Source organism: Brachycentrus maculatus, unplaced genomic scaffold, assembly GCF_059751285.1.
Source record: "Brachycentrus maculatus isolate JH-2025_06_01 unplaced genomic scaffold, ASM5975128v1 h1tg000823l, whole genome shotgun sequence".
In the NCBI taxonomy this organism is placed as follows: Eukaryota; Metazoa; Arthropoda; class Insecta; order Trichoptera; family Brachycentridae; genus Brachycentrus; species Brachycentrus maculatus.
Window position 1 is genome coordinate 1 of NW_028281551.1, and position 210000 is coordinate 210000.

Sequence of the window (210000 nt, forward strand, 5' to 3'; positions counted from 1 at the left end):
CTCTTACAAGAAATAAATATTGGCATGAATTTTATGCCACAGAAACGTTAAAACTATTTTTTAAATGTAATACTGCTTTGAAATGAATCACAAGAGAATATTTATTAAAATCCTTTAGCTGGTTCAATAAAATTATTCGAGGATAAGGTGGCTTCACAAGGCTTTTGAAAGTATTAGCTTTTTATGATTAACTACTGAATAATGAGAAATTGAATGCCTAGTATTAATTATTGTAGAAAAAAATACAGGAGGCTGATGTTTTTTTCCTTCAAGTTGTCAGTTGGATTTATTTTGTAATCTTTGAATGAATCTTTAGTTGAATACAATAATTTCTATGGTTGAATCGTGTTGCCAGTCTGTCAGTTAGTTGTCATCAGCTGTCATTTTTATTTGTAGAGAAAAGCTGATTTTTATGCTTTTGAGAGTTGAAAATTAGAGTGTTTTTTGTAATATTCAATCAAAACATATGAATATGGCTAACTTAGAAGCCGAATCATCAGATATACTGAACATAATTTTTGCTGGGACAGCCTTTGGTAATTACATTCGAATAAAATTTATAATATATAAGGAATTTTATCAATTTGAGGTGGTTTATTTTGCATAGCTACATAATAACTCCCATTTAGCTATGCGACATTGGTTGATGTCAACCACACATTTAGCGTAGACTATTAAACCTAGAATACAGGGCATTTGTAAAATTTACGACATCCATCTAATTTGTGGTGAGCACCGAGGCAACATATGCAAAGAATGTCTAGTGTTCATATAGGTTTTTTTGTTTAACTTTCATAATGGGAAAATTATAATTGATAACGACGCCACATATAATTTTAAATAATAAACCACAACTGAGGTTTGCGTTTCCTTCTTATTTTATATAATAAGATAGACGCAATATTCAGTGTATTAAAAAACACAAGATTTGGAGGAAAGTTTTAATTATATACAAAATGTGAGATTTTAAGACAAAATACAGAACCCTGGCTCCAATAGTGCACTAACTATTTTTCATTTTGTTTTAATGCAGGCCTTTGAATAAATTATTTATTTACTATCATTTATATGTTAGTTGCAAGTAAGTCAAGGATTCTGTTGAGGAAGATTGTTTTTTGTAGATTTTTCAGATCCTGTAAACTCGGAGTATTTTGGAAAGCTAGGAAAATGTACCTTTGAGCAGATATTGTCTGAGCCGGTTCGATTGAACGATGAAACCAAAACATTGACAGAACAGACGCAGGAGCTAGCGCTGGCAAATTATAGAACTTTTGTGGAAACGGCAGATTGCTCTAATAGGATTTTAAAAGATTTTAATACCTCGAAAAGTTCACTAGACGATGTCATCAACAAGATGCCAAATCTCATAACGGAATGTGAAAACTTTGAAACCGTTTCTAAAAATATCGTAAGAGACAGAGGGTAAATATTTTATCATTGTTTATTAGATTTGAAATAAATCTCCGCTTTTTTATCTATACAACCAGTTATCGATACAACTTTCTATATTTCACCTCAGACCAAAAATGTTATTTTTTTATTATCATATAATTGTAGTTTGGCTACCACGGGTGGTGTGGCTATATCTCACGCATCCTCTAGCAAACTGATGTTTGAATTTATTTGAAACATCTGTAACAATTATTTTTTTTAATTTAACATCTTCAGATGTAATGACCAAATTCAACATCAGAGTGAGAAATTACTGGGTATTCTGGAATTGCCTACCATTATGCAGACAGCTTTAAATCAAGGTGATTACGAGAGCGCTCTCGACTTGTTTTCCTATATTAAAAATTTGGCTAGAAGATACGATTACTTGGAAGCCGTACAAGTGAGTAAAATATTATTACCCATAACTTACATATTTTTTTAACTCCCCATGATGTTTTTGTCAGTTTCTAAACAGAACTTATGAAACTCAATTAATCAGAAATTCTGTTTGCAAATGATTTTTTGCTTGAGATTTTCGTTTGTAGCTTGATTTGCTAGTTACCCCGAGCCTTCATAACCAGATCTTCCACTGTGTACATACTTATGTAATATATTGATTCAATTATATGAACAATTTTCTCTAATGTTTTTGTGCTTGTTTTTAGAATATAGCATCTGAAGTAACCAGACTATGGTTCGAAACTCTCCATCATCTTTTTACTCAGCTGCGATGTGATCTTCCCTTGCCACAATGTTTACAGGTAATCTTTTGTATGTATTTTCCTTTTTTGGTGAACAATTTTACAACTATTAACATCAACCACTTCACTCTGAGGTACTTCGCCGCAGAGAGGATGGATAGTCAAACACATATCGAGGACATACTTATATCATAAGGGAATTTTTAACCTGTTAACCGGGCGGTCCGCTGTTACGCAACTTGTAACGGGCGCGAATACTGATTCACTCCGTGTCTTAAATTCATGTCGAGACATGTATGGATGACTAATACCTTTGTTGTTGGAAAAATATACGTCCATATATATATATAATATAATAAACATATATTTCAAGGACGTATTCATAAGTCCTACCCGTACCCGATATTGTTTACGTTTGACGTATTTATGCGTCCCGCCCGGTTAACAGGTTAGGTAACGGTTGTGTCGAGGAAATCGAACCCAGAGCCTACGACCGAGTAGCCAATCACACATATCACTAGACTACAGAGGTTGGATTCAGATTTATTTGTATCACGTATGTAAAATATATTTTGAAATTTATGTACCTTTGCAGGTGTTGGGTTACCTCAGGAGAGCAAATTCAGTTTATGAATCGGCCATGGATGAAGATGCTAGAGTGGCAGAGCTGGAGTTTGGGTACGCTAATAAAACTTATAAGAGTGGGGGGGACGGCTTGCAGCTGCACTTCCTTAAGGCGAGGGGAGCATGGTTCGATACTACGTTAACAGAAGTCACTAATGAAGATAGTGAGTTTCCATACTAATTTATGACTTAAAAAAAACATAATAACTCACATGACGCACATAGCTGATACCGGACCCGAATGGGGAGTTAGTTGTTTTCCTAGGAATTACGATGAATGGGTATCACTGCACTTATAACTCTTTACTAAAACTGGACTGTATTTATTAGAATATTATCGGGTATCATTATAATCTGGCCACAATACATATTATGATGATTTTATCTTTGCTACTGATGCCATCAACTGCAGAAATATAAGAATTCTATTTTCACAAATAAACAACATTATTTATAAGACCAATATTTGAAGCACTAATTGTGTGATTTTCCATTTTATAACTTACAAAATAACTTTGTGAAATCACTATGCATCTTATGATAACTTAATTATAATGTCAATTGGGTTAGAAGCAAACAGCATCTTCCTCAAGTCAATTAATAGTGTGAATAATCACTAATAGTCAACATTATAATCAAGTCATAATAATGTTAAACGATTTTATAACAGTCATTTTGTAAGGTTATGACGTTAATAATATTGATTTGAATTATTACAGATGAGAAATACCTTCGGAAAATAGTCGAACTGCACAGAGTAAATTTATTCAACATCTTAACACAACACAAGGCAATATTTTTATCGGATGCCAAGGGAACTAAGCTCAAATCTGATGACCTTAACGGAATGGTGGCTCTGTCATGTTGGCTCAAGGATAAGGTATGATAGATACATATCACTACTTTTGTATTTTTAATACTCGAATGTAGTCAAGTCAGGAGTCATAATCGGCATTTATGTATAAGGAGATGAATGAATGTGAAAGAGGCTAAGATTGTTTGCAGAGACAGATTGGTGTCCCTATTAAGTAATGTTTTTAACCTTAAATTACGGAACATTTGTAAAATTTACGACGGACATCCAATTTGTGAGGAGCACCGAGGCAATACATGTAATAAATAGCTAGTTGTCTATTACAATACATGTAATAGACAACTAGCATGTATCTTAGTTTTTGACCAATATTTTATGTTTGCATTTTATAAAAATTCTCAAAAAAACATGTTACACTTATTTTGAAAGGTTTTTAGTAAACATTTTTGGAAAAATGTGAGTTTTTCTTATCGTCATACATTTTACGATAGTCCCGTATTAAGGTACATTGAAAGAAGTTAGATCAGGGTTAGGGAATGCTTCCTATTGTTTTAACAAGAAATCAAGTATACTCCATTTATGGAGTATACTTGATTTCTATTGTATTAGTGTGTCTGAGAATACGTAGGCAGCTGGGAGCTGCCGCAGCTAGTATCATTCTCAGTTTTAATATAAAAATTCCAACAGCTGTAGCAACTTTTACATTGAAACTAAAACACTGACTGTGAGATCTGCCTGTGTTCTTCCCGCCTTATTAAATAGTTTAAGTAAGGCAAAGACCATTTTTAGTATACCCGCCGATGCGTACAAATATTTAAATAAATAAAATATGTAAACATTGTTTTAGGTTCAAAGGCTGATCAACATCTTGCACCAAAGTGCTTCTCAAGAAGAGGAATCATCCCTGGAATCCCTGATCAACCAGTGCATGTACCTCTGTCTCTCGTTCGGGCGCATGGGAGCCGACATGAGGGGCGTCATGTCTCCGCTCTTTCGAGATATTATCGCCAACGAGTTTGCTAAATCGCTGCGTAAAGCCGACGCCCAGTTCGAGACGGAAATGAAGCATTACAAGATGAACAGAAAGATGACGAGGAAAGCGCCGGAAGGGGAGGTCAACCCGAACGCTCCTCCCGAGAGCTTGCTGGACTTTTATCCGTTAGCCGAATATTGCAACGGGTTACTGACGGCCCTCAACGGGTTGAGAGTAATAGCTCCTCTCTGTTTGGCGCAACAGGTCATCCGTGATTTGTCGCAGTCTCTAAAATTTGTCTCCAAAGTTCTGTCTTCGTACTACCACAGGGAACAGCAGACGTTTTCTCCGCAAGAAAAAGAGTTATTTATCGCAAATTGCACCTTGTTTATAGAAGACTTGATCCCTTATTTGCAAAAGTGTATATATCAGGTCTTCAGCCCCGCCGTGTTGGCCGAACAGCTCGGGGTTTCCTTGGATACAGTTCAAGAAGAGAAACTTCTGCATCTCGATGCTGATAATATCCACTTATCTGTCACAGGAATACTATCAATGTTAAAATTGTAAAATTATACACCTTAGCTTTTAAATGTTATTATAATAAAATAAATACAATTTATTATTTTATTTGGCTTTTTTTATTAACTACTTATCTGAAATATTACAAGAATATTATACTAAATTCGTACAAAAACTATAAAATATATAGTTTTATATATATACAAGTTTTTAACAAAATTACAATATAACATTGATGAAAACACTAGTAAAACATTTGTTCTTAGACCCTTATTCGCACACGCATCGTCTCAATCAAGTTTTCATTATATATATACACGCAGGCAAGATGATCAGCCTGCGTTGGGCTCCGATTATTGGATATAGGAGTAGAATATGATGGAATACAGATGACACGAGTGACGGAGCTCAGGGTGAAGGAGGAGGAGTATTTAGGCACATGTTTATCACAATTACAAAGTTTACCGCTATTTTCACAAGCAAGTTTACTAACCCTTTCTCCGCAGTTGGCATGTAGATATGCAAAGCTGCACAAGGTCTATATGTAGTGGGCATGTACACACACCATGGAGTATTTACCCATACGTTTTAGCTGTTTCATACAATTTTTGAATAAAAATTACTTGAGCATAAGATGCAAAGATTTTTCTAATGACATATCGCTCACTCCTTTCAACAACATCATATATATAAAAAAACTTGATTTTTCAGGAGTTCGTTTTTAAAGTTTAAAAATATAATAAAATGTACGGAAATAAATATCAAGCCACTTATTAACTTTTTACAGTGCAACAAATCTTTGTACGTAAAACCTGAATGTTTTTTCTCCATTTGAAAAATATTTAATATATTAAAAAAAAAAAAAAAAAAATCTTTTCTTCAAAATGCGAAAACAACACTTTCTACCCTGAAGCGGGTAAATATTAAGTTAAAACGTTACGTTGTTACGCTTTGTTGTTACGCTGCTTTTGCTGGGATATATGTAGTACATTTTCTGGGCATTCCGAAAACATGCATAACTGAAAATTGACGATTTTTATATATGACGTTGTTGAAAGGAGTGAGCGATATCTAGATTATTCCCTTACGAACATTGATAAAACAGTTTTTAAAAATCAAATCTAAAGATTAAATCCACCAGGAGATTTAGTTTCAGTATAGTTTGTGTTTGGAAGTGGCCTTGGAATCAACAAGACTTTTGTCATAAAATGTGATTTTAAACTTATGTTATTATGAAAAAATAAACAATTTGTTCATAATTTATAACTACAGTAGAGTCCCGTAAACTTGGCCTAATTATTTTTTGACATCTCATCAAAGATGAAGAAGAATATGGAAGTCTGGGCATTTACGGGGCTGACGACCGTCATCGGCTGGTTTAAGTGATCACTTTACACACGTGTAACATTCTAATATAACATTCTAATATAACATAATAAAATGTTGTAAATGAATTATCTGGTCAAATTATAAGCTTAAATAATAAAAATGAAAATGGTATTTTCTGGCGTTTCTCATGTGTGTGATTATAATCCAGGATTTGGACCTCACATACTAATATAAGAGTTTCTGCTTAATAAAAACCTTCTTTACATCTCACCAATAGATGTCTCTAGTGAAGTTCTAGTGATTCAAGAACAAGGTTTCTAAATTGGTTCATATATAGAGAACTTCCAAGAATTTGAGTAGTGTGGTTGTCAATAATGGGTAGAATTGGTGAATGTTACACGTGTGTAAAGTGATCACTTAAACCAGCCGATGACGGTCGTCAGCCCCGTAAATGCCCAGACTTCTATATTCTTCTTCATCTTTGATGAGATGTCAAAAAATAATATGAAAATAACTCCTGTAATTGGAGATAATCCAGATTTTGTGAACAAGTATTTGGACACACTCAAAATGTTGTAACTTGGCCTAATGTAAACAGAAGGGTGGTGAGGTTATGAAGATGTCGAATTATCGGAAATGTGGTTTAAAAAAAAAATAAGTAGAGTATTTATTCAGAAAATACAGTTACTGTACTTGGACGTATGTTTGTATGAGAATTTAATACGGAAAAATTGCCTAAATTGTCTTAACACAAAAGAATGTACTTCATTTTACATATTAGCCTAACTACATGAAAATCAAAATAAATGAATGCAAATTATACAGTAATTAGCCCCATAAAAATACTTTAAGAAGACAGACTTCAGAAAAATACTATACAAAGGCATAAAGCTTTCTATCGGGCCAGCGTGTGTGGCGGTGTTATCCGGACTGCCAGGTTATCGAGTGCTGAATTTTCAATACTCAAAGTTTATATGATTTGACTGACTAACCAAATTGATGGTAAAATGTTGGAATCCTGGATCGAGTAATTTTTTTTAATTTATTTCAAATGGTAAAATATTATTTACTTATCGCACAATTTTTTCAATTAAAAAGATTGTTTTACAGTGAGAAACAATACTTTAGATGTGGCTTGACGTTTCGATTCAATGGGACAATATTGAGGGATATTCTAGCTTTAAATAGACAATATTTACAATACTTTGAAAACAGCCCCGCATATAGGTGCCGAAACCTTCATACAAAGACATGGAGAAAGGGTTAAATATGTAAAAAAATCTTAATCAAACACATATTTATTCATTAATCCTTACATATCCTAATTATTATCTTTACATATTATGTAATATGTATTACATATTTATTCAATTCTTAAATATCAAATAAAAAAATCTATTTCATAGAATTTCTTTATATGAGTAGTCCACTTGCAAACCACATTATGTTAAAAAATTAAGTTTTTAACCCAATAGAGGCAATCGGTATAAGATGAAATCTTCTACCGATCTGAGCTTTTTTGAGAGATTTTTGAAAGTGAACTGTCGATCGGCACAGCGAGTTTTGCAAAAGTATTGAATTTTGTAATCCATTTTATTCCTAACTGCCAAAACTCATTAGAGTTTAGGCAGATTATGTTAAACATAGACGTTAATATTTTAAATCTTCTATCGATTGCCGCCATTGGCTAAAAAACTTAATTCTTAACATAATTTGGTTTGCGAGTGGACTACTCATATACATATAACCAGAATATATATTTTTTAAAAGGTAAAGTCTCTTCGTAATAAGTTGGTAACCGTGTTTTCTGGAGGGACTTGTCAGAGAGCATATTATAGTAATTTCTACAATAGAAAGAATGACAAAAAAGTATGATAAATTTATGAACATTGGATAATTATGTAAATAAAACATTAATGGGACATTTTCATGTATGAAAGAATATATGTATAAATTATGTAAGTTTCACATACATAATAAGAAGATTGAATCAAGTCAATTGAAAGTAAATCTATCACACATTTGAGAAGAAAAATGTAATTGAGAAATAATAAATAAAATATGGTAACTTTGACAACTAAAAATTATTTACGAATAATGGTAGGGACTGACCGGAGCCATTTCGTCGTAACGTAACACGTTACGATGCGAGCATTCGTATAGTCGAGTATAGAGCCGAGCGCTCCATCCATAGTTTCGGATGCCGCGAGTGATGTTACGACGTTACGTTACGACGAAATGCACCGGTCAGTCCCCACCATAAAGAATACTGCTTTGTTCACTAAAAAATTAGTTTTTAAAAAAGCTAAATTTTGTAAAAATCACTTCAAGAGTGCTTTACTATTTACATCTGTAATGTTAAAAGTTGCGGGTAACATAATCTCCAAGTACTTTGCTAGGTAATCTACGCAATACCTAAATGTCAATAAGAAACATAAAAATTGTTTATAGTTATAATGCTAAAAATCATCGTAATAAAAAGGATTATAAACACACTAAATAACTTCTCGCGATAACTTTTATGGATTCGACCGTAGACTAGTTATTGTATTATTTGACATTTAGGTATTACGGGTTAGCAAAAGCCTGAACATCTTTCAAACTTTATAAAATAAAAGTACTTTGTTTTTAAGTACTTTTTATTGGTACTTTTCTCCAACTGGTTTTGACAAGAATGTTTTCATCATCAGGGTTAAACATGTACAAGTGTTGAGTTGTGGTTACGTGTTTAGTTTCGCAGACTTTAGAGTTTCTCGGTTCGAACCCACTCTATCACAATTTGATCACCTATTTCTAATAATGAGCCGCTTAGGCTCACAGATATAGTATTCAATTGACATATCATTGTAAATAATAAAAAACACAAATATATAAACACATTTCTCTTTATTTAAAAAAAAAGATTTATCCTGATGATGACAAGGTTCTTATCGAAACCAGTTGGAGAAAAGTACCAATAAAAATGGGTTAAAACAAAATAGTCTTATTTTATAAAGTTTATAAAATGCGCCACAAAGTATCTGCGAAAAACATTCAAGAAATAAACATCTTTCACTCCGATATTGTTTTGTATGTCACCAATATTCTGAGTGATTCATTCATATTTTCAAACCTCATTTGACGAGTTTTTAGGCCATGGGTAGTCTGTTGATCCTGGATCGGCCATCTTGGTTCCTGGTGACTTTGTAGTAGTGCGTCAGCTTGTCGATCCTGCCGAGGGAGGTGAGAAACTCGGCGTCGTGGGTGATGATGATGAACATGAAGTTCTTCTGCTTCATCCTCGTGAGCACCATGTCTCCGAGGGCGTTACATAAGCTCGTGACGTTTTCTCTGTCCAAATTTGTAGTGGGTTCATCTAGAGCCAAGACCCCAAATCTGGAAATCAGGCCATATATGTATTACACACATATTTTAAGTCAATCTTTTTATCTTTATTTATGGAATACAGTGGACACTCCATATTTTTTAACAGAATAAGGACGGCAAAGGTATTTTTACTCATTCGGTCGATTGGTGCTTAAAGATGGGAAGTGTATTTTTACCTTTTGCCCCGGCCTAATTTTAAAGTCATAAAAGAAGGAATTATTTAATGTTTTTATATTAATATTATGTACTAATCTCTTTGCTAAGGTCTAAACAATTATCAAATCCTGTCACCAGTGGTCTGTAGGCGTAAAAAAACACTTGTCCGAATTGTGTGAACATATTATTTGCATATTGAAAAATGATAGAATTTCAATAATAACATAATCTGACAATTTATTATCATTTATTATATCGGGCACTGGATTATTCACCCTATAAATATAAATAATTGGAAGGCTACCGATCGTAGTCTTTTAAAAAAATAACCAAAAAGACTTGGAACCAATCTGATATAAACTTAGGTATTATGAAACATACCTGTTACTGAAAGTTTCCGCCAAGGCCATTCTGATGATAAGGCAAGCCAGGACCTTCTGCCCGGCGCTGCAACGTCCTCTCATGTCTATCTCTATATCCTTTCTCTTCTGTACCACTCTGAAATTGTAATAACGTAACTATTTCTGAGCTGAAGACAAAAATTAGACATGCCATCCATGAAAGTTTCAACTATGTAACAATATGTTATTTATTGTTTCGGCATTCGCTTTGTGGTAAGACACGATCAAATTATAAATAAAACTCTCATTTTTTACCACTTGAGATTAGAGAGAGAGAGAGAGAGAGAGATAATTTCTTTAAAGAAATACAGCAGTACAAAATTTGCATAAAAATATATTTATTCTATATTTACACTGTCATTAATTGGTGGTCCAATTGGTAATACTGATATTAATAATGCAAAAAATGTAAATAATCTCACCATGAAATATGACTTATACAACGTTTAGTAGCTCAGGTGTCCATATATAGCGTCTGATGCATCAACAACGCGCGCATGCACGACACTATCTTATTCTATAGTTTTGTATTAACGCTGTGTTAACACTGCGTTTTTTTTGTCCACTCCCGTAGCCTCGAAATGTATATCTCTCTTTTTCTTTCCTACGTTATACCCTTTTCCTCTCCCATGTAAGAAAATGTGCTTAATAAAATTGAAATTTCCCTCTCAATTCAATTATATAATCGCCGCCTAATAGTTTCACTATTTTTTTTTTAAACAGGCTAAAGTAAACTTGAAGTTTTTTTTTTGTGAGGTAACTTGAAGGTTACCTGTAATTATATACTCTCTTGTTTCCACTAGCAGTGTCGGCATTCTCATCAGTTTTGATTTCGATGTAGTCTATATCATTTCCTCTGTAAATGTTCCTCCACATATCTCTAAAAAAACAAAATCATTATCCTAGGATCAATCAGTGCCATCTAGACAGTATTTACACTATCCTGCTGAATGATAGGCTTAGAAACCCCGTATGTAACTCGTAACAGTAGTAATCCATAGCCCACAAATCGCTCACTCCTTTCAAGAACGTCATAAATCAAAAATCGTCATAAATCAATTTTCGGTTGTGAATGTTTTCGGAATGCCCAGAAAATGTACTATATCCCAGCAAAAGCGGCATATTTTTAACTTAATATTTACCCGCTATAGGGCAGAAAGTGTTGTTTTTTTGCATTTTGAAGAAAAGGTATTGTTTAATTATTTTTTAAAATATTTTTCAAATGGAGAAAAAACCTTCAGGTTTTACCTAAAAAAATCTGTTGCACAGTAAAAAGTTCAATTAGTGGCTTGATATTTATTTTTAATAGATTGTATTATATTTTTAAACTTTAAAAACGTTCTTCTGAAAAATCAAGTTTTTTGACGTTCTTTAAGGAGTGAGCGAAATGTCAAGGTGATGTCGCAGAAAATGGTGAAGGGTTGAATGTTTTCATGCTCTCTGTGTTGCATGCTATTGAATTTGTTACAATTTTATTACGTACTGCAAATTCAAAATTCAAAATTACCCGCAGTCAGATGTGGTGCGAGTAGAAAAGAATTGATGTCATAGTGACACATTAAAGGTATTATTTATTTTTATATCTAGCCATATACTGCAGGCAGGAGTATCGCCATCCGTTATCTGTTATCCAATAGAAATCGAGATCAACAATGTAAAGTTAAAAATAAAAAAACTAGAAACACCATTTTGAAAGTGCTACATCAGGGCAACAAACTTAAACATAATATGTATTTTTCGAAATTTTAGATTTTATATAGAGGTAAAATATCAAAAAATCTATCACAAACAAAACAAAAGATCAATTGAAAATAAATCTCTTTGGAGTAACCAAAATGAATCTCTTTATTGATTGATTAGGCTTATACTCTTTCAGTCACTTTGTGGTAAAATCTATCCATTATCGATTCAAGTTTTAATTAGTAAATACCACTATTTCTTAAAATCTGTTGACACGTGTTTCCATGCATTCCGCATCATTTTCAAACATCGCATACGGTGCATGTATCGAAATATGTCAGAATAGATTTTGAGGAATAGTGGTATTTACCGAGTAAAACTTAAATACAAAATGAATTTCTGGAATGAATGAAAATAAATCTCTCACGCCAATCGAACCCGCGATGCAAATGTCGAAGTCAAACGTCTACGCTAACTATACTACGGCGCCCGAGAAAATGTAAAAAATTCTCAAAGATGGTAATGAAAATAAAGAGACAGGTGAAATTAGTCTCTGGTAAGATGCACACCTGATAATATTGTTGATTTTAGCCATTTTCTCCTTGTGAAACTTCATAAGACACAGGTCCATAGCGACAGAGTAATCCTTCAAGTCTTTATCGGAGGCCCTCATGAGAACGAGTTCGCAGAATTTCTTCTTATAGTCCTCATACACATCCTTGTACTTGGCTTGGCGTAGTTCGTCCTTTGCTTCTTTCACAAATTCCTGAATGCAAAATAAACACATCATTACGCTGCTGGCACAAAGACAAACCAACCCAAATAGAGATCTTGATGGAATTTTACTCGGAAATATCACTCGATCCATTAACAATCGATCTTCCACAGTGAAAACAGTTGTATTCACTTTCTTTTCCAGTATTTTTCACTCCAAGCGAGAAATTAGACTTTCAAAAAAGTTATATTTATGGTTTAATCGACACCTTCTTGCAAATTGCTAGCTAATCGGCACCATCTACGGTTGAGTTAAGTAAGTTTTTTTGATAGCAGATAACTATTTTACAAACTACATAGAAGATCAGAAGACCAGTTATATCACAATATTTTGAGTGTGTCTAAAATTTTTTGTATTTCACTAGTTTTCGTAATTAGTTTTAGAATAATGCCAAAAGATAATGTTGTATCTACCTGTAATTTTTTTATCACCCCTTCAGTTTGGGCTTTCTCGGAAATGATGTCATTCTGCGCTCTGAGTAATTTTTGCCTTTCGGTGGCAATAGTTGCATAATTCAACTCCCCAATCCTCTCGTCGATGTTCTTTATATCCAACTTCAGCTGAATCAGTTCTTTCTGAAGCTTTCTATAATTTAGATTGTCATCTAAATCTCTTTTGTGCACCTAAATATAAAACGGTTAAATTTAAATTATAAAATGGTAATTTATTTTCTAGATATAAAATATATCCTTAATTCAAAGCGCTATTAAGACCTTCTTAAAAATATATGTTTAGAAAATTGTTTCATGGCAAAATTTTATAAAACAAGTTTGTCTGAATAGGACATTAGAGTTATTTTATATTGAAGTGCATCAAAAATTCTACTTCTTCTTTCTTCTAAAAAGATGTAGGCCAAAAGGTGTAGGCCTTGTGGCCTGTTTTTAAGAGGAATTAGCTTTCTGTGATGTCGGTTCCCAGCAATCAATCTACCTCTTCAGTGATCTACCCAGAAGTCGTCTACCTTGGGGTTGGCCATGCAGTGCAATGTGGGGTGCAAGTCTGGATGGTTCATTCTGGTCTGGATGGTCTGGATGGTTAGTCCATTCTCCTCAAATGTGCATACCATTGCCTTCTTCGTTGTCTTCACCGAACGACACCTTCGATCTCGTGTATTTGTTTTATCCTGGTATACCTTATTCTATCTCGTAGACTCTTGCCTAATACGCTCCTTAGAGTCTTCATTTCTGATACTCTAAGCGTAAAAAAAATATTTCCTTTTGTTTGCAATTCATTGGAAATTTATTAAGAAAGGCTGCACAGACCTGTTGGTTGGAAATATCATCTCGGATGCTGTCAGCAAGACTGGATTGAGACTGAATATCTTCCTTGAGTTGGTTTCGGGCGCGCCGTAATGCGTTCATCGGTTCCGTCATTTCTTCTATTTTTGTTTTTATATTCTTGGCTTCGTGTTTTCTTATATCCTTATTGTAACCCGCAATGGTGTTACAACTTTTTTCGAGTGTGTGTAGTTCTGTTTGTTTTATTTCTTCCTGTAATCTATTTAAAAAAGTATAATTTCATTAATTGATTCGGCAGTCACTTTGTGGTAAAATGTATCCATTTTTAATTTAAGTTTTATTTCGTTATTACCACTTTCTATTCAAATATATCGTGATACGTGTTTCGATGCATTCCGCATCATTTTCAGCATACGGTATTTGAAAATGAAGCGGAATGCATAGAAACACATGTCACGGTAGATTTTAAGAAATAGTGGTATTTACCAAGTAAAACTTAAATAAAAAATAGAAAAGTATAATTAATTTATGATAATGGTAATAAATATAGCCAGTGGCATATGTAGTTTCTTAATACAAAAATGACCTAATTTGCTAGTGTAGTGCTTTGTTTCCCCAAACAACATGCAAAATAGTCTATGGTAATTACATAGAAATTGTCACAAAGTAGAAACAAAATACAAACCTAAGTTTAGAAGGTTCTTTACTGTAAATAAATATTTAAGGACATCGCAACATATGTAACTATGTATTAAAAATCCATTTAGTAGTCTACCTTCGTAATGTAGAGGTTAGCCCATTTGGCTTCTGTGTTGGAGGAGTGATTTTAAATTTTAATACTTATTTAATTACAGTGGACTGATCCACTTTGCCTTCACATAATCAAGATCACTGTGTCTATGTGATGCGGTGTTCTATGCACCATTGGGTGTGGATGAGGATCAGTAGAAGAAGATTTATTAAGTATATATCATGATTGTTCGGTTCAACCGTGATGACTTACTTACCTTTGTTTTTCAACAGTGGTTTTCTTGTTATCCTCCGCAACATTCAATTCAGATTGAAGCATTTCCGATAGTTCAGCAAACGATTCTAAATCATGTTTGGCCTTCAGTTTATCCTTTTCACAAGTTTCTTGTTGCGCTTGCAGGGCGCACACTTCTTGTATCTGGAAATATTTTAATATATCAGGTATGCAATCCACAATCACCAAATTGTTTGGTAAAAGTTTAGGATTTCTCTATGTTTGTGAGACGTTGACCATTTACGAATCAGAGGAGTGAAAAATTTTAATATTTGCGATGTGATGTTGGTGCCAAATGCTCCAAATACCTTGGGTTGCCTTGCCAATAACGCCATCTTTAATCAATAGTATCCACAAATTTAAGCGTAAAAACCTGTTGAAAACCAAGAAAAGATCTTTTTTTACTGGTTTTGTTATTTTTTAAACTAAAATACTGATTACTTTGGAAACATTGCTGAGTATCATTTTAATATACACATACCTACACACGCACACACAAACACGCACCATACTATACATAAAAGATCGTAATATAAATCCAAAAACCAACCATGATGCTGCTCCCCGAAGGGGTAGTAGGCAGGGGGAATAGAACGCCACACTACTACTCTGTCTTTGTAAACAATATTCATATCTTCAACAATCATGTGTCTCCTCATACATATCCGCCAATAATACCATCTTCTAACCTAACCACTCCCGTGGTATGATCAAGTATTTCAAATATTTGATCATACCAAGTTTTCCTCCGTCTCGTTTAAAAAAATTGTAAATATGTATATTTACAAGTTTAGATCGGTTGAATTTTGAATTAACGAGGTTATACTGTAGTGATTTTAAACATAGTTACATAAAAAAAAACTATTCAGGATATTATATAAAAAATGTTTAAATGGTTAACTCGCTCACTCCATTCAACAACGTCATATTTGATTTTTCAGGAGATCGTTTTTGAAGTTTAAAAATTTAATAAAATGTAGGGAAAATAAATATAAAGCCACTTATTAACTTTTTACAGTGCAACAAATCTTTGTAGGTAAAACCTGAATGTTTTTTCTCCATTTGAAAAATATTTAATGCATTAAAAAAAAAATAATAAAACAATACCTTTTCTTCAAAATGCAAAAACAACACTTTCTGCCCTGTAGCGGGTAAATATTAAGTTAAAAATATGCTGGTTTTGCTGGGATATATATATATATATATATATATATATAATAATAATAATAAAACCCTTATCCGCACCCCAATGATGCATAGGGCACTGCGTCATATAAACGCAGTGTTATCTTGATCGTTTACACATGAAGGAAAGGTGATCAGCCCTCCGCTTCAGATACCAGTCCAGGGTAATAATATTGAATAAATATTACAGTGAAAAAATCACTTATATTTATTTTACCCCCCTTGGGAATCGAACCCGGGACCTCCATAACGGTAGCCGAGCGTGCTGACCATTACACTACGGAGGCGGACAAAATATATATATATATAGTCCATTTTCTGAGCATCCCGAAAACATGCACAACTGAAAATCGTCGATTTTTGATATATGACGTTGTTGAAAGGAGTGAGCGAAATCGGTTTTAAGAAAGGTGGTCGGGGTAAGAAATCATAGGCGTATTGCTATGTTATTTCTTCTTCTTCTTCTTCTGCTTGGTGTAGGCCTTATGGTGTGTCTAAAAGGGATTGGTTTCCTGCGATGTTGATTAATAGTTTGATAAAGTAAAATACCTTGGCCTGAATTCTTAGGGACTCTTCCTTCAGTTGGTTGTGCGCATTCCTGGCCTTCTGCAACTTCTGATTGTGGGCGTTGAGCTTAGTCTGGTTGGTCTTGATGGTGGCTCTCAGGCGGTTGGTTTCCTGCCTGTTCTTGCCCTGCTTCACTGACGCCTCTTCTAGGCTCAAGGCAAACTCTCCGCTGTCCATCTGCGCCTCTAGCTTCGCGATCTGGGATAACCAAAATGAACAAAGTCATATTAAAATTATTTTACAAGAATTTTCATTCTGAAAGGATACAAGAAAATAAATTTAATAGCAATGTGTGTCCAAATACTTCACAAATCTGGATTACCTTCACTTAGGAGTTATTTTTACATCTCAATAAAGATGAAGAAGAATATGGAAGTCTGGGCATTAACAGGACTTACAAACTGTCATTGGCTTGGTTAACCAAGCCTATGACAAGGTGTAAGGTCTAAGTCCTGTAAACGCCCAGACTTCCATATTCTTTTTCATTTACCTTGAGATATCAGATTTTTTTTAAATTTAACACCTTTTGAATAAATGAAACACATATACGAGCACGGGACGGCTGTCCAAACATAAAACACAGTAAGGGACATTTTTTTTGTAGTATGATTTTTTTTCATTTTTGGACTAATTAGAATCTACTTAGTCCAAAAATGCAAAAAAAACGTACTGCTAAAAAAATGTCCCTTACTGTGTTTTGAGTTTAGACAGCCGAGGAGTTTCTGTGGACAAAACTGTATCTGGAGAGTGAGTTTTTTTTCAATTTATTTTTTTAACTTTTTTTTAATAATTTTATATCATAATCAATGCTATAAGCAACACATTTTTTTTGGATAAAATAAATATTAACACCAGTAAAAATGTTTTGAATAAAAATTATCGATGTTTTATTTCATGGGTTTTCTTTTAAAGCGCCATTACGATGACGTCACAAAAACTTTATTTTAAGTTAAATGTCGTGTATTTATTAAAAATGTTTTGATTTTACAAAAACCACATCAAAATATAATACATTTTTTCATTGCTAAAATACTACGGCACATGAAAACTACTATGGTTTTAAAATGCTACATTGACGGTCAATGAACTTGTCACTATATACTCAAAATCATCACTCAAATTTCTTATTATTCATCAAATGATAAGCGGCAAATGACAATCACTTTGAACGGCTCTGTAAACGATTGATTGGTCGCATTTATGTAAAGATTACAATTTTATTGATGGTTTTAGGATATCATGAAAGGTGATTCATTTGTATTATGTAGAAAGAAAGAGTACAAACCACTTTTGTTAAGGTGAGTATTTCTTGCGTGGCCTGGTCCAGTATGGACATGTCGGGTAGCATGGCCGCCACAGACTCCAACTTGCGCTCCGGCTCCGACAGAGACATCTGCAGCTCATCCACCGAGTCGTGTGCATCTTGGAGATCCTAAATTATTAAATTGAATTGGCCTTCATTTTGAACATATTTTCACATATTTTTAACATTTTCGATTAATTTCTTTAAAAAATAAAGCAAAAAGGGCAAGACTGATGAATTTGACATCAAATTAACATTGCATCAATTTGACATAACGCCCTATGCACAATTACATGGGATAAGTGTCAGAAGAAGACAGGAAAGTATAGAAACCTTATTATAGGTGTCTCAAGTTGAGATGAAACGTCTATCGTTTTTTTATGAAAGAAGATGGAAGTCTGATCATCCCAAGGCTTAGGACCTGGCATTTGGCTGGCTTAAATGATCATTATCAGTCATACAGAGGCAGACAATACAGATAATACAGATATGGAATATTCAAAAAGTAGGGCGATTCGAAAAACTCCGTTACAGTTATGTGTCGGGTGTGGTCCCATGGTTAGTGTTGCGGACTCTTAAGTCAGAGTTTCTCGGTTCGAACCCACTCTACCACAATTTGATACCTATTTCTAATGTGAGCCGCTTAGGCTCACAGAAATAGTTTGAAACTGAAATATTTGTGTAAATTATAAAAACACAAATATATTTTTTTTATTAAAAAAATAAAAAAGCAGTCAATCATAAAAACCTTTTCTGTTTTATCAAGGTCCTTTTCGATGGCGGGTATTTCTTGGTTCTTGAGCGTCTTGAGCCTTTTGTCCAGGGGTCCCATGCTGACCAGCTGGTCCCGGGTCTCCAGATGGCGCGAGAGGCTGGTGGCCACGGAGTCCAAGTTCTTCGGGATGTTGCGGACCTTGTCACCGAGCTCGGATATTAAATCCGATATCTAAAATATGAACGTTGAAATTTTAAATAGATACAAAAATAACATTTTGAGTGTGTCCAAATACTTGTTAACAAATCTGAATTATCTCCACTTAGGAGTTACCTCTTGTTGGCTCTCAAAGCCTCGGTGGCACAGTGGACAGCAGGGAGTTTGCTCCTTCAACTTTTCCACAAATTTCCTTGTGACAAATTCAAAAGAGGACACTTCAATTTTTTGATCCTAAAAAATAGTTTTTTTTTATATCAAACTAACAGAATTACGACAGTAATTTAACCTATAAATAAAAATGTAAATATTTCTTTGTTCAAAATCTCAAATCTTTCAAGATATTCAACTATTTATTTGATATTTTGACACAACATTGCATTGAAATAAGCATGTGTTTTTATCTATGTAAATTAAAATGTAAATATTAGCCTGTCAAAAATACCAAATCTTCTCAAGATATTCACCGATTGCTATGCACATATTTTAAATACCTTGAATGGGTTACACAGTTTTCTTGACAGCAATGGCAGTGCAATCTGTTGAACGACTCATAAAATACTATCGACAGAGCCACTGTCACCAAGCATTTTCAATATTTACAATTTCATTATTATTTATTAGTATTAGATTCACTTTATTTTCATTGCTTCGGAAACATTGTGAAAATAAACATTTTATGAATGAGTGCATTCTGTTTTTTTTTCTTTTCCATTCACCAGAAAGAGCCACAGCAACTTATTAAAAAGTAATCAAGAGTTTTAAGATTTTGAACATATGAACATGCAGATGTTTATTTATATAGATTTTGGTATAGTAACTTTTTGACCGATTCTAGGACCAAAAATAAATTTAACCTGTAAAACACCGATTTCCGCATTTAATTTGGCGAGTTTCTCTTCGAGGGTCAGTTTCCCGCAGTATTTATACAGTTCCTCTGCCGCTAAAGTAACTTCATTATTTTTCTTAACCAACTCTTCCTTTTGGTGTGTCCTTTTCGATTCCAATGTAGTGATCTGTAAATAAAACAAAATGTTTTCACTAGTTATTCCAAATTTAAATTTAATCTGAAAAACAAATGTCGCCTTCATTTAATTAGAAGAAAATGCGGTATGGTGCCTACACACCTGATAGCTGGCAACACATAATGCATGATGGATCAGTAAATAAAACAAAATGTTTTCACTATTTATTCTAAATTTAAATCTATTCTGAAATAAAAAATGTCGCCTTCATTTAATTAATGTTGAAGAGAATGCAGTATAGTGCCTACTCATATGACAGCTGGCAACACATAATGCATGAAGGCGGATCGCCTATAGATGTCTCTAAACCAAGTCAACATAAGTATCTTAGGGACAAAGAAGATAAACATCCAGTACAATTTTTTGCCTGGTACAAAGTGGAACTCCGGATTCTAACCTCAATTTCTTCAGATATCAATGATTTTTTGCCGAAAATATACCTTATTCTTCATACTTTTGGTATTTGTAGAAAAAAATAATAACAAAAAAACCCTTTCGCAACTTTTTTACATGACAAAATCAAAATCTTGTCAGTCTCCGTAATAAAACAAAATATATCTGCATCACCCTCACAATGCATATAGCAATAGCAACTTGAGTACTTATGTTCGAGAGTGAGAGAGACACAATTATAATATTTGTTCTTGAGTAGTTGCATGTTTTATATAAAATGTATCATCATCTTCAAAGTTTCAACAAATAAGTCACTATATAAATGATCTATAACTCTTTTACATATTAGTCATATAAAAAAAATGGTTGTAAATGAACCGTTAGTACCCCCGTAGCGTAATGGTCAGCACGCTCGGCTACCGTTCTGGAGGTCCCGGGTTCGATTCCCAGGAGGGGTCAAATAAATATAAGTGATTTTTTCACTCTTATATTTATTTGACCCCCCCTTGGACTGGTACCGGAAGCGGAGGGCTGATCACCTTTCCTTCATGTGTTAACGATCAAGATAACACTGCGTTTATATGATGCAGCGCCCTATGCACCATTGGGGTGCGGATAAGGGTTTGAATGAAAATGAAATTAATGAATGAGAAATGAAAGTATAAAAAAAATTAACAAAAAATGTCAATTACACAGTGTAAACGACACCAATGATTTGAAACACGATGATCGCTTTAAAAATTAAAAATAATTATTTTACATTATGTTGCCAGTATAAAAAACAAATGTAATGTCATCAGAACAGTCTGCTAAATTCCTGGTTGGCTTTTAAACAAATTATACATATTTTATACCAAAACTGTACACTCCGCAGACTGAAATACTTCTTACCTCGTGTTGTTTCAACTTAAGACTTTTATTCAAATTAGCAACTTCATTTTTAAGATCTTGTTGGCACTTGAGAAATGTCTCTTTGAAATTTCTGTCTGGCACTCTTCCGGTGACTTCCATCATTGTATCTCGGTTCTTGTTCTTGAAACGAGTGGCTGTTTTTTCTTTCTGCGCCAAGGTGTCCTTTTGTAAGTTTAATTCCATTAGTTTCGTCTGCTGGGTTTGCATTTTTGATATCTGAAAAAAGTAAAAGAAAATACAACAGTTTAAAATACTTTCCGTTCTGGAGATCCCGGGTTCGATTCCCAAGGGGGTCAAATAAATATAAGTGATTTTTTTCACTCTAATATTTATTCAATATTACCCTGGACTGGTGCCTGAAGCAGAAGGCTGATCACCTTTCCTTACTGTGTTAAGCCCTATGCACCATTGGGGTGCAGATTAGGGTTAGAAGAAGAAGAATCATATATCATTTTTAATATTGAATGGTGAAAGTAAATGCTTCTAATTAATAAAATGAAATATAAGTTTAAGAAAATTTTATAGGTAAGTTATAAATTGACAAAAAAACAATTCTTAACCTTTTCGGGAGTATGGAAGTAAATGAACGTCGGTGCACATTTTCCTAAAAAAGGTAATCGGGAAGTCAGTTGTTATGATGTAACTTGTATGGCAATGACATCTGTGGATATTTGTTTGTAGTTTTGTCAGAAAATAAAACCTAGACATGTTAAGTTTTATTTTTACATAATTTTTATCTTCATATTACATAGATTTTATGAATTTTTTTCATGTAAAAAGAATCCACTCCCAGAGAAAGTCGGACATCAATTATTGTACTCCCGGAAAGGTTAACTTCATTTCTACTCGACAAATATCAGTGTCTAATAAATATAGTGGTTCCATTGAACCAGAAATTTCTATAGGAATGTGAATCAAAATGTAACGTACCATATTGTCCAAATCCTCTAGCTCTTTTTCAAGAGCGGATATAACCATCTCATCATTGTTGATATTCTCTTGCAAATCTGCAGTATCACATTCTTCCAAAATATTTTGCACAGTTCTGCAATAACATAAAATACATTATTCTCAATATTATTAATATTTAAAACATTTATCTATCGCACCTTTTATTTTTTTATCTATCGCACGTTTAACCTCGGCTCGTAACGCATGTCTGTATTGAAAACTATAGTGCATGTTGGTCTTCGGGTCGACCAAAAATCGCATGTGTTAGACATTTTGTGTAGTTTTGAGTGTGTAAATGGTGCTATGGTGGTGAAGGGTAGTATTGTTTGCATGCTGTGTTAGTGATTGTCCTGACGAAGAGACGGGTACGTCTCGAAACCGGTAGACATAAAAATCTTGGTAAGTAACCACTTATATAACCATTTACTAATTTTATTAACATTTTTGTAAAAAAAAATAAGTAAAATACATTACTCATTACATTTCCGCCCTATGGGTATTAAAAGTAATACATAATTTTATAAATTCTGCATCTTATGAAGGGTCTGTAACCTGTTGCGACCAGATAAGGTTTATTTGAACACATATAAAATAACTGGACAAATTACATATAAGCTGTATAAAAATTAAAAATCATGTTTTCAGGCGTCTCCCAGTATGTAAAATGATCTGAGGTTCGGATCTTGCATACATCTAAATAAAACAGTCCCTGCTAAATAAAAGCTTTCCCAATCCAACCAAAAATGGCTGTTGTGAACTCAATAATGTAGCGTCATGAGATTGATGATATATGTACGAGTTCCAAAAATTGAGTAGTGCGGTCGTCAATCATGGGTAGAATGGTGAATGTTACATGTGTGTAAAGTGATCACTCAACCTGCTTATGATATAAGCCCTGTAAAATATCCAGACTTATTTTTCTTAATCTATGTTGAGATGTCAAAATGTAATTTCTTACTTGTGAATAGTATGTTAGTAAATATTATTTCAATATCTCCTTACAAACCTTTCCGATTCTGACAAATCCCTTTGAATACTATCGAGCTTCTCTCTGGACTTATTGGCCGCTAAGATATTTCTCTTCAAATTCTGCAATTTCTGATTTAGTTCATCGTGTTCTTGTTGCCTGCAGATGATTTTTTGTTTATGTCGAGCCTGTTGAGCAAAGAAATGGTTCCATTGTTGATAGAAGAGTTAAAAGTACTTTGGTCGTTTTATGAGGTAAGAGAAATAAGAAGTTATAAATATTAGATTACAAGGCGAAGTCAAAGATTAATGCAGCACAGTAAGGAGATGTATTATTATAACACTGAGTCGCTGTATAGAGGGGCTGTAGATAAAGCGAAAATTGCCATGATGATTGCCATCCTTCAGCGTGGTGTGGTATAATAAAGACTTAATGGAGAATAATCAGAGGTTAACAAGTTTAACACTGGGTGGGTCACAAGAATCACGATGAAAAAGTTCTGCGAACAATTGGGTCATCGGTGGACATGTGTACTGCTCATTTTTAACCTTTTCTTCCTGGTGATATGTATTTACTACAATTCAACTCTAATAACAAGAATATCTATATAAAATAAAATAGATGCATGCTTAAAATTTTCATGTTATGTATTGCAGCCACGGAAGTAAATAAATTGTAAAGGAATCGGGGATAGAATCACCAATACACAAACTTTCTCAGTGTGTGCATGGGTGCCATGCTTTGCGTACGCGGGTTCACAATGTTTCCACCAATCTCCTTTTAGAAGCGCGCAAGTCGTCCTTCGGGGTGGTTGTGTCGCTACGCCAATTATGGCGGCTTTTTTTCTTTGTTGTTTTCAGATACTTACCAGAGCTAACATTACAAAATTGATATTTCAACTCCAACTATGGTCAATAAAAGCAACATTTAAAAATAATCACATTTTCCAATTTTTAAATCACATTTTCATATGGTGTACAAAATACATCACCATTGCACGCGGAGTTTTCAGCACCGTAAGGGTAAATATGATGAATTAAGTTAAATGTGCCTAGTACCAAACAAAAATTTAAGGTTGGCAAAAGAATAATGATTAATCCACATACCAGCGCATCTCTGCAGCTGTCAATATTGGTCTGTAAGTTTCTCTCTTCTACGAAATATTGTTCTTTATCTTCTTTTAATTTATTAGCTAGGGCGGTTTTCTTTCTTTCGACAAGATTCATAAGCCTCGGAGGTTCAGTTGCAACATTGATATCTCCCGTGAACTCAATTCCTGAAATGATAAACAAAATACTGATAATATGAAAAGTAATGTAAAATTGGAATTTTTCTCTTATTATATAAGATGTGCTACTGACAAATCTCTCTTAAGTCTCATCAAATAGTTTGGATAGTACATTAATTGGCTCTTGGTGTTAGTAGAGATTTAGAGGTGGAAGACTAATTTTGCAGGTGTTTACATTTTGGTAGTGTAAAGGCAAAGGGGTATATCTGTCAGACCAAATTTTACAGGAGAGCAAAAACAAACTTGTGAAATTAAATTACTTATTTGTTTTATGTATTTTTATACGTACATATCTTTAAAAAAATTTAAATGAGTATTGCAACTACAGCTATATCCTTTTGCCAGATTATGGAATACACTATTTTAGACATTTTGAAACTTGGAAAATGAAAAATTTGACAGATTTACCCCTTTGCCTTTACACCACCGATTTATGTATTAATGTATGTCTATCTATAGCAGGGGTAGACAAATTTTTGATCACCGCGAGCGACCTTTACTCTACCAATATCGTTTTTAAAGATGGGCGATCAAATAAAAAAAAACCTATTTAATAATTACTCCTTAAAAGAAGCCAATATTTATGTTTTTGGATTCGATCATTTAAAGCTCATCGCGCCAATCAGTGCACAAAATTGTGGCGTATTGAGTTTTTCTAGCTTCTAATATATGGAGAATTTGACATTAAAAAAATTAAGCTGTTAAAAAATTTAAACTAAGAAAAATTGATACCATCCCAATTGGGTAACTGAAAAGTAACAGTTATCTATTAGTCACATCTCTAATCCTAAGCGGTAATTTAAAACAAAAAATAAGTTTAAATTAAAAATAAACATAGATAATACTGGTACACATATAAAAGTAATAATTTATTCTCACAAACTAATTACGTATAATTGAAATAATAAGTTGTTATTTTCATAATATTAATGTAAGTACATTTAAACCATTATTTTTGAATCAGAGGACGCGCCAGAAACATGATATTGGATATTTTACGCAAGCTTTTCATATTGCACTTATCAGACAGGCGGATGACTAGAAATAGTTACGCAGTCGATGCTTTGGCCAACCCTGATCTATACAGATTTTGAAATTCTATTCAGAAAATCTGCCCGTCCGTCTCCATAGTGTAGTGGTTAGCGCGCTAGGCTACCATGCTGGAGGTCCCGGGTTCGATTCCCAAGAGGGTCAAAATAAATATTAGTGATTTTTCAGTCTAATATTTACTTAATATGACCCTGGACTGGTACTTGAAGCGGAAGGCTGATCACCTTTCCTTCGAGAATTTGATGATCAAGATAACACTGCTTCTATACGATGCAGAGCCCTATGCACCATTAGGGTGCGGATAAGGGTCAGAAGATTCAGAAAATCTAAAATTATGTTATAACTTACAAAATAAGTTTGTTTTAAAGTTATTATGTATCTCATTATAATTTAATTATATTGTAGACAAGATTCAAAGGAAACAGCTTCTATCTATATAGATCAAGGTTACAATATATTTTTTCTTTTAAAAAATTATCTTGCAAATTATCAATTATTTAAAATAAATAAATGATATTACTAAAAGAAATCCTTGTTTTAAAGTATATCAGGTGGGCCAATATTGAAAGAAAATGTATAAAGCTGCAAATATTTGGGGTGTATAACAGTATATGTCCGCCTCAGTGGTGTAATGGTCAGCGTGTTTAGCTACCGTACTGGAGGTCCTGGGTTCGATTCCCAGGGGGGATGAAAATAAATATTAGTGATTTTACACGGTAATATTTATTTAATATTACCCTGGACTGGTTCCTGAAGCGCAAGAGTGATCACCTTGCCTTCATGTAAGTAATGACAAGATGCGTTTATATGATGCAGTGCCCTATGCACCATCGGGTGTGGATAAGGGTTATAAGTAAGTAAGTAATAGTATATACCTGCCAATTCACAGGTCTTGAGGAGTTGCACATTCCTTTCGTAGACTTTCTCCTGGTAGTTTCCCTCCAGAGTAATGAGTTCTGTCCTCTTACTCTCCATACTTTCCAGTTCTTGCATTTTGACAGACTCTTCCGTTTTCAAAGCGGCTAATTTGACCACTAATGTGGAGACCGATGTCTGTTTTTGCGTGATGTTGGCATGAAACTCTCCTGCAAGCATGTGGCATTAAAAGGGCTTGTAACCAAATCATACAAACAACAAATAAGGATCCTAACCAGGACCTTGATAGGACACTGCAGACTGAAGAAACAAACACATGACAAAAATTGGGCTTCTTGACTCCTCAGTATGCGGATTTTGTATGGAGGATAACAAAACGCCAATCTACTTTTTCTACAATTGTGACGCACTCGCTCACAAACGAAGTCACATCCTTGGAGGACCTCTACTGGACTCCGAGAAGGTGAAGCTCCTACCACCAAGACAGGTCTAGAGTTACATGACTCATGTAGGTCTTGGCAGTGAGCTGTAATACAGAGGGAGGTCACAATAGACCTAATATGGTCGCAGTGACATAAGGGATGCAAGATCCCTAGACATCAAAAAAAAAAAACAAATCATACTTTTGAATGGCGAATGAGCCAATATTATATTTTTATTATAAGGAATTGAAACGTAAGCAAATTAAGTTTAACAATTTGAGCACATACTTATATCCTGTTCAAGTGCCTGGTCTGTACCGTTGTACATACTCTTTATGGTCAATTTTAGATGTCCTTCTTGCATAATGACATCATCCAGCCTGCAACAGAAATCATAAATGATGAAGTATAATTCACATCTACGTCCGTTGTATATTTGCAAAAACCAGCATTTCAAGGCAGGTTGGTACCGCAGTCGGGTAATTTTGTAGTTTCAGTACAAAAATTCACTTGGATTTTTATAGTTGCGGCAATTCTAAGCTGCAAGTTTATCTTGCAGGAAACTGTTCTAAATTTATTGAAACTAATTTATTTTTCTGATTCTGATGCTTTCGAAGTTTGACCACATTTAAGCATCTGATATTTTCATGGAAGAGGAGCCTTCAGATAATATTTGTTTTTTCTTACGGGTAAGTTTGTTTCAGGTAACAAACAGTTTTAGTAATCTTAGAATCCACAGAATACATATTATAATGAAAAAAGGTACTAAATATTACTTTTGTTTAGCCAATTCCTTTTTGGATTTGTATTCCATAATATTATTCTCAATTTCATTGATTTCTTGCAGTCTCTTCTGTATGGGGACCATTTTAGTAGCAAAATTTTCTTTTTTAGTAATCGCCTCATTTATTTTCTCTTCTTCAGAGACGATCTTCAGTTTTTTAACGTCGAAATCTTGTTTCTTCTCCAGAGCATACTTTACATTCAATTCTGAAATTTAACAAAATTGTTTGTAGTTTCATCAACATCAAAGTTTAAATATAAAAATAAAACAATTTTAACACACTATAGACGGGAAAGGTATTTATTTCTACCCGTTCGGTCCATTGATGTTTAAGGACGGGAAGGGTATTTTTACTTTCAGCGCCGGCCTCATTTCAAATTCAGAATAGAAGGAATTACATATTTAATGTTTTTGTATGAATATTATGTACCAGTCTCTTTAGGTTTTAACTAAATGTACATAATTATCAAATCCCTTTGCCAGCAGTCTGCAGGCGTAAAAAACACCCGTTCTTAATGTGTTAATATAATAATTAGACCACGTTCGAGTTTACTGATGTGAACATGACTAGTTTCGAGAACTATAGATAATCTAATCAATGGATGAAAATACAAACCAAGCAGTAAAGAGTCAAGGGGTGAGACTTGGTTTAATGGGAACATGGAACTATTAACCCTACAGTTATTATACTATATTATACCTCACCTACTTCTATCAGTTCCTTAATAATTATTGCTTGTTTGCGTTTTCACCTATTGATGAGAATATCTGTAGTTTACAAAACTAGTCTTGTTTACATTAATAAACTCATAAGTGGTCTTATCTAGTGTTTTACTTTTATATTTAAATCAAGTTATTCCATAAAGTTAAAGCCAAATTAACATATTGTTTGCTTAAAAGCGCCTATAACATACTGCAGAAGACGCTTGTAAGGATTTTATACGCTGACTTTTGGTAGAGCACAAGAGATGCCAAAAAACCTAGTACAGATCGAAATTGGGTTTGCGGTTTCTTGTGATTAGTATACTGAGGGTCGGGTTGCAGACTGTCTGAGTATAATTAGGATCGGTGTTGATGAAAAATATCCCGCAAATGACAACATTGTTTGCGAGAAACGCTTAAAAGCGTCTTTTACATACTGCAGTAGACGCTTGTAAGGATTTTTTTGCTGACTTTTGGTAGAGCACAAGAGATGCCAAAAAACCTAGTACAGATTGAAATTGGGTTTGCGGTTACTTGTGATTAGTATACTGAGGGCCGGGGTGCAAACTGTCCAAGTATCATTAGGGTCGGAGTGGATTTAAAAACTGCCCGCAAACAGTGTTAATAAAAAATAACGTAAAAGTTTATTTTAGTTATCTTTCAGGGATTTAATTTGAAAGAAAAGATCTCACTAACCAGTGGGTCTCTAAGGAAAAAAAAACATGGAGAGCGAAAGTATGCAAACAACAAAAGATTATGCAGTCTAATTGAAAGTAAAGATTTTTTGAATTTATTAATAGTAGCTTAATAAATAATCTTACGGAGAACTTACCCAATGTTTTTATATCTATGGCAAACTGTTTCCTCATTTTCCTGATGCTTTCAAAACATTTGTTATATTTTGTGGCATCAAATATGGCGTCAAATCTTTCTTTTAATTTCTTTCCTTCTTCTAGTGGCCAGTTGGAGTCCTCTTGATGACAGAATATTACATTATTCAGAATCGCTTTTGAAACTCCTGTAATGTACCAACACATTAGACATAATAAAATAATTCAACAAGTTTTATTTAGATATGCTATTTATGGATTAAAATTACCTAAAATGCTAGCAATTGTTGCATCTGTCTGTCCACAGCGACCACTTATTTCTATTGGTTTCTCTTGATTGTCGATTATTTTAATAGTTGAATCAATCGATTTGAATTCCATCTTCTTTTGTTTTAATTGAGCTTGCATAGATCGCGCTATCAAATAATGCGTGCCATTTGGACTATCGAACTGCAAGAAGAATGATGGTCAAAACCTGTATGAAGGTTTGTGGATATTTAATTATTTTATTGACAAGTATTTTCAATATTTACCATAAGACGAATTTGTCCCAGGACTTCACTGCTCTTATTAACTTTAGGGTCGTGCACGAAGCTTTGGCCCCTTTCGCAATTTGGTGGTAATTCGCCGCATAGTGCGTACTTCAATGATTCTATTATTGTTGTTTTTCCGCAACCATTCTCGCCTAAAATTAGTGTTAGCGGCCTTTTGAAAATAATTAACTGCTTGTCATTTTCATCAGGACCAAAACTTCGAATCCCACTGATTAATAATTGTTTAATATCAGCCATTGCGACGCAGAGCAAAACAAAACAGATCGATGTCGGCACGGATTTTACTTACAATACCGGTGAACCGAATTAGATTTGACAGTTACTGTTGGTTGCTTATTGTTCGCATATGTCACATTTTCCCTCGCAATAGTTTAGTATTGCAAGTGAGAAAAAATAAAATCAAAATATTTTTCGATGGCGGGTTCTTCAAATTAAAAATTATATACTTCATTGCCTTTTCGCCCCTTCAAACCCTTATCTGCAACCAATGAATATAGCACTGCTTAAAAAATCGACGCAGTGTTATCCTGATCGTTACGTGAAAGCAAGGTGCTGCTTTTCAGGTACCATTCCAGGGATAATTGAATTAATATTAAATTGAAAAATCGCAAAACGGTATTTATTTAGAGGAACCTGAAATTTAATAGTTTCCATGGCGGACAAAAGAATAATAAAAAAAAACAAACGATTCAGAGGAGGTAACTGGTTGATTAATTAAGGAAAAAATCAAAATCATGATCATTAAAAATCTCTTCTGATCTCATCTTCGAGCAAGAAATCTTAATTTTTGCATAATACAATAAGTGTTAAATTAAAGAAAATGCTTTTATTTAAGTTACGAAAAGTATTTGTATATATTGGAGTAACCACGATACTTATCGAATATTTCAGCTTTATAAAATGTAAATAAAAATAATAATTTTATAAAATTTATAAAGAGCAATTTTTGTACAATACTACGTCAAGGGCGCTTCACTGTGATTATATAACGGAAAAGAAAATTGGGGACTAGCAAATGCATTTTTAGTATTTTTTTCTAAAGATTATCTTACTCTTACTGTTCAAAACTGCTCGTGGGAGATCATTACATGCTATCGGCCCGCACAGCAAAGACACGGTGACCAAATTTAGTTCGATGCTTGTGGTCTGGTTAAAATACTTTACCATGGTAGCCGATCGAAGCGTAAGACGTCTATCAATCAATTCGTCTGGTCAAAGTGTTACCAATTGCGATTCATTTATTACTTTTATAATTATTAAAATTTTTCATCGAACTTTTGTAACCGCAGTATTTTAATTAATATCTAGATATTTAATAAAAATCTACTTATAATAGTTAATTTGCTCATATCCCAACAGTGTAAAACAAAGTAATAATGAAAATGAAAAAATCATTATTTGAAAAAGATTGGCTCCTGTGCTAAAGGTCTTAAGTTTGATGTTTAGGGGAATCAAAATAAATACGAGTGATTTTTCGCTCTAATACTTACTTAAATGTAACTCTGGACTGGTATCTGAAGCGCAGGGTTTATCAAATTTCCTTTATATGTTTAACGATCTAATTAACGATTCTGTACTAAGCAGTGCCCTATGTACTATCGGGTTTCGATTGATTTGGTCGTTCCAAGTCTTTCTTGGCCACCCTCTTTCTGTTTTCCTATTCACATTTATCAAATATGCTCTCTCAGTCATTCGTTCGCTCCACATAACCAAACCACATGAAAAAATCTTTCAGAATATTTTTCATTATCCCGAACTAGGCTGCGCATTCCTTTATATATCTTAATTTTTTATTTTGTTATATGTTCATCGATTTTGGACACATTCTTTCTTTTTCCAATTCCATGTTTCGACTCCATACATCAGTGCTGGCACAAGCATTCCGTTATGAACTGTCATTTTCAATAATTTATTGACTAACTTACTAACCATCACGCCGCTTCACCGCAGGAGTAGGTAGAGAGAACAGAACGCCACACCACTCTGTCTTTGCAAACATTTTTCGCCTTTTCAACATTCATGCATCTCCTCATACATACCTACCCGCCGATTATTTCGACTCCTGATGTGACCGCTTTCAAGTATTTGATATACCTGATCTTGCCCTTTTCCAACTGCATCCGCATAAACTTGTTTTACTGTTTTTTCCTCACTCATTCGTTTCACACGTTCAAACCATCCCATATGTTATTTGTATTTTTTAAATGCTTTTGTTTACAAATCTTCATCTTCATCTTCAAACCCTTATCCGCACTCGATAGTGCATAAGGCACTGCATCACATAAATGCAGTTTTATCTTGATCGTTGACACATGAAGGAAAGGTGATCAGCCCTCCGCTTCATGTATCAGTCCAGGGTAATATTGAATAAATATTAGAGTGAAAACTCACTTACAGTAACCCCTTCTATAACGATGAGATAGGTACCGCGTTATCGGAGGAAAGTGATAGGGTGTAAATGTTTTAGATTGTATTTTAAATTAATAATGACTCATTTGAGTCCGTTCCTCTGGTTAAAATGTAATAATAATAATTAAAACATCAACCCCCTAGAGCGTTCACGTTATAGGGGGTTTACTGTATATTTATTTGACCCCCCCTGGCAATCGAACCCGGGACCACCAGTACGGTAGCCGAGCGTGCTGATCATTACGCTACGTAGGCGGACAAAAACGATTATTTTAATATTTTATTTAAAAAATGATATTATTAAATGATAAGGAATAAAAAATACATTTTCCGGAGCGTCGAGTATAAATTTATAATAAGTTTTCCTACTCGGTACAACCCCAACCGAGTTTTGGCGATCGACCAATCCTGTCGGTCTGTGTCGGTCTCGGTTCAGCCGAATAACTCAACCAGGAATCTGGCAATACGCAACAAAGTCAAACGAACATCTGCCCGTTTGTTGTGATCTTTTGTTTGTCTCTATTTCTTTTGATTCGGTGGTAGTACATGTCTGCTAGTTGTCGGCTGGCGGGAGCCGTACGGGCCAGTGTGTTTCAGCCGCGGTGGGTTTTGCTTGTGCGCGGAGAGCGTCTCGTCCTGTGCAGTACAATTCGGGTTTAATTGGTTACTTTATTTTTAGTGTCGCCTTAGTAAATATTACTAAATGTTAAACAAAAAATAATGACAGTCACCTAAACGCTAACACAAGTGAGAGAACGCCTCGAGCGTTCTGTGCCAGCGAATGTGCAGTTTTGTTTTATGATTTTAGTGAAAAGGTGAAAATAATCGGGGAAATAGCCAATATAGGAATGCCAGTCAGGAAGCAAGGTGGGTTATGTTGCAATTTTTGTTATTATGCGGTTGTATTTGTGTTCGAGTGTGTGGCGTTTTGAACATTTATGTCACCTGTCATGGATGTCAATAAGGGTACATTCCCCTCAGGGTTGGTTTGCGTGTGGTAGTATGTAGTAGGATCTCGTGGCTTAGGGGTGAGTGGGGTGCTATGCCGTTTGCCGTAGTACTGGGGGATATCAATAAAAAAGTGTTGCCGCGAATATTACGCAAACACAAATACAGCTCCTGTCATTTTCGTTGCACACTTATACCCGATAATAACTTGTCTTCTGCTCCTTATCACAAGCTTGTACGAGTACGAATATGCAACCCTGAGAGTCATATAAATTGCTGCTAGTATCCTTCTACTTCTGCTACTTCTTCATTCCTTTACATATATAACATTAACGTCTTTCATCCTGAGCACCATCACTAACGTTACTTACCATTGTTTAATAAATTTGACGAGCGTGCCTTTGTTGTTGCGGGATAGATTGTATGACAAATGCTCTTTAAACATGATCTTAAGTTTAAAAAAAAACTTAAAACGCATTTGTTTGCTAAATCACTTCCACATTCTCCTTTTCCCCATTTAAATCACAGTGAAGCGGCCTTGAGGTAGTATTTTACGAAAATGACGCTATATAAATTATCAAAAATTATTATTATTGATTATTATTACGTCATCCATATCCCATCTAATGTATTTTACTTCTTTATCCAAAGATCCAATTACTTTGGCTTCACATAAATTACAATCAAGTAACCCAGTGTTGATCCGAAGCGGTGCCCTATGCACCATTAGGAGAAAAAAAAATCACAATACTCCGCATGATCGTGGGTGCAAATAAAAATAGTGTTATTTCATTAGGTTACGTGGAATAGACTCACAATCAAGATGACTCTGCATCGATTCATTTTATTGATTGGGTAGCGTGTAATGAGAACAGGAGTCGTAATATGTTTATACTCATCAAGTAAAGAAGAAATTAAATACATATTAATTATTATTTTCATATCGTAGTCATGCAGGAGAAAGTGACCAAGTGCATTTTTTACAAAAACGTCATTGACTATTTGATATCTTACTATCTTAATATTGCCCTGAAAAAAATCCAATGGATTTTAAACTTGAAAGTATAATATATTGACTTGAAGTATAAAAATGACTAACTGCATTGATGTTTATTTTCTTGCCAAGCAAAAGTGACTTAAATGGCCCTCCTGAACATTTTACGTTTTGTTAGTTGGTCACTTTCTCCTGTACGACTACGATATGTATATTATCAATTACGCTAAATTAATATTAGGTACGGATTCCGTTATAATGTTAGAAAATGTTTCAATTCTAGCAAAAAGTTACATTTCTAATATTGCAGAAAAAATCCTTTAATTGCAAATCTGTCCTGTTGACTGTATTCTATCGAATTCTTAATTAAAGGTGCAACAAAACGTGACCAATCCCGTGTTAAACCAATATGAAATCATTACATCGCACCAAAACGTAACAATTTTCCAATTTTCCTGATTACTTAAAATCATTTATAATGGAAATGCAGCGTTTTGGTGAGGACCGCCACAATTGTCACATTAGGTATTCAAATTTATGTCATAACATTAATTTATCTTCTTATGCCGTAGATTTCATAAGTTTGTGAGACAATGAGTATGCAGCCCCGAGTGTTCTATCCATTGCTACTATTATCATTTTCCTTTCGTATGGTATTAACTATTCTTCCTCCATTTTCTTTCTCATGTAGCAATAACGTTCTCTAACCTGTAATCCATTACGTCATCTGTATTCCTTTAAACTGAATATATTTTACTCTTTGATCCGAAAATCTGGACTTTCCCTTTATGTAATCATCAATTGAGTTAACGTATCGTCGTTGCTATCCAGTGCCCTATGCACCACTTGGGAGAAGAGGCCAAAAAAAACGTTAAATTTTATTAAATATTACTTTTATTTAACTTTAATAAAGATACTTAATAAGTTTAGCAAAAGAAGGATGAAAGTGATTGCAGTCGAAATGCGTTCCCTCAGACGAATGTGCGGTAAAACGTTGTATGATAGATGTTTGAATGGTGATATAAGGTAATAATGCAAGGCGTAATAAGCATCATCGATATTTACATTGGATTTTGTGCAAAGACAGATTGGTGTGGCGTTCTATTCTCTCTACCTACCCGTGCTGGGAAGCGGCGTGATGGTTAGTTAGATTTTTGTTTTGTTTTAATGAAGATACTACTATGTCCAAATTCTAAAACATTGCAAGTGTAGTATTTTACTAAAATGGTGATATATTATATGGTATAACTTATCAAAAAGTATCCGTTAATAATACTATTGTTATCCAAACGTCATGTGGTGTCCTACTCTATAGGTAGGTACTCTGAAATGTACTGTCAGAATAAATGAATCAACTGTTTTCATGTCATCTGTGTGGCGCGCTTTTGATCTTGACACCTTTTTATTCATTCAAAATTGCATTTCAGTCAGATGTGGTGCGAGTAAAAAAGGATTGATATTTCAGAGATACATTTAAGGCACAGTATTCGGTTAATCGGAACTTAATTTCTCTAAATTCAGGTAACATTTTGCGTAATTGATTTTTGTCATAAAACACCGTTTATGCATTGAAAAAATAAGTTTTTCTTCGAAATAATTATATGGTTTTGAAAAGAAAAGAATTATTGAAAGGTAAGCAGTCAAAAAAAAATCTTACTGTACTTATACATATTCTAAAAAACAAAAAATATCCAATATACACTCATTTAAAAAATCGATAGTGAAGAGACGTGTGACCTCTCCTGTGGTCGGCCGGTGATTGAATTCTGTGTTTGCGAGTTAAGTTTATAATCTTCTTCAACCCCTCATCCACACCCGATGGTGCATAGGGCACTGCATCATATAAAGGCAGAGTTATCTTGATCGTTAACACATGAAGAAAAGGTGATCAGCCTTCCGTTTCAGATACCAGTCCAGGGTAATGTTGAATAAATATTAGAGTGAAAAAAAATCACTTTTATTTATTTGACCTCCTACCTTGCGAATTGAACACGGAACCTCTAGTGCTGTAGCCGAGCTTGCTGACCATCACACTACCCAGGCGGACAATAAGTTTATAATAGATAAATTTTTACATAAGTAAAAAGTTATCTATTATAAACTTATGTAATTGTCGGGTTGTGGTCCCGTGGTAAGTGTCGCGGACTCTTAAATTAGAGTTTCTCGATTCGAACCCACTCTACCACAATTTGATACATATTTCTAATAATGAGCCGCTTAGGCTCACAGAAATAGTATGAACTTGAAAGATTTGTGTAAATAATTAAAATACAAATATTAAAAAAAAAATACACAATTTTGTCTATGGTGAATATTCTACGAATGGTATTTTTGGAATAGAATGTATATTTTTATATTTCTCTATGGATTAAATTCGAGTCGCCCGCGTCTCATTATAAAATTTAATTTGCATATATTTTCAAAACTTTTTCCCGCGCATTATTTTCGAAATTCAAATTATCTTAGTTCTGCATTTAAGTCAGAGACAAATTATTACACAGTTAGGTACGCATATAAAATGAAGTCTATTGTAATAAATAGTTTTTGCCGGGACTTACTCAAAGGCCGAGACACTCTAAAAATGTTCTTGGCTGAGTTTCTAGAAACCAGGGCTGGTAGCGAGCTAATTCTTTATTGATTTCTTGTTTTTATTTTATGATTACATAGCTTAATTAAAATCAGAGCATATTATTATCAAGCTTACATAGGATCTTACTAGGGAGGAAGTATGTACATACTACAAAAATTATTTTTGGTAATGTATCCAAAATGAAACAAAATTATTGGATTGAATTCCACTTTTATTTTAATGTATACGACGTTATATAATGTGACGCGTTTCGTCTTATCAAGACATTTTCAAACTCATGATCGTGTGACGTTGTCTTTTTTTATTGTCTGCCTCCGTAGTGTAGTGGTTAAATATTTAGCTACCTTGCTGGAGGTTCCAGTTTCGATTCCCGGGGGGGGGGGGGGTTATTATAGAAATGTATTTTTTCACGATATTTTGAGCGTGTTAAAAAATATGAATTATCTAAGCTTAGGAGTTATTTTTTACATTTTTGACATCTCAAAATAGATGAAAAAGCATAATTCTGGAACGGAATTCTGGGCAATTACAGGGCTTACGACCCTCACAGGCTTGGTTAAGTGACCACTTATTCTTCTTCATCTATGTTCAGATGTTAAAAATCTATTTTATTTTTTCACTAAAATGGACTAACTGGACTGGTACCTAAGGCGCAGGACTCAACAACATTTTCAATTTGTAGTTTATATCGTCAAACAACATTTTTAATTCGTTGTCTATATCGTCCAAGAATATTGTCAATTCGTTATTATATCGTCAAACAACATTGTCAATTTTTAGTTTATATCGTCAAACAACATTTTTAATTCGTTGTCTATATCGTCCAATAATATTGTCAATTCGTTTTTATATCGTCAAACAACATTGTCATTTGTAGTTTATATCGTCAAACAACATTTTTAATTCGTTGTCTATATCGTCCAACAATTTGTCAATTCGTTTTCATATCGTCAAACAACATCGTCAATTCGGAATGTTTTCATATTGGATACAAAGGAGGCGTCTTTTTTGTATACGTAACAGGGTTTTTCGTAATATCTCATCACACGACCGAGAGCCAAGTGTAAATTTGACAAATATAAAATAAGGTTATCTCATAAGAATCTCTCATCTCTTTCAATCGCAAAATACTGTTTTTACAGAATATCCTTTATTGTACTGAGAATTCTCAAGGGATTTCAAATTGCACAAGCTTGAACTAGTACGGGTATACAACCCCGAGTTGCAAATCCATTTGCTATTCTCCTTTTCCTACCCATTATTTATTTTCCACGATGAAAAAGTGCAATGCTGAGGTGAGCATTATCGATAAAATAAAAAAAAGGCGTGTTAAAATGGTTTGAGCATGTTAATTGAATGAACAAAGAAAGAACAGTAAAACAAATGTATGATTATAAAGATCAGTGAAACAAATTACGGCTAGTGTGGAGATGCATAAATGCGGAAGAGGCGAAGATTATTTGCAAATATAGATTGATGTGTCATTCTATTCTCTTTACCTACCCCTGCTGGGAAAAGGCGTGATGGTTAGTCAAATAAATAAATAAATTCAAATAAATAAAAATTCAAACATAGCTCTAAATATTTAAAATAATTTACTGATTTAAGATTTCACATTCGAAAGATTAATTGACTCTCCTGTAATTTTTCTTAAATGCAGTTAGGATACTTCTCCATTCAGGAGACGATATAATTAACGATCAAGTTAGCACTACGTCAATCCGATGGGGCACCTACCTATTAGGTGCGATAGGGGGGGGGGGGGAATTTGTAGCAATAATAATTTAAAAATTCTATGATTTACCTGTAAGTTTGAATATGTTGAAGCTTAAAATAATATTTTTTAATGAATGAAAAATATTACAAAAGTGATGTATTTTGACACCTCAATTTGCATAGACGAAGAAGAATATGGAAGCCTGGGTATTTACAGGGCTTACAACCTGTCATGGGCTGGTTTAAGTTATGACTTTATACACGTGTATCATTCACCACTCTACCCATGTTTGACAACCACAATGGCGAATGTTACACGTGTAGTGGTGAATGTTACACGTGTATAAAGTGGCCACTTAAACCAGCCTATGGGAGGGGGTTAGCCCTGTAAACACCCAGATTTCCAAATTCTTCTTCATCTATGTTGAAATATCAAAATAACAAAAGTTAGGAATTAAGAAGAATTTCCTAAGATCTTGTAGAAAAATGATTTAGTCAGGTTCAAAGCAAAATTGTTTTCAGTATCATAAAAAAAGTTTGTTGATAATGTAACTTTTAGAAAAAATGTATTATACTTATAGCTACGTAAAAGCTAAAACTGTTCACTGGGATCTTTAAACAAAGACAATGGTTTTTTGTTCCTGTTTTAAAACTAAACAACTTTTTGCGATTAAGATTTTACATTATTTTTCATTTATAATCATTCTATTTTGAAAACATTACGTTTTGGCGCTACTAAACGTTTAAATAAAAGAGATATTTGATAACAGAACAATAAAATATCTCTTCAATTAAAACGTAATGTAAAAAAAAAAACCTAACACTACTAGAAAATTTGGTAGCGGTTTTACAAACTTGTTTTAATATTATTTGATTCGGCATTAATTTTGTGGAATGACATGTAAAGTATTTTTTTTAAATTAAACACTTGAATATAACACTTTAATGAGTTTTATTTATATATACGAGAAGTTTCGAAAACTTACAGATGTTTTCATCTTCTGGTACAAATTAAAACTAACGAACAAAAATACATTTAGGGGTATATGTATATATATATATATATATATATATATATATATATATATATATATATATATATATATATATATATATATATATATATATATATATAGGTTAATAAATATAGGAAAGGGAGGGGGTGGGTTAAGGAACAAGATATAACAATGTATTTATTTTGATTGGCAGTCACAGGAATATTGAAAGCTTTTAAATTTAAATTCGCAGTAAAATCGCGATACAATTTTGTTTCACATTTTCTATCAATTTCGCAACTTGGTTAATGAAGAAAAATTGCTTTCCAAAAGAAGGTCTGTCAGGAATCCCAGATGCTTCTGTATCAGATTTGGGAATGCGGTGGGACAACTTTCAAAAAGAAAAAAAAGTACCTGACATAAAGTTTGAAATCTAGCTAGCGGTTTTGCATAAACAACAGGGCTTATCATGGTCCTATTTATGCTCCAACTGTATTACTTTTAAAGCCTATAACTGAATGTGAGATGAATTAATCTTTATGATTGAAGTTATCATAATTTCATGTAATTCCTGAGTGAAAAAAATCAGCCAAAAATGCTATCCATAATTTTAATATTGATTTTCCCCTTAAGTATTCTTGTGACGACTATCCAAACTCAACGGAGCAAAAAGGCACCGAAATTGATCAAAATGATGTTAACTCAATCGTTTATAAAATGAAGACTGTATTATAGGGACATGTCCTTTTTAAACTTTATAAGTTTGTAGCATATCCCTGAGTGTCACCATTTCGTGTCATTCTTGAGTGAAAAATTCTAGCCAAAAACACTCTCCAGCATGATTCATATATTCATTTTCCCCTTAAATATTATTCTGAGGACTATCCACACCCAACGCCAACGGTGTAAATAGGTATTGAATTGGATCAAAATGATATTAACTCGATCGTTTATAATATGAAGACTATTATTATGTGTATGAAGATTATCAGTCTTACCTAAGTTTCAGGTTTTTGGATGTAAGAATGAAATGTAATTTTAATGAGATACAGATAACCTAAGTGAGGGAGCTCTGAAAGTTTCTGTTATATGGAAAAGTAACGTTTTTGTCGTCAGTAATTTGACAATAGACAAATATGATACATACCATAAATAATCAATAAAAAGATCTTTTATGTACATAAGTTTTTGATTTTAGTAAATGGGTACTTAGATAGGTACATAATATATATGTACAAGGCTATAAAGAGGATTAAAGTTAAAAGTCAGCACTTTAACTGACCCGGCTACCTTCCTTTATTTTTAAAAAGGATTTTTTTTGAGGAAATATATTTTGAGAAAGGACATTAATCATACGATATTCATCTTATGCCGGCCCCACACAATGGGTCCGGTATTGACCACGTTTGAAAAATATTTTTGGTGAACGTGGAAAGGGAAAGAGTATGTTCTCTCTAATTTCTCTAAATTTTATAAATATATTTCAATATAGTTTTTTAAAAATAAATACTGCTTGGTATGAGACCGGATAGCTCGGTTTTAAGACTGCATGATCTGGAATGAATTTATTTTTTAAAAATTATTTAACAATAATAAACCCTTATCCGCACCCCAATGGTGCATAGGGCACTGCTTCATATGAACGCAGTGTTATCTTGATCGTTTACAGATGAAGAAAAGGTTATCAGCCCTCCGCTTCAGGTACCAGTCCAAGGTAATATTGAATAAATATTACAGTGAAAAAATCCCTTATATTTATTTGACCCCCCCCGGGAATCGAACCCGGGACCTCCAGAACGGTAGTTGAGCATGCCGACCATTACACTACGGAGGCGGACAAAATTATTTAGAGAAGAAATTTCTTAATCTAAAAATTAATAAACAATGATAGCGGTATAATAATTTAAGTTTGGGTAGAACATTTTTCCCTTTATACCAAATATATATATATCAAAATATTTTGTATATGTGTATTGCCAGTATTTCATAAATTATGTATGCTATTGAAATTAGAATATCGATACACAATTGCAATTATGACTTGACACGTTAAAACCAATCAGAAGCTGAAATCTGGTCATATGAAAAGTCTGCGTAACTGGAAGGCATGTATGACTAGATGTATGGATGAAGAGCAGTTTTTTTAGAGTAGGCAATAACGCCCCTTTGTGGGGAGTATTGCCTACTCTAAAAAAAAGTACTTAAGTATTTTAGAGAGCGCAAGAGGCCCGAAGAGACATATAGAAGTGCTGAGAAGTAATCAAAATATTTTTATTCCTTGGCTTTCTATGAGGGGACAATTTGAATTTTTATTTTTCCCTTTGACGAAAATGGAGGGCGCTTGAGAAAAAAGTTTGGGAGCCTGTGATGTAGAGGAATCTAGGAGTATTTGTCAGGATAAATGAGTATGGCGTTCCATCATCTCTGCACGGAAATGGCGTGATGGTAAAATAAGTAGTAAGTTTTCTTCATAACAATGTTAAAAAAAATACTTATGACAAGGGGGTCCCAAATCAAAAAAGTTTGGGAACCTGTGATGTTGAGGAATCTACATCACAGCGTTTGTGAGGACAGACGAGTATGGCGTTCCATCATCCCTGCAGTGGAATGGCGTGATGATAGAAGTAGTAATATGTTTTATACATGACATTTGAAATATCCTTATAATATTTATTGATTTGTGTAATGTATGGTGGTTTAGTAAAATAATTAAAATAAGTCTGAACATAGATGAAGAAGAACATGGATAAATAAAAGTGTCTCTGCTAAATCAAAACTTTTCTGCATAAATTCTGCCGCGAACTCACACATGAAACGACGTATGAACTATACAATACACGTATGAGTTCCAAAAATTTATTTGTAAGGTTTTTTTATTTCTATTTTATTTTAATTGGAAATTTTACAGAACAGTAAACATACGAGTATAACGAGTAACACAAAACAGGTATTTGTACCATTCCAGTTACAAAATTTTACATTTTACGTTTATATTTGAAGCACTAACTTTGTGATTTTCTATTTTATAATTAAAATGTAACTGTTTTAAAATCACTATAAATATTTTATTATAACTTAATTATAATGTCTACCGGTTAGCTTCGAAACCGGTAGACATTATCAAATCACATTTTAATTACAAAATTTTACATTTTTAATTTTATATAAATACTTGGAAGAGGGACGAGAGAAAAAGGGAAAAGGGAAAGATCAAAGCTAAAGTCAAAGATAAATTATGTGAAAATAGGGATACACCACGATATGAATATCGACTTACTATGTAAGCGATCTCAGATTATCAATCCGAGTAGAACTAGCCTAAGACAGGTCAAGTAGCCAGACTTCAATTTTCTTCATCATCTATGTTGAGATGTCAAAATTTTAAAAAATAATTCTCAAGTGGAGAAACCAAGATTTGTAAACAAGAACTTGGACACACTCAAAATGTTGTAAGGTATTTTTTCATTTCCAGTCCATCTGGTAGCCCTGGTATGAGAAGTGCGAACCCCATACGAGAATAACCCTCGGTGCGCGCGTTTGAGGGCTAGACGGCAGATGACGGTAGATGACGGCAGATGGACTCAGACGAGTGGTCCGGTAATACGGTCCCTTACCAAATCACGTCTCGTGCCAAGTGCCAAGTATGCTCGTCAATGCCATTACCGACGACACTCGCTGTTCGATACAAGACAATGCGTCGCTATTAATTTATGTTGTATTGGGAGCGGATCAAGATCGCGAAAGTGAAGAACAGGAACGGATTTAGAATCACTCGACCACACTCTTCTTCTTCTTTTTCTTCTTCGTCACAATCTGTTTAATGATCGGTTTGGTTCTTTTATGGTCAGTCCCCACCCGTCTCTTCGACTCGACGTACCCGCTACAGCACATGTCGGAGATAATTTAAATTTAAAGTTTAAGCGTTAGCGATTGTAATAGTACATTTATTATTTTAAATTAGTTTGCTTTGACTGCTCGGAAGGTTGAACATTTACTCTTTGACTCTCAGGGTGTAACAGCATGGATCTTCAATTGTATATCTGAGGAACTTACTTGGGAATACTATCTCTCATCAAATGATAACACTTAAATCATTTTAACAAAGGGTTTATTCGAGGTTATGTAGACAACATGTTTACAGGGTCACAAAGATTTATAAATACTAATTATAACTACATATTAATTCTAGAGACACTGTACCAGACTAGATTGATTAATGTTTGTATGGATTGTCAGAATTTCAATTAACTAGGATGAAACAATAGTACCTAAGTTTTTGGAGGTTCACGAAATGTCAAACTGTCAAACCGCTGTACAGCAACCTCTGGCGAGCAGAGCGGCAAACTTGAATCCGCTAGATGGCGCCGTCAATGGCAGGACGTGGCACACTGGAAACGGTTGAAAACGACGACGTCATCTGGACACCTGAAGTGGCTGGACGAAGATCTCTGACGATGGACCATTGTAGACTTCGAAGCTGGAGAAATGAATCTGAAGATATTACAGGGCACGAGGCCAATATAGTTGGCGGGAATTAGAACACACAACGCCCGCGTGCACGTGTTTGAGAGGCTATAGTTGGCGGGAATTAGAACACACAACGCCCGCGTGCACGTGTTTGTGAGGCTATTTCAGGACGGAAAACGTGCCCAGGACACAATGCCTCTCACAACTTGGCTTGGCTGAGATTTGGATCCATCCTCCGATATCTTGGCGGAGGGGTACGTGATGTTTGTGTCCGACTAACTCTCGCGAGGACACAAGCCGGAATCTGGCTAAGTCTGGCTATGTTGGCTCCATTTCCATAGGTTAACTTCGGTTCGGATCACAGAATCGTACATTTGAACTAGGAACACTAGAGCACAGATTAAATATATAAAAATAACTTTCTTCAACAGATTATCGACGTAGTTTCATGATAAAAACCACAAACCAGCACAAGCACGTGCGCTCGGTCGGACCGACCAAAAAAGAGTGGCATGGGGGGGCTGAGTTAAGTAAAGTGGGGGAAGTGAAAACCTGTGGCTAGTCACGTAGGCCGAGTGAACCACGTGACTACATGATGATTATTTAAATTTGACGCGTAATACCGTTTTGAGTATTACACGATCAAGATAACACTGCTTTTATATGATGTAGTGCCCTATGCACCATTGTGTGAGGATAAGGGTTTGAAGAAAACGAAGTTAAAGTGGGGTCGTTCTTTGCAGTTTGTGCCTTCACACATGCCCTCCGCAATCGTAAGAAGCAAGCCTGGGTGTCGTATATTATGGCCTATGTATTTGGCTCGCTGTTGTGCTACTTTATTTAGTAAACCCTAGACTCCCCAGCAATGCTTGATACATCGTTGTTCCGACTGATAAAGCCCCAACATGCGCCTGTAGCACCACACCTCAAGCACATCCAGCCACACTTTCTATAATTTATGTTTTCAAGAGATAGAAGAAAAGTCCACAAAATTTTGAGTGTGCCCAAATCTTTGTTTGAACATTTGGGTTAGAACATGATTTCACAAATCTGTGTTTGTTCACATAGACGTTATTTCAAATTAATATCTCAACATAAAAGAAGAAAACTATGGATTAGTCATATGAAGGCAGAATGATAAGTCCTGCGCTCTTTTTGAGTTTATTCATGTAAATACGACTAGTTTTGAGAACTACAGATGTTCTCATCAACCAGTTTTATTTTCACATCAATTACCTAAGTGTTTTATATTCTATGTTTTGTAGTCAGTTTCATTAAAAAAACATAATCTGGTTAAAAAAAAAAACTTAGTGTGAAACTATTGCAGTCCATTGGCTTATGGGTACATACAGGGTCCACCCGTAGCAGAATTTGTACTCGTATAAGATTTTTAGACTTTAAAAACAAGTGTTAAAGTTTAAAAACAAGTAAAATATTACTTTCTGCTTTAACAATTTTAAAAATAGGAGAGCGTTGTTAAGTACCTACCTATGTACTATGCAGACTACGTACGACGCTCGTTCCACCCAAATTGGGAAAAGAGACATCTGCGGGAAACTACTTAACTTTGAAATATCCGAAATTAAATCGGAATTCCGAGCAACCAGAGACAATGGGGACCTCCTTATAATGAAAATGTCGGACAATGGGAGAAAATTACGCATTTCTCACTACCAATAGCGGTTCGAAAATACGAAAAGACGTCATTTAAATGCACGTAATTATATAATATCTCAAATCGTTTAATCATTTTCTGCCATGCCATTCTTTTTTTTTTGTTCCCCGTGACATTTTTGGGATTGTGATTTTTGTGATTGGAAATTCTGGTGATTTGGGGCATGTAGATGTGGTGCAAAAATGGTAGAGAAAAATGAAAATTTCAAATATGTCATTTTTGACCAGTTGAATTTTGATAACGGCAACATTGAAAACCGCATTCGTGTAATGAAAATGTTGTATTTAACTTGTACGTTACTTGAAAAAATATTATTGAAAGACGGTAGGTACGGTGAATTAAGGTTGAGGAAATTTATTAAAATTTGTTTTCTCAAACATGGTAACAATTTTAGGACTGTAATATATGAAAATTATACACATAAACTTACTAACTAATTATCCATCCCCGCAGGGGTAGGCATATGGAATAGAACGCCACACCGCTCTGTCTTTCCTAACATTCTTTGCCTCTTCCACGTCCATGTATCTCCTAATCCATATACGTCTATTATTTACACTCATGGCGTAACCCCTTTCAAGTATTTGACACACTCGATCATGGCTTTTTAAAGTTTTTTCCGTCTTTCTCTTCTCCTATTTCAACTACTTTCGCCTTATAAATTTGTTTTACCGTTCTTTCCTTGCTCATTCGTTCCACATGTCCAAACCATCTCAATGCAACTTTCTCAATATTATCGATAATGCTTATCTCAGCCCAGCATTCCGTCCTTATATCACCATTTTAACATCAATCGTACATCGCTATGCTGTATATTCGTGTGAGAGATCACATTTATGCGTATTATTTATGATTTTAATCATAGGTTTTTTGATGTTAGAGGTCATGATTGTTAGGGTTGTAAGGGTTGATTCGTGCCAAGTCTCATATTGAACGATGTCACGTGGCAATCAGATGGCGAGAGGGTTAATTCTTGCGTAATAGGACTTGGGTGTTGTAATAACATTCCCGCAAGGTTCATATATCGGTAACTTCAAATAAATATCCTTGTTGATGTATCACCCTTGCCAGAGTAGTCGCAGTTAAATATTATTTTGACTCATGATAGATCTCGCGCTGCGTGTTCTGTCTTGCGCATGTCTTGTTGACTCTTATACAGAATGTTCACTTCAATTGGACGTTTTACAAAAAAAAAACGCCTTACAAATCAGAATGGACATTAAACAGACCAAATTGGACGTTATATTGTATTTTATAAAAAAATTAATTCATATTAGTACTACATATACCTTCAGTGTGAATACCTACCCGCATCATTTATTCTTAAGACTAGCTTAAGTTAGCCGTCAAGCTGGCAAGTCTGCGCGGCGCGCAGTCATAGTCTGTGCGCGCGATGTGTACTCAAGTTTCAGACTAGATGTTCAATACTACTTTGAATCATGAGTACTTTGAATACCTTTTTGATAATTTTTTATATATTTTTTTAAAATACAATATAACGTCCAATTTGTCTTGTAAAACGTCCAATTTGATTTGATGAACGTCAATTTGCTTTGTAAGGGGTTCAAATTGATCTGTAAAACGTCTGATTCGATTTGAAAAACCCCGGACCTGCCGCCTGCAAATGTTCCCTGGAAAACAACTCGTTACATAGATTGGATTCTATAGGTTATGACAGATGACAATCTTTCCATAATACGAGGTTACTTTAGGATGGAGGGATGTGTGCGGTGTTTAGTCCGTGACATATTCCAATTCCAATATTTTCCATTGTCTGTCTCTCTTTACAGTCTACGATTCTGCGCCGAATATAAAAAAGGGGGAAAACTATTGTAGTGTCCTAACTAAGCAAACTAAGGTTGTTTTTGTTATGTTTCGATCTTTTCATATTTTAAGCATGTACTTTGTCTATGTTTATTCTGGTTGTTACAATATATCGCTTGACCTCATCTCTAAGCTCTCGTTATTTGAGACTATTGATCCCAGATACGCGTATGATTGGATGAATTCGCAGTTTGCTATCTAGTAAAAGATAGAGATACCTATTTGTTTTTTTTTAATTCATCATACACATAATCACAAATTACAATAATGTGCCCTCCCTAAGTTTTCCCGTCCCCAGGGTAAATTTTTAATCAAAATAATAATATAAAAATAGAAATATTTGTGTTTTTATTATTTGCACAAATATTTCAATTTCATACTATTTCTGTGAGCCTAAGCGGCTCATTGTTAGAAATAGATATCAAATTGTGGTAGAGTGGGTTCAAACCGAGAAACTCTGACTTAAGAGTCCGCGACACTAACCACGGGACCACAACCCGACACAATATTTATTTTACAATATTTATTTATAAAATTTTATGAAAGAAAATTGTTTATGATATGCAATACGACATGGCCGAATGATGCGATCTATTTCACATCACCCACTTCCATTATCAATTTATGAATAGTTATTTTATATTTAGTTTCTATTTTAATGACTTTGTGGAGAATGGAAGCAGGTTTATTTATTTTATGAAAATCAAAGTTCATTAGACCAATGTATGTGTGTGTTTTATTTCAGGCGTTTCTGTGTTTTTTATATTGTAGTACGTTCTCAAGTATGTTAATTGTGATTTGTGTGCTTTGCTGGGAGGTGTGGTCTTGTGTTATGTGAGAGTAGTTCTTAAATGCTTACATCGCTCATTCCTTTCAAGAACGTCATAAATTAAAAATCTTCAATTTTCAGTTGTGCATGTTTTCGGAATGCCCAGAAAATGTACTATATCCCAGCTAAAGAGGCATATTTTTAACTTAATATTTACCCGCTACAGGGCAGAAAGTGTTGTTTTTGCATTTTGAAGAAAAGGTTTTGTTTAATTATTTTTTTAAATTTACTAAATATTTTTCTAATGGAGAAAAAACCTTCAGGTTTAACCTAAAAAGATCTGTTGCACGGTAAAAAGTTCAATAAGTGGCTTGATATTTATTTTTAATATATTGTTTTATATTTTTAAACTTTAAAAACGTTCTCCTGAAGAATCAAGTTTTTTGATTTATGACGTTCTTGAAAGTAGTGAGCGATATATGCATGGATTATTTTAGTATATAGTTAATTGTTTGGCTGTCATAAGTTGTAATTTGTTGAATATTTCATTAACGATTTTATGCAACAATAACACTGTTTAATAATGGATTACTCGTACCATCCCTACCAATAATCCCATACTGTAGAATTGACTGGTATAAAGCTTTTAAAATTTTTACTAATTCTTTGGATTTATTATTACGACATTTTTTTAAAGCTGTGAAAATGTCTCTAGACAAGGTCTGATACACCCCTGAGCTAAATGGGTTACAGACCTTGATGGGTGCTTAAGTATTTTAATGATCATTCGTATCAATGATGAGAAATTTAAAAGCGTGGTCTTATAATAATTTATCGCGAGCGTCACGAATAGCCTTAACAACTGAGCCGGGTTTATTTAGCTTTCTGCAAATAAAACTAATAGGAGACAAAACATTTTGTACGTAACTACAATTTTATTACTTGCTTCACGATATACTCGTAGAATGATTTGTACATGAATATATTTCACTAGCTGCATGTGTAATACGTATAAAATAAATTCCTATATTTGGCATTCATCAAAATTGGTTAATTGGGGATTTCGATATGTTCAACTCGACATTGTCAGGGCTGAGATAATTCAACATTGTCAGTCGACATTTATATCGTGGTGCGTCCCTTGTTTTGTACGATTTGTCTTTGACTTCAGCTTTGATCTTTTCCCTTTCCCCCTTTCTCTCATGTTTTTTTAAATTTATGCAATATGGATGTTCAGTAATGGGAAGAATGGTGAACGTTACGCAAGTGTGTAAAGTGATCGCTTAAGCCAGCTAAATCATAGGTCTTAAGCCCAGGGATGTTCAGACTTAATTTTTTTCCTATTAAAAAGGACGATAGATATTTCATACCAATTTGAGACAATTTTTTTTACGTATGTAAAAAGAACTCTACCGACAATACACGTAAGGTGGCTGGGTCTCTACAAAAAATAACATTTCAATTCTTCTTCTTCCTGGTTCCATCCCAACTTATCGTCATTGTAGACTGTTAGGGTCAGTTCTCCTCATTCTCACGTTGTAGGTTCTTCTATAATATACAACGTTACCCAAGTCACGCCTTCGAATCATGTTATCTTTCTGTAGTAGCACCCATGAATTTTTCGGTCTTCTTCTAGATGTCTTTCGAGTAAGATCCACGACGATGGCCTGGTTTACAATACGCTCAGGTTCTCTACGTCCTATGTGCCCATACCATCTCGATTGCCTTTCCTCTACCTTACTATTGATGTCAGTTACACCCAGGCTTGCACGAATGTAAATATTTTTTTATCAATGAATGTTCATATCGCTCACTCCTTTCGACAACGTCATATATAAAACAACCACAATTTTTAGTTGAGCATGTTTTCGGAATGCCTAGAAAATGGACTATATCCCAGCGAAAGCGGCATATTTTAAAGTTAATATTTACCCGCTACAGGGCAGAAAGTTTTGCATTTTGACGAAAATGTATTGTTTAATTATTTTTTTAAGTAAACTAAATATTTTTCTAATGGAGAAAAAACTTTCAGGTTTTACCTAAAAAGATCTGTTGTACTGTAAAAAGTTCAATAATTGGCTTGATAATTATTATTAATACATTTTATTATATTCTTAAACTTTAAAAACGAGTTTTTATTTTATTTATGACGTTGTTGAAAGGAGTAAGCGATATGTATTAATATGTAGGTAAGTATATACATAAATTTAACAAATAAAATTAAAAAAGTACGAAAATTATGTGTGAAAAAATATTATTTATTATTATTTTATTTTCAGCTTATCCAATTGTTTTATACCTGATACTGTAAAATTTAATGAAAATTGTGATTATTTTCAGAAGCGCATCGTGCGCTAGAACTGCTGGAAGACTACCACTCCAAGCTGACCAAGTCCCAGGACCGGCAGCTGCGGATAGCCATCGAGAGGGTCATCAGGATCTTCAAATCCAGGCTCTTTCAGGCGCTACTCGGTGAGCTACTTCATGATTATCTCAGATAACCAGCTATAAACTACATATAAAGGGGGAATTCACGCAGGAATCTTCGGCGGACAAATCCAACGGACAGATCCATGTATAAATGCCCCCCTTAAGGCTAAGATCTCAGTCGTTCAAATTCCGAACGCGAACGGCCGCGTTAGAGGTCGGACGTGTTTCTGCGCGCATTAAAAAAATGGAATTAGATTTTATACTTCTTCTTCTTCTTCTTCTAACCCTTATTCGCACCCAATGGTTCATAGGGTACTGCATCATATAAACGCAGTGTTATCTTGATCGTTAACACATGAAGATAAGGTGATCAGCCCTCCGCTTCAAGTACCAGTCCAGGGTAATATAATGAATAAATATTACAGTGAAAAAATCACTTATATTCATTTGACCCCCTCTGGGAATCGAACCTGGGACCTCCAGAACGGTAGCCGAGAGTGCTGACCATTACACTACGGAGGCGGACATTTTATAGACATTTTATTTTGTTTTGGAGATTTTATAACGTGATGGTAAATTATCTAATTGGATAGTTAGTACATTTAAAGGATATTTAAAGGACTGCCTGAGTGGCATCTGACGTCCTTCTATTTTTACCATATTCTTTTGATATTGAGAGTCTCGATAGGAGGAGACGTTTTGATGGAATATTTTCATTTGATTACAGTCACAAAGTAAAAGGCTTGTCATAAAATTCAATTCAATACAGCTCAGTACACGAAGCAGTACCATCGCTTGTTCACAAATCTATCAAGGGGTGTCACTCGTCAGAACAAGTGTATGGAAATCGATATATCCGATACACTGTCGTGTATGTAATAATACGTCAAAAGGGGCTATTCTTTTACAATAAATATTATTTTAGAAACCACTTCCATCAATAAAAAATATTCGGAAAAAAATTTTGTTTTCGGTAATAATGCGAAATAAAAGCGACACTTTGATACGAATAGATTAAGGAACCATTTTTATTAGTAAAAAATACTTCCCATGTTATAAAAATATTCACAACATTTCGAGTCCAAATACTTGTTCACAAATCTGGATTATCTCTAATTATACGAGTTATTTTTCATATTATTTTTTGACATCTCATCAAAGATGAAGAAGAATATGGAAGTCTGGGCATTTACGGGGCTAACGACCATCATAGGCTGGTTTAAGTGATCACTTTACACACGTGTAACATTCACCAATTCTACCCATTATTGACAACCACACTACTCAAATTCTTGGAAGTTCTATGTATATGAATCAGTTTTTGAAACATTGTTCTGTATTATCTCCAATTATAGGAATTATTTTTCAAATTATTTTTTGACATCTTATCAAAGAATATTCATATTTATCTCACCAATGGATGTCTCTAGTGAAGTTCTAGTGATTCAAGCACAATGTTTCAAAATTGGTTCATGTATATAGAACTTCCAAAAATTTGTGTAATATGGTTGTCGATAATGTGGGGTAGAATTGGTGAATGTTACACGTGTATAAAGTGATCACTTAAACCAGATTATGACGGTCGTCAGCCCCGTAAATGCCCAGACTTCCATATTCTTCTTCATCTTTGATGAGTTGTCAAAAAATAATATGATTTTTAGTATTAAATTTCATTCAATTGATCTCTAGTTTTGATCAAATTGATTTGTAGTAGAATAAGGCACCCGGAAGACAGACTGTCGTATGTGAAATAATACGTCGACGTATAAATACACGCCGAGTAGCTTTAAGAGGGTTGTTCCCCCGGTCCGTAATTGGGTCATCGGCCGCTGGGGATGGATCGATATATAAATATCCCTGCTCAACATTATGTTTCATTAAAATTGCATTGGGTATTGAGCTTTGGCATATCAAATAACATTGTTACAGCAAATTTTATCCACCATTTGGTAAACATATGTTTTGCTTCATATTCCGTTTGCCAATGCTTTCGATGTATTGCCAAAATTTCTCCAAGAATACATGAAATACAGTGGAATTATATTTTATCTGCTTCTTTAGTGAAATGGCTGGAATGTTTACCTATCTTAGAGGCCCCCTTACCGATTCCCAGGGTAGGGGGTGAAAATGAATATTAGTGATTTCGCTCTTATATTTATTTAATACCAACCTGAACTTGAACCTGAAGCGCAGGTTAAATCACATTGATCTAACAGTCAAGATAACACTTCGAAGATACGAGAGCAGTTTTGTACGTAGAAAGGGGTAGAAAGAAGATATATAGTGATCAGTTTTTTTTTACAATTATTGTCTCATCGTTTATGACTATGCGTAACATTATTTATAAGTTTAAATCAACCTCTAAGATATTTTGATACAGTTTAAACTACATTTTGCCTTAGCAACAACTTTATGTTGTGAGGAAATTATTGGAAAGAAAGTTAGAAAAGAAAAAATAAAGGTCATCAATAAGTCTTTTCAATTTCCTAGTGTTAAAAATATTTTCATTTCCACCGTATCTTTATCTTTTCTAATAAATTTTTAAATAAAACTGGCAGAGATTCGATGTGTTCAATGTTACTTGATTGGTTTTCTATATATTTTAAAGAGAGATATAAAAAAATCAAATAATTAAAGAACGAAATGAATACTAAGCTTAAAACTAATGTATGTAATATTACATCTCGTCAGTTTAATCTGTAAACTGTCTAAATTCTAAACGGAATAGTCTAAAAACATCATTAGGTAGACACTAACGGATAAGGTCGACGATATATGTATTTCGTGTTTACCCGGACTGGCATCTGAAAAATATTGATTACATTTGAACCTTTATCCAATTCCATTGTAACGAAAATAGTATCAACGTAATAAATATTTTGTAAAACGGTGAATGAACGGGGAAAGTCATCATTACACGTGCTTTATATATTTTCTGAATCAAACACACGCTTAAACATAAAATATGTATTATTTACCTGTACGTATCAATAAGATAAATAAATTCTCAGCATACCAATTTCATCAAGGCTTTATTGATTATAAAATTCCCGATTATTGGGTTAAAAATCTATAAAACATTCTTCCGAATGAAATATCCGTGCTGCACGCCATGATATAAAACGTTGGAAGAGTTTATTGTTTTTCATTGTTCCTTCTAGGAACAACCTCTACACGATCCGCAGAACAATGGTTTTTCCTCGACAAAACATTGAATAAAATCGCTGATACGTGAATATACTGAAGCTTGCGTTTGAGGGTGCTTTCGATTTGATTACATTTTTTTTAAAAGCCGAGACGGAAAATTGTAGAATGTTTAGGGAACTGAAAACTGGTTATAAAGTTTTAATCAATCTACAAAAAATCGGTTAACCAGATCACATTATCGATAGAAATTGTAAGAAATTCTTTCGAAATACGCTATACGTACTCTTCATAAGAAAGTTGAGGTAAAAAGATTGTCCTACATAGCTATCGAATGATTTTCTTTATTCACACTAATCACTATACTATGGATGCAGATGAAATACACACACACACACATACACACACAGCTAAAAATATACATATATATATATATATATATATATATATATATATATATATATATATATATATATATATATATATATATACATAATTGTATGTAAGTACATAACGATCTTCTTTTATTGATTTGGCATAAACTTTATGGAATAACATGATGATTTAAATTTTAAAATAAAACACTTGTAAAATACCACTTTTTTGAGTTTACAAACATAGTATTTTTTTTTCACCTGTTGATGAGAACATTTGTAGTTCTCCAAACAAGTCGTTTTTATATTAGTAAACTCAAAAAAAGGTCAAACACAACATTTAATTTTATATTTAAATCTTTATGAACATTGATTTACTTTGTATATACTTATGGTCAGTGGCGTGCAGAGTTTTTAATCAGGGTAGGTAGTAGGGTTGGGTAAGGATAAGCGTCGTGTTTGTATATGAAACGCGAGTAATCCAGGCACTGCTTTTCTGCCTATATAGAATGCACGCCTATGCTTATGGTACACATCTTTTTTTTTCATACAAAAATGTTAATAAAATTAGTATACAATCACTCACCGAGATTTTTATGTCTACCGGTTTCGAGACGTACCCGTCTCTTCGTCAGGATAATCACTAACGCTCTACATTTAAGATTTCTAGAAACTCTATATTTAAGGCTACTAACTAGATATAACTTACATTCCAGATTTAACAGTTGAATAATATTACAAGTATAAGGTGAATTAAATTAAACGATAAACTTAATGAATAAAATAGTTGTATTTTAATATTTACTTCATGCAAGATGGATAAGTATATAATATGTACAATATATTAAAATCGCAGAAAGTTAAGTTGATTTTTCGATAGTGTTGTAGTTAGTAGACCCTTCTCGAGCTGAAAAATATGTTAGCTCTTGAAATCGTGAAATTTCAATTAAAACTTGTTTACCAAGTGATTTACTATTTGGTTTTACAAAAGAATTTTTGTAATTTAAAAAAGAACTTTGTATATTCAGCCGAGGGCGAACACGATAAAATAATACTTGCCAACTTGATTGTTATTTCTGTACGAGAAATATATTTAGGTAACAGCAAATAACAAGTTTTTAAAGTATACCAAGTCTACTACTTTCCTGGTATTTTTAAATTAAAATATGTTTTTAATATAATGACGGTATAAGATAAGATGTCAAATACATGAATAAGTTAGTATATAAATTTCAATATTTTTATTTTACTGGCTGTATCCGGCCAGCGCTGCTGTGGCTCATTTTGGATAAATGGAAAATATGAAAAATACAAACCATACATTTCTAATATGTATGTTTAATTTTACAGTGCTTGTGAAGCAATGAATGAATTTGAAATCTTTTAAACGACAATGCAATCGAAAAAAATTAAATGCGTCACAAAAAAGTGACAGCAGCTGTCAAGAAGCATGCTGTTTGCCTCGAAAAATGTTTATTATTGCATGTGTTGATGTTACACTCAAGAGATGGCGCTGTTATTACGGTTAAATATTTTTTTTAAAGCATGTTTTTACATGAGTTGTGAAGAATTTCACAAGGGAGGTTTTTGAGTAAACAAAAGAAAATTTATTAAACATTGATTGAAATTTATTTATATGAATGCGTTTGTAAAAATCTCTCTTCGTCAACAAAAAAAGGATAATAATTGGAAATAAAAAATTCGTTTCGACAACTATTGTTGTTTTGATTATCCGATAGGACGAAGTCTATGAAAAATATTAAAAAATAAAATAAAATAAAAAAATGGATAATATCAGTTGAAAATTTAGATGTTATTAACTGGAGTAATAGCAATATATGTACGTACTCTTTTAGACATTCAAATTTAAACTACTTTTTTCAATTTCTTGAATATTATTATAACTTTTTTTGAAAAAAAAACATAAATATTTGTATTTTTATTATTTACACAAATATTTTAATTTAATACTATTTTTGTGAGCCTAAGCGGCTCATTATTAGAAATAGGTATTCAATTATGGTAGAGGTTCGAACCGAGAAACTCTGACTTAAGAGTCCGCGACACTAACCACGGGACCACAACCCGATACACACTGTTTTTGCCATGTTCATGTTTAACCCCCTTGATGAAACCGGTTAGAGAAAAATGTACCAATAAAAAGTGGCTAAAAACAGTAAAGTTGGTTTAATTTTACAAAGTCCTTTTTTAATGTTTTGCAGATGGCGTTGAATTCAATTTGTAACCGTTTTTTAGAAAGTAGGTCAGGTAAACTTTAATTTGTCACCGATGACTCAATTTTATTTTTGTTGGATAATTATAAATTTCTATCTAGTACCCAATTATATAATATAATAAGATGTGACTCATAGTCGTCCTACACACTATAAAAATACATCTTCTTTGGTGTTGCCAAAAAAGAAAAAGGGATTCATGTAAATTTACCCACGTTATCTAATAATAATCACTATTGAAAAGCAGGTAGGTACTTACTGGTACGTGCCCACGTTTTCTTCGTGCCGTGCTTAACGAAGTGAATGCATTTACGTCGGGTAACACCGGATTTTAATCAAGCGGAAACTGTCACAGTACTGGCGGGAACCTTTTGAAAAGTGAACACAAAACACAACATGGCGTCTACGCGAACACTGCTAGACAATGTCCTCATCGGTAGTACGTATAACATGTATTCAATGTTGCATTATTGTTGCCATTTATTATTTGCTACTAGACCACCGCTTACATCAAAATATATTTTAGTTTCTTACGCTACTTTCTGTTGTATTCCTTCTTAAAGCCCAGCAATCAATACCGCATCTTAATTTTCTTTTAAACCCAGGTAACATTTAACGTGATTATTTTTTTGTTGTTTAAAACACGGTTTTTATAAAGAAAAAATAAGTTTTTCTTCGAAATAAATATTTAGTTTAGAAAAGAAAAGAATTATTGAAAGGTAAGGAGTGTAATTAAATTGAAGTATTTTAAAAATATATATTCTAAAATATACAACAAATTCCAATACATATAAAAAAAAACAAATGGACGTAGACAGACGTGTGACCTCTCGTGCAACCGGCCACTTACTGAATATACAAACGTTTATACAAAGGTATTTTTTAATATTTTTTTTAGTATTTATTAGTAAGCATAGGCCCTTATTTTCAATAATTTAAAAAACAATATGGTAAGGATTCAGTATTATATTTAGAAATTGAATCCATTCCGGTCAGAGCTATTGAAATTCTAAAAGTTGTGAGCGCCGACATAATTTTAAAGGAAACAGTTGAGATAAACAAAGTTTAAACAAAGCCGTATTGTTGGATAGTTCAATTGAATAATACGAACTCGTACTAGTCTGAATGAGCAGAAAAAGGCTTTATTTTATCTGTCTGGACTTAGAACATAGGAGAACGATATGTTAGATCAGGGGTTCCCAATCTTTTTGTACTCTAGAACACATTCTGAAATATCGGTAGGGTGGCGGGCACCACCTATTTTTAATAGTACTGTCAGCAAAGGAACCACTCATACATTCAATATCGCAAATATTAATTATTATTATTATTATTATTATTGTTTTTTATTATTAACATAAATTGTATACATTTATTCACAATTTTAAACACATTAAAAAATAAATAAATATAAATATATTTAAATATATATATATATATATATATATATATATATATATATATATATATATATATATATATATATATATATATATATATATATATATATATATATATATATATATATATATATATATATATATATATATATATATATATATATATATATATATATATATATATATATATATATATATATATTTATATAAATTTTGCAGAGACCCACCAAGCCGCCACCTTGTGTGTCTTGTCGGTGGAGTTCTTTTTTAATAATAGTTTTTTTTATTATTTTTAACCATTTTAACCTAATATACACACAAAAAAGAGAGAAAAATTAAGAATACATACATTTTACAATTTTCATAAAATTAACTCATGATCATTTACCCATTCCTTTATTTTGCCTTTGTTCCATATTTTATTTCGACCTTTAACATCCGTCGGCAGCAAATTAAAAATGTTCGGAACGATATATTGCAGTGTTCGACTGCCATATTTACTGTTAATTCTTATGAACGTACGTATTCAATAAACCTAGGCAGTCAAAAAATTATAACTATAACAAATAAATAAAAATAATTCACATTTTTAATTAATGTTTATGAAAAAATTATGTCTGTCAAATAGTGGCGGGGCACAAACGAATCGTTCCGTGGGCGCCATGGTGCCCGCGAGCACGGGGTTGGAAACCTCTGAGTTAGATAAATATACCCCTTATAAGTGTTTTTTTAATGTAGGGGGGAAACGGATCTACAATTCAAGTCTAATGCGCAATTATTAATATTATGTAACCCTTCTCAGAAAAGTTTACGTGGGTGTACATATGTTTACAGCCCGTGATTTAGGTCAGGACTTGAGTGAATGTGTGAGGGGGGGGGGGAGGGAAATCATCGTAGAAAGTGGAGTGAGGTTGAAGTTAGAATTATTGAATTAACCTCTTCAGTCATTTACGTCAAATATGAAATAGTATTGCATGTTACATTATTATTGACATCTCAACATAGTTGAAGAAGAATATGGAAGACTGGGCATTTATATAGCTCACGACCGTCGTAGGCTGATTTAAGTGATCACTTAAAAAATAAATGTTTTATTTGGGTTAACAACAGCAACACATGTAAAACAAAACAATTATAAGATATACATGAAACAAGCCAATTACAGTTTACCACCGAAACATAAAGATTAGTACAAAATATTTAGTGTAGATCTAGCAAATTAATGTGTGCGTGTGTGTGCGTGTGTGTGCGTGTGTGTGCGTGTGTGTGCGTGTGTGTGCGTGTGTGTGCGTGTGTGTGTGTGCGCGTGTGTGTGTGCGTGTGTGTGTGTGTTGTGTGTGTGTGTGTGTGTGTGTGTGTGTGTGTGTGTGTGTGTGTGTGTGTGTGTGTGTGTGTGTGTGTGTGTGTGTGTGATGTTGATTCTAGAAGGGACATACATGCAGAGAAGCATAGTTTTTAAAGATCCTGAGAGGACAATATGCTCACCATTCGACTTCATCATAGATTTTCCGCAATCAAAAATGTCAACTTGGCTAAAACATGATCACTTTACACGTGTTACATTCATCAATTCTACCCATGATTGACAACCACACTACTCAAATTCTTGAAACTTTTAGATATATTGATCAAACTCGAAACATAGCGTGCGAGAGTTCACTATAGACATCTATGTTGGGACGAGGAAAACTTTTACAAAGCGGAAACTGTTTCATTTGTATGTAAGGTCCGAATCCTGGATTATATTCACACACTGAGAAACGCTAGAAAATATCGTTTTTATTATTTTTATTTTAGCTTATAATTTGACTAGTTTTATTTATTGTTTCGGCATTAACTTTGTGGTAAGACATGTTACAATGATTAAAGAAAACACTTGTTTTTTATCACTTAAGTTTTATTTAAGACTACATGTTTCAGAAGTTAAACTTACATCATTCAGGTCTGTATAATAGTTATTATACAGACCTGAATGATGGAATTTTAACTTCTGAAACATGTAGTCTTTAATAAAACTCTAGTGGTAAAAAACAAGTGTTTTTTTTAATCATTTGACTAGTTAATTTATTTACTACTTTTTGAGTGTGTCCAAATACTTTTTTTTTCATACACCATTATAAATAAATATTGAGAGTATGAATATTGACAAATAAATGGATAGTGTAATGCGAAAAAGGTATATCTGTCAAATTTTTCATTTTCTATGTTTGTTCCACAAAATGTTCAAAATAGTGTATTCCATAATCTGGCAAAAGGATATATCTGTAGTTGCAATACTTATTCAGTTTTATTAAGATATGTAAATATAAAAATACATAAAACAAATGATTTATTTAATTCCACAAGTTTGTTTTTGCTCTCCTGTAAAATTTGGTTTGAGACAGATATACTCCTTTGCCTTTACACTACCGAAATATACCCTAGGCGCGGGCAAACTCGATGAGGGCAAAAAATTGTAATTTTTAAATTTATGTATGATGAAATATAAATAAATGTACAAAGAAAGTACAAAGACTACGAAACAAAAGACAGTACAAAGAAAGTGGTACACTATACAAGAATGTGGTGAGATTTGATTGGGTCTGATAGAGTTAATGCGGTAAGGGTGCTGTGTTTTATCGACTCGCTCCTGCCTCGCGTGTCGGATAATGAGATTATAGTGAATGCTTAATACCGTTCCCGCGTTACCTATGGAACTAACAACCATCAATCCACACGATAGGGAATAGTATGGCCACTCTCCAACAAAGGGCTTTTAGGCGATTGAAAACAAACTACGAGAGAAATTAGCGATTTTTTTATATTGTTTATTTATTTATTTTTTTTATTTACATAAATTGTAAACGTTTATTTGAAAAAACATATTTAAAAAATTTTCTTTGCAGAGACCCACCAAGCCACCTTGTATATAGTCAGTGGAGTTCTTTTGACATACGTTTTTTTAAATTGTTTTTATCTATTTTCACTTAATATACACACAAAAAAAGAGAAAAAATTAAAAATATGAACTAGTTTACAATTTTCATAGAATTAACTCTTGATCATTTACCCATTCCTTTATTTTGCCTTTGTTCCATATTTAATTTTGACCTCTAACCTCCGTCTGAAGTCTGGAAATATTAGAGAAAATTAATAAATCATCTGCCACATACCATAGTGATGGGTAGATTACTGACGGTTGATCATGCAATTTGATATTCGCGATCATGTATTAAAAAATGCTAACAAAATTAATGACATATAGTATATACATGTTAATCGAAAGAAAACTCACAAAATAAATAAAATATTAATGAAAATAAATATCACTCACAAACATAAACAATAAATAATAACTGTAACCACCAAAATGGTCATTTTGCTCCTAAACAAAGCTAAATATCTCAACCTCTATGCGTCCATTTTTTGCTGACGTTTCATAACTGTAAGGGCGTTTGTCCACTACACGGGATTTCACCGTCCGGCAGTCCGGTTTTGAAAAATGAAAACGACTACGACAGTTTAGCGTGATCGAATTTACGCGCAACGTGTTCACGCACCGATCAAGAGATCCGATCCGAAGAAAGATGGACAAAACCACAAGCCAATCCAAGCCAAACGCTAACTGACGTGCCGGACGGTAAAATTACACGGAATTCCACGTAATTCCGGGTAGTGGAGAAGCGCCCTAACGGAGTTTGTCAAATCGCCCTACTTTGCTAATATTCCATATCTATATTATCGGCAATCTGCTCAATGATTTCCGGGCATTGTCAGTTCAAGCGCTTTCTCAATATTCTCAAAGACTTGAGGACTATCTAGATGGGCGGTGGGCCCTTAATATTACACTTAAGATGTCCTCCTTACTAAGTAGAAAATTTTATATTCACTCACATATTGGGGATGGTTTTTGCATTTCGGCTTCAATTTCATTCAGAGTTCACGCTTCATCTGCGTAAATAACCCAGATTTGTGAATGAGGATTTATATGGATTTCCCAACCAAATATAGAATTGTGAACAATGTTTTAGACACACGTAAAATATTGTGGTCAAATTATAAACTGCATAAAAAATAGAAAATTATGTTTTCAGGCATCATCCGGTACGAAAAATAATAAAAGTTTGCTGAAATCAACCATGGATGCTGTCCCAAACTCAGACACGAAGCGCCGTGAGATTTACGATATATATATATATATATATATATATATATATATATATATATATATTTATGCATATATATATATATATATATATATATATATATATATATATATATATATATATATATATATATATATATATATATATATATATATATGTATATATACATATATTTATATATATATATATATATATATATATATATATATATATATATATATATATATATATATATATATATATATATATATATATATATATATATGAGTTTCCAAAAATTTCAGAAGTGTGGTTGTCAATTATGGGTAGAATGATGAAGGTTACACGTGCATAAATTGATCACTTCACCAGCCTATGACAGGTGATATGCCCAGACTTCCACATTCTTCTTCATGTATATTGGGATGTCAAAATTTACCTTCTGAATTGGTGTTTGTAAGGACTTTGTCATTTTAAAACGTGTTGTCGATGAATATTGTCAAGAAATTAATGATACCAAGAATAAAATTAATATTTTATTTACGTCAAAGACAAAAATATCGCCAATGTAGTTTAAACGTTAAATTTCGCGTGTAATCGATCCCCAAGGATAGGATTCCAAACGGATAATAAAGATAAATAAATTCTTAAGTTATATTATTAAAATACCAAAAAATATCTCGATAATGGCTTTAACACCCAAGATGGGTGAAAAGCCATTAAAAAGAAGAAGTAAAATACAAATTTATATATGACATATTATTCATTGCTTTTATGTTTTGATTTAAGTAGTGAATTCAAAGAAATAATTCATTCCTCGAATAAATAATGCCTGATGGCGAAACAATTGTCTTTTTTATGATAATTTTCATTTTCATTGTCAAAATGAGTACCGTAATTAATCATAAATTTTGCACAATCATTTTGTATAATTCATATTTTCATTAGGGACAATTTACGTTAAAGAGGGATTGCGAACGAATAATGAGAAAGATTTATCCATGAAATTCATATTTTCGGGGAGTCCTATTCGATTTCATAATGTCCTTTATCAGGGGAAACAGCTGTTACCCGAAATTTAATTATCATAAAAAATATACCAAAACTTTTTGGCTTGAAAAACGAATTTTAAAACACATATTACTGTGTCGGAATTTATTAATTTACCAGCTGTACCCGGACATGCGTTGCTGTGGCTTAGTCTGGTTAAATATAAAAGAAAAAAAAATAAAGCACACATTTCTAATATATATTTAATTTAACATTGCTTATGAAGTAATGAAAATATCAAAAATCTCTGAAACAATAATGCAATCGTAAAACAGAACCTGTCGAGAAGCACGCTGTCCGCTATGAGTAATGTTTAGTATCGCGTTTGCTGCTTTTACGTTAAATAATTGCCATTAAGGTAAAAAAAAACAATATTATACAACTACCCTACCTTTAATTTTGAAATAGAAGACTTTTTAAGTTTTTGATTATTTAACATAAATGAAGAAGAATATGGAATCTGGGTATTTACAGGGCTTACGGTCTATCAAAGGCTGATTTAAGTGATCACTTTTTGAACAGAAGATATTTTACATTTTGATATATTAACATAGATGAAGAAGAATATAGAAATCTGATATTTTACCGTCTATCAAAGTCTGGTTTCAGTAATACACGTGTAACATTCACAACATTCGACCCATGATTGAAAACCACCAAATGAAAATTTTAGGAACTCTTAAGAACAAGAGATTTTATTTTTAATGTATGCAAGATCCTAACAGAATTATTTTAAATTCTTGGAGGCGCTTGAAAACATGATTTTCAATTTTTATGAAGCTCATAATTTGATAAGGAAAGTGAACAAGGATTTGGACAAAATGTTGTGTTTTATTTTTATGACCGTCAAATTTCACGGTTGAAAACAAGGCAGCTGTCATATTATATGCAAAAATGAGCACCCCGTTTTTTGTACCATTCGCTCGTATGGTCCATTCCTTTACCACCCTGTTAATATTTAAAAAAAAGTTATTAAACAGATCCTCCTCCCTACGTTACCACCCTCGCGAGCCTTAAATTAATTATTTACTTTCTAATTTAACCTGATGCGAATACGCATACTGAATTAAACGAATCCAAAATGGCGACTTTTACGACAGTCAACATTGGATTCAGTAAAAAAATGTCAAAACTCAACATGACCAGGAATAGGCTAATAAAAATATACATTTTTCTTCTTGGTGTAGACGTTGCGGTCTGTTCTTAGAGATTTGCCTCCTGCGATACTGATTCTCAGCTCTATCCAATCAGTCAATCCATCTCTTTAGTGTTCTACCTTGGGGTTGGCCGTGCAATGCAAAGTAAAAGAGTCTGGATGGTTTTATCAGCCATATATATATATATATATATATATATATATATATATATATATATATATATATATATATATATATATATATATATATATATATATATATATATATATATATATATATATATATATATATATATATATATATTATATATATATATATATATATATATATATATATATATATATATATATATTTATATATGTAAATATATATATATATATATATGTACATATATATATAATTTTTTTTTTTAAAGATAAATATTTGTGTTTTTATTATTTTCACAAATATTTTAATTCCATGCTATTTCTATGAGCCTGACCGGCTCATTATTGGAAATAGGTATCAAATTGCGGTAGAGGGGTTCGAACCGAGAAACTCTGACTTAAGAGTCTCTAACCACGGGACCACAACCCGACACTATATATGTATATTTTATCGAAAGACATAGAGGAAGACAAAAAATTGTGCTTCATGGATGCTACAGAAACATAACGATTCACATAACATGATTCGAAGGCATGACCTAGACGACGTAGTCCATGATAGAAGGACCTACAACCTGAGGATGAGGAGAGCTGACCCCAATAGTCTACAAAAACGAAAAGTTGGAATAGAGCCAGGAAAAAGAATTCATATATATATATATATATATATATATATATATATATATATATATATATATATATATATATATATATATATATATATATATATATATATATATATATATATATATATATATATATATATATATATATATATATATATATATATATATATATATATATATATATATATATATATATATATATATATATATATATTGTAACTGGGTCTGGCTGTAACGGGCATGTAAATTGAAAATGAATAAAACACACTAATGGTATTTTTAAGACCGGAGAAAAGATACTCAATTTTCAGCAACAACAAAGAAAGCTAAAATATTATTTGTGTGCTGGCTCGTTTACTAAATGATGATTGATGTATTTTTTGTCTTTCGCTCAGAAGCTTTGTTAGATTAGACAATTCTTTATTTTTTATAGATCTATAATATTTAACGAAGTCGTATAAAATGCAATAAACTTCGGGGTATTTCGTAACTCTATGGCTCTCCACATTAAACTCCAAATCGATTTCCGAAAACCTATAACATGTGCATAATATGCTCGTACAATGGGACATTCAAAATAGATTTCAGCTCTGAATGTGATCTCGTTTAGTGAAACTTTAATTTCTGCTCAAATACAGGGTGTTGGAAGAAAACATGTCCTATCTTACGAAGAAACTTACGAGTATAACCCCAATAGCTCTAGCCATTGCTTGTATTCTCCTTGCTGATATTTTTTCTGCCAAATATCCTTTCTCCATCTTCTTTCCCATAAAGCACGCATTATTATTCATTATTATTCTCTACTTACGTCGTAAGTATCCTATTCAATATATAATTTTACTCTTACCCATATCCAAGAAACTGCAATGCAGGACGAATTCATTTACCTTCATGCAATAGACGAGCAATATAAAGCCGCGTCAATCAGATCGAATAAAATCGGATAAAAAAATCTGTACAAGTTTATTATTATGTACTTTGTATTTAAGAATTGTTATATACCTACCCGCCAATTATTCCGACGATTGAACTGACATCTTTCAAGTATTTTAAATACTTGATCATGCCAAATTTTCCTAGGACTTCCTCTGCTTCTATTCCAACTATAAAATTTATTTTATTACTCATAAAATATTTGTATTACAGCGTAAAAAAATATAAAAATAAAAACCAATAATTTAAACGCATTTCGACTTGTTTGTCTCAATCAATTAATAATGTAAATTTTAATAATTTTTTTTTGCCAATTTTATTTTAGCCTTTTTAATTAACTAACTGCTATAGGTCCTGTGTGTTTTGATTATGTATTAAAAATTATTGTTCCATTTCCTCGTTTTATAAGTTGTTTATAAAAAACTTAAAAGGCTCTTTAAATCCTGAAGGCAGTGGGTAGATGGGCCATTTTACTGGAAATGGCTTCTCTAAATGGCCCATGCTGCGAGTATACACATTTTTTGAATACCTTGTACAAATATGTTTGTGTCAAAATTTATCACACAAAAGTAGGTAATACCGTTGGCTTCCCTCCAATATTCTGCGTATCTGCTAGGATTGTTCTTTGGTGTGACTTTTTTGCAAAACACCTGTTTTTTAACTAATTTTTCTGACGTGATGGAACACCGTTTAGTTTGTATTTATCACTAATATTTTCAATTCAATTCAATTTCAACTAAATTTATTCAACAAAAAAATAATATATACATAACAAACAATATTTAAGGCGTATATATTAAAAGTAAGCAAGAAGACTTAAAGGTGTAGAAGAATCCAGCTTCGGAAAACTCCTTTGGACACATACTGGAACAGATCAATATCCAATTTGATATTGTTCAACATAGCGGTAGCTCTTCCTACAGGCATAACCATCGGCAGGTTGGTCCTGTGTATAGGAATGTGAAACAATCTATGTCGACGCTGTCTTAGGTAACTATCGGGAACATACAGACCAATGCTCCGGATAATTTCAGGATTATCGATCATACCGCGCAACAATCGATAAAAATGCGTAATCAAATACACATTCCTTCTAGTCTCTAAACTATTGTAGCCAAGCATACCCTGGAGAAACTGGTTGGGTAGAGCCAAGGATAATTTTCTTGGTTTGATAATAATTAAGTGTAGGGTTGTGGTCCCGTGCTAAGAGTCGTGAACTCTTGAGTCAGAGTTTCTTGGTTCGAACCTACTCTATCACAATCTGATACCTATTTCTTATAATTTTATTTTCATTTCTTTGGGAATTATACAGCTTGTACATAAAAAAATATTAAAAATAGTGAGATAGACAATGATAAAAGTCAATTAAACAATTCCACATAAATTATATGTTATGAATACCGTTGTATATTATGAGAGAAAAAAGAGAAGAGAGGGTAGGTATGTGTGAGTGTATGTGTATGTGTATGTGTATGTGTATGTGTGTGTGTGTGAGAGTGGGAGTAAAAGGGTAAGGGTGTGGTATAAAATGGAATATGCTGGAAGGAAAATGAGAGGAGACGAATTAATGAGAGAGTGGTTATAGGATTGTGCCGCTCAGGCTCAAGGAAATAGCATGAAATTTTTTAGGAAGTAATAAAAAGACAAATATTGCTCTTTTTATTTTAATAAATAAATATTAAAATGTTTAATAATTTATAATGCGCCATTTTCGTAAAATACTACCTCAAGGGCGCAATTTACAATGCGCCATGTTCGCAAAATGCTACCTCACTGTGATTAAATTAAGGGAAACGAAGATAGTGAAAATGATTTAGCAAATAAATACGTCTTTAGTTTTTTTTTCTATAGATTCAGTTATCATTAAAAAAAAGATATATAATATAAGCCAGATAACTCTAGAGAAAATACGGCACGGGTAGTGATGCGGTGAGGTTGGCAACAATGGAATTGTCAGGGGTGATATTATGATATCACGAATATAAGAAAATGTTTAAAGCGTGCTTCCTACGCAATTGTTTATTTATTATTCTATTCCGAACCTTGAGGTGAAGTGTGTAGGTAGAGGTTCATGAAATATAAATAAATGCTTCAAATATAAACACACATACCCTCATATGTAACAGATTATTTATTTTTAAATTATTCCAATTGTTTTTTTTATCATTTGATAAATACTCAGGAAAATAATACTGAGGAAAAGTCATTAAAAATAATACTGTAAATACATAGTTATTATTTTCGACATCGCAGAAAGCTAATCCCTCTTAAAAACAGGCCACGAGGCCTACACCAAGAAGTAGAAGAAGAAGTTATTATTTTTGTTTATTTTTAGATTCTACGATTTTCATATTCCCATTTAGCATATAATAACTAAAGAGGAACAATGTAAGCTAGAAACAATAGAATATTATATAACGAGAAGAACATCGGTTTATACTATGTATTTACACACATATATAAATATATATATATATATATATATATATATATATATATATATATATATATATATATATATATATATATATATATATATATATATATATATATATATATATATATATATATATATATATATATATATATATGTATATATATATATATATATATATATATATATATATATATATATATATATATATATATATATATAAATATATATATATATATATACATATATACATACATATATATAGATACATTTATATAATACATATGTACATATTTAAATACGCGCGGATTTTAATGCAAAATTGTGTAAAAATTTCATTAAAAAAATACATAGGAGATTAAAGATTTTAAACAAACGAAAATATAAATATTTTATTTCTCGAAATAATATATCAATATATCAATATGATCCACAAAGTTAATGCTTTCAATATTCAAAACAAAAGAAAATATAAATTTTTAATTTTATACACAACAAAGATATGTACCTGCATTAGTTTAGTTAAGTATAGGCTACATGAATCATGAATCACGTTTCAACATTTGAATCTCTGCTTTGCGATGATTAATCATTGGCAAATAATAGAATTCCCATTATACGCTAAACACTAACACGTTCCGATAGTTTTAATGCTCGTAATTTATTGTTTACCGAATTAAATCCATTCGCGTTATATCGCTTCGATTCGGATCAACAATACGTTTCGAATCGAGGTAAACAAATTATTTTGGCAGCCCATTTTGTTCGAAATACTTTACCTCCCGAATCGAACTAAATCTTATATCGACATTTGGTTCGGGTCGGCACTGAATTCGGGCGCAAGGCTTGAGAGGGTGATACGTATACCAACATACGGCCCTCGTTATTCAGAGCACTTACCGACATTTTGCGAAAATAGTTGGTACGTAGCACTACTCGTTATAAGAAGAAAAATATTTGATAACCTTTCTTGAAACACTCGGGAACTTCCTGAAATATATAGAAAAGTAGCGAGTACTTCAGAAGTACATACATGTATTGTTTGATACAGATGGAATCGCAATTGTGGGTACTGTAAGGAGGAATAATCAATAACCCGCAACTTAATTTTCTTTGAACCCAGACTATATTTAAGGTTATTAAATGTTTTATTTAAACACCGTGAAAAGAAAAGAGTAATTGAAAGTTTAGGATATTTATATATACATATATATTTATATATATATATATGTATATATATATATATATATATATATGTATATATATATATATATATATATATATATATATATATATATATATATATTTATTATATATATATATATATATATATATATATATATATATATATATATATATATATATATATATTATATATATATATATATATATATATATATATATATATATATATATATATATATATATATATATATATATATATATACAAACACACACACATATATTGTAATGATAGGTTTACTTGAAATGTTTGGTATTTAAGATAGTTTTGTAGCGTGATCGAAGCGTATTTACAACATTTTGCAACATTGTATATATAAATATATATATATATATTTAAAAAAAATATGCGCGGAAAACACGTGTACAACAATTTTGTTTTTTTTTTAAATAGTTCTTTCTCTCTTTCAAAATTTAATGTTTGTAAAAATGTCAAATCGTAATAATTTTATTTTATTGACCTGATGATGGAATGATTATTTCAAAACCGGTAGTCACGAATAAGTGTTTATAAAAGTGGTATTACACAAAGTGAATGATGAATGACAAGGAGAGTGTCAAATCAAATAATATATATATTTTTTTAAATATTCATTGTAAATAATTTTCCTTGAGTATCGCAGTATGATTTTGCTGAAGTATTTATCAAATGAAAAAAAATCATTGGGAATAATTCATTCCAATCAGGTAGCAATTTTTCATTGGTCACATCTCTACAATAAATTGACGTAATTCTCGCGTGTAGCATTATATAAAGCTTGTAATATGTATTACGTTGAGGAGTACACTCATAAGTGAGGTTAGAACGACTTGTGTAACAGCACGTTCCGAGCCCGTTAGGCTCGACTCGAGGCCTTAACGTCCCATTGAGATGGATGACAAATGGCATCTACTTGTTTTTGTAAATGTTTCAGTTTTTCGGGGTTCAACGTGAGGGCGCGAGGGTGAAGTGAGGGATGATAATACAAACTGATCCTTACAAAGCCACTACACAACTTGAGAATCTCATATAAAAGATGTAGGTTTAGTTTTTTCGAAAGCTACTGTGACGTTTATGGCATACGAATATATCATTAATGCTACTATAAAAAAAGTCATACGTATATATATATATATATATATATATATATATATATATATATATATATATATATATATATATATATATATATATATATATATATATATATATATATATATATATATATATATATTTATATATATATAAATATATATATATATATATATATATATATATATATATATATATAAATATATATATATATATATATATATATATATATATATATATATATATATATATATATATATATATATATATATATATATATATACTGCCTTTGCAAACAAACTTTGCCTCTTCCATTATTCCAGCCGATTATTCCAGCTCGTGACCTGACCACTTTCAAGTATTTGGAATACTTGTTAAAGCCACGTTTTCCTCGATCTTTTCGGTTCGCCTCATAAATTTGTTTTACCGATCTTTCCTCACTCATTCGTTCCACATGTCCGAACCATCTCAACACACCTTTCTAAATTTTATCCATAATGCTTATCTCAGCCTTGAATTCTTTACATACAATTATTAATCATTCTTTACATTCCACGTTTTGCCGCACATTCGCCTGAGAGAACGCATTTCAACTGCATTGTGTCTACTTTCATCCTTCTTTTTCCCACTCCATGCTTCACTTCCATACATTAGGGTTGGTACCAGAACTCTGTTGTGTACTGCAAGTTTAAGTTACATGGATTTTTTTTATTGCTGTTTATGAATTCAGTGTACCATTTACTATATTCCCAGCATTCACTCTCGTTTCTTTATCATCATAAATGTTTCCATCCCTAGAAAACAAACTTCCTTAATAAACGAATAATCTACATGTTCCGAAATTTCCCCATTTACTACTATTTTACATCCAGATCTACATTATAATTTTTTTCAAAAACCTACGAACTCTCACAGTCATAATCACTTCTTATTAGCAGAACGTAAATGATATTGATATTGATTCTTGAAAAAAAAAGTTTTTTATGTGTATTCATAAATGTATTATTCATAAGCTAAGATGTTATGTTTAAAAAAATATCTGAATAAACTGCTTTCCATTGTTCTTAAAACGAAAATATAATTAGCAATTATTTAGTAAATTTGACAAAACTCAGAGACTTCCTTCGGAATATTTTTTTTTGTATATTATTTTCAACTTTCCACTCTAGAATATATGTATCTTCAGAAAATAAAGTCAATGATATCCACCCTAGTATAAGGCAAGAAACATTTATCACGGATACCGTCATATGAACATGTGTATATTATGACATATGACGGGAAAATATATTATGCAGGAGATGTGTAGGTTTTGTATGTGTAGTCTTTCACAGATTCGTGCATGAAAAATAGAAACAATACATTCTAAAATTATATTTATTTTGCTTACGTCGCGGAAAATTTAACTGAAATAGGAAAAATGTTTTTTAATATTTTTTTGTGAATCGTGTAAATCCAACACATTCAGAAAACTTCTCCATTTCAAATATAATAATAATAATATATATAAACATATAGTTTTCAAATAATATATATAAACATATAGTGAAGAATGAGTAAAGTATAATAATAAAAATATATATATAAACATATAGTTTTCAAATAATATATATAAACATATAGTGAAGAATGAGTAAAGTATAATAATAATAATATATATAAACATATAGTTTTCAAATAATATATATAAACATATAGTGAAGAATGAGTAAAGTATAATAATAATAATATATATAAACATATAGTGAAGAATGAGTAAAGTATAATAATAATAATATATATAAACATATAGTTTTCAAATAATATATATAAACATATAGTGAAGAATGAGTAAACCTTTTATCAGTCGTGCCTTATTAAAGATAAGTATTTTTTATTGTGTTTCAATGTGTAATGTAATAGCTAGCAAGATGCCCAACGATCATTGGCATAGTGAAATCAAACTTTAAAAGAAAAACGAAAAGTTTTGAAATTTTAAGTACTTCATAATTGAAGAGGTTACTTCAAAATAGCCCATACTCAATTTGACCCGTGTTTAAAATAGCCCAGACTCGATTACAAGCATTTTAGAACAAGTATGGCGCCAGCAAACTTGGATTCTGATTTATATTTATTTAATATTACTCTAGACTCGTCCCTGAAGCGTAGGAGTGATCACCTTGCCTTCGTATAATTAACGATCAAGATAACATTGCGTCAATATGATGCGGTGCCCTATGCACCATTGGGTGCGGATAAGGGTAAGAAGAAGAAGAATGAGAAACTTGAATTTTATTTGAGATAAAATCTATACGCATATTATTTTTATCGGTTAGTTTTACTTCCTGGAAATATATAGAATACCTACCTTTATCCAGTTTTGAGATGGACAAGTCATTAGATGTAAAAATGCAATTACTTATCAACGCATTAGTGTTCATGAATGATGGATGACCTGGTTAGAATTGGGTAAACGATATAAAATCTGAGCTCGCTTACTTATATTAGTATTTTTCTTCAATCGCCCGTTAAAATTAAACTTTTTCTGATTATGCAAAAGGTTTTTCTAAGTAAAAAAATGATTAAAAAATTACATTAAAAAAATCATTCAATATTTAAATAACACTAGCTCTTCCCGACCGCACGTTAGTTTGGTAAAATGAAAAGAATGAAAATAGAAACCACATATTTCTGATATATATGTACTTGTACTTAAAATTTCCCTCGTGGAACGCAAATATCAAAAATGTAAGAAACAACAATGGATTCGAAAACGTTGAAAATGCAAAATAACAGCACCTGTCAAGTCATGAAATACGCTGTCCGCCATTAGCAGTGTTAAGTATTGCATGTACTGCTGTTAAGTTCAATAGATGGCACTGCCATTGCGGACAAGAAAGATGCTAAAAAAACATACCTTTATCTGTCATAAAAATATAAACGCATGTCACATAAAAATACCGCAAGACTTTGTGTCTGCACTGTATCTTAATATATAATGTAAAGCTATCGACAATCTTGATTTTTAAGTATCAATTGATTTGGCAGACACTTTGTATTGAAATCTGTCCATTTACAATTTTTATTTTTAATTTTTTCACACGAGTCACTATTTCTTAAAATCTATAGTGACTCGTGTTATTATTGGTGTTTGATAATCATGTCAAATTCATCGAAACACGTGGCAAAACGGATATTTAGAAACAGTTGTATTTACCGAGTAAAATTTAAATATATATCTTTTTTATTATTTCTCTAATCTTTTGTTAAACAGAATCGAGAAATTGAGTAATAACATAATTTCATGAGAGTAGTGGAATGATGATGGATGATGTAAAACTGTCAAGTGAATATTTTTGGAATGGGTTTTAAGCATTTTAGAATTCAGTTAGAAAGGAAACTTTGACATTTTTACATAAATATATTTTTTTGAATCTCATCAAATACAAGTCGGCAATTTTTGGATATTTTCATAAAATATTTTCTAATGGATTTTCCCTTCTTCATTTCATGCTCTAGCTGTCTGAAGACAAGTGAAAAAGGTTAAATAAGCCTTTAAGTTTGATAATACTTTATAATGATAGAGTATTTGAATTCCTCTGATTTCTTTACGGAAATATATATTTTTATAAAGAATACGGTTGAATGTCAAAAAGTGAACAATTTTTTAGCTACACAGTTGGCATCAATTAATCACATGTAAAAAAAACTACATTGATTTCAAAAATGTGTATTATATTTACATTTTATTTTAGGTACTTTATTTTATAGCAAACTTTTTTCGGATGCAAAAGCATCAAAGTTTTGATTTATAATTACAGTTTTTTAACTAAGCACTTATATTTATAAACTGGTCTGGTTTAATTGACATTTTTATTTCATTTTCATTCAAGTGATCCGTTAAAAGTTTTCAAATTGTTTGTAATTACATTAGATAAGTCTTAAATTCGATTTTATAAATGACTGTAATGGTAGAATGTCACTTTCGCTACTCTACCTTTCAAATACATATATAATTATAATAAAACTGGATTGTAATTTAATGTAGATGAAATACAATATGGTTTACGTATTTGCTAACATTTTTTTAATGGGCACACATATTTCCACATCGTAGATTTATTCCTACGCACGTAAAGGTAGGGACTAAGTCACTATAAATATTTTATTATGACTTAATTATAATGTCTACCGGTTTCGAAGCTAACCGCTTCTTTATCAAGACTGAATGATATATAGCTGATTAATAGTATTAATCAGTCTTAATAAATAAGCGGTTCGCTTCGAAACCGGTAGACATTACAATTAAGTTATAATAAAATGCTTATAGTGATTTTAAAACAATGTTACATTTTAATTATAAAATGGATAATCACAAAGTTAGTGCTTCAAATATAAATTATATGGACTAACTACATAAATATTCAATGTACATATAATAATAATAAAACCCTTATCCGCACCCCAATGATGCATAGGGCACTGTGTCATATAAAGGCAGTGTTATCTTGATCGTTTACACATAAAGGAAAGGTTATCAGGCCTCCGCTTCAGGTACCAGTCCATGGTAGTATTGAATAAATTTTACAGTGAATGAATCACTTATATTTATTTTACCCTCCTTGGGAATCGACCCCGGGACCTCCAGAACGGTAGCCGAGCGTACTGACCATTACACTACGGAGGCGGACAATTTACATGTGCATAATATATTTAAAAGATGTAGGTAGTATATCAAGTTTTCATTTTTTACACGATTTTCGTTTTGAACTGGTTTTCGATGAAAATGATATAAATATATATATATGCCTGAAAACTTTTTGATGTCATTGAAAGGCTTAACAAAGCTTAATTACGAGTATTTACACACATAGATTGGAACTTTGGAGAAAAAATATGTCAATTTATCAAACGAAGCTTTATCATTAGGGTTTTTAATCATTGGAGTGATGTTAGTAACGAATTGATACCAGTTTACCGAATCAGTTAGACGTTGAAACAGACAATTTAGATTGTTGATAAGTTGTTCTGATTGATTTTCTAATTAATTTGAGCTTCTGAAACATTCACGTAGCTTGTGTAAATGAATAAAATATACGCTGCTGTTCACTAAAAAGTATCTACAAAATTATCCGGATTTCAATTTTAAGTTAAAGAGATTGGTATTTATTTGCCTCTCAGCAAATGGATTTTCTGCGTCATACGCAAAATAATGAAGCTTTTAATAGAAAAAAGTTTGCTTTGTTTAGCTGATATTTTTACTTTATAGAAATCTAATATAAATAAAATATATTTTTTTAAATGTACGGCTGTATATAAGTATACTTGCTTATCTACGATGTACATTATTTTAAATGAATAAACGTATTTTTATTTCTTATTTTGTTACGTATACAGATTTATGTCCACGTAATTTTAATTTATTTTTTAAACGTTACATCACATACATATATATATACATAAATACCTATACAGAAATAAATAAACACACATGTATATGTTTATACATGTAATTATAAATGAGAGTAAACATACCATATTTAATTTTATTATAACTGTACCCAGCTAAGCGGTACAGTGGTTCAGTCTGGTTGAATGAAAAAGAAAAACACTTTTCTAGGTTTAATTTCACAATGCTTGTGGGGATACAATATTTTAGCAGCTGTCAAGAAACACACTGTCCGGTACGAATTGCTGTCGGCGTGTTAATATTAAGTTTAACAGATGGCGCATCCATTTTGGTTTAACTATATTTGTAATAAAGATATCAAAGTATGTATATGTATATTACCAAAAGGCTATACTTTTGACATTTTCAGAATAAGTTTTAATGAGGAAGGAGGAGGACACGTTATTACTGGTGTTTGATAATCATGTATACCGAGTAAAATTTAAATAAATGTATGTACTTACATATACATATATTTTTTTTACTGCTTAAATCTTTTGTAAAACAGAAAGAAGAAGATTTTGTAAAAGAGGAAGGAGGAGGCTTAAATGGAATGTTTAATCACAGTATAAAAAGTAATTGGTAAATTTCGAACCATTTTTTGTGTTTTATCACTATTTTGTTAGGTTTATAAAACAATTTATGTTCTTCCTTAAATTATTATTGTAAGACCTAATTTTCTAAGGGAGGGTTAGGGTTATATGGGATGTCTTTAAGTGGCTATGACTAAAGATTTATCTCTGCCCCCTTTCCGCACCCATAATATCGGATCGACGTGATGTTAACTTCCTGCGCTCCTGATCCAATGAATCCAGGAATAGTGTTCAAACAATTGATATAGCCTTATGTGTGATGAGTGATCGAGATAAGGGTTTTTTTTAATATGTTATTTTTTCCTACTTATCACCACGGGAACTCTGATTTAAGCTATTTTCTTGATATACTCAACAAACTTTAATAATCACACCATATGAGTCACAAGAAGGAATTATATTATCTCTTCCAGTTATCTTAGTAGTTGGCGAGTGTTTTTGCCTAGAATTTTCACTCATGAATTACATTAAATTATAGTAACTTTTAACATAAAGAGTAAATCCACTCACAAGTAAATATAGACTATACAATTTAAGAAATTGAAGCCTAAGTAGGGTCACAATAAGCGGTGTTCCATAAGCCGCAGCTAGATTTCAGAGTCACTCGGACGTTAGGTAATTCAAAAAAGACGTAAATTGTTTTAATTCAATTAAATGAAAGCAAAAAATATAACATGCCCTAACTATGTTATGTTACATAAATAACCAAAAATATATTTTATACCATCAAATCAAAATAAAACATTAATATTTTTACATTTAAAAAAATTCTTCTTGTCATTCACGGTTAACTTTGTGTTTTTTATTATTTTTTAAAATGGTATTACACAAAGCGAACGATGGATTAATATCAATGAGAATGTGATGAATATTATTATAAAAAAAACTGATAATTAACTTCAAGAATAAAAATATATTTCATTGGTTATTAATTATTATTTGTTGGTTAATTGATGATGAATTTTACGACACAGTAATAGTCTCCCAAGAGTTTTAATCAAGCTTGCTTCAGTACAAGGCATCAGGTTTCCCCGTGCAATGTCGAAAAAAATCATTGTAAATATTTCATGATCGTCGAAAGTATCATCGCAAATTGTCCGTGATTTTTTAAATGTAGATAAAAAATAGTAAAAAATTGACAAAACAGTCTGAACCTACCAATGAAGCAGTTTGTCATAGGATTATTAAAGTAATTGATCAATTAAAGTATAAACCATAAAAATAAAATATATAAACTATTTGTTTAAAATTAAACACTTGAATATACCAATTTGATGAGTTTTATTTATATATACGACTAGTTTCGAAAACATACAGATGTTTTCATCTTCTGGTACAAATTAAAACTAACGAACAAAAAATATATTTTAGGGGATATAAAGGTTAATAAATATAGTTAATAAACATGTCATTCCACAAAGTTAATGTTGAATCAATAAATAATATATATACTACATCATTCTCTCCTTTTTTTGTCATGTGATAAATATTTCAGGAATTAAAAAAAAATGTATTGCCTTAATATATCACTACATATGCCTGTATTATCTTTGGGTGGTGATTAAATTAAGGATTAAAATAATCTGCTTGCAAATAAAATTACTGTAAATTTATCGTAAGAAAATTCAACAACTTGAAATGTTTATTTATTTACTTATCTAACCCTTGTCCCTTTACTCCTCCTTCGGTACTGACCCTTGTAAAATATGTAAATTTTACCGTTGCTATTTTTTTTACGTTTTTCTTCTGCGAAAAAGCACAACGCGTACATGAGGTGGTCATTTGTTTTTACATCGAATTTAAGTGCCGTTGTTTATTTAAGAATTTATTCGAAAACGAGATCTCTTTTTGGCGATTAAAATATTACGACACAATCCGTTTTACATGAAAATATTTCATGTCGCTATAAAAATTAATTTCCATGATAAAAATACATTAATCACCTGAATTTATCATTTGTATTTTGATAAAAAAAAACACGAACGAAAAATTTATCATGAATGGAGTGGAGTGTACGAAATATATTTAATTCGAGAAAGCTGTATGTTTTGCGAATTGAAAGTAATTGCAAAACTACCGACGTAACATATTCCAAAAATGTTTAGTAATAATTTATTATTAGATTAAAACCAATATTTTTAGCTTTTCTACTTTTTTATTTGACCAGCGACCGGGTTTCGTCGTTACCGACATCATCAGACTGGTGTCGTATAGTGATGTCGGTAACGACGAAACCCGGTCGCTGGTCAAATAAAAAAGTGGAAAAGCTAAAAATATTGGTTTTAATCTAATAATAAATTAAAAATGCAATTCCATCACGAAGTGTCAGTGGATAATATAAATCTGTTTAGTAATAGGCAGAACGGATCTTTTGAAATAAATATTTTATAATAGGCAGAATGGTGAACGGTGCACAAGTGTATAAAGTGATCATTTGAGCCAGCCAAATGTATGGTCATTTGGCCAGGAATGTTGGGACTTCCATCTTTTGTAAAAAACTATAGATCTTCATCTTGCCATATATGAGATAGAGACCAGAGCAAAGATAGCGAGAACCAAATCTCTTTTGAGAATATCAGAAATGAGTACATTGAGGTGCATAACCGGAAATACGTTCAGAGGCTGAATAAGAAAAAGGAAAATTGGGAAAATGTGTAAAACGGAGTATATAGTCAGATGGGGAAGACAGCAAAGACGATTCTGGAATGCCCATGTCAATAGAATGAAAGAAAATAGACTGGCCCGAATTGCTCTTCAAGAGAACCCAGACGGAAGAAAATTACCAGGAAGACCTCTAAAACGATGGCTTGATAGCTAGCAGTTCATATCACAAAAAACGGATAACGGAACAGACAGATCCTCCGATCTATAGGAAATAAGAACAAGAAGAAGATCTTTATCTCAATTTGATACACTACAGATTGCTACAATACACATAATCGCCCTAAGGTAGTATTTTATGAAAATGACGCTATATAAATTATCCAAAATTATTATTATCATTATGACTTTTACACATATATCGTACATATTTCCACAATAAACCGCTAAAAAATATGTGGTTCTGTGGTAGTCAGGAGTTGCTTTTTTAGATCCCGGGTTCAATTTAGCAGCATAAAGCTCCCAACTGAAGTTCTAAATCCACCACTAAGGCGCTGTGAGAAGAGGAAACAAACTTGAAGAATTACATAATTCAGCAATATGTAAGAAGGTACCCATCGGTGTAAAAATATATATCCCTTAATATCCTGTTTACAAACAAGAATAAATCCCGTGAAAATTGGGTATTCTTGTCGAAACTTTAAGTTTTGTTCAAGTTTATACCAACTCAAATATAGAATAGGATACAGTGAAATTTATACAGTGGGTTTCATGTTGGGTGTGTGGCGTGCGTGATCTGTGCTTTAAAGTATCCACAACGAAATACATATATAGTATATAAAATAAGAAATGACGAAAACATGAAGGCTTTACAATATTTTGAGTGTGTCCAAATACTTCTTCACAAATCTGGATTATCTCCAATTATAATGAAGGCTTTGTTACAATTTGGTAACGTCCTATTATAAATATGACACAAGTTAAAGTATCTTCATATTATTTTTTGACATCTCATCAAAGATGAAGAAGAATATGGAGGTTTGGGCATTTACGGGGCTGTCGACCGTCATAGGCTGGTTTAAGTGATCACTTTACACACGTGTAACATTCACCAATTCTACCCATTATTGACAACCACACTACTCAAATTCTTGGAAGTTCTCTATATATGAACCAATTTAGAAACATTGTTCTTGAATCACTAGAACTTCACTAGAGACATCTATTGGTGAGATGTAAAGAAGCTTTTTACTAAGCAGAAACTCTTATATTAGTATGTGAGGTTCGAATCCTGGATTATAATCACACACATGAGATTATAATCACACAAACTCAAAAACTTATCGTCTTTGTAGACTATTGAGGTCAGCTCTCCTCGTCCTCAGGTTGTAAGTCCTTATATAATGGACAACGTCACCTAGACCATGCCTTCGAATCATGTTATCTTTTTGAAGCACCCATGAATTGTTTGGTCTTCCTCTAAATGTCTTTCGAGGAAGATCCATGTCGATCGCCTGGTTCACAATATGTTTTTCTACGTCTTATGTGCCCATACCATATTGCCTTTCCTCTAAGTTTATTTTTATTGAATAATAATAATAATAACACAAAAATAAATAAATAATTTCAAAAAACTTTTGTGGAAAATACTTTAAAAAAAAACTTTTTGTACCCGTCCACACATTGTTAGTGTTACGTTCAAGAGATATCGCTGCCATTGCGGTCAAAAAAGCTTTTTAAAATTTAATGTTTTTTATGAAAAAAGTAAACATGACCAACCACAAATTAAATGTTATAAATATTAACAATATTCCTCAGAAAACCTCAGTAAAGGCACATTACCGTAATCTGTAATTTGTAATTATGTATATGATGATAATAAATAAATAAAATATAATACGTACCTATTTTTATTTACATACGTCTATATTAGATTTTGTTAAGTTATATATAGATGGAGCTGTAATAATGATAGTAGTATTTTATTTCAAAGAAGTTTTTATGACATACATATAAATAACAGTTCTATATATGTTTTACGGATAAATTCGGGTATTTGGTAGTAAAAGCATCCGTAGTTACCTCGTACGCCGATGATGAAAATTCGATACTCCCGAGATGAAAATTCTCTCCCCGCGCATCGTACGGTGATACTCGTTTAGAGGTTAATATCCCATATCCATTTCCAATATTTCCCCATACTTTGGGAATATCTGGAACTCATCTTCTGTATTATGATTTTATTATAAATTCGTTTACCAAACCATCACAACATAAAGACTTTTCAGCATGTGAATACATAGTCAAAATTTTATCTTTTATTGAAAGTCAATACGAAAATTTGTTACGCTGATAGGGGCGTATATTGATAGTTCGATAGTCGGTATTATCCGTATACGTTTGCAATTTGTTAATTTTTTATAGTATTTCAGCTAGCGCGAATTATTTCTTATTGACTACAATATAATTAACAAATAAGTAAGAATTTGAAAAATTGAAAGAAATTTTTTCATAGCTTTTTATAATTAATTAATTGAATTTTCACAATTTCGACGTTTTAACATAGATGAAGATGAATATGAAAGTTTGGGTATTTACAGGGCTTACTTATGTCATGTTGGTTAAGTGATCACTTTACACACGCGCAACACTCAGCATCCTATCCATGGTTGACAACCACACTACCCATTTTTTTCGGAACTCCTACATATATCATTAATGTCATAATACTGCACATGTAAGTTCACTAGAGCCATCTATGCTAGAGTTGAAAAAAAAACTCATACATAAATTCTAATATAACTCCTAAGTGAGAAACCCAGATTTGTGAACAAGTGTTTAGACACACTCAAATGCTGTGAACTAAACTAACCATCACGCCGCTTTCCCGCAGGGGTAGGTAGAGAGAATAGAACGCCACATCACTCTGTCTTTGCAAACATTCTTCGCCTCTTCCACGTTCATGCATCTCCTCATACATACCCGCCAATTGTTACGACTCCTAACCTGACCACTTTCAAGTATTTGGTATACCTGATCGTGCCATGTTTTTCTCGGTCTTCCTATGCTTCTTTTCCCGATTACATTGTTACTTTCTAAAAATTGCAATTTCTTATTATGACTTTTGTTTCGATGTGCTCCACATCATTATCAAACAGTTATTTTTTAAGTGGATAGATAATACCACAAAGTGGCTACAGAATCAATTAATAAATTCAAACATTTTTCTTAGAAAAACCTACGACCATGCACCTGGTATCTTGTTTATAAATGATGCTTGTATTTTTACATTTTGACATCTCAACATAGATGAAGAAGAATATGGATGCCTGTATATTTACGGAACTTGTCATGGCTGTAAATCATGGGTAGAATGGTGCATGTTGCACGTGTACAAAGTGATCAATGAAACCAGCCCATGACAGATCGTTATCCCTGTCTAAACTGATTTTTTTTATGTTTTCGATAAGGATACTGTTATAAACAAAATATTTCTAATGGGTTTCGGCTTAAGGGGAAGTTTTTGATTTTCTGAAAAAAAAATTAACTTACGAGTTTTTTTAAATATTTCAATGCGCCTTTGTTTCGAAGTTGCGTGTTATTAATCTGATTAACTTCCCGCTCCAAAAATGTAATGTTTTTGCAAAAAATAAAAACAGTAATGCTTGTATTTCAAACATGGCTTTGTGAAAAGAAATGTGGCTTAAATACTTATCTTGATGGAGATATACAGTATTTCACTGTTTAAATTATACAACTTTACTTTTTAAAAATACCATGATTGTACGTCACCATTCGTTCTTTGGGAAATAGCCTAATGGCTATTTTAGTTACTTCGATCACGAAAATGACCGATTAAAAAAAACTAACTTACCATCACGCTGATTCACCGCAGGGGTAGGTAAAGAAAATATAACGCCACACCAATATGTGCAAACAATCTTTGCCTCATCCACATTCATGCATATTCGCCGCTTAGTACGACTCCAGACTACTTTCAAGTACATAAAATACTTGATCATGCCATGTTTCCTCGGTCTTTCTTAGCTTCTATTGCCAACCACATTTGCCTTATAAATATGTTTACTGTTCTTTCTTCACTCATTCGATTCACATGTCCAAACCATAAAAATACACCATCCTTAAAATCCTATAAAAATAGATGATGATGCTTGCTTTCATTCTTTCCTTATATCACCATTCGAACGTCATTGTTTTGCCACTCATTCGTCTGAGATATCCCAGTCTGTTTTCATCCTTCTTTCAACCGATTCCGATGCCAACTCATGAGATTAGTAAGATTCTATAGATTCTCTAACTATTTACTATTTATAGGCAGATAAGCATATACCATATGAAGAGTTGGATGCACTTCAGTTCATATATTTATATATATATATATATATATATATATATATATATATATATATATATATATATATATATATATATATATATATATATATATATATATATATATATATATATAATATATATATATATATACATATACATTTATATATATGTATATATATATATATATATATATATATATATATATATATATATATATATATATATATGAAGAAATATATAAAATATGTATGCAATTCAGGGAGACAACACCTATAGAGTGAAGGTCGGAAAACTATCATTCCAATCGTAAAAGTTTACGTACGTATTACTTTCTCTTGTGAATAATTGAAATTTGTGGAATACTAAGCCATGTCACTTCGTGGGAAGAAGCTCTTTGTGTTTCCCATATGTTGTTTAAATAATACACACAAAGAACTTTTTGTACAAATACTTTTGAAGGTTTAAGAGGTAGGCGGCCGTTTTTTTTTTTAAATATCACTATCGGTCATTTTACTGGCTCAATTTTCAAAGTCTTCTATAAATTTAATAGCATGATAAAAGTGCAATAAAAATCATTATTTGAATCTTTCTCTCTGCATTTCACCCTTATCTTTGATTAATTTCTGTAGAAAACTTAGATGGCTATTTTCACGTGTTAAAATAAACCGGAATACCCTAATATGGTGATGTTAGGATTCATTTTTATTTTATACCATATACTTATTGGTAAATAGCCTCTCCATACAGATGATGTATAATTGAAAATCAGATTCGATATTCCATCTTTACATGATAATATTATTAAAAGCCAAATAATATTAAAGAATATTTTATATCTAATTTATTATTAGATTAAAACCAATATTTTTAGCTTTTCCACTTTTTTATTTGACCAGCGACCGGGTTTCGTCGTTACCGACATCATCAGACTGGTGAGAGGCTATACAAATTGTTATGTTATATATAAAAGAAGGCAGGAGTTGATAACCATGATTTGATATAATTTTATGAGACATTAATTTAATTTGAGTGAATTTAAGTATTGTATGATATTAAAAAAAAAATTTAAAAAGGTTTTTTTTTGTATTGAAAGCACGATTTTATATAAAGTTATAATAGATTTGCATTTTTTTTTGTAAATATTTTATATCAATTGATTCTAAATGAGTCTTATACCTACGTATATAATACAAATAAGAGCCCTCTTGCTTCCTGTAATTTTAACTCTTACTGGTCCAATGTCGAAGTCAAGGTCCAATGATAATTCGACATCGATTATTTGCTCTTAGGTCCCATGTCGGATGTTATTCGACATTTTTTCATCATTAGTATTATTTATTTAAATTCCAAGCTTACATTTTTGACACTCGTATCTATTACAAAAGTTTTTTTCTCCAATTGAAATGTAACTGTCTACCTAGATTTTTTTTTAATTTTGGGGGACCGGAAAGGGTTAAGAATTTATGATGTGTCATCAAATCAAAACTTTTTTCATTTTTTATATTTTCTCATTTGTTTATATTAAATATACTTCTTATCTTATGTTTTTCTCATTTATTTCTTTTAAATATGCTTCTAATGCCTATTTATTATACCTGTTAATTGTTTTTATATTTTGCCATGTATTAGTTTTGGTTATTTAAAAAAATCTTTTTTGTAACTTTATTATTTGTGTTCCACAGTCTTGTTAACCTTAATCCCATGTCCCAAAATGAGAAATAGAAATTACTCTTCGGGAATATTATATATGTGACTTATGTTTGTAATATGTTTTGAAAAGTAAATAAATAAACATTCTTTATTAATCGATAATAATCATTTCTTCATTGTTGTTTCTTCCTTGACAAATATTTTTTTCACTAACGCTGTTCGTTTAAAAGTAGCCAAAGCACTGAAGATTTATTATATATATATATATATATATATATATATATATATATATATATATATATATATATATATATATATATATATACATATATATATATATATATATATATATATATATATATATATATATATATATATATATATATATATATATATATATATATATATATATATATATACATTTATATATATATATATATATATATATATATATATATATATATATATATATATATATATATATATATATATACATATATATATATATATATATATATATATATATATATATATATATATATATATATATATATATATATATATATATATATATATATATATATATATATATATATATATATATATATATATATATATATATATTTATATATATATATATATATATATATATATATATATACATATATATATATATATATATATATAAATATATATATATATATATATATATATATATATATATATATATATATATATATATATATATATACATATATATATATATATATATATATATATATATATATATATATATATATATATATATATATATATATATATATACATATATATATATATATATATATATATATATATATATATATATATATATATATATATATATATATATATATATATATATATATACAATATATATAAATAAATATAAAATAAAGTAATAGTTCTTTTCGGCATACCGTGTTAATATTCTTTCATAGATTTTCAATTTCCTTTTCGAAACATGTTCAAATGTGAAGTCATTGAAACGAAATAATCTTTTGAAGGTTCACTATTGATACGTACTTGCTACATTTTTCTAGTTGTGTCTGAAACAATCGAGATGAATTTGTTGACTTTTTTATTGTTTAATTTATCATTGTATTTATGAATTCGTTTGGATATTATCGATGTACACACAATCAGACGAAGCGATTTATAAAGGTGGAGACTGACCGGAGCATTTCGTCGTAACAAAACGTCGTAACATCGCTCGCGGCGAGCATCAGCGAGCATCCGAAACTATGGATGGAGCGCTCGGCTCGCTGTAGGTACTGGCTGCCTGAATGCTCGCATCGTAACGTATTACGTTACGACGAAATGCTCCGATCAGTCTCCACCATAAGAAATGAATATAAAAGGTTTTTCGGCATTTACATTTTTTATGTTATATCCATCATTGGACATCCATACTGCCTGGATATTTAGAAGTTGTGGTTATATACTTATGGTGTATTTTAACAACCGTTTTCGTATGTAAGTCGGATCTGTCAGTTAGAACTGCCATCTGTGGAGACTTTAATGAAGTAAATGGGGGAGAATTCTTTCGAAATTATATTGTTTTCTCGTTAAGTATTAACGTTAACTCGTTAACCTCGAGGTCGGGTTTGTCGTTTTCATACTTTGTCCCTCTCAATGTCACACTACCCGATAGTTAATATAATGTAGGTCTTTAACCTTCCTCACACTATGTATTGAAAAATTATATGCTGCGAAAGGGGAGTATTTGAAAGACCCCAGCGGTACTCATTGAAATATTGTATGGAATAATAATACGGAGCTTGCGACAAAAGACGTGCAGTCAATAGCATGTTAGCAGATCGACTGCGTAAATTGTGGCGTGACTGATCGAAAGAATGCAGTTCATAATTGCTGTGACGCATCCGCACAGTTGTGGCACGCAGTAGTTAGAGTGAAGTAAAAAATGTTTCGGGTGAATATTTAACATAAATAGCACACGGCGATATGGACCGTTCGACCATTGGATGACGTATTAAAGGATTTGACCGAATATTTAGGAAATATTTTTAAAAACGATAAATTAAAGATTTGAAAACAAAAAAATGCCGAACTATTTCTTAGTATTATTATAAAGATTACAAAAATATGAATCAAATTCGTTAAATAATTATTAACTTTATAAAATTAATTACCGTTGTTTTCACCACATTTTTAACTAATAAAATTTTAACTACCGGTTTCGACAAGAGCCTTGTCATCGTCAGGGTTCATTTTAATTCAAAAACATTAAGAACATTAAAATACTCTCACCAAAAACTTCCACACACTCCGTAAAAATCCTAAAGAAATAATTATTAAGTTATCGAGTGAAATGTTGTTTTGGGGGTGATTTAAAATCCCCATCTTAGGTACAGGTAGGTTAAGAAGGCTTCTGATTACCTTACATCATTCACAACAACTTTCGCTACCTTTGTAGTGACGTTTTCGGTTTCCAGTCGGGTAATCATAAATTGATATTTCTTTTTAATAGATTTATATTATCCACTGACACTTCGTGATGGAATTGCATTTTTAATTTATTATTAGATTAAAACCAATATTTTTAGCTTTTCCACTTTTTTATTTGACCAGCGACCGGGTTTCGTCGTTACCGACATCACCAGTCTGATGATGTCGGTAACGACGAAACCCGGTCGCTGGTCAAATAAAAAAGTGGAAAAGCTAAAAATATTGGTTTTAATCTAATAATAAAAAATAAAAAAATGATATTTCTTTGTTCGTGCTTCAAAGCAATGAAAATGCTAGTAAACTCATCAAACAGTCGTTAGAACATGTGAGAAATTAGAAAATTCTCCTGTCGATACTATTTTAATGTCTTAATGGTGTTTAGTTCTTCACAGCCTGAACAGTAAAAGCTTTCCGGCTTTGGAAAACTTTTGAGGCGTGTAAAATTTCTGCGAAAATTACGTAAACAATAAATCATTCCGAGGTAGATTTTCGTAATTTATTTCACACTGAAATATTCCATTTTGTGTTGGGCTTCTCAGATGTTGCTAGAATTATGAATAATTATTCAAATTTTGTTGTAACATTTCCATCACATGGCAGAAACGTCTGTTACATTTGTAAAAATGTTTAATATTATTTAAAGCATAAATCTTATATCGTGTTTTGATTTTTTATTTATAATAACTAATAATTCTCCAAGATATTCTAGTATGGTGGCAAAACTTAAATAAAAAATTTAAAGTAGTCTGAATGCAGTCAAAATGCGATCACTCAGACGAATGCGCGGCAAACCGATGTACGATTTATGTTCGAATGGTGAAATAAGGAAGGAATGCAAGGCTGAGATAAGCATTATCGATAAAATTAAGAATGGTGTGTTGACATTGGTTCGGAAGTGTTTGTGTTGATTTGGTGTGAAACAAATGAGTGAGGAAAAACAAATTTACAAAGTGAATACAGATGGAAATAGGAGCAGAGGAAGATCGAGAAAAACTTTGCATGATCTAGTATGTCAAATACTTTAAAGTGATCAGGTCAGGAATTTAAATAATAGGGGGTTGAATTAATTCTCGCCGTTTTTTGTAGTACTTTGAATTGAAAATATATATTTTTTTAAAGTAAGAATTTATTCAAAGTATTGCCCTTCTTTCTCAACTACTTTGGCCCATCTTTCAGGAAGAAGTCGTATTTCCCTATAAAAGAAAACCTTGTCTTTTGAGGGAATCCAATTTTCAACCCATAACTCGACTTCTAGATAACTTTTGAAAATTTCTCCCGATAATCCATGCTGCATGGACCGAAACAGATGATAATCGGATGGTGCGACGTCAGGGGAGTAGGGCGGGTGTGACAGAACCTCCCAGCCGAAGGAGTTTATCTGTTCTTTTATCACTTTGGCAACATGCGGGCGCGCGTTGTCGTGCAGAATGAGAATCGACTCGTGCCTGGCTGCGTATTCTGGACGTTTTTTTTCAATTGCTGTTTTCAGTTTGATCATTTGCTGCTTGTAAACCTCTGCTGTGACTGTTTGGCCTGCTTTGAGAAGCTCGAAAAAAATTACTCCCTGCTGATCCCACCAAATGCAAAGCATCGTTTTTGAGCCGTGAATGTTGCGTCAGCAACACTTCCCGCATGTGCTGCTTGGTTGGTGTAAAAAAAGTCATGTCGCAAGCAAAGAATGTCGCGGTTTTGACGGTTTGAGGCGGTTGAAAGTGCCACGTGGGTGTTCGAGGCAGCGGGGGACAGGAAAACAAAAAAAAACGAAAAATCAATTTAAATCACAGAGAAATATTAAATTTTTATAAACGGCAAGAACTAATTCAACCCCTTAATAATTGGCGGTTATGTATGACGATATGTATGAATGTGGAAGAAGCGAAGAATGTTTGTACAGACAGAGTGGTGTGGTGGATTATTCTTTCCGTCTACCCCTGCGGGAACCGTCACGCTACTTAGTTAGTTGGTTAAAGTCTTTGATAGTGCTTTAAAGCGAAACACTTTTACGCGGTGGCTCTTAATTGAAACCGATATTAATTTTTTTCTAACTGAAGCTTCTTACGGCACCGAAGTCAATTTTCCTCTTACATAATGATGAATGCATTGTACCAGACTTGTGTTTTGTTCCAGCTTTGAACTCCCGTGTTTACAGGGAGGTTGGATAATGAAACCAGCGCGAGGAGAAAGAGTTAGAAACATTGTGACATTTATTACTTGTTGGAATGCTTCCAAGAGCTCCCCATTATGATTTTAGTCTGGAATAGTTTACTCAGTGGCGGCGCTAATCGTTTAACCTTCTGCGGTACCACACTATAATACGGCGGATTAATATTAGAAGTGACTTGACAGAAATAAACACAGCTAAGAATATCTTTTTATTATTACCTTCATATTTATTTCGAACTAAAACGAAATCATTTCATTTTGACATCTCAACATAGATGAAGAAGAATATGGAAGTCTGGGTAATTACAGGGGCAATAATAATAATATTAATAAATAAATTTGGATAATTTACATAGTGCCATTTTCGTAAAATACCTCAGGGGCGCTTCACTGTGAATGAATTGGGGAAAAGAAGAATTTTTTTCAAAAAAGTTTAAATTTAAGTTATCTACATTCTTCTAACCCTTCTTCGCACCCAATGGTGCATAGGGCACTGCATCGTATTGACGCAGTATTATTTTGATCCTTGCTAACATGAAGTCAAGGTGATCACTCCTGCGCTTCAGGGACCTGTCCATGGTAATATTGAATAAATATTACGGTGAAAAAATCACTTATATTTATTTCACCCTCCCCTAGGAATCGAACGCGAGACCTCCAGAACGGTAGCCAAGCGTGCTGACCATTACACTATGGAGGCCGACATCTACATACATTACGTAGTTAAATTGTTAACTTCCATATGGAATCGATGCTCAGGCGTTAATATACAGGGTGACTACCCATTCCATCTCGTTTTACATTAAGTTATTTATCTCTCTTTCTTTACAAGTCACATAACTGTCATAACAAACCAAAATGTCTGTCATACTTAAAAAATATATGCGCGCTTGCGCCTTGCTCTAGTCTAGCTTTCACAAAATACGCAAAGCAATAAACATAACATCTAACCGCCCTAAAGGTAGGATTTTACAAATGGCGCTAGATATATTATTCAAAATTATTTTGTATTTACAAAATTGTTTTGTTAACTTTGTGGTATGGTAATATAACACTCTCCTTATCATTTATCGTTCACTTTGTGTAATACCACGTAAAAACTTTACTTAATAATAATTATTTATTTATCACCAAACATCTGAAGACCATAATTTTAATAAATCAATAGGCATTGAAATTTTACATGTTAAAAAAACTTATCTTCGTTTGGATAATCTAGAAAAAAAATAAAAACCGAAACCAATTAAAGACTTCTTCTTGTAACCCTTATCCGCACCAAATGATACAAAGGGCACTATGTAGTATAGAAGCAGTGTTATCTTGAACGTTAAATATACGAAGAAAAGGTGATCAGCCTTGCACTTCAGGTACCAGTCCAGGTGATATTAAATAAATATTGGACTGAAAAATCATAATATTTATTTTGACCCTCTTGGGAATCGAACCCGGGACCTCCAGCAGGGTAGCCTAGCGCTCTAACCACTACAATATGGAGGGGACTACAATAAAGACTTACCCATACTAAATTATTAATTTTAACTTCAAGTCGGTTTTCAAAAATATTCCCATTATGATTCCTTTATCTTCTTACTCTCTCTTTCAATGAATAATTATAGTAATATTAATTATAATGATGAAGAAGGAGACCATAGCAATTTCACTTCAGTCTACATTGGACCTGATGATGGAGAAACAAAATCCATTCATTGATCTATATTTTTTTTTTACATAATAGGTAAGGTAAATAATAAATGCAACTCCCATCTAAGTGAAAGGCATCTATATATGGCATTTTTTAGTATATGAAAGGCATCCAAGTAAAAAATAAGAAGTAGTGTTTTCAAGTGGTATTACACAAAGTGAACTATGAGTAAAAAAGAGAGTGTTATATTACCATACCACAAAGTTAAGAATGCACAATGTTAAAAATGCTTTTAATATACAAAATAGATAAGGACAGTGTTAAAAAAATTAATAATAGTGCATGTTGGTCTTCGGGTCGACCAAAAATCATATGTGTTAGACATTTTGTGTAGTTTTGAGTGTGTAAATGGTGCTATGGTGGTGAAGGGTAGTATTGTTTGCATGCTGTGTTAGTGATTGTCCTGACGAAGAGATGGGTACGTCTCGAAACCGGTAGACGTAAAAATCTCGGTGAGTGGTTATATACTAATTTTATTAACATTTTTGTAAAAAATAAATAAGTAAAAATTAAAAAAATTAATTATATCTTAATACTATTACGTATATCTTGTGTGATTTTAACAACATCGTATGCAGTTTTATTACATCATACATCCTGAGATAAAGTTTCACCACTGCACAAATTTGCATCGAAGTATAATATGAATCTGTGGTATAATGTAATTTACAGGCTGAAATACATGTGTATATCTGTAACAGCGTCGGAACGATTTTACTCGTTATTTTGTCGAGCTCGCGGTCCAGACTGGTGGAACGTTATATCACAGTGCCAAAACTGTTTTAACGGAAGCAGTGTTTTAACTTCGAGAGTCCAATCTCCAACCCGAATGTGCCTATTCACATTGACTGATAGCGAACGCAATCGTAATTCCTTATGCTTACTAGATTTTCTATAATTTTCTATAATTATACGCGTGACATTCACCATTCTACTAATGAATGACCATCAAACTTCTTTAATTTCGGAAGTTATATTATATTTATGCTTCATTTGAAAACTTACACGTGTTTTCAATTTAATGGCATTGTTGGATGGGAACAACTCATTGAACTCTGTCAAAATACATATTTCAGAGAACAATCATTGGTCATTAACAAAAAAACTTTATAAAATAAAACAACTTTGTTTTAACCACTTTTTATTGGTACACTTTATCCAACCGGTTTCGACAAAAACTTTGTCATCATCAAGGTTTATGTACTAAATTCTAAAACATTGAAATATTCATAATAATATTATATTTTATTATTAATATTTCAATATTATATTATGAATATTATTTATATTCATAATAAAATATTTTAGAATTTAGTACATAAACCCTGACGATGACAAGGTTCTTGTCGAAACCTGTTGGATAAAGTGTACGAATAAAAAGTGGTTAAAACAAAGTTGTTTTATTTTATAAAGTTTATAAAACGTGCCACAAAGTATCTGCGAAAAACATTGTAGAAAAAAAAAACTATCTAACAATATTATTACTTTTCAAAATTTCATGTCCCTAATGTAGAAACCATTTTCAAAAAATAGCAATTTGATAAATAATTTAATAAAAAAACAGTTTGTCTTTGAGATTTTAAAATGATTCAAATGCAAACAATTTCAACAAAAATTTCAAATATTTGGGAACCAAATATTTCAATAACCTCCCCACAGATATAAACAAATATAAGTTATTAAAATTATTTCAAATAAATTAAATGCCAATTAAACATGTTAATTTAATAAAAAAAACTTTTAAAATAATACAAGAAGACAATTATATTAATTAAGTGTAAATAATAAATATTGAGTGTAAGTCCCTCTCCAAGCACAAGAGCTTAGTCTCTTTTTTGGAGAGGCACAGCGTACGTTACTAGTTTAAGATATATTGTAAAAACAAACGTCTAGTAATTGCATTAAATTGTAATATTTTTTGTAGTAAATAAATAAAAATCCATACGCTACTTCTTCGGCAAATCTATGTTTGGAATTAGTTTTTAATAGCAGAAACATTCATGAAGTATAATATTTAAGTATGAAAATATAAATTAGAAGTGCATATGTAAGATTCTTTTCCAAAAATTTCACATTTTAAGAGTGATCATTTTCAATTTTTATTCAACTTTTTTTTGACCAGGTATTTATATATATAATATTTTGAGTATGAAGGAAACCCAGAATTTGTGAAGAAAAAATTGGATACATTAAAAATATTGAGAATAATAATCTTGTTAAAATACATATATTTATATTATTTTTTGACATCTCATCAAAAATGAAGAAGAATATGGAAGTCTGGACTTCCATATTCTTCTTCATCTTTGATGAGATATCAAAAAATTATATGAAAATTACTCCTGTAATTGGAGATAATCCAGATTTTGTGAACAGGTATTTGGATACACTCAAAATGTTGTACATATACAATTTATACTTTTTTCTCATCCATACAAATTTATTTTTTAATACATTTTTCCTCTTTCCGATCAGTATTGTTCCAGGAATTGCGTGAACTCGTTGAATAATTCACTAAAAGTGCCTGTTAATATTACCTGCTCCGCTGATAAATGATGGCTTCTCGCCTAACTTATTTTCCCACCCTTGTATACGTACATCGCGGGGTGGAATACCAAAAATCTGTTTCCAAAATACATAATATGTCTGTGCTTTTCGCTCGGTCTTGTATTACGTAAAACCTCCCCCATGTAGCTGTGTACAATCTACACTTTGCTACTTACTTCATATCAAGTATGTACGTTGCCGTTGCGGTTTTAAACTAGGTTTCCCACAGTGAAAACTAAAAACTAGTTGACTAACTAACGTCGAAAAAACTAACTAACTTAAAGTCAATAGTTGACCTGATATATTTATATATACAATATATATATATATATATATATATATATATATATATATATATATATATATATATATATATATATATATATATATATATATATATATACAATATATATATATATATATATATACACACACAAATATTAATAATTTTATTTTATACCCTTATCCGCTGGTGCATAGGGCAATGCATCATATAAACGCAGTGTTATCTTGATCATTAACACATGAAGGAAAGGTGATTAGCCCTCCGCTTCAGGTACCTACTACTCCAGGGTAATATTGAATGAATATTAGTGTGAAAAAATCACTTATGTTTATTTAACCCCCCGCCCTGGGAATCGAACCCGTGACCTTCAGTACTGTAGTCGAGCGTGCTGACTATTGACTTTACGTAACGTTAACGTAACACAATTTTTTTATATATCTACCAGGTGAGGCTTTTTAAACTTTGATCGTTTAAAAAAATGACGGGGTGGGTACAGGGAAAAATAATTACGTTTTGAAATCAATCTGACGTAAAAATCATAGCATGTGTTTGAGAGCAGATTGATTACGGCCGGTGAACAATAGGGTCGAGGGGCGGAAGGGTGAGGAGAGGAGAGTCGCCTCCCGAACGTCACCGCGCTGTATATTTTGGGAATATGGGGCAAGGTCTGAAGCGTAGTTTACACTGGTAGACTTATCAGTAGAGCACACTAGCATATTTTTCCCCAAACGACCTCACTTTATCTAACGTCTACGGATGGTATGGTGCAGAAGATATATTTTTCCCATTTCAATGCAAATTAACGAAGAAGAAAAGAGATAAACCAAGGAACAGAAGATTGAGGATCATGCATTTAATACCGTCTTGGTACCCGGCGATCATAAACGTAAAGATGTCAGAAAGCGTTAGACAGTGTGGCGGTACGTTAATAGGTTGAATTTACAAGGGGTTTGACCACCACGGTAGTTTGTTAAGTGAATGAGGTGACGGAAAACACATTGCATAAAACTAGATGGTACTATTTAACAGACGTGATTTCTAAATGATTATATTTGATCAAAGGTGCTGCATCATAAGGGCGTTTTCTTATTGTAATGTGCTGCATTGTTTTGTTGTATTTTTATGTCATGGTTAAGACTTTGTTCTAGGTTGTAAGTTAGGGTTAAATTTTTTTGTTTTCCATCGTTTGTTCCATTATTTGTGCCAAGAAAAAAATCGCAACTGGTGAAAGGGATTTTGATGAATAATTGTTGAGCGGGAAATGCGATGACTGAGCATTTTCTGCAAATGTCTTTGCACTATTTCGTGTCTGTCTGCTACGCTGGTTGGGGTTGTAGAGGCGTCTGTGTACCGGCTAACGTCGGGTTGGAATCATATCTAGATGACTAACTGAACTAAATAACTACTAATCAATTTCACTGCCTACACTGGGGCACTTCTAGAAACTTGGTGGTAGTTTTACAAATTTTTATTTATTTAGAATGACAGTGACAGGGATAAAAAGCTATTAAATGTAAATTTACACAAAAACTGGGATACAATTTCGTTTCACATTTTCTAAAATTTTCGTAGTTACTACTTAGTTCAGATAATAAAACTTCTTTGCAAAAGAAGTCTGTCAGGAAGCCTTGATGCTTCTGTATCAGCTCCAAGAATAGGGTTGGCAGAGCTTTCAACGAAAAAAAGCCTAGATGACGGACGTAAAAATGTGATTCAAAATGTTGTCCAGAGCCATGATGTAAACCCAAAAAACGATATCAGGAAAAATGAGAGAAAAAAGAGTATAAAATAAAAACAAAAGACTTATATCTTCAGCAATAATACTCATTTACGTTAGGTAAGTATTACTGGGAGAAAGATAGAGTAAAGGGTTCTATTAAATATCGCTTACTCCTTTAAACAACGTCATATATCAAAAAACTTGATTTTTCAGGAGGAACGTTTTTAAAGATTAAAAATATAACACAATGTATTAAAAATAAATATCAAGCCACTTTTTGAACTTTTTACTGTGCAACAGATCTTTTTAGGTAAAACCTGATTGTTTTTTCTCAATTTGAAAAATATTTTTTTTATTTAAAAAAACAATAAAACAATAACACTTTCTTCAAAATTCAAAAAACCATCACTTTCTGCCCTTTAAATATTCTGTTAAAAATATGCCGCTTTTGCTGGGATAGAGTACATTTTTTGGGCATTCCGAAAACATGCATAACTGAAAATTGACGATTTTTTATATATGACGTTGAAAGGAGTGAGCGATGTGTGTTATACTACACTACTAACTTAAACACTATAAATTTCGATCATGCTAAAAACCGGCAAAGTATCTACTTCTTTTATCAATCTACCATTGTAAACTAGGCTTAATAAGCGACCACAGTATCTCAACATGTGGTCCGTAAAGGTAAGCCAAAAGCGGCCCATTTCTTTAATAAACACGCAACATATTTCAGCTTACACGTCATTTTCCTTGGGAAGAAATAGGTACCTATTATAAGTATAACATACATGATTAAACTGTGATATAAATTTACGTGTGCACAGTTTATTAACGTGAGAATAAACCTACTTATTATTAATGGCGCTCTTATACGAGCTATTTAATAACAGTCCTAAACAAAATCAATGTATATACAATATTTTAATTGTCTCTTCATACTCTTAGAAGTTATTTTTAACTTTTTTGACATCTCAACATAGCTGAAGAAGAATATGGAAGTCTGCGCAATTACAGGGCTTACGACTACTAAGATCGGAAAGAGTCTCTGCTTAATAAAAGCTTTCCTCGCTTCAACATAGATGGCTGTTGTGAATTCACACATACTGTGTCACGAGTTTGATCAATACTTTTAGAAGTTCCAAAAATTGTGAATGTTGATTTTTTAAATTATATGATAGTCACATATTTTAAATTTTCTTTTAGGATAACAGTGAGATTCGTTCTAAAAATATGGATGTCTCAAATTATTGACGAAAATTATACGCAGCGCGCAACATTTTCCCGCGGTACCTACTAAACATATGGTACATATGTGTCGCCTACTTTCAAAATCCACCAGATCCTTGTAAATCGATTTTACGAAAAATGCAAAATTCACCGGGTAACATTTATGTTTAAAATATTTGTCTATCTTTAGATAAAATATTATGAAATAAATAATTTTAAGCTTTTTTTCAGTATTTAAAAAAAATACACGAGACACAAACCGATAATGACGTCATCTTAATTTTTGACCTATCCCCGCTCTCTGATTGGCTGATATGGGTCAGAAGGCAAGTTCCATGAATATAGCGGAATTTGAAATACAACGCTGTTTTTAAGTATTTTTTAGCAAGGTTTTCAAGTATATAAATATTTTAAACAATAAAACCCACAATTGGCATTCCGATAGGGTATTTATTTTAAAATGTTATTAAATTGGATCTGGCGGATTTTGAAAGTAGGCGACACATATACTTGTATTGACAGAATTTCAAATCGCTCTACCGCAAAGTACATGTATGTTTGTTAGGTATTATGTAGATTTTATAATGTTGATGCAGGTGGCAATCGAACCCAAAATGTTGATTAACTTAAAACTCACAAACCTCTGCAATGCGGATGTGAACGACATTCATAATGGGGCATAGTTGCAAAATTAGAATTCTTCACGAAAGGCGTTTTCGCGACATTCTCGAAAAACTGTCTCTCAAAACTGAAAAACCACTCTCTAAAAGCAGCACATACTCGAACATGAACAATGTTGAAATTTTAACTCCTTGAAAAAAACACTCTATATCTAAATCTAATATACAACATTTTGAGTGTGTCCAAATACTTGTTCACAAATCTGGATTATCTCCAATTATAGGAGCTAATTTTCATATTATTTTTTGACATCTCATCAAAAATGAAGAAGAATATAAAAGTCTGGGTATGGTCAAATTATAAGCTAAAATAATAAAAAGAAAATGATATTTTCTAGCGTTTCTCATGTATGTTATTATAATCCAGGATTTGGATCTCACATACTGATATAAGAGTTTCTTCTCAATAAAAAGCTTCTTTTCATCTCACCAATAGATGTCTCTAGTTAAGTTCTAGTGATTTAATAACAATGTTTCTGGATGATTCGTATATATAGAACTTCCAAGAATTTGAGTAGTGTGGTTGTCAATAATGGGTATAATTGGTGAATGTTACACGTGTGTAAAGTGATCACTTATTCCAGCCTATGACGGTCGTCAGCCCCGTAAATGCCCAGACTTCCATATTCTTCTTAATTTTTGATGATATGTCAAAAAATAATAGAAGATCTACACGAAAATAACTCCTATAATTGGAGATAATCCAGATTTGTGGACAAGTATTCGGACACACCCAAAATGTTGAAAAGTTTCAACTCTAGTAATTCCACGAATTCATAAATAAAATTAATATTATTCAAATGGGATTAAAGAATAATTGTGATTTTTATAGTTCTCATGGGAATTTAAAAGACGCAGAAAGTGAAAATATTTTTTTTCTATTTTATTTCAGCTTTTATAAATAATAAAAAAAATACGGCTGTGAAATCAGAGAACATAAAAAAGCTGTAATAATAACCTTAATGGATTAATACTTATAACATGCAAATATCACATAATATTTATTCGCCGTAAATTACATAGGTTTTGGTAGCATGAAAAGCTGAAAAATATGTTTTTATACGTTTTTGTTAAATAGTAACACCCCGTCTTACGTAGAAATTACGTTTCTAACGTTATTTTTGAAGGGTGCATTGTTTCCGTTTGATTTTGGCTATAAAATTGGTATTTAAAAAATATCTGAAAGCTATTTTATTTATTGTTTCGGCATTAACTTTGTGGTAAGACATGTTATAATAATTAAAGAAAACACTTTGTTTTTTACTAACCCCTTCCCCTTACTTTCCCCTCTCCTTATTTATAGAAAAAATTTATATTTTATATTTTAGTTATTATACAGACCTGAATGATGGAAGTTTAACTTCTGAAACATGTAGTCTTTAATAAAAACTCAAGTGGTAAAAAACAAAGTGTTTTCTTTAATTATCTGAAAGCTAAACAATTAAAAACAGTTAAAATGTAATTTTAAACACTCTTCTTATCATCCATTGTTCGCTTTGTGTAATACCACATTTATAAACACTTATTCGTAACTACCGGTTTCGGAAAATCATTCCATCATCAGGTCGTTAAAATAAAGTGATTACGATTTGACATTTGTATAAAAATACAATTTTCATCGAGAGAAAGACGACAATTTTGTCTTCTTTCGTAAAGTGTTTTATTGCCATACCACAAAGTTATCAATGCTTTTAATATACAAAATATAAAATAGTAATTTATTCCCAAAAATAGATAAGAGTATGATAACTATGTGTGAACTTAATATTAGAATGTCAATGTTATATGTATCTAAAAACTATATCACTAGTAACGTGTATTATTGAGACGTCATAATACTCGCTCCCATCTTTTTTTAGAATCCTCATTAATTCTGGCGATTTACGTGTATTTTTACGCAAATGCCAATTCACGTAAACGGGTGCTTACGTAACTCGGGATATCTCAGTATTTCGTTTATTTTTCGTTAGTAAAAGGTTACTACAGTACGTTGTCCCGAGATACCCCTAGATCTGAATTTGGGTAGCCGCAACTCGGGTCATTACCCTCGTCACGTTATTTTTCATTTTATAATTTCAGTTGGCTGAAAAAAATACGACCATCGAGTAACGTAAGATCAACTACACGTATGTAATTAGAACATTTTACGAGTGCTGTTTTTTATGTTAACATTCTAGCTAGTCTTTGCTCTTCCCTATACGAGAAATATACGGTGGATAGTGACATAGACAGTCTACTCTAATCTATTTTTCTAAGACCAAATTTTACAGGAGAGCAAAAACAAACTTGTGAAATTAAATAACTCATTTGTTTTATGTATTTTTATATGTACAAATCTTTAAAAAAAAATAAGTATTGCAACAACAGCTTTATCATTTTGCCAAATTATGGAAGACACTATTTTAGACATTTTGTGGAACAAACTTAGAAAATGAAAAATTTGACAGATATACCCCTTTGCGTTTACACTACCGAGATTATTATATCAAAAAATTCAAATAAATATTGAAAAACGTCAATGTAAAGTTTCTTGAATTAATGGAAACGGAGAAAGTGTATAAATAATGGTCTTAAATCAAATTTTTTCTTGTTCTTGGAAATTTCGTTGATTTTAATTGTTTATTTTTTATTCCAGATATCCAAGAATTCTACGAATTAACACTACTGGACGAATCCAAAACTGTGCAGCAGAAGACTGTAGAGACAAACCGAATAGCGAATAAATGGGAGGTGAGCGCAGAAGTTGCCGCCCTTCAGAATGTAAGTCTCCCGCCAAAACACGCGAATTGTCGATGGTCCGGATAGAAGCGCCGAATCTAGAAGGGTAACACGACAATATTCTTATTTTGAACAACCATAAAAACAGTACTTGAATAACGGGTAGGCACTTAAATATTTATAGATTATAGACAGATAAGATGAACACAGGAAGGCTGACCTATTTTAAATGAAAAGAAATTGAAAAAAACGGTAAGTTTGTGTCGGTTAGTTTAAACCTATTTGAACTAGGTAAAGCAGGAATAATTGACTTTTATTTTTAAATTAATAAATATTAAAAAATCGCACATTACAGAAAAGTTTTGTCCCCAACTTTCCAATGTGTTTTGATCATTGATTTTTCTAAGAATCATTGATTCGTTGATACGGGATAAAAAATGTGTTTTTTTCTGGTTTGATTTGGAATACAATTCAGATGATAGGTTGATTAGAAAGCATATTATCTATTATTGAAGTGAAGTTAGGCGGCGTTTCGATAGTTGATAATTGGATGAGAATCGAATTTTCAAGGTCGCGTCACGTTTAATAGGCACATTTCGTTACATTTGAGAAAAAATGATAAATGTCATTGTGTTTTGTGATTATTTACGTTTTTATCGTCATCATAAGCCATTAATATCATTATTACCAATTGAAGCACCGATCAATGATGGTGTAAATATTAAATAAACAGAATTTTTGTTGAAAATTTTGTTTTGTTATAAGTATTTATTTTTAGATGCTATCTCTCTCTCTCTCTCTGTCTCTCACATTGAATCTCTTTTATTTTATTTTTTTAAGAACAATCACTTCTATCATGTGTACTGTGCTGCACGCCAATTAAAAAAATTATATATTTGTGATACTAATCGTCATGATTAAGTATTTTTTCCAATATGCGGTAAACGATTTTTTCCAATAATTTTACTTATTTTTATTCATTTTGATAGATAATATTATATTTATGACTATATTTAAAAAATCTTTTTAAAGATTGATAAATAAATTTATTTTAATTAAAGAATAAGATTTTTTAAAACTTTTTTAACGCAATATTTAATGTGATTTCAAATCATTTAGTAAATATCGCTATGGTTTAGAGTTAGATCATACCTTTCTGAGTTTGATCGAAAGCAATTTCATAATGCATGGTGGAGGATGTCAAACGAACAACAATTTGTTATAGGGGATGACTGGAAGGGTGGAAGGTATTCAGGATTAATGTTCCATAGCGGGGTTTGAATAATGCTAAAAAAACACAAGGCTTTGAAAAAGGGAGTTTTCGAGGCGACCTTCGACTGAAGGTGATAAATTACGTTATTTCTGCAAACCGCTCATTCAATACCCATTACTGAAAATCGTTTAAAGATGACCAAAACAAATAAGTCAGTATTTTGAAAAACGCAGAGTGTATTTTTACCAAGAGAGCTTATTTTTACCTTTCTCCTTCTCTCTACATTATATCTTTCTTCCCTCTAGTGTAACGAAATGTGACGCGTTCACTATGAATTCTCTTGTATGTATCGGTTATCGAATCACCGCCTAAAAAATAAAATAAAAAAGAAATAATAGACTTGATATTGTTACGAAAAAAAACAAAATTCCATATTACCAAGTCTAGGAATTACCAAATATGAAATTATAACGGATATCTTTAAAGAAAAGAAGAAAAAAGGTCTTTATATCCATTTATGAAACTAAAGTTTAAAATAAATAAAAATTACATCAAATATGTAAAGATAATACACGCAATTTTTATTTTATTAAAATATCGAGTAAAAATAATATGATTAATTCGGAAACATGAGGGTCCATGTCCTCGTAGGATATTACATCAATTTGGCATTCGAAAAAATCGTTTGTAGGGTTTAACCAAAAAATCTGTCTCTCGAGTTCAAAATGTTTTATTTTGAAATTGCGTTTGATTATTCAATAGGCCGTGAGTAGATTTCAGGAACAGATCGAAATAGTTGTAGAAATTTTGAGATGTTCGTGAATATGTGAAGTATAGGTATTTCTTATTTTAGCAGATGGAACTTATCACGCACGTTCAAGTGCAAAACGTGCCAACTGTAAAATTTAACATATTAGTTATTTCTTTATGTCTGGACTTTGAATCCCAATTTACTACAATATATTATTATTAGGTAAGCAATGAAAACTATCGATTTATATATAAAATTATAGTTTTAGATTATATCAGTAAGGTAGTAAAGAAAACAAATATATTTAAGGGTCAAATAGTGTCGGAAAAGTCGATAACCCGTGCAAGTATTATTTATAAATTGACAACTTCCTTCTAGCTCCGAGTTTAGCTTATAATAGGCACAAAAGTTAAATCCAGTTAGAGGTAGCCAGGTAGGTACTCGTACACGAATTTCGAGGAGCGTGTTTATTTCTCTCGCGTGGAGTTTAGAGTTATTTGGGCAATTCCACGATTGTGGGAGGCATGTGGAGCACAAAGTTTACCACTTAATTACGAATTACCCATCGGCCGAATGTGTCATTATCACGAGGCTTTAAAAGTTTCAGTTGACAACAATGCCGCGACAATCTGCGTGTTAGCGTATCTTTCTGTGACATCTCTACTCTGTTACTGATTATTTACCTAACGCTCTTGTTGGACTTTTTCCAAATTTCTCTTACATAATTTCACAAATGTCTGGGGCATCCCAGATGGCAAATTAAATTAAGACAACTTTGGCGAATTCGCGTGATGAAATTTAATTTATATTACGGTTGTTACAGAAAGAGAGACTTTATTTTAACATCCAGTTTTCATATTAAAACTATACAATCAATATCCTTATTACCCATAATTCCCCTCCAATGATAATTGCAGCGGAATTATCACATTTAACTTACACATAATTATTATGGATTTTTTCAAGAAAATACTTCTCTAGTAAATTTTCAAGGTCGTCACGAAGACTTGTAACGGAAGTTCTGGGTCCACGTAGAATAAATAAGTATTTAAAAAAAGGAGAGCCAAAGTAATATTTTTTAGTTGCAATTACTATGATAATGTGGATTTGTAAAAAAAAACACCTAAGTACCGACAAAAATATTTACACTCTCCAAATACAAGAGCTAATATCTTTTTAAGGAGATGTAGGTACAATCAATTTAACAATAACATAAATTTTTTAAACATATTTCTCATATAATTTTAATTCACACATTTATATGAGTTGTGAAACTCATAAATAATGTAGTTTTTAATTAATTTATTTTTCCGTTGGACACCAGTACTTCGTACTAAAAGAAAACATCCTGTCCATGTAAACTAATTTTAAACATTACGTGACGTCATATATATGATGTCGAAAAAATTGATAATACCCTTTTTATATATTTGTATCAACATCATCGTTTTCCCGAGTTTTCCATACACTTGCTTTGCTAGTTTTAAATAGTTATTAATCCACATTTCAGTGTAAAATCATAACAATACACTAGTTTTATACATACTTACATTTCATTATTACATTTTATTACCACATGATATTGTTGATTATAAGTAATGTCATAATTTCATTTTAAATGATGTAAATAAAAATCGTCATCTATAAAACATCGCTCTTGTAACAATATACCGCTAATTAGAAAATATCATACCAATATCCCTTAGGAATGCATACTTTAGTTTTCCATTCTGGTGTTTGTGAAATTATCATCTCTTGCCCCGTTTTTTTATGTGTACTTTGACAAAAAGACAGTAGAATAATGGATACAATACTTTGTTCAAATATTTTTTCCAAAAAAAAGCATTGTGAACAATTAATTCCTTTTTTCATTGTACATATTATGTATGCACAGTTTTATTTTATTCGCACATTCATTTTATATATATGTATATATATATATATATATATATATATAACGTGGTAATATTTTCCTTTTGAAAATTAAGTGTAAATAATATGTAAAGTGGGTGTATAATAATAAAATAAACAATGTGTTGCTTTGTAATTAAAGTTTATTCTTAATTTATCTTTGTAATAATTTTTATATCTATCTATCTATCTATCTATCTGATTCTGACAGTTAATAATATTATCGTAAGTCTTTTGTTTTCTCCTGAGCGACGCATGCGGCATCTGGTGGTTGAACTGTTTTATGTAGGTACTTTTTGTAAGTACTTAATAAAATGTATAGGTAGGTACCTAGTTATTTTATTACATCTCCCCCCTTGGGGATGAAAATTGATAGTAAAATTTTCACTCGTCCTCCGGATCATCTTCTTGTATAAGTTTAGTGATATAATAATTTTTATTTTTTTTTTTTCGTTCTTTTTTTTTTCTTTCTTTTTTTTTTCTTCTTGACCCTTTTAAAGTAGACACAGTTTTTTTTCAATCCATTTGTTTTTTTCTTTTGAATTCCTTCATTTTTATTCTGATCTCTTAAATTATCTTCTAATTTAACTAAATTTACAACTTTTAATTCTTCATCTGCATTTTCATTCGAGTTTAATACTGAATTCCTGCTTGGACAATCTACTTCTAAATTCTTCTTTCCTGGAGAATATTTTATTTTATCTTTCGTAGAAGTTTTTTCTACTTTATTTTTATTTTCATTTTTCAAGCACTGTTTCTGTGTTATTTGTATGTCTTTATTTTTATTCTTATCTTTTAAATTATCTTGTAATTTAACCAAATTTACAACTTTTAATTGTTCATCTGCATTTTCCTTCGATTCTAATACTGGATTCCTGCTCATACAATCTGCTTCGAAATTTTTCTTTTCTGGAGTATATTTTATTTTATATTTTGTAGAAATTTTTTCCACATTATTTTTATTTTCATTCTTCAAGCACTGTTTCTGTGTAATTTGTAAATCTTCATTTTTATTATTAATCTTATCATCCTCCTTTGTTTTAAACCAGCACGTTGCTTCAGAGTGATATCGAGTTCCCTTATTTAAATTTTCACAAATCTTACATGGACTTTTATCTTTAATTTTATCACTAGTTCTTAGATTTCCACGTCTTCTTTGATTATCTTTTAATCGTTTTCTTTGATCATCTTCTAATTTTTCTCTCTCACTCCGAACATATTGTAGTAATTGTTTTAATACATCTAATGTTTCATAATCCATTTCCATATTAACAAAATTGTCGTTTTATAACGTGGTAATATTTTCCTTTTGAAAATTAAGTGTAAATAATATGTAAAGTGGGTGTATAATAATAAAATAAACAATGTGTTGCTTTGTAATTAAAGTTTATTCTTAATTTATCTTTATAATAATTTTTATATCTATCTATCTATCTATCTATCTGATTCTGACAGTTAATAATATTATCGTAAGTCTTTTGTTTTCTCCTGAGCGACGCATGCGGCATCTGGTGGTTGAACTGTTTTATGTAGGTACTTTTTGTAAGTACTTAATAAAATGTATAGGTAGGTACCTAGTTATTTTATTACATATATATATATATATATATATATATATATATATATATATATATATATATATATATATATATATATATATATATATATATATATGTGTGTGTATATACATATATATATATAAATACCTTTATTTTGTTTTTCATAGATGTTTTAAATGTTTCATGATTCGTTTATTTTTTGGCGCTTTTATGTGGTTATAGGTATTACTGAAAATTGCTGGGAAACCAAACGGAATGAAGAACCCTTTTCACAATGACAAAAAAGCCTGAAATATACGTCGAGAAAGTCTTAAAAGCGGCATCACACGACATTTGATATAATATAATTTTTTTTAAAAAAAACTTATAACTGTAAATAACATGCAATGACATTCCCTCGTAATATTGGAGGCTGTGTGTTATATTTGAAATTATGAATATTAAAAAAAAATATAAGACGATAAAAAATCTAATCGATGGAAGAGATTTGATTTTAGAATTAAAATTATTAAAGCTTTTAAACTGTACCTACGTATTTTTACTATGAACAATGAAAAGAGAAGGGTCTAACAAAACCTATACTGAATATTGTTTTTCTCTATTACTATATTAGTTTAGTGGTAAAACTTATTTAATAATAATAAGACCCTTATCCGCACCCCAATGGTGCATAGGGCACTGCGTCATATAAACGCAGTGTTATCTTGATCGTTTATACATGAAGGAAAGGTGATCAGCCCTCCGCTTCAAGTACCAGTCCAGGGTAATATTGAATTAATATTACAGTGAAAAAATCACTCATATTTATTCTTACCCCCCCTGGGAATCGAACCCGGGTCCTCCAGAACGGTAGCCGAGCGTGCTGACCACTACACTACGGAGGCGGACAGCTTATTTAATAATGGAAAACTTATTTAATAATGTTAAAATAATAGTTCCCTGTAACAAGATTTCAGCATGGGCATATATGTTAAAAAAGTGATATTTAATAAAGAATGACAAAGAAAATAATTAATCTAAATTCAATTTGCATACCTACACAACGTCATGATGCTTATGTAAAATAAGCAGATGTGTTATTTTCCAAAAACAAACTACTATATTAATTAGTTTTTTTTCTTTACATAACCAGGATACATGAAGATTTTTAAAAACTGAAAAGAGGATTATAGACTTATGGTATATTAATCTAAAACCAAAAGTATATAGTCTCTCAAAATCAGAGAAACAAAAGATAAACTTATAAAAATTTCAAATTTATTCGCTCACTGCTGCCAACCAGATGACGCTCGTGTCATTATTATGGCAACACGATAATATCTTGCGTTAAAACGTTTAAATCGCAAGACAAACAACCACAGGCATAAAATTGTCACATTTCGATTAAAAAGCTCTGTACAATATAATTAGTAAGGAAGCGATTGGAATGCCAATTGATTTAATTTCTACTTTTGACAGATCATACATAACATATATGTAGATTTAGGTAGGTAATGAGTTTTTAAACGGTGACTTCGATGATATAAACTGAATTTCAAAGAATTTAATCTGGATATTCCAACAGAGTATTATTATGAAGAGTATATATTATAACATACGTATGTAGTGAGCATCTTTGAACATCATGTCTCGCGGTCTTTGTCCGCCATTTTGAAAAGGCTGTCATTTTCCCTTTTGTGCGGGCCTAAGGCTCCGAGTAGCAGCTCACGCTGACTATCATAGGGCCAGGACACCATCAATAAAATATTGTCAATATGTTTTTATGATTGATAATTTGAATTGAACCGAACCTTTATTAGATGCCTCAGTGTTTTGTGGGAGTCGTTTAAATTTACACTCTTTACCTATGGAAAAATCAGGTATTAATAAATTAGAAATAGGATAAGATCGTGTATTGCGATCAAGGCATTCGCGATAACGATACAAAGGAGGTTCATGCGTCAACTATATATACTGTAAATAAACAATACTTGAAGTTTGTGTTTCAATTATCAAACGTAAAGGTGGGGACTGACCGGAGCATTTCGTCGTAACATAACGTCGTAACATCGCTCGCGGCGAACATCATCCAGCATTCGAAACTATGGATGGAGCGCTCGGCTCGGTGTACTGACTGCCTGAATGCTCGCATCGTAACGTGTTACGTTCGTATAGTCAGTACAGCGTTCCGAGCGGTCCATCCGAAGTCGGATGCTCGCTTTGAATGTTACGTTACGACGAAATGCTTCGGTCAGTCTGGAGACTGACCGGACCTGGACCGAAGGTGGACCTTTACGTTTGATAATTGAAACATAAACTTCAAGGATTGTTTCCTTAAGATTCGATGAACATGTTTGATTATCAATCATAGAAACATACGTTATTTGGTAACTGCTTTGAAGAAAAAAACAAAACAATAGAGAACACTAGAGTTAAAGATACACAAAGATTAGCTTCTATGAAAAATCACATCATTGTCCGTCAATGGCAAATTGTTTTAATTGATTTGTAATATATTTCGCTTCAACGAGCAACAGTCACCGAAATATTGAAGAACTTATTGATCGTGTCGTGGTCGCTTAAGCTCAGTGCTCACTGCCCATCCCAGCAAGTTTCAGGGCCGCCTTTTGTTCGCAGGCTTTTCCGGACGGAGCGTTCATGCCCATAGCACAGAGTATAATCAACAACTTTCAGGATGAACGCTGTGCTACCCCAGAAAAAGACGAGCAAGTTAGTTTTTGTTTGCTTTGTAATCATGTTTTGTTTGACGAGAATGTCTAATCTATCTTGATCATAACACACTAACTGCTAACTTGTACTATACATGTAAACACTGCCTCTAACATATCGCTCACTCCTTTCAAGAACGTCATAAATAAAAAATCGTCAATTTTCAGTTGTGCACGTTTTCGGAATGCCCAGAAAATTTACTATATCCCAACAAAAGAGGCATATTTTTTTCTCAATGTTTACCCGCTTCAGGGCAGAAAGTGTTGTTTTTGCATTTTGAAGAAAAGGTAGTGTTTATTTATTTTTCTAAATATACTAAATATTTTTGAAATGGAGAAAAAACATTCAGGTTTTACCCAATAAGTGGCTTGATATTTATTTTTAATACATTGTATTATATTTTTAAACTTTAAAAACGTTCTCCTGGAAAATCAAGTTTTTTGATATATGACGTTCTTGAAAGGAGTGAGCAATATCGTGGGTATACTGGCAACAAAATTTTAACTCTAAAATACCTGTTTTAATAATCCCCAGTATTTAAAACTGTTAGCCTGAATAAAATACCCGCTTTTATCTTGAAGGGTCGGGTTGTGGTCCCGTGGTTAGTGTCGCGTACTCTTAAGTCAGAGTTTCTCGGTTCGAACCCCATTTGATACCTATTTCTAATAATGAACCGCTTAGGCTCACAGAAAAAGTATGAAATTGAAATATTTGTGTAAATAATAAAATCACAAATATTCCGCTTAAAAAAATGTTGAATATACTTTTAAAACCACATAAATATGACATTACAAACTAGTATAATTTTCCAGTTTATGGAACGTAGAAAACTTTATAAAACTGCATCATTTGTCGAAATTGCATATTTTCGAGTTAACGTTTTTTGGCAGTGCACCCACGATATAATGTTTATTAATAAAAGTACCTACCTACTAATTTGGGATGTGGTCCCCTGGTTTATAATACCAATAATTATGTTGGATAAATTACAGTGCGCCATTTATGTAAAATACTACCTCTAGGGCGCTTTAATTAAACTATAAAATATAAATCTGTAATTCGCATTAATGTCACGAAATTTATCATGAATCCAAACGGTTTAGGCTCAACCCTCACCCTACCACAACTTGATTTATATTTTTAAACAAAAGAATTTAAATGAATTATTTGTGTTTATATAAGAACATGATAAAATATAATTAAAAATACATGAAAATGTACGAATTTAAAAATAACACCTAAACAAGTAAGTTTGCAGAAAATTAATGGTTACACAGATTGTACGAGTACGGGTATGCAACACCAAGCACCTTGGCCATTGCTCCTATTATTTTTCTTACTTAATTATACTTAGTATTCCTCCTCCACTTTCTTTCCCAAGTAGCAGTAACGTCCATCAGCATGAGCTCATTCATGTACCCTTTAAAGTAAATTCCATATTTTTTTATCCAAGAATCTAGATGACTGGGTTTTTTTTGGGGATAAATGATCAAATTAAAACCATATATATGCAATGCAGTGGCCTATGCATCGTTAGTGCAGTCAGGAACCAGAAAATATATTTTCTGTTGGTTGTAAGATATTGCTTTTTAGCAATATGGCCTAAATTAAAAAAAAAATCAATGATGTTAGCGAACAGAAAGATTTTATCCATAATAAAGGGTTAAAAATAATCTCAAAAAACATTGAGTAGGTAGGCACTTAGTTGATAAATAAGGGTGAAGAAAGCAAACTTAGAATTATCCGCACAGAAAAATGCTCATGCCAAACAAATATGACACATTCCAAAATAAAGAATGTGTATTCCAACCGTCTCTTAATAACCAAAAAACGGATTTGAAATTTCAATAAACATTATGTATGTATGTGTGTGGTATTATAAATCGGTTGAAATAATAGTTTTTCTTGTATATCTAACATACTTCTTTACCGGAGAATTCTAATTTTGCAACAAATGCCCGCGAAAACTTCTTTACATGACTGATAGTATTAACATGTTTGCGTACGACATACGAACTAACGTGCTTTTCCATGGTTGTTATTAAAATGTAATACGCATTTTAAGTATGTTAGAAAAAAATCGTACTAATAAGTACAATACGATCTCTGATATGACCAACAAAGGTTGACGCTGACTTTGAAACACCGAATAAAAAAAAACAAAATATCAATTTAAAGTAACTCAAAAACATTTGTGCCGCGTTTCCGGAAGTGCCGTTGTTTTGTTGTGTGCTTTTCATGTTTATGAACGCTTTATTAATATTAAGAGGAAACATGTTCTGCCTAACGTTTTGGAATGTTGGTGTTTCCGGTATAGGGAAACACTATTTGTGTACTTAACTATCTATTGTATTGTTCTGTGCTAACATTCGCAATGTCCCTTATTACACAAGTTTGCATTCACAAAATAATACTTTAAAAATGTAGGTCATGATATTCAAGGGGATATGCGTAATGTACGATTGATTGCGTTGTTAATTTTTATTACGTGTTTTTTCATTCGAGTCGCTGAGAAAGTAAAAGTATAATTTTCTCGGGGCTCTGAAAGTAGGCACTTTAATAAAATACCGTATGATATGTGACCGGTAGGCATTTTTTTGTTATTCTGGTTATAGGAAGTGAGTTTCTTTGGTTCTAAGGCCTAAGAAGTAAGATTCTTTGGCTTTCAGCGCCTCCATGTATAATTTTTTTTACGAGTAGGTACTCGTAAATATAATTTATAATGAATAGTACAAAATCATATGTTTTCTGTTGAAAATACATGGAATTGGTAATCAGGTAGGTAAATACTAATTTCGTACATGTCGTAAAGACAGATCCTTGTAGTGGTAGATTTGTATTGAGAATAATACCTAGGTGCAAATGTAACGTATGTGTTTGGTGAATTGCAGCAGAACAATGCGCCGATCCAGCGGCTGTCGCCGGCGCGGGAAGCGGAAGAAGCCGAACGAACGGTAAGTCCCACGTCTCATCAACTTTTCCCGCTTTTCACGCCAGGGTACATTGCATGGCAGCTTTTGGTTTTGTTGAACAACAGTTTGACACATAATTTGATGGGTGATTTTGGTGTTGGTGTGCATAGTATTTGTGAGTGTAAGTACACGCTTTCTTATTGTTGGTGTTTCGGTGTTGGCAACATTGTACGACTCTCGGAGCGGCGTAACGTAAGTGCACTTGGATGGAACTTTTCACGGCTAGACACTCACGCGGTCACCAAACACGGGCTTCGAGCCAAACTTTAGTTTGTCTACGAAGTACGCAACCAATAGGCAATCTGCAAATTGATTTCGATCAGAATATATTAACCACAGAGATCTTAGCGTTGGCACTTTTCACTTTAAATGTATCTAGGTACCATCTAATAATTTTGATAATGAACATGATTGTTTTCAGTTTTGGTGCCATGACTTAGATACTGAAGGTTGGTTGCATTATTATTTTAATATTAAGATCACCAGAATGACGTGTTAGTTTGGTATTACGAGGTAATGGAGATATAATGTTATTAAGTGTTTAGGATTTTTTTTAAGTACCTACGTCAATGTTTGTGTTTTAAAAATGGGGAGTATTATTTTATTTTATGGCCCGTAAAATGATATGTTTGCTACTATATTTAACTAACATTACTTTACTATTTTATATTGTATATTCAGAAAAAAACAGGCATAACAAAAATATAGGTTAAGACAAAAAAGACTCAACCAGGAGCTACTCCTGCCTGTAAACCTTCCATGTATATGAATTAATTATGTAATTATCAAACATTTTGATGGTATAACTAAGTCACTTTGTTTACTGTAAGTTTTATACTTTTTTTTAAAAACATATATGTAAGTTAAAACCGCTTATTTGTAAAACTACAGTGTGTATTTATATTTGTATGAAATGTGGATACTATGAATCTATATTCTCCAATACATATTATGTAGGTACCTACACAAAATGTAATTATTACTTTTTATATTATGACGTACCTTGTAATTTGCTATGTGACGATCCTTGCGACTTTCTTGGGATAATCGAGTAATCGAAAAATCATTCACAAAAATCTATTTTTTTTAAATAACGGAATACTAATTCTTATTTTTATTATATTAGAAATATGTTCATTTTGTCGACTTTGTTGTCATAGTTGCCATTCTTTCTGATTTTTTTAAGGTCAAGGGATCTTGCATCCCTTATGTCACTGCGACCATATTAGGTCTATTGTGACCTCCCTCTGTATCACAGCTCACTCCCAAGACCTACGTGTGTCATGTAACTCACGACTTGTCTTGGTGGTAGGAGCTTCACCTTCTCGGAGGCCAGTAGAGGTCCTCCAAGGATGTGACTTCGTTTGCGAGCGAGTGCGTCACAATTATAGAGAATGTGGATTGGCGTTTCGTTATCCTCCATACAACATCTGCATACTGGGGAGTCATGTAGTCCAATTTTTGTCATGTGTTTCCTCAGTCTGCAGTGTCCTGTCAAGGTCCTGGTTAGGATCCTTATTTGTTTTTTGCTAAGCTTTAGAGTTCTTCTCTCTAGAATTCTTCCTGATACGTTGGGACTTGTCTCCGTCTTCGTCCCCACATCCCGACAACCTAGAATTTTTTTCGAGATTTAATCAAACTACTGCAAATTAAACTTTCAGTTTACTTAATATATAAGTCGTAGAAAATGCTGAAAAGTAATATAGGTTGTTCAAAAAAACATTTTTTAAAACTGAAAAAATACGTTAGTTTAAAACTAAACTTAGCAATCATAAATAAATACATTTCGGCAGCTCCAATTTATTTTGTGATTTTTTTTCCTATCTTGAAATGTCTAAATATTATGTTGCAGCGAAATCTCTCCCTCCTCCACCGACGAAAAGTTTTGACGTCCTCAAAACCGAAAAATCAACCAACGTCTCTTATGTCTAGTCCTAAAAGTTTTGACAATTCCTCTTCTTTGTCAATTTTTTTATGTGATGAAAATCTGAAAATCATTTGAACCAAATTTCTGGAGGGGTGAAGATATTTTGTATTTACATTACATATTATATGTTATTTCGTTACTTAGGTGAACATACTAAAATTAATCAGGTGTATATAACATTTTTCACGTGCATATATTAACTTTTTTCTGATGCATGTAATAACATTACCCAGTCGTATTTAGTAACATTTCTCTGATGAATATATCAGATGTAAGTATGTAGGTTATAACATTTCTAACGTGCATATATTAACATCTTTCGGATGCATATATTACCATTTCTCGGCCGCATTTGGTAACATTTCTCAGATGAATATATCAGGTGTGTATAATAAAAAAATTCAAGTGCACATATTAACTTTTTTTCAGATCCATATATTAACATTTCTCAGCCGCATTTATAAAATATTTCTCACATGAATATATCAGGTACATATAAAACCATTTCTCACGTGCGTATATTAACTTTTTTTATGCGTTTATGAATATTTCTTAGATGAATAGTTATATCAGGTGCATAAAATAAAAATTGTCGAGTGCATAATTTCTAAAATGCATTTAACATTTTTCTCATAATATTAAATATATTGATAGACTGATCCTAGAAAATATATTGTAAAACTGTACCATCTACTTATTTTATTTCTGAATAACGAAGACATGAATGTATCATGAAAAAATAATACGGTCGAAGTGGTTCGTGAAACAAGAGATGTAGAAATAATGGCATATAAGAGTTGCCATACATAATTTATACATTCAGAATTCGAATCATCCCCAGCGATTATAAATATGTACCTATTTGTTTTCCAAAAAACGTGTATGGGAAGCTTTTATTCAATTTTATTGTAAGTAGGTACCTAAAGTATGTGTGTATATTTTTATTTATTTATTTATTGATATAAGGTAAATAGGGCAGTTATAAGATATAGGTATCCGGAGTTAATATTTATTCTTTTATTTTTTTTGTAGATTCCAAGTATTCAAGATTTTATATGTATTTTGTCTTATTACGAATCGGGTTGTGGTCCCATTATAAATGTCACTGACTCGAATAATTTTTAGATTCGATCTTACCACAAATCTATTCGTATTTTTTAATTATCAATCAACCTAAATATAAATCGCCATTCATGGAAATTAATTAGAACAATTAGAAATATGCATTGTAATCACGCCCATTGAATTTCAATTGTTATATTTCAAAAATATTTATTGACTAGTGCCATCTATTGAACGCTACTTTGTACTATTATTTCAATGGTTTATTTCAAGTTCATTTTATAAATTCACAATACACACAAGATTTTAGCGTTATGATACACACACAAGTAAATTTGATTGAGGAGAGTAGGGCGTAAGACAACAGTGATATATCACAGGAAAAAAAACAGCAAAAAATCTGTACAAAATATATTTGTATAACGATTTAACCACAAGTAAACTTTATAAGTGCATTTTTTAAAAATATTTTTCTACGGGTACTTACTTTAAAACTTCGTTTGATATCTGAGTAAAATAAAAAAAATAAAAATCGAATTGAATAATGCAGTGGTGCATAGGGCACCCCAATGACACTCGATCGTGGTTATACGAACGCAGGGAGATCAGTCCGAGGCTCCAGTTTAATGGATGCAAGAGTGAAATATGTTTGATGAGATACGTATGACGTAAGTGAAGGAGCTAAACGTGTAGGACATAGCTGCTACATAGGAAAGGAAATTAAGGAGGAATTGTAAGCAAAGAAATGAGTCTAGAGGACTCGGGTTGAATACCCATACTCATATTAGATTATTTACACTGCTAATATTATGTATCAGTCCCATGAAAGAAGGATTGCCATATTTAAATAATATGTTTTTGTGACAAAAAAACGTTTCCAGTTAAGGCACTTATGTAGGAATGTATGGATGCACACTACTTAGAGATTGTATCTGACAATATTGAGTATGTTCAAATCTTCGCTTACGAATACTTTACTATCGGATTTTAGTCCCACGGGATAGATATGGCTCTGTAAATGAAAAAAAACTTCCATATTTCCTTCTTCAAAAGATATAGGTACTCTCTGTTATTATCATTTACTTAAAAATCTTAATTTGTGTTGACATATATAAAGTCCCACATGTATGAATTCAATTATAACTAAATGTGTATCTCGGCTTAAATTTATTATGATACAAATTATATACGATATGTACCTATTATTTTTTACGAGTAAGTGGAAATAAGTCCCTCACTCCTCTGTCGAATGTAGCAGATGACGTGAACTCGCGTGAACGCCAGTGAACGCCACAAGTGGTTTGTAATGGCGTCCGGCCGTTCCTCCGCGTCAAGCGAACCGACCTATTTATAACCTAAAATATACTATGAACTTCGGGAAATGTGTACGTCAAATATTATAGCCCAGTTTGCTGCGAGCTCTTTTTTCGTGCGAGAATTTAGGAAACCCATTCAGAGACAATAAAGTTAGTAGGTACATAAAATACCCCGTTGATAGGTATGTTTGTCAATATTCAATTTTAACGAATTCTTTCGCGTTTGACGTTTGGTGTTCCCGTCGAATTATAAGTTTATTTATGGAATCATGCAATAAAATCGTTAATGTACTATTATAACTCATGTTAAAGGAATGTAAAGGCATTTTACTCGGTAAATCAGTGCTTATTGTTTTAACTTTTGAAATAACAACATAATTTTAGTGTGAATCGCGAGCGTACCATCCGGCAATTGGCATATTTCTTCGTGTAAAAGTGATATCTCTTAATCATTTATCTGAGAAAGTAATTTTTAAACATTACTTACGTGTTACATATTTTAACAAATATTTTAACTTTAATTTCCGCAGCTTTCGTGAGGAAATTTATTTTATAAGACTGACAGTGTTTAGTCATATCTTCTAATAGATGCTTATTATTAGCTATTGGCCTTTTACACAATGTTAGAAAGATTATCGCATTCAAGCCCAGTGTAAGATAATACACTCATTTTTACTTTTAAAACTCGTATTCTCGGAAAAGTAATCACCTTTTTTGAGAAAAAGGCTTGTCTTTTATCAGAGATTCCTGAGTCTTATCATAGTGCTTTTATCTAGGTAGGAGTTATACGCTGATTAACGCATTTTAACTACAAATTTTAAAATAACAGCGAGGATGTTTAGTGTTAACTTTAGTTTGTGACCATATATTGAATCCATCCGCATTGTTTGAAATATAGTGGCACTAAAAAGGCTGCCATACCTTTCTCGATGTGTATAATTTGATTGAAAATCGATTAATTTTGTTAATTTTTATTTATAATTTGTAGACGAGTAAACTTTTTAAAAGTTTAATAAGATTTGAAAGTACTGGAATACCTTGTTGCATGGCAGCCAGACCTTCTTGTTAGACATTTCTCTGTCCCTGCAGTAAGAAGCGTTCAGATAATGGTGTTTGGTTTAACGGACTTGTGGTGAAACATTTGGACTATTGTTTCTAGTAAAGATGGAAAAGTTAGTTCGGTGAGAGAAGGTAATGGTGCATGAGGTAGTCGGCACCCCGCACACGGCGGAGAGATGTGATTTGTGACTAACACGCATGCTGTTTTCTGCTGCAATCGGCCGAGGTCTAATCAGGGGTGCTTACCCGGGTTATGTAATATATCACCCTAATCGCAACACCGTTCACCCATCATGACGGAGAGACGCAAAAAGAAGCCAACTCACAATGGCTTCCTCAGGAAAGTGTCCTCCTTGTTTAACTTGGATACGGTAAGTCTGGTATAATATCTTATCCCCTTTTGATAATATTGTCAGTTTAAAGCTAAAGTCATGTACCATGCTCCTGTGCCAACCCCAAACTGACGTAATACCACAGTAGTATAATGTAAAAACCCAGGGCTTTTCTTTTTACTCAAAAAGGTCCCGAAACTCGCTTCATGTCAAGCTTTTTACTAAAAAAAATTAGTTCGTTACAATACCATATTTTATCATTTTGACGAATTCTATAAATATAGATTGTAATTTTTTTTTCATAGATACATTTACCATATGTATTACGACTCTTTAGGCATGGCCTGTGTTGAGCCGAAATACTAACATGTTAATACAATTTATTTAAAAAAAAAAAATATTTGTTTTTTTTTTTAATTATGCGTAAACATTGTTTCGTCTAATTGATTTTGAAAAAAAATATATAAAAATATGCACATGAACAAAAGTTGCCGGAACGCCGTTCCACCGCGTTACATGGAAATAAAAGCCCTGTTAAAACCTATAAAAATATGTAAATATCATCCCTTTTTACTAAGGTATGCAAAATTTCCAGAAAACTCTATAACCGTTAAATCGGTAAAAATATGATGGTTGTACCAGTAATTTACCGGCAATTATGAAGGCATCAAAACATGAAGATTATAGGATCATCTTATGATATGAAACACCTTAATATAATAAAAGTATCTTTTAATGAGCACAAGTTATCTCATCAAGTCATCAAAAACTTTTTTCAGTTCTAGATTTGTTTGTCTAACTTGTTTTCTGCATTATTGATGAAACAGTAATCCAGAAAACAGTCAAATCAGTTGACCCATAGAAATATCACCACAAATGTCACAAAACACAAACAAAACATGTACTTGAATGATTGTGATTTACTTCAAAATGATTTCCGTCCCTGAGTGAAATCTAATATTTGAGCATTATCTCTCATTTTTATTATTATTATTTTTTACCGATAATTTGGTAATAGAATTTAGTCTTCACCAGTAAATCGGTTCACCGAAAAATAGTGATGAACAATATAATTTACAATATAATTTAGAGTTTTTTTTCCCCGTTTTCAAAAGTTTATTTGCTATTACGGTGGTTTCGTTTTTGCAATACTCAATATACATACATCTATGTATATAGAGTTTTGTATGTGCATTTTACCTTTAAACTAACAATATGTAAACATGATATTTTGTAGATTTCTACAGCTGCTCAGGTTTTCTTAGTATTTTCCATTTAATTTACTATCCCACGAGTTATTTGCCCTTGCAGAATTTAAATTTGAGCTGGTTTTAACTGCCAGTCCAGTTGATGGACATTGTAATGCATTTTGAACTTAGACTAGAAGCATAACTAAGACGAAACATAATAACCTAGAAATGAAACGATAATGAAATATAAATCACAAAATGCTACTTCGTATATCGCTCTCTCCTTTTAACGTCATAAATCAAAAAGTTCATTAAGTGGCTTGGTATTTATTTTTAATACATTTTATTATATTTTTAAACTTCAAAAACGATCTCCTGAAAAATCAAGTTTTTTGATACATGACGTTGTTGAAAGGAGTGAGCTATATGTTTATATATGCCGCGAGTTTCAAGTCTACTGTTCGAGTCGTACCCGTCTCTACATTGGTACAACTACTACACCGGCATGAAAATATCTCTATACACTGTAACTGAATCACTTTTCACACACCTATACAAAATATTAGATCACATGCGTTGTTAGTCTGTCCAATACTAATAAGCTAAAATGCGCTGTAATAGTGTCTGCCAAAGATTTTCTCTCTCTTCAGAGAGACACAGATATTAGACAGCCTTACAACGTATGGAATCTCAAATTTTATGAAGGTGTGTAAATAATGCCATGGTGTAGTGTGTATAGTATTTTCTTGATGTTGTAGTGGTCGCCCTAACAAAAAGACAGGTACGCCTCGTAGGCTATCAACTAAAAATCCGCAAGTATTTGTGTACATATACATTACTACATTTTGTTAAAATGTCTAACCGCCGAATCTACGCCTTAAAAATGGATAATCATTTTTTAAGTAGATTATTTTCATAATATTTCAGAGGTTAGTGTTTGTGTATGTGTCGAGATGAGAATTCTCATATAGTGTGGGTTTATACTTATGAGCGAGTATGATTCTTAAATGATGGTATTTTTAAACAAGTGTAAATCAATCTCTCACTCTAAGTTTGTTTATTGGTTTGCCGAGTTTCATTCACGGAAATCAACTGATCTCTTTTGATGAATCATGAATGACTGATGTAAAAACAGAATTCTCGGTTTTTTTAAACTGCATTAAGGAGCCTCGCAATGTAATATTTTTATACAAAGATATCCATATTTTTTTAAATTTACAAATAGCATAATTTAAGTGTTTGCTACTTTAAAAAGCCTTATTTTATAAAAAATTAATTATAATATGAAGAGATTTGAGAGTAAATTACATTTACAAACACACTAGCTTTACGAATATTAATTAGAATAAAAGTGATTCGTTGTTCAGAAATAACAAGGGCTTTAAATAATTAGTAATTAATGGGTGCAAATATTCTCAAAAAAGGATGTTTAAATCATTCTCTGTGCCTCTATGTATTTTCTTTTAAATTAATTTCATCGTAAGAAATTTTGATTTACAGAATTGTAATAAGTGATGAGAACCTGCTTAAAGTTAATATAATAAGCCATTAAATATTAAACACCCGAGCATTAACAGAATGATTATATTTCAATAATTGATTTTTAAATTGGTTGGGCAACATTACTTATTCAATTATTGTTCTCAATACCATTTAAAGCTATGTGCTTTTTGGTCATCAAATTCCGTCACAGACCTTCTGCATTCCTGTGCTTTATATTAGTAACATATACATTCTTTCGATCTCTCAATTAAAAAAAAAATAAAGTGTCAAGTCATTGTTGATTCATACACCATTCCATGGTTTGCAGAAAGCTACCTTGGCATGTTCACTAAGGAAATATGATACTATGTATGAATAATTTAGTGAATGGATATTATCATGGTATTTTTAATATTTTACCTTAAGAATGATTAATCCTGTGATGTGACAGTTGATCAACTTTTTATTTTTCATAAAATACTTAGAATTGATCCACTCATTTTTGGATTTTTGATGAATAATATATTTGTTGAAATTATCAACAACGAAAAAAAAATTATAAAACTCCAGTTCAACGTTTAGTACTCCTTAATTTTTTTTCCTACTTTAAAACTGAAAAATTCCGATACTTCTGTGAAGATGACGAATGAGTATTCCCATGCGCTGCAGTTTAAATAATAATAATCTTATATAAGTGTCTACAGTAACAAAATTCTATATTGTATTTTTAATTTCATAAGACTTTCAGTTCCTTTTTACTTGAGAAAGACATTATAAAAGCTAAAAGTTACATATTTAAAGCAGTTTCTTGTTTGTATACATCTAATCGGTGAAATTGATTAATTTTTCAAACTGGTTCAAATGTGATATTAAAACACTTGTATAAGACCACTTTTGAGTTTATTAATGAAACACGTTTTGTTTCGAGAACCACGAATGTCCTCATTGACAGGTGAAAATACAAACCGTCATGTTTACATTAATAAACTCAAAAGTGGTATCATAAAAGTATTTTAATTTTTTTTTATCATTATGTTATTCCGCAAAGCTAATACCAAATCAATAAAAAATGCAAACTGATTTACATACAGTTGATTTTTGATATTGGTAATTTGCTAATATTTTATCAAATGTTATTAAAGTTTTATAAACAATGTGTTGAATTTCAGGCTCACATTACAACTGCTGGTGAAATGAAACAGGTGTGATATTATTTCATTTACCTAGTATAAGAAAATTACATGGTATACTAACAACACCAGAGTGACTTGTAAATAATACTTAAATTTAACAATTACGTATCGGCATCAATGTTTCAAAAACGCATTATTAATTTTCCATGGTAAAAGCGACCATTACAAGATTGTCATAAAGTGGAATGGTCATTATTGCCAGTGAAACTGGGTTACGTGTTGCGGATGATATAATGTTATTTAATAGTGAAAATTTACGGTTGTATGTTCTACTAATAGTATTCATACAAATAATGTTTATTTAACTTTAAATTCATACAAAATTCATTGCATATTCTAGAGGTGGAGATGATTGAAAACTTTAAAAAAATAGACATTTGCAAACGCCCTGTGTTACATCTGTGTAACATATCGCTCATTCCTTTCAAGAACCTCATAAATAAAAAATCATCCATTTTCAGTTGTGCATGTTTTCGTGTCCCGAAAGTGTACTATATCCCAGCAAAAGAGGCATATTTTTAACTTAATATTTACCCGTTACAGGGCAGAAAATGTTTTTTTTGCATTTTGTTTTTTAATGCACATAATTATTTTTTAAAATATATTGAATATTTTTCAAATGGAGAAAAAACCTTCAGGTTTTACCTAAAAAGATGTGTTGCACAGTCAAAAGTTCAATAAGTGGCTTGATATTTATTTTTAATACATTGTGTTAATATTTTTAAACTTTAAAAACGATCTCCTGAAAAATCAAGTTTTTTGATTTATGACGTTCTTATAAGGAGTGAGCGATATATCATTGACTAAATATTACAAATTTACAGTATTTTGAAGGAATTGCTACTCAGGAAATTGTTGAAAAGATATTACGACGTGCCATTTTCTATCTAGAGTGTGTTTAATGCTTGGTTGAGGTTTTTGAGTGATATTCGGCGACAGCGACTGTTCTTCTTTGTTTGATTTTTCCCAACACCATTTGATCAACACTAAAAGTTTGAGACTTTATCCAATGCGGCCATTGTATTTGCTCAGAAACTCTGCAAAGCTAAGTTTAATTAAGGTAAAAAATGCCTCAAACACCTCGTTACCTTTTTGGTGATAAAGCTTAATTTCACCCATGGAAATATTAGGTATCTAGACCATTTTTAGCGCGCTTTGAAAGTGGTTTGAATGAAAATGATAAAAAAAAAGCAAAATTAGTTTTACCGAAGAAAAAACTTAGATTTTTTCTAAGATATCACTTACATTTTCTTTATTCATTGCCAGTGCGGTGAAAATCTACAAATACACTTCTTAAATTACTTCAAATGTATATTAATATATTTGAAGCAATCATCCATACCGATACTGATATGTTACTCCCAAAAAAAAGAGAATTGGTTCTTTTATGTTGATGTGTTTCGGTGGTTAAATTTACATTTAAATGGGCAAATTTAACATGCCTTTCGGTGGAGTGGCTTTTATTAACTATTATTTTATTATTACTTTACAACTTAATGAAGATTTAACTTTGCATTTATTTTTTCTTATAATTCGATACCAGTTTGTCAAAAATGTTTTTTAATTTTGTTTTAGAGTATGCAAATACATGCATACAATCTACATGTGTACAAAGAACAAATCAATTTTATGCGCCCATATAAAATTATTTACAAGTACATTGTTATATTTGGTACTAAGCATTCCTGCCTGTCGTATTGTTCAATGATTAGTTATTTAACAAATGAGAGACTCTTTGGCATTGTTTGCACACTGTCCACTTCAGTTAACTGTTTCATACAATATTGCGGAGTACATTGAAGTCCAGTAAACTGTATTACCATGACCTAGTGAGTGTAGAATTACGCTTGTAGTATTCTCCGTATCAACTAGTTTTATGGAGGTAACGACTTCAGTCAATCGTAATGATGAATATAATAAAATGGATGTGGTTCTTATATAACGTTAATCATTGATTCATGTTAGATTGCCCTCTTTGCCAAGGTGCTTAGTTACCATAGAATACAATGGTATAACAGGTTTTTACACATACACTTTTTTAATGAATTGGAAACGTCACTAATCATTCATTCATGTTGCATCCCTGCATCTTGGAAAATAATCAATTCACAGAAAATTATTTAAACCTTCATGTTACCTTCGAGATATTTGCAATTGACACTCCTTATCATTCATTTATATACAAAATACATTTCCAATTTTCTAAACTATTAAATAAGTACTTAGTGGATAAATCGTGATATTAAAAATTCAGGCGATTTTTTTAAAAACTCAGTACCTGCTTGACAACAATATATTATTTTAACAATTATTAGAGGAACGTATCACATGTTTTTTTTTTATTAAAAGCGGAGCTTTTTTTCGGTATAATCTCTTAAAGTCTCATTAAGAACTTGGAATAAAGCTCGTCATTCATTAATATTCTAAATACATTTCCAATTTTCTAAACTATAATTTCATTTTAAAATAAAAATTAAATAGTCAAAATGCAATCTCTCAGATGAATGCGCGGCAAAATGATGTATGTTAGATGTTTGAATGGTCCTGAAATATCAGCAATTCAATTTTGAATCCCTTCAGTTTGTGTCGTTGAGTATATATATATATTTTTTTATTAACATGTTTAATACATGTTTCAAAGTTACTATATAGATATAAGTGCTGTTCAATAACTGTTATATAGTATTGTGCAGTTTATCTTTTACACTATCTATGCACCTGTTACTTGACTTAAAAAGATAAGACCCAAACTCTGTGGAGTTAGGCGTGTCTTCTTTTTTTTAATATAAAAAAATGCACTATTGATTTTTGTAAAATATTGGTGACGCATAATATGAATTGTTCTAGTATGTACCATAACTTCAAGCTGAGTTTATGGTACAAATAAAACAAAACATTACGTAACGATGAAACGCTGATAAGGACTATAAACATACCTAATCTTCAAGCACTTACTACTTTCCGTAAGATTACTCACTGTGATGTTTCACTATGATTTTTACTGCATAAGTATGCAAACATCGAAAAACCATGACTTACATTCATTCTTTATTCTCAGTTTAATCGTCTATGGTAATAAATGTTTGTATAATCTTACGAATACGAATCCATATGTACGTCGGCATTTTTACTTTACAATTTGTAGAATTTTATGCCTCGAGATAACAGGTGGTAATTAATATCGATTATATTAGAATCGCTCGCATAATATCGTTCAACTTATAATTCCTACAGACAGATGATGTTTTCAAAATGATGTCACTCTCGTGTTTGTAGTATAAGAACATAATAGTATTAGTATTTTATTTTATAAATAATCATTTAACAAAGAGCAACATTGTAATATTCTGTGCAAATTAAACTTTGCATTTCGTATTATGATAAATTGACAATTGTATTTTATACCAACTGACAATTTTTCTCCTCACCACGTCTGTAAACTAGGTAAAACAGTGTTACAACAGAATTTTAATCCAATATGAATAAATTGGTTATTTATTCTTATCGGATTAAACTATACTGCATTATTCTAATTATAGTAAAATCTCAATATAACGGACCTCTATTTAAGAAACTTCGGATGTAACGGACAAAAATCCGGTCAAAACTAAAAAAAATTTAAAAACTCCCTGTTAATATTATACATGTTTATATTCAAGTGTCGCCGCATGTAACAAAATTTTAGCAGCCATTATAATCTCGTCATAATCGTCTAGCACTAGAATTTGATACATAATGCCATTCTGCTCATAGACTGCATCTAAATCTTCTCCTCCTAACCCTTATCCGCACCCTATGATGCAAAGGGCACTGCATCGTATAGAAGCAGTGTTATCTTGATCATTAAATACACCAAGGAAAGGTGATCAGCCTTCTGCTTCAGGTACCAATCTAGGGTCATATTAAATAAAAATTAGATTGAAAAATCACTAATACACATTTTGACCCTCTTGGGAATCGAACCAGCGACTTCAAGCATTGTAGCCTAGCGCGCTAACCATTACACTATGGAGGCGGATAATTATCAGCCTCCATAGCATCTAAATACAACATTCATAATTTTTATAAAAAAAGTTTTAAGTTTATTTTGAACCTATTTTTATATTGTTAATAACTAAATTGTCATAACGGACTGTTGGTTTTAATTAGTCTGTTATATCGAGGTTTTACTGTAGTTGCTAAAATCAGAATCACTTTCAAGCCAAGAAAATTTGTGGCAATGTTGGATTGCCGATGTATCCAATTACAAATATGATATCGAGATATGGAATCCATTGTCATTTTACCAATAACATAGGATGTTGCAATATTGCTCTTTGAGAAATAATTTCAAGACTGTGTTTAATGGCATATATTACTAGACTAAGACAAAATCAATGTTAAAAAAACAACATACGAAAAAGATGCAAAATGATTGTATCGATGGTATGTTTTGAAAAACAGCATTTTGTAAATAGTTTCTTTGACCAATCAACATTTTGTATGTCATCTGTAAACATCTATAGATATGGGAATTTTGTTTTTATTATTGTCATGATAATCATTTCCACCATAATATTTGTTGTTTGATAAATATTTCAATAAATTCATAAATGAAATGTATCAACATGTTTAATGAAATATTTGTAATTTTTGCATATCGATTTTGCCAATTGTTTATTAAATTAAGTGATATTTTATAACCGAAAATAAATGCGGAATTGTAATTAGTAAGGCACATAATATTGAGTAAATATTGCAGTAATATATTTAAAAACTTCCCACGTTTTCACTAGCTAAATTATACTTTGGGAAGTGATCAGTAGATAGTAAAGTCAGTCACAATAGGTTTTGTATACATATTTTGTAAAGTAAAACAGTTTTCCCATTTCTATCAGTGTAAGTCGACACACAACTGTACACAAGGTTTCTGTTTCTTTTTTGGCGAGTTGAGAGAAGCTACTGGAAAAAAGTAGTGTGTTTCGAAAAAGCGCAGCAACCTTATGTACGGTCTTGTGTATGTATCGGGACACGGTTGGGCGCGGACCTTTACTGACCCGCAAGTATTACTGACTCCGGAAGCAGGTGAATGGCGGTACGGAAGCCAGCGAAGAGGAAGAAGAGGGCTGGAAGTATGAGACGGTGGCCTTGAGCCGGAGCGGCGGCGCGGGGCTGGGCTTCAGCATCGCGGGCGGCACGGACAACCCCCATCTGGCGGGGGACACGCGCATCTACGTGACCAAGCTCATCCCGGGCGGCGCCGCGGCCGGCAGCTCCCTGCGCATCAACGACGTCATCCTCCGGGTCAACCAAACCCCCGTGGTCAACGTGACCCACGCCGAGGCCGTGGACGCCCTCAAGCGGGCGGGGACCGCAGTCACACTGGTTCGTTCGCCTTCCCTTGTCCGTCGTAGGTCAAACTTTTGTAACTCCGTAGCTTTTGATTAACGATCGTAGATACCCTCGAATCCGAGTCTTAGCGCTTTGTGTATAACATAGCTCGGCGTTTTCCCAGTCCGCTGTTAGACGGTTACCCTTTCTCGCGTTACTCCGATTTCAATACCTGTTGATTTTATTTCGGTACATTAGACCGATTGCGCTGGCCGCTGAGTCAGCAAATGGCTACATTTACCTGTATCGCTTATTGTTTTAAGTAAGCGATAGAGATAGATATTTAGAGCATTATTCTAGTACGCCCTGATGCGAAATTATCTAAAGCTGATTTCCGTCCCACTAGTCTAGGATAGTCGAGTAACGTGAACGGGCAATCTGTCTCTCACCCTGGTAAACTTTACAGCTACGTTACCGTCACTAGAGTGTTAAGATGCTATAATTATATATTATATATTGTTGTCATGTTTGTAGAAAAATTCTCGTACAGTGTTTATGATGTACTAATTATTTACCTGGTTTTTTTAGTGGATGGCGCTCCCCCCTCTTAAATTGGCTTTCGTGCGAAGCTTTCTCATTTGTACCATTCCTCATGTTGATTGTGTCCCATTGTGCGGTGCGGACTTTGTGTTATGTCCGATGCCCGTCCCGAATCGCACGAGGTGATGGTTGCCTTGCATGCTGTTAATACTTGTAGCCTTCGCTTGTTGAATGTCCACCGCACTAATGTATTCCACTCTTTACTTCACTAACTTACTTGTTTAGATTTTTGTCGTGATGCTTACTAGTTGATTGTTGTGTTTATTTACGTGTTTTCTTGTTATTTGAATAACTATTTATTAAATATATTTTTTGTGTTTTTTTTTTTAAATTAAAATAGGATACAATTTACAAATGCTTTTTAAAGTGCTTTTGAAAACGAAACAGTTACAAAGTTTTTTTTTTAAAAGGTTTTTGACAGATACTTTAACAGGTATGAACTTTCATACCTTTAATCATTTTCTTTATTTACTTTCAAAGAGAATAAGAGATTACGTACACATATATTTCAATTTCATTCTATTTTCATAGGCCTAAGTGGCCCATTATTAATATAAATGCAATGTGAAGGAATTTGTCATTTCACGCTTACATCACGCGTTTTACATAAGTAAACCATCAACATCTGTTCTTCATTACTATCCATGAATTTTCAATGCTGATCGATTTTTTTATTCATATTTTCTTTGCATTGTGTCGATGTCGGTCTTCACATTAACAATTTTAATAAAAGAAATATTTATTTAAAATCACTTAATATAAAAATATGTTTATTTATATTCACTCAAATCTTTCCATTAATTTGAAAATTCCAAAATTTCTATCCAAATATTTTTTTTGACAATGAAACATGAATTGATGAGTAAATGTCATCATCCACATACGTTATTAAATTTTACATTTCTATTATAATATGAGATAAAATCTCAATAAAAGAAATATATTTGAAAGTTCTGCATTAAATTATTCTCTACAACATTTTGAGTGTGTCCAAATACTTGTTCACAAAATCTGGATTATCTCCAATTACAGGAGTTATTTTCATATTATTTTTTGACATCTCATCAAAGATCATCTCAGCCCCGTAAATGCCCAGACTTCCATATTCTTCTTCATCTTTGATGAGATGTCAAAAAATAAATTATTCTCTATTGATGGTATAAACATGTGTATTTTTTAAATGTAAATATACATATTTATATAACTTTTTTCAAATTGTGTAAAAAAAAAAACAAAGTTGTTACAGTAAGTATTCGAAATTTACTTATTTTTCCTCGTTTCCGAATTCCAAAGAATACTCTAGTTTATACTTTATTTAAGGAGAATTAAAAGACAGTATTATTTAAAAAAATGAAAATGCCACAAATTTATCTAAAAATACAATAGAAGGTAATTTGTGCTATAGGAAGAGGTTGTAGTGGTATTTATTCAATAGTTACAAAATTATCTTGTCTCCTTGGGGACAATAGAAAAACTTATTTGACAAGACGAAATTTTAATCTTTGTATTTTCTCAAATCGTAGCTGATATATTTTGTTCAACACATAATTGATATGCTTAGATTATAAAGTCAATTGATGAAAAATAATAAAATATTTCTAATACAAATAGACAGTTTTTGATTTATGAATATTTGGTATACAAATATGAATTATAATTAATATTATAGTATCATCTGTGGCAATGGCTACCTTTCAGAAGACAATTTTAAAGTGCTATATCTTTGTCAGATAGTCATGTAAATTAAATGTATTGTGTGTCAATGTGTCAAGGGTTCATTCCATATAATTATTAGCTACATGTGTTTTAAAAATTATAGCTCCCCAAAGGCATTTATTTCCTGAAGAGGATTTGTTTTTTTGAGGCTAATATTATTTACTGTAAAAAAAATCTCTTAATAATTTTTTCTCTCAATATCATTTCTATAGGCTCCGCTCGTTTACTGTACTAGTTTATGCCCTAACAAGGCGAAACAATTGTCACAAATTTTTATTTTAATATTTTTTAATAAAAAAATATACAACTTAGACAGTAGACTCAAATCAGTGTTTCATTTTAATATTAAAAAAATATAAATATGGAGTTCTACGACAAATCAATATATAGATGAGTTATTTTCTATTTGACATCTCAACATAGAGATGAAGAAGAATGATCAGGCTGGTTATCCTATGATTCTTCTTCTAACCCTTATCCACCCCCAATGGTGCATAGGACACTGTATCGTATTGACGCAGTGTATATCTTTATCATTACTTACATGAAGGCAAGGTGACCAGTCCAGGTAATAATAAGAGTAGTTATAGGCAATAAAACTTATAAACAACATTTTGAGTGTGTCCAAATACTTGTTCACAAAATCTGGATTATCTCCAATTACAGGAGTTATTTTCATATTATTTTTTGACATCTCATCAAAGATGAAGAAGAATATGGAAGTCTGGGCATTTACGGGGCTTACGACCGTCATAGGCTGGTTTAAGTGATCACTTTACACACGTGTAACATTCACCAATTCTACCCATTATTGACAACCACACTACTCAAATTCTTGGAAGTTCTATATATATGAACCAATTTAGAAACCTTGTTCATGAATAACTAAAACTTCACTAGAGACATCTATTGGTGAGATTTAAATTAATTAATTTAGATTTAATCTCACCAATAGATGTCTCTAGTGAAGTTTTAGTTATTCATGAACAAGGTTTCTAAATTGGTTCATATATATAGAACTTCCAAGAATTTGAGTAGTGTGGTTGTCAATAATGGGTAGAATTGGTGAATGTTACACGTGTGTAAAGTGATCACTTAAACCAGCCTATGACGGTCGTAAGCCCCGTAAATGCCCAGACTTCCATATTCTTCTTCATCTTTGATGAGATGTCAAAAAATAATATGAAAACTTATAAAGTTCAAGCCTAAGTAGGGTCATGATAAGCGGTGTTGCATAAGCCTTAGCTACATTTCAGTCACTTGGATGTTAGGTTAGGTTAATAATTCAAAAATCTTCATCTATATCAAAAAGAAAAAGAAAAAAAAATGATTCCCTTTACTGTTGACTAATGGTTTGTCACCGTGTGCAGCGAGTGTGTCGCCGCATGGGGGCCGAGGGCGCGGAGGCGGCGGCGGGGGGCGCCAGCCTGGAGTACGAGCTGGTGAAGGGCGGCGCGGGGCTCGGCTTCAGCATCGCGGGCGGCGTGGGCAACCAGCACATCCCCGGGGACAATGGCATCTACGTCACTAAGATCATGGCGGGCGGTGCCGCGCACCAGGACGGCAGGCTGCGCGTGGGGGACAAGCTGCTCGCTGTTAAGAATACCGTGGTAAGTCCTCTTTCATCACTGAGAACAAGGAAATTTGGTGTATTTTGTTGCTTAACCCGATGGTTGCCAGAGACGAGATATCTCGGCAAATGGCGGAGTGCCCGTATGGCCAGAGACGAGATATCTCGTCAGTACTTTTGATGACGTATTACTCCGCAGTTTTAACTCATATTGACAATCTGTCAAAAACGGAACATACATTGCCATCAGTTGAAGTTGTCACAAAATATTTTATAAAGTTTTTAAATACTTTTAAGTGATTTATCGGTATCACTTTCAGCTGACAGTTGACAGATGTCATTAGGGCTACCACTCAAACCACTTGAAATATTGATTATTTTAATCGATTGTTTTGAACGCCAGGGGTTTTTATTTTGCTCAATTTTTTTGTGTTTTTCTTATTATTTTAAAATATTCCATTGATAAATAATAGTTGTGTGTTAATATTAAATTTAATAAAAACTTGCGTGTGCGACTTAGTGTGACAACCCTGAAAATTTGAAACTGGTTTAACTTCAAGAATAAAACTCTAACAATCGATGCGGGATATAATATTTGGTAAGTAAATTATAATTCAATAAAAACAACAAAAAAAAAAATCTTTAGACAACTTTTTTTTTTCAAAAAAATACTTGGCCTGTTGAGCACTGCGGCGTAATTTATTTGCGGCTATGAAAAGGTTAAATGTCCTTCTCATTAAGTGTGTACAAAATTAACAACATTTTTCTCAAATATTGACCTATATTTATATTTTATTCTGTTATTAGTGGAAAACATATGAAACTACTCAAATAAAACAGCATTTTGTAAGAAGCATACCTAGATTATTTAAAATAAATGTAACTTGAGAGAAAAATAGAAAATTTTCATTCATAAGAATATAAAGGTCGTGTGAAATTGGCTCGACCTCGCAGTTTTCACTATCGATGCGCATCCTTCAATTGGTATACATTCTAATTGCATTGTCACTATCATTCCTTTTAGTATGACAATAATTTTCATGCGATGTTTGGTAATCCCTTTCAACATCACTATTTGACGAATACGACGTTGTAAGGGCGAAAACAATAGGTTTTTACAAAAAATGTGTTTCATTTTTTCACTGAAAATTCCTAAAACTTATTTATTTGTGAACTCATGTGACGAATCAGAACTTTGAAAATGTGCAGGCTGTGGCACAATCTTCCAACTCATCCGTCAAAATACACTGGCGTCAATTACGATATATCAATGGCCGCACTTTTGGCAAAGTATACCAGGGTCGATACATTGATTCCTAGCACTCTAATAGCAGCTAATCACGAATGATTTATTGTTTACAGAATGGCGATATGTATTTAGAAAATGTAACCCACGAAGAAGCGGTGAGTGCCCTCAAAGCCACAAGAGAACGGGTGCTGCTGGTGGTCCAACCTACCCCGACGCCAACCCTGCTCTCCTCCACTACGCATTCACCATCACGTAAGTATTATATATGTGTAAGTTAGTTATAAAGGGTGTGTTGGAAAGTGTATGCCAAAATTGGAATAAGCGGATGGACCATTTGAGGCGCAGCCGCGGTCAACATTTGAATGAAATAATCTTCAAACATTAAGTTATATGGACCGTACTATCGATTCAAATAAAGATTTCATGCATTTCTCTGAATTTTATGTGTTTTTTTAAAAAAAAAAACCAAAGCTACTAAAAAATCACCCTTTATATGTAACACCTAGTTCACTCCTGCGCGGAGTGTGTCTCCATTACGCCAACTCTCATGTTATGTTTGGCTACTACATTATACAGCGCTATTTCTAAATTGATTTAAAACTTAATCTAACTCTCCTAAGTCACAATAGACCTGACATGGTCGCGGTGACATGATAATAAAGAGTAAAGAATCTTGTTTCTTGATAAATGTTTGTAAGTAACTAAGGAGGTGCCTGCTGCTTTAAATTATATTCACGTTAGCAACATCTAATGCCTCTGTCTAAATGTTTGAATATGTAGTCTAATTGCCAACGCTACTGGCTTGTGTGTGAATGGAACATCTCGGAATTGATTTTATCATTGAAATGTCTGTGTACTGGCATCGCTATTGTCCTTGTGCAAATGCTACATTACTTCTGCTTTTTACTTGTTATTAATGTGTTAATTTTGCAGACTCGGCGCGGGCATCGTCGCTGGCGCTGCACACGGTGGACGGGGGCGCGGCGGTGGAGGAGCCCGTGCGCGTGGTGGAGCTGGAGAAGGGGCCCAACGGGCTGGGCTTCAACATCGTGGGGGGCGAGGACGGCGAGGGCATCTTCGTGTCCTTCCTGCTGGCCGGAGGGCCCGCCGAGAAGGGCGGGGCGCTGCGGCGCGGGGACAAGCTGCTCAAGGTCAACTCCACCGACCTGCGCGGGGCCACCCACGAGCAGGCCGCGCAGGCCCTCAAGGTGAGATGCTACTCATTTTAGACATTTTTAATTTCGGAAGGGTGTTTTTTACACCTGCGGACCGCTGGCGACGGGATTTGATAATTATGTCCGTATAGTCAAGGCCTTAATGAAGAGATTGGTACATAATATTCATATAAAAACATCAAATATGTAATTCCTTCTTTTCTGACTTTGAAATGAGGCTGGCGCATAAGGTAAAAATACCCTTCCCGTCCTTATGCATCAATCGACCGAACGGGTAGAAATACCTTTCCCGTCCATAGTGTGTTAATGTTAAACCATGTTAAAATATATATTCCGCTATCAATTTTTTGACATTTTTATAGAAAAATAGTGAATTTTGAAAATTTAGCCTATGTTGTGTGTCAAACTCATCAACCGGCCCTAGTAATTATAATGTTAATAATAATTATGGATAATTTATATAGTGTAATATCTGTAAAACACTTCACCTAGGGTGCTTTAAGTAATCTGTAAAAGTGACACAATGAAAGGTATAAATTATTACATTTTTTAGTTTTTTCTCACTTTCACATAAACTACATTGGTACAGGAGCATTCCATTCCATCGGGCCTGACAAATTTAACAGCAAAGCATGTTTGCAAGTTGGTTGCTAATTGGTAGACATCTATCAGTTGATTATCTTGGAATACACAGCTATTTTAGATGCTTTGAAGCCGTATTACGCATTGATTTATATATAAGCAGAATTTATACTCTACCCTTTTGGGAAAGCGTGACCAGTGCAGTTTGTGAAGTAGTAAAATGATGTGACTGAATTAATAAATTCCAAAAAAATTGTTTCTCATATAAAAATATAATTTATTAAATGTTTTTTTCAGGGAACGGGCCAGCATGTGACCCTCACAGTAGTATATAGTCCACAGGAGTACAACAGATTTGAAGCACGAATTAACGACTTAAAGCAACACCACACACTTCTTAGAACGTCACAAAAGAAAACACTTTATGTTAGGTGAGCTATGATGACAATTTATTACAAAGTCACCTTTAAAATAGTGAAATTTATGAATTGCTGTTGCTATTGGTGTACTTTTGCTGTAGTGAAATTGGCACGAAAACTACAATAATGCTACAAAGAGCTATTTGGTATTGTTAATAGACATGTTAGTTGTGTTGTTACCGATAAACATTTTGATACCCATAGTAAGCAATTTTTTCTTACTGTGCCCCTCCACTTAAGAGGTTGACAATTTTTGCTTTGTCTGCAGCCGCTCTAAACAGCGACTTAGTGCTACAGTGGAACCACTCTCTCTAATTTTTATTTAAGCCAGGATATCAATGATAAATTGTTTAAGTCAAAAATAAAACACTTATTTTTTACCACTTGAGTATTATATTGATACGTCTAGTTTCGGAAGCTGCAAATGCTTCCATCTACGGGTTTGAATTTGACTTTTTATAAAGTATATTGATGGAAGCATCTGTAGTTTCCGAAACTAGTCGTTACAATATAATACTCAAGTGGTAAAAACCAAGTGTTTTATTTATAATTTAATCATGTCTTACCACAAAGTGAATGCCGAAAAAATAAATAACAATAAATTGTTTCATGAAAATATTTAGAAACGTTTGTCGTATTTGTAAAAAAATAATTGTACATGTTTGCGTTTTATCTTCCAGAGCACTATTTGACTACGACCCTATAAGAGATGATGGACTCCCTTCCCGAGGGCTCCCGTTCAGATACGGAGACATACTCCACGTAACCAATGCCTCCGACGATGAATGGTGGCAGGCCAGGTAACCATTCTTTGCAACAATGTTGCCTAGACCTGCATAAATATTCTTCGCATAAAGTTAATCAGTCAACAAAAAAAAATGTATTAGTTGCCTTAAAAAATTCTCCTTGCCTATTATGTCCAAGAATTTATAGCACATTTCGTTTATATGTCTTAAAAATGATAGTGGATATGTATAGTTAATAATACATGAATAAGGTTGATCCCTAAAAACAATACAACATAGACACAATGGATTGAATATCTTATATCAATCAAGATTTTTGACATAGCTCATTTATTTGTCTTATTCATCTTGTCATATTTTCTAAATAAGACACCACTAAATCTGATCATTTGCATCCATTTGATCTTCACATCCTATTGCCTCATCAGTTTTGTCAACTGCATACCTTCTTTTGCACATTCTGTTTCCAATTTTAATCTTTCTTTTTTAAAAATCGGACATACTCACACTAAATGAGAGACATCTTGTGATGACGTCTCGTCTCATGACATTCACAAGTAGAGTTTTATCTAATTTTGAAACATAAGAGGTATTTTAAAACGTAGAGGTAATATATATTTAAAACGTAAGAGTCGTAACAATCGGCGGGTATGTATGAGGAGATGCACGTGGAAGAGGCGAAGAATGTTTGCAAAGACAGAGTGGTGTGGCGTTCCATTCTCTCTGCCTACCCCTGCGGAAAGCGGCGTGATGGTTAGTTAGTTAGTTAAGAGGTATTCTCAATTTTCTCCATGACCCGTAGAAATTCAGGTTATGCTGTTTAATGATTCTGTAAGTTCTGATGTGTGACAATTTTCAGAAGGCTGGCGGGAGACGGAACCTCGGATTCCGAGGTCATAGGAATAGTCCCCTCCAAGAGGCGGTGGGAGAGGAAACAGAGAGCGCGCGATCGGCAAGTCAAGTTCCAGGGCCAACCTACTCAGGTGGGAATAAGCATGAAGAACAAGAATAAGCATTTTGATCTGTTCCATGTGTCCGAAGGAGTTTTCCGAAGCGGGATTCTTCTACACATTTAACAAGAGTCTTCTTGCTTACTTTTTAATTTGTTTTGTTAATGTATACGCCTTAAATGTAAGTTTGTAATGTATATTAATTATTGAATAAATTGAATTGAAAAGGCTGACAAAAAATTATAATGATTAATAAGGCAATACGCCTTAAATGTTAGTTTGTAATGTATATATTAATTATTGAATAAATTTAATTGAAAAGGCTGACAAAAAATTATAACGATTAATAAGGTAATACGCCTTAAATGTTAGTTTGTAATGCCTTTTCAATTCAATTCAATTAATTATTGAATAAATTGAATTGAATTGAATTGAAAAGGCTGACAAAAAATTATAATGACTTATAAGGGAATTATGGTTCCTCCCTTTAATTTTGAATAGACGTGTTCTTACCGTTTTTTTTTTTGATTTGCCTAACGTCCAAGTGACTCTGAAATATAGCTACGGCTTATGCAACACCGCCCATTGTCACTCTACTTAGACTTCAACTTTTTAAGTTTTATAGCCTATGGGCGTTTGTCCACTACACGGAATTACACAGAATGTTACCGTACGGCACGTCAGTTAGCATTTTAAAACGAGTATTGCCTTGGATTGGCATGTGCTTTTGTCCATATTTTTTCGGATCGGTGCTCTTGATCGGTGCGTGAATATGTTGCGCGTAAATTCAATCACGCTAAACTGTCGTAGTCGCTTTCATTTTTCAAAACCGATATATAAATTATAAATTTATTAAATCTAAATAACATCGCTGGCTGATAGATTTATAAATGTATGAAAAATTATTTTTAATTTTCCATTTATTGTGTTATAAGTTACAACTCAATTCACAATGCTGCCATTCTCCTTTTCTATTTATACAGGGCTAAATATTACTCCTTCATTTTCTTGCCCATATAGCAATAGTGCTCCTAAACCTGAGCTTTTTCAGATATACCATCTGCATTCCGCTAAATTGAATATATATTACTCCGGCTTCATGTGATTGAAGTTATAACTGCATCAATTTAATTTTTATGCAGCACCCTGTGCATCGTCAGGTTAGAATAGAATCCCGAGTGGTGACGCAGGCGCATGGTGAAGCGCGTCCGTGTAAAGGCTGCTAATTTTGAAAATTCTTATTGCAGCAACAGTCAACGTTAGAACGAAAAAAGAAGACCTTGTCATTCAGCAGGCGTTTCCCGTTCATGAAGAGTCGAGATGACGCCAAGTCTGAGGATGGATCGGACCAAGAACGTAAGTACACAGCGCATCATCCTACTTGTGCATTATACATATCTATTCCTATCCTGCACTGGGCAGTGCCAAAACCCATTCACATTCACTCTCTAAGATGTTCTAACTTCATGTTTTTTAAACTCCATTATAATCATAACATAGTGGGCCACTATAATGCTTATTTTATTTTGTTTGTATTAATTTCAACACACAACATTGATTTGTTCTACGAATAAACATGTATCTATAATATATATTATGGTGGAGACTGACCGGAGCATTTTGTCGTATCGTAACACGTTACGATGCGAGCATTCAGGCAGTCAGTACAGCGAGCCGAGCGCTCCGTCCATAGTTTCGGATGCTCAGTGATGCTCGCCGCGAGCGATGTTACGATGTTATGTTACGACGAAATGCTCCGGTCAGTCCCACCTTCATAGATGTTTTGGCAGAGGCAAAGAAGTTTTTTTTAAATTGGGAGTGTGATGTCTAGGCTATCACTGGTTTAAGTGATTACATTGTACACTTTGTAACATGGACCTCACGGGACTCGTGCACATTACCATACACAAGCTAGTATGAGTACGAGTATGCAACTATGAGGCTCCTAGCCATTGCTCTTATTCTCCTTATCACTTTGCCTTCGTGTAGTTGAAGATCGAATTAAAGCTGCATTGCTTTGAGACGGTGCCCTATGCACACTTTTATACATATAGATGCCCATGGAACATCCATATAGTATTTTGATTTTTAAAACATGTATATATTGTATGAATAATAATAATAAAAACCCTTATCCGCACCCTAATGGTGCATAGGGCACTGCTTCATATGAACACAGTGTTATCTTGATCGTTGACACACGAAGGAAAGGTGATCAGCCCTCCGCTTCAGGTACCAGTCCAGGGTAATATTGAATAAATATTACAGTGAAAAAATCACTAATATTTATTTGACCCTCCTGGGAATCGAACCCGGGACCTCCAGAACGGTAGCCGATCGTGCTGACCATTACACTACAGAGGCGGACAATGAAAGTACAATATATATAAGTAACTTATACAATAGATGCAATTTTTTCTCATCATCTAGAAAATATCGAAGCACAGACATTTATATCATATTTTAGCTATATATTAATATCAGTACTACCAATTGAAACACCAATCAATGACGGTGTAAGTATTGAATAAATAGTATATTTTTTATGCGAATTTTATATTGTTGCGTTTCTTTTGAGATGCTTCCTCTCTGTCTCTTACATTGAATGTCTCTTATTCATTTTTTAAAGTTTCACTTCTATCACGTTAGGGTGCTGCACGTGTAATTTTTTGCACACTTGTATAATTCCTTACAATCATATTCTGTGTGTCGCTTAGAATCATCTGTATTTTCTTAAATATGATAAAATATTAACGCTTGAGTGTCATTATTATTAACTTAGGCAACTATTTAATATTAATATTTTGAGGTGCTTGATGCATTCATACATCTTTATTAAATTAAGGCACGTTAATACTTACCATGTATCAAATGTATATTCACAAAATCTTCCATGTGAAATATGATTACAAAAAATGTTACACTACCACAAATATTAATTTTGCAATTTGTAAATTGTGTTCTAATTCGATCCAACATTATTCGTTATTATAAAACAATTATTCAAATTATGTATATATCAATTGCCCAGTTCTAAAAGGTGACAAGTAAAAATATGTCATTTTGTGATAGTCAACTTTATGATTTAAATATTGTTTGAATTTTTCAATTTCGCTAATGTTTGAAAGGTTTTAGCATATTTATAATCAGTTATCAGTTCTTAACGGAAAGAAATTAATTTTTTTCTCTGTGACGCAGCTAATGTTTGGAAATTATGAAAATTTCAAGCAGGATTTTTGACTTTTGACACTTCTAGTACTTTTGCAGTTGTAGTAACTGGCAATTACTTATTTTATACAAATTTTCAGCCTTGTTATCCTTTAATCAAAATATGTTACTTATTTCTTTTTCATTATTGCAAACCTAGCAATAGAAAAAAATACAATTTGAATGTTAAAAAGAAATACACATGATTAGACAAGTACATTGCATGAATTGTCAAATTATTTGTTTTTTCACATTTTTGCCGTTAATAACAGTAATTGTAAATATGTACACAAATACAAAGTAAGGAAACATAAAACGATATGCAATGTGTTATCCTCTCTCATCAACAAAATATCAGTCTGACTTAATCATATACAGTGATGCCTCGCATAGCGAATGCTGCGTAAAATGATCTTCCTGTTCGCCCACTACGCAACTCGCACAACAAACTTTACTTCACACAACGGACTGTATCGTGATTCATCTTACCGCTCGAACGCTCCAAGGTTGGACGCAGCCAATGCTCTTGTATAAATATACATCAACGCGCGGAAGTCATTCTTCTCTGCGCTTATCTCATGCACGTGTTTGTTTTAATAAATGTATTTTGTGTATCTATATTGTGGCTTTAAAGAAATCAGGAAGGAGATTTCTGTTGCCTTAAAAAAGAAATAATTAGAAGTACTGAATGTGGGGTGAAGCAGTGTGACCTGGTCAAAGAGTTTGGCCTCACCAAGATCACAATCTGCACCATTTTGCCTTTTTTATGCTACAATACCATATTTTATGGTATAGAACAAATTGCTACGGGAAAACGCGTTTCACAAAACGAACTTGCTCCTGGAATGAATTAAGTATGCTATGCGTGACATCACTGTATCTATTAACAACAAAAAATGTAGATGTATAATTGTTGTTTAAATGGCTGTTATAAAGGTGCCAATAAATATGTATATAATAACCAAAGTAATTTAATTGTTATAACTTTAAAATTTTTTAACTAAACCGAACACTGGCAAATATATTTTATTTATTTTTAGCATTCATGCTATGCTACACACAGGACGATGCTAACGCCGAAGGTATGTTCTACAGATTTATTCTATCATTCATAAAGAATATATATATTATTTCAAGTACACTTTATAAAGTTGCTTTATATTGTAATATGTTCACCTTTACACACGAGCCAATTGTCAGAAATAGAATTTGGTTAAATCGCCTCTCATATTTCTGACTGAGAAATGATCTCCGCGGTTCTACGACATCTGATTCCGCCAGAAGAGGGGACCGCTTCGCTTACCCGAGCCAAGGAAAACAATCTACCCGAAACATCAGGGATATTGTTTTTATCAATATGTGTTAGATATTGTGATTATATACATATCTAGAAATGGCCAGCCATATGGCTTAGAATTATCGTAGATCATTGTCTTTTTCATACATACATGTCGTAGAAGTATTCCTTTAGAATCATTTCTAAGCTAAGATTTGTCATCAACATTACCTGATAAGTTTATGGAAAGGCGATATGACATATAGGTTTATGGAAGTTGATAAATATGTTTTGTCCATTTCTAGGCAAGTGTTGTATCTGATTAACCACTGTCCTTTAGTACAATATTTATGGAAAGATTTAACACACTAAATGCTTCTCTCTGTATTGGATTCCAAAAGAATCGTAGGCATAAAAGTGTGTACTCGCATTTGTCTCTATCGGCTTAGTCTCTGTGGTTCTTGGCTAAAGTAAAGAGAGCATTTCTAGGAATGCGACGGCCATAGGGTCGCTCTGGCCTGGGGCCTGGGGGTAACGCTAGAGCGACGGACGGGCGAGCGGTTTCATATCAGCTTACTTGCGCATTGTGCGGGCTTACGCTTGTTTCATCGGAAGGGGGATGCAGTGCGGGGCGGTGGCGGGGCGGGGCGGGGGAGAGGTGCGAGGCTGGCTGCTATTGCATGCTCGGGGACTGACTGTACGGTGCTTCTAGTTGCCTGTAGCGGCCGCCCTTACCTCTCGTGAAGTAACTGTGTTTGTACTGTTTGTACGTAGGGGAGATCTTGTACCGAGTGGAACTTCCCTTGATGGAGGAGATAACGCTCATATATCTAGAAGATGACAGTAAGTGGCCCGGAAGGTGACTCCTGACAGGGAGTAAAGTGTAGTTTGCGCGTGCCGTAGATACCTTCAACTCCCGCATTCTTATCATGTCCCGTCATTATTCTTAGATCTAGTAGATTGCTCATTCAATAACAGTTGGATACAGATTAATCGTCATTCCCGCAACCGCAACTGTCCGGTCTTCTCGATGGCCTGCACCACCCCGCGCCTCAACTGCCCTCTTCCGGCACCTCGCTTCCGTGCCGAGACCTCTCACTTACTCTTCTACTCTACTGAACTTGCCAACGCATTAACCCATCTTTTCTCTCTACATTACTTGTACATTTCTTGCTGTTTCTCATCGTGTAACCCGATGGAAGGTATCCTAAGGAGGCCACTGGAAGCACTGTAAGGCGATTGTTCATCTACCTAGCTCTCATGTATTAGCGCATCATCGCTGGCGATAGCGGAACTCCGCATGATCCGCGCATGCAATAGCACAGCACGCTCAATTCAAGCACTTCATTTTTTTCTTTTTTCATTCTCTATTTGAATATTTTGCGTTTGGCTTCGGTGCACTGCGCATCGCTCACCGCATTCGGAAAAACGTTATCGCTCGACAAGACTTTATTATAAAATGCTCTTTACGTCGGCGCATGCACTTTTTGGTTGTCATCATTTCATTATTCTTCCGTTACTGAACACCACTCTTCAGATTCAGTAGACTCACTTACCCGGAAGCTTTTCTCGTAGTTAGCTTTCAATGTTCTTTAAACAACTAGGTTTAAGGCAATCTTTCAGTTTATTCAACAAAACCATCTTTTGTTACTACATTCCGGCTAACATCAGCTTCATCACCTCGGGTTCGATTCCTGCCAGAGTATATCTTACGAGGTACGGTGATGGCAGGTTGTATCGTCAAGTATATAAACCGTAGAATATCTCATTCATCCTCTCAGTATGGTAAAATCATTCTATTAGAACTAGATTGAAGGTAGAAAATAAAGATATTGCTAGGAAATTAATACAGAATAATCTCTCAGAAATTTACGCTTAAATCTTTCAAAATTAGTAGTAGAGAAAAGGAACGGAAGGTTCTCCGCTTTTAACATAATCAAATGCGTAGTTTTTTGTTGCCGTAATAGAGCTTTTTAAACGCATATCTTTTCAATTAAAATATTTAGCATTAGACGATGAGTATTCTGTAGGTGTATTGTTAATGCTCCGATCAACTTTTCCAGGTCAAGAGGAAGCCGTATTATCCTATGAGTCTGTACAACAACTCACTATAAGCTATACTCGGCCAGTCATAATTCTCGGGCCCCTCAAGGACAGAGTGAACGATGATCTGATATCGGAGTTTCCCGAAAAATTCGGAAGTTGCGTCCCACGTAAGTACTTCCAACGTCCATGTAACGTATCCCGAGCCAAGCTGCTGCAGGGAAATCTAGTAAACTCCAATCCTCATGGAATACCAACTTACAATTGGTCAAAATCAATCAATATATCATTGCATTATTCTGATGCAGTGCTCTATATGTACATTAGGTTTAGTTTAATCAACAATAAAATTACATATATTATCAATATTTCAAGAACACCTCTTTTCCTCGGGTTTTTTAACCGTTTATACTTTTTTGCGATCTTGTATATCATTCTCACATTTATTTGTCAGCATAAATGTTTATGCCTTATGCACCATCGGATGCGGATAAGGGTCAGGAGTGTATCAAACTCATTGACCACTACTGGCACACACTTTTAGAACACTGCACAAATGTGTCAGACATGTTGGACCAGTCATATGAAGCGCAGGACTAATCACTCCGTCTTCGTGTAATTAATAAAGATAACATATACGATGCAGTGCCCTATACGCCATTGAGTGCAGATAGGGCTTAGAAGAAGAAACATACATCTTTTGTGTATGTCATGTCAGGTCACTTGAAAGTATTTGTCCTTGTCTTGGGCAGCGCCTCGATGGTCCAATCTTGTATATTCCGGAACCAGGAGATCTGTCTTGTGCCCACACCTCGTCAACCTTTCTATTTTTGCCTTTTGTGATTAGTAAAAATATATCTAGCAACTAAAATATTTTGTCCGCCTTCGTAGTGTAATGGTCAGCACCCTGGTCTACCGTACTGGAGGTGCCGGGTTCGATTCCCAGGGGGGGTCAAATAAATATGAGTGATTTTTCACTACAATATTTATTCAATATTACCCTGGACTGGCTCCTGAAGCGGAGGGCTGATCACCTTTCCTTCATGTGTTAATGAGCAAGATAACACTGTGTTTTTATGATGCAGTGCCCTACGCACCATCGGTTGCGGATTAGGGTTAATTTTTTTTTTTTAATGAAAAAAGAAACAATTATGGTATTAGAGATTGCAAAATAAGTAGCGTGTTCTTGAAATGTTGCCATCGTTAAAAACAAATACAACCTGATGCGACGGATTTGACGTTTGTCCGCTGCAGATACGACTAGACCTAAACGGGAATACGAGGTAGATGGACGGGACTATCACTTTGTGGCGAGCCGGGAGCAGATGGAGAGAGACATACAGAACCACCTGTTCATAGAGGCGGGGCAGTACAACGAGAACTTGTACGGGACGTCCGTCGCCTCCGTGAAACAAGTCGCAGAGAAGGTGACAATTTTATTATTGCAATTACAATTGCACATAGCTCATTCGGGCAATGACTTTTTTGCATTTTACAATATATGTACATATCGCTCACTCCTTTCAACAACGTCATGTATCAAAAAACTTGATTTTTCAGGTTTTTAAAGTTTAAGAATATAATGAAATGTATTAAAAATAAATATCAAGCCACTTATTGAATTATTAACTGTGCAAGGATTTTTTTAGTAAAACCTGAATGTTTCTTCTTCACTTGAAAAATATTTAATATATTCAAAAAAATAATTGCAATATCTTTTCTTCAAAATGCAAAAACAACACTTTCTGCCCTGTAACGGGTAAATATTAATTTTAAAATATGCCGCTTTTGCTGGGATATAGTACATTTTTTAAGCATTCCGAAAACATGCACAACTGAAAATTGTCAATTTTTTATATATGACGTTGTTGAAAGGAGTGAACGATATGTTACTAATACAAAATACACTATTATCATACATAAACATGATAAAATTCCTCAAAGGCACAGCCTGTATGGGGGTAAACATTTTATTTCAAGTTTCATTTAAGGCAACGAAGAAAACAATAAATATTTTAAAAGAAATTCATAAATACCTATAAAGGTAATTTAACACATTGTTGTTGGGGGTTTTTATTAATCAACCCCGACTAATAATATACTAATCACAAGTAACCCCAAACCCAATTCTAATTTGTTTGGCATCTCGCGCTCTACCAAAAGTAAACAAATAGAACGCTTATAAGCGTCTCTCGCTCTTACCATCAGTATGTAACTAAGCGTTTCCCGCAAACAATGTGTTAAGGTGGAGACTGACCGCAGCATTTCGTCGTAACATAACACGTTACGATGCGAGCATTCAGGCAGTCAGTACACCGAGCCGAGCGCTCCATCCATGGTTTCGGATGCTCGGTGATGCTCGCTGTGAGCGATGTTACGACGAAATGCTCCAGTCAGTCTCCACCTTTAAGATAACGATTGATTACTCACAATATTTTGAACGTGTCCAAATATTTATTTATAAATCTGGTTTGGTCCACTTGGGAGTTATTTTTATATTGGCATCTCAACATAGATGAAGAATATGAATGTCTGGGTATTTACAAGGCTTGCGACATGTCAGGCTGACTATCACTTTATACATATACGTGTAACGTTTACCATTCTACCCATGATTGACAACCACACTACGCAAATTTTGTATACCAATTAATCTGACTATACATATATGTTGGAGGTAATATTTGGTTTGTGCATTTTTCAGGGTAAACATTGTATTCTGGACGTCAGTGGGAATGCCATCAAGCGACTTCAAGTAGCTCAGCTTTTCCCCATAGCAATATTCCTCAAACCAAAGAGTGTTGAATCCATAATGTAAGATAATTTCATTTTTTAATATTATTTGTATTGTTATTTTACCAAATGCATCCAAAGTTTTGTAAATTTACATGTCTATTGTGCATTGTTAAATAGGGTTGAGTCTATTTGTAGCTCGTAGAAGAAGAAGAAGCTATTTGTAGAGTATTCTCTAGAGCTATTGCTCATAGAAGAAGAAGAAGCTATTTGTAGTTATTGTCGTGGACGTAGAATACAGAAACATTTTAAACTGCATTTTTATCTGCTAATGCTAAACTGTTTTAAGTGATTTTGACATAACTTTACATTTGAATACGTGTCTTTTTTATACATGGGTAAAAACATATTTTTTCCATCTGTTGAACATAACATGAACTCATGGAACACTAAACATTACTGGCAGATAGATAGATACGTGTTTCTGGATAGCTGCTGTCACTTTCAATAATTTGAATTTCAATAATTTTGTTTCATAGATTTTTATTTTGCTTCATAAGCATTATGAAATTAAATATGTCATAAATGTGCGCTTTCTTTTCTTTATTTTCCTTTTGCCAGACTGAGCCTCAGCCCTGGCTAAGACCTGGCTGTTATAAAGTTATACTGACATATATTATGTAAATAGATGTATTAATATTTACGTTTTTATTTACCGCGGTGAAATTTTACTCATGTATTTTACTTTTTATGTAGGGAAATGAACAAAAGAATGACGGAAGAGCAGGCCCGTAAAACTTACGAACGAGCGATAAAAATGGAGCAGGAGTTTGCAGAATATTTCACTGGTGAGTGTTCTCTGGTTTTGGTTATTAAATATGAGCATGAATCAGCTTTCTACAATGAATTAAGTATTAAGCATCAATATACCTAGCTGATATGTAAATTTGTGTACATCTCCAAACATAGCTTTCAGCAAGAGCCAATCAAGAGAAAGTGCTCTCAAGAGAAAACACTTTCCATCCCGCCCCATACCACATCATTCTTCAGTAATTCCTGCATTGTATGGAATCCGCTACCTCTGATGTTATACATATGACTGTGACATACGCTGAATAAGGCTAATACGCAGTCAACATGTATACTTGCCATTGAGTTTTCACACAATTTTTGGTTGAAAATTGTCTGAATACAAGCTCTGAATATATTACCAGAAATATCTTACGGATTCCCTTGAAAACGTTAGAATAGAATAGTTTTTAAAAATCAGATCTTCAATCGATTGTGAGGTTGACAGAAAAGTTTATATTTTGCTGCTATGTGGCCCGAGCAAAGTGGATTGTTTTGATCATTTAGCCACACTTCTACAATCTCTTAAAGCATAAGCCTGGCTTACTTAATCATTGCGCAATAAGTTGAATAAATGAATAAAGAGTGTGATTTATGGTCCGCAGCCGTGGTGACTGGCGACACTCCCGAGGACATCTACGCCAAGGTGAAGGAGGTGATAGCGGGCGAGAGCGGGCCCAGCATCTGGGTGCCCCAGAGAGAGGGGCTGTGACCCTCCCCCCCGTGGACTCTGCCCCCTCGTCCACCCCTCCGCTACCACCAGAATCTCACTCACACTTAATCACTGTAAATACCCTGACAATTGTTATCGCCAGTCTTATTAGTGTACGGTGGCTGTTTTGACATTTTTTGCATTTTTTAAGAAGGATGAAGGATCGGCCGGATAGGGCGACTAGGATGCGGGCTTGCCGGACTGCGACTCGGAGCTCGTATGCGCAAGGTGCGTTTCGGTTTCGGTACGCCAAAGTGAATGGACATTCTAAAAGTATAGGAAGTTGGCCACTCAAAATGTCAAAGTGATTATAATAATAAATATTTATAGATCCCACTGCTTGAACGTACAAAAACCCGCAAACGTGTGGAAATGACCAGTTTCCATGTTAGAAGAGTTTGGAAACGGTAATTATTATAGTAAGACTCGGATTCTCTCATTTACAAATACAAAATGACAATAATGGGAAGGATTATTCTCATCTCAGATAAAGCAATATGTATCGTGTTTCCTTCTCCGAATGTATGTTATTGCACAGTACTTAAGTCTCTAAGGACACTTTCCTCACTTATCGTTGGAGACGGATTAAGGTTTTAGTATTTACTATTTATTGTTGAATTTATCTCTTTAGAAGAATGTAGCGCCATCGGCTGACATTTTCGGCATAGAACTTCTTAGGTATATAAGATCAACTTTAAAATATAAGCGTGCCATCATAATAAAAGGTTTAAGTTGATAAATAGTCGGGGACGGTTCCCTCGCGCCGATCTGTTAGATAATCCGCTAAAGAAAAAGCAAAAAATCAAAATGTCGCTCACCAAATGATTTTAGAGTTTAAATATAAGTGAACATATTAATTCAGATATTCATTATTATATAATATATTGTCATTTTAGACAACCCTCGCCCCCTTTTAGCTTATGACGATGGCGCGACAATGCCGAGCGTAGATGTGTCCAGGTGTGGCGGTGCTGCCACCCTTGCACATGTATTGAAGCATACTAACGTGTCTTAGTGCGGTACGTTGCCACACCTGCATTCGTGTCAGATTGTACACCGTGTCGCGTTGTGGTGACGTTCCCACGCCTGTATATCGTGTTGAGATATGGTAATATCACCCGATTTGTATATTAAACTAGTACGCGAGGTTTAGTCATATCTCATTATTTGTCTCCTTGTCCAATTATTGAATTTTAAAAATGTTTTAACTTTTAACAAATTATATTATTAGGAAGCATTCTGACAATTTATCAATATATTAGTTGATTATATATATATATAACGTATTTTATGAGAACTGCCTTCCTTTCATCGTGCTGTTTTGATTGCAATAAATTAACGATTGTCCGAGGTCGCTAAATGTTTTGAAGATTAATTATTGAAATTAAACACTGTTGTGTTGTCAACTCTCATATTTATGAAACTGTTAAGGAAAATGAAAATAAAATGCTACGAAAGCCAATTTTTGTTTTATTTTTATCATATTTATTAGCACTTACCTCAAGAGATCATAGGATCGAGCGGACGAAAATTATTTCGTAAGTATACCATTCTATGTACAGTGAAAGCTCGCTTATTTGAACAACAATTATTCGAATTTTGCTATAATTTTAATATTTTTTTCAATTTTGGTTCCCACAAGTTCATTTACAATAAAATTCTCTTTAATTTGAAAAAATAAGAAATGTGTAATTCAAAATATAAAAATGAGTAATAAAAATGGAATAGGTCCGCCTCCGTAGTGTAATGGTCAGCACGCTTGGCCACCGTACTGGATGTCCCGGGTTCGATTCCCAGGGGGGGAGTCAAATAAGTATAAGTGATGTTTTTACTCTAATATTTATTCAATATTACCCGAAGCGGAGGGTTGAACACCTATCCTTCATGTGTTAACGATCGAGATGACACTGAGTTTATATGATGCAGTGTCCTATGTACCATTGGGGTGAGGATAAGGGTTTGAAAAAAATATTTCAATGGAAAATCATAATTAGAAATATCAGTTCAGGCGGATTAGTGATTCAAACCATATTTGAGTTGAAAGTCAGCATTTTTTACCCCATCTATTATTATCTTTTGCCATGGAGATCAACTAAAGTAAAAGGGTGGACTGACTGGAGCCATTTCATCGTAACGTGACATGTTACGATGAGAGCATTCGTATAGTCAGTACAGCGAGCCGAGCGCTCCATCCATAGTTTTGGATGCTCGCCGCGAGCGATGTTACGACGTTACGTTAAGACGAAATGCTCCGGTCAGTCTCCACAAAAAGAGTAACATCTACATTCTACAAAGGAGGTTTAAAGCTTATAACAGTAAAATATGTAGATATATAAAATGCTCGGGAAATTTTAGAAAGAAAAGACAATTTTAATTTTTTATAATGACCCCTTCCTGGCACAAGATCAAAATCTTCAATTTGGGAAGACACATTGCAACAGCCGTGATCACATACGTATGAAAGAAATTAGTACATATCTTTTGCTGACTTACTTAATAATTACAGTACTTGAGACAGTAATTGTCTGCCTCCGTGGTGTAATGGCTAGCGTGTTTAGCTACCGTGCCGGAGTTCCCGGGTTCGATTCCCAGGGGAGGGCGAAAATAAATATTAGTGATTTTACGCTCCAATATTTATTTAATATTACCCTGAAACGCATGGGTGATCACCTTGACTTCATGTAAGTGTCAATACGATGTGCAGTGCCTTGTGCACCATTGGGTGGAGATAAGGGTTAGAAGAAGAATGATAATAATATAACTTGTATAGTAAAATATATCGTGGGTGTACTGGCAAAAAACTTTCGAAAATACGCAATTTTGAAGTTTTCAACGTTCTATAAACTGGCAAAATACACTAAGTAGTTTGAAATAAAAAAAACTTGATTTTTCAGGAGATTGTTTTTAAAGTTTAAAAATATAATAAAATGTATTTGAAATAAATATCAAGCAACTTATTGAACATTTTACTGTACAGCAGATCTTTTTAGGTAAAATCTGAAAGTTTTTTCTCTATTAGAAAAATATTTAGTATATTTAAAAAAATAATTAAACAATACCTTTTTTCCAAAATGCAAAAACAACACTTTCTGCCCTGTAGCGGGTAAATATTAAGTTAAAAATATGCCACTTTTGCTGGGATATAGTACATTTTCTGGGCATTCCGAAAACCTTTGCAACTGAAAATTGACAATTTTTGATATATGACGTTGTTGAAAGGAGTGAGCGATATGTGGTTTTAAAAGTAAATTCAACTTTAAGTTAGATAACAGGTATTTTTTATTCCGGCTAAAGCTTTAAATAACAGATTATTCAAACAGGGATTTTAGAGTTACCGCTTTTTTGCCAGTATACCCACGATATTAAACTATAATTTCTCTAGAAATACATATATGTACCAGAAAGGGGTTCAGTATTTTATTAACAACTACTTAAAAATATTTCAATCTGTTTTATTTACTCTCTTTCCTCAACGAGGAATTCATTGATGGAGGATAAGTACGCCTGCGGTAGCGTGGTCTGTAGTTCCCCTCTGTTCAGCCACTTGTATTTGGTGTCTTTTTTCACTTGTCCAGAAGAGTGGCGGGCGTAGTAGAAGAACACCTGAGAAATATAGCAACACGTAACAAATTGGAATATTAAGAGTAAAAAATTTCTACATACCTATATTATACATACAAACCTGAACATATCGTAGTCGTACAGGAGAAAGTGACCAACTACCAAAACGTAAAATATTCAGGAGAGCCATTTAAGTCACTTTTGCTTGGCAAGGAAATAAACACCAATGCAGTTAGTCATTTTTACCAAGTCAATATATTATACTTCCAAGTTTAAAATCCTTTGGGATGTTTTCAGGGCAATATTAAGCTAGTAAGATATCAAATGGTCAATGATCACTTTCTCCTGTATGACTACGATATATTAAATAACAATCATTCTTTTAATTTTGAAATACTACATTCTAATAAAAAAGTAAACTCATTGCATAATTTAGAGATTTTGGAAATTAAAAAAGCGATAAAACAAAATTGAAATATTATAGATAATCAATTAAATTTAAGTAATAGTCCTATTTTTCATATTTTTCCAATTTCTGTCCCTAGAAAGAAAAAATCCACACTTTTTTTTTGTATTTTCCACTTAACGTATGCGCTCCCATCGGCTTCATACTGTTTTTTGGGTGATTCCATTAGTTGCTATTTAGAGTTGCTACGCAATGCACAATAACATTTAGGATTTTTGGTAAGGGAATGAAATTAATCATGAGTATTTTAATGTTTTAGAATTTAATAAACCCTGATGATGACAAGGATGACAAGGTTGTTGAAACCGGTAGGTTAAAGTGTACTAATAATAAAAAAGTGGTTTAAACAAAGTGTTTACTTTTATAAAATTTTAGTCATAATTTAACCATGGTTTAAACATTACTTTGTCCGCCTCCGTAGTATAATGGTCAGCGCGCTCGGCTACCGTACTGGAGGTCCCGAGTTCGATTCCCAGAGGGGGGGTCGAACAAATATAAGTAATCTTTTCACTCTCTCACCCCAATAGAATACATTCCTAAAAATATACAATATACATCCCAAAGCAATCACTGCAGTGATGAAATAAATTTTTGAGCAATAATTAGTAACAGTCAATAACAGTTCGTATTTTCACAAAATGGTTACTAGTTTTAGATGAATATCTCAGATACTTTTGGCGAAGAATCCTAATTTTGAATAATAATAATTTCCTAAATAATCATATGGTAAGTCCATGTATAAACAGTTTTTCACGAGATTCATTCATGCTAAAAAAGAATGCTATGCAACGCTATTCACATCTCACTCTTACTTTACTTGATTATATCGGAACGTGAGATATGCCATCTCAGTTCTCAGTTGTGTTTTTAGTAATGAACCAAGTCGAGCTTGCATGCGCTATGTGTGTGTGTAGCATTCGCTGCAGTGAGCAGTAGCTTTTGAGCAGCCAACTGAGGTGGTCGTCGCGCTCATTTGTGAGCGTAAGTCGATGATTTTTTCATGTTTTCAGCTATCAAACTTCAATAAACATCACTTTTGACTTCAAATATAATAAATTTAGGCGATTATCTATGACCATTATTTTTTTCGGATTATAAATTGTTCATTTTCACATGTGCATTGACAAGCGGAAGGTTAAACAAGACTGGGAAGAAAAAGAGCACTGTAGCAATTCTAAGTGATCTTTCTGAATGGGGATGATATTACCTTTGCACCGGCCATCCCATTTTGTTCCTTTGGGTATTTGTACTTGTAGACTCCCATCGGAGCATTTCCATAAATTTGGGCAGATATGCTATCACCACAGAATTCACTCAACACCCGTTCGGCAGTCTGTAACAACATAATGTATTATTTAAAAAAAAAACATTTGTGTAAAAATAATACTTAATGAGTTTTATTTCATTACACACAAATCAAATCAAATGCAAATCAACATGTATGATAATCACTTGATGATACCAACAGAATCACCCATTTTTAGGTTCTCTAATTATTATTTATTAAAATGAATGTACTTCAATATACTTTATTTTTTATTATTTTTTAACATGTTCAGTGTGTTTAACCACTTAACAGTTGAATTTTTGTGAGAAAATTTGCCGATGCGAGTAATCGTCATCAATCAAGTTGAAACAAGACTGCCTAAACACTGCTCAGGTTAGTTAATAAAAACAAATACATATATCAATATATTTGGCTCAGGCTAATCAATACCGAGAAGTCGGAATATGATTTTCCCGAGCTGCACTCGGGCTCATCATTACAATACAAACTCCTTGCACGAGACACACTCAGGCTAAACTGGAAACTGGTTAATATATCAGGAACAATCACTCGTGAATGTCAATGCTGACAAAATAGCAATTTGTGAAATGCTAAAACTATATAAAAAATACGAAATAATGTGAAATTTCTGTTTGAAGATACTAATACACACTGTTCTCTTTGCGTGAAGCATTCACGCACAGTTCATGTTCATACTCACTTCGAGACAAGTGAGTATAAACATGAAACAAGCGAGTTGTTGAGGGGACTTAAGTTAAGTTTACACTCGAAAATCATACAAAAAAATTCATTATAAATTTTTTGTATTTTTTTTTACTCATTACACACCGATACTTTTAAGCCATTTGACTCATTGCTATCAGCCATACACGTACGCCGCACCCAGTGTGTTAATATGCATGCAATTTTAAAAAACCTGTTTCAAACATGTGTGGATATAAGTATCGTTGTGTGTTGCATTTGCCTCATTGAACAAATCAAGATAATCCATTGAAAAATAGGTGTGATTGTCATGCTCATGAACCGCTTCTAAGAAATTGGACCTTTACCTGTCTTAATGTTTCTCCATTGGCGTGTTTACCTTGGGGAAGTAAGAAGAGATTGTCTTTGCCAATTTTCTGCTCAACAAGAAGTACTAAGTGTGACTGGAGATTACGCTCTAAAGAAGTGACATCATTTGTTTTATCTGCTTCTGAAATTTTCAAATATTCAAGAATATTAAGCATATATTAAATATATAATAGTTTTAAATAAATACAAGCTTTTTCACTTCAATTAAATAACTAAAAAAAAATTGTTTCTGGACTAATTTTTTCAATTTATTGACGCATGGTATAATAACTTAAAACCAGCATGTAAAAGGTTTAGAAAATCTAAGAAGTTACTTCGTCGTTTTGAAATATTAACTGAAAATTTTAAATGTTGTTATTGGTTTCAAACAAATGATTGAATGAGTTTAATTTAATCAATAATTTTAAATGAACGTTTGTTATGAATGCCTTTTGATGAATTATATAGTCCAATTATTAAAACAGGCTTAAAAACTGATTGAAAACTTATCCTCATTCTGTTTAGCACGAGGATAAGTTTAAGATCAGAAGTTAGTCAGCTGACGCCAGCAGCTGTTGACTGTAATTTTCCATATTTTGCTTGATAGCTGTCAACGTTTAATGTATTGAGAGAATAAACTGATATTTTTTCATTTAATATTTATCAGAAATAAAAAAAAGGTAATACTTAAGAAATAAACGTTTATATTATTAAAACAATAATTAGAGCTCAATAATATGGCATGTAATAATTTCTTATTTAGACAACACCATAAACTATAATAAAATAATAGTCTAATCTTACAACAATTTGAGTGTGTCTAAATACCTAAAATTAAATTATCTGGTCAAATTATAAGCTTAAATAATAAAAATGAAAATGGTATTTTCTGGCGTTTCTCATGTGTGTGATTATAATCCAGGATTCGAACCTCACATACTAATATAAGAGTTTCTGCTTGGTAAAAAGCTTCTTTACATCTCACCAATAGATGTCTCTAGTGAAGTTCTAGTGATTCAAGAACAAGGTTTCTAAATTGGTTCATATATATAGAACTTCCAAGAATTTGAGTAGTGTGGTTGTCAATAATGGGTAGAATTGGTGAATGTTACACGTGTGTAAAGTGATCACTTAAACCAGCCTATGACGGTCGTCAGCCCCGTAAATGCCCAGACTTCCATATTCTTCTTCATCTTTGATGAGATGTCAAAAAATAATAGTCTAATCTTACGTAAAATGACAAAATCCTTGAGCAACCAATGGAAAAGCAAATACACCAGTGATAATTCATTATTGCCTAATAAGTAGATACAAATTATCATTTAAAATCTCAACAAACGTAATATAGGTGGCCTTTAGCTTTGTGCTGTCATTAAAAAGGCCAATAAATAAAGAAACATCGAAATAATAAAGGGATTACCCATCCATAGTGATATGATTTGGTTATATATGTACTACTATTTTATTAGGTGCATTTCTGTGCTCGTAAAACTAACCTGTTTCTATAGGGGCTAGTTTGAGTTTTGCAAACTCGTCATTGCAAGCATCTTCAAAATCTTGCGCTGTTATTTTACTGACTTCTTCTCCATCAATATCGGCTTCCTTTTTTTTCAGTTTCTGAGCATGTATCCTAAACAGAAGAAAGATAAATCGTAGAAATTAAAAGCTAAATTTAAAAAATTGCGGGAAATGCAAAGGTGCATTTTTTATGGTGGGGACTGACCGGAGCCATTTCGTTGTAACGTTACATATAACACGTTACGATGCGAGCATTCGTATACTCAGTACAGCGAGCCGAGCGCTCCATCCATAGTCGGAGCGCTCGCCGTAATGCTCCGGTCATTCTTTACATACTGTTAGTAGAGAGCGGGAAACGCTTATAAGCGTTCTATTTGCTTACTTTTGTTAGAGCGCGATAGATGCCAAAAAACATTGGCCAAATCAGAATTGGGTTTGTGGTTACTTGTGATCAGTATACTGAGGGTCGGGAGGCAAACTGTCTTAAGTTTAATTAGGGTCAGGATTGATGAAAAAAACCGCCCGACAACAATGTGTTATAAGATAACATAATGTATGAATAAAGGCTCAGTTTTAAGAGTACTTTGACAACAGTGCTATGTGGTTTTAGAATATGGTATTACATGTAAGGTTGGATCATATGAGTCGGATTGTTGTCCCATGGATTTCTTTCCACTCAAAATATTTCTATAATCTAAATATTATATTTCGTTATTAATATAAGCATGTATTTATATTTATTACAAAAGCTTTCTTATTAAATTTGTAAACAAAAAGATACTGTTGACATACTGTAAAAACTGACAAAGTACATCTTTATTATTGAAATTAGTTGAGATGACTAAATAGTTTATTTATCATGAATTATGGTTTTATTTTCAGAAAAAATCCTAAACTCAAATGTTGGAGCGATTATATTTAAGTTTGAGAAATAAATTCAGAAAACTCACAGAATTTTCAATAATTTAAATTAGCTTTTGTCAGAATAATGTGGAATGACTTGATCACTTTTCACAGTATGCTCGTGGTATGAGGGATTAAACTCTTGTATAAAATTGTTTTATACATATGAAGAGTATGTTAAATTGGATATTCCTCTTTACATTACTTTGAAATCCATAATTTATGTTCTTTTACCTTTCAACTTCAAGTTTTACTTCATGGTCTGATTTACAGCTTTTTTCAAATTCCAAGGCATCAAGTAGTTCTTTGTATTCCTTTTGATATTTATCCAGGTTTGGAGTTACCATAGGAAATCTTTCCACACAAACCGATGCTATGATATCCCATTTGGGAGTTTGGGTAGCAACACCTAAAAATATACAATAATAAATAGGGGTGGTATCAGCTCCCAGTGGGCTCTGGACTGGTCTTATAGGGAGTACTAGAGTCCTTAAGAGACAAAATTGAGGGCTAAGAAGTAATAATAATAATAATAAAACCCTTATCCGCACCCCAATAGTGCATAGGGCACTGCGTCATATAGTGCAGTGTTATCTCGATCGTTTACACATGAAGGAAAGGTGATCAGCCCTTCGCTTCAGGTACCAGTCCAGGGTAATATTAAATAAATATTACAGTGAAAAAATCACTGATTATTTATTTGACCCCCCCTGGGAATCTAACCCGGGACCTCCAGAAGGTGCTGACCATTACACTACGGAGGCGGACACAAAGACAAAATTGAGGGCTAAGAAGTAGGCAATATATTGTTGTTGCTCCCCCCCTCTCTATGAGACATTCTGATTATTTCCTTTCTACCGTCGACGGAAAAAGTAAAAAGGGGTGCTAAACTAAAAAGGCTTTGGTAAGTCGTTAAACGCTAATACTAATATAGTTCAATTTTGAAATTCACAAAAAAAACTTTTCAGTAATTTACTTATTTAAATAATATAATGTATTTAGATCATTTAATTTTTTTATTTGACGATGGGTTCCATAGTTGAAGCATTTTGAATATAGCTCTTGATTGGGGCCACTGGTGCCCCCTATGGCGCTGCGGTCCAACACAGGCGTGGTCGCCGGTGTCCCCCCATGGCGTTTAACGTGTTAACTAAAAAAGTGCCAATACACTATATATTTTTAGGTCGTTCCTGATTTTTTAAAGCCCCATATGGTACACATCCCGATTTAGTTCAATGATAATCTGGTAACGCTGGTTGGTACAGACATTAATTTAAATTGATTAGGTTTTTATGTTAAAGAAATCGTCGCCGACCAATACAGCAAATATCCACTGAGTGCAAGTTCGAGGAGTATAACAATTCAAAATTGTTGTTTTTCTTTCTTCCTAATTAAAAGATAAATAAAATAGTTTCAACAATTTGAATAGTATTTCTTAAAAAATAATATTATGAACACAAAAAAATATATTTAGAATACCCCTTAGGTTTCTGGCGCGATGTATATGATTGAGAATAAATGCCGATCTTCTTGGAAACATTTTCGAAATTCTTTGAATACACTGCTTTATGCTAAATATTACAGAATTGCTTAGTGCGAAACCAAATGTAACCAAATTTAACCTAAAATCGTTTGTATTTTTGAGAACTGTCAAATTAGCTTACAAGCAAACGGGCGTTATCGACTTTTTCCTCTCCGCTTTCGTTTTCCCTTTAGTAATTTTGAAAGCATGGAGCACATAAAAAGGTGAGAATTTGGAAATTATCTGTACAAGAATAAAATGTTTGTAGTTATTAAGATAGATATTTTAATGGGTATGTATGCATAGAGATATAATATAAATTCTTTGGTTTTATAAATTCCAAAAACCGAATGCGGAAAAGGCTCGTTTGATGGCTACCTAAGAAATGTAGATTCTGGCTGGCAACTGCAATATGTATTATGAAAAACTAAAATTATAAAGATTATGAAACTATGAAGGAAAATAACGTCTTTAAGATCCAATATACAATAAACCGCTTAATTTTCTTTAAACCCATGTAAAATGTGACCTGGTTTTTGTTTGAAAAAATACGTTTTTTCTCCAAATAACAGTATATGGTTGTAAAAAAAGAGTTATTGAAAGGTAAGGATTTATAATTTTTTTGTTTAATATGTATTTAAAATAAAATCAAAATCCAAGTTTTTTTTAAAATGCCCTCGGAAACACGTTCGACCCCTAGCGCGGCCGTTCGCATTCTGAATTTGAGCGTTCGGGATCTAAGCCTTAAAACCAATATAATGTTTGATAAATATGGAAGCTGTCGATTCGAAAAGTAATTTCAGGCTATGTAACTGTATTCTGCCGACTCTTTGGAGATTTTTTCAAACAAGGATTAAAAATAAACTGAAAATCAAGGAAGGAAATATTTTTCTAATTTTTAAACAGGTCATTAAATTGTTATCTTTCATATAAACAATTTGATTGCTCGCGCTGTAAGGCTTCTGACACTGGTGCGTGCTGGTTAGGTCATGTATGATAAGAATGTAAATATGTATTTAAAAATGAGAAAGAGCGCAGTTAATTTCAAGCATTAGTTTTGCTCCATATCTCTTATCTGAGGTTTTATTTTCAATTTTTGATAAATCATGGAAGTAATACAAGAATAATGTAAGTATTTTTACAATGTACAACTTATAGTATGCGTAACTTAAATAAAGGAATTAATTTTTTTCCCAGGAATAATCACATTTATTTTATAATAAATATGGATGAATCCCTTTTCATACTACTCAAACTTCTTATTAGGATCATGTGAACTAATATTTATAATTTTTATTTTATCCCAGACTAATATCGTCAGACTTATCTTCGTGCCTTCATGTAATTAAAAATTTAGATATGCACCATTGAGTGCGGATAAGGTCAGAGAAGAAGAAGAAGAAAAAAATAGGGTTCTGTAAAATATAATATTAAGTCCCAAAAATCATTTACTTGTTCGATTTTTTAACCACGAGTAATAATATAGTAAAAACTTTTCATACAAAATGAAGGCTTTTATATTGTTTCTTCCTATTTTCTCAAAACACCAGTTTTTTTTGTGTGATAAATAACTTTTTGTTGCTAAGTATATTTTTACATATACTATCATTACCACTAAAAATTATAAATAATGTTATCTGGAAAATTTCTAAACTAAGGTTTTATTAAATGTATTGTTTAAAAAAAGTACTGCTTTTATTGTGTATTGTTAAATTACCTATGTAGTCTTAATATACATATGTATGTGTTTTTTGTATTTTAAAGATTAGGATAGGTCGTAATGCCTTTAACATACAAGTTAACATACTTTGACATTAAGGGCCTTGGAGAGCCTATTCGATTGCTGCTTTCTTATGGAAATATCGAGTTTGAGGACATGAGAATCGCTTCAGAAGAATGGCCGCAATTAAAAAAAAGTATGTACAATCAAAATTCAAGACGTTTTATTATAGATATTAAACCTATATGTAAGATATTAGAAACAAATTTTTCAAGGGAGCTATGAGATGAAATAGAATTAGTAAGTACTTGGAATGTTGTATGAATAAGTAAATCAGTTTGTATCCTTATTTGGTCTTGTAATGGTAGACCTGGTTACATTAATAATATATTTTTTTATGATATTAAAATAATTTAATAAATATTAATATAGTTACACCTTTGGGACAATTGCCAACCCTTGAAGTCGGTGACAAGACTTACCACCAAAGTGCTGCTATTTCAAGATACTTGGGTAAACAATTAGGTCTTAATGGAGCCAACGATTTGGAAGCAATGGAAATAGATATTGTCATCGACACCATCAACGATTTCATAGATAGTAAGTAATTTACATACCTATTGTAAAATATTTATTATTTACATTTTAAATTATTTGCATGACATATATGTAATATGTGTATTACTTTTATAAAATACTTAACAAGTAAAAATTCACTGTAATATTTATTCAATATCACAATGGACAAGGTGTCTAAGGTACTGGGCTGATCTTTTTGCCTTCACATAATTAATGATCAAGTTAACATTGCATCAGTCTGACGCAGTGCCTCATGCACTATTAGTTATGGTGCAAATAAGGGCCAGAAGAAGACAAAGTTATCCTTATACTATACTTTGCAATGTTTGCTGGATGTCTTAAAAAACCAACATAATTTATTGCACTATTAGGAATCAATCATTTTCTATGTTTTATTAGGCTGGAGGGTTATTATTAAAAAAAAAAAGCACAATCAAAATGTATGTACATAATAGATCTAACATTTTTTTCTAGAAATAGTCCCAGTTCATTATGGATCAAATAAAGATCTCAGAGAGAAAAGATTTATTCCACTACAAACTGAAACTATTCCGTACTATCTTAAAAAATTGGAAGCTATGCCAAAAAATGGGTACATGGCTCTTGGAAAAGTAAGCTTATTTTTGTTTGTTTTTTTTTCTTTCTTTTAATTTCACATCTTAATAATGGGGCAGAGTTTGAGTTTTATATTGGGTTGATGGTAGAACTATTATTTAATTATCGTCCTTCTACTTTTAGCTAACGTGGGCAGATTTTTGGTTTTTGGGAGCAACGGACTATATGAATTGGATATGCCGAAAAGATGTTATTGCTGAAAATCCCAACCTTAAAGCTGTAAAAGAAAACATTCTTTCTATTCCACAAATAAAAACTTGGTATGAGAAGTCACCCAAAAGTGACCACTGAAATTAAACAATATTATAAAATTGTTCATAATTAAAATCGTATAATAAAATTGTAGAATGGTGGCGGAAAAAAAAACCTGTCTTCTTATTTTGACAATTTGTCAGTATAGCTCCTATGGCAATGATAATTTATTAGGCTCAACTAGCTCTTCCAAATCAATATCTAATAGGTAATGGCTCAATGTATGCGTTTTAGATAATATAGGTACTTTTTTTGCATTACAGAGGGATGATACCCAAAAAAAATGTAAAAGCATATAATTGTAAGTATGAGTATGTAGGTACTCCTCATATAATTCAAATTTATGGAATAAAAAAATAAATGAATAAAAACACACCCAACGAATAAAAAAATAAACAATCATCATCAGTCCTTGGTGTTTTATACAAATTAAAAAAAGGATATATATACATTGTGAGGTGGATTTTAGTGTATCAATTTCAAATTTATTGTTTTATAATTATTATCCTCTGGAATGGAATGGTTGAAGTTGAAAAGTACGTATAATGATAAAGTTTTTATTCTTAATAATATAATAACACAGTATTTCATGAAAAAAAACTAGGATTTATTTGTTTTTGTCTAATTATTTAACCCTATTTACATTTATTTATTTCATGTGAGTAAAAGCAATAATAATAATAAAAATATATGTCATGTATGTCCAGTGTGTTGATTTTACTTTTTTTTGTAACTTAGCTGTGGAATAGTAAATTGTATATTCTTCAATAAAACAGTTAAATGGACATACTTTACACACAAAGGGATTTAAAGAAAAAAAAAATGTATTTATAATACAAAATAATGATGACATAATTTTTTTCTTTACATTTTTTTGCAAATTTGCTTATCGAAATGCACCGTACTTGTGCCATAACTTCATGTTATTCCTATTCGCAATTCCGTTCACTTGTGTGTTCCCATAGCGAGTTTTACTGGTGTTTTAATGTAGCAAGGCAACTAAAAAAATAGAAAGTTATAAACAAGTCCTTATTTCTTCAGAAAGTTCAATAATAGTACCAGTATTAAGCTCATTGATTTACTTTAACTCCTAAAGCCAGATGTCCCCAAACAAAACGTGGCCAGCAATTACGAAAATCACCATTTAGGCGTTTTTCGTCGGGTTTTTATACTTTACACATTTATATATCAATTGATATGTGAGCTCATAATCTCACAGCCAGTTTCTATATTGTAATTTTAAATTTATATTTTACATTAGGTAGGTACTTGCAAAACATTTGCACAGTATCTGGCACAACAATAGACATGATTTGCACCACGGAACGTGACTGTCAAAAATCCAGTTGTCAGAAATGCCACCCGAAGCAAATAGGGCCAGTAGAGCCGCTGCAACTTCACACTGCTCCCGAGACCGAACCAAAACTTGGAACCATGGCTGCGTTAAATGATATCGTAAATTCTTATAAAGCTTTGAAAACTGAATGGAACAAAAAGCCACAAAAACTAGACAAATGTGGTGAGATTCTCGAGAAACTAAAGGTATTATTAATATTTTTACAGTGACTCACTATCTTCGCAGATGTATAATTTCTAACAACTGTCATTGGTTTTGCATTCTCATTGTTGCTGTCATTGCATTATTATGCACATATTTATATAAAATTCTCACTAATGTTATAAAAATTATAAAGGCGATTCTTTGTAGACCATTTAATTATTGCTATATTTATGGGCCGTTTTTTTTGTTCCCGTAAATAAACAATGAAAAGTGTTGTTTATGCAAGTTAGGTTAGATTTTAGAGCGGGGTTGTGACGAAGTAAATTGTGATTTTGTTATAATAATTGAATGAATATGTTTTTTATTGAAGGTGGCGCTTATTGAAGTAACTTTCCTTCCAACGTCCAATAATGTAGCCAGTCAAAAGGAGTTGCTGGTTGCGAGGGATGTTTTGGAAATTGGTGTCCAATGGGCCGTTGCAGTAAAGGATATCGCCGCTTTCGAGAGATATATGGCACAGTTGAAAACATATTATTATGATTACAAGTTCGTATAATGTTTTGTTTTATATTATACCACTCAGGTGTAGATATAATATCGTGCCGTGGCAAAAAACGTTAACTTGAAAATATGCAATTTTGACTCTATATGCAATTTTGACGCATATTATAAAGTTTTCCACGTTCTATAAACAAAAAAAAAAAAACACTAAGTAGTTTAAAATGTCTAATATATCGTAGTCGTACAGGAGAAAGTGATCAACTACCAAAACGTAAAATGTTCAGGAGGATCATTTAAGTCACTTTTGCTTGGCAAGAAAATAAACGTCACTGCAGTTAGTCATTTTTAACAAGTCAATATATTATACTTCCAAGTTTAAAATACCTTGTGATTTTTTCAGGGCAATATTAAGCTAGTAAGATATCAAATAGTCAATGATTACGTTTTTGTAAAATAATGCACTTAGTCATTTTGTCCTGTATGACTGCGATATGTGATTTTAAAAGTAAATTCAACTTTAAGTTTAATAGTGGGTATTTTATTCAGGCTAAAAGCTTTAAATAATAGGGATTATTCAAACATGGATTTTAGATTTAATGTTTTTTGCCAGTATACCCACGATATAATGTTAAATTTAAGTACTCTTTACTGACAACTTGGTGTAAAAAAAGAAAGAAGAGAACTAAATAGCACCGATATCGGTATTGATGAAACCCAGTCAAAAAAGCTGGCGGTAGGAGCAATTTGTCCACCTTCACAGTGTAATGGTCAGCACGCTCGGCTAACGTACTGGAGGTCCCGGGTTCGATTCCCAGGCGGGGTCAAATAAATATAAGAAATTTTTTCACTCTAATATTTATTCTACTGGACTGGTACCTGAAGCGGAGGGCTGATCACCTTTCCTTCATGTGTTAACGATCAAGATGACACTGTGTTTATATATGATGCAGTGCCCTATGCACCATCGGGTGCGAATAAGGGTTTGAAAAATAGTAATGTCATTATTTAAGTATTGAACATAATGCTTTTCATGTAATAAGCATTACTCACAACAAGATTGTACCCTAAGTATTTGACCATTATATTCAAAGAATCAAAGCCAACTTGGAAACACTCTTTGCATGCAATTAGATCTTTCCCCATTTTTTTATAGTTATTATTTTCCCTCATTTTGGATTACTACTGAACTAAAAAATGGGAGACAGGGTTGACTCCTTCACCTTTTTTTTCAAATCGAAAGTTTAATTTATTTTTATTATTCTTTTCGCATTCTTTGGAGTTCTTGAATTGATTTGGATCAAATGTAAAAAAAAGAAACTCGCCTCACCAAATTGATATAATAGTATTTTAAGAGATAGAATATTATATTATAAGTTTGTTGAATTATCATTAACTGTCAAATGACGGAATCATGTTTATGTTGGTAACATTTATGTGGTTTTGTGTATAGATTTATGGAATTGGGTTCTTATATTTTCTTCTACTTCGACTTTTTCATTCATCAAGAAATTTCAGGTAAATAAACAAAAGTTTGCCAATTTTTAAATTTATTAAAATATTATAAGCGGGTTACATTCATGATAATTTTTGGATGATAAGTTAATAGTATTCCGTAGTCAAAATTAATAAGTAAAAAAAACACATTTTTAAAATCCTTTTAATTTTTTTTGCATTACATTTTCAAGCCTAGATGATGTTACTTCACAAATTAAGTAGGTGATAGATATTTACAAATAATGAACTTATTTCTTCCTATCCTTCGACTATACGGTTCAATCATCCAAGTTTTAACCTGTAGAGATGGATTATTTTCTTTAATCTCGGTAGTGTAGTGGAACCGGTTCTTAATAGTGTCTGGTTTCCAGGAACGAGCTCCCCGAGTCCCCGTACACATACCAGCTGCTGGGCCTGAACCTACTGTTCCTGCTGTCGCTGAACCGAGTGGCCGAGTTCCACACGGAGCTGGAGCTCCTCCCGCCGGAGAGCATCCAGTCCGACCCGTACATCCGCCATCCCCTCGCCCTCGAGCAGTACCTCATGGAAGGGAGCTACAACAAGATATTCCTCGCAAAGGTAAGAGACGGACAGCAGCGTTCAACTGATGCAAGGTTGTTGCGTGGTGTGCTTGCCATTAGACACTTGACACGTTGTTTGCGGGAAACGCTTAAAAACTTCCTTTACATATTGTTGGTAGAGCGAGCGCAAGAGACGCCAAAAAACATTGTACAGATCAGTATTGGGCTTACGGTTACTTGTGAGTAGTATACTGAAGGTCGAGCGACAGACTGTCTGAGTGTAATTAGGGTTGGGGGTGATAAAAAAAACCGACAATAATATGTTAATCTATTATTTTGAGAAATAAAAAGACTGTGTTTTGATCCACTCACATTTTTATTAACCAACTAGTTTCGGCAACAACCTGTTGCCCTCTTCAGGGTTTAATTTATGACTAAAGTCAGAAGATTAATGCTTTCAATATTGAAAACATAACATGTTAATCCCCCATTTCCTTACCTATGTAGCAGTAATGTCCTTCTGAGCTACTTCACTTCATCTGTATCCAGGGGTGGGCTGTCAATATTTTTATAATTTACGGAGAGGTTAAGAGCAGAGGGTTGGTGGTAATTTTTGTCTCGCACTTACCAATATAGGCCAAATGGTCTAAAGAGTGGTGAAAAATGTAATTATTAACACTTTCTTTGCAGGAAACGCTTAAAAGCGTCTTTTACGTACTGTTGGTAGAGAGCGGGAGACGCTTATAAGCGTTCTATTTGCTTACTTTTGGTAGATCGCGAGAGACGCCAAAAAACATTGAACAGATTGGATTGGGTTTGGGGTTATTTGTGATGAGTAAGTATACTGAGGGTCAGGCAGCAGACTGTCTGAGTGTAATCAGGATTGGGGTTGATTAAAAAACTGCCCTACAACAATGTGTCCAATGGAGGGTCACAAAATACGATGAAATTCCTCAGCTTTTCCTGAATGGTGACAATATTGTCTTGCATCTTATAATATTAAGGTTGTATAATGAGCATAGTTTCATTGAAAAAAATTTAAATAACCAAATTTTTATTTATCGATTTGGCGTTTAATTTGTAGAACTCCATTTTAATTTTTGTATTAATTTTAAATCAAACACAGATTTTTTGAGTCTACTAAGTTGTTTTTTTTTTAACAAAAACACATAAAAAAATAATATTGTGACAATTGTTTCGCCTTGTTAGGGCATTATCAAACGAATGTTTGCAAACGTTAGCAAACGAACATTCGTTTGATAATGCCCTAACAAGGCGAAACAATTGTCGCAACATTAACTTTTTATGTGTTTTTGTTAGTAAAATGCAACTTAGTAGACTCAAAAAATCTGTGATTGATTTAAAACTAACACATAAACTAAATTTTTGTTTTGTTATTTTACAGGGAAATGTTCCAGCAGAGAGTTATAACTTCTTCATGGATATACTTCTAGACACCGTGAGAGACGAGATTGGCGCGTGTTTAGAAAAAGCGTACAATAAAATGTCAATAAGTGAAGCGGCCAGGAGACTGAATATCTCTTCACAAACGGCAATCACCGCCTACTGCGCAAAGGTAAGTTTTCTCACTTTCAATAAGTATGTGTCATCTGTGGGATGTGATTTATAAATCCTTGTATTGTGGCAGGTAATATTTAAGTTTTCTACATATATTTATATTTTATAAATTGAATGTTGACTTTATTCTATGCTGTTCAGAAAAAAAGAGAATTATTGAGAGTTTTCAAAAATGATTGCATACTTGATTCTACTAGTGTATCATAAAGTAGAATCGCTGAATTGTTTTATGTAAGATGTTGATCCTTTCCTAGAAAACATAAAAATTAGTTAAATAAAGGTCATTCTGTTTTGAATTGGACTGTCCTCGGATCGCTCCCAAAGTATAAGATTTTTTCCAGAGCATGCATGTATTGTATTTATTTTTAACTAACAGATTTCACTGGCATTATGGCAATGCTCACGCTTTCAATTAATTATCGAGGTTCATTTTATTATTCATTTATCCATATCTGGTCTCTATGTGGCGCATATGGAGTCCACAAACTGCCTCCAGCCTCTTGCCTCCTTGAACCATTAGGTCCGCGTCTTGAAGTTCAGAATGAGAACAGCCAATGGATTATCAGTAGTGAACGCCCTGGGCGGCGGGAATGGGCGGCGGCGGGCGCCTTGTAAAAGAGGCAAGCTTGATGGCAGCTCTCGGGAAGCATGCGAAGTATACGGCCTAGTTAACTTAATTGTTTTTTTTATGACACAAGGTCATTAAAAAAACTTACCCATGACAATGACTGACCGTAAGTCAACCACGGCACGCCTAAAATTATTCGCAGGCATCAATTCCCAAAGCTAAGCATACGGTTACTCTGGGCCCTTGTAAGGTGCCGTATCTTACAGCTGAGAATAGGAGTGATGTAGGCATTATATAGGCGGCATTTGGTTTTCACCAAGAACATATCTGATCTCCAGACAGCCTTCACACTGTTGAATGCGGTGCCCGCAAGACCTAAATGCACTCCTAGTTCTTTTTAAAGGCTGTCATTTTCCATTCCTAAGAACACTCCCAAGTACACTCCCAAGAACTTGACCCTCTTAATAAACTGGTTACTCAAGGTCAAGGGTTGCTGTGCATCTAGGCATAAGCTGTTGCACAATACATGCATTTTTAAAGCATATATTTTAAGTCTAATGTGCGTGGAATACTTTACCCCATCGACACAGAGGTTCAGACAATGTTAAAGAATACCTGCAATAAAATTAACTGAGTTGTTCATTTCATTTTCAGAAAAATTGGAAATTAAACCCCGAGAACTTCTACCAGTTTGCTTCTGAGAAGGAAGAAGTGAAAGCACCTTTCCCTGCAATAGAATTGGCAGAACAAACCATCTCCTACGCAAGCGAACTTGAAATGATTGTTTAATATACAGTAATTGAGCTAAATATTATTTTAATATAATTTTGTATGTACTCTCCGAATAAAATGATGCTAAAAATATAAACTGGAACATTCAGTCTTACTTCTTTATTTTTAATCTGGCTTTAGTTTATTATTTCTGCTATAATTCCCAACTGCTTAAAAGCAAACTTTTCGAATAATTAAGGATACAGAATAGATACCTGTACCGACATTTACTAAAAAGTTTAGTAAAGCTGGTCAATTTGAAATTGTTTTAAATTGACAAATATATTTTTCCACAAGTTATTCATGCATAAATATCATTTTTAATTTATGTTTTACTTAGTTATAATCACTATTTCTTAAAACCTATTGTGACACGTGCTTCGATGCGTTGCGCATCATTTCAAACACTATGTGAAGCAAAATTATAGAGTTGACATTAAGTAAAACTTAAATTAAAAATGGATAGATATTACCATAAAGTGACTGACGAATCAATTAATGAAAATAAATCTAATTATTGATGATTACTTTGGCACCGTCAATCTAATGCGGTGCCCCATGCACCATCTGAGTGAGAATGAAAGAAGGAAAGAAGGAAAAAAGGTATATTGCAGTGGCAGAGTGGGGGACCTCTTAACAAATCGCTCACTCCTTTCAACAATGTCATATATAAAAAAAACTAGATTTTTCAGGAGATTGTTTTTAAAGTTTAAAAATATAATAAAATGTATTAAAAATAAATATCAAGCCACTTATTGAACTTTTTACTGTGCAACAGATCTTTTTAGGTTAAACCTGAATGTTTTTTCTCCATTTGAAAAATTTTAAGTATATTAAAAATAATAATTAAACAATACCTTTTCTTCAAAGTACAAAAACAACACTTTCTGCCCTGAAGCGGGTAAATATTAAATAAAAAATATGCCGCTTTTGCTGGGATATAGTATATTTTCAGGGCATTCCGAAAACATGCACAACTGAAAATTGACGTTGTTGAAAGGAGTGAGTATTATATGATATATTCTAGATATATTTGAAGTTTTATTTTTATTTTTTTTCGTTTTCTCATTATCAGTAGGTATGAAGAAAAATGGTACATCCAAAATGCCAAATGTTTCAGAGAGAAAAATCATTGATATCTTTGAGAATAACCATCATATTGACATAGTGTTATCTTGATCATAAAATACATGAAGGCAAGGAACATGAAGACCTACCTTTCAGGTACTAGTCAGAGAAATATTAGAGTGAAAAATCACTAATGATTATTTCAACTTCCTTGGTAATTTAACCCCGGACTTCTGGTACGGTAGCTAAACGCGGTAACCGCTTCACTACAGAGACGGACAGAAAAATATTACATTTGTTATTTCCTGATAACTGGCAGTGAAAAATCATTAAAAAAAACATTTTTTGTCTCTTAAACATTCAATATTTTGGATTAATGATAGTTTACCTTATACCTCTGTAATGTAATTACATTTTGACATCTTAACATAGATGATAAATATGGAAGTATGGGTATTTACAGAGCTTATGACCTGTTTAGGTGATCACTTTATACACTAACATTCACCATTCTACCCATGATATGCAGTTGTCTACTAAGTGGCAGTTCCAACATCATGAATTGGTTGATTACTACTTTAAAAAAGGTCACAAAGTTTGTACTATTACAACCCTCGAAACACACTTTTTTCATTGTAATTTACTAACATACATTTACCGCTTTACATTATATATTAAAATATATTAACCAAGCCGTTTTTTCAGTCAAATAGGTGGAAAATGGGTGTGCTGAAACTCCACAGGAAAAATACTGTAGCAATTTAACGATAGTTGCAAGAATTGGCCTATGAATAAATAATAGGTACCATCATTGATTACAGGACAAATAGCACACAAAGGAAATTTGACAATGTGCCATTTTTTTTTACAAAATACCACATTGAAAAAAATATACGGAATTTACGGAAATTCAGCGCTTGTTAAACTAAAGATATTCCTATATTACTTATACTCCACCTCTGTAGTGTAATGGTCAGCGCGTTTGGCTACCGTGCTGGAGGTTCCAGGGTTAATTCTCAGGGGGATCAGAATAAATATGAGTGATTTTCACTCTCATATTTATTTAATATCATTCTGGACTGGTACAAGAAGCGCAGGGCTTGCCTTCGTGCAATTAACGATCAAGATAACACTGTGTAATTACGATGCAGTGCCCTATGTACCATTCAAAGAAAGGCAAGAATATGTATGTTTTTTAAACTCTGCACAAATGTTTTTGGCACCATGATGAGACAATTCTGTGATAGACATCTAACCATGGCCAAGATCATCAGTCCTTTTTTTTATTATTAATAGATGGTAGGTAGGAAAAGGAGAATAGCAGCAATGGCTGGGACACTCGGGGTTGTATAATTGTACCTTGTATAAGCTGATCTACACAAGACCCTTGAGAAAAGATATTCTACAAAATTGGCCTTCAAAATCCTCATTGGCCAATTAATTTCAGCCAATCAAAAGGTATTAAATTATTATCTTACATTTTAGTTTTAACTTTGTCTCGATTTGAGGTGTTATTTAACCTTTCTTACCTGAAGTATCCAAAAATTACGCATGTTTCTTACGCATGATATTTGGATACAGAGCTGGCGATTAGCGATATGCTGTCAGTAGCAGGTTCACCCGCTGAATGAATGGATGTCTCAGTGAAGTGAGCAGTCCAGTATACCCGTCTCATTTCCAGACAGTTGTGGCGCACAGTAGTTAGAGTGAAATGAATGACATGTTACGGGTAAACATTTCAATGTATGCATCTAGCGGAAAAATAGACCTTGTCGGTTGTGTGGCTTTGTCCAAAGTATAAATTTAAGATCACACATTTTGAATATTTAAAAACAAAAAATGCTGAAGTACTTTATGTATTATTGTATTAAAAAAATATGGATCCAATTGTAAAGTTATTGAATGTAACATTCTTTTAAGATTTCAAATCCCTCTCTTTAGGCCAGATGGGTGAAGTGAGATAAAGTTGAAAATATTAGTTATATTTATTTAATTTAAATGAAATAAATTTTAAAATAAGGTTTATGTGACCATAGACCATTCCTGTTTTTCAACTTTTTTCCTCGTTACAAATAACTTGGTTATGCTTACCACACATTGAAAATCACTGGAATGAACTGACAGTATTTACGTGCGATGAAATGTTCTCTGCTGTGTAGTATATAAGATGGATATCACCTGACTTTTTAAAATTTATTCTTTAAAATAACACCCTGCCCAACCATGGTGCCCAAGCATGAATATAGTACTCTGATGAAATGGATCAGAATGCAGCAGCTCACTGTAGGAATATGGCCTATGGAGGAAATTGATGGAATTGTGAATCGTAATTACAATAGATTCGTGTGGATTATAGCCGGTATTTATACACTGAAGATTTTCCTGGAATTAAACTACATTCGTATTCACACTGGAAATGTTTTCGCTCTTGCAGAAATGTTTATAGTATTTTTCACTGGAATGCTTTATCAAATTCGTTTGATGAATATTTTATGCCGGAAATCGCTATTTGTAGATGTTATTGTTACTTTTCGAGATAAAATGAGTCTTCAAATTTTCTGGAAACCATCAGAATTTACTAAGAAGGTAAATATATCACATACAATAATTAAAAAATTCTATTTACAGCTAATATTTTATTAATTCAATCAACAGTTATTCAAATTTAAAAAATATTTTATATTTGTGGTCCGCTGACGTTTCTTCATAAAATACTTTCCTTAAACTGATTCAGTTAGTTTTTTGTTTTAATTGTTATAATAAATTTCACTCCTGTTGTCATTTTATTAGAGAAAAATACAATTTTCATTGGAAAGATTGCCGTGCATCAATTTATATCTAAAAAAATATTTTGTTAATTCAAAATATTTTTTCAAATTTTGATCTCTTTAATTTGAAATTAGTGAGATTTTACTTTATTTCTAAAAGAATGACTTCTCACGTGTCTACTGGTTTGTGTTACAAATTGTCATGCTTACAGCTGTTATAAAGGCACTTGTGTTCACACCTAATACCCTACATATAAGATCCGTTTACAAATACACTAAAGATACCCTTACAGTTAAAAAATGTATTGCTTCATTTATTGTCAGGGTTGAATGAGAAAAGAGTATTTATTCACATATTGCCAACCAGTTTTTTAAAAAACTTTTATAAAAATTAAATTGGAGAAACATAATGTAAAAAAAAAAAAACTTTTTGATATGATCTTCTGTTCCAAATTTATAGTATTGTATCATACAACGTCTACCCAGACATTTCTAGCGGTAATGGTTAGTCCATTAAATCATTAACACTCTCTTTATCATTCATCATTCACTTTTTGTAATACCACTCAAAAACTCTATTGCACGCCTACCGGATTCGGATTAACCGTTCCCTCATTTGGTCAACTATATGATGAATGAAAAAGAAAGTGTAATATTACCAAACCACAAAGTTAATAATGCTTTAAAAATACATAAAAACACTAAATTATTGGTAATTTTTAGGTGGCTATGGAGAAAGAAAATATGGGTAGAGTTCTTGTGTACGGATGTATCATGGTATTTGTAGTTGGAGGTGCGTCGTTTTATCTCATTCCTGTATTTTTGAATTATAAATATGGAGCTTTTAAAAAGGGAACAACAGTTGGCAAAGTAACACCTTTAAAACTTTCTTTACCCTTTGATGTACACTTCAATACGGTAAATTGGAGTATAATGTTTGTCATTGAAATACTTTATGGATACATTTGTCTCGCCACGGTCTTTTGCCAAGACGCGATGTATTGTTATTGGATTCTTCACATTATCGGTCATCTTGAAATACTTGTTCAAAATATAAGGAATTTATCAACAAGTGCAACAGTGAAACCAATCGATCAAGACAATGGAGATAATGTAAGACCAAAAAATGGTGCAGAAGATGTAGAAAAGGAAGTTTATCAAAGTTTACGAGAATGTATAATTCATCACCAGGTGATTATTAGGTAAAAATAAGATTTTATTCCTTTAAATTATCATATTTATTATACCAAATGGGGCACAAAAGTTACCTTACATAGCAATGGAAGCACAAAATTGACAGCGTTCTGAAGACTTAAAAATAATGTACAAACATATATGAAATTTGTTGTTATAAATTTGGAAACCTTGAAAGTTCCTGATAAAGGAAAAACCTTGTTCCCACCACCTTTAAAAAAAAAATGTTTTTGTGAATATTTATTCTTTATACCCTTAAAAGTTTCTTTATTTGTAGTCTTCTACTGTCAAATCAATTGTTTATAGGTAAAATAGGTTCATTACTTATGCTCATATATATGTGGCACTGAGTTTCACCTTAAAATAGAAAATCCATTTTAAAATCCTTATCCACACCCGGGTGGTGCATAGAGCACTGCATCAGATTGGCAAAGTGTTATCTTGAAGGTAGGGCGATCAGCCATGCGCTCCAGATTCTTGTGTAATGGACTGAAATATATTTGATGATATGCAGGTAAACAAGTAAAGGAGCTCAGGGACATAATTGCTATATGAAAAAGGAAATGGATGAGGAATAATGGGTAGAAAAAGGTGAATTGCAGTAATGGCTATGATATTTTGGGTTGTATGCTCCGGTACACGTATTAGGTTGTATTTTGGACATTGTAATTTGTGTGTAAAGAAATGTTGGTTGGTATATTAAGTGATTTATGATAAATTTGGGTTGGTGTTTTTTTAGTTTCATTGAAAAGATACAAAATTATGTTGGAATTGTCTTGGCGGCAAATTTGCTTTATGACATGACTGGCATTTGCCTCTTGGGATATCAACTGACATCGCCGGTAAATATTACATTTCTTTATTGAGATAATAATTCATACATGTTTCATTCTCCTTTCTTCGCATTTCATTCATCTGCGGATGACAAAACAACATGAATTTTCAGGATTTAGAGATTGTGGTACGTTTTGGCTTGTTTTTTGTTGGCACGTTGATGCAGTTGACAGTCATATGCCTTTACACTGACCGCCTTGCAACTCAGGTATGTTGATATTTTTCATCTCAGGATGGCTTTACGATTTCATGCTGAAGTTTAATGTAAATTTTTCTTAATATAGAGTCTACTGATAGCAGAAGAGATTTACTGTATGAACTGGCCAGCCATGTCTAAAAGGGCAAAATCTACTCTTATATTTTTTCTAGCCCGTTCTCAAAAGCCGCTTGAGATAACTGCTGCTGGATTTACTGCCATTTCCATTGAAACAATGACCGCAGTAAGTCAACATGAAATATTTTTAATGTTTATTTCTCGGTATGAACGCGTTATCAGTGTTTCCATATGGTAAACGAAAAAATCTGAATCAAACAGTATAGAAATCTGTATAAAATCAGTATTTAATCAATAGCCAAAAATATAAAATTTATTTTTAAACACATTTTTGTTAATTTTAGAAATCAAATCCTTTTCTATTTTTTGTTTGTAGCATGGATCATTATAATTGTTTTGATAGTAATAATCCTTCCAACGTTTCAGTACTTATTATCAAATGTTAATCATGCTCGAATCTATACATATTTTCATTCTTCTGTTTTATCATATATTATATCCAATTCCAAAAATCTATATAAAACTAAAAGTACTACCTAAGAGTAAAATCTGTCATGTGTAACGGCAGCCTGAAATCTGGATCAATACAGATAAATCTGTATATATGGCAACACTACGCGTTATTGAGTAATTTTAATTTTCGACGCGTCAGTCTAAAGGGGCGCCCTTGGAGTTAATGAGTGATTATAATTTTTTTTTTTTAAAAAACAGTAAGCGATTATTGACGAAATATATATTTTGTGTATTTAACAAGTACTTCGACGTTTATTTTTGAATCTGGCTTAGTTTCGTTTGCCGTGAATGTTGAAGTGACAGTTTTTTTCTGTGCTATTTTGTCGACTGAGTGTACGTTATCTATGGACATATTCTTGCCTCTAGAATATAAAATGCATTAATTATAATTTATGATTAATAAAATAATTGTATAATTATTTTTACAGGTGCTGAAATCATCGTTTTCATATTTCACCCTACTTAGAACCTTCGAGCAGTAATCTTATTTTTTATCTTGATAATCCAGGAATATTCTCGAAAACAACAGATGAAAACGCCATTATTATATTTTATGTTTTAAAACTTACATGCACTAATTAAATAAAGTTTTGTTTAAAACACTAAAATTTGAAGTTTTAATATTTAAGGGAATAATTAGTTAATAGTTTTGGTGAATTAATTCGATAAACATTTCACTCACACATACACATAAAAGTTTCAGCTCTGTTAAGGTGGATACTGACCGGAGCATTTTGTCGTAACGTAACACGTTACGACGCGAGCATTCAGGCAGTCAGTACCCCGAGTCGAGCGCTCCATCCATAGTTTCGGATGCTCGCTGATGCTCGCCGCAAGCGATGTTACGACATTATGTTACGACGAAATGCTCCGGTCAGTCTCCACTTTTATGTAGATAAGCATTTCAACATAAGGTTAAGTATCACACTTTGAAATTGCATGTGATTGAAAATATGATTTAGAAAAAAATCATAATATGGATTTTCAATCATGGGAAGAGTTGTGAATTTTGCGGTGTTTAAATTGATCATATAAAACTATGTACATACTTAGACTCTAATATTCTTTTTCAAAAATATACTTTAAAAAACCTTTAAATCTAAAACAAAAACATATGAAACATATGAAATTTCCCAGAAAATAAGAAATACGAGGATTTTGAAAATAGTTTGAAATAAAGGCTTTTGAATAAAATATTGATACCAACCGCCATTGATTATAGGCCTAAAAGTTAACGGTTCAAACTTGACAAAGTGAATGCAATAACATTTAATTTGTTTATTTTTTCTCACCATTTTCCGCACTAGTTTTTATCCCTTTGCTCGTTTGTGAGTGATTTTGAGTTTAAATAAAAATCTAGCATAAAAACGCGTCCAGGGCTTGTCAAACTCAATGAATCGCTTTTTTCTCGTGTTACTGATTGCAATAAAGTGTTATTAATTATTAGGGGTGGGGGGTGAAGCAAGTTTTAATTTCACACAATTTTTTTGTATGGGCAATTACTAATTATTTAATTAATTAATTCGGCAGTCACTTTGTGGTAAAATCTATCCATTTTAAATTTATGTTTCACTTAGTAAATACCACTATTTCTTAAAATCTATTGTGACATCCTAAAAATAATTAATACGAAAAGTCATAAACTGCAACATTTTGAAACAATAGAAATACATAAAATCTCAAATAATTAATCCAATTCACAATGTGACAATGACTAAAGCCTCCCCATATTGTCTATGTTCCCACTGATAAGAAAAAAAAAACAAAGAAATAAATAAAAATAAGAATCAGCTTCTACCCCCTCTTCAACCTTCAACGTCCCAAGGATCCAACCCTAAAATTTAGAATAAGCTTCACATACGGTGTTTGAAAATGATGCAGAATGCATCGAAACACCTGTCACAGTAGATTTTAAGAAATAGTGGTATTTACCAAGTAAAACATTTATTAAAAAGTAAAACCAAAATTGAAAATATTATTAATTATTTTAAAAACCATGAGTGAATGGCAGGTCATAAACCCTGTAAATACCCAGACTTTCATATTTTTCTTCATATTTGTTGAGATATCAAAAATTAAAAAAAAAATTAATAAAAAAAAAAAATAAGTGGAGAAAACCCAGATTTGTGAACAACTTTTTTTGGACACACTCAAAATGTTGTGAATATTGTATCTATATATTTGTATTTGTGTTATAAGGCCCTAATATGGAGCTCGCTTAATAAGCCCTGTAAATACCCAGCCTTCCATATTCTTCTTCATATGTAATATACAGAGCTGTCAAAAATGTAAAAATAACTCCTATGAGTAGAAAACTTAAATTTGTACAAGTATTTTTGGACACACTCAAAATGTTAAAAATAAAGAAAAGCTAGCAGAAGCTATTTTAAGCTTCTGCTAGTATTTCTTCATTCCATCTTTTAAAAATAAAATACAAAGTGACGTTTCCCGGTTCTTTGTGTTTCGCGATAAACTTTTCCCAAGAGCTAATCGCAATTTGTCGATAGTTGTGCAAATTGATATCGTCGAAGTTATTTCATATATCCATCAGAAGTCGCGCCACGGTGCGGGGAGGCTAATTGAAAGGACGCTGGACAGAATGGTGGATGAAAACTTTTGTCATTTCCCGCAAAACTTCGGGAAAAGAAAGTAATCCCCGATAATATTTCTTTCAATTGTTACTTGGCAAACCCTTCCTTCGACTAACTTTTAGCCCTGTGGACATTGGAAAGAAATATTTACAATATATCTATGCATTCTTTTAATCGACGGACCTTATTTTTCTTCTTCTAGGTGTAGGTATTGTGGCCTGTTTTTAAGAGGAATTAGCTTCCTGCGATGCTGTAAGTTAGATGTTCGAATGCAAGTCTGAGATAAGCATTATCGATAAAATAAGGAGAAGAAGAAGAAATAGCATAACAAATATGCCTATGATTTCTTACCCCGACCACCTTTCTTAAAACTGATTTCGCTCACTCCTTTCAAGAACGTCATTAATCAGAAATCGTCAATTTTCAGTTGTGCATGTTTTCGGAATGCCCTGAAAATGTACTATATCCCAGCAAAAGAGGCATATTTTAACTTAATATTTACCCGCTACAGGGCAGAAAGTGTTGTATTTGCATTTTGAAGATAAGATTTTGTTGATTTTTAAAAAAAAATAAACTAAATAATTTTCAAATGGAGAAAAAACTTTCAGGTTTTACCGAAAAAGATCTATTGCACAGTTAAAAGTTCAAAAAGTGGCTTGATATTTGTTTTTATCACATTGTATTATAGATGAAAAATCTAGTTTTTTGATTTATGACGTTCTTGAAAGGAGTGAGCGATATGTTATACAAAAGTATCTATCAATTTACAAACAGAGAGTCCTTTAAGAGGAAGTATCCTATATTGTATTTACGAATTGAAAAGTCCTCAATTTCAAGAAAAAACTGTTTGCTCTGTAAATACTAAGGCACAAATAAATAAACTATACCAACAAAATCTTGAACAGACCTTTTGATTACGTTCCATTGTCATATCCAACCGAAAACAGGATGAGTGGGCTGCTTCCAATTCAATATGCTCTAAATAAAAAGGATTTTCAAGATTCTCTTCGTATTAATACAAATTCGAAATATTCATAAATTTTTCAATAAATTTCATTCTTAACATTTTGAGTGCGTCCAAATACTTGTCCACAAATCTGGATTATCTCCAATTATAGCAATTATTTTCATACTATTTTTGACATCTCATCAAAGATGAAGAAGAATATGGAAATCTGGGCATTGACGGGGCATTTATTTATTTAATAAAAAGCTTCTTTTCATCTCACCAATAGATGTCTCTAGTGAAGTTCTAGTAATTCAAGAACAATGTTTCGAAATTGGTTCATTTATATAGAAATTCCAAGAATTTGAGTTGTGTAGTTGTCAATAATGGGTAGAATTGGTGAATGTTACGCGTGTGTAAAGTGATAAACTTAAACCAGCCTATGACGGTCGGAAAACTTTGATTTGTGAAGTATATTTCGACACACTCAAAATGTTGTAAATATTGTATCTATATATTTGTATTTGTGTTATAAGGCCCTAATATAGTCCTCTTTACATAAGCCCTTCCATATTTCAGCTTTCCATATTCTTATTCATATGTAATATACAGAGTTGTCGAAAATGTAAAAATAACTCCTATGAGTACAAAACTTAAATTTGTGAACAAGTATTTTTGAACACACTCAAAATGTTATGAATATTGTGTCTTTATACATTGTATTTGTGTTATAAGGCCGTAGTATGGAGCTCTGTAGAAATCCGGTAAAATCTATGATAAGGGATATAAAATCGAACATTTACGGCGGGTGTATGGATTATGTACGTCTCTGCCCGACAAATAATGGAACATGTGTTTATTATTTCCCGCGCAATCCCACCGGGATTCAGGTTTTGATATTCTATTAGTCCCGGCCGGGCCGAGGAAAGCGAGAACGTAATCCGGTCACACGCGCGTGTCTCATAAGGCATCCCGCGCTCGGCCCTTATTTTTCCCAATTTCCTTTGGATCTTGTTCTAGCTATTATTATTATTATTTGCGCAGAAAAATATGGCGGGGCTTACGCTGCATGCGTGGCATTGCTAATGGCAACTAATAATTCCTTGCCGGGGGAATTTATTAACCCTTTGGCTGCCGGAACTTTTGGGGTTACTAAGCCAGAAATAACGCGATTTTCTTCTTCTTCTTCTTCTACTCTTCGTCCGCCTCCGTGGTGTAATGGTCAGCGTGTTTAGCTACCGTGCTGGAGGTCCCGGGTTCGATTCCAAATGGGGTGAAAATAAATATTAGTGATTTTACACTGTCATATTTATTTAATATTACCCTGGACGGGTTCCTGAAGCGCAAGAGTGATCACCTTGCCTTCATGTAAGTAATGATCAAGATAACACTGCGTCAATTCGATGCAGTGCCCTTTGCACCGTTGGGTGCGGATAAGGGTTATAAGTAAGTAAGTATAAAGTAAGTCTTCTACTTGGTGTAGGCTTTTTGGCTTGTTTTTAAGAAGGATTAGCCTCCTGCGATGTCGATTCCCAGCTGTCGATCCATCTATTTGGTGGTGTGCCCGAGAGTCATCTACCTTGGGGTTGGCCATACAGTGCAATGTGGGGGAGTCTGGATGGTTCCATCCTCCTTAGATGCGCATGCCATTGTCTCCTGCGTTGCCTTCCACATATAACGACATATTTGATTTCGCATATTTCCTTAACCGCGATTTTAAAGTAAATAATTCAAAAATAAAATATTTTAGAAAATTTCTAAATTCTGTGCTATTGTTTTAACTTCGGTGCGATTAAAATATCTTTTGGATTTTATTAACTAAATGTATGCAACGTTAAAAAAATCACTAAATGACTGACAAGCAAATGACGCACGCTTAGTATTCACATCCTTTGTACGCTGTGCGTATAGCACTGCGAATTTAACGACTTTCCGGCCTAATTGATGACATCCGGTGTTGAAAGAAATAGAGTAGGGGCGTAAGCAATATACAATTATAAAAAAAAGTTATGCAATACATATTATATGTGGATTAATTTATTGCATATTGCTTATTAAAACTGACACAAGAAAATGTATCTATTTGAAAAATATCACAGCTTTACACGTCTTACTTTTCGCGGAAACAAAATTGGTTTACTGTACATTGTTTGTCACATATGTCTTTTAGTACTTTTGTAATCTTTTAATTAACTGTAAGATATAAATGATCATTTTATTCTTAATATGAACGTATTAATTTTTTTCCAACCCTGAAGGAATCCCTAACATACTGTCCAAAATGTATCTGATACTTTTATAAATCATGACGTCAAATCTGACGGATACGCTATTTTTCGCTAGACTACGAAAGCCGATAAATCGGAATTGGTAGTCAAAGGGTTAAGGGGAGTCAGGTAAATTGGGACATACCCGTATTAGATACTTCCTACGTTATTGCAAATTACAATAATAATAATTTTGGATAATTTATGGTATAAAGCGCCATTTTCGTGCAATACTACATCAAGGGTGCTTGACTGTAATTACGATTATCTGAAACACCAACAATTTCCGGACTAAGGTCGAAATACTGATTGACATCTCAACGTAGATGAAGAAGAACATGGGAAGAAAAGTCTAGGTATTAAAAGGGCTAATGATCTGTAATAGGCTGGTTAAGTGATCACTTTGCACACTTGTAACATTCATTTCTAACCTTGATTGACAATCACACTATGAATTTTTTTGGAACTCATACATTTATGATCAATCTCATGACGTTTCATCATTGAGTTCACAACAGTCATCTATGGTTGGATTGAAAAAGCTTTTATTTAGATGTATGTAAGATCCGACCTCCGGATTATTTTACATACTGGGAGACGCCTGAAAACATGATTTTCATGTTTTTATTCATAATTTGTCCATTTTTTTTATTCACAACATGTGAATACAATTTATAATTTAGTATGGTTTCTGAAATATTTTTATGTAACGGAAAAATCAAAATAATTGTTAGAACGTGAATATAATCTTTGAAATAAATACCTAAATTTTAAACAGTGTGTCGTATATTTTTTGAAAATCTGCCAAAAATTTTACCAACCAAAATGAATTCCCCATGCTTTCAAACGCTTCACTTAGAAAATGTATATTTTCATTTATTTTTATTTTTATAGGGAGTATTTGAAATAAATATTAATAACTAACCATTACGCCACTTCCCCGCAGGGGTAGGCAGAGAGAATTGAGCGCCACACCACTCTGTCCTTGCAAACATTCTTCGCCTCTTCCACGTTCATGCATCTCCTCATACATACCCGCCGATTGTTACGACTCCTAACCTCACCACTTTCAAGTATTTGGCATACCTGATCGTGCCATGTTTTTCTCGGTCTTCCTCTGCTTCTTTTCCAATTAAATTCGCCTCATAAATTTGTTTTACCGTTCTTTCCTCACTCATTCGTTCTACATGTCCAAACCATCTCAACACACCTTTCTTAATTTTATCGATAATGCTTTGCATTCCTTCCTTATTTCACTATTCGCACATCTATCATACATCGTTTTGTCGCACATTCTTCTGAGAGATCGCATTTCGACTGCATTCAGTCTACTTTCATCCTTCGTTTCAGACTCCATGTTTCACTGCCATACATTAGAGTTGGAACCAGGACTCCGTTGTGCACTGCCAGTTTAGCTTCCGCTGATAGGTTTTTATTTGCTATAACTGATTTCAGTGCACCATTCACTTTGTTCCCAGCACTCACTCTCCTTTCTATGTCTTTATCAATCTTTCCATGGAAATATTAATAACAAAAAAAAAATTTAACAAAACAAAAGTTTCGAGGTTTATTTTTTTGTTGTCAGCCAAACAAAAGAATGTCCTTGATTTGCTGAAATTTACGGCCAAACTTATTTAAAATTTATAATGAAACTTTACTTAAGTGTCAGTGTTTCCTTCGAAGGCAACATAAAGAAGGTTGCCATCATTTCATGTTATTATTATACCGAGGAAATGGATTACGCACATCAGAAAATAAAATTATTAAAACATGGACAACTTGAAAAAAACAAAAAGAACACTATTTTGTTTTAGACGTGGATCGTTCGTTCTTAACGAACTATTCAGATTCACCGTTTCTCAATTAATACTTAACTGGCAGTACACAACAGAGTCCTAATTCTAACTCCTAATACATACATATATGGAAGTGAAACATGGAGTTGGCAAAAGAAGGATAAAAGTAGACTGAATGCAGTCGAAATGCGATCTCTCAGAAGAATGTGCGACAAAACTATGTATGATAGATGTTCGAATAGTGAAATAAGATAGGAATGCAAAGCTGAGATAAGCATTATCGATAAAGTTAAGAAAGGTGTGTTGAGATGGTTTGGACATGTAGAAAAAATGAGTGCGGAAAGAACGGTAAAATAAATTTATAAGGCGCATGAGGTGAATGTAATTGTAAAAAGGAGCAGAGGGAGACCGAGAAAAATATGGCACGATCAGGTTTGCTAAATACTTGAAAGTGGTCAGGTTAGGAGTCGTAATAATCTGCGGATATGTATGAGGAGATGTATGAGGAGATGCATGAACACGGAAGAGGCGAAGAATGTTTGCAAAGACAGAGTGGTGTGGCGTTCTATTCTCTCTGCCTACCTCTGCGGGGAAGTGGCGTGATCGTTAGTTAGTTTTCAATTTTTTGCGAAATTAACACTTTAAACGCCATGGGGGGCACCGGTGACCTCGCCTGTGTTGGATGCAGCGCCATGGGGGCACCAGTGACCTCAATCAAGAGGTATATTCAAAATGCTTAAACTATGGAACGCATCGTTAAATATTTTTTTACAAAATATGTTATAATATTAAAATACGTAAATTACGTTTTTTTCTAAATTTATAAATTGACAAATTTTAGTATTGGCGTTTAACGTGTTAATTCACGAACGTTCATCCGTTAATTTACCGTACAAAGATAAAAAATCGGGAAAAATAAGTACATGAATATTTACAGCAAAGTATTATACAAGACATGTGTAAGATCGATTGCCACATATCGCTCACTCCTTTCAAGAACGTCATAAATCAAAAATCGACAATTTTCAGTTGTGTATGTTTTCGGAATGCCCAGAAAATGTACTATATTCCAGCAAAAGGGGCATATTTTCAACATAATACTTATCAGCTACAGGGCACAAAGTGTTGTTTTTGCATTTTGTATAAAAGGTATTGTTTAATTTTTTTTTAAAAATACTAAATATTTTTCAAATGGAGAAAAAACCTTCAGGTTCTTTTACTTAAAAAGATCCATTGCACAGTAAAAAGTTCAATAAGTGGCTTGATATTTATTTTTAATACATTGTATTATATTTTTAAACTTTGAAAACGTTCTCATGAAAAAGTTTTTCGATTTATGACGTTCTTGAAAGGAGTGAGCGATATGGGATAGAGAACAGAGCAGAGACAGCGAGAACCAAATATCTTCTAAAAGTGATTTTTTCACTCTAATATTTATTCAATATTATCATGGACTGGTACCTTTCCTTCATGTATTCATTCGTATTTATGATACAGTGCCTTATGCACCATCTGATATGGATGAGGGTTTGAAGATTTAATTAATAGTTGCATTCTTAACGACTTAATGGATGGTGGGAAAAAGTTTTACAGCTTTTTTAAGTAATGCTTATTAGTTTTCCATGCGTATGTTATATTATCATCCCGATCCCAGTACGTTATATAACATAATTTATTATAACACCAATCCCCAAAGGATTTGAGCATTATTCCGTCTATTGGTAGCACTCCATAACGTGTTATTATAACAATTTCTTCTTTCCTAAGAAGGAGAAGGCGGAGGACCGCCATCTTTCTCCCCGGGGAATATTCCGTTTATCCTCGTATTCATTCCGAAATTACCACTCGCAAGTTGTATTGCCCTATCAGAAAAATAGGAAAAGGAAACTGTTATTACGGCTGAAGAATAATACGTCTTGATAGTTAGCGCTCGCCTCTTCTCCCAGAGGAAATGGCAGCCAAACTTAATAGATTTAAGTACTGTGGGCCTACACGCTTGCAGAATAATGTACTGTCCAATATTAAAGAATAATTCAGACATTTAAGGAGTTTATTGTGGAACCGCATCGAGTAAGCGTTGGTTTGGGAATACTACCCATTATCCTCAAAGACATTAAAAAAATATATATACTTAATTACATTTTTTTAATATTATTTTTTGAAATCACATCAAAGATGAAGAAGAATATGGAAGTCTGGGCATTTACGGGGCTGACGACTGTCGTAGGCTGGTTTAAGTGATCACTTTACACGCGTGTAACATTCACCAATTCTACCCATTTTTGACAACCGCACTACTTAAATTCTTGGAAGTTCTATATATATGAACCAATTCAGAAACATTGTTATTGAATGATTAAAGAAAACTCTTCGTTTTTTACCACTTGAGTTTTATTATAGACTACATGTTTCAGAAGTTAAACTTCCATCATTCAGGTCTGTATAGTAACTAAAATATAAAATATAAAATTGTTCTATAAATAAGGAGAGGGGAAAGACATTTATAGAACAATTTTATATTTTATATTTTAGTTATTATACAGACCTGATTGATGGAAGTTTAGCTTCTGAAACATGTAGTCTATAATAAAACTCAAGTGGTAAAAAACGAAGTGTTTTCTTTAATCATTGTAACATGTCTTACCACAAAGTTGATGTCGAAACAATATATTGTTATTGAATCACTAGAACTTTACTAGAACTGTTGGTGATATGAAAAGAAGCTTTTTACTAAGCAGAACTCTTTTATTAGCATGTGAGGTCCGAATACTGGACTGTAATCACACACATGAGAAACGTCAGAAAATGTCATTTTCATTTTTATTATTTAAGCTTATAATTTGACCAGATAATTTATTTACAACATTTTGAATGTGTCCAAATACTTCTTCTTCATCTTTAATGAGTTGTCAAAAATAATATGAAAATAACTCTTGTGATTGGAGATAATCCAGATTTTGTGAACAAGTATTTGGGCACACTAAAAATGTTTAAAATTTAAATAAAATCAATATCGTATTTTTGACGTATTTTTAACGCCAATATAAAAGGGATATTCCGTAAGGACCCTCAAGTTAACATCCCTATTGCAAAAGTCACGGCTTTGTGTGAAAACTTTGTCACTCTGAATTCAATTTAAAAAGGATTTTTCTTGATCTTTCCCCGATGGCTGTCGGCGTCGGATTGGCGGAGACCTCCAGAACCGGCTCGGGGTCTTATTCTGGCCCCTTAAGTATTTAATTTATGTAAAACAATACCCATTTAGACTTTTTGTTTCTTTACAACTTTAGGGAGCAACGTTTTTTCTAAGTTTTGCCGAAAAAACGCTACGGCGATACAAGTTTAATGATATTTTTCTACCCTTTGCAATTTACATACTTTTAATAACAAATTCATTGATTCTCATGGGAATATTTTTGGAAATATCTTATTAGAAAGTTCATTGTTAGAGTGCAAAGTACAGGGTGGCACAAAATTAATCATTCTATCGGAAGATGTTATAATTTTCGCACATGGCATTGTAGGTCATTCATATTTGACATTTGTGAACTAGACAGCTGCAGTATACAAACAGATTGATAAAACGGGCACAAATATGTATCGATACTGGCGGCGTCACTTGACGGATATCATATTTTTTTACTTTACAAACAAATTGTTAAAATTTAAATAAACATTTTCATTACTACTTTATTCTTTTTATTAAGTAAAAAAGTAATTAAAAAACAAAACTGGATGATTAATTTTGCGCTACCCTGAATCTGTATACTATAGCTGTTCAGTTCACAAATCTCAAATATAATTGACGTGCGACGCCATTCGCAAAAATTAAAACATTTTCCGATAGGGTGATTCATTTTGGGCCCCCCTGTATGTAAAAATATTTTCTAAAAGAAGTAATGAGTAACAAGATATATTAATATATAACCAAAAAATTATAAAGTTTTTTAAAGTTTTATTCTACACTTGTTAAAAAAAGTACATCAACTTATTTTTCTTGGGGAAACGGTTAACAGAATTCACCAGAAATTAATTTAGTTTTTATAGTTTAAAAAATACATACAAATGAAAATAAGTTTTCGTAAAAAAATATTATGTTATTTTATGTAAACCCGTCAGGAATAGTTAAGTGAAAAATAACAATTAAAACCAAAGTAAAGTTGTTTTAACTCAACAATATTCTATGTATCTAATAATAGTATTGATTGTTTGTGCATTTCACAAATCGCTCACTCTTTTCAACAACGTCACATATCAAAAATCGACAAATTTCAGTTGTGCATGTTTTCGGAATGTCCATATGTCCATATGAAAATGTACTATACCCAGAAAAAGCGGCATATTTTTAACTTAATATTTACCCGCTACAGGGCAGAAAGTGTTGTTTTTGCATTTTGAAGAAAAGGTATTCTTTAATTATTTTTTAAAAATACTAAATATTTTTCAAATGGAGAAAAAACATTCAGGTTTTATCTAAAAAGATCTTTTGCACAGTAAAAAGTTGAATAAGTGGCGTGATATTTATTTTTAATACATTTTATTATATTTTTTAACTTTAAAAACGATCTCCTGAAAACGACCTGAACTCCTGAACTGACGTTGTTGAAAGGAGTGAGCGAAATGTATTTGCAAAATGGTGTTTAATACCATTTCAAATCTTAATATACATGGAGAGTTTAATTTGGATTTTTGGATGAACATATTTTCTTCTTATAAACTGTCACATTAAAAATAATGACTTATTAAAGATAAATTATACAGATATTTTTTATTATCCTACTATCCTCCAAGAACTATAAATAATAGAAAAATTCTTCGCACGATGCCGAAAAACGATTAATTCCTTTGGCATATTACTAGGAAGAATGAGGTGAGTCTCGACTAGGTGGTTGTAACAGGAACAATTAAGTGTAAGCTAGTAAGAAGATAGGATAAAGAGGAAGACAGAAGCTCACAGGACCTCTCCCTTGATCCAGGATTCTAAGAAATAGAGGCAAATCGAACACCTACTACTGTCTGACGTTCCAGGAGATCAGTACGCTCAGTATTTACCAAGACGATGATAAAGTGGTTAAAAAACTATAAGGTGCAAATTTAAGAATACATGTTTTTTTTACTAAATTTTTAGTGTGTTCAAATATTTGTTTATAAATCTTCATCCATGTTGAGATGTCAAATGTAAAAACAGCCGGACAGTATCTTATTATATCGCTTTGTATCGTTGTGTATACATCGCTCTCTTTCGCTCCACTACCGTTGCGTTGGAATATATAGCTGTCTTTATCTTTCTCGTAACAAAATGTGCCTAATAAACGTGACGCGTCCTTCGAATTTCGCTCTTATTATCGATTATCGAATATAGAAGTTTCACTTAAAAAAATAGAAAATTTCCATAAACTAGTAAATGATTCGACATGATGGTTTATCCTGTTTTTTTTTAATCACATGTTGGCATCCCTGTGAAAAATGTAAAAAATGCATTTAAGTTTTTTTAAAAGTATGCTTAAAGCCTTAAGTAATATGGTAAATTATTACTCGTGTAAGATTTCGTTTGTAGTTTCAGCAGTAACAGATAGATGTCGTTTAGTTAACGACCTCGACAGGAGTTCAGAGTTCCGAAGTCGTATATATTTTTATCCAATTCCGTATAAGCTTAGAAATGCGCGATCTCGCAAAAAGCCCTCTGCAGAATGTTTTGTCTGAAATTATCTCGAGTCTCCATTCCTCCGTATTCGAGCTCCGTTCGGTTTTTACTTTTGCCGCGTTGCCAGGTTCCAATAACATCGCGGAACGTGACGTCTGCCGCGGCCCGCGCGAAATCTCATTTCTTTCGCATTTATCCACTTATCTTTGGAAAAATAACGCCGGAATAGTGGAACGCAGCCGGGACGGGAAAAGTTGATGTTCCCAAATCCTATTGGCGGGATTTGCGCGGCTCAACGCGGGATTGGATGAAATTACGACCAATAAATTGCCATCGCGGGGCTGCCACACTTTGACGCTATATTTGGAAATGTAAATTAATTTAAATCTCGAATAAGTAATACGGGATTTACTCAATTTCTCAAGTTAAAACATGGCTAGAATTTCTCCAACGTGGGAATATATTTTATTAAAGACGCACTTTGATTTTATATTCGGAAATTCAAGTAAACTTAAATTTAGAATATGTAATACGGAATTCATTCAATTTCTCACGTTAAAACATGGCTAGAATTTCTCTAACGTGGGATATATTTTATTAAAGACGCACTTTGATTTTATATTCGGAAATTCAAGTAAACTTAAATTTAGAATATGTAATACGGAATTCATTCAATTTCTCACGTTAAAACATGGCTAGAATTTCTCTAACGTGGGATATATTTTATTAAAGACGCACTTTGATTTTATATTCGGAAATTCAAGTAAACTTAAATTTAGAATATGTAATACGGAATTCATTCAATTTCTCACGTTAAAACATGGCTAGAATTTCTCTAACGTGGGATATATTTTATTAAAGACGCACTTTGATTTTATATTCGGAAATTCAACTTAAATTTAGAATATGTAATACGGAATTCATTCAATTTCTCAAGTTAAAACATGGGTATAATTAATGGGTAATATTTCCAAAATTAAACACGGTTATTGGATTGAGTTCTACTTTTATTTACATACATATCATATTACATATATTTGCGTTTCGTCTTATTTAGACATTATCAAATACTGTGATTGATAATATCTTAATAAGAAGAAACGCGTCACATATTATCATATATATGTAAATAAAAGTAGAATTCAATCCAATAACCCCGTTTACTTTTGAATATATTACCCAACGATTCAAAATGGAATTCTACCAACTGTCTGCAATTACAATAAATAGTTATAATTTCATTTTGATTTCAAATTCGGAAATTTAAATGAATTTAAATATCGAATAAGTAATAATTCACTTAATTTCTCAAGATAAAACATATTTAGAACTTCTCGAACATGGTATATATTTTATTAAAGCCACACTTTGATTTTCGATTCCAAAATTCAAGTAGATTTAAATTTAGAAACAGAGAAATTGAAGAATTTTTTTTTAAAAATCCTGCCAAGAATTCCATTCTTATTTAAAAGCAAACCCACTTATACTTAAGGAAATTTGTTCATCAGCAAAATATAAAAAAATAATTTTTTAATATTTTTATTACTTATTCCTCTTATTTTCTCTAACAACATTCCTTTTATTTTTATTAATACATGAAAACTATGAAAAAATACGCGTTTTCTTGAAAATACATAATATAATGTAAAAAATGAGAGACGTTTTGAGGACAAAAATAAATGGTCAGTTTAACTATACACCATATTTTACATAACTTCATTCATTCAAACCCTTATCTGCACCCCAATGGTGCATAGGGCACTGCATTATAAAAACGCAGTGTTATCTTGATCGTTAGCACACGAAGGAAAGGTGATCAGCCCTCCGCTTCAAGTACCAGTCCAGGGTGATATTGAATAAATATTAGAGTGAAAAAATCACTTATATTTATTTGACCCACCCTTGGGAATCGAACTCGGGACCTCCAGAACGGTAGCCGAGCGTGCTGGCCATCACACTACGGAGGCGGACTCCTTTTACATAACTAAGATTTGAAAACATTTACACGTCCACGGCGCGTTGTCTGCGGACAAAGTAAACTTGTACACCACTCTATTGACAAAGTTCCGTTGTACTTTTGAGTATGTACAAGTTTCGTGAATAGTTGGGTACGTCACTAGACGTACGCTAAGACTGGCGGAATACGTAAAGGCGCATCAACAATGACGGAGCGTGGAGCAGTCCTAAGTAATATACATGAGCGAACAAAATATTACACTGAGTACAGATGACATTTCTTGTTGCGAGTTTATTTTCTGTTAGCGTAGAAACTCGCATTGTTCAAACTTCGTCAATAACTTGAGCTGCAATATGCATCAAGGAAAAGTTTCCTCGATCGCGAAATAACACCAATGGATCTAAGAAACCAGTCCAACATGAAGCGAATCGAAACGTTCTAAGTGCCACAAAACAAATATAGTAAATATACAAAAAACAGTAGTAATTTTTGTCCGCATCCATAGTATAGTGGTCAGACTACCGTACTGGAGGTCAGACTACTTAGGGGGGGTCAAATAAATATTAGTGATTTTTTCACTCTAATATAAATATTAGAGTGAAAAAAATCACTTATATTTATTTAACCTCCCCCCTGGGAATTGAACCCGGTACCTCCAATACAGTAGTCGAGCGTATAAAAATTCAATATTACCCTGGACCACCTCTGATCACCTTCCTTTTATGTGTAAACGATCAAGATAACACTGCATTTATATGATGCAGTGTCCTATACACCATTGGGTACGGGTAGGGGTTAGAATAAGAAATACAAGTTTTTAAATCTTTGACATGCCAGTGAAATACAAGATTTAACATATTGTGTGTGAGTAAGAGTTATGAACAATTGTGTAAAAATACACGCGTGAGAGGTTTAATTAGATTTTTTTTTTAAATATTTCTGTGTTTTACTTCTAACGAAGTAATTTTTTTAGGTTCTTGAAACAGTTGATTTTATGCAATGTTATAATGCATTATTATTTCAGAATGAGAAAATGGTTATGTGCAATTCAATTGAAAAAATCTTTTTAAATCAAACGAAATATTTAAATAATATGCACCTTTTAAATTATCAAAACTATTATTGTAAATGACTTATATTTATATAGTTTGTATTGATTACATTAGTAAAACACTCATAAAACGAAATTAAATAAAAAAAGAGCTAATTTTGATTTCCATTTTTTTCTAATGATCAAGTAGTTCAATTACGCGGGAATGGTGAGATCAGGAGTCAGAATAATCGGCGAATATATTATATATATGATGAGATTCATAAATGTGGGAGAGATGAAAATTTTTGCTGAAGTGGTGTGACGTTCTATTCTCATTGCCTGCCTCTACGAAGAATCGGTGATATGGTTATTTTTTAAGTTAGTTACTTATAAGCACTTAGAACGATTCGAATTTCCACCTTTTATCTTGTATCTTAAATGAATTGAAAAAACCCATTAATTTGATTAAACGTTACAAATGTACATTAATCAATGATTGTGACACTACTGATATTTAAAAAAATAAAAAAAAACATTTATTTCGTTCATTTTCTGTAAAAATAATTAATTTATTTTTTCATAGATATAATTACAAATTAAAATGAACAAAAATGTGCCCTTACTGAATTTTCCCTTGCCAAGGGTACATTTTAAAATGCTTATTTATAAAAGTATATGATGGAAAATTGTTTATGACATGCAATCAAATACGACATGACCGAATGATGCTATCCATTTCAGATTTACCGACATCTATTATCCATTTGTGAAAAGGTCTTTTATATTTATTCGATATTAAATGACTATGGACAATGGAAGCAGGTTGTAAACCTTTATTTCATAATAATCAAAGTAATTTTGACCAAAAGAGGTATGTGTTAATGTGTTAGATCTATTTACGAAATTTTGAGTGTGTCCAAATACTTGTTAGCAAATCTGGATTATCTCCAATTATAGGAGCTATTTCTCATATTATTTTTTGAAATCTCATCAAAGATGTTTCTAGTGAAATTCTAGTGATTCAAGAACAATGATGTTTATATATATATATATATATATATATATATATATATATATATATATATATATATATATATATATATATATATATATATATATATATATATACAAATATATATATATATATATATATATAAATACATATTTATATATATATATATATATATATATATATATATATATATATATTTATATATATATATATATATATATATATATATATATATATATATATATAAATATATATATATATATATATATATATTTATATATATATATATATATTTATATTTATTTATATATATATATATATATATATATATATATATATATATATATATATATTTATATTTATACATATATATATTTATATATATATATATATATAAATATATATATATATATATATAAATATATATTTATATATATATACATATATATATATATATATATATATATATATATATATATATATATATACAGTATCTACTCAATGAATTAGGGCCACGCAGAATTTCGCGCAATTTCTCAATTCAAACAGGAATAACTCAGAGAAAACCTTGAATAAAACAATATTGAATTTTATTTACACATGAACACTTTATTACGCTTAAATTATGCATATATTTTCATATAAATAAAGTTAGTATTTAGTATTTCCACCTTTGGCAGAAATAACTGCCTCAATTCTTTTTGGCATACTTAAAATGCACTGTTTTATCATATTTTTTATTTCTTCGTCTTCTGACCAAATTTTTTGAATATTTTTTTTTAGACAGTCTACTGTCGGATTTGGAAATGAGTATACCTTATTTTTTAACATGCTCCATACGTTTTCTATAGGATTAAGGTCCGGAGAATTTCCAGGCCAGGGGAGCAAAGGCAGATTTTTGTTAGACAAAAATTTTATTATTGATTTAGCCCGGTGGCAAGGTGCCCCATCCTGCATGAAGGTGTATGAACCTTCTGTTGGGTCGAGTGTATGGTAGAAGGGCAATAAAATTCGTTCGAGGACCTGCTTATAGGAATTTTGGTTCATTGTTCCTTCCACGAAAAACAACGGCCCAGGTAAATTGTTAATAATACATGACCATATCATTGTTGCAGGGGGGTGTTTGATAACTTTTACCACACAGGCCTCATTGTAACGTTCCATTGGTGTTCTCCTGACGAATCGACGGCTCTCTGTCACGGCTTCTAACCGGCACTCATCACTAAAGATGACCTGAAAAATAATGAAAATTTAAGTTTAATTCAAATATATAAGTTTATTTACTAAAATAATATGTTGAAAATTCAATTTAAATACATACCTTTTTCCAATCATCTACCGAGTAATTTCGATGTAGCCTGGCCCATTTTAATCGATCCGCTTTCATTCGTGGTGTCAATTTTGGTACTTTTACAGGGCGCCTGCATTTCAGATTTACTTCGTAAAGACGTCGCCTCAGTGTTGATACCGATATATTTATACCCTCTTCTTCCAATTTTATTTTTAATGTTTTTGCTGATGCACTACGGTTTTCTAAGGCACTTTGAACGATTTTTCGATCAGTCCTCGGTGTTGTTTTTCTAATCCTACGACAGTTCTTTCGCCGATTGCTGGTGGCGGGTGACTGATTTTTTATTGATTTTGAAATTCTGTCCACTGTTTGACGAGAAACGTTTTCTTTTTTTGAAATTTCTCTATTAGATAGTATTCCTAATTTCAGTAGCACTATAACACTAGACTTTTTTTCCTCAGAAATGTCTTTACTTTTTCCCATTTTGTCCTTTTCAAAAAAAACACGTGTGTTTACAAAAAAAAATTATACTTTATGAACTAAAATTAAAAATTAAGTTTTTTTCACAAGACACGATAACTATATAACCTTTCTGAACAAAACAACAACCAGAACTCAAGAAACTTCACTAATAAATGAGATAGGACTATTTTTTGAACTTTCAACTATCTGTCTACCTGTGATAATTAGGGACCTTTCTCAGAAAAAGGGTTTGAAATTTTGTAAAGGCTTAAATAATCCAGGTATATTTTACATATTATTGAAGGTAATATACATGATATTAGATGTCAATAGAAAACTTAAAGTATTTATGTAAAATAAATATAATAATCCAAAAGATTTCAGAGTATTCAAAAAAATAATGGGTGGCCCTAATTCATTGAGTAGATACTGTATATATATATATATATATATATATATATATATATATATATATATATATATATATATTTATATTTATACATATATATATTTATATATATATAAATATAAATATATATATATATATATATATATATATAAATATATATTTATATATATATATACATATATATATATACATATATATATATATATATATATATATATATATATATATATATATATATATATATATATATATATATATATATATATATATATATATATATATATATATATATATATATATATATATATATATATATATATATATATATATATATAATGAACTTTCAAGAATTTGAGTAGTGTGGTTGTCAAGAATGGGGAGAATTGGTGAATGTTACACGTGTGATCACTTAAATCAGCCTATGACGGTCGTCAGCCCCGTCAATGCCCAGACTTCCATGTTCTTCTTCATCTTTTATGAGATGTCAAAAAATAATATGAAAGATCTATTTTATGAAACAGTTTTTATAGACAATGGCTGTCAATCATCCGTTTGTGGTGTTCAGTACTCAAAATCTTTATTTAGAAAAATTCCTGCATACTGCCGAGTAATGAAATAATGGCTCGCTTTCCGCAAAATGTCGGCAAAACTGAAAAAGTGGTCTGGGAAACTCATCTCGGTGGGAGATGTATTGGATGTCACGTAACTGTTGACACGTGGAGCCAATTTAGAGAATGTGTACTGCAGGCGCACGTATTTGCTTAATCAGAATTGTAGCTTTTTATTCCGTGAGTGAAGTACAGATAAAGGAATTGGGGAAGGCACAGCTACAAGAGCATGTTTCACTAATCGATTCGGCAGTATATTATACCTATCTATTCTAAATTAATTTTTCACTTGGTAATTTTTGAGTTTTGCTCTTAAGACGTTGAAGGATGGAGAACGGGTAGGAGCTTTTGTTGTTTTGATAAATTTATTTTTTCTTATTTTATTTATGTATTATTTTTAATTTTTATCAGTAGGAATATGAAAAATAGGGGGGAAGTTTTAGTATTTTTTGTTGTTTGTCTTTTACTGGATAAAAGTTAATGTTTTCTTATTACATAGTTAACGCTTTATCTCCCCAGTGAAATTCCACCTGAAGTGCTATGCTAAGGTATTATTATTAAGCATTATTAGTGCCGGTACCAGCACCTAGGCAATAAGGTGGTTGCTTGGGGTGGCAACGTCTAGGGGAGGCATTATAAGGGCCAAAATAATGAATTAAGAAAAGGATCCTACAAAATTCTCAAATTCTAAAATTCCGACAAGAGAATGTAAATCAGCGCAAATATCTCACACCTGTCGACTACTTCTAAAAATTAAACAAATTAAAAAATATATAAAAATTTCTGAAAAACTAAAAATGAAGCGTAAAGAATTTCATCTTCTTGTCGATGTAAAAGTTTTGGATTACTTAACGTCCAGAAATAACGAAAACTGAAAATGAGTTTCAGAAAAAATATCTCCCCTGCTCAGAAGTAGGCCTCGTGAAAGCAGACAGGGTAGCTCGTAGTGGTGAACTTCTGAACCAGTGTGTAGTCTTAACATGAAGAAGAAGATGGTTTCCATAGCCTTTCAGATGCTATATATGCTTTCGTTACATACATATATAACAATAATCAAAGTTAAAGTACCTTTCCACGCAAAAGAGCTTAGTTTCTTTATTGAGGAGAACAGAATAATTCATTTTAAGATTGTAAAGTAGAAATGTCTAGAAAATGAATTGAATTACCAGAAAAAACTCTAGCAACTGTGTGAAAAAAATATTGTGATCGAATCGAATGGAATAAATAATATGCAAATACTTATGTACTTTACTTTTCATTGGATGGTGTTACAGGAGCAGGTCCAGACTCTCCATCTACTTGATCACTATTGAGGTGTCTTCGTGAAGGTCTTTAAGACCAGAAGGGTGTCTTCGTGTGGGGCATTCCTCCACTTTGTGCCTGACAGTCTAGTCTGGTGATCTGTCCCATATCTCTGATCTGTCGCATCCTGGAGATCGCGTCAGTCACCATCTGCGAAGCAGGAAATAATTTCTCTTTTCAAGATGACAAGCTTAGTAAGTGAATAAGAGAAGCGCAGAGTCAAGATTACACAAATACGAGAATGCAACATTTACTTACGTTTTTATTCCTACCATATTTATTTATTTGCTTTTCTATGAAGCAATTATATCCTTCTCCTCCAGTCAATTCACGTACATCCTTTGCATCCTATCAAACATATTTTGTTCCTACATTCTAGAATCTGAAGCGCAGGACTATTCACCGCCTCCGTATATTATGAGCAAGTTGATACCTAGTCGATTTGATGCGTTACCCTATAGACCGATGGGCTCAGATAGGTGTGTTTATTTCATATGTTTGTACAAAATTCTAATAATATTTTATAAAGCATATTCCCCATTCAGCTTAGTCTATCAGAATTAAACAATTCTTATTAATACTAATTGGTATTTATGTTGAAAATAATATAGGATAAATTGGTAAATTTTTTGGTCATTAAAAAATTCTTTGAGCTTTAAAATCAATCATTGAGAACAAACAAAATTTAAAGTTTTCCTTCAAATATCTTTTGATGATATAAAAACACAAAAAATATGTATTTATTAAAATTTAAAATGAGACATTCAAACAAATTAGTTTAAGTAATTAATTAGAAAAATCTTAGAAAGGAGATAGATAATATCTCAAGATGTCTTGTAAGTAATATTTAACCCTTTCCATACGATTTTTTTTATTTTAATAATTCATGTAATATTTATAGTACAAAATATTTATTGTTAATTAAGTTTGACGAGAAAAACAAATATTTAAATTAATGATCACATTATTATTTATTGATTTGACGTTTAATTTGTAGATTATTTTAATTGATGCGTTAATTTTCAAATCAAACACAGATTTTTTGAGTCTACTCAGTTGTATTTTATTAACAAAAACACATACAAAATTAATATTGTGACAATTGTTTCGCCTAGTTTTAGCATTTTAAAACGAATTCGTTTGAAATTTTTATGTGTTTTTGTTAACATTGTAAAATACAACTAAGTGGACAAAAAATCTGTGTTTGATGTAAAATTTAATTCAAAGATCGTATTATTTATTGATTATTGCAAAATAATAATTGGGATATATTGTCCCAATAGTATTGGTGAGTGGGGAGTATGTGTCCCAACAGTATTTTATGATAGTAAAATAGTGGAGCATATAAAATATTTGTTGCACTCATAAAACTCATAAAACCTATTGCTGCACACTAAATAAGTAAAATAAAGCTATAAATAGCTTACTAGGCAATTCCGAGCACAGCACATATAAAAACACAATTAATAATAAGCGTGACACGTGTCTACTAGCAACATCTAGACTGACAAAATTTTATAGAAAAGAAAAAAGCAGACAGCAACTAAGCAGACAGGTTTGGACTTGTTTACAAGCCAATGACCGTACAGTACTAAAATCCCAGATCTCAATGCATTTATAAGCATTTAAATAATTTTAGTAATTAGTCTCTGGGACATGTCCCTACAGTATTGAAAGGGTTAAATAAAGAGTTTGATCGAAAAGTCGCAATTTTCCTCATCAGTGGATATAATTATTCACGTTTCGCATTATTAGATTGACAAAGTCGACAATTATACATTATTCTAGTTAATTAAGAAGCCGTGACGTAAGATTCAGCCTCCACGTTCGCGTTATTCGCTACGTTAGGCGTGAAATTGAAGCCTCTATGTCGGTTATATAACATATCCACGCGCTTCAGTTAGGTTCACACACCTACAGGAAATTCGACCAATCATACACAGGCAAGTTATTCATCAGTTATTAGTATAATTATGGATAACTGAAGCGCTTAGTTACCAAAATCAAGTGTTACAAAATACTAAATGATTTGGTTTTTTTTTTCCATGTAACATGTATCGCTAACTCCTTTCAACAACATCTTATATCAAAAACTTTCAGGAGATCTTTTTTAAAGTTTAAAAATATAATACAATATATTGAAAATAAATATCAAGCCACTTATTGAACTTTTTACTGTGCAACAGATCTTTTTAGGTAAAACAGGAATGGTTTTTACCCATTTGAAAAATATTTGGTATTTAAAAAAAAAAATTATTAAACAATACATTTTCCTCAAAATACAAAAACAACACTTTCTGCCTTGTAGCGGGTAAATATTAAGTTAAAAATATGCCGCTTTTGCCGGGATAAAGTATATTTTCTGGGCATTCCGAAAACATGCACAACTGAAAATTGACGATTTTTGATATATGACGTTCTTGAAAGGAGTGAGCGATTGGTGAAAATTTAAAGGATGCTTAATGCTTTTGAACGAGCAGTTTTCGCGGATGACGCATTTCGGCTGTCCAAATTTAAAACACAGTAAGGGACATTTTTTTTGTAGTACCTACGTTTTTTTTTTGCATTTACGCACTAAATAGACTCTACTTCAAAAATGCAAAAAAAACGTACTACAAAAAATGTCACTTTCTGTGTTTTAAATTTGGACAGCCGATTTGTCGTTGACGCATTATGTTGAGATGCAAAAAATTTTTTTTTCTTTATTTTAAATTCTTTTGCATTATACAACATAATATAAATACAAATACAAAAAAAAGATCCTACAATGGCCTGTGTGTGGGATACAATATAATTCAGGTCATAGTAAAGGGCACTGGCAAGAATACAATAAATATTATAAGAAGTAGAACTAGAATAAAAGTGTTAATATAAAATACAAAACAAAACAGATTTCCAGATCAAGTTTTTGATGAACTTATTACTAGGAATAAGGATAAAATAAGACTGCCATTGTTGAAAAAAAACCGAATCGCAAAATTGTTTAATGTACCTATAAGGGTTTAAAAATGTATGATGAGATGCCTGAATGTATGAAGAATGAAAAGAGTCTGAAAGAATTTTAAAATGAATGATTGGTTTACTGTAAGAAGATATATATATATATATATATATATATATATATATATATATATATATATATATATATATATATATATATATATATATATATATATATATATATATATATATATATATATATATATATATATATATATATATATATATATATATATATATATATATATATATATATATATATATATATATATATATATATATATATATATATATATATATATATATATATATATATATATATATATATATATATATACAAACTAAAAGAAATAAAATAATCAAATAATTTCAATAATCAAATATATACATGTATTAAGAACATTTGTGCATTGATTAGCATTGAGTAATCGAATTAAAAAACCGAATGCACTTTGGAGTCACTAATTTCAGATTGGAGTCGAAGAAAACTATCAAAATATTGTATAATTGTTTTATTTATTCATGTTTTAAGATCTGTTGTGATGTTTGGGAATGCTATGAGAATGGAAGCTCTGTTGTAGCACCTACCCGCGAGAGTATGAGATTTTCATTAGTAGGCAGACATTGGCCAGACAATATGAGTGGCCTATGAATATGCTACCCCCCGTTCCAAACTGTATTCATAATATTATTTTAACATAACATAACACATTATACTTTATTCATAGTCCATTATCAGTTCCATATTTTTATATAACTATTTTTTTGTTGTATCGACTTGACAAATGACTGACGCTGTTTTAAATAGCTACCGGTCATGTTTCTGCGAAAAATAATGAAAAGGAACTCCGGTATTTGAAAAAAAAACTCAATAACTTTTTTTTTTTCATGAATGTTTCTGCAAATACTTTGTGGCACACTTTGTAAATTAAAAAAAATAAACAAATTTGTTTTTAACCACTTTTTATTTGTACATTGTTTCTCCAACCGGTTTCAATAGAACATTGTCATCATATAAATTGCTTACCCTCAGTTCGAGGAAAAAAATCTCCAGTTTTGCTAGTATAATCCTGTGTTTGTTAACCTTAAGGATATTATCATCCTACCTGTGATTGACAACCCTGGACCGGTTCCTGAAGCGCAAAAGTGATCACCTTGCCTTCATGTAAGTAATGATCAAGATTACACTGCGTCAATTCGATGCAGTGCCCTTTGCACTATTGGGTGCGGATAAGGGTTATAAGTAAGTAAGTATAAAGTAAGTCTTCTACTTGGAGTAGGCTTTGTGTGGCCTGTTTTTAAGAGAGATTAACCTCCTGCGATGTCGATTCCCAGCTGTCGATTCATCTCTTTGGTGGTCTACCCGAGAGCCGTCTACCATGGGGTTGGCCGTACAGTGCGATGTGGGGGAGTCTGGATGGTTCCATTCTCCTCACATGCGCATACCATTGTCTCCTTCGTTGCCTTCCCCACCTAACGACATCTTCGATCTCGCATATTTCCCTGATCCTGGCATTTCTGATTCTATCTCGAAGACTCTTGCCTGTTATGCTTTTCAGAGTCTTCATTTCTGACACTCTAAGCGCGTTTTTTTGTGGCAGCGGTTTCTGCTCTACTTTCGATTCCGTACGTCATGATGGGTCGGACTGAAGTTTTATAGATCTTGATTTAGCTGCCGATCTTCATCTTCGGGTTTTTCCATATAGCATTTTTCAGGTATCCTGAGACGGTTGCAGCTTTGTTCATTTGCCTCATCACTTCGCATCGCAGATCCGTTTGACCACACAGGTCCACACCCAGGTATTTAAACTTTTCCACCTGCTCTACAAAGACGCCATCCACAGTCACGCTATATCCCACTGGGATCCGAGAGAACACCATGCTCTTGGTCTTTGTAGCGGATATATCCATATTGAATTTTTGACTAGCAAGGTGGAATGCGTGCAAGAGTAGTTGCAGGTCCCCTTCAGTCTCAGCGAATACAACGGCGTCATCCGCATAGCAGACATTGTTGTAATATGTTATTGCAAAACTAATAGTAGGTAGCATATAAATTTTGACAGTGAAGGTGAAACGTGTCGGTGAATCGAGTATAAAAATATACATTTTGATATATTACACTTTTGAATACATCGGACTGTACAAACCATACTACCACACGTATGTATGTAGGAAACTACAATACTTGAACTCAACCAAGCTTTATCAAAATAATGAGCTAGTTCTGCTGTTTATGCATGTACAAGCACATATCATAGACCATAGACATGTGTTCCTGAGAACAAACTATACGTTTTCTTATCTTTTCCTTTGAAAAGCGTGACCCAAGTTAAGAACTTATAATTTTTTAAATATTTTTAAAATACGTTCTAAGCAAGATTAATAAATTAAATACTTATAATCATTGCCTTAATTTTTTTAAATATAAGTTATTTTAGACTAAAATATTTACTTAATATTACCCTGGACTGGTCCCTGCCTTCATGTAAGTAACGATTAAGATAACACTACGGCAAAAAGAAACACGTGTTACAATAATTGAAAGAAAAAGTGATAAATACCAAGTGAAATGTAAATTAAAAATATATAATATTCCATGAAAACCATGAAAGATAAGATTCATAATCCTATTTTCGCGTCATTACAAGTGGTTTTTAGGACTTTAATTGACTTCTTGAAAGAAAAATTTCTCACAAACTTTATTACTTGCTTTCATAGACTCGGCCTACATCAAAATTGAATATCTTTGTAATATGAACTATTTAATTAGAAACTTGCCTGATTTATATCTTCGATAGCGCTTAACAATAAATACTCAAGGATGATGATATTAAATCACCGTGAATTATATCTCCCGAAATTGCCAAGAATTAATTCCATTTCATTAAGCCTTTGGGTTGGGTTGAATTTCACCTGATAATAATTCACAAACCTTATTTATATTAGTCCAATTAATTGCGATTTAATTAAGTATTGATTAGGGAATATTAACGTTATGTGCTCGTAATCAATGGTATCAATGTGAATTAAGCACAGTAATGATAAAATTGCCCAACTGGATACAAACTGGCTTCGAGGATTTACGATGGATTGTAAATATAATATTGGCACGTTTTGATGTGAAATATGAAAACATTTTAATCCATTTGTATTAATTCATAAATCTGTTTGGAAAACTAGCCTTAAACGAGAAATGAACGCTTAATTTTGTTATTATTAATATGTTTAGCATTTACTTTGTGGTAAGTCATTTTTACATTTTTTCATACAAAAAAGTTAGTATAACAACTCGCCAGAAGAATCATTATACCAGCATGGAAACAATACTTCATCTCACTATCATAGCACTAAACATATACTTAAAACTATACAAAATGATGAAATCACACGCGTTTTTGGTCGACCCGAGGACCTACATGCACTAAGAATTGCAGAACAACATGCACTAAGGTTGTGAGTCAAAATAGGACATTTTGAGTGTGCTCAAATACTTGTTCACAAATCTGAATTATCTCCAAAATAAAAAATAAAAGAGTTTCTGCTTAAGAAAAACCTTCTTTTCATCTCACCAATCGTCTCTAGTTTCAAAATGGGTTCATATATATAGCACTTCCGAAAATTTCAGTAATGTGGTTTCCAATAATGGGTAGAATTGGTGAATGTTACACGTGTGTAAAGTGATCACTTAAGTGATTACAAAAGTGAATGAAGTAATAAGGTTTTTACTAACAATATTTTGAGTGTGCCCAAATATTATTTTCATCTCACCAATAGATGTCTCTAGTGAAGTTCTAATGATTCAAGAACAACGTTTCAAAATTGGTTCATAAATATAGAACTTCCAAGAATTTAAATAGTGTGGTTGTCAATAATGGGTAGAATTGGTGAATGCTACACGTGTGTAAAGTGATCACTTAAAGCAGCCTTTGACGGTGACTTTGATCAGCCCCGTAAATGCCCAGACTTCCATATTCTTCTTCATCTTTGATGATATGTCAAAAAATAATTAATTTGTTGGTGTTTTTCAACTCAGTCCCGGTATTTATTTGACAGAATGTAAGACGTGAAAGATAATTACTCGTAATGGAAATGTACAGGCTCTGAGCTAACTCATTATATCCAGGCTACATGTAGGTACACCCAGGGACTACAAGGGATGTGTTGGTTGTACGTGCTATTTATTCACGGCTCCCGTAGGTCAAGTTTACTTGGTAATCTCCTAGCTCTCCCGCGAAACCTCAATTTCACCTTAACATAAACTCGCTACATGGAGTAGGTTCAAGGAGATAGCAAGAGGGACAGTCTGTTATTTTAGATTGCAAATAGCTAAATGTTTTTTCGTGTAGTAGAGCCTTCACGAAAAAATAAAGAAATAAAAATATGATAGGAGTTACTCAAATCTTTATTTCTTTATTTCTGAAATATAAATGTACATATAATTTATCTGCATTCTGGCTCTTTAGGCAAAGTCTGTGTTGAGCCGAAATACTTATATGCTAAGGTACAAAAAAGTAAAATAGTGTTAATAATTTAAAACAATTTTAATACAAAACAATTTAAGTGTAAATACATTTACTTACAAATATATATATATATACATATATATATATATATATATATATATATATATATATATATATATATATATATATATATATATATATATATATATATATATATATATATATATTTACATATATTAATATATTTATATACATATATTTATATATTTATATATATATTTATATATATATATATATATATATATATATATATATATGTATATATATATATATATATATATATATATATATACATATATATATATATATATATATATATATATATATATATATATATATATATATATATATATATATAAATATATATATATATAAATATATATATACATATATATACATATATATATATATATATATATATATATATATATATATATATATATATATATATATATATATATATATATTTATATATATATATATATATATATATATATATATATATATATATATATATATATATATATATATATATCTATATATCTATATATATATATATATATATATATATATATATATATATATAATATATATATATATATATACATATATATATATATATATATATATATATATATATATATATATATATATATATATATATATATATATATATATATATATATATATATATATATATATATATATATATATATATATATATATATATATATATATATATATATATTTTATAAACAAGTATTTACATACATGTATTTATGTTCACACATAATATTATTAGGCTCTGTAAAAAGGAAAAAGGAGCAGAAAAAGACCGAGAAAAACTATTCACGATCAGGCATGTCAAATACTTGAAAGCGCTCAGGTGAGGAGTCCAAATAAAAGGTGGGTATATATGAGAAGATGCGTGAACGCGGAAAAGGATGTTTGCAAAGACAGAGTGGTTTGGCGTTCTATTCTTTCCGCCTACCCCTGCGGGAAAGCGGCGTGATGGTTCGTTAGTCAGTTAGTTTTTATTAAGCTCTGTATTAAAAAAAATATGTGAACTATTCGGAATGAATCTCACATATGTTCAAACGGAGTAAGCTAAATACTGCACCGAGTTCTCAACTGGCGGCGCTACAATCAGCCATACTTCAAATCGTACATACATGTGGACGGTTTTGAGAGCATTGCATATAAACAGGTTTCAATAATTAATGAAATATGGATGTTCAATAATGGGCAGAACGGTGAACGTTACACAAGTGTATAAAGTGATCGCTTTAGCCAACCGAATGCCAGGTCGTAAGCCATGGGATACTCAGACTTCCATTTTCTTTCATAAACAAGGAAGAATGATAAATGTTTCAAATCAAGTGGAAACACCAATATAATAATCTCATCTAATTTAGCAACCGCGCAGGAGACAATATTTATAAGAATAATAATAATTTTGGATATTTTATATAGCGCCATTTTCGTAGCAAACCACCTCAAGGGAGCTTTGATGTGATTTTAGATTAAACATTGTTTGTTCTCGCACAAAATAATAATGAAAGTCGAAGGTTACCTTTCCTTCATGTCAAATTGCCTTCTCAAATTAGTCGAATCTGGTACTTCTAATTTAGGTGTGTCAGACACCGAACGCCTTTTTAACACACGTACTTTAAAATTCATGAAGTAACATTGTTACTTATTTCAAAAATAATAATTGAATATCCTTCCGTATACCGGTAAGGTATTCGATATATTCGTGAAGTAGGCAGTTGAAGGATTTATGAAGTATTAGCTTATTCCATTTGAATATTGAGATTATTATTGCTACACCGAAGAGATGAATCAGGATACCTAAAGATCGGTAAATAAATAACAAAGCATAAAACTTATAATAAAGGTTAAAAGTTAAATAAAAGCGTGTTGTAAAGAGCTTTTTAGTCAAGTTTTCAAAAGCATTTTCAGTTTGTTTGCGCATTGTACCTTCAGGTGGAGATTGTTGTCGGGGAAAACTTTGTTTAAACACGCCTAAATATCCCGAAACTAAATTAATTATAATATGTTGTAGCGTAATTAGAATTTCCAGTGTTCATTGTGGTCCGAATCCTCGCAGGTATGAGGGGCACTGTTTCTATTCAAATACGCATTAAGCCCGGACAATTATTTAGAAGTGGTCACCCCAAAGTTTACACGTCTAGGCAGCTCTATTCTGCGATCCTAGCGCAAGGAGATAAGGGTGTATTGCGGCCCGGCTCGGCCTAGATCTACGCTCGGATAATATTCTTAGCCCTACATGCTATGGGGGTCTTAGGCCCTTAATAGATAATTAAGACTGGCCGACTTGGATAAACAATCCGGATACATAATTATTTGGACCCGTGCCGTTTATTTTCGAAATTCATAAGCGAGCTTGAGACCTCTGACTTAGCGGCGCTCTGTCGAGTTTATGTGGGCCGCAGGTTTGGTTTATTTGAATTACAAAGCCCGAGGTGATATTTAAGACGAGAACGAAAATGGACTCTATGCAAAATAATTTACGACGAACATACAACTAATTTAAGGGAGAAATAATTTAGACTTTTCTAATTATTATTTAATACTCGAAAATTTACAACATTTTGAGTGTTTCCGAATACTTCTTCACAAATCTGAATTATCTGCACTTAAGTGTTATATTTTTTTTTTGACATCTAAATAAAGATGAATAAGTGAATTTATCTATCATATTATTATTTTTATAATTATTTCCTTTTTTTTTTTTTACTTCTCATCAAAGATGAAGAAGAAGTCTGGGCATTTACGGGGCTGGCGACCGTCATAGGCTGGTTTAAGTGATCACTTTACACACGTGTAACATTCACCAATTCCACCCATTATTGACAACCACACTACTCAAATTCTTGGAAGATCTGTATATATGAACCAATTTAGAAACCATGTTCTTGAATCACTAGAACTTCACTAGAGACATCTATTGGTGAGATGAAAATATTCTTCTTTATCTTTGATGACATGTCAAAAAAAATATACCAAAAATCATTCCTATAATTGGAGATAATCCAGATTTGTGAACAAGTATTTAGACACTCAAAATGTTGTAAAGAATTTATTTATGTTGAGATGGCAAAAAAATAAATGTTTAAAATATTTTGTTTGTTTTTGATTGATTAACCAATAAACTAACCATCACACCCCTTTCCGCAGGGGTGGGCAGAGAGAATATAACGCCACACCAATCTGTCTTTGCAAACATTCACGCCTCTTCCACATTCATTCATCTCATACATTACACCCCATTCCGACTACTGACTTGACCACTTTAAAGTATTTGATATATTTGATCATTTTGAATTCTTCATCGGTCTTCGTCTGCTCCAATTTTTATAAACAACATTCTCCTCACAATTTTTTCTTTCTTCACTTATTTGTTCCACATGTTCAAACCGTCTCAACACACCTTAATTAATTAAATATGAAAGTGGTCGGGCCAGGAGTTGGAATGAGGTGTGATGTAAGAAGAGATACACGAATGTGGAAGAGGCGTAATTTGTTTTCAATGACATATTTGTGTGGCGTTTTATTCTTCCTGCCTACCCAGACGGTGATGCGGCATGATGGTCATTTATTTAGATTTGAACAAAAGCAAAGCTTGTATAAGACGAGCTTCTATTAAGTTAAGTTAGTATTTTAAGGTTCATTATATTATATCTTGAATGTTTTTCGCAGATACTTTGTGGCACATTTTATAAACTTTATAAAATAAAACAACTTTGTTTTAACCACTTTTTATTGGTACACTTTATCCAACCGGTTTCGACAAGAACCTTGTCATCATCAGGGTTTATGTACTTAATTCTAAAACATTGAAATACTCATAGTTAATTACCATGGTCAATTACAAAGTTGTTATATTTTATAAACATTATATTTTGAAATCAATCCATATTTTGAAAGTTTTTTTGTGGTACATGTTCTCTGTACAGTTACAGCTGGTACTATCTGGGCGAGTTCACTGTGTTCATGCAATGCAGGAATGCAGTGATGCAGAATTCCGTTCCATGCTTTGTCATGCCTAGACGCCCTTATCTTGGCCTTCAACCCGAATGGCTTGTGCTCACAAACACCCAGTACATTAGTGTGTATCATCTATTTATTTTATTTATTGTTTCGGCATTAACTTTGTGGTAAGACATGTTACAATGATTGAAGAAAACACTTCGTTTTTTACCACTTGAGTTTTATTATAGACTACATGTTTCAGAAGTTAAACTTCCATCATTCAGGTCTGTATGTTATTATACAGACCTGAATGATGGAAGTTTAACTTCTGAAACATGTAGTCTATAATAAAACTCAAGTGGTAAAAAACGAAGTGTTTTCTTCAATCATCTATTTATTTAATTATTTTTTTAAAACAAATTACATATAAAAGTCAATTACTTAATATTCCCGATGAGTTATTTCTTTTTCTCATTTTGGGACATGGAATTAAGGTTAACAAGACTGGAACACAAATAATACAGTTACAAAAAAGATTTAAAAAAAAAACAAAACTAATACATGGCAAAATATAAAAACTATAAACAGGTATACAAAATAGGCAAAAGAAGCATATTTAAAAGAAATAAATGAGAAAAACATAAGGTAAGGAGGATATTAAAAGAAACAAATGAGAAAATATAAAAAACATGAGGTAAAAAGAAAAGAATAAAATATGACTAAACACTTCAAATTTATGAAACATAACATACGAAAATTATAAAATATTTGTCCGCCTCCTTAGTGTAATGGTCAGCACGCTCAGCTACCGTTCTGGAGGTCCCGGGTTCGATTCCCAGGGGGGTCAAATAAATATAAGTGATTTTTTCACTGTAATATTTATTTAATTCTACCCTGGACTGGTACCTGAAGCGGAGGGCTGATCACCTTTCCTTCGTGTGTAAACGATCAAGATAACACTGCGTTTATATGACGCAGTGCCCTTTGCACCATTGGGGTGCGGATAAGGGTTTTATTATTATTATTATTAACATACTAAAAGAATCCAAATAGTATCCTTTTGCAATTAAAATAAGAAACAAATAAAAATTTTAAAATTTTAAAATCAGGAGAAAAATCAACGTAAAAAAACTGTGAAAATGATATAAAGTCCACAACATTTTTAATATGTCCAAATACTTGTTCAAAAATTTAGATTTTTACCACTGAAGAGTTATTTTTATTTTTTTTTAACATCTTAATATAAATAAAGAAGAATATGGAAGATTAAGATAGCTTTTGTTTAGTAGAGACACTTTTATTTGGATAGGTATATGCATGATCCAAACCCCGGAATATTTTTACATTTTGGGAAACGCCAGAAAATATGATTTTCAGGCGTTTTCAGACATTTTAGCAGTTCGAATCTTGTATATATCCAAATAAAGGGTCTCTGCTAAATAAAAGCTTTCTTAATCCAACATAGATGGCTGTTGTGGACTCATATGTACTGTGTCATGAGATTGATCCAATATTTAGGAGTTCCAAAAAAAGAGTAGTGTCGTTGTCAATCATGGGTAGAATAGTGAATGTTGCACGTGTGTAAAGTGATCACTTAACCAGCCTTTGACAGGCCATAAGCCCTGTTAATACTCCGTCTTTGTTTTTATTTATTTATGTTGATATGTCAAATTAATGTTTGATATAAAGTTTTCTAAAGTAACTTGTTTATTTTGTTTTTGTGTGCTTATACTTTTATTTAGGAAATAAAGTGTAAAAAATGGATAAAAATTAATTAATTGCTATAAATATTAAAAGCATTGAGATATTTTGTATTTTAATACACAAAAATTGAAAATGAGATTTTTTATAAATATTTATATGTGTGTTACTATTTTCTCTAAGGTTAAGAATTCACAATTGATGGATTGAAAAATAAACAAAGCCATTATGGTGAATTAAAGCCAAATACAAATAGTAAAATATTGAAAATCAAATAAACTCGACGTGGAATTAATTATAAGCAAACATAATTTGTTCTGGATAAATATAGTAAATGAATCATTATGTGCTATTCATTCGATATTAGTTTAAACGATGTTATGAAATTTTATTGACTTGGTACATATGAACTACCCATAGATTAAAACGTAGTTATTTAAGCATTAATCCGGCGTATATTAAATTAACGATTAAGTTCTCAATTATTTTACCCTTAGCGTTATCTTGTCCGTTCTAAGTACGTATTAGAAGAACGCCTAGACTAAACCTTAAACAGATATCTCAGATATTATTGTTGGGTCCGAGAGCTAAACGACAAAATTTAGACGGAATTTCTTATAAATACAAAAAAAGGGTGAAGTTTAATGGGACAGGGCTTCAAAATGAGATGCCTCCAGGAAACTGTATTATTGTATTCAACCTTTCTCGTACTGATCATCCGAAAATTACACGTGGTCCGAAACGGAGTACCAAAAGACCCCAGTTTTTGTATGGAAATCGTAGTACGCAGCTTGCAGTAAGTACCAACTCGCCGCCAGCAAGAGTCATAGACGGGACGTCCGCTCCAATGCACGTTCAAGCACCGACTGAGCGAGAGCAAAACGATTAACGAGAGGCTGGAAATCGGATCAAACGAAAGCGGAGTAGTCTGATTGTCTCACTTTTAAAATAATACCACATTTATTAGAGTTAAAGAAATATGACAAAAAATGAAACTGCTAATATTTAAGTACTTAGATCTCGCGGTACCGATTGTTTGTCTTTTTTATCAACAAACATATTTTGAAATATTTAACGATTTGAAATTATAAAAAAAAACAGAATAAGGAAAATTTTCATTGATGTAATTTTTAAGATTCCTTTAAACGTGGAGTTAGTAGCTCATATAATACTAGTTATCGAATTGAAATTCATATATGGGGGATGTAGATCCCCCTGTTAGATCCCGACAGGTTAAACTCCAGATTAAATAAGGATAATGTAACCGATTCATTTGGCCGCTTGAGTCGTTGGGCAATACTCGAAATTCGTGAAACTTATACTGTACTTTGAGTGAATTAAACTTGACGTCGCCCACCTTTTCAAGCTGATATGCCTTGGGAATATTAGAAGGAGGGGTAGGGAGATGAAAGAAAATTCTGCACAAAAAATATACTTAAATTAATTTAATTAAAAATATCAAAATTATACGAAAGCGACTTTAACTTAAACTAATCTTATCTGCTATCTTAAATTAGCTTAAAATTAATTAATCCTATCTTAAATTAAACTTATTCTAACCTTTGGTGAAAAAGATGCGCCGTGATGCTGAGGTCGCCGTGATCCTTTGTGAAAAAGCTGCGCCGTGGGATGCTGGGATGAGGTTCTTCTTATGACGGGCCGCCGTGCGATGATTCTTGCTTCTTATCTTCTTCTTCTCCTAGTAGAGCTTCAGCTCTTAATTTGAGGCTTATGACCCGGCGTGGGTCTGCTTTTGATACTCCGGATGAGTAAATCCCTTTTTTCTATCTTCTCTCTCCCTGCGTAGAGCTCCCGCTCTTCTCCTCACTTAAGTCTTAAAACCTGGTGTAGGTATGCTTCTTCATCTGATTTCTCCCGACT

General features: G+C 32.4%; 7 protein-coding genes across 18 annotated transcripts; 5 read left to right on the top strand and 2 right to left on the bottom strand.

Annotated features, from left to right (window-relative positions):
- Positions 1-322: 322 nt before the first annotated feature.
- Cog8 (conserved oligomeric Golgi complex subunit 8) lies at positions 323-5172 on the top strand. Its single transcript, XM_088275219.1, has 7 exons — positions 323-536; positions 1122-1422; positions 1669-1834; positions 2100-2195; positions 2731-2923; positions 3479-3639; positions 4421-5172. The coding sequence occupies exons 1-7, from the start codon at positions 467-469 to the stop codon at positions 5111-5113; spliced, it is 1680 nt and encodes a 559-aa protein (XP_088131345.1). The 5' UTR covers positions 323-466; the 3' UTR covers positions 5114-5172.
- A 4208-nt stretch (positions 5173-9380) lies between these two features.
- On the bottom strand, positions 9381-30127 carry rad50 (DNA repair protein rad50). The gene is made up of 22 exons (XM_088275218.1): positions 29754-30127; positions 29490-29670; positions 29223-29408; positions 27681-27894; positions 27193-27284; positions 26482-26691; positions 24375-24544; positions 23308-23456; positions 22281-22395; positions 21330-21566; positions 19878-20036; positions 19138-19254; positions 18838-19035; positions 18072-18218; positions 16769-16984; positions 15018-15178; positions 14035-14269; positions 13186-13395; positions 12567-12763; positions 11090-11197; positions 10298-10414; positions 9381-9769 (listed from the first exon to the last, which is right to left on the bottom strand). The coding sequence occupies exons 1-22, from the start codon at positions 30009-30011 to the stop codon at positions 9523-9525; spliced, it is 3924 nt and encodes a 1307-aa protein (XP_088131344.1). The 5' UTR covers positions 30012-30127; the 3' UTR covers positions 9381-9522.
- Positions 30128-32768: 2641 nt separating this feature from the next.
- Positions 32769-147984, top strand: dlg1 (MAGUK family member discs large 1). 10 transcript variants are annotated; one of them, XR_015838974.1, is made up of 21 exons: positions 32769-33050; positions 50502-50633; positions 100627-100751; positions 108760-108852; positions 111744-111806; positions 121362-121394; positions 126447-126749; positions 130382-130621; positions 131944-132082; positions 132764-133038; positions 133885-134018; positions 134687-134806; positions 135612-135735; positions 136950-137058; positions 139950-139991; positions 142249-142398; positions 143483-143655; positions 144933-145042; positions 145718-145809; positions 146416-146596; positions 146674-146877. XR_015838974.1 is itself a non-coding variant. In XM_088275220.1 (20 exons), the coding sequence occupies exons 1-20, from the start codon at positions 33032-33034 to the stop codon at positions 146520-146522; spliced, it is 2583 nt and encodes an 860-aa protein (XP_088131346.1). In that variant the 5' UTR covers positions 32769-33031; the 3' UTR covers positions 146523-147984. The 10 variants fall into 10 exon arrangements, 9 of the variants coding, with proteins under 9 accessions (XP_088131346.1, XP_088131347.1, XP_088131348.1 ...); XM_088275220.1 differs by having other exon boundaries at positions 146416-147984; XM_088275221.1 differs by lacking the exon at positions 139950-139991 and having other exon boundaries at positions 146416-147984.
- mRpL46 (mitochondrial ribosomal protein L46) lies at positions 147985-157128 on the bottom strand. Its single transcript, XM_088275231.1, has 6 exons — positions 156788-157128; positions 155543-155717; positions 154384-154517; positions 152887-153029; positions 151757-151882; positions 147985-150125 (listed from the first exon to the last, which is right to left on the bottom strand). Exons 1-6 carry the CDS (start codon positions 156846-156848, stop codon positions 149979-149981), a joined length of 786 nt encoding a protein of 261 aa, XP_088131357.1. The 5' UTR covers positions 156849-157128; the 3' UTR covers positions 147985-149978.
- Positions 157129-157261: 133 nt separating this feature from the next.
- Positions 157262-160110, top strand: LOC148300118 (glutathione S-transferase-like). 3 transcript variants are annotated; one of them, XM_088275234.1, is made up of 5 exons: positions 157262-157433; positions 158595-158746; positions 158983-159150; positions 159604-159740; positions 159868-160110. In XM_088275234.1, exons 2-5 carry the CDS (start codon positions 158611-158613, stop codon positions 160033-160035), a joined length of 609 nt encoding a protein of 202 aa, XP_088131360.1. In that variant the 5' UTR covers positions 157262-157433; positions 158595-158610; the 3' UTR covers positions 160036-160110. The 3 variants fall into 3 exon arrangements, with proteins under 3 accessions (XP_088131360.1, XP_088131358.1, XP_088131359.1); XM_088275232.1 differs by lacking the exon at positions 157262-157433 and adding an exon at positions 157784-157958; XM_088275233.1 differs by lacking the exon at positions 157262-157433 and adding an exon at positions 158033-158102.
- A 1265-nt stretch (positions 160111-161375) lies between these two features.
- On the top strand, positions 161376-167039 carry Rpn12 (regulatory particle non-ATPase 12). Its single transcript, XM_088275230.1, has 5 exons — positions 161376-161538; positions 161868-162043; positions 163864-164071; positions 165419-165589; positions 166814-167039. The coding sequence occupies exons 1-5, from the start codon at positions 161431-161433 to the stop codon at positions 166946-166948; spliced, it is 798 nt and encodes a 265-aa protein (XP_088131356.1). The 5' UTR covers positions 161376-161430; the 3' UTR covers positions 166949-167039.
- Positions 167040-170221: 3182 nt separating this feature from the next.
- On the top strand, positions 170222-174063 carry LOC148300120 (odorant receptor 13a-like). The gene is made up of 6 exons (XM_088275235.1): positions 170222-170584; positions 171490-171968; positions 172700-172802; positions 172907-173002; positions 173079-173234; positions 174010-174063. The coding sequence occupies exons 1-6, from the start codon at positions 170222-170224 to the stop codon at positions 174061-174063; spliced, it is 1251 nt and encodes a 416-aa protein (XP_088131361.1).
- The last annotated feature ends 35937 nt before the right edge of the window (positions 174064-210000 follow it).

Coding starts and splice junctions, on each gene's coding strand:
- LOC148300118 (XM_088275234.1), top strand. CDS start 158,611: ATGCCTTTAACATACAAGTTAACATACTTTGACATTAAGGGCCTTGGA. Junction 159,151..159,603: donor CATCAACGATTTCATAGATA/GTAAGTAATTTA, acceptor ATTTTTTTCTAG/AAATAGTCCCAGTTCATTAT. Junction 159,741..159,867: donor GGTACATGGCTCTTGGAAAA/GTAAGCTTATTT, acceptor TTCTACTTTTAG/CTAACGTGGGCAGATTTTTG.
- Rpn12 (XM_088275230.1), top strand. CDS start 161,431: ATGGCTGCGTTAAATGATATCGTAAATTCTTATAAAGCTTTGAAAACT. Junction 164,072..165,418: donor ACAAGATATTCCTCGCAAAG/GTAAGAGACGGA, acceptor GTTATTTTACAG/GGAAATGTTCCAGCAGAGAG. Junction 165,590..166,813: donor TCACCGCCTACTGCGCAAAG/GTAAGTTTTCTC, acceptor TTTCATTTTCAG/AAAAATTGGAAATTAAACCC.
- mRpL46 (XM_088275231.1), bottom strand. CDS start 156,848: ATGTTTCCAAGAAGATCGGCATTTATTCTCAATCATATACATCGCGCC. Junction 153,030..154,383: donor ACTAGCCCCTATAGAAACAG/GTTAGTTTTACG, acceptor TGAAAATTTCAG/AAGCAGATAAAACAAATGAT. Junction 151,883..152,886: donor ATGGAGAAACATTAAGACAG/GTAAAGGTCCAA, acceptor ATGTTGTTACAG/ACTGCCGAACGGGTGTTGAG.
- Cog8 (XM_088275219.1), top strand. CDS start 467: ATGAATATGGCTAACTTAGAAGCCGAATCATCAGATATACTGAACATA. Junction 537..1,121: donor TTTTGCTGGGACAGCCTTTG/GTAATTACATTC, acceptor TGTTTTTTGTAG/ATTTTTCAGATCCTGTAAAC. Junction 1,835..2,099: donor ATTACTTGGAAGCCGTACAA/GTGAGTAAAATA, acceptor GCTTGTTTTTAG/AATATAGCATCTGAAGTAAC.
- LOC148300120 (XM_088275235.1), top strand. CDS start 170,222: ATGGTGCCCAAGCATGAATATAGTACTCTGATGAAATGGATCAGAATG. Junction 170,585..171,489: donor CATCAGAATTTACTAAGAAG/GTAAATATATCA, acceptor GGTAATTTTTAG/GTGGCTATGGAGAAAGAAAA. Junction 173,235..174,009: donor CCATTGAAACAATGACCGCA/GTAAGTCAACAT, acceptor TTATTTTTACAG/GTGCTGAAATCATCGTTTTC.
- dlg1 (XM_088275220.1), top strand. Junction 121,395..126,446: donor CTGCTGGTGAAATGAAACAG/GTGTGATATTAT, acceptor TGACTCCGGAAG/CAGGTGAATGGCGGTACGGA. Junction 137,059..139,949: donor GGATGGATCGGACCAAGAAC/GTAAGTACACAG, acceptor ATTTATTTTTAG/CATTCATGCTATGCTACACA.
- rad50 (XM_088275218.1), bottom strand. CDS start 30,011: ATGGCTGATATTAAACAATTATTAATCAGTGGGATTCGAAGTTTTGGT. Junction 22,396..23,307: donor GATTTGTCAGAATCGGAAAG/GTTTGTAAGGAG, acceptor ATGTTATTGCAG/AACTGTGCAAAATATTTTGG. Junction 18,219..18,837: donor ACCTTGATAAAACAGAAAAG/GTTTTTATGATT, acceptor TTAATAATTTAG/GATCTCCAAGATGCACACGA.